General features: G+C 36.6%; 3 protein-coding genes across 12 annotated transcripts; all 3 read right to left on the bottom strand.

Moving 5' to 3' along the window:
- Nucleotides 1-1,082: 1,082 nt before the first annotated feature.
- Nucleotides 1,083-29,473, bottom strand: LOC121406315 (transcriptional enhancer factor TEF-1-like). Its single transcript, XM_041597328.1, has 13 exons — nt 29,461-29,473; nt 28,756-28,820; nt 17,182-17,244; nt 15,957-16,031; nt 11,925-12,089; nt 7,544-7,587; nt 6,530-6,692; nt 5,540-5,602; nt 4,908-5,015; nt 4,059-4,117; nt 3,705-3,786; nt 2,937-3,089; nt 1,083-2,259 (listed from the first exon to the last, which is right to left on the bottom strand). Exons 1-13 carry the CDS (start codon nt 29,471-29,473, stop codon nt 2,146-2,148), a joined length of 1,167 nt encoding a protein of 388 aa, XP_041453262.1. The 3' UTR covers nt 1,083-2,145.
- A 77,994-nt stretch (nt 29,474-107,467) lies between these two features.
- On the bottom strand, nt 107,468-136,033 carry LOC121406314 (beta-parvin-like). The gene is made up of 12 exons (XM_041597327.1): nt 135,888-136,033; nt 131,118-131,198; nt 129,586-129,656; nt 129,119-129,221; nt 126,939-127,082; nt 125,847-125,962; nt 124,490-124,548; nt 122,863-122,895; nt 117,681-117,700; nt 116,486-116,547; nt 113,394-113,466; nt 107,468-107,635 (listed from the first exon to the last, which is right to left on the bottom strand). Exons 1-12 carry the CDS (start codon nt 135,991-135,993, stop codon nt 107,559-107,561), a joined length of 945 nt encoding a protein of 314 aa, XP_041453261.1. The 5' UTR covers nt 135,994-136,033; the 3' UTR covers nt 107,468-107,558.
- Nucleotides 136,034-141,087: 5,054 nt separating this feature from the next.
- LOC121406090 (protein phosphatase 1 regulatory subunit 12B-like) lies at nt 141,088-283,817 on the bottom strand. 10 transcript variants are annotated; one of them, XM_041597100.1, is made up of 28 exons: nt 283,266-283,817; nt 272,862-272,992; nt 257,985-258,103; nt 253,117-253,276; nt 251,101-251,245; nt 247,460-247,534; nt 240,149-240,213; nt 236,920-236,946; nt 234,574-234,696; nt 226,763-226,868; nt 220,320-220,517; nt 213,040-213,279; nt 210,701-210,774; nt 203,610-203,837; nt 200,553-200,643; nt 199,236-199,295; nt 197,965-197,985; nt 196,676-196,741; nt 191,427-191,556; nt 190,992-191,137; nt 189,300-189,311; nt 185,398-185,442; nt 164,752-164,784; nt 152,578-152,627; nt 151,956-152,061; nt 148,943-149,074; nt 147,905-147,955; nt 141,088-147,330 (listed from the first exon to the last, which is right to left on the bottom strand). In XM_041597100.1, exons 1-28 carry the CDS (start codon nt 283,530-283,532, stop codon nt 147,244-147,246), a joined length of 2,988 nt encoding a protein of 995 aa, XP_041453034.1. In that variant the 5' UTR covers nt 283,533-283,817; the 3' UTR covers nt 141,088-147,243. The 10 variants fall into 10 exon arrangements, with proteins under 10 accessions (XP_041453034.1, XP_041453035.1, XP_041453038.1 ...); XM_041597101.1 differs by having other exon boundaries at nt 220,320-220,514; nt 283,266-283,816; XM_041597104.1 differs by lacking the exon at nt 189,300-189,311 and having other exon boundaries at nt 191,013-191,137; nt 283,266-283,816.
- Nucleotides 283,818-288,358: the final 4,541 nt, after the last annotated feature.

Raw genomic sequence — 288,358 nt, 5'->3', positions numbered from 1 at the left:
AATGCACCGAATTGTCAAGAAATCAATGAATTTATGGATAGACATTTATATTCAGAAAATTTTTTGAACAAAACATGGACTTTATACGTTGACTTTGCCGGCTTTCCTTAGTTGCGATTGATTGGATCAAACACACTTCTTTGTAAGACAGGCCCCTGGACACTGGGTTTGGTGCTTGCGCAAAATGAAACACCAGTCAGAACACCCGACTTGATCTTGATGCAAAGTTTGTGTTAGGACCGACAGCATTAAGTGTTATTATGCAATCATGGGGAGGGGTGTTGCGAGCATATATTGCTACTCTACAATTGAAAGATAATTTTTAGGTGTAGCAAGTCAAGGCCCAGTCTTACAAAGCGTTACGATTGATCCGATCAAACTCAAGTATATGGAAATCCATGTTGTGATTTTTTCTTCAGGAAATTTGCTTTGAATGTCCTTTGAAAACAAAGAGAAGCACAGTGAATTGTCAAGAAAAACGGTGAATGTATGAATATTTCTAGAAAATATTTTGAACAAACAAAATCTGTTAGCTGTTGATGGCTTTCCACAGTTGCCATTGATCGGATCAATCACAACTCTTTGTAGGACGGGCCCCGGATTGCACTCCTTGTGGCAAGAAGCCTATTAGCAATCAATCACAATTTACAATTAACTCCAAGACATGATTGATTTGGGGAACCCAAATAGATTTGCAATTGATCGCAATTTTCTTGCAACGCCCCACGAGTAGGCATCATGTTTTGTGAAACAAGGGTCGCCTGCCTGGCACCAATATTCATGATCAGCACATTGTGAATTATCTCTTAAAAAACATACAGAGGAACAGAGAATACAGTGCTTAGTTTAGGCTACTGTCACAAACACCTCAACGATCGCCTTACGAGCAATTTTTATGCAAAGCAGTACACTACAATAAATTGTCTGAAATGGTTCGCATGGTGATCGTAAAGGCATTGTGACCTTAGCATTACATGTTTGAAGGCTGAACAATATCACATATGCCCTTGCAGTGATGAACCATCTCTTGATTAACATTCCATCAACATTTTGAATAATATTGATTAAAACCACCATTATAATTTGAAGACTTCACAATACAGTGTAGCAGACGTTCATCTCCAACATGCAAACTTGAATACTGGTACTCTCGTGCATCAGCGGTCATTGGTAAATTGATGACATAAGTAAGCTCTGTGCTTACCGAAGAAGAGTTGGTTGTAGAAAGGCATGAAAGGCCTCGATAGCTATTTGGATGATAGCTTCATAGGATGCTGTGTTGTAGAAGTAGAAGGGCACTGACAGGGTATAGGGTGATTTTGAAAACTTGGATTTGACAGCGAAAAGGTATCTGTGAGGAACTGATGTTTCACAGGCGTCACCAGATGTACTAAGAACTTGGTCTGACTGCGCAAAGGTGTGTCTCTATAGAGGAAAATGCTTCAGGGAGTGTCGCAGAGAAACAAAGAAGTCTCAAGAACTTGGATCTGACAGTTCAAAGGTGCGTCTGTGAAGCGCTTGAAGATTTAAGTTGGCAACGGGCGTCGCAAAGCTATGTCAGAATGCGGTGCCTTCGAGTAGAAAGTCGTGCTGTAGTAGAGTGAACTCTTTGAACGTTTCACCCGACGTTTGAATCCATCACTCTTTGGGTGCGAACACAGCAGCATTGAGGGAACGATGCCAAAATGTTACTGCTTGGACGTTTAGTTCGACATTTAATTCCTTCTCATGAACTGTCCAGAAGCGTATGTCATGAAACAAATGGTCATTGATTGTTATAAGCTACTGAAATCCTTCCATCCGATTGGCTCAGAGCAAATTCACTTAGGGTTGAAAGAACCATGCAGAGGTCACTCCCATTTGACGTTTACAATGACGTTTCCTTCCAAATAATTATTGAAATTCGACGACACCTTGTAGCTCTTGCTTTGCTTATAATCCATATAAATCTTGACAAGAAAGAAACGATACAGAATCTTTGAGATCACATCTCTCCCCAGCAGCGATAAAAAACGTTGAAAAGACGATTAAAAAAATACGAGAAGAGAACAATCGAAGAATTGGCAGTTTCTTTGCACACAGGTGGGAAACAGTAAGTAAAAAGCTATAGTCTTCTCCCAAGTCTTTATGCAATAAAAAAATGTGCTAGTCTTTGACAAGTCTGTAAATGTGATGTTGTGGCCCATGTTCACTAGTACACACTTCAAAGACAAAGGCGATGCATAGTAACGTCTCGTGCGTGTCTCTGTTCGTGACAACCTGTAAAGGGATGGAAGAAAAATAATAATAATAATAGAGGTATATTTACCCAGGGTAGCCACTTCAGTTCCGAAAACTGTTCTCCCAGCGGGCCCTGCTATTATTACCACGGCTTTAGCTGGGCTGCCTATAGGCGCTCAAGCATTCGAGGAATTAATTATTAGTATTGTACTTTATATAGACATATAAACAGGGAACAGATATTTCTAAAAATATTACATAAACCTGTATTCACAGATGGTTAAATTCACTCTCTGCTTTCTGTTTCTTTCATGTGTAGGAATAATCATCAACACAGAATTTTTTTTTTTTGGGGGGGGGTTAGGGCATACATTAAATTCACAAAACCCAAACCACCATAAATCTTTCACCTATACTAATTTATATCATCGAATTAGAATATTCAATATGGCAATCAATAATAATAATACTGATAGAGGTATATTTACCCAGGGTAGCCACTTCAGTTCCGGAAACTGTTCTCCCAGCGGGCCCTGCTATTATTACCCGACTAAGCTAGGCTACCTATTCAGGTGCACACAGCTTTTTGAGGAATTACTTCCTACCTGTACCCATTTACCTCACCTGGGTCGAGTGCATCAATAATCAACAATAATTCATCCCCTTCACTTTTCATTTATAACAATTTTAAACCAGAATGAGAAACAGTTTCTTACTTGTAGTATTGTGAAGTTCTCAAGTACACTATTCATCATGTACTTCTCGGGGAGATGTTTGAGTTTGTGGATGAAGTTGATCATGTATTCACACATTGGCGACCGCGAGATCTCGTAGATGAAGTGACCGTTCTCGTACCGCCCGTACTCCGTCTGAAAGGTCAAAGGTCATAAGTGATCATCGGTAAAAGGAAAGCACATGCAGACTTTGAACCCAACCCTAAAGAAAAGTTGTGTTAATTCACTGACAACGGGGAGATTTTCAATTTCATCAGAGAAATAGTCTCCATAAAACTTCAACATGTTTTCATCAATCCCTATATTCATAACAGACAATAACTACAGCACATCATTAGCTCCAGAACCAGCAATCAGAAAATAAAACATAAGATAATGCAAAACAGATGCAAGGGCAAGACCAATCGCTGAAATCTCGCCCCTTTTGTCTCCTGAAGCAGGTTAAACTTTTGAGACATATTGTTTTCTAACTTTATATTTTCTTGCTTCCCCCTCCCCCCTCCATCTGGGGCCTGTTGCATAAAACTTTTTACCTGAGAAAACTCAGGTTGTTTTTACCAGAGTTTTTGCCCTGTATTAAAGTCAATGGCAGATATGAGACTAACCTTAGTTTTCAGTTTTTACCAGAGTTTTCTCAGGTAAAAAGTTTTATGCAACAGGCCCCTGATAGTTGTGGATGGGGACCTGCCCCTAGACCCTCTTTGATGTGCCCCTGTATTCAGAGCAAGCATATGTTTGACTGTGCCTTACCTCGACTTTTTCTACGACTTGTTTGCCGAATGAGCAGACTTTGGTTGAGCAGGTGATTGTCATCTTTTCTTCACTTTCGTAACTGCAGGGACAAAAAAAATAAGAACGCAAGCTAAAAGAATGCCATTGCAGCATAAAAGGAATTATTATGAGAAAGTCTTTTAAAATCAAGGCTAATTGTTATCATATCATTGTAGAGCTCATTGATGACATCACACATGAATTGCGTTCGATCTAAATTTGTGAAATTAAGGAGATAAGAATTAAAGATCAACTGGAATTTGAATTTCATTTGATTCCCTCTCTGTGTGTTAAAGACAGGACCCTCAGAAATTTTATTTAGAATGTACTCACTGGCTTGTTACTCCATAGAAGACATCTGTTTCATCTGACATATTCGTATTGAGGTCCGCCTAGAAAGGTGAAGTTAAAGAGAAATGCCGGTAGTTGCAGTAAACACTGATTGCATGAGAAAGTCTGTAAAACCAGGCTTAATTGTCAGAATATTATCGAGGATCTAGATCTGGTACAGTTACATAAACTGAACTTTGTGAAATCTTGAAATCTACGCTGAAAAATGTTCACACTGAAGATCACCAACACAGATAGGCACACGTGGGACAGTGTATTGATATTGCTAGAATAAAGACCCGACGGAAGTGACCGAATCTGCGCTTATTTTGCTTATTTCTCAGCAATTACACAATTTCTTCCAGAATCCTTTGGCACATATTTTTTATTCATACAAACAAGACACTTGGGTAGTCATTTTATTAGATTCTGTAAAAAGTCAGTTTGAGATCGTTGCCAAAACTGAAATTTATCTTTAAGATAAAATATTTACATTCTATCAAAATGGTATCTATTGTACAGTGGCAACTACATAGAATAAAGAAAATTAAAGGAATCAACAATTATAGAGCTTTCAAATTCAAAATATCTACTTTTCTTGGGAAGATGGGGTGGATTTGTTTAGGGTTTGGGGGAGAGGGGGCTGGGGAGGGGTAGTCACCCAGACATTTGAAGAAAAAAACTTCTGATGGCCGCTTTCTCTTAGACACATTTGTTTTATTGATTAGTTTCCTTTTCTATGCTTTTTGTTGCATTTTTCTATTATGCAAAAATTCTTTACACATTTCTTTTCTTGTGAGGATAGGGTGGGTTTTTTTCTGGGGGGGGGAGATTAAAGAAAAGAGCACTTACCCAGAATTTGACGAGGAAGAAAGCTTCTGACGGCCCCTTCTCATAGAGATCTTTGAGCCCGCCTTTCTTCTCTGGAAACTTGTCGTATATTTGCCTTACATCGACCGCCTGTATCATGAATGGGGACACACAAAAAAGGACGAGAAATATAAAATTAAACATTTCTTTTAAAATTCTATAATCTATTACATGTGTTAGTTCTAATCTATCTTAGCCTATGATTGAAATCAATAGTTTCATCTCGGCTGTAAGAACCAATACGTGTGCATGTCAACTGAATAAAATGATTGTTATTATAAGTCATTTCAGTAAAATTCAGAGATTTTTTCCCATCTATCAATGACAACAATAAATAAAGGAAAGGAGATCATAACAAGATTAGCCCTTCAATTTGATATAGATTTGCAAAATGATTATCAACTTGATAATACCGAAACTTTGAGTGCCACCTTATCTTATTCAATTTTCTTTTATCATTCTTTTACTTTAATTTCCTTTTTTTTGGGGGGGGCTTGACTTGGCTGGAATTTATTCTAGTTTATTGTATACATTTTCCCTTTTCTCTATTATAATGGTAGCTTGAAACTTGACAATGATAGCAAGGATTTATGAAACCGGATCCAAAAACTTACCTCTAAGAGAGGGTCGTAGAAGCTGACGTTTGGACCAAGATGAACAAAAAAATGTTTGTTATACTGTAAGAAAAAAAGCAGGGCAGAGAAAACATTCAATCAAATTGGAGAGGAAAAACAAATGTGAGATTTACAATTCTTTTTCAAGTTGTCTTAGGGGGAACATGAATTCCCTCTCAGAAATATGAAGAGAATCTGAAAGCTATTGCACGTGAATGTGCAATAAATACTAATCAGTAAGTTAAAATGACCTTAATGCAGCAGGCCTTGATTTGAAATTTCAATTGGTGTTAAAGATGGATTGGATTAAAAACTGCCCCAATTGAGTTCTCTCTTTTTTTTGAAGGAGAATTTGAATTCTATTCTAAAATCACTCTTGGATTAACACAAAAGTTAAAACTTTAATCATGTGAAAAAGCAAAATTCAATTTTTCAATTGTTTTGAAGGTGGACGGAATGAAGAACTTACACTGTCCAGGAGCCCATAACACAAAGCTTAGCAAATTTTTATGATTGATTGCATTGACTACAATGTACAATCTACAGTGCGTATCAAAAAAAAGTTTACACTTAGAAAAAGTCCTGTAAAAGTACACTTTTGCAATATCCTGAAGACATTTTAACATTGGTACAGATCCATTTTTAGCAAATGACGATATAAATGTCGAAAAATATTTCCGCTTGAGTGAGCACCACTTACTTTCGAAAAGGTAGTGAAAAATTTGAAATTTGAACTTTGAAATCGTTATGCAAGTAAAAGTAGACCTTAAGCATGAGGAACACATGGATATTTAGCTAGTGAAATTGATATGAAGATATCTTTTACCTTTTTTAACTTGTTTCCTTGCCCAAAACACTTCGAAGCGTGCCATTAACTCAATATTTTCTTCCCCAATTCTATTGCACGTTAGCATTAGTTCAAATTCTTTTAACATCGACTCAATTTGAAATTTTAATTAGTTTTGAAGATGCATTAAAAAAAGTACTTACGCTTTCTGGTTCTCTCGTTCTTTCGATGAAGGCCTGGAACTCGACGAGCCGTAACTTCCTCATACCAATCGACCTCCCTTCCCATGATGGCGTGACGGAGGCGTACTCACTGACCGTCGTCGCCGTTGGAGGGTAAGGCTGGGCTGATGTGAATGGTTTGATACTGTGAGGGGGAAAGAAGGGGAGAGACAATGAGAGGGGGAGAGGAAGGAAGAGACAGAGAGAGAGGGAAAGAGAAAGGGGGAGACAAAGGGAAGGAGAAAGAGGAAGGGAGAGACAGAGAGAAATGGAAAAGGGGGAAAGAGGAAGGGAGAGGTGGACAGAAGATGGAAGAGGGGGAAAGAGGAAGGGAGAGACAGAGAGAGGATGGAAAAGGGGGAAAGAGAGTTAAAGAGAGAGAGGGTGAGAGAATGGTTGGTAGAGTTGAAACAGGGCAGAGGAGAGGGAAAAGGAGGAAGAAAAAATAGAGGGGGGGGATCGAAGGGGAGATAAATGAAAAAGAAAGAGAGAAAAATGATATCAATTGATAGCCTTTACATCTCTCCTGTCACAACTACATATAAAGTAGGAAACAAGAAAAAGTTGGTTGGGTGGCTAGAGCCAATTTAATAATAATAATGATATATATACCCAGGGTAGCCACTTCAGTTCCGAAAACTGTTCACCCAGCAGAGAATGTCAAAATAGCCATAAATATACAAATTAGTTTAACCCCCTCACTTTTGAGGACACCTTTTTTTGGTGTCCATTCTGTGTTTGTGTTTATGCTAAATGTTAAAATGTAATAATTACACTACTAACCTATAAATATCTATCTTTACTTTAACACCTTGAGCGAAACGAATAAAAGTAATGCTCTCCAAAATCAACAAATTGCTTTATATAATCTAATTAAAATGATCAGACGGAAAAGTTATACCTTTATCAATATAGTATTTCCCCTCATGACAAGCGATCACAACACACTACGAAAGAAATCCTTGTTTAATTCTGTTCAGTCCCTTGTATACTTACTCATGTGACGGTCCCGCTTGTGTAAGCCCGGGCTGCCATAATTGCTGTATAAAATATAGAAGATGAAAAAACATCTTAAACTGACAACTAAAAAACAAACAATAAGAAAAACAACGCTGCTTGATTTTAAAACCTAAAAAAAAAAACAGTTTAGATAGATAAATGTATACATCGCTTCTCCCAAGTTGGGTGCTAGTGGCTTTTTCAATCATGAAGTCGGTTATAAAAATGCTATCTCCAATTCGCTTTTACATTGGGGAAAAGAGCTTAAAAATAGATTCTTGATTTGAAAAAAAAATAATAATTTGGCTTGTATTTAAACAAAAGCCAATATTTTATTTTAGACATTTTTTTTGTGAATTGCTCTCCACTGAATGTCTTCTTATACACCTTCAAGATGCTAAATTTATTTTTTGTGCTAAAATGAATTTGTTTACTTCTAGAGTCAACCTCTCCACACTTTAGTTATTACTATAAAGCAATAATATGCAGACATTCCTTCCCAAAGCAACTTACTAGCTGACATAGATACACCAATGAATCATTTCAAATTCCTGCGATCGACTATCACTTACTCCCTTTTCATAAACCAAACACCTAATTCTTCATTCTCATTTTGCTAATCATATCAGACATACACCGGGGGCCATAAGCATCCATCAACATCGAAAGAATCGCCAGAATGTGTGAAGACGAAATCAACACCTAAACCGGAATCTGTTTCCAATTTGCCTGGTCTCCTTCACACCTGTATTCTGAGACGCAACAATAGCATCGTCTAAAATATCACCAAAAAGTCGGCGATGCGTCCTTCCTTAACCCCGACACGACCACGATCCCATCGACCACAGTGTAGCGGATTGGGGTGCAGTTGTGGAAGGGTTAACGCGCCAACGGCAGGTTTCAAGGTCTGCAGGAAGATGGCTACCTTGAAGGAGATAGGCAACATCGTCGGCCGTGACTCACGGCCGGGACCCTCTGAGGATTACAAGGGGTACGTGGAGGCGCCCCCTCTGGCGATCCGTCTGGTCTCTTAATCCTAGCGAGCCCAGGGTGCCGCCATAGGAGACCCCCATCGCACCTAACGTCTCCGCTGGTCCCGAGGATACAACGTTCCTCCTGCAAGAAGTGCAACCCTGATGAAACCCCTCGGGGAGTCTACCAGAAATGTCTGTGTTTAGAATCCTGGGCCCGGTTACACAAAACTTAATGACTGATCATGCGATTGATTTTAATATTTAATTGCACATTGTGGTCAATGTAATTGATTGTAACACTTGTTCTAAAATCAATTGCTAGCCTTTGTGTCACGGGGCCAAGGAGGTTACAAGGAGGTGTGGGTTTCTTTATACGGTTCCTCTCCAAAGTGTGATGTGAGGAAAGGAGATGGGGTTCAGGATATAAACGGCATGTTGCAAACAGGGGTTGGAAAAGTGCAAATTGTTCCGAGGCTTCTCGGCAGAGTTGCACTTTCTGTTATTCGGCATTTGATCATGATGCAGTAATAAAGAAAATGGACTGGCATGCAAAAGCCTTTTTACACAGGCTAAAATTTCCTTAACCCCGTACTATAGGTGGGGCTAAATGGCAATTTAGCCCCACCTATAGCTTAGCCCACTTTCTTTTTACACAGCATTTTTGCAAAGTGGGCTAACCCCACCTAAAGTACGGGATTATTTGGCCCTGCAAAAAAGCAGGGTTATCCCACCAATTGCGGTGCTAAGAGCAATAGTACGGGGTTAAGATCGCATGTGTAAAACGAAAGTGGGCTAAGCTTAACCCCGTATTATTGGTGGGGCTAAATGGCAATTCGGCCCCACCTATAGTACGGGGTTAAGGAAATTGTAGCGTGTGTAAAAAGTGTATGAGTGAAGTACTTGTACTACGAATGATCGACAAAAACCACTAGTCCGGGGTTAGCGAGTTTCGTGTGTGAAAAGCAAGCATTCCTTATCCGGGGTTAGCAATAACAATTTGGCATGTGTGAAAAGGAAAAAAAATAGTACGGGGTTAAGGATAGTACGGGGTTAGCGATAGTCCGTGGTTAAGAAAATCCTGTGTAAAAAGGGCATGAGTCTACCACATTGCACCCTCCCTAAAAACAATGCAGATAAGCTCAAAAATAGAATAATCGCCCCCTTATGTTTTTTGTTCTCCCATGACCCCATCCCATAACACCCCCCCCCCCTCAAATATCTTCCTTCTAAATGAAATTAGTTTGTTTTTTAAAATAGGTTTGTAAAAATGCTTTACTAAGTTTGCCAAGTTCTTCTAACTCCCTGTCTGAAAATAGGCATAGATTGGGTAAATGCAGAGTAGAAATAGCCCCCATATAAATTCCTTTTTTCCAGGCCAACATCCCCACACCTCGTTCACGTTTTATGTTGATAGAAGCAAGCATGTCCCAATGCATATTATTCAAATCAAAGTTAAATGAAATTCACAATGCTTTAAATCACAGAGGATGGAATTGGAAAACATGCTCCCTTCCACTGAAGAGAAGATTCATAATGAAATGCAAGTAAAGCCGGAACTATAGCACAATAAAACATTGTGGTTTAAATCAAGTGTCCAGCATGCCATAGGGATTGTTATCAACAAGTTACAGCTTGCAAGCTGCCGTTGTAAGCTATTGAAATGCCATCATTTGGTTGGTCGAGAGCAAAGTCCCATGGACTTACAACATGTTTTCAATTTACATGATGCATAATGGGAAAAAAAAGTAGACAGAAACCTTTTATGGTTGGAGGCACTGTCGCCTTTTATAAGTATACTAAAAGAAAATTGAGATGCACCAAGATTCCACAAAATTTCATTTAATGCACAATTATTTATCATTACCATCAATACCTTCTCTAACTGATTTTGTCCCTCTAACTCCCATCTCCTCAAAAACTGAAAAGAAAGCAATGTTTGAATAATATCGATCATGAACTCAAATGTTTTTTCACATTAAAGGAGAAAGCATTGTCAGATATTCATGCAAATTGCAATTCAGCATGCCATATTACATTCGATAAACAACAAAGTCCTTGTTCAAATTGCAATTCAAAACCTTCCTCGTGTATAATGAGGTTGACCAAAATTTCTTAGCTATGGAAGGCAAGCAATGCCATAATTGCTCACTGGTCTATCTATCTGCAACTGTGTAAAAGCCAACGAGGTACCTTCTTTCACACAATAAGTATTTACTCATTTCCTCCAATCTTGATAAAATCAACCTTCGAACTACTTTTATCATCTACGCTCAATATATTCCTTCTACCCCCAAGTCTAAAACACACACACGGAGATGCATGTATGAGATGATAGCAACTCTAATATTATTCACGTTTCATCACCTCCCTACATTAAAACTTCGACAAGGCCGGACGTAAAATTCGCAAAGGAATTCCATCCGATCTTATATCATCTTTATAAACTAGGGCAAAACCAAAAGAAAAAAAAAGGTAGCCGATGACATGAGCATAGACAAGACTCTGATAAGAGAAAAAATCTTAGACAGCATAGGGATTTTAATCGATGCAGACACTTTTGTTAAATCTAGAGCAAGACAATTTAGAAAAAAGAAGAAAGGGAAAGTCCCTACAGTTTAATTTGACACAATATCGAGCTCAAAAGAGCATGAAAAATTCATGAGTATGTATGTCATCTGAAGGGGACGCATCTCCAGGTAGCACTTAAAATGTTTATCCAGTTGGGCTTTCTTTTCCCTTTATAAACCCAATAAATAGGATGATTTGCTTTTTCAGGGTGCATTACTAGCCCCCCCCCCCCCTCTCCCCCCACCGTGATGACCACAAGTATAAGAGTATGTGTATAATGGAGCATTGTGGCCCATTGGACAAGTCTTCTGACTTTGAAACAGAGGGTCGTCAGTTCAAATCCCAGCCATGGTGTAATTTCCTTCAGCAAGAAATTTATCCACATTTTGCTGCACTCAACCCAGGTGAGGTGAATGGGTACCCGGCAGGATTAATTCCTTGAATGCATGAGTGCTGAAAGGCAGCTCGAGCTAAAGCCGGGGTAATAATAATAAAAATGCACCTCGGAATTAATTTTTAAATAGATGGCGCTTTATAAATGCCTATTGTTCTTGTTGTTATTAATGTATTCTTGCATGCTTGCAACTTGATTTTTAACCAATGAAACAAAAGATTTAAGGACTTGCGATTTATGGTGGTTTTTTTAATTGCTTTTAAAAGCAATTTATTCTGCAACATGCCCCAAGGGCCAGTGCCACACAGCTTAGAAATCATCGTACATTTTTTTCCACAATTGATAGCACTGACTACCATTTAAAATAAATCATAAAAAACAAGTGTACGATTGATCACAAACCTTTGTGTTACAGGCCCCAGAATTGGATTGGAATACATACCGGTGTCCCCGGGTAAGGCGGTCTGAGCGGTGCTGCCCCCGGTAACCCTAACCCTCCGAGACCCATGGCCGCGGCTTTGTTCTGTAAGGCAGTGGCCGAGACGATTTGCGCTGATGACATCGCTGCCATGCTCTGTAAGGCTTTGTCTTTCGTTGCTTGATCTTGCTGCAAGTGGGTACACGAGGTACAAGAAGACAAACGAAAAGGGAAAAAAAAGATTATATTAATGCCATTTTAAAAGCAAAAAAATCAAGATAGATAATATTTGTGCTAATCTACCATCGAAATCTGTGGCCCGTCTTACAAAGAGTTGTGATTGATCTGATCAATCGCAACTATGGACGGCCAGTAACGTCAAAATCCAGTGTGTTTGTTAAAAAAATTCTAGATATGAATGTACAGTATATCCATAAATGCATTGATGTCTGACAATTTGGTGTATTCTTTGTTTACACAGGACATTGTGCAAATTTCCTGTAGAAAATTTATGACACTGATGGATTCCCATAGAGTTACGATCGATTGGATCAATCGCAACTCTTTGTAAGATGGGGCCCTGGTCTATATCAGTGGCGTCCGAACATTCAGGGCCCGTTTCATGAAAACTTCCAAGGAATCCTGGATTGTGATTGGCTGCGGAGCCATAATAGCAAAGTTACCATAGTTTTGAAACTGGCCCTGGTCAGACAAATGGTTTCAAGGAGTGAGCTTTTGTGTATTAACAATGGTTTGAAACTCTCGGGCCCTTTAGCTGTTCAGGAAGTTCTGGCGCCACTTGTCTAAACTTACTACCGGTTGCTATTTCAGGCAAACCTCATGTAAGCTTTCATGGGGTCATAAAACAATGAAAGCCTATTGTTACCAATACCTAAGCCATATTTCCCATGAGGGGGTCATATGGCAAGTAAAAAAAGGGTTGTTTTATTCATTCTTATTCAAACCACCTATATGTAGCTGGTAGAAAAATAAAGGCTGTTTCGACTTGCCGTATTGGAAATGTGACTTGAGGTATAAGTTCCTCGGGACGTTCCAGTAACACTTGTCTACACACACTTCCAGCTGCAATTTCAGGCAAACCTCATGTAGACTTTACATGGAGTCAAGAACTACAGTTCACTTCCCCAAAATATCCCCCCTCACCCTACAGAGAACCTTACATGGATAAGTTTGTGAATAATGAGTTTCAATTTCTAATTTCATTCTTGTTTGAAGTCGATATCAATGCGTTGCCCAGCACCTCAAAGGAAATTGAAGTTTGCAGATGCTTTTTAATATTTTAATTTAAAAATCACCTTAATTGATTCCATCTCTGTATAAACATATTTATTATTTGCACAGAATGTGAATGTGAAAAATGGCAAAATCCAACATTCACATTTTAAACGGAAAAAGTGCACTAAACATGCACAAACCAATTACAAATTTGTGATTATTTTCTTACTTTAAAACCAGTTTAAAAGTACTCAAATTTCCCTAGGTAACGATTTGAGAGGCTTCCATACCTTTAGCGCGGCTTTTGCAGGAGTCACTTTTCGTTCACAAGTACTTTAAAATATTGAATTCAACAACTCACAAATGAAAAATAACTATTGACCATGATTTACATGCATTTGCAACATAAAATGTGAAAGTTGGACCTTATTTTTTTTACATTTGCACCCATTGGAAAACCTTTGCAAACTGTTAAATGAGCTTCGCGAAAACCATTCATTATGCGAATAAAATCCTGATTTAAAGGGGGATTCAAAATTCGAAATGAAGTTGAATAATTTTACTATCCTTTTTTGCCATTTTTTATCACTAGTTCTATCAAAATCTTTCCTGGCAAATGATGCAATTATAAAAAGGAAAAAGGAAGCCAAATTCAAAGCCAGTATGCCAGGGCCCTGTCTTACAAAGAGTTGCGATTGAACCGATCAACCACAACCATGGACGGCTAGAAACGTCAACATCTAAAAATGGAAACTTGTTCAAACATTTTCTAGATATGATGTATATTCATACATTCATCGTTCTCTTGAAGATTCAGTGTGATTCTCTGTTTTCTAGGCGAATTTCCTGTGGAAGAAATTATGGTATTGATCCGGGATGGATTTCCATACAGCTGAGAGTGATTGGATCGTAAATGTTTGAAAGACGGGGCCCGGAGCTACTTAAATCAGCGCAAGTTCTAGACCTAGACTCCTCATAAGGTTTTTTGATCATTACCCAGAATGCAATATTTGATATGACGCATGGGCGGAAATCCCAGGGGGGACAGGGGGACGCGCCCCCCTATCAAAAATAATAGGGGGGACGCAATATCAAATGACCCCCCTACTATTTTTGGTATTTTAAGATGGAAAGAATACATCATTCAAAATTGAAATCAAACATGTATTTTTAAGGAGATGACCTTTCTTTTTTGGGTGATAACCTAAAATTAATCTACTTTTTTTGCTTGTCAAATATATTTTTGTCGAAATGACCTTACATTTGGGGTGATAACCTTTTTTTTCCAGTCCATGGTCCCCCTACGTTTGGTGAGATTTCCACCCTTGATATGAAGCCTCATGAATTTTACCAAACGGATGAATAAATTTTTTTTGCTTCGATTGCAATATACGCATATTTTACTGGATCGCTCGAGTATGGTAAATTGTCAATTGGTTAACATCTGCTTTTCCTATGTGCCATTTGTTCTAATTTCAATTTCCGCCCATTTACCATTTTAACAAATATCCACTTTATAGGCCATGTACCTGTTTGGTCCAACCATTAAGAAACTAACACTGGTTGATCAATATCGTTTTATAGATGAAAACTGTTCTTGAAAAATTTTCATTTTTTTTTTAAAGTTGGCAAAATGAATATTAGACCAACTAGTCATTAGACCAAAGGGTGTGTTCAATGTCAGTTTCCATATCTAAACGCCAACATGAATCATGATTGAAAACGTGATTACAAAACACAGATATGGTGTGTCAAATGTCCTCCATTCCCAGTTATATAAGTATTAAAGTCTTTCAAATCATGATTTGGAGGATTGTTTAAACGTCGAAAAAGATGCGTTTATAAACACGATCAGCTGATATTTTACGACCTTCAGCGTTGTGAATGCGACATTGAACAATGAGGAGCCAGAATTGACCTTTCTTGTGATGTGTAAAACTGCGCAACTCGAAGATGCGCTAACAAATACAGAAAATTTAAGAACAATCGACAAGTAATCAAATCTATATTTCCGACACTGAACAGTGCACCACTGATCGTGGTTGTGTTCTGTGTTTTGTAATTGAGTTCTCAATCATGATCCATGTCGTTGTCCAAACTTGAAAATCAATATTGAACACACCCTATATGACAAAGTAGACTAACTGCTTTTTAAAGGACAAGTCCATCCCAACAAAAAGTTGATTTAAATAAAGAAAGAAAAATTCAACAAGTATAACACTGAAAATTTCATCAAAATCGGATGTAAAATAAGAAAGTTATGAGATTTTAGAGTTTCGCTTCATTTCACAAAATAGTTATATGCACATCTCGGTCGGTATGCAAATGAGGGAACTGATGACATCACTCACTCACTATTTCTTTTGTATTTTATTGTATGAAATATTTTGATTTTCTCGTCAATGTCATGTGAAATGAAGTTTCATTCCTCCCTGAACACATGGAATTCCATTATTTTAACATTTTGTGCTTCAGGCAAGTAGGTCATAATCATCAAATTCGTAAAAATTGAAACATTGCATAATTCAAACAATAAAAAACAAAAGAAATAGTGAGTGAGTGACATCGACTCTCTTATTTGGATGTAACTGGCTCGTTCATATAACTATTGGTAAAAATAAGCGAAACTTTGAAATGTCATAACTTTCTTATTTTACATCCGATTTTGATGAAATTTTCAGCATTGTGCTTGTCTGATTTATCTCTATTGATTCAAATCAACATTTTTCTGAGGTGGACTTGACCTTTGAACAAGTGAATAAGCTATCACTGGAGTATGCCCACCACCTAAACAGAAGAATGGGGGGTCTGCGTTCCTACCTGGTCGCCTACCTTAAACTGCTTCGTGATTTCCCGAGCAGTTCTCTTGGCCAGAACCTGTATGTGACTCGAAACCTAACTCACAAGAAAGGAGAGAGAAAAAAAACATGGAAAAGAAAAAAAAAAGTTGCGAGCGATGGTGGGATCCACCCAACCAAAGCCAAGCAGAGAATGGGATGTGCATGTGTGAACAGACCCGTTCCTCTACAACCATTACTTTGTGAAATATTCTCGTATCTAAAACGTATGTTATTTTCAGAAATGCCTTTTCTTTTAAAATTTCTAGAGGGCTACCTTCCACAGTTCAAACTGCAAAGAGGGTACCATTTTACTATATTTTCACTGAAAAATATCAATGTAAGAGTCAAAAGGGGCCTAAGCTTTCGATCCTAGCAGAATCTTCTTCGGAGGTCATTTTGCCTCTGAAGAAGATTCTGCTAGGATCGAAAGCTTAGGCCCCTTTTGACTCTCTTATTTACTCCATTGGCTCTTTTTTTAGATAAGCAGTTTACAGCAGCTTCTTTTTGCCAAAATATCAATGTATCTAAAAGGTATGATTTTCTTTCTCAAAAATTCTTTCTTTTAAACCTTAGTGCTGCCTTCCATATAGATCAAAGAGGATGCCATTTTACGTTAATTTCAATTTTATGAAAGGAACATTTTAGCAGTAGTCAACAAGTTTTGTTTTGTTTCTCTTTCTGAAAAATGCAGGTACTATTTCATCACAGTGGACATGTGATTTTCAGAAACCTTCAATGACAGGTTTCCTATTAACTGCTAAGAAACAAATTGGTGTTCCCAATCAAACCTCTCAGTGATATAAAAACATTTTGAAGTAACAGACGAAAGGAAGACTGAAAACATCTTCAATAGCCTGAAGATTGAGCAATAATGTATCACTTAGAAGCAACAGATCATTGTAAAATGTTACGAAATTGCAATGAGTGTTTGGGATAGTTCTGATCTAGATGCACATCCCAGTCTCTTGGCATTTACCTGGGGGACCTTCATCACAGCCACTGCACGAGATCGGAACACTAAACAGTGGTGCACAACCCCTTTCAGCTATGTGCATCATGTAAAATCAGAAAAAAGTCATTTTCCATGATTTAATTTTAGATGTTCACATAGCTAATGAAGGAAGTGGTTGTACACACACTGCTTAGGGTCTTGCAGATGGATTATCTCGGCAATGGAAACACACTCTTTGGTTTTGATAGCGTACCTTACATAGTGCTTGGAGCTCCCTTGCTTTTCTTCTTGCTAACACCTGAATATGACTTGACACCTGTGTAAAATAGGAGGCAATGAGGACAGCACATTTGGAGTCTTGCACATTGAGATGTAACTTGTACTAGAATTAGAAGTATTGATTCATTGAATTAATTTTTGAAGTTCTGTTCTCTGAACAAGCAATTTCAACATTGTCATTACTTAGGAAGTCATGAAGAATGTAGTATTGTTTTTTTTTACACTTAAAGTATTATAAAGAAGTGATAAGATTTAGAATTTATATTCAAAATTTACATCCTTGTTTTCAGCCAGCTAAAAGGGAATTGGAACTCTGTCTAGAAAAAAGAAAATTAATTGAGATGTACCCCAGGACTCTGTATTTCGGGATAATTCGAGCACATTATCAGCACAGGAATTATACAAAGGTGAAGGGCAACTTTGCCCTAATGACTGCCCAGATCGCCTGTAAAATCCCCCGATTTGTATGCTCTGGGGTATGCTCTAATTTTCAAGAGTCTGCCAAAGATCTGCCTCACACAAAAAGTGACAATATTCAAGAATATTTAGAAAATTGATATTAAACATGCAGCAGAATGATATTAGCATTTACTGCATAGTGCTCACTGCACAAAAAAGTTAACTTGAAATGAAATATTAATTAGCTCCACCAAAAAATAAAAAAAACAATCACCTCAATGTGAAGAAAAAATCCTACCCTGCGCAAGATCCAGGTGAGGAAGTATTTGAACCCCCCCCCCCCTTGATTACCCTTTTCTCCATTTATTTATTCTTTTATAAAAGCACACATAAAAGTGCTACACGTGAGTGGTGATAACAATTTTCTTGGGGGGGGGATCAAAATTATTTGTTCAGTATTAGGTAGGCCCCTTTTCAAATACCTGGATCCGCCCCGAGTATCTGTACCCCCCCCCCCCCTCCGTTCATCCTTTCCTGTTCCCCCTCAGAAATTAACAAGAGGGCAAGTATATAAACAATGACTAGCATAAAGTAGATGGATCCATCATGATTACTGAAGTAAATAAACAAGAACAAACTAGATAAATTTCAGGAAAAATGTGCATGGAAGCACACAATGAGACAAATTTCTCATCAAATAACGAGCTCCTCACTCCGTCGTCTTTGAATCATACAATACTAAAATTAGGCCATACCATCCTACTTCATCATTTATGCATATTTCTATCACTCAGAAGGATTGTGAAAATGCAGTCTTAATCAGAATAAAGTGCATTAAGTATATTGCTACAGCAATTTATGTGGAAGGGCATGAATAGATAGGCTTCATGGGCTCATTATTCATTCATTTTCAGCATTCTAAATCAACATATTTACTTTCATATTGGATTATTAAAGTGACAAGTTCCACACAATTTCCATAATTAAGATCTCAGTGGATCTCTTGCCCTTTTGCAGCACTGTATACCCTGTGGAGGGTTTGTGAATAAGTAACGCCCATTTTGATTGGCTGAGAGACACAGCGAGCCATTTGAAAATATAATACAACCGTCCTCATTGGCCAATACTTTGAACCTGACCAACCTAGCACCCCAAAACTTTATTTCAAAGCATCAAGTATATTTCTTTCTTTTTTAAAGAATTATTCAACAATGACTGGCATCTAAACTATAGTGCTGTTGCGTTAATATATTAAATTAAACAAAACAATACAACATACATGTACGCCACATGCCACAAATTCAACTAAACATTGGACAAACGTGCTATACACATCTTTTCCATCTACTTTGCACACACTTTTTCAAACAATCACAATATCCTGTCTTCATTTGTCCCATGGGTTTTTTGTTCCGTTGCAGTCAATATGCATTTTGGTCATCCATATTTTGAACTTTGACAAGTCAATCTCATAATTTTGCATCCAACTTTGTCACGTTTTGTATCCAATTTTGCATCCAACTCCTTCAGATTCCCATATGTCGACAGAACAATTCCATTTTGCAATCAACTTCATCAAATTGTAAAAAAAGACCCTTTCTTGGGCGATACTTCTTAATCAGATCATCAATCAATTTCATTTCCATCAGATACAGTTTAGATCTTAATCAGAGTTTATCAGAAATGCACTCCCATTATATCAAAATGAGGAAATTTGGTGCATCTCATAATTTCATGCATTAAACTTTAAAAACAGCTTAGGAAACTGCCCCCAGGATGTAAATGCACATTGAAAATTGAGTGAAAAAGTGTGCAATGTAAAATAAAAACTAAACTAAACAAAAACAAAGCAAACATGAATGAATAAAAAACATAAAACTAAGTGAATAATGGGAATATGACAAATTAAAAGCTAATAAACAGTGATTTACAAACTCAAATGTGCAAAACTCCAAACAATATTCCTCATGACGCAAGTGTTTCATACCGTACGGAACAAAGCACTTGCTGTGATAATGGTGTCCGGGCAGGTGCAAATTAAAAAAGAAAAAATAACATCCACAACTAATAAGAACGCCAAGCACATGCAAACTCTGCTAACAAAACCAAAAAGTGACAAAATGCATCAAGAAAATGTGAGCAAAATCATATCAAAATCATAAGAATGATAAAGAAAATCAACTGGATACATATCAATAAGAGTGAGCTTTTGTTTGAAGATGAAAAATGTATAATGTGGCTAACAGTGAACTGCAGCCCAATGCCAAAGTTGCAAATGCTAAGATTGTTTTGATCAAATGCACTTTGTGTTGTCGTAGATTGAAGAATTTTCTCCACTTGATTATCCAGGATCTGAAATATATCCAGAGCAGCTGTAAATCGTTTCTACAAGTAACTAAATATCATACCCCTTTCATAAACCCCATTAAAATGAATTAGGCGGCTAATAGCAGCATAATTTGGTCGTAAAATTGGAGGAGGACAAGAGTTATCCGCATTACTCTGATGCTGCTATTATCCGCATAATAGCAGCATCGGGACAAGATTTTGAGTTTATGAACGCATTTCCAAATTATGCGGATAATTGCCATGGTGCGGTCACAAGGTCACCCTTTTCCAACACAACGGCATCGGAGGGGGCGTGTCCAGTTGTCATGGCGATTATCCCCCTTTTTCAGGATGGGCGCTCGTAAAAATAATGCGGCTTATTTTCGGAGTTTATGAACGCAATTTTTATTGAATTATCCGCATTACTCTTAGGCGGCTAATTGGAGGATAGGTTTATGAAAAGGGTATTAGATTTAGATTTACATCTTGTAGATTTGTATTTAAAGCTAAAAGATTTGTATTCAAATTCTTTGAAATTCACAAAAACAAATCCCTATGAATCAAAATAAAATTAAATGTACAGCTCGTCGTAATGCACAACCACTTTGGATTTGAAATTCAAAAATTCTTTGAAATTTAAAAACAAATCCTTCAGGACCACTTTGGATTTAAAATTTCAAATCCTTGAAATCTTGAGTGTTCACCAACATGCAAATAGTCCTGCATGGATACGACACAAATACCATAACTTTCTCTTAAATCGTAAAACAAAAGCTCACTAATATCTCATAGCGGACCAATCAACATCGAGAAAATTTAAAAATTAAAGAACGTAGAAAAAGGCTGAAAATGCATCGCAGATTGCTATGCGATATCGGGAAAAACATTCCCTGATGTACATGAACATCCAATCGATCGTCTCCTTTGCACTTGCTCTGTTGCATTTAGTTACTCTTATAGTAACTTTGCTACCATGGTAACAATGCCAAATGACCAATCAGAATCAAGGATTTCAGTCAAGTTGCCATTGGAGTACAAAGTTACCTCAATACTAACTTTTATGCCACGGGGCCCCGAAGTATATTCTAATCTCTACTTCAAAGATGGCATTTTCTTTTTATTTGATAAATATACTTCCTTTGAGATCAGAGCCGTGTTAACCAAAGCTAAAACAATTTGTTACAATTGATTACAATGACAACAATATACAATCAATCTTAGAAATCAATCTTATGATCAAACACTCTTCTTTTTGTTACTGGACCCTGGGAATTAATGACATTCTTGAACAGTTCAGTGTTTCTTATTTTCAATCTTATTTATTTTTCTTTTTTCCTCTAAATCTTTGAGGATGATGATTGGTCCCTTTAAAAATCAATGACAAAATATCAAACTCAATTACGTGCATATCATACATTCAGAAACGTGCAAAATAATGATCAGAACATCGTAACTTAAAAATGCATAACACACAAACCATTCACATTCATGACCATAACAATTATTGAAATAGAATTTGATTTCTCAGTAAATCATAAGATGGAAAAAAAAGCGTGATTTAGTGTTTGTGCTCCGTGTTCGTTTTAATGTTGGGTGTGATTTTAACTGAAGTTTCGAAGTGTCCGGTTCTACTTTCAGTGTTGAATAAATTCAGTGTTAGATGGTTAGATGTGATAGAAGATTAAGTGTGATTCAATTAAAATCAATATAATTCAGACTAAACATTAGGTACACTTGCTTTGCAAATGCAGGTAAGTTGTGTTGATCAATGACAGTAATACAAAGGTATACATGTAGTCAGGAAATTCTTTTGTATTTTTATTCAAACAAGACGGTTTATTTTACATCAATTTTTACTCTTCTGTGTATTTCAATATGATATTATAAGTGTGATGAAGATCAAGCTTATTCTTAATATTAAGTTTTGTTGGAGGAATTTATTTGGTTTGAATTAATGGAGTATTGTTTGTTTTTAGTCTTGTGGTTTAATAATTCTCTCACAATTCGATTTTAAAATTAATTTCCTAAAAGAGAGCAATGACGTTCCCCATAATTATAATCAAATAAAGTGGAAATGTGTTTTTAACTTTGAACAAACTATGACTGAATGATAATATGAGAAGACATGTGCAAGAATAGATGACATGCTTATTCAAAATGCTTTCAAGCAGCAGGCTTTTTGGCTAAATCTCGGAATAGATTAATGGTCGCTGTTTGACCATTTGCAACCACCATTAAACAATCATCACCCGCACTCTGATTCTATCTATCAAGTCGAAAATGACCCACTTAGCGGGGGAACGATCCCCATCCTTGGTCGTCGGCAAACACCCGCGCTTTGCATATTAGCAGAAAGCTGGGCTAACGCATTGATAATGGTCACCTGGGCAAGAGGTTGCCATGGAAACTGAAGAGTAAGTTTAAAGGATCCGTGCAAGCGATCAAATTAGAAAAGCACGGTGGAGATTTGAACAAATTGACAGAATTTCTTGCATATCAAACAAAATGATATCTGTAGGACTAATCCTTGACTTATTAACTAATGGATGGGTATATACGCGAGTGTACATTTATAAAACTCAAAAACTTTGAGTAGTGCTCACGAAATTACATGAACGTGATACTGCTCCCTGGATGTCCATATTTCCCCTGATTGTATTGTCATTCGCACTTCTATGTATTCTAGCTCCCTTATAAACCTGGGATATATGTTAATCTTTGTAAATGAAGCTTTTGATGCAAAACACCAGGGGCCTGTTGCAGAAAGAGTTGCGTTTAAACGCAAGTAAAAAAATCAATCGCAAGTCCCAAATGTGCGCTGTTGATTGATGAAAATCAAGTTGCGCATGATTTTTTAAGTTGCGATTGATTGCAACTCTTTCTGCAACAGGCCCCAGAACATATGAATGAACCCATAGAAAGCATATCGAGACAACTGCATTTCTTTTTAGATTTCTAAATTTCTTTTTAATTTTTTTAAGTGGTGGCACTGGAAGTACTTAAGAAATAATCTATTATAGATTAAAATTTGCTCAATATATTAGACCACATATGCTCGTCGTTTCAGAATTCTATGATAGGAAAGGTTTTAAAATTGGCCAACATCTACACCACCACCAGAAAAGAAAATATGGCAAAACATGCCACTAGAAAAGTAGATATTCACTTTTATACTGCCCAGTTGAACATGAACATGACGCTGTCATGGAAACGTAGGTAAACCATCGCGGCCATTCGTAATATCTAGGTTGCCAGACAGATATCGAATTAGCAAAGCAGGGCGGAAGAAAGAAATACGGTGTAAAAAAAAAAGAAGCGGGGAAACGTGAATGGCTTTTCATAATGACTGGTTTTCTGGCATTTTGATGTATTAATAATGATCCGTACGGAATCCAAAATGAGCATCTCCAACTGCCTTACATTTGATGGATTCTTAATAGGATTTATATTTAATCCCCAGGAAATTTTCATCTTTTGACTGACATACATAAGTAGAAACCAAAAAAAAATGACTTTTTCCCCAATTAAAAAATAGCTATGATTCCAGTGATGTGAAAGAAAGTATATATATGTATATATAATTAAAAATCAATTAGAAATTATAGGAAAATTGTTTATGAAGGATGGGGTGAGTTTTTGTACTGTTTTTAGCAAATTTACAAGATTGATCAGAAGGAAGTTGATAGAATGAGAAAGAAAACAATGACAAAAATTGGAAAGAAAGATTATTAGAAAGAGAAAAGGGAAGTGAAAGGGGGAGGGAAGAAGAGCAAAGGAAAGGAAAACTAGGTTATGAAGAGAGAGCAAAAGAGGTGCCAGCAAGGAATATGGCTCCAGTAAAATGACATATGATAGAATATTGAAGTACCATTACTAAATGGAAGATAGACTTCTTTAAAACAGGATGTGATAGACTTTTAAAAGAAGGGCAGAAATTGAATGAATGATAGATTGAAAGGAGGGGAGACATAATAGTATGACAGAATAAAAAGATCAAAGACCAAAAAAAAACAGACCTTAATGGGTATAGAAAAAAGAAATATGATGTAATCAAAAATATATATTTATAAATGCAAATGATGGACAGAAGGGAAAATTATAAAATGAAAAATAGAACACCTATAAAAAGAAAAAGAAAGAATATCTTAATGTGCCTTCTAAGGGTGGAAGTTTGTTAATCTTTAATAATAGGTGAATCACCTGATTTTATCCCTCTGTCATTACATTCTTGCCTTTATATAGAAGAGGAATGTTTAGAAGAGACAGATCGACTGCTTTTACTACATGTTTATAACTTATTATCTGTTGATAAGCTTTACTTTTTCAAATGTAAACCAATAATGTGTATGCTGCTTTTTTATTTATAAATCACTTGTATTGTTTATATGTGATTTGTTACACAAAATCATGAAAACCCAATAAAAACTTGAAAAAAAAGGAAGAAAAAGGAAGCTGGATGGAGCCAGGGCAAATATAGACCATTGTTCTCTGGTGTGTGTAATTAACATTCTCTTTCTAGACGTGGAACAATCGTTTAAACCTGTCACTGATTTTATGCTAAGCAAGCATCGAGACGAAATGTAAACACAAATTCATCAAGTTCTCATCAAATTTACATGGATGGATGTTGGCGAGTTCATAATGGAAAAGCGATATATTTTTAATAGCAATGTCCACAGTGTTGTATGGGAGTGGTGTTGTAATCAAATTTTGGTTTGGTTTGGTGTGTGTACAAAGATCCATGCTCAGAGTTAATTATTCCAACTTTTCATTTTTCTTCATCTTCTCTTTGACACCATCCTCTCCCCCTTCCCCTCTCTCCTTGATCCCCCTCCCCTGTTAATTCGTATTCTAATATATTTCCCTCATTCATGTACAACCCCCCCCCCCCCCCTCCCCATCTGTTTCTCCTTTAAAGGGAATATCTGATCCAATTTGCTGAAGATTAAATGGAACTTGACTCATTTTCTTTTATTTATATCACTTTTATATCTTTTAATTTCTTAGAAAGTGACACCATTTTTTTTTCATTTCTTACAAAGTGGCACAATTTTACTTGTTGAATAGGTTGAATCTGCAATTTATCCTATATGGTTTCAAGAGTAGTTGAAGGAGGCGCTATAGCTCAGTTGGTAAAGCGGGCGTTTCGGATTCCGCTGACCTGGGTTCGATTCCCACTTGGTGCGCTAGAGCCATTTGGCATTAATCCACATTGCAAGGTCCCTCGGAGAGGACCTTAAGCCTTTGGTCCTCTGGTTGCATGCTTACAAGCATTCATGTTTTCTTAGCAATCAGGGAAAAAAAATCATCATTACCACTAACCAAGAGAAGCAGTTTATCTCATCAAGTATATCAAATGTTTCATCAGTAGCATGTAGATAATGTGTAATTCAAACAAAGATACATTGTCTCCTTAAGTTTTGATAGTATTATTCATTCCAGCTATATTGCATGTTATTCAAGATCTGCTCATCTTTCACAACTGCAGTTTCAATAACTGCAATGTCAACCTATTTTTATTCAAATGTCATCTCTCTGATTGACTTCTGAATCAATATCTGAAAAGTACCCTATACAGTAATGTTACAATAACCCTTTAAGTATTGCAAACTGAAACTTGGAGTAGTGAGGTGTCCAATACAAATTATACCAAAACCAATTTGGCATTTTTTAAAACTGAGGGTATTACCAGAATACCTGAAATTCAAATTGTTGTAGATTCTTCCTTTTTAAAACCACTGTTAAGTGTTGAAATTTTGATAAAATATTCAAATACTCCTTTCCAAGCTAGATCATTTTGGACAGCCAAAAATTTGGGCCAGGCACGAGGTGTTTAGGCAATCAATTGTATGTGTGATTGTTAAACTGAACCTTAAAAAGCTGTTTAAAATTTTAAGCTCATTTGTTTAAGCCCATCGCTCTAACAGCTATTGATTAAAGTTTCAAATTTCAAACAAGTTGTTTTTAATAAAGTTTATGAACTTGTTTCAGAGTGACAGGCTTAAAAATGTGCTAAATATATTACTGCAAAAAGTACCGTCCTTGCCAACCCAAATTTTGATGGGGACCAAGATTCCCAGGGAGTGGGGAAGTACGCTGTATATTCATTAGAAGAATCACATAGCATACCTCATTACCTACATAACTATTTATTCCCCAGCATATTGCAGCAAAGTTTTCATGAAATCTTTTCCTCGTTAAAAACTTTGCCCTTGAAATTGAATACAATTATTCCATTGGTTCAGCCACCCACTTGGTATGAGAGAGAATAGGAAGGCACAAAAAAAAGGCCAATTGTTCCATTGGCATCCAAGCTTTGTGTTATTTTTAGTCCGGTTCTTTTTTTCCCTCTTTCTCTCTCTCTCTCTCTAGGTGGTTTCAAACCGCCCCCATCATAAGAATCCTATTAAATTATGAGAACTTTTTAAGGCTAAAAAATACCCATTAATCATTCCTGCATTGACACCGCCCCGAAACATACCCTTAAGGATAAATTCCTGAAGTTAGGAGCATGCGCAGTATGGTCTGATAAGCAGGCAAGGCGCGAGATTCAAAACCACTAGCTCAGCAGCCACCCATGGCGCTCGCGCCTAACTACACGCTGGGCTTAAAGTTCCCGTAAATTGCTTCCACATTGCCAAAATACCTGCGACCTTGGAAAATCCCCGCGAAAGTTCTCGTAATTTTGCCAAGTACCTACTATTTAGTGGGTATTTTTTTCGGGGGATATTACGCGTTATTTGCTTTCACATTGCCAATATTACCTGGTATATTCGGATCGGGTAAATTTCCCGATCAGAAAATACCCTGAACTGACAAACTTTGAGGCGGTCTGAAACCACCTTCTCTTTCTCGTTCCATCTCTCATACACCCTCAATTACACCAAAACCCGCTACCTGACTTCACGCTGCTTTCCCCTCGCTGCTAAACATCCTTTGTCTTGATGAAGAAACACACGATTGATATCAACTGCCAAGTTTGGCACAATCACTGGGAAGGTTTTCGTCTGTAATAACTTCCTTAGGTAAACAGTCCCATTCAATGACCCACTGACTTTCATGAATTGGCTTTTCGACGCTTGGTTGATTTTTTTTTTTCAATTGTGGCTGGGTTCCCACAAGTATAGTCGCCATGGTGATAGATAACTGTTGTCTCTTTTGTTTAGGTTTTGCGCATCATATTTATGTGAGAAGCATAGGTATCATATGTGGAAAAATGATTTATAAAATAATGGATTTTTCATAGCTGATCCAGTATAAAAGATTTCCTGTATGGTACTATCCACTGATTCTTAAATAACTGATTTCAGTCTTAAATTTCCCTTTTCATCCGTTTTGGGTTTTTCATGATTAATTGTGGTTTTTAATACAGAGTAATGGAACATGTGAAACATATATATTCTCTGTTTTCATATTCTACATCTGATATTTCTTTCATTTCGTAATGTCTATATTGAAAATCAGCATGCATTGAAACAAAAGGAAAGATATGTGTTTCTAAATATGTCATTTTATAAAGCACTGTATACTACATGTACGTGCATATACTCAATTGCGCTCTGATACGTGGTATCATATTATTACCCCAGCCACAGCTGAGCCGCCATATCGGCGCTTAAGCATCAAGGAATAAATCCTAACAGGTACCTGTTCACCTCACATGGGTCTAGTGCAGCACAATGTGGGTAAATTTCTTGCTGCAGGACAAAACACCATGGCTGGGATTTGAACCTACGTCCCTCTGATTGAGAGACGGATCGTAACCACTAGACCATGACGCCCCCTATAATGTGTAATATGTTACAAAAAAACATGTTCAGGGGCCCATTGCAGAAAGAGTTGCGTTTAAACGCAAAAAAAAATCAATCTCAAGTCCCAAATGCGCGGTTGATTGGTTGAAAATCAAGTTGCACATGATTTTTAGAGTTGCGATTGATTGAAACTCTTTCTGCAACAGGCCCCTGTTGTTTACCATTGTCACGATTACATACTTTGTATGTTTTTGTATTGAAGAGCAAACTGAATCACACTTAAAACTTGAATCAATGGGTCCATTACAGGGTGCGACATAACTTTTTAGAAGCATTTGCCCAGTAGGGTAAGTAAATTTTCAAATAGTTGGAATATACTTGCCCCAAAATCTTTTTCACTTGCCCGAAAAAATCCTTGAAAAAAAGTTATACCTCTTCAAAAGAATGTTTTGCAGTTTTATAAACCAATGACCTTTTTCTCACTTTTGACATGAACTGATCTACCTGCCATGACCAAAATTAGGGTCAATATCATATCAGCCCTAATTTTGGTCATTCTACTGTGAAAATTTTGCTTGCCCAATTTGGGCACGTAGTTTTGGTCTTTACTTCAAATCACTTGCCCGACTCTAGCTTTTACTTGCCCCGGGCAATCGGGCAAGTGCTTATGTAGCACCCTGCATTAATAAAAAATATTTGAAATTGCATTGTCTATTCTCTTCCCCAAGTTGATGATTTGTTTTTATAAAATGTTACTTGCTCTCTGATGCCTTGAGACATTCCTATTGTATGAACCCTTGTGATTTCTTTGGATGTTCCTCTGAAAATTGTAAAATTCATCTGTCAAGATTCATATTTGTAAAATGCAACGAACAAGCAATTTTGATTAATTTCTGTTGAATTTGTAAGACGAGTTTCATGAAGTTGTTGTGAAGAGCTTTGTGTTGTTTTTGTGTGTGTTTGAGTGAAGTGACAACGACTATTGACAATGACAAACTAGTATCACGTGCTGTGCAGACACACAACATTCTTTGGACCATTCCACTTCACATCGAGGGGTGTTTTTTTACCTGTTTTCTCGTTCTCGTCTTTCCCGTTCTGAGTTTGATATACCTTGCGATGAGTTCATTACGACCTGAAAAGGACAATAAAGAGATGCAAAGAATAATTATCATTCCAATCAAGGCAAGTACTAACCTTGTGATATAAGATTCTGTTGACAAGAAAGACTGTTATGTCACTTTTGTGTTTCATCATCAACATCACTCGCTCTCTACTACAAGAAAGTTTCTGCATTCTAAAGTTGATTGAAATCATGAATTGAAAAATAAAATCATTTTATGATACAGAACCAAATTTAAGTTGTTATTTGGTAATAAAGCTACAATAAACACCTACATGTATTATACGTTTGTAGAAAACTCTCAAAAGCCAAAGTCATTTGAAAAGGGTTTTTCCTTGATTTCTGAGCTTTTATACCTTTCAGTTTGGATCAATAAAGAACACCTTATCATTTTTTTTCTTCATTCAGGATAACTAGTTAGAATGGAACTTACAGTTTCAGGAAGACAAAAGTATGAACTGTATGTACCCGCACGTGGGGCCAAAATTAATCCATGCGAGACTGATTTGAAAGGTGTCGTATCATGAAATGAGATTAATTAAATTACTGATGTCGTGTGATAATTCGAATAACAAACATAATTCTACAGCAACTGCATAATAGGAAGATAATACATACAGACGGATATGTATTTATTTTTAATCATTCATACCCCCCACAGACATTCAGGGAAATTTTGGGTAGATGCATTGCTCTTTTCTGCATTCTTCCTCAATTGCAATTGGGGGTGCATCTGAACTTCCTTTTCAAAGGCATAATTTCTGATTTGAATTATGAAAATACTTACCTGATTTTCTTATTTACGAGATAACTCATACATCTACTTGATTTGCTAGTTCAGCCCTCTGGACTGCCATACCCGAATAGAACTCCCAAGGATTTAAAAAGCGCGAGCGCGCCCTCTCCCGTTCAGGCTTACTACCCATGATCACCGCGCAATTAGCGTCCATCTTCCTCACCTTTCGCAAGCCCATACGTTGAAACATGTTGCTACGCAAGGCGGAGGGTCGGTGGGAGGGTATCAAGTAGATGTATGAGTTATCTCGTAAATAAGAAAATCAGGTAAGTATTTTCATAATTTACTTCAATAACTCCATACATCTACTTGATTTGCTAGACCAGCACGGACTCAAACCGTAGGGAGGCATGTTTTCAATTGTAAGCCTAAGAAAATTTAAAAGAAAAAAACAAAAACAACGAAATTTAGGGAGAGGGGGAAAAAGCCGCAGCTGCTTTAAGCGCCGAAGCAGCAAATCTCGCCTCGCTGGACGGAATGTCCTTCAAGTAGAAAGAAGTGAAGGAGTTAGTTGAGCGCCAAAAGGCGGCCCTCAAAAATGTCCTCGAGAGGAATGCCCTGTATACTCAGGAATACTAAGTATCATGGGCCCTCGGCCTAGTGTCAGGAGAACAACATCACCTGCTGACTAGAGCGTAAGAAACGAAATTTGTTGAAAATTTCAACAAGAATCGTGATCGGAAAACTGAAGCTTTTAAGGCTCAGTAAGTGATCAATCGACCAATCTGAGAAGGCGAGATATCTCAGAACCCCTACCGAAATTTAAGCGTGCCGCTTGCTAGTAACTAGCATGCGACTAGCAGGGCACTCGCTTAATAAGCGAGTGCATGCTAGCGAACAGTCCCTGCTCGCTAAAAGATCGCTTAACTATTACTCTGCACGCATATCACACGCTTATTAAGCTAACCGCATGCTAGTTACTAGCATGCCGCAAGCTTGCGCAAGCTAGTCGCACGCTTCCCGCAAGCTTGGAAATTTCTGTAGGGGAAGCCTCCGCGTGGGAGAAAGCGCCCAGAATTCGATATCTGTCTCAAATGCGTGAGGGCAGAAATCTGCAGAATTCTGATAGAGAGCTGTGGTAAAAAGTTACTAGCGGTCCGAAGGGGACCAGGAACGACGGAGAGTAGGGATTTAGGAAGAAAACCACTCGTAAGGCAGACAAGGGTCGAGAAAGCGACTGAGTGCCATCCTGTTAATAAGGAATGCCGCGGACATGTTGCCTATGTAGAATAGAGCAGTCTGGTCAAAACAGCTCAACCGGGCGTGTCAGGGATACAGCGCGGTACACATCACGACAAAAGTGTGTTAGACCGAGTGATCGAGAGAGAACTCAGGATCCCCTTTCTCCCATACTGATATTGAAGCACCCATCTGAGGGTGCAGTGCCCGCGGTGGAAGAGGTGGCTTGGCTCAAGCCACCATCGCCGAGAGAGCCCGTGAGGCTAGGCTGCGATGGCTGTCCGCTGGGCGGGGGAATCCCTAGCAGCAGCAAGTGTACGCCAGAGGGAGCTGGCGAAAAAAAATCTGTCACGATATTACGTGTAAACGACCATCAAGAGATGCTCTAAACGAACAGACATCGCCAGATATGATACCTCAACCGTTACATTCCCAACGGAATCGAATGAGGTAGCAACAGCCCTGTCCTATCAAGTTAGGGACGGAAACTGGCTAAGAGTGTCGAAGTCCTCGCTTGAAGAAACAAGCGAAGGAGACTTGAGGAAGTAATCACAAAATTTCCATCAGTCTGCGGTGAGAACCAGTTGTTTATGAAAACAGTCACAAGGCCTGTTTCTCAGGTGATCGTAAGAGCGAGCACCGCCGGCGCCGGTTGCGGCAGCGTGGAACAGTCCGATATCGGTAAGATAAGGAGCTCCAAAAAGCTGCGGGGGGCGGCAAAAATGACGCCCTAAGCAGCGGGGGATGAGAATCTAAATTTCTAAAAGAAGAACTCCAGTGAAGTAAATCACTTACATAGAGAGGCTCATCCACAGTCGGCCCGAGAGAAGGCGGGTCGTAGTGATCGTGGTTAGGAAGGCATAAGCATACATCCATCCACTGTTACATCATCCTCGGTCGTGCGGTGACCCTGGCCACATGCCTTGCATGGAAGGAGGATGAAAGCAGCATGCGGGGCGACTCGAGTGTGCCGTGAAAAAATTTCTAAGAAAGAAGCCGATTCGACTAACGGGCACGGTAAAGACATCCACCGTAGACCACTCCGCACAAGGAGGGAGCGGCGGAGACGCCCGCAAGATTGACCCACATAGAGGGCAGTCTATAAGATAGACAGTTAGAGCTCGACCGATGGTCTGGCGGTGTACAGTTTGGTGTGAACTCGCCGACCCGGTACGGTGGGTGTGCCCAGAAAGTAGGCATAGAATGCCGACAGAGAATCCTGGGGCTTTAAACAAGTTTGAACGCGCGTACATAGCCAACAATCTCATGAGATGTACGGCGGTTACTTTCCTCCGAGATGATGTTTACCCAACCGGGAAAGACTCGGGGAACAGCTGTGAATGTCAACAGGAGGGATATCTAGCATATGAAAAGCTGATTCCTTCCACGTATTCGGTGCGGGTGCTGCCGGCGGTGTCCGGGGGACGACCGGTGATGGCAGCTCGGGCAGGGTTCGTACGAGCCGCCCGAATACGAGACAAATAGGTTAACATAACCATAATGCACCGGGTGGTGAAGGCATAGCGATTATTAAGCACAGGAGAACTTTTAATCGCCGTGACATTCAGATCCGATATACATACTCATAAGCTCGGAGAGCTATGAGATAGTGAGACATACCGCTGAGCGGTGATGGTGCTCATATCAGAGTCGCCCTCTCTTCAGCGGCGATCGCTGGAGAACGGGTGTCTGTACTAGCCCTGACTCTGGCGTTGCAAGGGTAGGAGCTAAGTAAGACAGGGCACCCTTACTTTCGAATAGAAAGTGAGGTTCAGGCCAGAAAAGCGACGGTCCCGTCGCCTGGGCGGACGGTCCGCGGACGTGATAGGTTGTCCTCTCAAAGCAGCCAAACATTCTCACGAGAGAAGTGCGGCATGCGGTATGTAAGAGATTCATACCTCCAATCTACGGGCCCGCTTAGGGGGAAGAATGGAGAGAGTTACCGCTGAAGGAGTCGTCGCCGTATGTGAGCTTGACGTAGAGGGCGAATTCGGGAGAACCTGCATAATAATCGCCCCCCCCCTGCCTCTGCCTTCTCGCTAGCCTCGAGAGGCTTGAAAATTTCGAGACGGCGGCGCCGGAGCCTGGCGCTTCCGGGCAGCAGCAGAGCGGGGGTGGGTTTACACCCACGGAGCTGGCGGCTTCCTCGTCGTAGGAGCCGCCTCGTCTAGAGCGACCCCGTCACTCTCCGAGACTCCCAATTCGGCCGATTGAGCTCGGAGCGCCTGAAGAGGCGGGGCGAGAAAATATGGACTCCCTTGCTTCATCAATACCCCCACTCGGAGGGTAGATGTGAGGTAGATACTTGTCAAGCAGCGCCTGAGCGCTTACTGAAAAGTCGACCGTGGGATAGGGGTTGTCCTCGTAAAGGGAGTCTCGCTCTATGGACTGAACCGGGGGTTGTCCAGTAAGCGCCGGGGTGGCCCCGCGTGTCGGCTGGGACACGTGCTCTGAGATCGACGAAAATGCTGGAAAGCACACGCGATCTTGGGGCACCCGGTTAGTCGGTGCACTGGCTGGCGATTTAACAGAATCGCTCGAGGATTTCCGGGTGTCTGGTGGTTATTGCCCACTTGTCTCGCTTGATGCTCAGGGGCATCAGCGGGGTGAGTAGACGTCGAGGGTGGGGTGAACCCGCACTACTCGAAAGCAGAATGTAGCAGCATGAATAGCTGTAACATCTGACCACCGACACAAGGGTCTGAAGGAGGGACGCCCATGGCAACAGGGCTGGCCGACCTCACCTTCGACCTCTTCTTCTTCGCGGCCTCCGCCGGTGTGGCCGGGGCAGAAGAAGGCACAAGAGGCACGGGTGATTTCTTACGATTTGCCGCCCCTGGCAGGGCGGCCGTCAACAACGAAACTTCACCCGAATCTGACGGGGTCAGATTGTGGTCACAGTCTGATGTGTGACGCCTCTCGCGGTAGCAGAATGTAGCAGCATGAATAGCTGTAACATCTGACCACCGACACAAGGGTCTGAAGGAGGAACGCCCATGGTAGCAGGGCTGGCCAACCTCTCCTTCGACCTCTTCTTCTTCTTCTCTTTCTGCGGGCTCCGCCGGCGTGGCCGGGGCAGAAGAAGGCATGAGAGGCACGGGTGATTTCTTACGATTTGCCGCCCCTGGCAGGGCGGCCGCCGACAATGAAAATTCACCCGAATCTGACGGGGTCAGATTGTGGTCACAGCCCGATGTGTGACGCCTCTCGCGGTAGCAGAATATAGCAGCATAACATGTATGACTGTAACATCTGGCCACCGATAAGAGGGTCTGAAGGAGGAATGCCCATGGCAACAGGGCTGGCCGACCTCTCCTTCGACCTCTTCTTCTTCTTCTTATTTTGCGGGCTCCGCCGGCGTGGCCGGAGCAGAAGAAGGCACAAGAGGCACGGGTGATCTCTTACGATTTGCCGCCCCTGGCAGGGCGGCCGCCAACAACGAAACTTCACCCGAATCTGACGGGGTCAGATTGTGGTCACGATCAGATTGTGGTTACAGTCTGTGTGACGCCTCTCGCGGTCAGGGGCTGGGCGATCTCTCCCGATGCTGTCAACGGAGGACGACTTATACGGCAGAGATCCTGACCTGTGCCGGGGGGAGAGAACCGCACTCTCCCTCCGGACTTCTGGTGACCCGGTAGCCGGTGGGTCGCATAGCCCTATGGGTGCTGCGGCGGCAGGACCTAGTTTAGGCTTGGAAGCCTTGGCTACCACTTTTTCCTTTGTCCGAGACCGTGGCACCACAGTCTCGGCCTTCCTTCTCTTAGCATCCGACCGCAAATTCGGAATGCTGATCGACGCACCCTCATACTCACCGCCGCTGGGCGCTCACCGCGGCGTCCTTCCTGCTCGCCTGGAGGCGGCCGACTTCTGTAACTTGCAATCGGGACGGTCCCCGTGGAGGGCACCAGGTCCTCTGGGGCTGTGTTAGTCCCATTCAAAGATACCTCTCTCTACCCTGAAAAAGGAAAAACAAGAATTTTTCTTTTTCTTTTTTTTTTTTTTTACAAAGATCTCGCTTAGATTAAAGGTGGAGACCGGAGTGGTCTTTCCCTCCTCCTAAAAGGAGTTTGTTTGAGCAAACAGAACAAAACAAGAGGGGAGGGGTAGGGAGGAAGAAGAAACTAAGAATAGTTTAGGTATCTGCCTGTAAGAAAATAAAAAGGAGGTCGGAGACTTTGAAAAAAGAAACTCCTACAAGGTTCCCCTACTATATTCTCTTTTTTGTGCCCGAAGGAAAAATTCGAAACAAAAATTCAAAAATGAATGCAAGTTCAGAAGAGAACGAACTTTCCACCTGCGAAGAAACACAAAAACAAGCATTTCAGAGCAGGAAGAAAAGGGATTGAGAGACAAATAATTCCAGATAAGAGAAATTTAACGATAATTTCCAAGAGGAAAAAAAAAGTAACCTCCTGTGGAAAGGTAAAGAAATTCAGAACAGGAGGAAGGAGGAACGTCTCTAGTAACGATTCCAAGAGGAAGAACGACACAGTAAATCCTCAAAGGGAATCGTAGAGCCCGCCTGTCGAAATAAAAAATATATAAGACTAGGAGGGAAGAGGGAATTTTTTTCTAGGGGGGATTGAATAACCAAACAATCATCAGGTATAATTGCGTAAGCCGAATTAAACAATCCCCGAAGCGTCTGTGAATAAAATATTAATCAAGAATTTTATTCAGAACAGAAAGGAAAAGGAATTGAGCTTTAGGATGCGCCTGTGAATAAAATATCAATCAAGAAATTTATTCAGAACAGAAGGAAAAGGAATTGAGCTTTAAGATCCGCCTGTGAATAAAATATCAATCAAGAAATTTATTCAGAACAGAAGGAAAAACGAATTGAGCTTTAAGATCCGCCTGTGAATAAAATATCAATTAAGAAATTTATTCAGAACAGAAAGGAAAGAGAATTGAAGAATTAATCAATCAATAATCAATCGAAAATCTTAATAAATCAATTCCAGAAAGCAAGGAAGGAACAGAGTTGAAGATCCCAACCTGCAAAAAGAAATAACAATAACACCCTCGACAACAAAGTGTAGAGGCTGTCTAGAATTTAATTCAAAAAACGGCACCAAAAGCCACCACGCTTTGAACGTGAAGAACAATAACCATGACAGGTGGTGAAGGCTTGCTGCCACGTAGGCAGGCCAAGCCCGGTGCCTCGCGAACGCGCTAGCGATGCGGCGCGACGAGAACTCAAACGTTAGAAAAACAATTTAAGTGTCACCAAAAACACGTCTAAAAAGTCACGCCAAGTGTAAATTCTGAACACAATCTTACACACAAATGGAAAGATTGAAATTAAAAGGGAGAATGCACCACAGATAAGCGAAAATAATATACCAAAGCTCAAAAAGATTTGAGCTCTTAGGAGACTTATCTGAGCACGTCTTGACAGGTGGCTTGCCGAAAGCAAAAGAGGAAGATGGACGCTAATTGCGCGGTGATCATGGGTAGTAAGCCTGAACGGGAGAGGGCGCGCTCGCGCTTTTTAAATCCTTGGGAGTTCTATTCGGGTATGGCAGTCCAGAGGGCTGAACTAGCAAATCAAGTAGATGTATGGAGTTATTGAAGTAAATAAGCCATTTCGTAGTTCCTTTCTGCGCACGATCAAAAGATTCTACGCATGATCAGAAGAAGGTCATTTGTGACATGGTGCTTTAAAATCTAATGAGATAAGCACCAACTTTGATGTCTTGATTATTCATATATTCTTTTGAATTGTCGTTTTCATTTACATCCACAAAAAACAACAATGCTTCCACGAACGACTGGTATTTCACAGTTTGTCAAGTACATCGTGCAACATGCTAAGATATGCATTCAAAGTAGGAATGCAACAAATACCTTCATTAAGTGTTCATTGGTGTGCTATTCTAGTCACCTGGTCTATTCAATTTCTTCATCCTGCTATGTAAGGCAAGCTTACGTAATATCTTGCTTTGAAATCTGCCTATCATGATGAAAGAAATGAAAGGTCATTTGACCAAAATTGCCCATGAAGTAACTACGAACTGGTCTATTTATGCAAATGCAAAAGTAATGGAAAGCTCAATCATTTTGACTGGCAAATTCTTCTCAGATGTTGAACACATTACAGCAAGATCAGAATCAATGTCGGTATAAAAGCTTTATTTCAATTAGAGACTCCACAATGAAATTCTGAAAGGAAAAGTCTCTTTGCTTTCTTTAGAAAGTTCCAAAACCTCCTTCTCTCAACACAAGATTTAATTTCATCTCCTCCTGCTCCCTGTCTCAGATCTCTATTGTCTCTGTACACAAATACATTCATCATACAGTAGCCCCAAAATTCAAAAAGTAAAAAGAGAAGATGAAATAAACAAGAGGCCTCATCGTGGGAAGTTCGGCCTATTGTTAAATTCCAGATATCAGAAAAAATGTTGCTTGGCCGGTCGAGGTATTGCGAGAATTTCAAAGGGATTGATTGCTTTGAGAGAAAAGAAGCCAGATCGGCGAGATTCTGGGCATTCTTGAGTCGAGCGGAGCTATCTCGTTTCTGGGTTGTGGATTCAGATATACCCCTGGATGAGGCGACCTCCCCCCCCCTTACCCCAGAGAATGGCTAGAAGTAGGCCGTATCAATAATGGATTGAGACAAATGGGGAAATAGACACAGAGATAGAGAAGAGACCTATCCGTCCCGTCGTCGCTAAGGTCAGGTCTTAGTCTGAAAATGCTAAACCCTCGCGGATTATGGCTCATGTTTCCACGACAAGTACTAGTTCTGGATGTCATAGAAGGGAGAACAGCAGAGCGATGATGATGATGGTGAGGATAATGGTGGTGGCGATGAGGAGGATAATAATGATAGCGATGATGGTGATGACAAAGGTGATGTAGATGGCAATGATGGTGGTAATAGTGATGTTGGTGGTGATTATGATGATGATGACAATGATGATATCAATCGATCATAGTGATGATGGAACACTGGTAATTGAGGTTGTCATAGTGATGATAATGATAGTTATACTATTTTTCTTCTAAGGCCTTAAAGCAAATGGAGCTCAATAAATTAAATGCAAATTTTGATGATATTAACAATGATTTTGAAGGACTAGTTTGTGATTGTGTTGGTGATGACTGGTGAGAAGAATGGGGAAGACAAGAAGGGGCAAGGAAATAAGAGAAAGCGATGGTGATGATAGTGATGATGATGATGGAGATGGTGATGATGATGGTGATGATGATGATGGAGATGATGGTGATGATGATGGTGATGATGTTGATGATGATGATGATAACGATGATGATGATGGAGATGATGATGGTGATGATGATGATGATGGTGATGATGATGATGAAGGAGATGATGGTGATGATGATGATGAAGGAGATGATGGTGATGATGATGATGGTGATGATGATGGTGATGGTGATGATGATGGTGATGATGATGGAGATGATGATGATGATGATGGAGGTGATGATGATGGAGATGATGATGGAGGTGATGATGATGATTGTATTGATGACGACATTAATGATGATTATGATGATGATGAAGATGATGGTGATGATGATGACGATGTTGATGATGATCATGGTGATGATGATGATGATAGTGATGGAGATTATGATGATGATGGAGATGACGATGGTTATGATGATGATGGAGATGACGATGGTGATGATGATGGTGATGATGGTGATGATGACGATGATGATGGAGATGATGATGACGATGATGATGAAGATAATGATGGAGACGATGATGGAGATGGTGATGATGATGATAGTGATGGAGATTATGATGATGGAGATGATGATGATGATAGTGATGATGATGATGAAGGAGATGATGGTGATGATGATGATGACGATGGTGACGATAATGATGATGGAGATGTAGTTCCAGTCTCATTTTTTGTGGTAGTTTCATAGATCTGCAAGATCACGCTCGGCCATGGGCTGTCAAAACAATAATTATGACAACGATAACAATGATGCTGCTGATAATAATGATAAAGATCCAAGCTTAATTAACTATTAGTGCTACATAACTTTTCAGAAGCACTTGCCCGACAGGGCAAGTAAATTTTCAAATAGTTGGAATATACTTGCCCGAAAAAATCTTTGAAAGTTTTACCTCTTCAAAAGAAAATCTGGCGGTTTTAAACCATTGACCTTTTTTCTCTCATTTGATATGAACTGATGTTCCTTTTCCTTGCATTTCTTTTTCCAAAGTGATTTTATCTTGTCGGCCATGACCAAATTTAGGATCATACAGTATAGACCCTAATTTTGGTCATTCTACAGTGAGAATTTTGCTTGCCCAATTTCAGCAAGTAGTTTTGGTCTTTACTTCAAAACACTTGCCCGACTTTAAATTTTACTTACGGGCAAGTGCTTATGTAACACCCTGTATTACAAAGATAAAATTATCTAAAAAAGACGTCACTGCTACCAATGTTGCATATAATCACGCCAATTGTAAATTTGATTGATTAGACAACATTGCCAACATCTACACGTCAAACTTCAACTTGTACCCAGTAATCAATCGTCCTCTCCTCTATGCCCCAGAATGGCCCAGATACATGTCTTTCAGAAAAAGCCTATTAAAAATACCATCATGTGGGTCAATATAAGCTTCAGACAGCTTATCTTTTGTCCTGAGGCAAAGTATCATGAGAATTAACCTAAAAATGGCCCCCTGTCTTTATACATGTATCAACAGACAGCAACCATACATCACATCTGGAGCTGTGTTCAAGCAAATATTTTAGCCAAGTTAAAATAAATCATAATCGAATGCTTGCACTTCTACCAAAAAGCACTCTAATACCTCAGTCACATTTACTCTACGGCGGCCGTACGGTGAGTCAAAAACAGCCCTTTTTTCACATTTTTTTGTACTCTGTGGAAGATTATTCCACAGGTTAGGCCCAGCATGAGCAAAGGCCCATCCCCCCCACATGATTTCTTAGCAACTGGAATTTGTAAGAGATTAGATGATGAGGATCGTAAATTTCTTGAGGGTAGGTCGTAGGTGATTAACATCAAAGACTTGTAACTAGGGAAGTTCCATTGACTATATGAAAAATCAATAGAAGGATTTTAAAGAGGGGTGATCACCCCCTCCCCATCTTCCCCAAGTAATGAGGACCTTTACATAACTTTCTTTGACAGAGAACATGGCACTGCCTTGTCTGCAGGCACAGACCCTGATTTGAACTTTGATCAACAAGTGTGCCTCCATGCAAAGACTAGCACATACAAAACTTGCTGTTCCAATACAGGCCTTCAGTACACAAGGCATGAGTAGGTTGCTCATTCAGACCCTTAACTCAAGTGAAGGGCTTGCCCAGTAGACTATTCACTGCCCATCATATGCAGACACATGATCGGGAAAGATTGGAAGAGAGAGTGAAAATGAAAGAGAGGAGAAAAGAAAGATAGAAGCAGAGAGAATAATAGATGCAATGAGAAAGAAAGAGAGAGTGAGAGATAAAAAAAAACTTCAATAACTAGCAGGAATATAGCAGTCAATGAAAGTTCAGTGCTGTTTACTCACAGGCTCTAAACAAAGGATCAAGGGAATTAACCTTAAATGACCTCTTCTAACCAACCCTACCCCCCCCCCACATTAAAATGTGTAGTCTCCCTGTCATAGACACACAACTTTCAAAGACAATCAATATTCATAGTACTTTGAACTATTAATGCATGTCTTTATAATTCTCCATTATGTTGTTTCAAAATCAATTCTTTATTTTGAAAGCCACTCACTTCCTTGTCTTGCACTACACTTTTCTTTCAAACTGGAATGCCAATATCCTCTTGCAGGACTGAATAAAATAATAATTGATTCATTTTGGCCTGTAAAAAAAAGCAACCCAAAACCCTCAACCACCCCCCCCCCCCCATCAAATAAAATGAAATGTTTATAGAAAAAGTAAATCAACAGTATGATAGTACTCCAGTAGCAACAGAAGTATCGACTACAAATTGATACTTCTATAATTACACACAAAACTTCATTATTGTTGGTTTCTTGTTTTGAATTGATTCAAAAGTTGGGTCAGCTTCGTGAAAATGGCAAGCAGGTCCTTTCTACAATTTTCCAACAACTTTTCTGAGAAAAAAAATCAATGTGCACCCTGCATGCATGTCCCAGGCCCCGTTGCATAAATGTTACTTTGACACCGTTCTCACTTCCTAAAACTAGTTTACTGGAAAATAGTAGTGAGAACGGTCGAAGCTTTCTTGGAAGTGATCTTCCAAAGCAGTTTATAAAACCACCTTGCAAGTTGCAATGTAGTTTTCAAGATCGCTTTGCCTGGTTTTAGTAAAGGTGAGGACACAACCATTCTGCGGGAAGCGATCTTCGCACATTTTGAGCACGCTACTCCACACAACAGGTGTAGAATGCCTTCACTGCGGTTTCGAATTTCACGTGAAACGTATCACCCCACTGAGAGCGTTTCCATAGCAACAAGATCGCTTTGCATGAAGCGATTTTGAAAGCGGCTTTCGCATGATAAAGTGGGAACGCAAGCAAAGCGATCTTCCAAACTGGTTTCCTGGATCGGTTTCCAGTAAACTAATTTTAGTAAGCATAATGAGAACGGCCTCTACTATTAAGGCACCTTTGCTATTCAATGGTAACTACCATGGTAACGCTGATTAACAGCCAATCAAAATCAAAGATTCCATGCAAGTTATCATTCATGGAAAAGTTACGATAATGGTAACAACAGAACAAGCATAACTAATGTATATTTATTCTGAAGACATTTCCTGTTATAAATCACCTACATGTACATGTATGTTGGTGTCTGCGTGCCTTCGAACTGGTTTATATTCTGACCAATGTGTTTCAACTCGGAATTAGGACAAGAAAGCTCTTTCTTTTCATCACAAGCCCTGGAACACTCGGATTAAAGTCAATCAATTCTCTAGTCAGACACTCCAGCATGTTTGGCCTGAAATGATACACTGGGACCACACCACGGGAATCTACTTCGATGCCTGCTCATATCGTTGAAGATGAGCAGAAAAAAAAACATTGCATGGACAAGGACGAACATTTGTAACGGGGGGAAGAGATACAAATGGGGTACGGAAGTGAAACAGTGTAATACGAGATAGCAAGTCTTGCCTTATCCCGGGCAAAAAGCGGAATAAAGATGGTGATTTTGACACCATTAGTCTCACTTATGCTAATCCAAGCCATGTGGAGGGAGCAAGGGGAGCGGGACCGATAGCAGAGGGGGCTCATCAGGGGGGACTCGCAGAAGGCGGGATGTCTGCTAGACCTGTGGGACCACGGATCACTTTCAGAAATGAGATGATCGAAGGACTCATGGACTATCGTCAAAGATGGACAAGAAAGTGGCAAGTTTCTTTGCATCGAAGCCTCCTGATTTCTACATATAAAGAAAAACAACTTGAATTCCGGTCAAACAATGCAAAACACACTAGTCACACCACAGAGCAGATAGTATTAACTGAAGAGTCCAATTCAACTTAGAAATGACATCTTCTGCCTGTTGGAAGTTAACTCCAAGCCAGTCAAATGAAGCTGATATTTTTTTTGGTGTTGATACTGCAGTATACTACATCATTCTTTATTAGCCAAATTTATATACAAATCAAAGTCACTTGAACTTTGAAATGCTGGAAACTAATTGAACGTGTAATGAGAATGGTCGAAGCTCTCTTGGAACTTTGGAAGCGATCTTCCAAACTGGTTCATAAAACCACTTCGCAATGTAGTTTTCAAGATCGCTTTGCCTCGTTCAACTGGTTTTAGCACAAGGACACAACCGCTCTTTGGGAAACGATCTTCGCACATTTTGAGCACGCTACTCCACACACTGAGTGTGGAATGCCTACGATGCGGTTTGCGTGAAATGATTTTGAAAAACACTTTCGGGTGATCAAATGGGAATGCTAGCAGAGCGATCTTCCAAACTGGTTTCCTGAACCGGTTTCCAGAAAACTAGTTTAGAAAGCGTAATGAGAAAGGGTCTTCAACTCGGCAGATATGAGTGTGTGCTGCAAAAGAAACTCTAAACAGAATGATCTCGAGCCTTTAAGCTGCCCTAAAGAATTGAAGTCCTAACAACAGTCGTAACTTCTCCACTAAACCCATCAGATACTTTTACAAGGAAACCTGCCTTGATAAGCCCGAGATTTTTACAAATTCAGCAGTCGACTGGTTAAATTTATACCTTTTGGCTGAGACAGTGGCCAGTCAATCCTAATCCTTGTGTGCCCGACCACGGTTCCCTTGTCTGGAACTTACTGCAAAAAAAAACACTGAGCAAAACTAAATGACAGACTGATTCCTATCAGTTCAAAGTATCATTTTTCTTTTCTTTTTCTTTCACAACTAGAGCTTTTTTATAAACATCTTTCAAGCAAAATCTGGGGCAAAATAGCCACTAGCCCAATAATGTTTGAGGAATAAAAATTAACTTGCTTGGGTTTGTTTTTTGGGGTCATAATTATGGCGGCGCACCAAGAGCCCCATGAAACTTTCGCCTTGTATCAGTTGAGTGAAGAAGTTGAACGGATAATGAATCATTCTGACAGAAAAAAAATAAATGAATTGGTTTGGTATCACTATAAGCAGGGTATCATAAAATGATGCCATACAGTTGCTCAGTAATAAAGGGTTAACTGATTAGAAAGAAACCTCACATACTGCTTTTTCATAAGTGGGAGAAAGTCATCTCTCTTTGTGACACCGGAGGAATTATCATCCAACAGATGCAACAAAAGTGGTCTGGGGTCGGTTTCATGAAACTTGTTTTAATAAAAATAACAAATTAACAATAACAGTTATATGCCACTGAAATCCTTTGATCCGATTGGCTGATACTAAATTTGTTAGAGAAATCTTACATTTGTTATTATAACATGTCTTTATGAAACAGAGCCCTGGTCTAATGGTTACTTGAGAACTCACATAGGTTTTTCATCAGGAGGTGATGTCACAATACGATTTTATTCATTGCGCTCACTAAAATGAAGGTGCAATATGCGTATAAGCCTGCTGGCTAAATGCGAAATGCTGCCCAAGGTCACGTGCGCACTTGAACTTTCTTTTGCTTTCCGCTTTTCATCGATTACTGCAGGAAAAAAAATCTTTGTTTTTCAAATTTTCGCTAAATTCTGAGGCGTTGTACAACACAAATAGCGCATATTCTTATTTGTGCAATGATGCAAGATTTTGCATTCGGAGAAAAAAAGAAACGTTCCATCCAAGTCGGCCAGCGCCTCATTGAATAGAGCATCTTTCTTTCACCCCATGCGAAATCTCGCACCATCGCACTCATGCCTATTCGCTATTTGAATAATAATACACAGACAACCATTCTGCTGGCACCAGATAGGCAGATACAAAACCCCCACTAAATTCTGCAATAAGTAGTAACAGGGAACTCTCACTCTCAGATCTATTCTAGTCCTCTTTGTCAGGATGTACTTCAACAGAAGAGGTTTCTAATAATTTTTGGTGCACTTGAAAGTTCATCAAATTCAAATTCTCTACAATATGAGAAAAGAAAACGATGTGACAGTATCAAGAGGAAGGACAGTCCTGAAACATAACAGTGTTCAGTCACGGAATGCTGCATTCAGACAAATAATATATAAGTACGTTTAATTGAATCGCCATGTAATGAATTAGAAAAACAAACCTTCCTGTATGCTGGATAAATAATAATAGGCATTTATATAGCGCCATCAGCCATCTTTCTAAAAATATTCTATCCCGAGGCATGTTGTCATTATTATTACCCCAGCTTTAGCTCGAGCTGCCTCTCAGCGCTCAGGCATTCAAGGAATTAATCCTGCCGGGTACCCATTCACCTCACCTGGGTTGAGTGCAGCACAATGTGAATAAATTTCTTGCTGAAGGAAATTACGCCATGGCTGGGATTCGAACCCACGACCCTCTGTTTCAAAGTCAGAAAACTAATCCACTGGGCCACAAACTCCACATAAATATGCAGTTTACATAACAAAATATATAGAGTATGCACAAATGAGAGTATATTATTATTATTTAAGTGTGTTGAACCACGTACTATCCCAGATAAAAGTAATCTGCACTATATATGTAGGCCTACTATTTTACCCATATGCACACAATATGTACCAAGCATATTACCCATGAGCTTTACTCTCGATATATCTATAAACCATCTCCAATTACATGTATATCTACTAAATGGTTCTTAAATTATAAAACATTTTTGTGTCTCAAGTCTTAACATATCAAAAGTCATATGAATTGAGCTACTGGTCCTAGTTTCTATATCAAATGCTTGTTTCATATTTAAAACAAATAAGCACTTAGGCCTAATATGAGAGTGTAATTATTGTCATGACAATGCATGTACTGTAGACACGCTACATACATCTATAACAGGAATACTAAAATGCAATTCTCGCATATCACTTGAAGTCTGAAAGGAAAATTTAGTTTCAATTTTCAGGACAGAGATGTCATATTTGACAGAAGAAATACTTGTGGACAAAAGTTATGATTTTTATACTGGTCTTCACAAATGTGACTTATATTGATTCTACCATTCTTCATTTGATAATTAAAAGAAATTAAAAATATTAACATGCATATATAGAAGAAAAAAGCAAATGTAATATATAGGCCTAGTGTTATCTACATGTAGTGTGACAATACTCGGCAGAAAATGTGGGCTTGCAATGTACGGGTAACAACTGCATTGCCAATTTGAAGATCAGATTTTTCTAACATCTGCTTGTATTTGCAGAAGTGGGGATCATGCAATGCTGGAATAAGTTCAATAGGGAACAGAAAACAACATATTGATTTCTATCCAAACAAACCTAAACCTTGCTGGCTCAGTAAACAAGATCAAGAGAAAATGTCCAAGTACTTCAAAGTAAAATAACTGGTAAATCATCTACTGGGTGCAAAATCAGAGCCTGGAAGTGCTCTTGAGTCAATCATAATTTCATCATCAAGGCATTATCCAGTCATTAACTTCAGAGCTGACCTAGCAGGCTAAGGCCAAGATAGACTCCATTTTCAGACCCAAATCATGATACGAGTATCACCAAATCCAAACTGAGCCTGCGTGACTTTACTCTCGAGAGAGGTGTTTGGGTAGAAGTTTTTGAAGAAACCACAGATGCTGATCTGATAATATTGAGAAGTCTGGATTGATACCCCATGGTTAATCATAATGGCTATGAGCTCCTTGCCACGACAGACGCTCGAAAACGTTTCTTTCAGGAGACTAGAGGGAGTTTGGGATCATAGCATGCACCTGAGGGTCCACAGTGCAGGCTGCTGGAGAGCAACACTGCTGACACTTCCTGTTGGGCCAAGCTTTTGTTGCCGCCGGTAACCAAACACCTGTGCTGGCGCACAGTAGGAAGAAAGGCTATTCTTGGTTCAAGAAGCTGCAAATCGGATTCTTTATTATTGACTCCAGGAGTTAAAAAATTACAAGAACAAGGAGTATCTGATCTAATAAATGAAAACTTCCATGAGTTGGTTCCAAATGATGGTTGGTCTAACATAAAGCAAAGTAATGTTGAATAATCTGATAGATGGCTGATTAATCAATGTGTCTATCCATAGTAGGGAAAGGATTACTGCATTTAAGTGTAGAAATAACATCATTTGAAGGGGTCATTAATATATAATTACAAGAAAGATCAATCCTTTTAATCAATCAATATACACTCACCCACTAAACATCATCACCACTCACTCATCCACTTATTTACCCGCTCACTCACTTTTTTACCCGCTCACTCACTTTTTCACCCACTCACTCACCTCACCCAGTCCTACACTCACTGACTTACCTACCCACTCACTCACTAACCCACTATGAAACTTTCTCACCCAGTCACACACTCACCTACTCACTCAACCACTCACTTACTATCCACTCATTCATTCAATCACCCACTGACTTACCTACCCACTCACTCACTAACCCACTAAAAAACTTTCTCACCCAGTCACACACTCACCTACTCACTCAACCACTCACTTACTATCCACTCATTCATTCAATCACCCACTGACTTACCTACCCACTCACTCACTAACCCACTATGAAACTTTCTCACCCAGTCCTACACTCACTTACTGACCCACCCACTTACTATCCACTCATTCATTCACTCACCCACTGACTTACCTACCCACTCACTCACTAACCCACTAAAAAACTTTCTCACCCAGTCACACACTCACCTACTCACTCAACCACTCACTTACTATCCACTCATTCATTCACTCATTCATTCACTCACCCACTGACTTACCTACCCACTCACTCACTAACCCACTATGAAACTTTCTCACCCGGTCACACACTCACCTACTCACTCACCCACCCACTTACTATCCACTCATTCATTCAATCACCCACTGACTTACCTACCCACTCACTCACTAACCCACTAAAAAACTTTCTCACCCAGTCCTACACTCACTTACTGACCCACCCACTTACTATCCACTCATTCATTCACTCACCCACTGACTTACCTACCCACTCACTCACTAACCCACTAAAAAACTTTCTCACCCAGTCACACACTCACCTACTCACTCAACCACTCACTTACTATCCACTCATTCATTCAATCACCCACTGACTTACCTACCCACTCACTCACTAACCCACTATGAAACTTTCTCACCCGGTCACACACTCACCTGCTCACTCACCCACTCACTTATATCCACTAATTCCCCTACCCATTCATTAACCTGTGTACTCACTTGCATAAATACATCCACTCATCCACTATGAACTCACTCCTCCATGCACTCACTCACCTAACCACTCACTCACCTACCCACCAACTCACTCACCTGCTGACTCACTCTCCCACTCACTGACAAACTTTCTCACCCAGTCCCACACTCACCTGTTCATTCACCCACCCACTCATTTACCTACATGTACTCACTTGCTCATATTCACTCACCCACTAACTCACTCCCCTGCACACTCACTCGTCAGCTCACTCACTAACCCACTCAAAAACTTTCTCACCCAGTCCCACACTCACTGCTCACCCACACACTCACCTACCTACAGGTACTCACTAGCTTACTCACATTCACTCACCCACTAACTCACTCCCCTACACACCCACTCAACTACCACTCACTCCCCCCCCCCCCCACTAACAAACTTTCTCACCCAGTCCCACACTCACTGCTCACCCACACACTCACCTACCTACATGTACTCACTTGCTTACTCACACTCACTCACCCACTAACTCACTCCCCTACACACTCACTCTCTCACCCATTTACTCACTTTGTCAATTTTAACCAAACAATGAATCACCCAATAACTCACCTAACAATCAGTGAACTCACTGAAAATACTATAACAGCTATTAAGGCCTAGATCTATTAATGGACAAGACCCACATTTATTTCATCAATACCGATAGCTCCTGTACACAATGTATTTCCCAGGTACAACACATGCACATAAAAATTATCAATCTTTGTTGAACTTTTGCGTAGGAGGACACAGTCTGGCTACACCAAATCTCGGATTGACCCTACGAGGGCAGGCCATTGTTTAGGCTGAAGGCACAGACCCTGACTAACTTTGATCAACAAGTGGGGTCTGGCAGAAAACTAGCAAAGACAATGGGGTTCACATTACTGTGAACAAGCCACAGCCAAGGACTATAGGCTTCATATTCAGACCACTTTACTAAAGTGAAGTGTTTGCATTGCAAACTAGCTGGTATTAGTGATGTGATGCAAGGGCTGTGTTCAAACATACACAGGACCCAGATATGCAAATAAATGAATGTTTGCATTTTGCAAAATGTTTCTGCCAAAAGAGGGAACATTCACATTTTCTTTTAATGATTTGCAGTTTTACCTTGTGAATTTAATACACATCGATAGTTTCACATTGAACTATTAATGTTTTTCATATTACATTTTCTTTCAAAATTAACATCGTTTGACTGCTACCGTCAAATCCCTGTTACATTGACATGTATTCCTCGACGCTCTGTTTAAAACGCAATTTTTTTTTTAAAGATACAATCTTATCGTCGTTATCAATTCTAAGTTCAGATGATCTCTCGTAAGCTACATTAAGAACAAAACTACAAATAACCCATGCATACCATGGGACATCAACTCTTTCACGAATCAAATGTCTGCGGCTAATTTAATCCATCCCCACTCACATCCACAGGAGATATAGTACAGAATGGTTCACAAGACAATTTCTAAACTTAGGGCCCATTCACACTGCCATAAAAGAAATCTTTTCTCAAATGTATAGGAGTGTTTTTGTTCCTGTTGGTGTTTATTATCTTTCTGTAATTCTTGCAATCATGAATAGCATGCACATTGCAGGATTTTTTTCTTTCTTTTTTTTAGTAGCAGCAAAGTCTGGGATACATGTATGATAATCTTGCTCAGGGCTCCGTAACACAAACGTTTGCAATGAATCGCAATAAACGCACTAATTGGCTCCCAGTCAGTATTTAAACAGAGTGCACATGCAACGATAACCTTGATTGGTCATTGGTATTTAGCGATTGATTGCAAATTTTTCTGTTACGGAGCCCAGGTCTAAAGAGATATTGTCAAACATTGAGGGGTTTTTTTTATAGTAGGTTGGGATCATTACAATTCACCAAAAAAATTCAGGAATTAATCTTTCTCAGTCAAAGAAAAGTGATGAATAAACTACTATACTTTTGAGTCTATGCAATATATATCAAATATCTGTTGTTATATCCTATAATCCTACATAGATTAAATCCTGTATAGTGGTAAAGGGAGCACTTAAAATATACCTGTAGGTATTTTCAAATCAATTTATACAACAATTTTTCCTAGTGAAAATGACACATTCACAGCTTCAGCAGTATTTGCAAGAACCTGGAAGACCAATGCGAGGGTTTGAAGAGGGGTGAGAGAGAGGAGAGCATGCTGGGACATTGGAGAGTTTATGTCTGTCACAGTGCAGACTCTTCTGCCGCTCAGACTGGCACAATCCAATCCTGACATCCACTGGAGTTAAAAGATGACTTGATAATTCTACTGAAGCCCGATTCATACTCTCTAAATATTATGCAAAAGAGGTCATTTGGTCCCAATTCACACTCTTCTTGGAGTGAGACAAACTCATTCATTTTCGAGAGAGACTTTCTGAAAGTATCTAAAAAGATGCAGTTCACTCGAGAAGGAGCTGTAATTCACTCGAGCAGTACAGTTTACTCCAAAGGGATTGGTTCCTACTATCACTCCAACATGAGTGTGATTAGGCAGGGTGCTACAAAACTTTTAAGAAGCACTTGCCCAGTCGGGCCAGTAAATTTTCAAATAGTTGGAATATACTTGCCCAAAAATCTATTTACTTGCCTGAAAAAATCCTTGGAAAAAAAGTTTTACCTCTTCAAATGAAAGTTTAGGTTTTTTTAAACCATTGACCTTTTTCTCTCTTTTGACATGAACTGATCTACCTGCCATGACCAAAATTATGGTCAATATCATATCAGCCCTAATTTGGTCATTCTACTGGAGAATTTTGCTTTCCCAATTTGGGCAAGTGCTTTTGGTCTTGACTTCACAAAACACTTGCCCAACTCTAACTTTTACTTGCCCCACGCAATCAGGCAAGCGCTTACGTAGCAAATCGCGCTCCTTAAAAATGAAAGTCTGTCGACTGTCGCAAAAGAACTCTTCCCTGATTTTTCCATAATAGCACTGAATTGAAGATCACTTAAATAATTCCTTACATACTGTTCAGCAAGTTTGTAATTACGTGCTCAGAGACACCGTTACAAAATATGCAAAATATTGTTATTACTTTCCTTATCTAATCTTTTCTCTTTGATGCAGTTGCTTTGATGCCTTGTCAAAGGATACATAGCTGACCAATAAACTAAATTGAGAAATGCAGCTAAAACCCCACCATTGTTCCCCTTCCATTTAAGAGCCCATCCCCCTCTCACCCCTTCTCTTTCTCGCCCTTACTATCCATCTATTCACTGTCCACTTATCATGCCTTGTCAACAGAGAGAACCGGACGGACGCCCCGGCTGGCAGCGAAGATGGATAAAATTGGGTTACGGTGGCACAAAAAGACCTTAATAACGCGAATGCAAGATGGATGTGACGGAAGAAAGGTTGCTCAGAGGTTGCGACTTAACATGGGAACTAACACAATGAAGATCTTCTGTGGTAGTCTCCGCATCAAACTCTTTTGAATCTCAGAAATGATATCTCTACAGCAGGAAAATAATTTATTAACAAATTATAGAATCAATGCATTTTTTCTATTAAATGCCAAATAGCTCTTGCTCAAAATAAAGGTTCAATGATTAAGTTGGTGTAAGAATTAAAGAACAATGACCTTCAAAATTAAATTGCCAACTTGTTCATCCGAAATTAAAAATCTTTTAAAATTCAATCAGAAAACTGAAGTGTATCACTCAACCTAGTGAATTATCAACAGGAAAATATATTTCACAATGTAATCACAATCAATATAAAACAAATCAAAACAATGTCAGGTACTAAAATTGAAACCTACCTAAATAGTGATTTAATCACGATTTTAGAATAATGGGTTCTCAACCTCGCCATCAATAAAGAACACATTTCCTTTGTCCTTCCTTTTCTATAAAATCTCATGCAGACAGTTATCAGAAATCAACTGAAGAGATCTAAGACTAATACCCCTTTCATAAACCCAATTATGCGGCTAATAGCAGCATAATTTGGTCGTAAAATTGGAGGAGGACCAGAGTTATCCACATTATTTTGATGCTGCTATTATTCGCATAATAGCAGCATCGGGACCAGATTTTGAGTTTATGAACGCATTTCCAAATAATGCGGATAATTGCCATGGTGCGGTCACAAGGTCACCCTTTTCCAACACAACCGCATCGGAGGGGGCGTGTCCAGTTGCCATGACGATTATCCGCCTTTTTCAGGACGGGTGCTCACAAAAATAATGCGGCTTATTTTCGGAGTTTGTGATTTTTATTGAATTATCCGCATTACTCTTAGGCGGCTAATTGGAGGATGGGTTTTAATATTCGATGAACGTACATGTAATAGTCGAATCAAGCGTAACAATTTTGAGATCTTTGGAATTACATTGTCGAAAGTAACTTTAGTTTCATCTAAATGTAACAGTTTCTTTACAAAAGAAATGATATCACAGTACTTTTTGGTGATATTTCTGGTACCCCGAAACATTCCAAAGTTTATGAAATTAGAATTTATTCCCATCCAAGTTTACAAATGAACATTAGCAAAGTTCAGACTGCCAGGCAACAGAATCAATAACCCAATGTTTAGGATCATAGCTTCCAACTTCCCCTTCAACGAGAAGGATGTCAGAAGTGACTTGATAAAATAAGAAAAGCTGCATATCCATGAGCGCAGTGGCATGCAGGAAATGTTTCTGCCATATTCTCTGGCCTGCGGCAATCGAGCATCCGACGCGGCCGCAATCTGCACCAGGAGATGTCACCGACTCTGACACTAATTCCTCCACTTCTCTAACTCGGGCCTTCATCCCGGGGCATCACCCAGCCGGCCCACACCCTGCCCCCCATCTGCCTCGGCTGCTGGCCTGGCAAGAGCCAAAGTCGGACTCCGGTTGCTCTTTAACTCGATTAAACCTAGACAATCAGGCTGGATGTCTTCATGCACTCCAGGGGCCTGTAACACAAAGCTTAGCAATGATCGTAGAACAACTTTCTACCACTGATTGCATTGACTACAATGTACAATCAATCATTAAAATCAAGCATACGATTAATCGCTAACCTTTGTGTTACGGGACCCAGATATTGTGGATTGTGGTTGCCGTCAGGAGGGGAAGAGAGAGGGTGGGGTGTGAATGTCTTTTGTTGAACAGGCATCTGACAGGTGAAAGACCTCTTGTCACTTTTGTTTTAAAGTTGATTCATTGTTCAGTCTAATAATTGTTGACACCACCGCCTCCATTCCATCTTTCTCACCCTCTCTCTCCCGTTCTTCTATCGATATTCCTCTCCTACATGAAGGCCTATGTACAGTATTGACTACCAATATTCCATCAATTTCTAATTCATGTTTTAATAAAATGCATAGAAAAAAAGGTTGGGCAATTCCATAAAATGATCAACCTTTTTGTACGTCCGACCACCCATTTTCTAAAGTCTTACTTCATTAAACTGCCCAAGTAATGGTCATTTCACAGCATTACAGACTGTCAAAAGAACCAAAAATCAGAGACAGAAAATTTCATGTAGGTCCCATATAGGCCTATAGCGGGTCGGACGTACATATTTTATGGAATTGCCCAATTGCAAGTAAACTTTAGGCCCTACATAATTGGCCATGTACATGTATAGTTCGACTCAACATGAATTTCCACTTAATAAAGTATTTTTCTAAATTGATTTGAATAAGCGAATAGGTTTATTATAAAACCAATCAGTCACAATCAATGTATGCCTATATGTACATGTGTAAAGCCTACAGTTAATTCCATGGGGGTGCGAGGGGTGCAAAGTTGAATATTCAAATTGTATTCAAATATCTGGAACAGGCTTTATTGACAGAAGCACTGTTTTTTCTTTTTTCTGACTGAAAAATGATATTTTGAGCAACCCTCATATCTCTCATCACCGCACCACCACCACCATCTCTGTTTACACCGTCTATCAACACCTACTGCTAAAAACACTGCACAGAGGAATCATAAGCTCGTTTACACTTGTAACCACTAAGAAAAGAAACGTGAGAACTGAGAACCGATGACAATACAATCAGAAAAAGCATGGAGGTATTTAGAAGAAATATATTTTGGTAGCAGCAAAGTGAAAGTACATGCAATTGAAATTTTACTATGTATACTGTTTCATCATTATCAATTATATATTAATTAGCAAAAGAGAGAGAGAACACTGCAAAACTCTGGTGTTGATTTAAAACCAGCCCGGAATCTATAAATGTCCACACCAGAGAAGTATTGAAATAACACCAGTTTGGAATCAAATCGATGCTGTTTTCATGCTAATTAGTGTTATTAACACTTATCTGGTGTTAGACCAAAACGAAACTGGTGTTGTTTAACACTTCTCTGGTATAGAAATTCTGCACTGGTGTTAAATTAACACCAGAGTTTTGCAGAGAAGACATATGGGGAAACAATCAGCGGCAAAGAAAGAATGGTAACTACAGCCTCATTGTAAATGATTTCTCGTACTATGTGGTAGATTTGAACCCATGAACTGTTTCAAAAGGAAGTCAGGACCAGAAGACAATGATGCACTGCAAAAATGCCGGTGTTAATTTAACACAACAGCCTGGTATCTATATCGGTCAACACCAGTGGTGGTGAAACAAAACCAGTTCAGAATCAAACCGATATTGGTTTAAAGAGAAATTCCAGTAGTTGCAGTTAACACTGATTTCATGAGAAAGTCTGTAAAACAAGGCTCAATTGCCAGTACAGTATATCATCGAGGATCTAGATCTGGTACAGTTACCTTAACTGGACTTTGTGAAATCTTGAAATCTACGCTGAAAAATGTTCACACCGAAAATCCCCAACACAGATAAGCGTACGTGGGACAATGTATAATTATTGCTTAGGGCGTCGGGCCCGACGCCCTACCCGAATCCCGTGCTTATTTGCTGATTTCTCAATAATTACACAATTTCTTCCAGAATCCTTTGGCACATGCGTTTTATTTATACAAACGGACACTTTAGTGGTCATTTCATTGGATTCTGTACGAACTCATTTTGATATCGTTACCAAAACTAGCATTTACCTTTAACACTAATTGGTGTTGCTTAAAAAAATGCCAAATTGGTGTTAGCCTAACACCAAATTGGTGTTAGCCTATCACCAAACCGGTGTTGTTTCAACACCTCTCTGGTGTGGACCGATATAGATACCAGGCTGGTGTTTGATTAACACCAGTGATTTTGCAGTGTGAACATAAAATCATACCTAAAAATTTATAGGAAAATTCATATTTTTAAAATGTTTGTTTAGTAAATATCACAAATTTGAATTTATGACTGAAAATGTAAATAACGTTAAAGAGCTATCATACACAAGTCTAAAAAAAAACACTTTAGATCTGATTACATTTATACTTCATTCAATGTGAATGCCTCTATTGAGTAGGACTTGAGTAGTCTGAATGAACCCCTAAAGACAGTGAAGTGCACCTCCAAATTAAAAGGCGCAGAAACATACATCATGACAAGGGTCCTGATTGGAAAACCAGGCTGAAGAATTAAAAGAATGCTGAAAGAATGCTTGGAATGCATGACTGGACCAGAGGTTTCAAGTTCATTATTAGTCAGCCAAAGTGGAGAGATCCTTCCCTTTTGATACAGGACTTCCATCACCTTCTCAAATTAATTTTCTAGAAAAAGGGGTTTGTATTCAATACTATTATTGGAAATTTATTGCCCTCAAGTTATATGGACATCATGTTTGATTTTATTATTCAGGTCAGCATCAATATATACAACAAGTACAGCATGAACCTGAATCACATTTTTAAAGAAATTCAAATGTTCTTTAATATTTTACATTACAACTATTTACATGTAATGTACTAGTGAGTAGCATGCCCCCTCCCCTATCACCGCAACTGCATAGACTCCATCTTATAGTCTTTAACACTCAAAAGGTTTTCAATAAAGAAACTAAACATTGAACTACATGAAATTATTAAACAATATCATGCATAAAGTGCACATAAAAGGTACAAAGAATTCCTAAAAGCCATTCTCTACAATATGTAGTTAAATGTTTTAATGTATAAAAACATGTTTTAATGTACTTCAAAAATGTTTTTGATCATGAAGAGTCTTCAGCGCTCTATATAATAAGTAAAGAATGCTTCATGACAATGAATGTAGATTTACTACATATTATTCCAAATACCTTACCAGAACCCTAAGCCCCTTATAAACTGGTCATCTATTTCTATAGTATAGAAATATAGAGAAGTATTTTTGTGCCTAAAGGAACAACAAAATGTAGGCTATTCTTCTTATAAAAGAGCTTCAACTTCAAGCGTGTGAGTGCTATTCACGTGGCATGAATAGCCAGAATCAGGATGATTTCATAATAATGTGATACTTCATTTTTTTATGCAAACTATGATTCATTATAGGCCTACTACATGTATTTCCTTGTATTTGACAACAACTGACCCTTTATCAAGGTTGCATGAGAGTACAGTACATGTGCACACTATGCACATGTCAGTGTGAAATATACATGTAGCTATTCACTTTTCCATGTTATTTTCTTTTTTTGTGGGGGGGAGGTGGCTTTGAGTTTTAGACCATAAAACACCTACAAATTAAATGCAACTCATTTTGATAACGTATTCACCTTATAAACCACTAGGCCTATGTCAAAGTATGTATGATTTTTTTTATAGACGATGATTTCTTTTGTATACAAAGTGTACATGTACATAAAAAAATAAAAGAATGTATGGATTTTCCCTTCCAGTTTTACAGAGGTGTATAGTAATTCCTCTGACAAATATAAAAAAATCTATGTAATGCTATTAAGCTTTGTTTTTTTTTTATCTGATCTTCCCTTTTTCACACTAATCCATAAATTTTAAATTTATATGCCATCGTTCTGTTGATAAAGTAATATCACTTTAAAAATCACATTCCCAGTATTTCCAACATTTTTATGTTCAATTTAATTCTCTACAATCTCCCTCGAAATGAAACCACTAGTATCATCCCTACAGTAAAATAGACACCATCCTATCTAATCAACATATCATCAATAATGAAACAGCTATATTTCTTCCCAATAGACTCTCTCTCAGCCTCAACTCGCAAAACCACGCACCACCTCCGTTGGGCTGCCGCTACTGTATTTAATTAAAGTGACTGGGGGTCGGAGACTGCATGGCTGGTGGTGATTCATTTGTCACCAAGGCAACGCTGTGCATCGTCAATTTCCCCTGTCAGCTAACTGCACTGCATGCCTAGCATACCATGCATTCCAATCTGCAAAACCAAAACACTGCAGCGGTAGTGGAGGTTTGTTGCTCACTCGGTTTGATTACAAATACATGTCACTCCATTCATTCCCTTCACACATTACATGCATTGTGCGTTCTCTTTGTATACATCTATTTTTTTCTCTCTCTCTCTATATGCATACTGTCTGTGCGTGTGTGTGTGTGTGTGTGAGTGAGTGTGTGTGTGTGTGTGTCTCTCTCTCTCTTATTTGATATTTACACTATCTTTAATCTCTAACAGATCATTTCCAGAGCTACCAAGACTCACGCATTATGATGCGTGAGACTCAAGCATTTTGGACTCTTGTTCATCCTCTCAAATCTCTGTCTCACGCAACTATCACAGCCTATCCCCATATACATTGTACACAATGTCTGTGATCTCACTCAGATTCACAGAAAATCTCACGCATAGCTGGTCTTTGAACTTGGCATCTCTGTACTTCTGTAATGTTATCAGACATTTTACAGCTAAATGTAGGAAAATGTAGGAACTCTCTTTTTTTTAGGCTACGCGCGGCTGATGGTCGCTCTCCAACAGAGCGCTTTATTTGTGGGTATATTTTTCATGATACAACCTTTCATTGATTGTGATTTACATGTATGTTTCACCTGCAAATGTCGGTCATCAACCATCTGCAGGACAAATTTTAGTGTGTTTACAGTTTACTTTTCATGTATTATTATTATTACTATTAATATTATTATTATCATTATTATTATTATTACTATTATTATTTATTAATTCTTCTCTGAGAAATCAATTATATCCTTTCTCTTCAATCATAGTACTACATCAGACCTGCCAACCTCTGGGAATGAAAAATTGTATTCTGTGATAAAAAAAGTGCCACTGCACCAAGAGTCCGAGACCCTTGCATGATCTACACATACATGTATGTCCGTGAGGAGCGGACCATTGCTCTCGACAATTAGCAAAAAAATCCATCAGCACCGCTTCAATTTCCACAAACAGCTAATGAGGTGCATTCCAGCTAAATTGCATGGCTTATTCATCCACCGAAAAGGTCCCCATGCGCTACTCGAAGACAAATACAAATAGCTTCTTCTTATCTTCCTCTCGCATTTATCCTCCATTTTCATCATTATTAGCACGCTCAAACTAACCCTTCTCGTTGAAATTGAATGCAAAGCATGTCCGCAATCAAGGGCAAAGTACTACATGTACATGCCATTGGGTCAATTATATAAGTCACCGCCCCCACCCCCAACCCGCCCCCTCCTTCCTCGGAGGGTAATACAATAATTCAACAGATACATTCTGCATACTAAAAGATGAGAAGCTATGCAATGTGTTTTAGGTGCACATGAACCTCCAAAATGAACAAATTATCATTGGATTTCAAGTGAATTCTGATCAACATGTGCACGAATAGCACGTGATGATCCGGGGAGATTTTCTAAGATATTTTCAAGAACGACCTCTTCGACAAATGGCAATCAAGTACGTGACAACGGACTGTCGAGATGCATGAGATTGATAATTTTTTTCCAGACACCGATAAATGCTCTTGAGAAAATGATCTTTTGTGTAATTGCAATTCTGAGTACTGTACAGTATACATTTTTCAATATTGGATGGCACATGCGGAATGCCCACACGTGTTTATGGCTATAGTAGTTCAATCTAATGACCATTAACACGTCCTATCATCGTGAAGCGATTGTTTATTATGAAAATCTTGAAATATAACATAATTGGAATAGGAGTAGCTATTTTCATTCTTAGGGACAGTGATTTTCCGCGATCGCGGAAAACGGACGGAATTCACGGAAAAGGCCTTTTGAAACGGAAAGTGGCATTTCAAACGGAAAATCACGGAAAACGTATTTTCCATCAAAATACACAGAATAGCAACAGAAATTACTGCAAAATAACAACAAAATGAGAGTATTAAATGGCCACAAAACCCCAGAAAACACGATCTCACTTCGCTACAATCATGACAATTCACACATCGTCATTGCTCTCGACATCAGCACACTCGATAGTACCCCGCGATCGTACCCGGCCGGCCGGGTTGAGCTTTACATCGGTTCAGATCGCTCAACTGCACGGTCGTGTGTTGCTGCCCTCTACGTTTGAAGATGTAACAGCACGATATCGTGGTCTTAAAATCCAAGATGGCGGATTGGGGAAAGTCGTTGACTGATGATAACGATATCCAAAAAACCCCAAAATTATCGATGAAATTTAATTTCACCGTAAAATAATGCTACTTATGTGAAAGGTGAGGATGTATGCATGCTAAATCAGTTTGAAAAATCATTAAATACACCAGCATAGATCCGATTAGAACGGATTCTATTGAGTTGTTGGTACAGTAGCAGATCCAAATTTTGGCCAGTGCGAGTGTATGCGCTTTGATTTTGCTATTCAATATGTAAACGGAATTGTCACTTTTCCGTGTGTACAACGTCTATGGGGAAACGGAATTTCCGTTTTCTGACGTGCTGAAACGGAATTTGAGATTTTCTGAAACGGAAAAGGCCATTTTTTGAAACGGAAAATCACTGTCCCTACATTCTTTTATTTAGTAAAAAATGGGATACATAAAATAAAAGTAGAGTCAAATCGAAGTGGCAGTTTGCATCATTAATGCACTTAGTACAAATATTGTGTAGTCAGATTTTGTGTTTTGTGATATTAAATGATCCTGTATTTTCTTTTAATAATCAAGTACAGAGAGACCTGGTAATAGAATCAAATAAATGTGGGTGTCTCTAGTCTCTACTTGTCAAAACTTTGGTAGGTTTTTTGTGTGTTTTAGTTTCATATAATTTTTGTAACATCGGCATCAGATATGTAAACTGGTTCTCATTATATTCACTTGTGATGTTCACATTCGTTTGTACAATTATAAATGATAAATCTACATGTACACATCTACATGTATGAAGATTATCATAAATTTGGTCCAACAAATAGCGGAAGACACCTGTTTTCCCAAAATAATTGTGGATTGTTGAGTAGGTTCAGATTTTTAATTTTATAATAAATCTTGATTAACATTCTGCCTGTACAAGATATATAAAATAGTTAATATACATGCACACACTATCCATGTCCGTTCACACCCTTTCTAAAAAGTGTTTAGAAACATAATCTGCAGGTGTGAACAGTTCTATGGCCAATAAGATGAGTAATCAGAAGAGAGTTTATTTTCTCAGCTTGAGGTGGAATGATGCCTGCCCTAGACCCTGTCCCCATGCCACCATCTCATTCACCACCTCCATCTCAGTCTTCTATGGCTGCGTTCAACAACACTTTTTTAATCTGAGAAACACGTTTTAATTCAAAACTTCCTACAGTGTAGGTCGAGTGGCTGGGTGTGAAACAAAGATAATCAACAAATTTATAGTTTTTTAATGTTTTGAATGTGGGACCGTTGTGATCATTATTAGTGTTTGCATTTTAGCATTCTAGCTTGAGAATTACTAGTACTACACCGATATACATGTAAAATGATGTAAAATGATGTAAAATGATAATTGTCCTGTACAACATGTATGTACTATACATGTAGATCTCATACAATTTTGCGATCATACAGAAAGTATCTGTGTACAAATTTCTAGAATCGATTAGAACAGATGCACATACATTTATGTTGAGCGAAAAAACTAATACACGCGTAACTGATATCAACCGATATGAAATGGCGGTTGTTCTCAACTGTACAACACAGACATCACCCATCGCCTGTAACATGACAGCACAGCTATGGTACTCAGGAGCCTTGATCGAAAGAGAAACCCCACAGAGGAAGAGATCCAGCAATAGACTTGATCTTGACCTCTTGACCTCCGTGATGGTTGGGCTCTCCCTCAGGTCGCGACCCCCAGTCACGGACCCAAGGAGATAAGAAAACAAGCCTGGAGATTTATCGCTGAAAGGTAGCGCTGCATAGATTTATGAGCATGAGGAGGCTCGATATTCTACACAACATCAAAAGCATGGAGGTATATGATCAAAATCTATTTTGTTGCATCAGCGATGCCAGCCAAATTTGTACACTGGTCGCTAGGCATGAATACTGAATATATGCTTATGCTGTGCAAACGAGCCTGCTTTTAGTGCTTTTTATGTATACAAAATCCTTACAATCACACAGATTGCTTGGTCTAGTCTAGCTCTTTGAGTTGTCCGACATTTATTTCGCACAGAAAGATTTTAAACGGAGGCCTACATGTACATGTACGCATGCATACAGTGTGGTATTAAAGTGCAATGACAACTTAAAAAAAATATAACTTCACCAGCCAGGGAGTGAGACTACATCTGCAAACAGTCTGTGCAAACGCATTTAGGACAGGTATGGAAGCAATTCAGGTATGAATGCACAGGATCTACCAAAGGCAAATACTACATGTCACCAAAGACAAATGAAGTGTCTGATCGACTCCCTAAGACCACTTTACTCCCGACACCTTGCGTATAATGATCCCTTTAAAGTGGACAGCTTCATCTAAAGCATGATTGACAGGCTTAGGGTCTGGGCCATGTTTCAAGGAACTTGTTAATGGATGCTCAATTTCAAGCTCCTGTTAAAAGCTACTGAAATCCTGCAATTTGATTGGCTGAGGGAATTTTGCCAATAGACTTCTAGCATTTGTTATTGAAAACATGTTTTATGAAACAGGGTCAACTGGCAAATGGAACTGCTGAGTGAGTGGATATAGACCTACAAGGAATTCCACTCTCCACAACAAAACCAATTTTCCAATTTTGTCTCTTTATGTGCATGAACCATTCATCTACTGTAAAAGTCAAATTTTTTTAGTACTCATTCAGCATATTAATTCATGACTGAGGTTATGATGTTGTTTTCAGAAGCAACAGTGGAAGGCTAGTGCAACTCCGGCGATGTTTAAAGTCTGCGAAATTGGCAAAAATAAGACATAATAGAAAAATTCAGCTTCAGCTACTGCAATAAGTCTGCAGACTACTGTGTGTGCAAAGAAAAACTGAGCTTATCTTCAATATTGTACAATGACTAAACCTAGGCTGAAATTTTCAGGAAGTTTATTTCTAATAAAAAATAATAAGACTCTGCCTTACAGAACCTAATTACATTTTTCCTTCATCTTAATCTTAAGAAAAAACAAGAACTGCCAAAGTCTCAATGTTGTACAATGAACAAATATGTTATATAAAGTGGCATGAAATGACCATTCAACAAGGTCTTTTTGCAAACTCCAGAGAAATCCCTGCACTTGCCAGTGCATTGTGTGTAAACATCTCTCCCCCGTTTCATAGATGCAGGCTATGTAACAGTGGATAGGATGTTAAATGGAGGCCCCATGTAGAGGACAATAACTACCTTTGCACGTTAAGAACCCACTGCACTATTCGAATAAGAGTAGGGGGAAACCGCGGTGTACTGGTCCACCTGCATTCCCCAACCAGTTATCTGGAGGAGAGACCAGAGGGTCACAGTTCTGTGTGCATGCCCTTCTTGGCAACTCAGATTGGCTGGCTCCTCCAATGCGCCTTTGAATGTCTTTGACAGAAATATGGCACTATACAAAGCTGTGCATCATCACCATCACTTACCATACATTTTGCCTTCGTCAGAAAGAATGATTTTCCTCCGTCCACACGGTGGATATATGGCTAAGGCTTCCTGGAAACTCTGTTCGATGTCGGGGCTCCACACGCCTTCGGCATCGTTGCCCAGTTCGTCATCGATGGGCGATCCGGGTGTGGTCTGCCCCGCTGGCTGCGTCCCCCCGGTGGGGGTCTGGGGCGCAGGGGGCACCTGGGATGAGGGCCAGCTTTCGGACATCTCTACTGAGACGGGTATGATGGCGAGGTGGGCCGTGGCTCTCAGGATTGAAAGTCAGGGTGATCGGTAGGTGCCGGGACCTGCACAGGAAATAAAATAAAAAAACAAATCACTATTATTTGAATTAACCAGTTAGGCCGACATGTAAATGTAACAAAAAAAAATTACAACGGAACCAAATCAGCTGCAAATCCAGTTGAAGACACATATTTGTGTTGTTTCGGGACAAATCAGGAGTATTCTGTTCTCCTTCCGCGAATGTATGAAAATTCAGGAAGGATTTGGGAACATTCAAATCCACCGAAACCATCCGAATTAGGCCAAATTCGAGAGAACCGGTGTTGATTTATTTTAGGACAATTCGGTTTTGGTGTAACCGTGGCTTAATAAAAAAGAAAAAAAGAGAGCCATTATAACCAGTATCTGCAATGTACATGTACATATATAGATACTACATAAAGATGATTATTTTGTGGAATGAATGCAGTTTTTTTAACTTGTTGCAGCATAGGTATCAAACAAAGCTTGCATGTTTCACTAAGCCTGGGGGGGGACTCCCACCCTTTTTCATGCATGTTCAGCCCCCCCCCCATGCACACACACCCACGCAATTCATTCACCAACAAAATTTATCATATCAAACAATAACAAATGCACCTGCTAAGCACAAGAAAAATATTAATACCATATTACTTACATGTACACATAAAAAAGCATGTTTTGTACTAGTCTAGAACATCTTTATGTAAAAATTGAAAAATAAGATCTTCACAAATGTGCTTATGCTCATTTCTAAAGTGTTTGCCATCAGAACAAAGTACATTCCATAAAACCGTATTCTGTTTCTAACAGGAAATTGTTTCTAAATATCTTTCAAGTTTTCTTTGAAGTACAGGTAAACAAATATTTTGATTTCAACATTTTATTGTCATCCAATAAATATAATTATTAGGACATTGATTCTCCTTTGTCAATTTCAAGATAAATTTATTTCTTTACATTAAAAAAAAAATCACTTCATACAGGTACTTTAAATTGTATACCCTCATCTTCTTCAACCTACATGTACATGTACATCTAATTTCTTTCAAGATATCACTTTTGAAACAAACTAATTAGAATTACATGTACATGTACCATTAACAAACTTTTTCAATTATCATTTTATAGATGTTTGTACAGGGGTTTTAAATATAAATATTTTTTTAAACTCTGGTAATTAACTTTTACATATAGGTCATCCAACAGAACTTTTAAGGCACCGGTATGGGCCTTTTTTTTACAAAAATTCAGAAGTATTTGAAAAAGCAGACTGACAATGACATACATGTACAAAAGAAGAATAGTCCATTCAAGTTTTGTTCGGTGCATAATCATTAGAAAACAAACACAAATATTGGGGCAAATATACATATTTTCGTCCATTAGGAGGTGTCGTTCTTGTGCAACAGTTGTTTATTGTTACATCAATATCAAACTCTGTTTCATGGTCAAGAGCAGGAATAGGAAGAAAGGGTAAACGGGAGAGATTTCAACAATTCCATGCTTGCTATATTTTCACGCCACTTACGCACAATGAGAAAGTACAAGATGAGGTTAACTCTATCACCGACGTGTCGCTTCGACACGGACTGTGTAAAATCAGCACGATAACAAACTAAATGCACTTTCGGGGATGACGACAAAATTGATTTTCACAGATGATACCAGTAAAATGTATCTTTTAAACACGCAATGGGAACATCTGCTTTCCTTCTAGATCCCCACCCCTCACAAAATTAAATCAAATACAGAAAACTTCCTTTTGTCCCCCTCCCACTCCCCACCCTCCTCTTTTCGACACTTTTCAATGAAAATCGTGCAATAAACAGCATGGTATCTATTTATATCTATGCCAGATTTACACCTTATGCAACCACAATCGATTCTAAATTTGTGAATGAAAGAATACTACCAAAATAAACAAAAAGTATTTCTATGCTACCGTGTACATGTAGCTTGAAATGAGCAACTGAAAAAGAAAACAGTTATCATCGGGAGCACCATGCAACGATTTATGATGAAATAATAGTTCTGGATAGCTCCTAAATTTTGAAAAATTGAACAAAAAAAGCGAATACAACAAAATCACTGTCTTCTGCATGTAAATTTCAGAAATGAAATAAATTACTGGTCACAAGATCTTTTGAAAATGAAATAAATAGCAAATTCTTTTGAATTATGAATAACAATCTCAAGACTTACACATAAATAACAATCTCAAGACTTACACATAAATTGTTGAAATGTAAATACAAAGATGACAAACTACATGTACAGGTAGCCAGCCTTCCACGATAGATTCAAACAATATAAAGGTGCCAGAAAATGTTGACCAATCCAACCAACAGCAAAAACGTGAATATCTGAAGAATCTTAGTCTGGGGAAAATCGCGAGAAGTCTTGGCAATGATTTTCCTTTAAAATTTGCTTTCAGCCAATCAGAGGAAAGGATTTCAGTAGCTTATAACAGCTGTTAGTGAATATCATGGGTAAATTTGCCTCATGAATCCGCCCCTAGGCTGGGAATAGGATTAGCTGAGTATACATGTTTACTCTATATTTTTACTTTTTATGAAGTTAGAAAACAATGAGAGATAATATGGAGTTAGGATTGAAGAAAAGATATACTAATGTTGATCATCATTACGCAGCAAAACATGTAAGTGGCTTTAAATCTCATGACTGACCTCCATAAACAAATTGATACAAATTTGAGTATTTGAAGAACTTCACTACGCAATCATTTTCAAAGCCGAGAGATTTAGCATGGGTTGAATTCTAATAGGGATATGGTAGTTTACAGCGAAGAAATGAAACCTTTTGCATTATAAAATTTCAATTTGATATTTCCTACTGAGAATCCCAAACGAGCTATTGATCTTCATAGACAATCAATGCATAATATTTCTTCTATTCAATTTAAAAAGTTGTTTCCTACTATGCAAATCTTCAAGAACAGATTACAAATCGGTTTTGAGCTGGGTTCAATCTTCACACTACTTGATTTCAATGAAATCATCATTTTGTCCTTAAGCTCATCAGGTTTTAAGATTTTCATTGAAACTGTTGGCTCCACCTAATTTAAAAATGGCAAATCTGCAGCTGTTGCAATCTCTTTCTCAGTAGAACTACGGAATCCAACAACAAAGTATAGACATCAGGATGGATAACAAAAGTACATTGGACTTGTGAATCACCACCACTGGAGATTTCTTGAGGTTCTTTGCAAGGGCGAAGGGCGTAGTCTTCTACAGTGGCTTCAGATGAGCCAGTCTTGACCTCTATTACAGTAGTGTCTTTGGTATTGCATTTGGGCTGATGACTTTCTTTTTTTACCTCATTTGATCTGCTCATCTTGTTTGAACAGGCAACATCATTTATTGTTGGGCAATTCCATGAAATAATCACCCTTTTTGTACGTCTGACCCCCATGCTTCTCCAGTCTTACTTCACTTCATTAACTGACCAAGTTATGGACCCTCAAGAACATTACTGACTTTCAAAAGAACAAGAAATCAGAGACAGAAAATTTCCTGAAGGCACCACATCTAGGGGGTCAGACATACATATTTTATGCAATTGCCCTGTTGCGTTATGTCATTGCTCTTGAAATTGTATCATAAATACTGGTCAGATAGAAATAGAAAGGAGGTGGTACGAGGGATAGTTTGAGGATGAAGGATGCACTATGTAACTTGTGAAAACTGCAAAGTAGTGGGGGAAGGGTAATTCCAACAGTAAATGATAATATAGGATTTGTATAGCACACCTACCTGCCATGTTAGGTGCTCAAGGCACTCCACAGGTATATTACATGTACCCCGGCTATAAAGCTGGTCTAACGATTTCAGTGCTCACAGCCTTTTGAGGAATTATTTCCCACAGGTACCTTTTTTACCTCACCTGGGTTCAGTGCAGCACAATGAGGGCAAAATTCTTGCGGAAGGAAACTATGCCATGGCTGGGAATTGAACCCACGTCCCTTTATAGACTGAAAGATGAGTCACTAGACCATAACCACTAGACCATGATGCCCCCACAAGTGTAAGCTTACATGTACACTGTAACCCCTATCCCTCTTAACAGAGACAACCGGATTCAAAACTTTGGACCACTGATGGGCTGCTAGCTGATGGAAGTTTCAAAGAAAATTTATCACTTTGTTCGATCATTTCTTCCGTCACATTATGAAAAAGAATTTCAGATTCACTTTCCATTATCTCTCACTTAAACTATCCTGCCATGTTGAACTCATTCTCACAAATGTGGGTGCATCGTGGTCTAGTGGTTATGACTCTTGTCTTTCAATCAGAGACGTGGGTTCAAATCCCAGCCTTGGCATGTTTTCCTTCAGCAAGAAATTTACCCACAATGTGCTGCACCTGACCCAGGTGAGGCGAATGGGTTCCCAGTGGGATTTATTCCTTGAATGCTTTAGCGCCTATACAGCAGCTCAGCTACAGCCAAGGTAAAATTATGATACCAAGTATAAGGCACAGTGGAGTATATGCAATTATAGTAACTGCGCTATACAAATGGAACATACTATTATTATTAAATGATTCAAGTTCAATGGAGCCTTGCCTCCAGCAAGGTTTTGGTCTGTACACGGAACTTTCTTTGTTACATATTAAATGTAGTAAAGAAATCAGAAATTGACATTGAGCGGGGGATAATGCGGGAATTCCCCAACTTCCTCTCCATGTTAATCCACTCCTGCAGAGTAAAACTAGATCTTTTATCCCTTTAATGAATACAGATGAGCTTACACTCCAAGTTACAAGGATCTCGAATAAATCTGGAGTGGATGTGAGCAGTGACCTGACTACCCGAACACTGGATTTAGATTACATGTAAATCAGAACTGATACGAATTCATAGCTTAAAGATTTGAATTCAAATCCTTTGGGATTTGAAAATGAATACTGTATGTAGGATTTATTTATTTTGTTTTAATACCCAGGGTTGTCTCTTTGGTGCAAAACTGCTTTACAAATTACAAGAAAGCCCCGTTATTCAAATCCAGAATCCCACTGGTCACAGCTACTCTGAAATTACTCCAATGTGAGTTTGGAATTAAGAGCTAAATTAAGGCCTAAAAGCAAATAATCTAGATAGGTACAGAGGTACAATAGCGCATTAAAAAAGAGCCAAGTTTGACTAAGATGACAAAATGAAAAATCCACACTTGAGAATCCCATCAATGTTAAAATGGTAGACCAGTCAACATTTACCTGGCCTGAGCATGATATCTTCTGACCAATTACTGGTGCATACATGTGCAATTTCATAGTCGGACTTCAATCTTTGTTAGGAACTACTTACATGTACATGTATGTCTTCAGATTTTCCTTGAGTAAATCAGATTAAAGAAACTTGTGTCAAAGCAACTTTATACCAGTATGATACTATCGTTCATACAAGCACCAAATTTATTCATACTAGCACAAATTCAACCCTTACCCATGAAGCTGAACACAGCTATAAAATGCTGTCACAATTCACAAACCCCAATTACAGAATTTGGGTAAGTGATCAGGGCGTGTGCTGCGACATGAATGAATGAGCGTAGCAGAGACGCGACACTCCGGAGAACGCTGGCATCGACTCTACCATTACGCCATCCCCCCTTTGTGCCAGCCCAACTGGCGACGACGACAACATCAAATCCAGATCTGAGAAAGTCGTTAATGTTGTCGAGGGATGGGCATTCCGGCCACTTCAATCAGTGTTGCCAACGTGATGGCTTTCTCGATTAGGAATACATGTAGGTGGGGGGATTCTGGGTTTTCATTCACAATCATCTTCGGAATCCCAAAGTCCCAACTGCCAAGTGCAGAAGAACTTGTAAATATTATTTTCACATGTTCAAGTTTAATTTGACCTTCATTTTTCATCTTTAACTGCACTCTTTTTCTTGCTGCGCCTTTTATATGTATTTATAGTTCTGAGTACATTAAACATTATATTTAGTGTAGCTATATTTTTTTCATTATATTTGTTTACATCACATGTTCCTTACTGATGTCATTAATAGGTTTAGAACTGTCACATACATGTGTATGTGAACTTGCAGAGTGGAAAATGGATGCATGATCTTTGACAAGATTAAGTATACTACTTTTTTCAAAGACAGATATACAATATTCAGGATAGTTGGAATTAAACTTGCCCTATTACTATTTCACTGGCACGAAAGAAAAATCCTTGAAAAAAAAGTTTTTACCTCTTCAAAGGAAAGTTTTGCGGTTATTTAAACCATTGACCCTTTTCTCTCTTTTGACATTAATACCGTGTTTACACAGTGACACGGCTCGGGGGTTCGACACGCGAGCCGTGCTCAACACGGCAATTTTATGCTGTGTAAACGCGATCAGTGTGATCCGCGAGCCGTGTCGAACACGGCTTTTTCGATCCGCCAAAATCGTAGGTTTCAACCCGCGAGCCGAGTCAGACTCGGCAATTTTTTCGTGTGTAAACAGAAAGCCGTGTCGAACTCTCTTGACCTAGGTCACTGCGCGCGCTTTCACTTTTGGCATTGTTGTTGTTCGCACGGACAAGATTTGATTCCGGCGGTGAATTTCCCGCCTTTAATTTGCGACGTCATAATTCTTCTTCCGTTCGAGATCCGCGAGCCGTGTTGAACTCGCCTTTTTATATGTACGTATAAACGCGATCTCTGATCCCTTCTTCGCAGTGTTCAACCCGGCTCGCGGATTCAACACGCGAGCCAAACTGATCTACCTTGTTATTGCATTGTTATTGCATTTCTTTCTCCAAAAGTGATTTTTCCTTGCCTGCCATGATCAAAATTAGGGTCAATGTTATCATCTAATATCATATCAACCCTAATTTTGGTCATTCTACTGTGAGAATTTTGGTCTTTACTACAAAACACTTGCCTGACTGGCCTCGGGCAATCGGGCAAGTGCTTATGTAGCACCCTAATGTATACAGTACAGTGTACATGGAGTCACAGACCTCTATCACTGAGTATGCAGAATGGAATGTTCATTACATATACATGTACAGTATCGTACAATTGTTTAATACAACGCTCAGCCACGACTGCTTATCAACAAAAACAATCCAACAGGGGAAGTCCCTACAATTCATTTCACTCCATCCATAACATACATGTACATCTCAAGTTCACTACGATTCACCAGTTTGGCTCGATGCACATGAAATGATCGTGTGCAATTCTGTCATTTCCCCATCGTATTTTCAATGCTTTCTGGTGATTCTGTACCACAAAAGATGCCCTATTTCATTGGATATTTATTTATTACTGAATATTGATCAATCAATGCAATCTCCCAAGATCAAATGATGATGTTTTAATGAAGCATTGGTCTCATTCAAAAGATAAAGTCTGAATAATACATGTACTTGCCCTCAAATTGGGGTTTAGAATACCTAGGTGTAATGATTTAATAGTGGTGTGTAATATGTGATAAAGGATTATGGTTAAACAAAAAACATAAAATAACCTGTATAGTTGAATTTTTTAAGTTTTCAAAGATTTATTTTTATTCCCTCCAGTCTCCACATTTTAGTTTCGAATCTTTTCTTTCAGTCCCTTCCTGTCCTAGCCCCCTTCTCTCTCCCTCTTCAATGTATCTGTCTCCCCGTCTCTCTCTCTCCAATTCTTTGTCTCTATCAGTCTGTTTCTTTGTCTTCTACGAAGAGATGTTTTATCTGTCTCTGTCATCATCCGTAGCCTCCCCTCAAAGCCTCCTCTGTAAAGTCTCCTGTGCTCCTTGGGACTCTGCAAATGTGTTGGAGATGTCCAAATATGGGCCTGCCCTCCCCTAAACATCAACATATGCACAGAGTGTCTTCCGTGGAAATAGGGAAGATATCGCGTTTCACACCACACAGACAATACAACCCATGGATAAAAACGTAGACCCCGATGCCATCTCCCATATCTCGGAAAAATGCATTATTTTTCTCTCGATCAAGACAATTATTCAACATATCAATGTATCGGGTAACGGTCTCGGAGGGGGAAAAAACGTCCCTTCTTGCACCTGTGATCATCAGACAAGATACATATTTTCTGAATAGAATTTATCGGAATGGTCACACACACCAAGTCATTACAAGACAGCTCTGACAAAGTCATGGATCTGCTGTATCACACTCAATTGTAATTCATTTGTATGTTAGTCTGGTTACTAGTGCTTTTATATCTTGGATTCTCACTGTTTTTTTTTTTTGTTATTCTGTAAACGAAGACTAGAAACCAAACAGTTTTCAGTTGTACAAAAGAAAAATTGAATAAACATTTCTATATTTTATGTGCATTCAGACTTGTTCCAAGTACTATGCAGGCCATCGGTATGATCTGGGACTTAGACCCATAGTCTGAACGCAACAGTCAAGCGCAATTCCCTAATGCAAGCTTCTGATTGGTTGAATATCAATCAAGTCAGGTTTGATTTGTTGGAGTTGGATTTGCTCTTTCAGCATCAGGCTTCGCTTGTGACCGATGCAATGACAAGTTACTGGCAATACATACTACTACATGTATGTATGAAAGTACAATGATAGACCAAGCTTTATTCTTTGTGAAACTGTCCCATCACTTGACATTACTTGATCAAACTCTTTGTGAGACTGTCCCATCACTTGACATTTCTTGTTAGGCCTCTAGTTGAGCCAAATAAGACCTGTTCTCATGGAAGACATGAAAGCAGGAGGGAAGCTATCAATTGGAAAGGAGCTCTCCTAATTCGCTTACAAATTCGATTAGGAATATGTTGATGCTTGTCAAAGCGAACTACCTACCCCCATTCAGACAGTACAAAAGTTTTACACATATGTGAGGGTCTGAGGAAAATAATAGGCCTATTTTGTTATATCTGATCAGTGAAAAGTGGTACTACATTGTTCACTGTGACAGAGGTATGAACTATAATCAATTGTAATTACTTGATTATGTGGCTACAGACTTGTAATTGATTGTAGGATTTGTCTTTATTCCACAACCAGGCAAAAGACTCAAGACAAGTCTTATCTGTCAAGTCTTCACCTGAAGAACTTTATATGTAGCTATTAACAAAGTGATGTTATCAGTTTTGCAATCAAGATTGCAATCAATTTTCTCTTTAGTTCAGCAGTCATAGCCCTATGATTGATTGCACGATTGATCGCATACCTTCAGGTTATCAACGGTCTGAAAGGACAATAGCCATCAAGATAACACCCTAGGAATAGATCGGGGCTTGTTAGCGAGTGAGCAGAGTTTACAAGGTTGTGCTGCCCCCTGTTGTTCCGTACTAAAGAAGTCCTGCAGAGGCGGGTAACTGCATAGTGGTGTACAACCAGAAAAACCCTACATTAAAAAATGTACACCTGAAATAAAGTAAGCTCACCAAATCTTAGAAATCATCTTGGCAACTGCCTCATATCCAGCTCTTTGAAGTGTTAACACTGAAGGAAAACTTCAAAACCTATACCCCTACAGAATAGATGCCGTTCTCATTGCACTTTCTAAAACTGGTGAATACTGGAAACCGATTCAGGAAACCAGTTCGAAGGATCACTTTGCTAACGTTCCCACTTGATCACAAGAAAGCGGTTTTCAAAATCACTTCACGTAAAGCTATCTTGTTGCTATGGAAATGCTCTCAGTGGGGTGACACGTTTCGCGTAAAATTCAAAACCGCAGCGTAGGCATTCTTCACCAGTCATGTGGAATAGTGCGTTCAAAATGTGCGAAGATCGCTTCCCGAAGAAACGTTGTGTCCTCATGTACGCTAAAACCAGTTTAACGAGGCAAAGCGATCTTGAAAACTACATCGCGAGGTGGGTTTTCTGAACGGGTTTGGAAGATCCCTTTGACCATTCTCACCACACATTAGGCGGTTTCAAACCGCCTCGATCACAAGAATCCCCGTTAAATTACGAGAACTTTTTAAGGCTAAAAAATACCCTTTAATTATTCCTGCATTCACACCGCCCCGAAACACATCCTTCGGGATAAGTTCCCGAAGTTACGAGCATGCGCAGTATGGTCTGATAAGCAGGAAAGGCGCGAGATTCAAAATCACTAGCCCAGCAGCCACCCACGCCGCCGCGCCCAACGACACGCTGGGCTAAAAGTTCCCGTAATTTGCTTTCACATCGCCAAAATACCTGCGACCTTGGAAAAATCCCCACGAAAGTTCTCGTAATTTCGCCAAGTACCCACTATTTAGCGGGTATTTTCTTTCGGGGAAATTACGCGTAGTTTGCTTTCACATTACCAAAATACCTGGTATTTTCTGATCGGGGTAAATTTCCCGATCAGAGAATACCTGGAACTGGCGAACTTCGAGGCGGTCTGAAACCACCTATTATTAGCTTCCAACTTTCCACTGATCTAGTTTCCAGTAAACTAGTTTTAATAAGGTAGTGAGAATGGTGTCTTATTCCTCCAATAAGCTTATCTACACCTGCTGGACCCCCCTGTATAAGAACTGTAATCCCTATGTACAGTTGTACATATATGTTTACAGCAGAACAATGCTCTTAGAGCAAAATAAATTAGCCCTTGAAATAAAAGAAATGGTCCCAATGTGTCAAAACAAGAGCTCCCTATAGAAAATTATTTCCTATCCTGGTTGTACATGATTTGTTGTTGTCTGCAGTTCTTTTGTTTTGGTCCTACACATTTACTAATGTGTTAATACAGGCTTTCAAAAAAAGTAAATTAATATACCAATGACCAAGAGTGTAGTCTTCAAAAATTCAAAATTACTCAAAATAAGGATGCTGAGTACCCACTTGTACATCTATCAAGCCCATTCAAGCCAACAAAATACTGTATTATGAACATACTGAGCATGTTAAAACAGGTTAAGTGTCTGCACTAAACCCAGTATTTAGAGGTGTTATCTACAGGGCATTTACCTCACAACAGGAGAGTGTTCACAATGGAGATTAAAACGTATCTTATTGTGTGGGTTTCAAGGAAGCTGCCCAGTGAAGAACTGGGGCTTCTGAACAATGCCATGTCTTATGAAGAAAGGACGCAGTACAATGTGGCTTAGGGGCAACTGAGAGATGGGTATGATGTAATAATACAAAAGAAAGGGGGAAATACCCCCACCTTTAGAGTCAAAGTGCATTGATGTGTCATATACAATGTAAACTTTATATATACATAATACATGGGTTTCAACTTTCGAACAGATGTTGCTTTGTCATAGATGTGAGGATTTTCCTGGTTTATGGCAAGTATTGGGAACAGCGCAATGCTTGACCTACAAAAAAGGGATACTTCTGAATAATAATAATGTGACTTATCAAGCGCCAAGTCTGTAGAGTGCTCAAGGCGCATAAAGAGCTTAGAGTTAGTTTTACGAAGATTTTTGAAAGTCTCGACAGAGGTACATTTTTAATGTCTTCAGGAAGGCTATTCCACAAAGTGGGTCATGCAAAAGCAAATGAATTTCATATGAAAACAATTATAAAAGGCCCAATTATTTTCTGTTAACGATAAATTTGCTAGGCTTAAATATAGAGTTTTAAGTAGAAATTGAATGAAATCAATAGGTTACTATAAAAAGGTGCATGAAATGACATTCATGAGAATGGTTATCAGGATATTACACCTCAAATAATTGAAAATCAAATGAAACAGATGACAAAACAATGTATCAGGAATTCAGCTATAAGGATGAACCTCATCAAATATGGTAAACAGTGATTTTTTTTCGCGATTGCTAAAAAAATATGAATGCTTGTAAGCAAGCAACCAGAGGACCGACGGCTTTAAGTCCTCTCTGAGGGACCTGGTAATGAGGATTATGCCTTATCAAAAGGCACTATCGCACCAAGTGGAAATCAAACCCAACTCACCGGGATCCGAAACCCCCGCTTTACCGACTGAGCATCGCACCTCCTACATGTACATGTAAATATCAATTCAATTGCAATCACTATCAAAATGTGCTTTTTTTTAATCTTCACCATGACCAACCCCACAAAATATGTATTCTACAATGTACATTCAGAGGCAATGGGCTGTAAAGAGTGATATAATCATTCAAACCCATTTCTAAATGGGGACAATGGCCAATTTGCTATTATTGTGAGGGTCATACAGATCTACATGTATATGAAGTAGTAGTACAATGTACACATATGACCCTACATTTGTAGAGCCATTGTCACTATATTTATGTACAGTGTAAGCGTATGTGAATTTCAATATACTGTACCCTCCTTCTACTTCAAAGATTTTGGCCTGAAAATTGAAAACATAATATTAATGCACTCTAATTTGCGAACAGCCCCATTAAATCACTATGGATTTCAAAAGAGGTCAGACCCATCAGATGTACCAGAAAATGCTTATTTTTTCCTGTGATTAGACCAAATGGTATTGGACCAAGTGGCGAACTGGCAATATACACTTAAATGTTTTGTGTTTGATATCATCCTTTAAATACCACTATAGGCTCTTTATACAAATATGCTTTAGTGTTCAAAGTCAACTTTGCTGCACAAAAAGAGTACAATACGACTGTGATTCCCGCGCAAATAATGAAAAGAACTTTGCACTTGGGCAATTTTAATGAATCACCCCCCAAAGTCCACCAGGAGAGATAAAGAAAAAAAAGCCGCCGATTAATTTGGTATCAAACTAGTAAACATCCTGGTGTATTACTAGTATAGAAATATTAGCTGCTCATTGATGATTCAAATTGGAGTTTCGGTTTCTTTGGCATAGAAAATGGATCAACGCACTGAGTTTAGTGTTTGAGTAGTGTTTCTATGGAAGTAAGGATGCACAAAATATCTCCATGTGAGTGTATGACGCCATTATGTTCAGATAAAACAAATTATTGGTATTAATTGTACAACAGAATGATGAGAATAAAGTACATGTACAGCAAAGGACTGGCTACCGACACATATCCAGAAATATCTTGCCTATGTGTACTTTTATTAACTATTTATTATTAATTATACAATATTTCATTTTTTACAGATCATTTGACAATAATGACCAACTTGCCTGAACCATATCGTATTAAACAATGCTAATTCTACATGTTCAGGGAGGAATAAATCGTTGTTTGACTTGACGAAGAAAAAATTAGAATATTTCATATACAGTAATGAAATACAAAAAAAATAATGAGTGGATAACATCATCAGTCTCCTCATTTGCATGCCTACCAGGATGTGCATATAACTTTTTTGTAAAATTAAGCAATTTTTGAAATATCATAACTCTTATTTTACATACGATTTTGATGAAACTTTCAGTGTTATGCTTGTTGGATTTTTCTCTTTTTATCAAAATCAAAATTTTTGTTGGGATGGACTTGTCCTTTACATAATGTAAAATCAGCAAATCGTGAAATGGATGATTTACAGTCAATGACTGAAGTCAAAGACTAGTGTACAGAGCACTAGTTTCTATTGAAAAGACAATTCTCTTTTTTGATGTTAGAATCTCAACACACTTGTTTCAACAGTCAACAACTGGGAGCAAAGTCCAGATCATCACCAACTTTTTTTTTCTTTCTTTTTTTTCATCTCAGACATCATCTGGGTTACAATGACTCATTGGGGTTGTACAAAAGTCACCCCAGCCTATTATATTGTCAAGTTTCTCCCATAATCCATCATTCCTATCTCGTTACTTCTCGCTTGTTCCACAACGGCAAACCTTTCCCACCCAATTTTGTTTTTCAAGATGACTTCACCGCTGCAGGGGTCTGGGAAAGAAAAAAGTCTGGTGGCAGATAAATATAGGAGGGTAAAATAGAACAAGTAATGTTCCTTTCATTTTTTTTACAAGTTTGAACCTACAATGTGGTCCAGTTTCATAAACCTTGAACGAATAACAAGTGCAAATTTTGTGATCAGCCAAAGAAATGCTATGATTTCTGTAGTAGTATTATCCACTTATCACATATTTTTATTATTTATATTAAAATAATGAAATGAGACCCAAGCTCTTTTCTATTTCTCTTTATACCAACTTACTAATTTTGTATGTAGGCCTAATGATGAAACTAATTAATTTTACTTGATTATTTCTGGATAGTCACTATTTCTGGACACTATTATTTTCAAAGATATGGGTACATGTAGATACAGTAGATTACACATGATGTAATTTACAACATACCTGTGTATACTTTTCTGAGCTTTACTAAATATTTCAAATTATCATCCGTATCAGACATCTGAGCTGGTCATTTACAAAACCGTATTGCCCTAGATTTTCTGAATAATGGCATCGGTTAGGAGTAAACTAGTTTTAGAAAGCATGAGAACCACCTCGTATACATGTACTACTATCATCAAAGCCACATAATGTACATTATGTACACTTGCATGTGTATGGCACAAAGCCATCAACACGCCCAATTTAATATGTTTGAACAGCAAAGCTTCCAAAGTTATGCAACTACCAGTAGGAAATACTCAAACAGAGATTCCAGGAGATTGTTGTTTTTTTTAGGATAACAATTGCTGGTTCATGAATAGAAAGATTTCCCAGGACAATAGTTCAAATTAGTTATACTGTACAACTAATTGAGGGCTATATGCAGTTTATCCAAATATAATACTTTCTGTTAACTTGGTGTGCATATGGGAAAGTAAACACTAAACAGACACAATACAAACATACAAATAATTCTTTCAGACCCCCCCCCTAAAAAGGCATGGATGATCAACAATATGTAATTGTGTCTGAAAATCAGAAAATTAGTATTTTTCATATTTATCACTCAAGGACCACTAAAACAATTAAATATTGAAGATAGATTCTTTTAATCAATAGATACAATGTATGATATTAAATGTATCTCAAGATTGATTAATTGAATCATAGAGTAATCTAAAATTTTATGGACCCCTACGAAAAACAGCATGTGCTGATAGGGTGTTCCATCCCACAAGTGGTAAATAAATAAATAAAAAAAATAAAATAAAAAAAAATACTACATGTAGCATCACCATAAAATCACTCAAGTCAACTTAATGAGGTCATTCAATTCAATTCATTTATTTTCTCTTTCAATCTTTTTACATTTACAATGATAGTTCAATATACATGTTTACAAAATATAACATATTATTATATGGTGAGACTACCACATATCGACCACCTTATCGACCATATCGACCACCTTCGCGTGTTAAAATTATTGTGTATTACAAACAATGCGCACAGGAAAGTAGGCACAGTGTCCATAGAAACGGTAAGAATCAAATTTATGAGAAAAAAAGCAACAAAAAGTAAAAATTTAGTAGAATTAAACAAAATTGTATTGACCAGACCCAAATCCCACACATGGTGCATGGTACATATGAAAATTACAATTTACATGGAAAGTGTTAGACAATATTTCATACATTGTACATGTACTGCACACCAGAAATACCAAGTTGAAATGCACAAAGCAGTCTTTCCCATGCCTCGCAAACTATTTTTCACAATTCCTTTTTTCTTCCTTATCTTCCAAAACTACCAGTATATTTGACAAAGTGCCTCTTTCAATGTGAATCACAGTTTATGCACTTTGATACAAGTTATGAGATTTGATACATCCAAAGAAATTAACCAGCAAGAATCCCAGAACATTAAGTTACCACTAGGGAATGCCGTGAAATGAACAGGGCGGGCGAAGCGGGCCAATCGAGTATCCTATTACTCTGCTTCCCGCCACTTACACCTTTATAATGGACAGCAATGCAGAGAGCCCAGATTTCTATCAGATTCTGTTTCAGCGTTTTTGAAGACTGAGATAACGCTACGTTATCTACTTAATATAACTCGAGAGATGATATAGAACTCGGCGATACGGGTAGCGTTTTTTCAGTATTTGTAAACTGTAATATGTGCATCAGAGATAGGAGGAGAATGATATTAAATTGCGCTAAATGGAATAGAGCGATGTTATCATATCTTTTCATTATCTAGGTTAATTGTTAAAGCCAGACAACTATTTCTCATCGAAAGTTGAACAAACATTGATTGATGTCAGAGAATATTTGATTTTACAATCGATGGCCTCAATAGCATTGATTTCCACATGGTCTATTTTAACAAATATCTTTGCAAGCTGAGAAAATTGTTCAGAATTTGTGCTTGTCTTTGAAAACAAATATTCTTTTAATCCATACATTATTGAAAAGCAAGAGGCATATGACTTTATATTTTCTGTGTCAAACAGCAATAATGAGAAAATACACACTTTAAATAAGTCATGAACACTACATGGAAATAAAGCACTACACAGTTTCTTTTTCAAATATCTACAAAAATGCTAAATATATATAAGCCTACAACAATCTACAAACTTGATGTTCATTGCTGAGAAGTACATGAAAATTACAAGTAAACATGGATATTGATAGCTATTGACACAATGAAAATTATTCCAATCAAGGGGTCCTTAAAAACAATACTTCAATAATCAATACAACTTTTTTTCTTGGAGGGCTTTGGTAATAGGCAGACTACCTTTATTTTCTTCCTTTTTAACTTTTCTTACATGTCTCTCTTAACTTTTTTTTCCTGAAATACTGAAAATGACTATTTGATTTTTTTTCTACAACTGGCCGAAGGAATAATTTTTTTTTCCATGACCCAGCATCTCGGTTGTTTCAAGGTTAACAATAAAAACCAGTCCATGCAGTATCTTTTAAATTTGAGCACCCCCCCCCAAAAAAAAAAGACAAATGAATAAATAAAGGAATAAACAAATAAATCAATACATGAATTTTATGAATGAATAAAATTAAATAAATACATAAATAAATAAACAAATAATAATTAATGGTAGCAATATTAATAGTTCTAATATTAACAATATTATTTCAAAATAAAAACTGAATAAGAAATGAAAATATTAAAAATATTGGAATGCAGATAAGTGCCCAAAACAATGTACTAGGCCTACAAATGTATGTCTACATATCACTTTCTCTAAAATAAAAACAGTTTGGAACATTTCTGACAGAACTTGAATTTAACATTTTCTAATTTAATTATGGCAGTCTTGACATTGACAGATCACAAATATAATTGTATGATCACTCATCACGGTCAAACGTTTGCAAGAAAAACAAATCATTTTCATTTTATTAATGACCAAATAAACATTGAATTCATCAATGAAAACAATTATTTGCAGTTGACTAGTGTCAAATTGTAAGATATTTAAATGATTAATTTGTGTAAATCAAATCTAATATAAGAGTCAGAAATATACACACAGGCCATAAAAAAATGATTTTGAATAGCTAAAATACTTTCATGGAAATGTTTTCAAGTGTCTTTCAAAAATGTACTGGTACCACAGTAAGCATACTGAATGGAAAAAAATACTAATATAGAATTAAGAGATGGCAGACAAAACAAAATTCAAAGAATTTTTTTATCAAATTTGATAATATACATGCACTTCCATTAAAAACAACTTGCATCCATGAAAAAGGAAAACTTTGATCACAAGATAAGAGAAAAAATATTAATTACATGATCTCATTCTCAAACAATAAAATTGAAAAAAAAATCTCAAGATATTACATTTTGATTAAATCACATAGAATAAAGCTGCACTAATTTCTTTATTGTTCACAAAATCAAAGGTTATGAGAAATCAGACTTTATGGAAAACTGAAACCAAAGTTTGAATACACCTTGAAAAAAAAGTAAAAAACACACAATCTGTATTCATTGATTGGCAGATTATAATTGATTTGCTGATGGGAAAGATTTTGAAATTCAACAGTATTTTTCTCATCAAAGGCGAAGAGATAAAAGTCTGTGTGTAATGAACTTGATCAGTTTCAATAACAATTTCTGCCGAATCATGACGTGTGGAACTATATAAACAGAGGCACAATGGAGAGTGCAGAGACTTAGCAAACATCAGAACCTCCCAACCGTTGCAAATATCACTGCACAACAAAAGGCATTGTACGGGATTTGCAAAAACCTGGCTGAGAAGGTACACTACACGGCCCGTTGTTTACCGAGTGCCGACATGCAGCACACCCTACGGCACTGCCGTAACACACCACAGGCAACAGTTTCCCCCACCTCTAGCCCATTGGCCTTTGGAGCAATGCGGTAACACAGCCGCCGTCCCATATGTTTACCGTCGCATAATGAGCGCCTTATCTTTTCCGGGTTATTTGCCTCGAATCTGATTTTCCGATTCCCGTCATAATAGGATTAACGAGGTCATAAAACATGATTATACAATCGGGAAAAAGGGTCTCGTAAACTAAAAAAAAGACTGGTTTTGTTAACATGATGATGAACATACTATCAGCTTTAAACTCAATCACCTGAATATATTTGACTTTGAGGTTGTGAAACCGAATTGTTATAACTGGGCCAGGGGTCGGTAAAATCCAAATGTGCATCTGTCGAAGAGAAAGTTTACGAGCTTTTAACTTTTGTTTTGAAAACAAAATACATAAGGATTTTTGACCTAATTCTGCCATCAATATACAACAAAAGTCAAAGAAACAATTTCAGTTTGATAACTAATTTCTACCAATAAACTTTCCGAGTTTAGACCCTCTTTCTGTAAGGGATTGAGAATGAAGATAGCGAAAGTTGTTTCGGCAGCATCACCATCGCCGCGATATTCTTATCGACGATCAAACTGAGTCGAAGATGCACTGAGCGAGATGCGGCAGCGAGACACCAAATATGGAAGAAACTATTTTCCCCCAGCTGGCCCGGGTGCACGGCTGGAGTAAAGCGTGTGCCCCTACACATACCAAAGCCAAAGCCAACGTCGAGAAGCCTAATGCCAAAACCCCCTCCAAAATAGCTGACATGTTTTCTTTTGTGGTCCGAACGAGGTTCCAGAGTCTCGCCAACTATGTCGCTACACAATAACCCAGCTCGCATCCACACAATACACGGAAGATCTACCGGTCCGGCATACATACGAGCATGCATACTTTACCTGCGAAATGGCGGAGCAATGGAGCAATATCGCCTTCGAATTACGGCGTTCATCTCGAAACACCCTTTGAATATGTAAGAATAAGGACTATTAAGAATCATCTGCAAAAGTGAGATAAATTTTAATCACCAAAGCTGAAAGGAAATTGATTTAGAAGTCGACCAAAACAAAATGAACTTCGATACTCGTCCGGAAGTCCTGGCTGTCGCAAAAATGACAAAAATGTCAAAGATGCAGGAATTTCAGAAAGACCTCGTACCCTAAAACCTTGTTAAAGTTGCAAGCAAATTTGAAATTAATCAAACTGACCTGATTGCTAATGATGTCTGTGTCCAAGGCACGGATTCTTAGTGGTGGTGGTTGGAATTCTGGCTGAAAAGATGCGTTTCAGTGAAGATTTTTGGCGTTCCAGCAGACGTTCCGAAACTATGTGAGGAATGAAGAATGGTATGAGCGCGCTGAAGCTGCTAGATCGAGAGAGACCAGCGCTGCAGGGGGTGGGGCCACGCGGACCAAAGAAGGGAGGGAGAATTTATTCATGATCAGTCTCACCTGCGCAGTCGCCAAGTTCATTTTTCCCTATAGTTTGAGAAACAATTTTCATTTGTATTTGATCATATTCAATAGGCAACCTTATCTTAAAGCGAGTTACTATAAAAATACAACACTGTTATTTGTTTACAATGCAATTTTTTTAATGTGAAACTGGTAATGAAAATATGATTTTCTATGCTTTGCCCGGCATCGCTTAATACTTGTTGCTCTTAACTGTCTCCTTTTGCATTTTCCCCTTCTTCTTCTCTTTCTCCTACTTCTTTGCTCCGTTTTCTTATTCTTCTTCCTCCTCCTCCTCTTTTCTTCTTCTTCTTCTCCTTCTTTTAATACTTCTTCTTCTTTTCTCCCTTTCTTCTCTTTTTCGTCTTCTATTTATTTTAATTTTTTCGTATCCCCTTCCTCGAGTCCCCCCTTCTTCAGTTCTTCTTTTTCGTCGTGTTCCATTCATTGTATTTTCATTTTTTCTTAATTATTTTTTCTTCTTTCTTCTTCTCCTCCCGTCTCTACTTCGTATTTTCGTCGCCTTCTTTATAGTTTCTTTTCTTTCTTCTTTTTTTCTGGCTTCTTTCCCGGTCTTGCAATTTCTCCCTTCTCCTTCACTTTTCTCATTCTTCGCGCTTTCATTTCTTGTCTTTTTTCCCTTCAACGATTTCTCTTTTTTGTCACTTTTCTTCAATTTTTCTTTACTTCTCCGTTTTCTTTTTATTGGCATATCACCATCACCCTTGTCATCAAATGTCATTAATGTTAGTATTCCTTTTGTTTATCTTTTATTCCCCACTTTACAGAATACGAATGTGCCCGTGAATGCTACGGAGTTTACGACAATAAATAACAATTATTGTTCGCTTATCTTCTCCAAACATTTTCTCCTTTATTTTACCATTCATCTCTATCTCCGTCCAGCCCATACAAAAGTTCACGGCCACTTTCACCGATTCATTCTTTCGCATTCTCATTGTTACAAAGTGCAGAGCTTATCTTTCTTTTTCGAAATAATGAAAGTCAAAAGCCTAGCGGTTTACAGGTATTATGCACTTGTTGCTATTGAAAAGTAAATTCTCCCAACCTCAAATGCAAACAATGGCCAACGAGAAATCGATGATCTCATCCTTTTAGACGCGTCCACTATTGTGCGGGGGTGTAAGGATTACGTGACTATGTAGGGACGGGATATCAGAGCTAAAATAAACCAGACAAGGACTGCCCTGGCTGAAATTGTGTCTGCGGCAGTTAACAAATTCACATTCTACAATTTCCTGTATACCTTTTTTGTGATATGAGTAAGCTGGCTGTACTTTTTTCTCGATGTTATGGCTGATATGTCTGATTATTTTTCAACGCCTGTTGCAGCGCTCCCCAGCTGCTCCCACCGCGGTTTCGAATTGCGCCCGTCCCGTTCTTTGAAACTTGGACACAAAACTTTGAATATTGTCATCATTCACAATGTAAATAAATAAAATATTACTCAAGCTCCGCGATCTCGGTGATTTGGGGACTTCTGTGCGAATTCGAAAACACCATTGTGAAGTTCGCGGGTGAAGTAAAGGTTTTAGTTCTCAATCTCATTTTTATATAATGTTTCGCGGTTTTTCGGCGAACGTCACCAATCAATAGTCTTGCAAGTGTGATGCAAACAGTGGTGTATTACTCAGAATATTATTTATAGTTGCGAAATTATTCGGCCGAATAGAAGTTCAGCAGTTCCCAGTTTTCATAACTTATACGCGAAATTAAACCTACCGTCCGAAAAGATAAATGTAGGCTTCGTCGAGAGGTATAGGGAGAAAATAAAATTATAATTGATATGAAATGTGATTTTGTTTGAAAGAAAATAAAATACTTCATATTTCACACTTTGCTATTGTGGCTTCTTCGTCTTCTCTTTCCTTTCTTTCGTTAGCTTGTTATTTTTTCTTCTTCTCCTCCTCCTCTTCTTCTTTCTTTCTTTTTCTCCTGGCTCCTTCTCCTTCTTCCTCTTCTCGGCTTCTTCTTTTTCTCGGCTTCTTCTTTTTCTCGGCTTCTTCTCTTTCTTCTTATACAAAATCAATGACTTGGCCTCTCATTGTACTTCGCTGCATGTTTTTATATGACAAATTCAAAGTCTTCTCGACGTCATAATTATCTCTAGAATCTCCCTTCATGATGTTTGTTTCTACTTATTTTGAACATCAATTTACCTAGACATTCACACTCTGCCGGATCTGGGGGAGGGGGTAAGCCGGCCCGTGCTCCCCCCCCCCCCATCCCCATTAAGGCACAATTGAAATTAATTTGTAGTGTAAAAATACCGTTAAACAGAAAGTGAAGACTTTTTTTCTCAATGAGGCTTATTTCATCGGGAAAATGAGCCCCCCTCACTTTTTGAAAATTCTGGATCACAACTGACTTTGTCTGAATGGGGCCGAGTGAAACAAGAAATTCAGCACTTTGCAACTAATTAAAAAAATGATAATCTAAAGACTCGACCGTATACTTCTATAATGTTGAGAATTATTTCTGAAAGTATACACATTTATTCTTCGGGGTTATAAAATGCACAAAATTTATGTGGATTTAAGAAAATAATAAAATGATTACATCATGGGTTGTCAATAGGTCAGAACATTTATTTATCCCTTAATAACAAAATCACTTCAATGCTAAGTGCTATAGAAACAAATCAGTAAAAAAAAATGACTAGTTAATAGGGTCAGCTGGGTGCAACTGTTATTCTAGTTGTATACAACTATTTTCTAGTCGAATTTTACTAGAATTTAGTCATTTCTGACGAGAATATATATATATATATGTCAGAAAAATATGACTAGACATATCAGTTGCACCCAGCTGACTACTGGTGTAGTCAATTTGACTGATTTGTTTTAAGAGTGTACAGTAGCGAAATGAGCGAAATAATGGAATATAAGATCCTGTGGGGTTAACTTTTATAAAAGCTATACGAGCGAACAAAACTTTTTGCCTTTTTTAAACAAAAATCTAATTGTGTGATAGATTTTAGCTCAATCATGTTTAAAATTACATTTTCACTCTTTCTTTTCCCCTTTCCTTCCTATTATCTCCGAAACGGCGTTAATTCATAAGTAGATATTGCACAAATCACTGCTCCTTTTGCATGGTGCCATTTGTACGTGGCCAGCTCTGTACAATATAATTAGTGCCGTATAAAATCCAAGGAAACCGCCATCAACGATAAAATGACAGAAAACAGCTCTTTCTTTATTTTCTTTCGGGGGAGGACTCCCCGTGCCTTTGATGACTAATTTTGTGTCTGTATTTTGTGATCGACAAATTCAACCTAATCATTTAAGACTTTTGTAAAAAAAAAATAGATCTACTTCATAATTATCATCAAATGCCTTAATTTGAAAATAACAAATTTGAACGCGCGCAAAAATAGGAAAATGCATGATGATTATAATTATATCCGCAGCATTTACGGCCCAATATTTTTCTTTAAAAACATTCATATAGGCGCAGGCTCAATGACTTCTCGCTTATCAACCGACAGCTTTCTATCATATTATATTATATTCTGCTTTAAGGGTAAAAATGCAAATCTAATTCAATAAAATGTCATTTATCATTCAAGATCGTATGGTGAAAAGGCTAATCAATTTTATTTCAAGGTACATTTCGACATGGCAATGTAACAAAATACCTTTTCAACGGTTGAACAGCACATTGTTGCCAATAATAACTCTAAATCTTCACGATTGTGTAATTGACATTAATTTTGATGTCTTTTTATCGATTTTTTTTAATTTTTATCAAAAGTTACATCAGTGTAGTTAGAATACTTAAAATCCACAGTAACAAAAACATATCACAAACTGCAGGGATATGCAACGTTTGAACACTCTACAACAAGTTGTTTAAACTATTACACAAATGTTTAAACTTTTTTTTTAATTCTTCAAACCTTTTCAACATCTTGTTAAACAAATTAAACAACTTGTTTCAAACTTTCAATCCATGTTAGAGCGACAGTCTTGAACAAACTGCTCGAAATTTGTAAACAGCGTTTTTACAATTAATTATCTTGTTTTTTAAATAATTTTATATTCTTTTAAGGTTTCATCCAATCCTCGATTATTCAACTCCAGGCTCGAAGATTATTAAGCTCCATTTTATGACAAATCTCAAAATAAATATGCCTATATATGGCTATAATGTAAGCCATTCGATGTAATTAATCAAATACTATAAACCGTACTTCACATTCGTTGGTCAAATATATACAGATATTAGACATATTAATCCCACAGTATTTATTGGCTATTTATGCATGTTTATAGATTTGTCATTCTTTTTAAATGAAGTTTGCAACACCTGTAGTAAGAAGCAAATATATTTGGCACCAAAAACTGCAGCGGAAAGGGGATGAAAATATTAATTTTCTCTTCTCAGAAAACAGTCTGAAAATTTATTGAAGTTGTTCTCATAATAGGACTCACCGACCCATATTCATGAAAAATTTCTCAGTAAATATATCGGCACCGGGATTGTTTAAAGGTAAAGTCCACCCCAGAAAATTTTTGATTTGAATAAATAGAGAAAAATCAAAACAGCATAATGCTGAAAATTTCATCAAAATCGGATGTAAAATAAGAAAGTTATGACATTTTAAAGTTTCGCTTATTTTTCATAAAACAGTGATGCAAAAAAAGAGACAGTCAATGATGTCCATCACTATAACTTTTTTCTTTTGTTTTTTATTGCTTTATTTATATACAGATTTGACAATAAGGACCAGCTTGACTGAACCATATCTTAATAAACATTGCTAATTCCACATGTTCAGGGAGGAATTACGGTAATTGTTGTTTCACTTGACAATGAGGAGAAAATTAAAATATTTCACATAATAAAATACAAAATAAAGAGTGAGTGGATAACGTCATCAGTCTCCTCATTTGCATACCAAGATGTGCATAACTTTGTGAAATTAAGCAAAACTTTAAAATGTCATATCTTTATCATTTTACATCCGATTTTCATGAAATTTTCAGTGTTTTGCTTGTTGGATTTTTCTTTTTATTCAAATCAACTTTTTGTTGGGGTGGACTTGTCCTTTAAATTAGCAGATAAGGGAGCAGGTACAATGAAAAAAAAACTTGTTTGGGGTCAGGGTCGGGAAAGGATTGTGGTGCGTATTATCAGGAGGTACGGTACAGGTGTATAGAAACTTGTAATATTTAATGTTTTGATAACCAATAATTCATCAAATAATGATATTGATGAGGAGATAACTAAATAATTCACAATTGATTATTCAATGATTTATATTGATTGATGATTAACAACTGCAATATTTTATTAATTCATAACATCAATAATAAAAATACATAAATGCATGAGTTAAAAGTATGCCGATGTATAGGGGGGGGATGGGTGTTAGCGCAGAAAAATATCTTGTGTTTGGGGGACGCAACAAAGATGTCTCCCCCCTCTAAACCCACCATGCATGAACAAAGGATAATCCTCTGTGCCGATGCCTATGGGGGTAATCAAGTTTCAAGTTTATTTTATTGATTTCAAATCCAAACATAAAGGATTACAATCAAAATAAAATGAACAATTTTTTAAAAATTATCGATAAATTAACATTTCTATCAATAAACAGAGTCACAAATTAAACGAAACGAAAACAAAAGGAAAAACATAACACAAAATCAAATGTAGGGAAAAGAATCAACTATAATGCTGTTAGAAAGTGTTTCATTCGACTATCTGTCAATAAAATTAACAGGGCATAATTATTCTTATCCAAACAATAATCATCGGGTACCAATACGTCGTTCTAATTCATCAACTGCAAAATTATATAATTTGTGAAATATTGTTATTGCTTTAATTTGAGGCCATGGGGGCAATCATGCTATACTAAGAGAGCGCAATATTATGGTCGACCAACACCCCCCCCCCCCCGAAGGACTTTCACCTTATCTCAAGGTCTTGTTGTTCCAGGTTATATAATATTGTCTCATGCTGTCTGCGATACATCGAACTCTGTATTATGCGTCATCATATAGTATCATTCACAAGGCCCAAAGAGGATTTTTCATTAGAACGAAATAATAAAGAATAATTTTGTCATAGTTGTAACTGAAATTTTCTTCAATAGAACACATTTAAAACAAATTGTAATATTTAACAAATGTTTTTCATGAAAAAAATACAGCCCGAAATAATTCTGTTGAAGTTGTATTTAATTTGTTTTATATAGAATATGATTTTTTAAAGATTTTTTTTATTAGATTTCTATGCTTTCAGATAATTTCTGTTATTTCACATAATTTTGCATGAGGTGTATTATCTTACTTGCGATTCTTGAAGCATTAGACCATTCTTAGCTGACATGGCTAACTCCATTCTTAGCGAAATTTTACCCCACGGCCACGGGAGAGGAGAAAAACGATTCTAAAGAACACATGAAAATTGACATGCTTTTTGCATGATGGAAGGGCTGAGCTTCTTGCAAGAAACAAGTAAATACTTACCCTTCGTAATTCCGAAGGTTCTTTTTTCTGAAGATTCGTAATTCCGAAATACGCAAATTGCCTATATAAACCTCGATGTGTGTTAATCCGAAAATGAAAAAAAAAAATGTTCGTAAATCCGAACACTTTTTGTTGCGTTATTCCGAAGCTTCGTTATCCCGAAGGCTCGTTAATCCGGAAACGAAAGAAGGTTCGCTATTCCGAATGTTCGTTAATCCGAAAATGAATTGAGGTTCGTTAGTCCGAAAAATGCACTTTCATGATAAATAAAAATTGAAAGAAAAATCACATCATAAAATCGGCTCGATCTGCATAAATGTATTTATTTCAAGAAAATGTTTTTTTTTCAAAAATATGCATCTGCTAATGTTATAGACCTACATCAACATTGTTAGATATATATTTTTAGGTTTTTTTTGAAGCGCCATGAGCGCCGAAAGGTGGACTTGTATACGTGCGATATATAATTGTGTAGCCGCCATTATTATTATTAGTAGTAGTAGTAGTAGTAGTAATATTATTATTATCATTATTATTATTATACGGGGGGCGAACATGGCAAATGTTAATTGTAAAATTTCGCCAGCAAGCAAAAACTGCTTTCGTTATAAATCGAAAATACAATTCTTGGATAATTTTTAACATAATATTGAGAAGATAAATTTTATTCCATTTCACTCTTTTCCTTTTCCTTTTTCCTTTTATCCCTCCTTTTTTAGTTTCTTGGTCGTGGAACTTTAAAAAAAATTGCATGTGATAGTCTACTGTTGTGCCTGGCCTATTTCATAATTATGTTGAGTGGGCGTTTAAGGAAGGAAAAAAAATGATTGAAACCTCATAAAGTATTGGCTTTGATATTCCATCATGTTCAAGGGAGTCATTCTACATGATCACATTATCACAAGGTGGCCTGTACACTTACTGTATCAATGTGCTAACTCATGTTGTCGATATTAATCATGTTCTGTCATTGTTTTTTTTTTGCAATCATCGGTGAAGATCAAAGTATTAATTTAAAACTGAGCGTACCGAGTCCAAAATGATTAAGGACAAGGACGATGTCACAAGGGGGGGTGCGATGACTTTTAAAGTAGTTAAAATGCGAAAATGTTAACATACACAGTAAAAACGCTTTTGAAGATTTTATACAACGCTGTTTAATATATGAACCTTATAGTATTTGTTTAAACGTTTAACAATCATGTTTAATTTATTGAAGATTAGATATTGAAAATTAAACTTTGTTGCTTAAGATTTAGACACTAACTATTTTTTTACTGTGTAAAAAATCGAGGGGAAGGGAAAAGTCAATAAAAAGGTTTATAAAATAAAGAGATCAGTGTCACGTATTTTTTTTTTATATAAGCCTACCCTATCATGGAATTGCAGGAGAGAAAGTTACAAATAAAAAGACGTTTACTGCACCTTACGCCCCACCCCTTTTAAATACATATACATTGACACCCACCGATTATAAAAGTGGGTAAAGTGAATACTGTTCCTGACATTATATATCTTGCTGTCTCTCTGTATATGGGATGATGATACCTTAATAAATGACAACGACGTCGATAGTTGATAGTGATGCTGATGATGATGGTGTTGATGGTAATGATAGCAGTGATGCTGATTTGCTGAGCAGGATGATGACAAGGATGATGGGGATGATGTCTTTAATGGCAATGACATCAATGAAGATGACACTGATGGCGATGTTTTTTTATGATAATGGTGAATGACGGTGGTAGTGATGACGATGAGTGATGGTGATGATGGTTGGGGTGGCGATGATGATGGTGATGATGATACTGATGATTGGGATGCTGATAATGGTGAATGACGGTGGTAGTGATGATGACGACGATGATGAATGTGATGATGATGGTCGGATGATGGTGGTGGTGGCGAATGTGATGGTGATAATGATGATGACGATGATGAGGACGATAATGATGGATGTGATGATGACGACGACAGACGACGAAAATGCTTGAAATGAATAACGGAGGTGATGAATAGTGATATAGAAGGAGTGTGTACGGAAGAGTGAAAAACTTGAAGAGGAGAAAAATGAAGGGAAGGGACGATCCGGGGGACGATAGATGGAATTATAGAAACAAACAGAAGAGAATGATCGATGGAGCTTTATGGTGCAGTGGGAAGTGAAGAGGAGTGTAATGGGGAACGTGAATTCCACAACGAAAAAGAGAAGGAAATGACGATGATTTGTCGGGTTACATTTTTAGACGCCATTATCGAAGCAAAGCAAGAATAAATAAATACATACAAAAATACAACAACAAAATTCTGATCGACCATGGATCCTACAAGAACACGGATAAACAAACTTTTTTGCTGCATACAATGTATCATTAAACTATTAAATTAAGAGCTCATATCTTGCTGCTTTCAAGGGTCTGTTAGCAGAGACTTCGCACAGCGCGAGGTTGTTTGAACTCCTTACACCAAATGCTACGAGTGGGGACCCTGATTGTATCGGGTTAATTGATTCGCATTCCGCCACTTCCTCTATTGGCTCTGATTCATCGAATTTCTTTCAAAAAGTTTCAAGCTTGTTAATAGATGACAACAAAAACATCGCCACTCATCATAACAATGACACATTTCTCAGCAAGTTTTGACAAGAGTTTGTGTGCTTGTTGTCTTGCACCCCTTTTGGCATTTCTCCGTCACAGGTGTACGTACATATCCCCCTCTTCCCCGTCCACAAAGTATTTAGAAAGTGAAATGTCGAACATTATTACAAAATTATGTTGATTTTTTATGTATATTGCTAGAAGGACCTATTTATTTTTAAACATATTTGATCCATCTACTTATTGATAAATTTTGGGAATACTCACTTAATTTCTAAGCTATTTTTCTAGCCATAATAATTTCATTCATTCACTTATTCATTCATTCATCCACTCGTTCGTTCGTTCATTTATTCATTCATCCATCCACTCATTCGTTCGTTTGTTAATTCATTCATTCATTCGTGTATCAATACATTCATTCCTTATACTTATTAATTTATTTGCCAACGCACTAATAAAAATATCGTTTCATTCGCTGTGGACTTGCATTTGGCGTATTATATACTTTGATCAATCAATTTTATTTTACAGGAGTTGGCCCTAGTGAACTTTTTGTTCCTTATCTTTTTTTCTTTTCTGTATATATAAACACAAATATGAATAAGTCGATTATTATATTATATGCTTTTTATATAGTGGACCCCCATGCCCATTTATGCTCAATATTATACTGCTTTGTTTTCTTTACGAAGAAAGAATCCTTGTCTGTAAAATTATATTTGATTTGTATTACTTTACATTGATTTGTATTATGTTTTGAATGGAAATGGAATAGAGTTGAAAGAATTATGCTGGTGTGAAAAATCTCAGAATAAGGGTTATTTGTCATTATGTTAGTCTATTCTAATCATTCTCTTCTTTTCTCCTACCCTCCCTCTCCTTTCTCCCTTGGTATCTTTTTCTTACATTCTTCCTCCCTTTCTGTGCTTCTCTCCTTCGCTATCTCTCCCTTTCTTTTTTTTCTCTATAGCTCTTTTCTCCATGCATTTTATATATTTCTATCAATCATTGCTTACCCCCCACTCTCATTTCTCTTTATTTCATTTTTCATTCTTTCACTTTCGTGTTCATTTTCTCCCCCCCCCCCCCCCCGATGTGGGTGTGTTGGCGTGTGTGTTAATCATTTAGTCAGTCAATATTAATTATTATTAAAAACATAGAGGGTTGGGGGCTCAGTTTAGTTAGTTTTTTTTTTTAGATATAAAAGTATATGTTTTAGGAATTTTATTCCATCCTTATTTGCTTCGCCTTTTCGGCAAATACATTTCTTTTTTGCATATCCTTGCTAATATAAAATGAAGAATTGTAATTGTTTTGTATTTATCTTGAAACTATGTAATTGATTTGAATGAAATCCTTAATAAAAACATGTTGAAAAAAGTGAGTGTTTGTGTCTCTCTCTTCCCCTCAGCCCACAGTGTAAAAACGCTGTTTAAATTCGTTAAGGCCTGGTCACACCGCCCGAGCGTTGTTGGAGCGGTCGTGGAGCGGAAGGGAAAGAGAGTCGAATTTCGCTCACAAAATTGGGGAAAAAATCGAAAACAAAAATTGAAAACAAATAACAAAACAATCGAAATCGAAAATGGTGAACGGTAGCGAGCGGTGATGATTTTTTTCTCTCCGCTCCACGACCGCTCCAACAACGCTCGGGCGGTGTGACCAGGCTTTTAGCTTGTCGTTGAAGCCCGTCGCTCTTTTTTTTTAATTGTTTAAACTTTTTAACAATTTAAACAATTTGTTTAAAAACTTTGTAAAGTTAAGACAATAGTTCCATTTGACTTCATGAATTTGTTAAATTTCTAATAAACAATTTATTAAACAACTTTTGTTAAACTTTAAGCAATGAGTGACAGGCTTAAACAGCGTTCTTAAATTCTTAACAGCGTTTTACTGTCTCTCTCTCTCTCTCTCTTTCACTTGACCATGGATGTCACATCGGATCAGGCTGTATCACTAATCGGTTATTTCAAGACTCACCCAAGAGATTAACTCCTTCGATCTCCTATAAATAAACCTCTAGGTGAACTCAAGTATGCACAATCTTAGCCTTCTAAGATTAACATCTAGCAAAATGCTGTTTAGAAATTTTATGCTATTTATATGAATCTTACAGTAGTTATTTAAATGATTTAAACAAGTTTAATCAACAAAGGTTAATTTCTAAATAAGTTTCATATAGTAAACAGCGTTTTTTTTTTAATCAAGCCGCGTTTTCACTTATGCTTTCAGAGACTCTAAATTTTCTTATATTAAAAGGGACTCTCCGCCGTGATGTTCAATTCAAGTTTTATACGTGTAAATGAACAAATTAACAGAAAAAATTGTACAAAATTCATTTCAATCAGATGACATTATCATAATAAAATCAGAGCGTTGTGATACTTTTTATCATAATCGTAAAACTTTTATGCATTATTATTTTGATTCTATTGTCCATAAAGAATTTGTGGAAAGATTTCTCTCACTTTTTCTCACTAGCATTTCCTTCTACGACAGCTAAATCCGTTTTTATATCTAAAAATATTAGATTTGTTGTTAAAACTGATTATGCATCGTAATTGTATATACTTTTATGTTTGACAAAACAAAACGTTGATTTATTATAATTGACTTTAATACAATATTGTTTAATAAAACGCCGACATTTGGAACACCTGAACTGTACCATAACTGCTTGATTTCAATCTAAAAATATAATGAAAAGAAGCTAACAGGAAGGGGGGGGGTAAACTATTATAGAACAGACATGGAAGTAATGATGAATTTGATTTCAACCGTAGAATGAAAGCCAATAAAACGTTGTTTTCAAGGCTCTTTAAAGCAGATTTAATGACTAAAACACATTGTACTCACTGATATGTCTACTTTTATTTATTTACATCATAAAATGCCAAATCCAATGAAACATTGATTATTGATGTCGGGCTATACCATCACCGGCGCTCAAACAGTGCATGCAAGAAATTACTCCTGCCGGGTACCTATTCACCTCACCTGGGTCGAGTGCAGCACAGTGTGGATACATTTCTCGCTGAAGGAAAACACGCCATGGCTGCGATTCGAACCAACGACCCTCTGTTTCAAAGGCGAGAGTCAGAACCACTAGACCACGACGCACCCACAGACCACGACGCACCCAAATTCTAAACTTCTATATCCGTTCGGCCTGGGAGTGCATGGGATGATCATTGGCGGCGAAAAATTTAAGGGGGTCCACCTGAAATTTTGGGATGGACATAGGTAAAAAAAACTTGACAAGCAAAAAAAAAGGTTATCAACCGTAATTGTAGGGGGGACCATCTAAATTTTTGGACAAGAAAAAGAAAGGTTATCAACGGGGGGGGGGGGAGGTACCCCCTGCCCCCCCCCCCTCTTCCGCCGCCTATGTGGATGATTGCAATGCAATGAAATTCGATGCATTGTGATTTGCTGTCATGCGTTTTCGACCGCATTAATCCTTTAAGACTGTTATGCTAACCACCATCATGTTCATTATCATAGATCTGATTAAGGGGCGTGGTGCGCATTATGTTCATGGTCAGGTCTATATCTAGGCTGCGGCAGAGTTCACTGGTCTCCATTTTATGATGATTATGTAATACACTGCAAAAACTCCGGTGTTGATTTAACACCAGACCGGAATTTATACATGTATTATGTCCACACCAGAGAAGTATTGAAACAACACCAATTTGGAATCAAACCGATGCTGTTTTAATACCAATCGGTGTTGTATAAACACCTATCTGGTGTTAGACCAAAACCAAATTGGTGTTGTTTAACACTTCTCTGGTGTGGACATATATAAATTCCAGGCTGGTGTGAAATCAACACCGGAGTTTTTGCAGTGTAGGAATAATGCCACTTGATCTTCGCCTGCTTTCCCTGCCTTTCTTTTACTCTCATCATACATGTCCCAGTTCATCCACAACCAGTTCGTCCAATAATTGGTCTAACTTTCAGATTAGTCCACTTTTAGACTAATCCCATTCCAAATAACATCAACTTGGCCTAACGCCACTTCTTCTGTAATGATTAGATGAACTACATAATTTCCATGCGACAAAGTACACAAGTAATTAGTAGATGACGTGGAAATAAGACCATCTGGACAAAAGAGACTAAATAGCATTTAGAACAAGTGAGTATTAGGCCAAGTGATCACTACATCAATAGGTAATGAGACTAAATGGGTTAAGAGAACTAGACCAACTGTTTGTAGACCAAGCAAGTAAAAAACTAATAGGCTTATACCTATTATTTCAGTTAGTTGTGCTTAAGATTGAAATTAACATGAAAAGATTGGAAAGGGCGAAAGACTGGATGAATTAGAGAGAGAGAGGGGGTGGGGGTGGAGGGTATAATGGATTAAGATAAATAGGGATACAAACTTGTTATCAAACTTGTTTTTGAAGTGTTGAGTAATTAAAAATATGATAATTAACATTCTACCAATGCGATATATTAAACAGTGACAAGTCATGCCTTTCTTTTCCGGTCAGAATGAAACCGCTGAAAGCCAACTTAAAGGGGAAGTTCACTCTGAAGAAAATTTTGTTGCAAAATGGGAGGAAAAGTAATTTAAAAAATATTGAAGAGGGATTGAGGAAAATCCACTAAAGATTAAGAAAGTTATTAGAATCTTCAGTTTTCGATTTGTGACATCATAAACGGGCAGCTGCTCCATGTATATATATATAATGCATAAATTTGCATTTTTAATGGTTCGTGATGAAAATGATTTGTCTATTGATTATTGAAAGCACAGTAAAAAAAACATTTTCATATTTTCAAGAAAATGAAATTTCATTATTTTTTTTACCATAAGGAAAGTTGCTCACATAATGACCTCACCAATCAAATAATTAGAATTCTAATAACTTTTTTTTATTCTTTGATAGAGTTTTCTCTAACCTTCGGCAATACTTTTTCTGTTTTTTTACAATAACTTTTTGTCAGGTGAACTTCCCATTTAAAGTCATTCTATTTCAGAATATCTAAAACAACAACTTACTGAAGTTGTTAATGAAAACCATTTCTTATATATTGACTAAAATACCTATATGATTTACAGGTTGATTGATCCTATTTATTTATTGATATATTTATTTACTTATTGGATTATTTATTTATTTATTTGTAGTCTTATTTATACATGGTACTATTGTCAGTTTCAGATCTGCTTTCCACAACGACCCTGTCCGCATGACATTCAATCTGTTACAATTGATATAATTGAATCCGTAATATTTACATAATCAATATCACAAATACATATATTATTATTATACGTATCTATATAAATATGGAACCCAAAATAATGATAATATAAAAAAAAGATATCCATTAAAATCTAAACAATGAATCAATTAGTTTCAAAATAAACGAAACACTCGAACAAAAACAGACCCCAAAAATGATTTTGAATAAAGTAAACATGTCATGTGGGGTTCGTACTAATTCAATAATAAAAATAGAATTAATATCAAATTATTTTACACTTTTCCAGCCTTTAAAACGACTATATTTTCCTTCATATTTCATAATATGATGTGAAAGGCAATTTTTCACGAGAGAGGACAATAAAAACATTCCGCGTTCATATTAATTTTATGTAACTATTTTGAAAGCTCATCTGAATTTCATCACATTAAACTAAGACATACCTTTTGCGCTTGTTTGGAAATCAATAAATGAAAACAAAAAATCTGTATGGCCCGGTGTAAAAATGCAGCCTATAAGTTAAACAAACCCGTTGTCAATGCTTAATTCTGACTGATTGGAAAACATGGTACACGCTTTATTGAATCGCAATTATTTGACAATATTGCTAAGTTACGAAAAAAACAAATTTTACACATTTTGAAACGAGGGTTCGTGTAAAGAGGCAAATTAGGATCCTCAAGTTTAATCACCTTAAACTTCAAAGAAGAGTAATTGAATCCCTTTAATCGAATTAGTGTCTGCCTCCTTTGCAAATAGAAACCATAGCCTACTTAAAGACTTTAAGCAGATGGATTTTTAAAGTGGAGGTCAGTAATTAGTCCTCGCCTGTTTCAAATCCCTTGGCAAGGCACTGTTATAGCTATTATTGGCAGACACTCACTTACAGGTAAAGCGTATACGTCTGCTAATTATCCATCGTGTAAATGTTATGCATCCCGTGACGTCACAATGGACTGAATTTATAGATTTGAAATATTGGTAAGGATTAATGAGTGTGCTTGTAAAAGGAACGAGGAAACATTCGTATCAGATTTCAAAATGTTTGATGATTATTTATCTACATAAGATGTGAATGTATTAGGACTATTTGATTTCTCTTTAATACAAATTAATCATCCATTTCATTAGTTTCGTTCCACTGGCAATTTACGCCTATGACACAGAAGTTTAAAAAATATGAAAATTTAATGAGTAAAGTATAGGCATATGGTATTAAGTAGAGAGTTTACAGTACAGGCCCTAACAATAAAAAAAAGTAGTGCGTGAAATTAGACTACTTGAAATATTAGTTTGATCGTCCAATTGAATTTTATTTTTTCTCTCTCCCTTAGCTATTATTCCTCTGTTACAAGGATTTGATAGGTTATACTATTGACAGGCTATTTCCTTATTTCAGGAGGGATACCTCTTTTTATGGAGGGGGCGCTTCTCTTATTTTTTTTGTGAAATTCCACCCTCTCCCCCCCCCCCCCCCTGTTGATAAAATGCAGGATTTTTCCATTCTGATCGTAAATTTATCGCGATTTCTTTATTTTGTCAAAATGGTATTTCTGATGTAGTTGTCTTCAGCGTACGATATTCTCATCATCGTAAAATATCGCAATAAATTCACAGGTATTTTGCTTTAAATCACGACTTTGGTCGTCATAAACCTAACGAGGTCTATATATCATTTTTGCGTGCTTGTGGTTATGTTAAGTCATCATACAGCACTGTACCAATTTGTCATACGTGTCGAATCAAATTAAAAAGCGCGCGAAATACAAGCATCGTCTGCGCTACCCATCACCAAGCCTGTCAACTGGAAGGCCAAACGTCGAAGAATACAAAATAAACACACCTTAAAAAAGGAGAGAATTCTCAGAATTAAGGGACTACTTCATTATCAACTTGAGACGGAATTAACGAGAACTTGCCCCGCCTGAAGCCCGAGGCAATATTTCTATTTAGTATCTTTGTAATTTGAACCCATTTATGAAGAAAGTTTTTTATTCTCATCTGAAATTTTAGAAAATTTGTGATTACTTTTTTTTTATTTAGTTTTAATTTTTCATTTCACTCCCATTAACATTCTTCATTTTATCCTTTTCCTCTTCTTCTTCTTCTCCTCCTCCCCCTCCTCCTCCTTCTTCTCCTCCTTCTCCTCCTTCTTCTTCTTCTCCTTCTCCTCCGTCCGCTTTCTTCTTCTTGTTGTTCTTCTTGTCCACTCCCTGGCTATTTAAAATTGTTAATTTACTACTTTAAAGTTATGCATTCGATTTTAGGTATATGTTGTGAATACAAGTGCACACTATCTGTGCAAATAACATAATTTTACTATTTTCATGAATATTTATTTTTTTTATTTAGCTCCTTCAACATTAAAAAGTGACCGTCCTAAGCAAAACTGATTTTTTTTTCTTTTTCAAATTGTCAATGTATAAACATAAGAAAATTATGATGTAATGTAATCTAGTAATATCTTTGTGTTTTGTGTACAATTTCCAATATTGGTCATGTTTAAATTGGCAAAAAATGGACGTTTAACTGAGGTTTTATTCCAAAAGGAGCTAAATCCATAAAAAATAATTTTCTTTAAACTTGTAAAAATTGATATTGAATGCTAGATTTTTAAAAACATGATTTAATTAATCTTAGATGATATTCTATCATATATAAAAAAATTAAAACAGCTGTGGATAAGGGAAAGTGGTGAATTAAAAACCCTTATTGAATTACAGAAAAAAGGCTAAAAGTGAATTTAGCTCCTTTTGGAATAAAACTCTTCATCTATTTATGCATCTTTTATTGTGCATAGCAAAACGATAGGTATACCTATATTCAAATTCATTATCGAAATCAATGATAGGTTATTATGTAAGTTAATCTCATTTAGTATCTATTTCAGATGGTTTACATTAATGTTTAATAATAATCAACATCATGACGACGAATTGCATGTAATCACATGCACCTATAAGGATTACCGACCCCACCCTTGTCCACCATAACCTGCAACCACTACTTGGCGATAATTGGTGCTAATTAAACCACGAAAGGTCGCACGAACTTTTTAAAGTCAGGCTTCGATCGCAGACTAGCCGATATCAGATTGACAAGAAGTATCGCGATCCAAGGTCTTGTTTTATGTCATCATTTAATTACAACACATTCCGAAACTTCCTGAACGAGCTTTCTGAATCATCGCCACCTGTGCGTACCCGCTAAAACGGGAGGATTCGGGAACAGGGGGTGGGGTATTAAAAATTGGTTAAACTGTTAAACCCCGCCAAAGTTAAAGAGTTATTTTGGCGGGAAAAGATACTCATTGCTACCTGTCGTGGCCGCTAAACGGGAGTTATCGGGGGCGGGGTAGGGTATTAAAAATTAGTCAAACCCGCAGATTTTTAAGAGTTATTTTGGCTGGAAAAGGTGCTAATTGTTAGCTATTTAGACTCCCAAGTGGTACGAATTTCGACCATAATTATATAAGAAACGATCGGTCAAAGAGTTTGACTTGCAAGGGTTGGGCAAATTGTGACCTATATAATTTATTGTTGGTTAAATTTCGATCAACTACTAATCAAAACAACAATGGATGATTCAAATTTCGACCGAAAATAAGTTATCGCAATATTTTCCCAGCCCTTTTGTTGTTGGTAAAAAGTTTAACAATTTTTTTTTGTAAGTTGAATATATTACTTGGTTAAACCTGTGTTGTTTTAAAGTGTATTGAGGAAATCAAACATTTGCAAGAGAATAAATTCATGAAAAAAGGTGGTGAATGTTTGAAAGAATGATTTGACCAGCATAAGAAAGTTGTGGCTGTTTGAAAAATTAGATTACTAAGAGAATGCATGCCCCCTAGATTTAATTTACTGTGAGTTTGCGGGCCCTTAAATCAATTATGGTATAAAATCGTGAAAATTTTGAGAGACAACTCTTTCGTTCGCCGGCTACCATCAGGAATTTACATAGTTAACCCCTTATCAACTTTCCTCGGATGATAATAATATCCTCATCAAAGGAAATCTACATTATTATTTCTTCTGAGCTGTACTTTCTATAGATAAAAGGTTTAATAAAAAAGATGCAATCTTTCTAATCTCAATTTTAAACACGTTTTATGGCGTCTATTGGAGGAATCCTGCGAGTAAGTAGCAAGGGTACCAAGTAATGCAATTCCGTTTTATTCGGTCATAAATTCAAAATAATTTTGTAAAAATTAATGTCTCTTAATGCGCTCTCGCTTAATAAACGAAGGTTAATGACACGAACACTTATCGAAATAAAAAGCAAGAACAATGGGATGTGCAAATGTGGACATGTTTCATTAACTGCATTAATGTATAATCTCTTCTTTCCGCTTTGGCGTAAACCCAAAACACCTAAATGGTGACTGGTCTGTGTCTGATTTAAATTTACCTTTACGTTTATATTCAGATCGTTAACATGATTGCGCGACCGGACCGGACAGACATTCGCAACATTTTCCAAACACGTAGTTGAAATTTTAACCTCCCTTGCACCCAGTATGCACTTTAAAATCCTCCGCCAACGCCCCCCCCCCTCTCCCCCGCGCGGCAGTAGCACACGAGGGCAGACTGAACTTAATAGTTTGAGGTTTTGGAGATGGTACGTAACCATAACATGAGAAGTGAGTTTTCCTTCCAAATAACAACGGGGGAACTTTTAAACAAAAGTTTTTAAAAAGATTGAAGTTTGTTGAAATATACAAACCCATTTTTCTCATAACTTTCCCTCTACTTTAATTCAAACAGAATTCAGATGCACCTACAAGGAGGAATATAATTAGGCCTATTGCTAACTACTTGGGTTATCGGTCTGATGTAATCTTTGTTAACATGATTAAGTCTGATTACTCGCTTTGTATATCGTCGGCCTTATGCCAAAAGGGCCTTAACCCGATTTTAGGGTTCTGAATATTTTATAATAAATTTAACACATTTCATGTAAAACTTAATAACTTAACACGTTTAACGAAATTGGCTTCAAAAGCAAAAAAACGACCAAAAACTTGATTATTAGAGAGGCCAAAACATTTAAACGCCATTATCTCGGAATGGCCAAAAGCAGTTAAGGCCCTTTTGGCATAAGGCCGACGATATTTTGATTTATTGTGTTTTCTTAATGATCTGATTCGGATATTATAAACAAACAAATGGAAAAGGGGTCATTGTCCATCAGAATGGAAAGGATTTATCAAGCGATACATAGAGCAAGCACATATTGAATGCAAAATTTATATTTTTTCTAAGTTTCCATAAGGCGTTTTTCGCGCCATATTGATAATGAATTACGCCCTTAATTTCTTGCTCAATCTTTGCTTAATCAAACCAACATGCTTTTTAAATCACCTCCTGAATTGATTGACCACGCATTTTCGTACTAAATGAAAAAAAAGTTTAGCAATAATATCTTGGAAGCAGGCCTAAACCTTACGCTCTCAACTATAAAAAGATGGACTCGTTACTCGTAACATTGGACTCCCCTAAAATGAATAGATTTTTCTACCCATGGATTGATAAAAAATGTGATAATGACAAACATATATAGTACTTTAATATTAATTTTTATTAGTAATGAGATTTACAACATCAATTCCAAAGATAAAATATGAAAACACATGTGGCAATTTTCTTATAAAGAGTGATAAATGAATAAACCTTCCCATCTGCATCCGCGTCTACTCTCTACACATAATTATTTAATCATGGTCCTATGAAAAGATGGACGATTAACGCGAGCATTTCTTTGATCCAATGATAGTCACCGCCACCTGGTTATGCGCATCTTAACGATAACATACAGGCGTTGTTACAATAGCAATTATCATGAATACCTAGGGTATCTGATCACTCAAAGACGGAACAGTTTCCCGGTCTTGATTTCTGTTGGCTGATCCCCTGTTTCAGCATGTGCCTTTCAGTCAAGATGCTTACATGGAGCGGCAAACTTGAGATTTTTATGATTAATTCGCTAACTACCGCGCTCTAACATAAGGATTTTTTAAAATGTTATTTCAATGTTGTCTCAATAACATTGAGAGATGCACGATCTATACATGTTATGTGCCACGTATATCTGGAATATTATTGAGAAACTTGGGAAAATTGAATTTTAATGGTAAACAATCAATCAAAATACGGAGCTAAGATTACCAAATGTTAACAAAAACTGCACATCGATTTTCCATTATTTTATTGATTTATCAACTGCGCATATAATTTGTGAACTTCTTCAGTCCCTTCTCAAGGAGACGATCACAGGACCGAAGAAGACTAGTATGAAGAGAATGTTATTCAGATGACAATAAAGTCACCTGTTATAGCAGGGGCGGATCCAGGATTTTCCAAGGGGGGGGGGAGGGTGGCAGGCAAATTTTTCGGAGGAAAATTTTGACAAGTCCCCCTCCCCCCAAAAAGGTTTTCAACCTCAAATAGGGGGTATTTTGGACCCGAAACAATTTGACAAGAAAACAAAAAATTTTTTAACCCCAATTTAGGATTTTTCTTACCAGAAAAAAATTGACAAAAAAGGCCTTCTATTACAAAAGAGGGGACACACCTTGTTTTGAATGGCATTTTTGCACTACAAATTGGGCCTGCCTGTTAGTGAATTGATTATCTAAGCGATGAATGTCCACCTCATCGGTCTATGATTTAACACACCTCAAATCAACGAACGGTGTTGCTGCCCTCTATGTTCGTTGCTCTACATCGATGTGCATTTTTTGTTTACCTACACACTACATACGTTCGTTGCTCTACATTGATCCGTCATATCTATTTTTCTGCTAAAAATTGCCGCCAGTCTCTGTCTCACTCAATTCTCATACGCATATCCTTCCCTCAGACTGTTGAACCAACACAATACAAACACGTATCCCCCTTCAAAGACATACCGATACATCGAGCTCTCTGTGAAAGTTACTTTCATAAAATTGACTATTTAATCAACGGCCAATAATGGCATTCCTTCATTTATACATATATTTTGGTTGGGGGAGGGGGTATAAGTAAAGTATTCCATTCATTAAATTTTAACGAATAAACCGCATGTATAATATTCTTAATCTAGTCTGTATACAATAATGATAATAATAGCCAATTTTTATAAGCGCTTTTCCCAGAATTACAGCATATTATTACCCTGGTCATCGGATTCATTTCAATCCCGCACGAAAAGTGCACAATTTCCACGCCCTGGAGAGCCTTCTTTGCATTCATCGCAGCCTCATTATGGCGCTAGCAAAATCAAACATACAATATCTTTCGCATCCTACCGGGTACCCATTTAGCACCTGGGTCGAGAGTGGCAAAGTGTGGATTAGCGCCTTGCCAAAGGATCCTAGACCGCTTGTTCCTAAGCCTGGAAAGCATATGGAAAAATTGTTTGCTTTGTAAAGTTTAATTTGTATGCAAAAAATATGTTGGTTAACATAAGCCTCCCAACTATTTATTTAAAAGAAAATTGCATATAAAACGAATGGGATTTTTTTTAACCAAATAGTTGGTCGATTAATGTATTAAAAATAGATTCGTTAAAACATTTCTGAGAATATAATGGGGACATTAAGATGATAAATACATTCAATATTCAAAATAAATTTTGTAAAGAACACATTGCTATATCAGACAATCCTCTAGCAAACCGTCTAGTTTTAAGATCATCAGTTCAACATCACTCAATAAACCCTCCAATAAATGTTTGTACTCTCTATTTTAATTGTATGTATACCTTGTAAACACACGCTCTTACCCTTGAAAGCTTGTCAGACATAGTAACATGGTAGACAAACTGAGTTCCAAATATTGGAATCATCTAATTTCATTTCATTCATTCCTTTCAACACCGCAAGACCTATTCAACAAAAGCTGTGTTTTTTTCTTGATGCAATTGACTCACCACTGCATTCCGATTATTGGAATTATTACTGAATTCCAATATTTTTGGAATCACCAATATTCAAATGACTGCATTGGATTAATCAAATTCAGAATAATGAAATATCCCATTACATATATCCATACAAAATCATAACACTCAGTAAACTGCTCTTCAATTCAATCCTCTTTTTTCCAACAACAATCTCAATCTTCTTCTTTTAACACATAACAGACAGAATTCCGCCAAAAAGACAAAATTTATACAAAGTTTATCGCAGGTTTTATTCTTTTCTTACAAGAGAAATAAAGCCTATCTACAGTTTCATGCAGGTAATATACATGCAGGATACAAATTCTATTCAATAAATAAATTAAATCGACTTACAAATACAATATACATCATCTATGATGAATTCCATCCAAGCCCCCTGTTGCATAAAGCATAGCGATCGATTGCAAAATGATTATCAATGTGATCAAGTTATGAAAAATCAGTCTTTCGATCGATTGTCAGGCTTTATGTTACAGGGGTACTAAAGGTATTAACTAAAAGAGCAAGAGTTGGACATAAAATAAAGCTTAACATTTTTCATATAAAAGATTGGTATCAAATTTCTGCAATCAATAAGAAGGGTATATTTATGTTCTTTTGGAGACAGGACCAGCATTTAGACAAGCAATAATTTAATTTGAAAAAAATAATACTTGTGTCCATGAAAATTGCAAATTAAAACAAATAAGGATAAATTGTGAAATAACACACAAATTAGGATAAATTGTGAAATTACACAAATAAGGATGGCCAACTGTGGGTAAACAATAAGTCCTTTCACCAACATGCACTATCCACACACACACACACACATAGCATATGTAATGCATGTTTCTGAAATTGGCTATTCTCAAAAAGTTAAGGAAATAATATATAAACCTGTGAACTGCTTTTCGGAACAGCGATGGCATTGAGTGTCAAAATGCTGAATCTTCCTTCATAAAATAAGAATTAATACACCCTTCAAGGGAGCAAAAAATAGGTTTACTTTTCTTGTGTCTTTGAACATTATAAACATTATATAGGAAGTTCACAAGGCAAACTTTTTTCTTTGTACAATATAGAAAACAAGAAATGCACAAATAATTGATTGAAATGTATTTAGCACCATTATTAGAGATATAAAAAAACGTAAACTTATTAAAAGAGTAAAAATATATCGTGAAATACAGGATTGATTGAAGAAAAGAAATGGTTGGGAAAGAAATGTAAAGGAAAAACTAAGATCAAGCTATATTCATTGATGCAAAAATACCTTTACATTCTTATTCAAGTCATGCACAAATTGTCAGAACTCTTGCCATCCATACAAAATACGATTTCATATTTCCAAACCTAACTTTGTCCTTTTCTACTAACTTGAAATTCAAATTCCTGACATGATAATAAAGATTCTGTTGACATTATTAACATTAATAGAATGGATAAATACAAATTGATATGTTTTCTGGCCTTTGTTCAGCTCAATCCATGCTTCGGGCTCAATGCTTTTAAGCTAGGAGTATCAAACCAAACACATCAATATTTTGAATATGCTGTTATAGTTCTTAAAGCCACTTAACATTAAAATCATTGCTTTAATGGTGAAAACTATTAGAATTACCATTCCTAGATAACTTTTAATAGTTATCAATACGTTGAAATATTGAACTAAAACTGTAAAAGATTTGGCTATCCAAAGTTAATTTTCATACTGGCTATCCATAGTTAATCTGTATAATTTTATCATGAGTCGAGTTGCATTTATCTTTATAAAGAACCGAACGTGCCCTTTGCATTTTAAGGCCACCGCACACCTTACGACCCGACCGGTCGCCGACTGGCTTGCGACTGGGTGAGGGGAGATGTGACGTCACAGCGCTTGTCAGCTTCAGAGTCGCAGACCGGTCAGAGACAAGTCGCAAGGAAAATCGGAAGGATTTGACATGTTGAATCCTTATGACTGGATCGCAAGCTCAATCCAACCTCCAGCCAATCAGACAGCAGAGTTGCATAACGTGTATTATGATAAACAACGCGCATACGCAGTAGTAAGCGCAATTTCTCAGATGCTATGCCAAAAAGCAAAAAGCGCATGCGTGAGTCGCAGATCGGATCACAAGGTGTGCGGTGTCGAGGCTTATGACTGCCTTGCGACTCATCTCCCCTCACCCAGTCGCAAGCCAGTCGGCGACCAGTCGGGTCGTAAGGTGTGCGGTGGCCTTTAGACATATGAAGTAATATCCTTCTGATTATAAAGTGAAGTAAAGAGAGGCTGAAACCTGCTGCTCAATACAGATCTATGGTCTATTTTCATAAAAATATCAAGACAATAAATATCAGAAACATGAAAAAATATTGAAATCGTAATAAACTCAAACTATGAATAACAAAAGGGCAAATGTATAAGGTGGGTTGGTGTTTAAATAGGAAGGGGGAAATGGGATGAAAAAAAAACAAAGAAAACTTTTCGTCAACTCAATGGTTTCCAAATAAATTTTGATATGGCGCCCTCTAAAGTTTATAAACCATTCACATCACTTATATCAAATATTAATAATTTGCATATTGTCTTTGCTTGTCTGCAGTCGTGGCACCTGTATACAATAATTTTGCGACAGATTTGCATCGATTGCTGTCCGGATCCACACAAGAATGGCAATAATATATTTTTAAAAATCACCTTGGAAAATGAAATCAAAACATTGTTTTCCATGTTTATCTTGGGTGCCCTTCCATCAACATTTCATTACACACACGCTCTATTGAGAGTCCAGGCCACGTCTTACAAAGAGTTACGACTGATCCAATCAATCGTAACTCTATGGAAATCCATCAGTGTCATAATTTCTTAACAGGAAATTTGTGAAATGTCCTTTGTAACCAAAGGCAAACACACCAAATTGTCGAGAATTCAATGAATTTATGGATATACATTCATATCTAGAAAAAAATTTGAGCAAACATGCATTGAATATGTTGACTTTGCTGGCTTTCTATAGTTGTGATTGATCCGATTAATTGCAACTCTTTGTAACATGCTCCAAGACTGATGCATATCTATAAAACTTAATTGATAGAAGATGTGATTCATGGAACATTCTTGTACTTGGTAAATATGTTGTAGAGTACCCTCAGAGTTGATTTCAAGTCTAAATTCACCACATCTGTCATTGAAATAAAGAAAGAAGAAGACATACCATTACTTGTCTTGCAAGCAGTTTTCAGATCCATTTCAAAATGGCTCCTTAACAATAAAATGAAAGTAGTTGTATCAAACATTCAATTCACAAGAAAGTCTGTAAAACCAAGTTACTTATCACTATATCACAGTAGATATAGTTCTGGTGTAGTTACATGAACTGAACTTTGTGAAATAATGAAATCTAAGCTGAAAAACCTTTGCATTGTAGATCACCGACACAGAATAGAAATATGTGGGACAGTGTATATTATTCCTTGGATAAATATACCTGACATTTTGATTGAGACCCATGCTACTTTGCTAATTCTTCAGCAATTACAGAATTTCTTCAAGAATCCTTTGGCACATATCTCTTTTTTTAATTTATGCAAACAAGACACTTGGGTGGTCATTTTATTGGATTCTGCACAAACTCATTTTGAAATCGTTCCCACAAATGCCATTTATCTTCAACATTGACATGGGGTTCTTTGCATAAAGAGAATAAAATCAAACACAATTTACAAAACTATCAAACAAAACTTGAGTTTTAATCAATCAAAAGAGCGCAATTAAAACTTGCGAGTGATTTTAGTTGCATTTCACACAGGTTTTTTCACATTAACCTGATGCTATTTGATTAAAGAGTTGCACTCGATTCCGATTTACAAAGATATCAAATGCAATCTTGATTGTCAACAAATCAAAACTGCCCATTTATACTGGCAAATAATTTATTTTTTATTTTTTGAAGGGGGGATTGCCTTTCACTTTTAGATGCATTTTAAGAGGGATCTAAAACAATGATCAGGCTTCCTTTGCAGTAAGAATTGTTATCAAACCTAATTCACAAAAATATCAATCATAACTTTTCAACCAATTGAAAGTTCACATGGAGGACTTACAAGCGATTTTTCATTTCACATTTCAGTATAGCACAAGGAGATAAAATTGATCACTTTCTTGGAGCAAATCTTAGAAAGTCTCACAAGTCAATCACCAATTTCATCAATATGGTTCGATCTGTAGTGCACTACTGTAATAAGAGTGACTCCTTTTGCAAATTATTCACGAGTACTTAATATTTGCAGCCATCCTATGTCAGTTAAAGCTTAAACAATCAAATTCAGTGAGCAATATGCTCTTTTGTAGCAGTTTTGTCTCTCCTTTTACAGCCATTTTCTAGCCTATTAAAAAACAACTTGAATATGGCAAATTTTGTTATTTAGAATTGCTCTCGGGAATAAGTACATAAAATGGAGACAAAACAGCAATATTTTTTTTCTATTTTGAGCGGAATTCATTGTAAAAACGATAATAAGTGTATGGCTATTACTATAACTATATTTTAAAAAGTTGTATAATTTCTATTCCGACATGCTATTAATATATATTTACTCAGAAATTAATGATATTCATTCCACACAGAATTACCATTTACTATTTCATAGAGAAATCTAACAACTAATATCTTTTTACACACATCAGTCATCAACATGTTAATTGTATAACAATCACTACCACACAATTTCAAGAACATGCCCTGTATAAACTTTGAGATTAACCTCTTTCATCGTCAAATGGTAGAATTTGATGACAATTATGTTTGCCGCCATTCAAAACGATCACATAACACATGCATCTCGTATTTCTACTATTGGCACATATCGTCGCACGCTCCACGAACCGTCCTCTCTGCACCGCACTTCGACGCGAAAGTTAATTTTGCAGAGAACGCATTTAAAAAAAATTTTTTTTAAAACCATCAATAAGTGCACCTACAAGGAGAGCGAATTATTTACCGGTGTCTTTGTTCGATAGTTCAGGTTCCAAAGTTTCATCCTGTATCTTTACATTTTCTTGAAGTGAATTATTTACGCCACAGTGGGCATCGTAACAGAGAGGACGGTTCGAGGTGAAATCGCGAGGCGCGATAGTGCACTGTATCTGCGCAGAGAGGACGGTTTGTGGTGCGTGCGACGATATAATCATTCATGAATGGTGCATGGATATCTTTCTTTCTTGGTACTTCACAAAACTGAACTGCGTTAGAGACCATTAGGTAAGTACTAAAATTTTACCTTGAAAAAAATGAAATCAGAACATTATTTTTGCAATCTCCACAACAACTATTAAAGATGGAAAGGAAAAAAAAGATACTTGTAGCTGTTAAAAGGGATACTCCGGCTGAAAATATTTATATCTAAGTAAATAGAATAAAATTCACAGAGCAAAATGCTGAAAATTTAATCAAAATTGGATAACAAATAACAATATTTTGTAAAAACAGTTATAATGCAAATCGTCATGAATATTCATTAGGTGGGATAATGATGACACATCTCCACTTTCCTTTTTCTTATGTTATTGCATGAATTCATAAATGTTTCATTTTTTCATTCATGTGTAAATGATGTGTCTCCATTATGATGAAATAAGTTGCACCAATAAATAACTAATGCACTCTATCAGTTGTAAATCCAATAGTTTAGTTCTTGGTACAAAATTTCTGTAAACCTAATTTCCTATAATAAAATGCAAAGAAACAAAGACATGCCTAGTACTGGTTCACCGGAATAATGCAAATCTTTACAATTCAATAACTTTGTTATTTGTTATCTGATTTTGATGAAATTTTCAGCATTTTGCTCTGTGAACTTTACTCTATTTACTGAGATATAAATATTTCCAGCCTGGACCATTCCTTTAATGATAGACAATGGAATATATTTGAAAAGTAAGAAATTTGAATCTAGAATAGCCATCAATGATATACTAAGGACATGAAAGTTGGCACGGTGCAGAATATAGGAGTATGTAGTTTTGAGGGGACGGGAAGAATGGTAAATGAAAATGTTACACTGCAAAACTCTGGTGTTGATTAAACACCAGCCCAGAATATATATTTGTCCACACCAGAGGAGTGCTAATCAACACCAGTTTCAATTTGGTCTAACACCAATAGGTATTTATACAACACCAATTAGTATTAAAACAGCACTGGTTTGATTCAAAACTGGTGTTGTTTCAATACTTCTCTGGTGTGGACATATAGATTCCGGGTAGGTGTTAAATCAACACCAGAGTTTTTGCATTGTAATAACAATGGGAGAAGATAGATAAAGAAAGTTTAAAGGGCAAGATAATCAGAAAGAATGTAAGAGAAAATATTTTTGCAGCGCTCGTGCGATCGACAGCGGAGATCGCGGGGGGGGGCAGATTTCGCCCCCATCGGCTGAGAGATGGGTCCAAATAACCCGGCTCTTTTAAGGTTAAAAGAAAGATGAACAGAAAAAGTAGATGGCATGATGAGGAAGAATGAGACAAGGAATAGGAATGTGATAAATGAAAGAATAAATGAGAGAGTAAATAAAATATATTCTTTAATGGATTAATTAAGAAAGTTAGATAGCTAGAAACTTGATATGGATTTTAAAGAATGGATTTTAAAGAGTGAGAATAGAAGGGAAACATGTAAACAAGAAAATATTACAGAAAAAAGAGAAAGAAATGAAAGGAAAATAACGAAAGGAAAAAAAGAAGAAGACCGAATTACAATCATTGAAAGACAATGGAAGGTAGTAAATAAAGAAAGAATGAATAAAGAAAAGAAAGGCAAAGTGAAATAAACAAAACTTAGATGTGTTAATAAGACAACACGTATTCACAGAACACAGAAAACGCATATCTCATTCGAGCAAAAAAAATGAGCACCAATTTCGTTTTAGTAGTTAGATTTGAACGACTGATTCAAATATACCACATCTATAAAAGCAGGCATTTAAAATTGATATGAAAATACCCAGAGGAGAAGAAAGAGGGCGGAGGAAGTTAGATGAAAATATCATTTTGCTTGTATCTCAGAAATAGATTGTAGATGAGACGAAGCATGGATTTAAGATGAAGTTGGGCAACATCTGGAAGAAAATAATATATTTGATCAATGGAAATTAATGATTGTATAAAGAATAACAAAAGATATAATAATTGTCAAGAATAAAACCACAAACTGCTACAACTACTACTACTGCTGCTGCTGCTGCTGCTGCTGCTACTGCTACTACTACTACTACTACTACTACTACTACTACTACTACTACTACTACTACTACTACTACTACTACTACTACTGCTACTGCTGCTACTACTACTACTACTACTACTACTACTACTACTGCTGCTGCTGCTGCTGCTGCTGCTGCTGCTGCTCCTGCTACTACTACTACTACTACTACTACTACTACTACTACTACTACTACTACTACTACTACTACTACTACTACTACTACTACTACTACTACTACTACTACTACTGCTGCTGCTACTGCTACCACTACTACTACTGCTGCTACTGCTACCACTACTACTGCTACAACTACTACTACTACTACTACTACTACTACTACTACTACTACTACTACTGCTGCTGCTGCTGCTCCTGCTGCTGCTACTGCTACTACTACTACTACTACTACTACTACTACCACTACTACCACCACTACTACTACTACCACTACCACTACCACTACTACTACATGTACTTCTACTTCTGCTTCTGCTACTACTAATTCTTCTACCACTACTGCTGCTACTTATTTCACTGCCACTACCACTACTACCACCGCTGCTGCTATTACTGCATTTGCTATAATTGCTACATCTGAAACATGGCTTATATAAAATTTGACAGTCCTTTTATATAATATGCCTAATTACTCTACTATTACTACTACTACTACTACTACTACTACTACTACTACTACTACTACTTCTACTACTAATACTACTACTATTGTTGCTACTGCTGTTATAGTTTAAATTAATTATTTTTTTAATTAGAAATGAAACCCTCACATAAAGAAAAAATAAAACAGAATGGATAATAAAAACCATAATAAAAATGATAATAATACACAATCATTGTGATTATGAAAATGACACAAGAGAAAAAACATTTTCATAAGCTGAGCTTCCTAACACAAAGGTTTGCAATCAATCGCTAAATACCAATGACCAATCAAGATCATCGTTGCATGCGCGCTCTGTTTAAAATACTGACCGGGAACCAATCGGTGCGGTTCCTTCATATTTGCAATTCATCGCAAACCTTTTGTGATACACAGCCCAGGGGCCTGTTGCATAAAACTTTTTACCTGAGAAAACTCAGGTTGTTTTTACCGGAGTTCTTGCCCTGTGTTAAAGTCAATTGCAGAAATCAGACTAACCTTAGTTTTCAGTTTTTACCAGAGTTTTCTCAGGTAAAAAGTTTTATGCAACAGGCCCCAGGTGTTTTCTGGACAAATGGTCTTCATAGACAGGGATGTACAAAATTAGGATAATACTCCCCTCTTTTGAAAAGTTTGTAAGTGCTATGTATCATCATTGTAGCACGTTCCTTTTTGCAAAACCAAATGAAAAAAATTCATCCCATCAAGGAGTAACAGGGCCCCGTCTTACAAAGAGTTGCGATTGATCCAATCAATCTCTACTGCATGGAAATCCATCCATATCATTATTTTTTCTCCAGGAAATGTGCACAATCTCCTTAGTGAACAAAGAGAATCACATTGAATCTTCAAGAGAATGATGAATGTACATGTATGAATATACATCATATCTAGAACATATTTCGAATAAACAAGCATTTTAGATGTTGATGTTGCTGGGTTCCACAGTTGTGGTCGATCAGATCAGTCGCAACTCTTTGTAAGACGGGACCCAGGATTACATGACAAACTCACCCTCAGCTCTGGCCTTAGCCTTAGGGAGACCAGCATCGTCCATCAGATCCAGGGCCAAATTTACATTGTGGACCTAAAAAATTGAAGAAAAAACATTTATGTGGTGTTCATCCAGCATCATTTTGTGGAGCATCGTGGCCCGGTGGATTCGTCTCCGGACTTTGAAACAGAGGGTCATGGGTTCAAATCCCAGCCATGGCGCAGTTTCCTTCAGCAAGACATTTATCCACATTGTGCTGCACTCAACCCAGGTGGGATAAATGGGTACCTGGCAGGAATTTATTCCTTGAAATGCACTGAGCGCTTGAAAGCTGTTTGAGCTACATCCGAGACAATAATATCCAAGTCCTTTGGAAGCGCATAGAGATGTTATTCAAAATGTGTTATAGGCTATACAAGAACTGACTATTATTATTATCATTGAAAATAATTCACTCAAAGAGTTCAATTTCAACGAACGAGGCATTCACATGAATAAATAACGAGTATCTATATTTGTTACATACATATGAGGGGTGCAGATTAATGCATTGAGAAATTGACCTGTGCAAACGCGAATTGAAAATGACAGAGAAGATTTTTGTGTACCTTTTTCAAATAAATATTTGATGAATTAGTATGTAAAATATTTCTGGCAAAATTTCAGGATTCTCTGTAGAAGTTTGATGTACCTTTAGAACTCTATCGTATGTAACCAAAGAGTCGGGTTAACTGTGGTTTAAAATCATGTCCCTTTGTGATTTGAGACACTATGTTTGGAATCATTAGCGTCAGATGGGGTGTGAGAGGGCAATTTAGGGTCGTGTGGTCCAGTGGTTAGAGCATTGGACTCATAATCGCAAGGTTATGAGTTCGAATCCCAACTCTGCCATTGTCTCCACTTTCATAAAAAGGCCCGAGAGTGATATCTGTCGTCTATAACGTCAGCCATTATGACTGATTAACCTAGACATAAAATGTTTCATAGGTAATTGGTTATATACCAGCTTGGCGTTTACCAGCAAAATGCTGTCCTGCCGAGTTCCTACGGGAGTTACCACAAACAGAATATGGTGGCCAAGGAACCCCAAAATTTCTACAAACAGATTAAAAAAAGAGGGGGGGGGGGGGAGAAGAATAGGAAAGAAAAAAAGGGTGAAATATGATACAGTGGTGCTACAAAGTTAGTGAACCCCGCCAGAAAATGAATGCATTTGAAAGTTCTGCCATGTTATAGATGTTTAAAGGACAAGTCCACCCCAACAAAAACTTGATTTGAATAAAAAGAGAAAAATTCAACAAGCACAACACTGAAAATTTCATCAAAATCGGATGTAAAATAAGAAAGTTATGGCATTTTAAAGTTTTGCTTATTTTCAACAAAATAGTTACATGAACGAGCCAGTTACATCCAAATGTATTTTATTATATGAAATATGAAATATTTTGATTTTCTCGTCATTGTCATGTAAAATGAAGTGTCATTCCTCCCTAAACACGTGGAATTCCATTATTTTAACATTTTGTGCTTCAGGCAAGGAGGTCCTAATCGTCAAATTCGTAACAAGTGGAATGCCTCTGGCCGTCTCACCTGCATCACGCGGTTCAATATAGCAGCAGTGCTGACTATGAATACTACTCTAACTCGCACAAGATGTTCAGTGATACATGGTTACTCTTATGTCCAAGTTTAATGAACTAGACCACTTTTTATGAACTAGACCAATAAACTTACAGAGATATGATGGTTATTCAACAAAAAACCCCAACATGGCCAAAGTTCATTGACCTTACATGACCTTTGACCTTGATCATGTGACCTGAAACTCGCACAGGATGTTCAGTGATACTTGATTACTCTTATGTACAAGTTTCATGAATCAGATCCATAAACATTCAAAGTTATGATGGTAATTCAACAGATACACCCAATTCAGCCAAAGTTCATTGACCTTTGACCTTGGTCATGTGACCTGAAATGAGCACAGGATGTTCAGTGATACTTGATTACTCTAATGTCCAAGTTCAATGAACTAGACCAATAAACTTTCAAAGTTATGATGGTAATTCAACAGATACCCCCGATTCGGCCAAAGTTCATTGACCCTAAATGACCTTTGACCTTAATCATGAGACCTGAAACTTGCACAAAATGTTCAGTGATGCTTGATTACTATTATGTCCAAGTTTCATTAATCAGATCCATAAACTTTCAAAGTTATGATGGGAATTCAACAGATATCCCCAATTCGGCCAAAGTTCATTGACCCTAAATGACCTTTGACCTTGGTCATGTGACGTGAAACTCATGCAGGATGTTCAGTGATACTTGATTAACCTTATGTCCAAGTTTCATGAACTAGGTCCATATATTTTCTAAGTTATGATGACATTTCAAAAACTTAACCTCAGGTTAAGATTTCGATGTTGATTCCTCCAACATGGTCTAAGTTCATTGACCCTAAATGACCTTTGACCTTGGTCATGTGACATGAAACTCTAATAGGATGTTCAGTAATACTTGATTAACCTTATGGCCAAGTTTTATGAACTAGGTCCATATACTTTCTAAGTTATGACATCATTTCAAAAACTTAACCTCAGGTTAAGATTTGATGTTGACGCCGCCGCCGCCGTCGGAAAAGCGGCGCCTATAGTCTCACTTTGCTTCGCAGGTGAGACAAAAATTGAAATATTGTATAATTCAAACAATAAAAAACAAAAGAAATAGTGAGTGAGTGACATCATCGACTCTCTCATTTGGATGTAACTGGCTCGTTCATATAACTATTTTGTTGAAAATAAGCGAAACTTTAAAATGCCATAACTTTCTTATTTTACATCCGATTTTGATGAAATTTTCAGTGTTATGCTTGTTGAATTTTTCTCTTTTTCTTCAAATCAAGTTTTTGTGGGGTGGACTTGTCCTTTAAAAACATAACGGGGCGATTTCAAAGGCACAGACAAAAACCAGGGACAATTCCAACCACAATATTATAATTTCAGATATCTTAAACTTTAAATAATGAACATACTGTACAACTTGTACATGTCCTCAACGGTTATATAATTCTTATTCTATAGGCCTTCGTAAGGTACCTTTTGTCACTTACCTTCTTGACGACGTTAAGCTTGTCAGGGGCATGGTCAAAGAGGGTGTCGAAGGCATCACGTTCTGGAAATTTGATTAAAGAGATCTAATGGTAAGCCATTTGGGCAAATAATAAATAAAAACTACCAGAGTCTGAAAACAGGCTTTCGGCTAAAATGCCATCTCTGTACTTGATTTATCAAGTACACTCTAGCATGAATTCACAGAGAAGGGATTGAATTTATGGTTTAAAACCAAGCTTCATACAGATTTCTTGCATTGATCACACTTATTTCAGAGCATGAATTCCATAGGGTAAAAAAGGGTAAAATTATACATACATGTATAAGATTTTAACAGTGTATTATCAAAACGGATGCTTAAATATTGTAGCATTAATGGGACCACCAAGCAGCTGACTCAATATCACAGCAACCTTGCAATAGTAACAAGCATAATTTAATGCGGTGTGATAAAAGCTTGTATTTATCCCTTATTATTAGCCCCTTTCTATTAACATATGCACTGAATTATTAAATAAATCAAGAATGGATCCAGGATTTTCCAAATGGGGGAAAAAAAAGGTTCTCACCCAACATTTAAGGTCATTTTTTCCACATAAAAAACTTGACAAGCAAAAATCAGAAGGAAGTGGGTTCGAATCCCAGCCATGGCATGTTTTCCTTTGCCAAAAATTTACCCACATTGTGCTGCACTCGACCCAGGTGAGGTGAATGGGTACCCGGTAGGATAATGTATATTCCTTAAATGGTTTAGCACCTACATGTATATGGCGGCTCAGCTACAGCCGGGGTAATAATATGATATCAAGTATCAAGCAAATTACATGTAGAGTATATTACTATTATTGTTACTGCATCAAAAAGATCCCAAAGCAAAGTCTTCTATTCCACATATGTTGCTGCAGTTATTTGAGATGATTTGTACAGGCCATAACTTGAAAACAAGGTAGTTTTACCTTAAAATATTAAAAACAAAACCTAACACCTAAGCGTGTCTTTTGCTATTAAATAAATTTTTAATTCATTAATTTACTTATTTATTGTTTTTTATTCATCTATTTATTTAGTCATTTATTTCCTTTTTTTTCTTTATTAATTAATTAATCTATTTATTCATTTATTTATCACTCATAGAGAACACCATTTTTCTAATAAACCAAGACAGATTGACATGCAAATCAATGATGTACTCACCAAAGCGTCCTCCAATGGCCCTACATTGTATTTTTTTCAAGGAAAGAGATTTGGGCAGTAAATAGGGACAGAAAAAAGAGAAACAAGAAAAGGATGGGATAAAAGAAAACAAAAGTGATTAATATTAGATAATGATATAGCCACATTCCCAAAACATAAAATAAACAAATAAATGATAGATAGATATATAAATAGTTACATGTTAATTAATAAATAAATGAATAAAAATAAATAAATGAATGAAAAATAAATAAACTAATATATGAAAAAGTCAATAAATAAAAAAATAAAAAAAAAATAAAAACAATAAATACACAAACAAAATAAAGAATAAAACATAAAGTTTTTCAACATATTCCCCATGATACTATAATCTCACCCCCTCCCTCTCTCTTCTTAAAATCAAAGAATGGTAGGGGTATAAGAAATATAAAAAATACATGAGAATACTGTATCTACAGGTGGCTGAACCCTTTCTTCCATTATATTACATAACAATTATTCTAATGAGAGATATTGAAGAAAATCTTTCTGCAGGGAAACCTAACTCTTACATTTGAACCATATTGAATTGCATTATGTATATACAAACATTACAAAGAACTTCTCATAGCAAACTTTGTAATTTCAGGTACAGCCCTTTTTACCTCTAGTAACTTCATATTCCATAAAAATACGTCCAACTATGAGCCAGTGTTCATTTCATAGCAAACCATGAGGAACTATATACCATACACTTAATACTCAGCGTAAATACAATCAATGCGACACTACGCGCCTTGAGCACTCTACAGAGTGGATTTGGCGCTTTACAAGTCTCATTATTATTATTATTGGTGTCAGAAAGACCTAAGTGCCACATATCACTTTTTGCTTTCCTATAAGAATGAATGCCTTTAGGTCCACACATTGATATTAACGTAAAGGCTTTTTTGTGTGGCTGTGATAGATGTAACTGATGTGGCAATTACGGCTTTTATGCACAGATACCAAATCTGTTTACTATAAAATATTACTAGAAAAGTTGTGTTCAGTTATTAACGTGTATGTACCACCAAACATTCTTTTTTTTCCTAATCATAATTGGAAGCAAAGTTTGATTTGAAGGAATTACCACTGCTGTAAACTATGCTGATTCTATTGAGGGCCCTTGTTGTCAAATTATAATTCATCATATTATGTTAGAGTTAAAAAAAAAGTAAATCCATGCCATAATTGGGTCTCTCATTTGCAAATCATCTTGTGCATATCGAATCAAACAACATGTATCCATGTGCATCAATACATATTTCTTCACATTTTATGTATGCATTATAACATCCTTGCCAAATCAGAGGCATGTACTCTGCAGGAAGCATACACAGATCACCTTGAGCCCAGCGCACACAATACGATTTGTCGCAATCCAAATTTCAAAGTAATAACATCTTATATGAACATTCCAACCAATAAAATCTTAGCGATCAGTTAACAATAGTGGTAGGACTACTGAAATCGAAATTCGGTCTTGTTCGAGCCTCCCTGTAGGAATAAAAGCAAATTCAATTCCAAATCGTAATGATGTCATCATTGCCTGAGACTCGAACCCAATTTGGACTTTATTTCAAACACAAGGCTTGCCGCAAAGCAAAATCATTATTTTATTATTCGTAATGTTATGCTGAACTTCAAATGAAATAATTTTACTTCTTGGAATGTTCAAATTTAATTCAAAATGTGATTTATTTATAAATTGTGTCACATCGGATTGCATAGTGCAAGGGGCTTTAAGAGTAAATTGATGCTTTTCAAGAATTTTTTATTCTCCTGAGAGAAGCAAGAAAATATTTGCTCGAGGCATCATGTATGGATAGTTTTTTTATAACATCCAACTTTTATAAAGCGCTTTTCCAAGAATGGCCCAAAGCGTGTTACAGCATATTATTACCCCGCTCATTGGATTCATTTCAATCAAGCACAAAAAGTGCACAATTTCCACTCCCTAGGGAGCATTCCTTGGATTCGTCGCATCCACATTATGGCGCTGGCAAAATCAAACATACAATATCTTTCCATCCTGCCGGGAACCCATTTAGCACCTGGGTCGAGAGTGGCAAAGTGTGGATTAACGCCTTGCCAAAGGACACTAGGCTGCGGTGGGATTCAAACACACAACCCTCTGTTTACAAGGCAAAAGTCAGAACCACTACACCACAGCTCTTTCTTTGATTGTTTTAAGGACCAAACACATGCCCAAGAAAGATGCATGATTTTAATATTGAAACCTCGCCATCTTCTTATGATTCTAATGGCTTTTGATGTGGAGGAACTACATTATCAAACAACCTAATTGCATGCAAGCTTATGAAAAAGTTGATTATGAATGCAACTTGACCCAAAACAAAAGAAAATAATACCTGTAAAAACTACTTTAGGTTATTAATACCTATGGATCACACCATAAAATATGAATAAATCTTAAAACTCTAACCAAACAATTCAATGAATTTCATAATGTTAATTAAGTGGAATTTATGGATTCATGCTAGTAATAATGGATTTCGATGATCAGAGAATGATATGATATCAATTCTAATCTTACTACAAAAGAAAAGTCTGTAAAATCAATTTCTATAAACAATTAGCAACAAAAATATAAAACTCTAAAAATGAGAATAACAATATAACATGCCATATAAATAATAAATCATATAGAAATCATGAAATAAAAAAATTGATATAAAAGTAACAAAATTTTCTCTATTGAATGTCATACTTTTCTAAAATGACTGGAAAAGGCAAAAAATATGATGACACAAACTTCACAAGGCCCATAGCTTGAAGCTGAAAGGGGATATCTTTCAAAAGATTATTAAACACAGGATGTATTGTGAAAAAATACATGCATTTTTCACTGTACAAGTGCAACTTGAATAAAGTAAATTTGACACTTTTTTGTAACAACCTTAATGTACATGTATCTTTACATACATGTCTCAAATAACTGAATGTGAACAGCAAAAAAATACGGCAATTAACCAGTTTACTCTTCATGCATACAAAATTAAAGTTTGAATCTTAGCTTTTCTTTGTGTATAATATTATCATTCATATCTAGGCAAGGACAAAATTCATTCCTTTGGATTACATGAAAGGCTTTTTGCATGATGTTAAAAATGCCTATTTAGATAATTCGATTTTGGCGTATCATGTAGAAAATACAAACATTATTCTATTTTGCAACTCATCTGCCATGCATTAGACAACATAATGCTACCAAATCATAGCATTTTTATTTGAAAGTGAAAAATAAATACCCCATCCCCAGAAAGAAATCCCATTATGAGAAAAACAATATGCATGAAAAATAATATATATCAACATTAAATCTATCAAAACATACATGTTCAATTAATCAACTTTACCATAGAATACTAATTGGAAACAAAACTGAAAAATACTGGATGATTCTCAAGTCTTGTCAAGCATCTTTTCTATTTTGACTACTGTTAATTTTTGTTATTTACTACTGCTGCAAGATCTACTTTTTTCATAATTCAAAAAGTATATATTGCAATGTGATCTTCTCTTTTCTATAACTTGAACATAAAATTCAGAACATTTCTTTGAACATAAAATCATGCCAAAATTGTTTTAATTCTTTCTAAAACACAACTGGTAAAACAAAATAACAATTATAAAATGAGTTTTGATCTGCAGACTACATTTATGTGTACATCTTTTCAATGTATCAAACATGAAATATGACAGTGATGAAATTCATTAGGGCATGTATGAATAACATTGGATAATTGATGAAAATAAATAAACAGCATTCTTTAATTTCAAAATGAAATGAAAAAGAAAGAGAGAGAATGCTCTAGTTTATCTATCATCTGACACCATTTATGCCTAAATCTCTCTCATAAATGGCACCATTTGCATATTTGCCCTAAAATCACTTATTTTTGCCTGTAATTTAAATGGTAATTGAAAATAAAGGTCTCGTGAAATTCTGATGAAAAACTTTCAGAAATGATTAATATCCTTCATATATTCACTTTCATTAATGAACAATTTTCCAGTCATCCCTGGGGTCCCCGCCAACTGGTATCCAACATTTTAGAAACTCAAATTTCCATGACATGCAAATACCTCGGTAATAAATGACATGTTTGTTTTGTTAGTTCAACATGAGCGATGGTTATGATTTGCATAGAATGATGATCAGAAACTCCAACTCCAAACCAAGCTAAATGGGAGTTTCTTCCACATGAAATTCCCAGAAAACTGGACAACCGACTTGCTCTGGCAAATATGTGCCCATCAAACGCACAAATTTTCAGATTTTCCCCTTTTACACATTTCACATTATCTCCTCTTGACCTTGACATATGAGGGGTGAATTTTATTTTCCCATGACATATGTTGTGCTCAGAAGGAGGTAAGATGCAATTTGAGAGATAATGGGGAAAATGTGAAATTTTGTGTACAAAACAAATGGAAGGTTGTCCACAAAATCTGTGATGCTGAAGCATAGTGGCCAATTTGAAGATCCCCATAGAAAGAGAGTAAAAGATTTTAAAATGTCCATAATTTGCTTATTCCTTTACTGATTTTATGGAACTTGTTTTGAATTGTTCCTCTCATTTTTATACTCTTTCCAATAAGATTACTTCTCTTCTTGGGTTTTGGGTGCCTTTAAAATGCCCCTAACATTTGCCTTGGAGAATTGCTGTGCCCTTTTCATTTTGATCCATTTGAACTGAAATGCGCCATGTAGAAAAGGTCAGGTGGCCTTGCTCTCAAAATTATGCAATTTCAGGGGTCTGTTGCAGGAAGAGGTGCGTTTAAACGCAAGTCCAAAGATCACTCGCAAGTTCCAAATGAGCGCTGATGATTGGTTGAAAATCAAGTTGCGCATGATTTTTAGAGTTGAGATTGATTGCTACTCTTTCTGCAACGGGCCCGAGGCCCGATAACTACATATCTTATCTAAATTTTAAGAAAGGTAATTATCTGACAAGTGACATGCTGCGATACAAAGCTAGAGAGGGGAAAAGGTACATTTTTGATGGGAAAGGAGGGACTTTGTGAGGATTTACTGAAAGTGGAAGATTTCCCAGCAAAAGCAGGAGATTTGGAGTCTCTGAATGCCATATAAATAGAAGCCTTTTATTTTTTATTTTTTTATCTGGTATACCTGCATTGTTCTACATGAAACCAAGCAACAGACCTGTGTATGAGCAAATAATTCATCTTTTCATGTTAAAAATGAGGCGAGAACACTTGATTAACATGGTAAACATCAAATATCCCTAACACGTTTAATATCAAAGAAACTTCACAACACAGATCGCATGCCACAGACCTGTACGTAAGCAAATAATTCATCTCTTCTCGTTAAATAATTAGGCGAGGATAGTTCATAAGCACGGTATATCCTGAACACGTTATCAGGACAACTTTACAGCACAGATCGCATGCCACAGACCTGTACATAAGCAAATAGTTCATCTTTTCAGTTTGCAAAATTATGTGAGAATAGTCGATACACATGGTATATCTCTCACGCATTACAGAGGTAACTTTACAACACAGATCATATACCATAGTATTTTTTTTTAATTAAAGCAATTTTTTTTGTAATATATTAAAAAGTTAATATACATCACACATAATAAAAGCAACTTCTAGACCCAGATAACATGCTGTCGATATAAATACTGATGGCTTAGTTTTGGACATGAGAAAACTTCATTCATGTAAGAGCTGTAATGACTGAAGGTTTTGAAATAATGAGTCCACTGTTCTGAACAGTAGACTCATGAATAAAATAGTGTACTAGACTATGGCAACAGGTGTCAATTTTGCACTGTGACACAAGCATGAATCAATACTTGATTTTTTTTACATACGAGCTAAAATAAGCATAATTTATACATGAAATCTGCACAAACCATGGGTTCGAATGATGGCTATCAAAACCGCTTTTGTGAATTCGGACCGTTGCTTTTTTTCTTGCATATCAGCACATACTAAATCTACATGGTAAAAAATACATGTTTGCTACTAGGGGGAATGTAACTGAGGGAATACCTTGGAAAAAATGATGACCTCTGAAATATGATTCTAAATGCAAGAAGGATGGTATTTCATAAAGCCGTTCGTATGATTTTACGCACACAAACTATGACCAATCAATACTAATTTCATGCAAAGACATGAACAGAAATTCAAATGATTTGTTTAGAAATAACTACATACAAATCCAGAGCCTTATCTTACAAAGAGTTGCGATTGATCCAATCAATCACAACTATGGACCACCAGCAATGTCAACATCTATTATGCATGTTTGTTCAAAATATTTTCTAACTATTATGCATATATCAGGCATTCATTGTTTTCTTGGAAATTTACTGTGCTCCTCTTTGTTGACAAAGGAAATTGTGCAAATATCCTGGAGAAAAAATTATGACACTAATGTATTTCCATAGTTACGATTGATCGGATCAATCGTAACTCTTTGTAAGACAGGCCCTGGACCCAGTAACATTAAAAGATCAAAATTCACCATTGATGATTTTTTTGTACATCTTGCCATAGACCAACAAATACAATCAATCATGTAATTAATTGTATCTTTTTATGTTACAGGGCTCTGCTATCATGCCAAACTACACATATGAGCTTTAAAACGGAATTTGCTATCAGAGAAAAAGCAGAATGAAAAAGGAATGTCAAAGATTTTTTCAATATTTTATAGAGATAAAATATGTATGAACCTAAAACAGGGGAAAACCAATACATTTGAGGTGAATACTCACTCATTGGTTGCTGTGATTTCTTCCTCTACCCTCGATGATTGCAGCATTCCATCTTTCTTCTGTAAAAAAATATCATTTCATGAATAATAATTTGTTTCATAAATCAAATGATAATAATGATGATAATGGTATATTTACCCAGGGTAGCCACTTCAGTTCCAAAACCTGTTTTCCCAGCGGGCCCTGCTATTATTATTACCCGGCTAAGCTAGGCTACCTATTCAGGTGCACACAGCTTTTTGAAGAATTACTTCCTGCCCGTACCCATTTACCTCACCTGGGTCGAGTGCAACACACTGCGGATGAATTCCTTGCTGAAGGAAACTACGCCATGGCTGGGATATGAACCCACGACCCTCTGTTTTCAAAGTCTGGAGAATAATCCACTGGGCCACGACGCCCCACAATAATAATATGGATGGAGGGCCTTTTAGCAGTGCATTATAAAAATGTATTTTGGTCTGCACGATTTGCCTGTGCAATATCAGAGATTATAGCATGATGCACAAAGATCTGAAGAAATAATGCCCCTAGGCTTATGTACGAATCTGACTGTGCAATGTTGTGCCGTAGTGTCATCAAAAGATTGATCGATAGGGATAATATAATCATATTAGTCTTGTCTGCTAGTGGAATTATATGGACATGGTGGACAAAAGCATGATTTTTTTCCCCGGACCTTTGTATATGTATAAGGATTGAAAATAGGGTATACTCCAAAAAATCTGACTGCAGGAACAGTGAAAAAATGGGTGAAAATGTCAGAATTTACGAGTTTCAACTGGTCTGATATATAGACTATTGCCAGTGCAAAACTCAGGAGTAGTGCATTATTTTGCATTTGCTTAGTTCTTAAATTCAGACCCTTGGATGGCTTTTCTTCCTGGGATACCAGGGCCCCATCTTACAAAGAGCTAAAATTGTACCGATCAATCACAACTATGGACGGCCAGCAACGTCAACATCTATTATGCATGTTTGTTCAAAATAGTTTGTAATTATGATGTATATTGATGCATTCATTGTTTTCTTGAAAATTCAGTGTGCTTCTCTTTGTTTATAAAGGACATTGTGCAAATTTCCTGTGGAAAAATTTTTGACACTGATGGATTTCCATAGAGTTACAATTAATTAGATGAATCGTAACTCTTTGTAAGACAGGCCCCAGAAATGTTCCACTATTTAAGGTCAATGTTGCATAAATTCCTCAATTCATATTGATCCTAACTCATAGAATATCTCTTGAATTCCATTCTGTTGGGAACAAGGGATGCCCATCCCTCCCTCCCACCCCCTCCCAATCCACATCTAGTGGGGGCGTGGTTACCCAACAGGTGAACTACCAAGTTTATCATACCTGGACGACGACCACCTTGACAATGACGAACTCAGGGATCATAATGGGGGCTTTGAAGTGGAAGGCAAGAGCGACTAAGAGATGGAGGATGGCCACGAGATTGCGTGAATGGATAGCTGTAAGATGAAAAAAAAAGAGTTAATAATGCAAACATTAAATTGAAAGCCTCTGCAAACCCACTTTGAAAATACCCTTCACTCCTCCTCATAACATGCATTGAAGTTAAATGTTGTTTTTTCGAGATATCCTGCAGAGCCTGAGGAAGAGGAGGAGAAATAATATTTATAGTGTAGTGGTTGTGACTTTTGCATTTCAATACAAGGGTTATGAGTTCAAACAAGACTCCATAATTGTAAAAATACATGTAGCTACAAGAAAATTATAATCTGAAGAATCCTCCCCCATTTTAAGATGTTACGAATAACTGCGCTCTACAGAAAAAATTATTCTAAAAAATTGCCTTGCATGATAAGGCTCCAAATTTATAACTCCACATTACAAAATGTGGATTTTTCCACAAAGAAACGTGTCTCTGTTGGTATTTCTTTCTCAGTATGAATTTGCACAAGACAAACTTGGTTAACCAATCTAGTATTTACTCGGCATAGCATGTTTTACTGCATATACAAATTGCTATGTCTATCCATCACCATTTCTGCACGTCATGACACTCCTTCCAGTGGCTCACTTTATTCATCATCCCAGTATAGCTTCCTGTATCAGCTACCAAAGGGATTTCTCCATCAAGTATGAATTATTACTTCAGTCACATCGATGAACCCGACTCCAGACTGATCAAATCTACTACATTATTACCAATGGCACATCATCAGTCGGTTTTAGAATCAGTTTCGGTTAGAGTAACATCAACGAAACTGACTCCAGACCGATCAAAGCTATTACGTTATTACCAATGACATATCATTGGTCGATTTTGGAATCGGTTATGTTGGTGTGAGCGAGAATTGTGCTGCATTAACACTACAGAAACTGACTCCAAACCGATCAAAGCTATTAGGTTATTACCAATGACACATGATTGGTCGATTTTGAGTCGGTTGACTGTAACATCAGGCAAACTTATTCACTTACCATCCACGCTCCACTTGTCCTTATTCCATCTTGGTAGGTTAAGGAGTTTGTTGACATAATCCAAGATGGACTTGATTTTTTGTTTCTGGAAGATCTCGGACTGCATCACCTCACGCACTTCAAACTTGATCCCTGCCAATTTTTCTACAAAAGGGAATAAATATGAACATTAATATTACAATATACATAAAATACACATCAAATAGGGTGGTACGTAAGAATTATACCACAAGGTACTTTTGGAACTGTTCCAACATGCCCGAGGCATAGATGAGGGCGTTTGGACCTTTTCAAAGGTTACAAGTGTGTGTAATCATGACCTGGCAAAGTTATGTGTATTCATACAATTCATACAAAGATACCTGCGATTTGATTGGTTGAAAGCCATTCAATATTTGATCCATTTTGTGCTGTATGTAAATTTTATTTCCCATTGCACGGCGACCGTCCATTTTTTATTTTCCATTACTCGGTTGAGCTCTCTCAATCAGTGTGTACCACTGAGCATATGTGTCTACGTACATTTTGTATGTGTATGTGTGTGTTTGCGTGCATCAAAGTTAGCGCATAAAAAATCTTAAAGACAGGGAAACTGTTGGAAAAAAAGGAGTAGTTGGCCGGCCTGTTAGTCATCAAGCACCCAAATGGCTTGTAGCTAAGGGACTTAGCAGCTGTGCTTGGTATGACATTGAAAATAATAAAAATAAGCTTTAATACCTTCATTATTTTAACTGTATCTACAGTGCGTATCAAAAAAAAGTTTACACTTAGAAAAAATCCTGTAAAATTATATATTTGTAATATCCTGACGATTTTTCCACATTTTAGCATTGGTACAGATCCATTTAAGCAAGTGACGATATAACTGTCGAAAAATATTTCCGCTTGAGTGAGCACCACTTACTTTTGAAAAGTTGGTGAAAAATGATTTGCGCAGAACTTTGAAATAGTTATGCGAATAAAAGTAGACCTTAATCATGAAGAACACGTGGAAATTAGCTAGTAAAATTGATTTGAAGATATCTTTTACCTTTTTAAACTTGTTTCCTTGCCCAAAACAGTTTGAAGAATGCATTGCGCCCCACCCCACTCCCCCACACACCGAGTCCATCGTGACGATATTTGCTTTACACTGAGCTGTGATTTACATGAAATGGCTTAGGCTTGATTTTCATTTTGTTAATCATTGCCAAGCTTGTGTGGAGAACCAGGAGTAAAAAATGAAAAATGAAATGTAAACCAACTTTAAATGATAAATTTTGTTCAGATTCAGTTATGTCCTCAGATCTAGCTGGCACAAAAGGGTAAAGGTTGTGCTTACTAAGTGTTGAAATTTCAAATTTGGGCGGCAAAATTGTTACATAATGCTTGAATGTATCCATTTTATTTCAATTGGCTAAAAGTGCTAGGGAAATTTATGAGAAATGCTTCGCAGGGTTAGTTTGATTTCGCCCTTTCCCCTTGACACAGCGTGAAAACAAGCATTTCTGCGCAAACAGATTTCTGCGAGCTTTACAAAACGGACAGTGCTCACTCAAGTGTAATATTCTGTCAAAACTTTTACTTTCATTGGATAGATGAGACCCAAGCCCATAATTATATGTGAAAAATTACCCATATTTTGTATATTTTTTAATTCCCAGGGCCTTTTCAAACTGTAAACTTTTTTTTGATACGCACTGTATAAATTGCACACAAAATATTACATGCAATCTTACAAGTCCAATCTTTTTATAAAGTAATGTTTAAGACACAAATTAAAAGAGTAAATCAAATTGTTAATCATTATATATACAACATTCAACAAAGAGTAATTGTGGAACAAGTAGTCATGTAGGAAGATCATAACATAGGCAATACTTGTGAAAGCATGACAGCTCTTATTATTTAGATAATAATACGCAACATTTATATAGCGCTTAATACAAATGTTTCTAAGTGCTGCATATTATTACTGCGGCTATAGCACGGCTACCCTGATCGGGGGCATCGAGCATTCAAGGAATTTCTTCCTACCGGGTACCCATTTTCTACACCTGGGTCGAGAGTGGCAAATGTAGATAAACGCCTTGCCAAAGGACGCTAGTACTGTGGTGGGATTTGAACCCCCGACCTTGTGGTTCACAGTCCAGAGACTTATCCACTATAAGCCACAACACCTCTACATTTAGATTACATACCAACAAGGTTGCCCAGGATCTGACCGTCGTAAAGATCCTCTTCAAGATCTCGTACTATTATCCTCTGTTCCTTCAGTTCTTCATTGATCCATCTGATTAAAACCTGATGAAATTAAAGAGAGTGAACAAATAAAGGCTTAAGGAAAGAATACAATAACAAGGTTTCCTCGAATCTGATCGTCGTAAAGATCTTCTTCAAGATCTCGTACTAATATCTTGTTCTTTCAGTTCTTCCTTGATCCATCTGATTAAAACCCGATGAAACAAATGAGAGTGAAAAAGCGAGAGAATTGTAGAAAGGAGAGTAAACAAAATGAATACCCAAAAGAATTTCCATGTTTCATGGATCATAGACCAAATCGTTAGTATTTCACCATGACAATGTTAGAAAGTCTTGAGAACAAGGCAATCTGCTTGTTAACCAAACAGATACAATCGGTCTTAACATTTCATGCAGGTAAACTTACTTCAATAAGCTCTTTAACTTTAGGGGAATCCCTAGAATCTGGTTCTATCATCGACCGTTCCTCACCTTCCTCTGTGAAAGACAAATATAAACAAACAAAATATGTACCGGTATCCATGATGAAATATTATACAAATAATACACATTACCTCAAGTGGGAGTTAATAAAACAATCACAAGTTTTACTGGTAGTGACAAAATGGTTCCATATGAAATTTGCTCCAGTGACAACTGCTCTGCTGGAAAATCTGCATGTTAAGCCAAACATGAAACCTAACCTCCAAAAGTAAATAAACCTCAATATTTATCTTTACATTATTCTGAACCTCCCCTACTCTTTCTCGTCTATTTATATTTTTATGGGACTCTCACTGAATATTTATAGGAGCCTTCAACAAGCTTTGATTTTACTTTTGGCTCCCTAATATCCACAACTCTCATTTTCTTTATTTGTCATTATTTTAGAACCAATTACAAGAATACTTTCCAGTACCTTTTTCTATTGTTATATAATTGTGTATACATTTTTTATTTTACTATATTTATTTATGCTTCTCTATGAAAGTTTGTATCATATATTATTATTGTTTGTATTCAGTTTGGTGTTTGAAAATGTAAAATGTTGATATGAAAAAACCTTGAACCTAAAACTCTATTACAATCCTAACTCTAAACCTATGCCCCTTGAGATGTTAAGACTAGAGCAATTGTCACAGTCCTGAGCAACGATGTGTCACCAACAAGATATGTATACTACATGTAGATTACAATTCATGCTACCGCTGCGAACTTTGACCTGAATGCTATCACATTTTGTACAAACAGGAAGTGAATTACACTCTCATCCTGTTATCGACAATGTAGAGCTTGGGGATATTATTGTCAGTAATAAAGTAGCTTCTATATCATACATCCGCACTGCAATAACATGGCACCCGCTTGATACTAACATTTTTTCAAGATTGAAAAAATGTTACCTACATTGTTCATCTCACTCAGAATTCAGGCCATCACAAATTGAAAGTTTTACCACAAACTTCTTTCCCTAAGTCAGTAAGTCCTATAATGGTTCTTTAAAATTCCCTACATACATTTTTTTTAAATATCTTTTCAGGAAGCTGTACATTTGATAGAGACCAGCATCTTGGATGTCTTACAATCATCATCATCATCATCATCTTCATCATCATCATCATTATCATCATCATCATCATCACCATTATCATCATTATCATCATCATCATCATCATCATCATCATCAACATCATCATCATCAACATCATCAACATCATCATCATCATCATCATCATCATCATCATCATCATCATCATCATCAACATCACCATCATCACAACCATCTTGAACAGCAATTCAGAGGAGTTACGCTTTCATAACGGATAAACTAAAACCATTCTAAGCAAAACGGCAGATCTGGAATTGAAAGAAAAAAGTTGAAAGAAGATTGAAAGAAAAGAAAAAAATTGAAAGAAGATACATGTAATCCCTTTTTTATATAAAACTCCAATTACTCACCCATGACAAATGTTTCTGGATTGATATCAACAGGATTGCCAGGTGAATCCAAGGCATGTCTTCCAATATCATTGATATCATCTAAAAAAGACATAGAAAAATAAGGTAAGGGCAGGAGAGCAATATATAAAAAGACAAAATAAATAACTTGGTTCACCCATGTGTAAAGCTGGTTTTAAAGCCTGTTTTAGTTTTAGTACATTCCCCCAAAAGTGCATGTCTCAATTCATTAACATTATATGAGTGCATGTCCCCTAAATGGTTTTGGTGTGAAGGATATAAAATAAAAATGTGTTTTGTTGGATAGATTTACTGATTTTACATCAAAATTTATTTTGATTCAGGACCCAATCAAAATAGAATACTTGCATAATGTTTTCTTCTTTATATAAAACACATTCTCAACCATGGAATGGGCTGAAGATTTCAGGTCATTTAATCTTTGTCAGAAGGCCTCTTATATCCAATAACTAATTGTGTAAGGCATAGTGCTCAAACGGTAATTGAATCAAATTGAAAACATTACCAACATAAGGCACTACAGTGCGTATCAAAAAAAAGTTTACACTTTGAAAAAGCACTGGGAATTAAAAAATATACAACATGTGGGTAATTTTTTCACATATAATCTTGGGTTTGGGTCTCATCTATCCAATGAAAGTAAAAGTTTTGACAGAATGTTACACTTGAGTGAGCACTGTCCATTTTTGTAAAGCTGGCAGAAATCTGTTTGCGCAGAAATGCTCGTTTTCATGCTGTGTCAAGGGGAAAGGGCGAAGTCAAACTTACCCTGTGAAACATTTCTCATACATTTCCCATTGCACTTTTTGTCAATTGTAATAAATGGATACATTCAAGCATTTTGTAACAATTTTGCCACCCAAATTGAAATTTCAACACTTAGTAAGCACAACATTAACCCTTTTTGTGCCAGCTGGATCAGAGGACATTTAACTAAATCTGAACAAAAGTTTATATCAGACATCGCCAGCATTTGTCACTAAGATTTTATCATTTAAAGTGGGTTTACATTTCATTTTTCATTTAATACTTGTTTCTCCACACTTTTTCCAAGCCTGACAATGATTAACAAAATGAAAACCAAGCCTGAACCATTTCATGTAAATCACAGCTCAGTGTAAAGCAAATATCGTCACGATGGCCTTCGTGTGTGGGGGAGTGGGGTGGGGCGCAATGCACCCTTCAAAGTGTTTTGGGCAAGAAAACAAGTTAAAAACCTAAAAGATAACTTCAAATAAATATTATTAGCTAAATTCAACGTGTTCTTTATGATTAAGGTCTACTTTTCTTTGCATAACTAATTCAAAGTTCTGCGCAAATCATTTTCACTAACTTTTCAAAAGTAAGTGGTGCTCACTCAAGCGGAAATATTTTTTGACAGTTACATCGTCATTTGCTTAAATGGATCAGTACCAATGCTCTAATCGTCGGCCTTATGCCAAAAGGCCTTAACTGCTTTTGGCCATTCCGAGATAATGGCGTTTAAAGGTTTTGGCCTCTCTAATAATCAAAAGTTATTAAGTTTTACATGAAATGTGTTAAATTTATTATAAAATATTCAGAACCCCTAAAATCGGGTTAAGGCCCTTTTGGCATAAGGCCGACGTAATGTGGAAAAATCTTCAGGATATTACAAATGTATAATTTTACAGGATTTTTTCTAAGTGTAAACTTTTTTTTGATACGCACTTTAGATTTGAATTTGAATCCTTATGGCCGAAAAAGGCCTTAAATTCTAAAGGGCAAAACGCATTCAAGGACTATGCTTTTGTAATATTGTCTTTATCAAAGATAATTCGAGCATTTTGCCTTTTCACTAAAGCTATAGAGAAGCTTTAATAAAAGCAGAAAAATGAGAGAAATTTGTTTCTGAAAATTTTGTGAAAATCCCACGATAACACAACTTGTTTATGGGGTTTTAATGCTTTTAATTTTGTGATACTGTCATGAAATATGACAACAGCCTTGTTGTGAAGAAAAATTCTATAAAATGAGCACTGTTTTCTCAGAAAACAAATTTTACTCCACATGATTTAAGAAACTTCACTGAGGATTCAACACATGATCAGATAAACTCTTTTGAAATGATGAAAAATTATAGTCAGTTATAATGAAGAGAAAAGGTGAATTACTAGAATTTCATTACATAGCAAAAGGTGAAGCTGCTTGAATATTATGTCACAATATTATCACCCTTGAAAGGAACTATATGTGTAATAATTTATTTCTCGATGACTTTTATAGATCTTCATTAATTAAGCCTCTTTCTCGCACTTTCAGAACTGCAAATTACATCAGGTTGGACTTCCCCTATTTTCATTTTTTTTTTAGTTTTGAAAAATGCAGCTCATAATTATTTATTGGCTAATGCAAGTATTTTACAATTCACGATATTCATCAGCCGATTGAATTTATTATTTTTTTAAATTGGCACTGCTTGTGATATCGTCACACTCTCTTATACGCGTCTTGAAACTAGGCTACGAACAAAGAAGGAAAATGGTGACAAGATCTGCTCATCTTCTTACATTATTTTTCTTAATTTTGGGATTATTTCTAGTGTAAAAAAAAATGAATATACGTAATGGGGGGATTTAGTGTTACTCTCCATTTACATAATTGTGACGCTATGAAGATAAACATAATATTTTGGAGCAACATTGTTTTCTCCAAAAACTCTCCCTCGTATGTTAATCATGAACATAACTGGGCCTACCACCAAATCGTATTCATAACCTTGTTTATTGAATGAGTGCTTACCGCCAATGATAAACATGATAAAACTTTTAAAAGTAAATGGCAGTGAATGGACCAGTGCCAGTGGTTTATTCCAGGTGGCCTTATTTCATTATAATGCCAAAATTTGACTGCCTGAAATCAGAGCTACCAAGGGTCATGCATTATGTGTGAGACTCAAGCATTTTGGACTCTTGTTCATCCCCACTCACACAACATGTGAGGTTAGTAATACTAACCTCGCACAACGCATGTGGTTTCGTAGTGGACTTTGACGTTTTCATTCATCACACGAATGTGAGGGAACGAAAAACGCCAAACATTTCACTATTTCTCCACTAATGGAAATTTGTTTTAATGATTTAAGTTTTTTTTAAATGAATTGGAAATTATTTATAAAAGTGTTTTTATCACTTACCTCCAAGTCTCAACCAGGATACTCCGTTCGATCCGTCCTTAATACTGCGGTGGAAAGTACGCAAACAACAATCGAAAAGCAATTTTTCGTATCGAACATTCTCAATTCAAGTCGTCAGCGCATAATAGGAAATTGTACCAAAAATCAACAGGTTGAATCTCATGTATATACTTATTGGTAAAGTACGCCATCTTTTGACAAGATGATGATGAAAGTGGATTGAACGAGCAAGAAAATAATGCTGATCGCCTAGAATGCAGCTAGCTTGCAACACCGTAAACAAAGGTACGGTAGGCACTTAAGAACCAAGTTTGAAAGGACACTCGTAAAATTACGTCACTCTCGCGATGAATAATCATTAGATCGTGGTCGTGCGTGTTCAATAAAAACTCTCTGCATGCATGCACTCAGCGTGTATTGAACACGCACGACCACGATCTAATGAATATTCATCGGCGAGAGTGACATAATTTTACGAGTATCCTTTCAAACTTGGTTCTTAAGTGCCTACCGGCTTTGAAATAATATCGCGAGCCCTCTTTAGGCAAAAGTTGATATCAACGCTGATCAAGAGGCATCTACGTGAAGATCACGAAAAATGCTCTTATTTTATTAAAAAAAACAGCAAAGAGAATTCAACAAACGATCCATATGGTTCGGTAAGTGTCATAGCGCAAATATAATGCTTAGCTACGATGTAAAGTCATAGTTATTTTAGTAAAAAGGGTGTGAAAGATTCGCGTTCACCAGGTGCATTAGACCAAAAGCTTCGGTCTCTGTTTTGTTGGTTGTTCAGCTGAACTTCGTTGGCTTCACTCACCAAATACAGAGACCGAAGTTCTAGCGCGATCTGTACAGGGGACTCAATGGCCATATGTTTATGTACTTAAGATCGGATAAAACGGGGAAGTGAATTTGCGCGACAGCCGAGGTAAGTCACTGTTTTTGTTCCTTTTAACTTCATTTCTCTCCGTTTTTTGGCAATTGATGCCAAGAGGGAATATAAATTTGCACTCTGGTCACTATAATTTTCGAAATTTTTATTCATTAAAGACAAAAATTGAAAAGCCCCGACGGGGGGATTTTGCATTGCAAGTCCCCTAATGGTGGCTGCACGATAGCGAGCCGTCTGTGTACGAGGAGAAATAAAAAAAAATGTTAAAAAACTCCTCGAAACAGACGGCTGCCAGCTGTCTACAGGTGCATATGAATCCTTCACACACGAGACGATTTGAACCCTTGAGTGGTTCATCCCCTCAAATCTCTACCTATCCCCAGGCCATTGTACACAATGTCTGTGATCTCACTCAGATTCACAGAAAATCTCACGCATAGCTGGTCTTTGAACTTGGCATCTCTGTGAAATGAAAATTTGGGTTGGCTGTGAGCAGAGCGAGCTATAAATGCTAGCAGCGAGAACTCGCTTGCATCCCCGCACTCCCTGGCAGAGGACGAGAGGCTCAATCAAGGCGATGAGACAGTCGGAGCGAATGTGAAGAATGCGAAAATCGAAACCTATACCGGTAATTGCCTTCCCAGTTTTTCACGAAATACCAACAGAATACTCATTTAAAATGTATCATCCCGTACATTACCTTCCTTTGATTTCTTTTTCCTTCCTATTGTTGTGACTTTGTCGAGGAATGACTCCTCTTTCTTGTCTTTTTTCAGAGTTGCTTGGGTCTTCGCCGGAGAAGCCATCTCGTATTTTCAATGGTATAAATAATGAAGATAGCAGTCCAACTTTCAAGCGATTTGATGTCTCTGACTGAAATAACCGACTGATTTGATATGAATAAAATGGGCGTGGTCGATTTGTTTACATTCATCTCCACTCATTCAGGAAGTTGTGATAGATTCTAGTTAGAGGATACCCGGAGGATATATTTGTTCTTGACTTTGTAGCTAAAAGAAAACCACCATGGGTCAACATTATTGATGAAATGAAAGCAACTGTTATAGGCAATCATATTTCTGTCTGCTATAAGACACCATTTAAATAAGATTTACTTTCACAACGCAACATAATTTGCTGAATAGCTTAGAATTTCGAGAAAGTAAAGTGGCCTATATGTTTGTTGGTTTGTTTTTACAAAAGATGATTTATGCCTAACAATTAATGTACCTTTTGAGTACAATAAAGCAAGACTTAGATGATATGCTCAGTTGCTCGCTTGAAGATAGAAATCCAGCTTCCTTCCTTCTCCTAGCTTTCCTGTCTTTTTCATTTTTTTCTTTCTTTCTTTCTTCGTTCCTCCATTCTTTCTTTTCTTCAGCTTTTCCCCTCTTTTGATCCTTTCTTTCGGCAGTGTTATTTTCTACCTTCCTCTTCTTGTTTCTTTATCTTTCTTTCTTCCAAAGAATGAAGGAAAACGTTTTTCTTTCCTTCAATTCTTTCATTTTTTATTCTTTCTTTTTCCTTTTTGCTTTCCTTCCTTCCATCTCTCTTCATCTCTTTCCCTTTTTCCCCTTTCTTTCCTTCATTGTTTCTTTTCCTTCCATTCTTTCGTAGAGTTTTTCATTTTCTTTATTTTCTTTCTTTCTTTTCTCTCTCTCTTTTTCCAAGTAGTTAAATATTTACTTGCCCAGTCGGTCAAGTTATCCAAAAAAGTTATGTAGCACCTTGCTTTCATCCGAAATTGTGCTTTACAACTTCAGCGCTCCCCTTCCATGGAGAGAATTAAACACCCCCTTCGTAGTATCTTACGCCCCCTCTCTCTTTCTCTCTCCCAGTCAATTATTTTTAAAAAATATAATTATGTAATCAAAATTGAAAATTCTTGAATTATACATACATTGGCCGTGGAATCAGGGGGGGGGAGGCAGGGTGAGTTTTGCCCCCCACATTTTTTTTCTCCAAAATTGTGAAACAGAAAGGTAAAAATGACCATCTGGGACCCGATGCACAAAGGTTACTATTATGGTAACTTTGCCATCCGATTGTAACTAACATTGTGACAATCTTAATTGAACAACCAATCAGAACAAGGATTCCATGCAAGTAACCATTGCATGGCAAAGTTACCATAATGGTAAAGTTACCATTGCATGTTAAAGTTACCATAATGGTAAAGTTACCATAATGTTAAAGTTATCATAATGGCCACAGTTACCATAATGGCAAAGTTACCATAATGGTAAAGTTACCATTGCATGTTAAAGTTACCATAATGGTAAAGTTACCATAATGTTAAAGTTACCATAATGGTAAGTTTTATGTCACAGAACCCTGATTGTAATTTTTTGCATGGTCAGCCCCCCCCCCCCACTTTCAAAACCATTCCACGGCCCCTGATATGTATCTTCATAAAGTACAATATGTACAAATAACAAGATTGTTTTTCTTAAAGGTCAAGTCCACCTCAGAAAAATGTTGATTTGAATTAATAGAGAAAAATCGGACAAGCACAATGCTGAAAATTTTATCAAAATCGGATGTAAAATAAGAAAGTTATGACATTTCAAAGTTTCGTTTATTTTCAACAAAATAGTTATATGAACGAGCCAGTTACATCGAAATGAGAGAGTCGATGATGTCACTCACTATTTCTTTTGTTTTTTATTGTTTGAATTATACAATATTTCAATTTTTACGAATTTGACGATTAGGACCTCCTTGCCTGAAGCACAAAATGTTAAAATAATGGAATTACATGTGTTCAGCGAGGAATGAAACTTCATTTCACATGACAATGACGAGAAAATAAAAATATTTCATATTTCATATAATAAAATACAAAAGAAATAGTGAGTGATGTCATCAACTCTCTCATTTGGATGTAACTGGCTCGTTCATATAACTACTTTGTTGAAAATAAGCGAAACTTTAAAATGCCATAACTTTCTTATTTTACATCCGATTTTGATGAAATTTTCAGTGTTATGCTTGTTGAATTTTTCTCTTTTTATTCAAATCAAGTTTCTGTTGGGGTGGACTTGTCCTTTGAATTGTCCGATTACCTCAAATGTCCCCCTACTATTTGTGGTCTTTTATGATGGAAAAAAAACATCGTTCAAAATCAAAATTTGTAATCGAAAAAAAGTTTTTTTTCCCCAAGTGTGCCCCCCCCCCTTTTGAAAGTGTTACTCTCCTTTTTTTGTTGCTTGTCCAATTTTTTTGGGGAAAAATCCTTCATCCGTGCTTGGTCCCTCCTACTTTGGGGAGAGATTTCCGCCCATGCTTTTCTCTTTTCTTTTAAATCTTCTCTTCCCTCTGTCACTGTCTGTCTCACCTATCACTCTCTCTCTTTCTTCTCTATTACTTGATGTATTTATAATAATGGTATAGTTACCCAGGGTAGTCATTTAGTTGCAAAAACTGTTCTCCCAGCGGGCCCTGCTATAACATTATTACCCCGGCTTTAGCTCGGCTACCTAGGCGCTCAAGCATTCAATGAATTTCTGGGTTGAGTGCAGCACATTTTGGGTAAATTTGTTGCTGAGGGAAAATATGCTATGACTAAGAATCGAACCCACGTCCCTCAGATTGAAAGACTAGAGTCATAACCACTAGACCACGACACCCCCCATTATAACAAAGTGATGGCAATTTTATTGTATTCTTGCTCCTTGCTTACAAACTACTGATTATTTGCCTAATCTTAATATTATCACCAATAAAATATTGTGATTGAATAAAAGGGCATTATTACCACACATCTTGTATCATTTTGTCTTTTAATAATAATAATAATAATATAGGGTATTTATATTGCGCACATATCCACCTTGTTAGGTGCTCAAGGCTCTCCTATATTACCCGGCTAAGCTAGGCGTTCATAGCGCACACAGCTTTTTAAGGAATTACTTCCTACCGGTACCCATTTACCTCACCTGGGTTGAGTGCAGCACATTGTGGATCAATTTCTTGCTGAAGGAAATTACGCCATGGCTGGGATTCGAACCCACGACCCTCTGTTTCAAAGTCCGAAGACTAATCCACTGGGCCACAACGCTCCAACTCATGTAGGTTGATACCAGAGCAGGGCCCCCGTCTTACAAAGATTTGTGATTGATCCTATCAACCACAATCATGGAATACCAGTAACGTCAACATCTGAAATATTCCAAACATTTTCTGGATATGATGTATATTCATACATTCATCAGTTTCTTGACAACTCAATGTGCTTTTCTTTGTTCAGAGTACATTGTGCAGATTTCCTGTAGAAAAAAAAAATGAAATTGATGGATTTCCATATATATATGGTGCTGATCGGATCAATTGTAACTCTTTGTAAGACAGGGCCTTGGCGGTGTGACTGCTCCATTTTGATAATTCAAAAGTTTGATTTCTTTTATCTATAAAATCCTACATGATAACCATAAGTGATTAGAGCTGATGTAAGATTGGATGTAAAAAGGCTGCCTTTTTATTATTTCTTTTATTTCCTCTTTTTTTTAATAATACACTATTTTGTAAATGTTTTGATTGCTTGTGATTGTTTGTGATTTGTTTTGATTTGTTCAATAAAAACATATATAAAAAAAGATGAGACCCTGGTGGTTGTTTCATAAAGCTGTTCATAAGTTAAGAGCGACTTTAAGAACGACTTGTGATCCTTTCTTGTGGTAAATGGTATATATACATTGGCAATGGTTTAGCGCGTAAGAAAGGTTCACCAGTCGTTCTTAACTTATGAACAGCTTTATGAAACGGTCCCCTGCTGGGTGTTTCATAAGGCTGTTCGTAAGTTAAGAGTGACTTTAAGAACGACTGGTGATCCTTTCTTGTGGTAAATGGTATATATACATTGGCAATGGTTTAGCGCGTAAGAAAGGTTCACCAGTCGTTCTTAAAGTCGCTCTTATCTTACGAACAGCTTTATGAAACGGCCCCCTGGTATATCTGATGTATCAATATGAAAATATCCTGTATTACTCTTTTTTTTTCTTCAAATAGCAATAGAATCTGTATTAGTATCTTTGGACATCACTTGATTCCACTTGGAGGATATACAAATGTAGTTTGCGACCTGTTTCATAAACCTTGTTATAACAGATTTGCATTAACAGTTTTCACCTATTAAAATTGCTTCATTTGATTGGCTGATAGTACTTGTTACAGATATTGGGTATTTTTATCATTAACAGTCTTTATGAAACAGAACATAGGTCAACTGGTTACACTTCGTAATTCCGAAGGTTCTTTATTCCGAAACATGTAAATTGCCTATACCTCGATGTTCGTTAATCCGAAAATGTAAAAGGGTTTGTTGATCCGAACATTTATGGCGTTATTCTGAAGGTTTGATAATCCGAAAACAAAATAAGGTTCGATGTTTCGAAGGTTCGTAAATCCGAAAACGAAATAAGGTTCGTTGTTCCGAAGGTTTGTTAATCTGAAAACGAAATAAGGTTTGTTAGTCCGAAAACGAAATAAGGGTAGTTAATCATGTAGTTTTTGGACTAACGAACCTCATTTCTTTTTCGGATTAATGAACCTTCGGAATTACGAACCTCATTTCGTTTTCGGACTAACGATCCTTCGGAATTAAGAACCTTCGGAAATACGAACCATCAGAATAACGAACCTTCGGAATATCTGAACCTTCGGAATAACGAAGCTTCGGAATTATGAATGTATGCGAAGTCAACTGATGCAGATACTACAGTTTTAAAGCGCATTAAAACATTTCATATGAACCTTTCTAATAAAAATGTTTTATCATTATTACATTATTCAAAAATATTTGAAAGACAAATCCATATCATTTTTAAATGAGCTCCCCCCCCCAAAAAAAAAAAATCCCAACAAAACAACTCAATAATACAAAGTAGACAACCAAAGGTAGGTTCATGTTGAGAACTATTTTAATATGACAAAGCCAGAGTTGCCTTCCTCCTCTTACAAACGAAACACATTATGAAATAAACTTAAAATAGTAACAAAAGATAAATAATGAAAAGAGAGAGAGGAGAGAAAAAGGAGAAGATTAATCCAACCTTCCCTGAAACTAAAACTGAGAATACACTGTGTTTCTACAAATCAATCTTTCCTACAGGACATAGAATAGTTTTGTATTTAGTATCAAGAACTGTACATTACAGTTATAAACATGGAGAATTACCTACGTAAATAGATACAGAATTATTTCATACGCTGTGAGACTGTGCTCCATAACAGAAACTCACAACCACAAAAAACAGCTGTATTCACAAAAAAATTCCACCCATTCCTCCGATATTCGTTCTTTTTTTTTATACAAAGAAATTTGTGCAATGAAAGTGTTACAGGTGAAAGGGAAGTTGGAAGAAATGATATAAGATGAATGGTAGCATTTTAGCATGTCTGTTTCATGATGTGAGGAAAAAAATACAAGTCGCTAACTTCAGTTTGGTGTACATTTCATTGCTTCTAGTCCCACATGCTGTAAGCTGTGCATGTCGATTTCTCTTCAAAAGTCAGGCACTCCAATTTAGTCCCTGCACCCGTGGAAGCATTTCACGAAAACATTTCATAAAATACCTCCGATCAAATACAGTCAAAGGGAACGGAATAAATAATGCGGTGATAAACATTCGTCAGTAATTCAGCCAATTTCTCATTTTCCAGCACTTCCCATCAAATGGGCAACCAAAACATAGCCACACCCTTGCAGATTCACAAGAGGGGATTCCCCATTTCTCCATTTAGGGGATTCCCCCCTCGTCAATTACAAAGACAGTGTATCAGCCTATATAGTCACATGGTGTAAGTGCTTTTGTGAATTTCGATATCGGGACATCTCAGTGACGCTACAAAAAGTTTTTAAATAAGCCTTAAGGAATGTCAAAATGTAGATTCAGGGATTTTTTTACAACTAATTTTTAAGATGAGAAGTGTTGGGAAACAAGAAGCAGTGAATTACTGAAATAAATTTTTCAATTACCATCGAAGCTCCCATACATACTAAATCAACAAGCAAGCTATGAATATTTTTTGAGCAACATTGTAGGTTTCTTCGTAAGAAGCCTCTCGGAAGAAAAAAAATGAAATCAGACAGGAAAAAAGATACTACTATTCACCAAAAATTTTGGGAAATGCTTGAACTAAAAAAGCATAGACATTAAAAACAAGAGGGGAGAAAGGGCGAGACATTGAAGAAAAAAAAACGAGACGGACACAAGTGCATAGATTTACCAAGAAGTTGCGTGAATTCCAACGAAGGAATAGTCACCTGACGTACAAAAAAAGTCTTTATTTTTCGCACTCTCACTTGCCACGTTATAAAGCACCAATATTAGCCTACAATATTTCTACTCTGTACAGCGTTTGTTAAACCATGGACTACATGTAATAATAATAATTAGAATTTGGATAATAATATTCATATAATAGAACTATCTGCAATGCAAATCTATGGAAAATATTGTACCTTTAATCAATTACATCACACTCCAAATAATTGTTTATTTTTCTGCTTTATCGAGCTCTCCCCCATTTACTATAAAACACAGGGGAAAAGTGAATAAAGCATAAGATAGCACCCCAAGCTTACAGGACTCGAGAGTTTGTTTCAAACTGATGTGCGATTAAAAGCTCAAAACTGAACCCGGGAGGTATTTTTCTTCCAATAAGGCAAACGTTTCATCACGGTAACCATTTCATCTCAATTGCTGTAATGATAATAATAATAAATGAGTTGAAAACTGGACTGCAATCCTATCTTAAATGATTATTAAAGATCAGAAACATGTTCTCACGTATCCCCAGCGTATTTTCATCGATACCCAGGGCATTTTTTTTTTGGTATATCAAATCATGCCTCCAACGTACGTTACTCCCATGTTTTTTCTTAAATATATTTACAAAAACATTTTGTAAGATAGGCACTGCACTCCACACCCGATACAATTGCTCAAGCAATTACAAAATGCTCTACAGTGGCTGAATACGAGACTAGTACAAGACAATTTCTTTTTCCTTCCAAAGTGGCTAGGTGCAAGCCATGTTACAAAAAAAAATGAAAATAAAAATTTGAGGCTACCATAAACTCATCTGAGGTGGAACATGCACATGTTATTGAATAGTCATCTCTGATTTTTGTAGTTATTTCTATAAAAATAACCTGTTCAGTCAGAGAAAGGGAAAGCAACACATCCAAACACACACACCCACACAACCACACCCACAATCATACAGACATTTACATACTAAGAATACAAGATTGCCAAGTAATTTGGGACTTATCTAATTCCCCCTTTTCCCTTTTCTTTGAAACTGTTTTATTCATAAATCTTACTTAAAACAAAAAAAAAAGCACTGAAAAGTTAAATTCATAATTCTAAACAATTTGTTCTTTGAATGTTATTGGCAACGCATACAAAACAGAGATTGGCCAAGCTCAGTGCTTAAGAAAAACAAGGTGTTCACCGAGTGCATGTTATTATAAAAAGAACCTGCCCCTCCAAAAACTTATTATATATCACATTATTAGCTGCATTTTTCCCATTAAATTGATTATAAATGCAAAGAAAAAAAAATCCCAAAGCTTTATCAATCATTGAATTATTGAATTGCAATAACAGCAAAATGACATAGACAGGACACAAAAACAAGTACGTGGGACTTGAAGCCAATGTAGTTAGGTCTCTGTGGACTTGAGAACATCAGTGATTTTAGAGGACAGCAAAAAAATATCTTTAGTTTCCATGGCAGGTTAAAATGATCTGCATCTCAGACATCAAGTGCTACGATAAGAGATTTAAAATAATAACACCTACGACTCTTGCTACTTTAAAACTCTATAAAGCACAAGTTCAAAAGATTTCAGACCACGGCAGGATCAAATCAACTCTTGCTCTATTTCTCTCATTTCATTTCCCTGAAATAAGTGATGAACCTTCAAGGCTCGGCTTGGGGTCTCTTCAAAATAGCAAACAAAATATGAAAACTTTGGGATTGAATCAGGTTCTCCTTAATAAGAAACACATTGACCTGTCTAAACACCTCAATTTAACATGGAGTTTGGTATATACCCTACTCAATTTCACCAATTTCACGTCAAAATATCTTTTTTACTAGAAAAAGTTCCCTGTATTCTAGCCACATAATGGGTGGGAAAAAAACAGATGAAAATACAACAAAAAACAGTGAAAAACCAACATTGCATGAATCAAATAAAACATGAGAATAAAATAAAACAAAGCCTATTGGTGATTTATAGTGCAATTAAACATGATAGCCTAGACAGTAGTCCACAAGCCTTGCCAAACGAATGTAAATGTCGTATCATTTGTAGTAATACTCGAGGACAGCTTTCATTCTAAGTTGAAGACAACAAATAATTCAAAGGATTTACCAGAACATGCTTGCTCGCAAAGAGAGTCACACATAGCACCACACAAATATCATGCAATGTAGTCGACTCTTCTAATAATAATCATAACAGAAAAAAATGTTACAGAAAGTACAATGACCTCTAAACATGACCGGTAAAAAACAAAACAATTTTGAAATAATTTGATTCTATGCACATGTGTAGGGATCTACAAAAAGACGCAAAAAAAATTTAGCGGAGACATAATCGAAGGGCTACATGTAAAATATGTTGATTTCTCATCTCTCTTTAGCTATGTCACGCATCTCCCACACGCTCTCTTTCGCTCGCTCTTTCACGACAATGCATAAGCACCACAGAGACTGAGTCATATTATCTAGATACAGTGAAATAAAAAAAAAATCTCGCATGGAAGTGAAATACTACATGTACCCACTTAGGTTCTAAGTAGAGCTTAGCTCAAGGGGCCGGGTTCACATACAGCTGAAATCAATTTTCTACAATCAGTAGCCCGATATCAAATCATATAAAATCGATTATCATCTCACTTGAAATTGATTTTAGGCGTTAGTGAAACACAACCAGGTTTTCCCAGACGTGGTTCACTTGCAGTTACGATATATTCATAGAAGCTGCAGTCCAATCAAATTTTACAAACTTTGATTTCACGGCTAAAAATTGATTTTATCTGTCAGTGAAAACACCCCCAGGTATTTCCCCAGACGTGTGCCCGGAGCCAGCAGTGAGTTAGAGAGATACAGCAATCCAATAAATAGCCTATACTGGAAAACAGTATATGATATTAATACACAAGCTTCTTAATTATTGCACACAAAATCTACAATCCTTACCGTTGCTTTTTAAATACTTCCTACTGTTATCATCAATACATCACCATATTTTTTTTTTACATCTCAGTTGAATTTTTTTCCGAGATGAGATCAAACATTAATTGATCTGGTATTCTAAAGTTGTCCATATCCTATCACATCAAAATATAAATCATTAGATAGAGAGAAATCAAATGTTAACGGCATCCAAAAAAAGACAATTAAAATTCAATCTGATCGAATAAGGAATATTAAACTCTGGTAATTCATTTTGACTACTGTCAAATGATTAATAATAAATGTTAACTATTCTTGTCTACAAGCTACGAGTTTGGTTAAAGTACTCCTTTTTAACATTCCAACGAGATTGTTATTTGTCTATCGTACAGAAATCTACACAAATCATCACAAACAAATGATCAAATACCAGACTCGTTTTTGGTAACTTCAGTGAAAAGACTCACTCAATAGCCCAAACCATTACAAGAGAGTGACTTGCAGCAATTCTCATGCTGGCAAATTCCCTGGAAGACTTCGCTAATCAATTTATCACGATTTGATCAAGAAAAAATATGGGACAGCCTTGCAAGCCAGCCCACATTTCAACAAACATCCCCAAACATATAAGAAGAAAACTTCAAGAGTTGAATAATTATTTGTTAAGACATGAAATTCAAAGAGAAAATTACAAATTCTGAGGAGTATTCATTCATACATATATAATCGAAATGAATACCTGTAATAAAAAAAATGTCATAAATACTACAACATAAAATGATGATGAAAAAAAAATGTCCATAGCGCTTGGCCCAAATTCTATCATGGTCTATGTAGTTCTTTTATCTCATCTACACATATTTACCTACAGAGGGCTCTCCCCATTTACTCCTTTGTTACTCTCCAACAAGAAACACTTAAAACAAAGGTCCTGTTTTTAATCAACGCTGCTTTGGCCATTTGATCACTCTACTTGAAACGTGCCAACGTTACCACACTTCAACTACAGAGGGCAGCGTTTTCATAGTCCAGTGTGAGATGTATCCTCGCGATTTAGAATCACAGATAGCTTAGTTGAAGGCGTTCGGCAAACTCTGTTTTGTAGGATCCTTTTCATATTCTTTTTTTTTTCGTTTTGTTCTAAAAGCTACAAATAGACACACTTCCGAGGGCGGCCACTCCGTTCCCCGGCGAGACGCAACCTTCCTCCGCCACGCTCCGTCTTGATTGGTCAAATCTCGGTCAGCTGATTGCTGTCGTATCCATCACGCATCCTCCCTGCACTCAGCGCACGATTGGGCATTCCTGCTTAGCCTGACCTTTTGACCTCCGGTAGCACCCATCGCCATGGTAACACATACAATCATCAAGATTTGAACAGAGCCCAACGTCCCCTTGCTCTGGGAAACGTGTGGATTCTTGTCAGGACTACGCTACCCACATTTTTCGGCTACGAAAGCAAAGCGGTAAAGCTAACTCACGGGGAAGCAGACAAATAGGGAAGGGGGACATGTCCATCGATAACAAGAATATAAAAGAAAGACTGAGCGATCTTTTAACGTACATCAAGTAAATGGAGTAGGGGAGGGGTGGCTTAGCCAAGAAAGGAAGACGGGATGGTCTTGGGAGGACAAGGATTGACAAGAGCCAGCCCTAGGCAGCAGGAATGTCGCGCGTGAGCGTCCAGAACAGAGGACACGTGATGGAAACCTCACGATGGTTGTTCTGGCTGGCGAGACAAAAACTACAGTTGATCGACGGTGACGACGACGAAACCAATGGCGACAAGGGAGCCGATGAGGAGGTGCGGAGGTAACAGTGATGGTGAAAGAGTGGTGTCCGGGGAGAGGGACCAGTAGGCCTCATTTGGATAACTTGCTGATAACCCGGACTAAGGCACCGTTCTCGTCCTTCAGTCGCTGGTTGTCAGACTTTAGTTGTTCCATAGCCTGGCGGGGAAACAGAGAAAAAGGAAGATAATAAGAATTATCATCTACATAGAGTGTTCTAGCGATGCATTAAAAACGTGTATTTTGGTCTGCATCAATTGCCCGTGCAGTATCAAAGCGTATCCCTAAAATGTCCAAAATCCGACAAACATCCCATAGGCATCTGTGAAAAATTTGCTATTAAATGAGAGCTTATTCAACAGTTTAGGGCGCGTGCACGAATGCGTGAAATATACAATGCGTACAACAATGAAAGCAATGCAATGCGCAGCATAGAGCACAACTACGCTCCATTTTTTTATCAACTCATGCACTTAGATCATATTATTGGTATTTTTTTGAACTAATTTTTGGATTGTCACCAAAACTGACATTTGCGTTTGAGGACCTTTTACATCAAACTGTAAAATTGATTAAATCTTCTATATTCAGGTATCCATTTGATGTTTTTTAAAGTTATTTTTAATTTGTATCTTATGGTTTACAATTTCTAGTACAGGAGAGTCTGCAATTAAACCTCATGAAATTGATTGTATCTCTTAGAATAAATCTGAACTTGTCTCCTTGGACTAACCTTGAGTTCTTCTTCAAGCTCTGAAATTCTTCTTTCTAATCCCCGTCTTTCCTGTAAGCAAAAAAAAAAAGAAACACACATGAAAATTAGATACAAATTCCTACTTACGTCACATTATCAGACAAGTCTGATCTTGTTTATCATTTTAGACTGGTCTAGTTTCTCTGTCTAGTCGGGGCTCCGTAACACAAAGGTTTGCAATCAATCGCTACATACCAATGACCAATCAAGATCATCGTTGCATGCGCACTCTGTTTTAAATCCTGACCGTGAGCCAATCAGTGCGGCTCTTTCGTATTTGCAATTCATCGCAAACCTTTGTGTTACGGAGCCCTGGTCAAGTCCCATTCTCAGTAAGTAAAGCCATGGCTTCAACCTGTTATGACTCCAATCTTAGTCCGACAAATCAAGTCTAAACTCAAGCATTGGAAACTTAAGATCTCAGTTGCAAACCAAGAAGTTTTGGAAACTTAAGTGTCAGTCTCAACCGGTGAAGGTTCGGAAACTAATTTCTCAGTCTCGACCGAAGATTCATTCCGCTTTCAGTAACTAGCTGGTCCAGACCAGCTCCTGGATAAGTCGTAGGCTTGTGAGTTTATGAAAGCTGCGTGCTAAAATAGCCCGCACCAGATCGGTACTATTTAGATGCTGCTATCCATTATATGCCCAAGTATTTGAATGGGTGATCGTAAAAGTAGCATCGGTCTGCTATGTAGTTACTGAATGCTCATGGTAGGATGGGGGTCAGGTGTCCGGACACTTTACATTTTTGAAGCCTTCTTTGTTGTCTTTGGATTACACTAAAAATATGAATTCAATAGTTGTAATCATCTTCTAATAAAAACTGATGAAAGTTCGCTTGTAATATTTTCCAAATGACTTTCTAAAATTGATGGTCCGGACACACAACAACTGGGTATACGGACTGTTTTAGTGCGGACCTGGTGCAAATCATGAGTTAATGATATGTCTGTATATGTCTGTGTCTACCTTGGTCAAGTCTCGGGTCTTGGTCTCTGGATGCCATTCTTCACTTACTCTTTTATCTGAATCCCCCGACCTTGAGTCTGACCTACGATCTGACTGGCTCTTTAGTTCAGCTATCTCTTGATCCTTCTGTTTCACCTCACCCTGAAGTTTGCTTATAAGTGCATCTTTCTCTTCAAATAACTGAAAAAGGAAATTTGAGAGGAGGCAAACGATATTTAGTTATTCAAAATATTGCTCGGATGGATCTTCAAGTCGTTATTATATTCAAAGGGGCAATGATCAATGCAGAGCTGCCAACCTCTGTTGACCAAAAAACATACTGATCCATAATAAATTAAAATCATATTTTGATGGAAAAAAAATTTGGTACAAAAATTGATAAATCACACATATGAAGCATGCCAATAAAATTTAACGAAAAACGTATTTTGCAATAAAAAATAATATTTTGTCACTTTTGATTATGAACAAACATATTAGTTGGCAGCTTTGTCAATGGACAGGGGATCTGGGGCTGATTTCATAAAGGGCTTGCGACTGTTGTAACTTTGTCATTGTCGCAACTACCATGGAAAGCTTGATTATGATTGGCTGCTGAGCCCTGTTACCATGGTAGTTGCCATAATGGCAAAGTTACAACAGTTGCAAGTCCTTTATGGAACGGGCCCCACGGCAAAATGTAGAAAAAAAAAAACAAGTGGAATGCCTCTGGCCGTCTCACCTGCATCACGCGGTTCAATATAGCAGCAGTGCTGACTTTGAATACTACTCTAACTCACACAAGATGTTCAGTGATACATGGTTACTCTTATGTCCACTTTTTATGAACGAGACCAATAAACTTACAGAGATATGATGGTTATTCAACAAAAAACCCCAACATAGCCAAAGTTCATTGACCTTACATGACCTTTGACCTTGATCATGTGACCTGAAACTCGCACAGGATGTTCAGTGATACTTGATTACTCTTATGTACAAGTTTCATGAATCAGATCCATAAATTTTCAAAGTTACGATGGTAATTCAACAGATACACCCAATTCGGCCAAAGTTCATTGACCTTTGACCTTGGTCATGTGACCTGAAATGCGTACAGGATGTTCAGTGATATTTGATTACTCATATGTCCAAGTTTAATGAACTAGACTAATAAACATTCAAAGTTATGATGGTAATTCAACAGATACCCCCGATTCGGCCAAAGTTCATTGACCCTAAATGACCTTTGACCTTAATCATGAGACCTGAAAATTGCACAAAATATTCAGTGATGCTTGATTACTATTATGTCCAAGTTTCATGAATCAGATCCATAAACTTTCAAAGTTATGATGGGAATTCAACAGATATCCCCAATTCGGCCAAAGTTCATTGACCCTAAATGACCTTTGACCTTGGTCATGTGACGTGAAACTCATGCAGGATGTTCAGTGATACTTGATTAACCTTATGTCCAAGTTTCATGAACTAGGTCCATATATTTTCTAAGTTATGATGACATTTCAAAAACTTAACCTCAGGTTAAGATTTCGATGTTGATTCCTCCAATATGGTCTAAGTTCATTGACCCTAAATGACCTTTGACCTTGGTCATGTGACATGAAACTCTAATAGGATGTTCAGTAATATTTGATTAACCTTATGGCCAAGTTTCATGAACTAGGTCCATATACTTTCTAAGTTATGATGTCATTTCAAAAACTTAACCTCAGGTTAAGATTTGATGTTGACGCCGCCGCCGTCGGAAAAGCGGCGCCTATAGTCTCACTTGCTTCGCAGGTGAGACAAAAAATGGGTGTGTAAATCATATGTATGAAAGATTCTGTGGGATTGCTATATCCCGGTAGTATATTTAAAGACATACAATTACATGCATTTTCCTTTCATAGGAGCCTCTGTCAAAAAGAACTAATGAAACCTATTAAGTATTAAGTGAAACCTTTCACAAACACTAACCTAAACTATCAGTTTTCCACTTTCATCTTCATCTATACTTTTAAAGAATTTTTCAAACTTGACAAGACAATACTAAGCAATATTTTTAAGTTTTCCCACACATCAAGATAAATTGGTTCACTTTTTATAATGATAGGCATTTATATAGTGCCATTGAGTATTCTATTCCAAGGAACAAGATTATCTATGCCGGCTTTCTCTTCCAGCACTCTGAGCATTCAAGGAATAAATCTAGCTGGATACCCTTCTCCTTGCTTGGGTTAAATGTAGCACAATGTGGATAAATATCTTGCTTATATCCATAAACAGGCATTTGATAAGCGATTCCGAACAAAAAGAAAATTCTTATTCTTATAAAATAATGTAAATACTCCAAATCAGGATATTTTAAATTGTTGCTTATTTTGGTAAAGTATAGGTTATAATATAATTATCATTCATTGTGACATATTTTGCGAACTTTGTGCTGACTTGTATTTTTGGGGAATTTGATTGTTCCACAGCTTTATACAGCAAATTTGACAAAACAAGTACTTGTGACAAGACATGTACTAAGCCTTGCCTCTGTGAATTTTATCATCTCATATCCTAGTAACATAAGGTGGTTTCAGACTGTCTCAAAGTTTGTCAGTTCGCGGTATTTTCTGACTGGAGAATTTACCCCAATCAGAAAATACCAGGTAATTTTGGCAATGTGAAAGCAATGTACGGGTAATCAACCTGAAATAAAATACCCGCTATAAAAAGTAGGTACTTGTCAAAATTACGAAAATTTTCGCAGGGATTTTTCCAAGGTCGCAGGTATTTTGGCAGTGTGCAGGAAAATTACGGGAACTACTAGTCCAGCGTGTAGTTGGAGGCAGGCACCATGGGTGGCTGCTGAGCTAGCGATTTTGAATCCGGTGCTTTGCTTGCTTATCAGACCACACTGCGCATACTCCTAACTTCAGGTATTTATCCCTACGGATATGTTTCAGAGTGGTGTGAATGCAGGAGTAATTAATGGGGATTCTTGTGATCATGGCGGTTTGAAACCACCTATAGTGCACAAAATTAATGATCTTTTCATTGCTACATGCCTTTCATGCATTTCCTACCTTACCTTTTTGCAAGATGGACATGATTGTCCCGTAGTAGAACGAGTTGAAGTTTGATTTCTATCTGTTCCTCCTCTGGACCTATCCAGCACTGACGATGAGTCCCCGTATCTGGCGTAGAAGAACATTAAATTCAATACAGTTCAATTTATTTCATTGTCAGTCTATTCAATTCATAGTCATTTAATTGAGCTTATTATCATTCCATTCCGTTCAATGTCATTCAGTTTAGTTAATTGTGATTCAATTTAGTTCACCATCATTCAATTTACTTCATTTGATTTAATCTTTGCTCTTTTTATTAATGCCTTTGAAAAATGCCAGGCAAAATGCTTCAAGCACATCTTGATTCAGTGGAACTTTGAAAATTAGTTTTATTACACATTAATGAGATGTTTAAAAGATTAATTGCTTTGGATTCTATAACTTCAAATGGAAAGGATTACATCTCCCCAAATCTAACTTGATATCAACAGTACTAGATTATATACCAGTACATGTTTTTCAATGCCACGTTAAGCCAGTACAGTCATCACCTCATTGGAAAATTGAAGTAAATAATTAACAGCATCTCCACTAAACTTAACCCTCTTAAAAAAACGTCACCATGAAAACTCATCAACTTACCTGCTTCCTACTGAGCTAGTTGATGACGGTCTTGAAGAACGGTCGGTTGTCTATGCATCAAGAAGGATAGAAAAAAAAAGAAATATAAATCAATGGCAGTTTAAACAAATAATCATAAAGCATTCGCAATGTTATGAATCCCCTCCAATTAATGATTTCAAAAATTAAATATTCTTGTGACTAAATCAATTTGTTTCTAATGAAATAATAATGATAAATGAACAAGAAGTGCATTTTAAACAAACAGTAGTGGTGACATGATCAAACCTTGAGTAACACCAAATCTAATTAATATTCAATAGAGATTTAATCATCAGATTCTCAAACTATAACATAGGATATTTACAAAATATAATTAATCATATGAAACTTTAAAAAAGGTTTATTACAAAGTATTTAATAAACTGTTTTTTGTACCATACTTACACTGATAGAAAGTACATAATAATCAGTTAATACCTTGATGCAGAAAGAAGCATCCACATATAATATCTGCTTTAAAATCAAGCAAAGGGCTGCTCATTATGCATTCAATAAAGACATAGCACTAAACAACACATTGAACATACATTCCACATACACATTTCATTAATATTTTTTCAAGACACTGTACATAGCATATACTAAATGACAAATAGACATGAACAATAATATATCATACACCTTCTTGTATAGTTATAATTAGAGACAAAACAGACAATAAATATTATTAGTTAACATATACATAATTTCATGACATTTTAGTTGCACTTTCGTACACCAGGCAATATATACATTAGATGTACAATAAGTAATGACAATTAATAAAACTAAAGACATCTAGCTTTGAAAAGTTGAGAACATTATAATTGCCCTGAGCCAAGATGCAGGTTACAATAATAACAGAGAGCGTGAAATATGAGATGAAGTTGCCACTTGGTAGTAAATCAACCAAGTGGCATTTACAGTTTTTTTATGTATACTGCACGTTAAGCTCTATTCCGCATGGTTTTAACACATTTCATATCAATATATTATACACACACACACATATATATATATATATATATACAGTGCGTCCCAGAAAAAACGAAACCGAGATTTAGCGATCATTTATCATAACTTAATCATAAATAAAATAGACAAATGACCTACCAATTTAAAGCTTAGAATCTCCTCTTTCATCTGATATTACTTAGATTATTTCTCATTCATGCATGAGTGAGCAAATACAATTTGAAGAAAGGATATCAAAAACTCATTTGGCGGGGGCTATCTGGGTTTCAAAAAGAAAACCACATTTTTGAAAAGTTCAATATCTCCTCTTTAATTTGATACCTAAATTACAGAAAATGGTCAAGAAATAACAAAGTTCTGGTCATTTGAAATAAGGCTTGAATTTCAATAATTTCATAAAATGAAGAGGTTCTCCAGGCTGGCTTTCAAACTCACTTGACACTCTGTTTTGTTGACGATCAGCCATGCATTAAATCTTTTGTTCACCATGCGAAAGCTTCTGTGGGAAACCGGTGAAAACACGTTTATCTCATGAAATTTTAAAAATACAAGCCTTATTTCAAATGACCAGAACTTTTTTATTTCTTGACCATTTTCTGTGATTTAGGTACCAAATTAAAGAGCAGATATTGAACATTTCAGAAATGTGGTTTTCTTTTTGAAACCCAGATACCCCCCGCCAAATGAGTTTTTGGTATCCTTTCTTCAAATTGTTTTTGCTCACTCATGCGTGAATAAGAAATAACTTAAGTAATATCAGATGAAAGAGGAGATTCTAAGCTTTAAATTGGTAGGTCATTTGTCTATTTTATTTATGATTAAGTTATGATAAATGATCGCTAAATCTCGGTTTCGTTTATTCTGGGACGCACTGTATATATATATAAAACAATCACATTTGGTTTAGAAAATGCCGTAGAAATAAAATCATAGATTTTAAAAGGAGCCTAGCTCTCAAAAATGAAAGGTAAAGTCACAGTCTTCGTCAGTGCCCATGATGTGCCAAACAAAAAGAGAATTCAAATCTGTTTCTGAAACAGTCGTGAAACAACAGGATTGTCTAAAACCATTTTTATATCCTTTTGACCATTCTTTCATATTTTGAAATTGCATGTAAAATCAGCTTGGTCTAATCGTTTTTAATTAAGAAACAGACCAGACATTAGAGAACATAGGATATTTGATAGACTATGTATTCATGAGACGAACTTCGGATTGGCTTATGTAATGTAATATCAAACCAAGTAACGATTGGACCTAATGGATTAGACTAAACTGGTAGTGTAATGTGTAGACCAACTGTGTATAGCTTTGGTAAAGGGTCAATAATGTGATTGATAATCGAATATCATCTAATATGACAGTCTTACTGAAGCGTAGAGACCGTTAGATATTTATCCAACTGCACTTCTCTGAGAAAATTTCAAATATTCAAATCTTGGATATATAGCGCCCTCTCTCGGCGATGCTTGTTTTAAATTAAAAAAATGGGCATTCAAGCACTTATCTTATAAATTTAGTGATTAGATATCCAAAAGTTACAGACAAAGAACATATCTTGAAAGTTTCAGCCCATTCCATGATTTGGAATAGGATTTAATTGAAAGACAAAAAACACACAGATATTTTAATTTGATCGGGTGACCCGATCAAGTTAAATTTCCATGTAAAATCGCAAAAATTATCCTGTAAAACACATTTTCATTTCATATCCTCCACATCATAACTGTTATAGGGCATATCCATTCATATTAGCTAGCAATGAATTGGAATGGTGATAGGTGCATTTTGGTGGATTTACCAAAACTATACACATGCTTTAAGGCCTAGCCCAAATGGTAGGGAGACCACATGGCAATGAGCCTCGTCCCCCAAGTTCACAAGCGAGCATCACTACCATCAAAATGGTGGTCTGGACCTGTTGACACAGAACTCAGCAACTGATCATAGGAACGATCTTCAAATTTCATTTCACCGATCACTACATGCAATCGATTGCACAAATCAATTGTACGATCGATGGCTATGCTTCGAGTTACACGGGCCAGAATGAGAAGATGGGGGTATCCCGCATACCAAGGATTCCCGACTGATAAGTGATCATTTGGTCCCGCACTGCCTGTGATATACATGCATCCATCCCCTAGTTTCGGAAACAAGACCCTTGTTTGACAAAGTGTCTATGAGTTGCTCCTCAGTCTGAGAGGTTCCCGGCCGTTCTTTCGTTGAAGTTTTTATTATGACAACTCGACAAGGTAAATGTGACTATCATATATGCCACTGAAATAAATGCACTTTATTTGCAAGGAGTAAATTTATCGAAGTAATGTCAACCCAGTGTAATTGATAAGAGCTTGATCATGAATGGGTCTGGTTTTGATTCAGATTAAGAAAATGTATACAATTGAAAATGGGATAAATTATCTTAATTTTGTGACATGAATGGGGGAATCATTGTAGCAGAGTTGCATTTTAAATGAAAAATACAAATAAAAATGAAAAATACAAATAAAAATATCTAGCACAATTTACATGCACACATTGTTTGATTTGTTTAAGACCAACTTGTGTATGATTTTCAGTTGGCTAAGACTACTATGTTTATAATGAGGGAGTATGTCTATGGATGGCCCCCTGTATACTCTATATAAGGAAATGGGGAAAGGTAGGCATGGAGAGATGGAGAAAAAGAGTCAAGAAGACTGGAGAAAGAGAGAGGAGCAAAAATAGATAAAGAAAGCGATACAGAGAGCGTGAGAGGAAGAGGGGGAGCAGAGAAAAAGAGACATGGATACAATCAAAGGAGAGAAAAAAGGACAGGGGGTGGTAGGCATGGAGAGATAGAGAAAAAATCAAGAAAATTGGGGAGAGGAGGAGCAATAGAAAGAGAGAAAGGGGGGGGGGGAGACACAGAGACAATAAAAGGACAAGGGGGTAGTAGGCATGGAGAAAGAGATGGAGAAAAAGAAAGTCAAGAAGATTGGAGAAGGTGCTGTCAAACCGCCTCGATTACAAGGATCCCTGTTGAATTACGAAGAACTTTTCAGGCAAGGAAATACCCGATAATTATTCACACCGCCCCGAAACATACCGTTCGGGATAAGTTCTTGAAGGTACGGGCATGCGCAATATACATTCTGATAAGCAACCAAGGTGTGAGATTCAAAATCGCTAGCTTAGCAGCCAACCACGTCACCCGCGCCAGACTAAATGTTGTGCTAAAAGTTCCCATAATTTGCTTTCACATTGCCAAAATACCTGCGACCTTGGAAACATCCCTGCGAAAGTTCTCCTAATTTTGACAAGTACCTACTATGTAGTGTTTTTTTTTTTTTTTTGGGGGGGGGAGATTACACATAAATTGCTTCATTCCAAAATTACCTGATAAAAAGAGACACACAGACAATAAAAGGAGAAATAAAACGAGAGAGAAAAGGAGAGGGGGAGGGTTGGCAGACGTAAGTTCCAAGAAAGTAGAAGAGTGGAATTAAAAATATATGCAAAATGAAGAAAGAAATGTGTGGAGTATATTGAAACATAAAAAACAAATATGGGACAGGATGGGGTGGAAGATGGGGGCGGGGCATAAAAGTGTGATACAAACTCACAGAACACTTATATCCCTATTTGAAATAAGTTATACACATCCCTGTGCCAAAACAACAAATGCATATCGACCTCCCACACTCCTCACTAGGCTCTATAGGAGAAGCTCCACTCAGCAACAAGAAAAAAAAACACCTTTCATAATTCTCTTTTGAAAAGCATGTTCTTTTAAGTCATTTTCCTCAATATACGCTAAGCCTTTGATAGGAGCCTGGCAAAACACAAACATTGCGTTTCCATTGAACTGTGTGCTTAATTTCTACTGCAAACAGAATTTGTGACATACACACACAATACCCCCGACTAGATTTCTCTCAAAGGTAGAAACAGAAAAAAGGCTCCGTTTCTATGGGGTTGGCAAATTTGGTTAGACGAGTCGTGTGAAAATTTGAGTGACATGCAAGAACTGTGCAAACTCGATAGGGTTTGCATGTAAATAGTTAAACATCATCAGACCAGATAGAAAATATAAATAGAAGAGCCGTAAGAATAGGCACTGTATGTACAAGTAATACATATGTTGTAAGGGTGCATCAATAACATCCAATTTCTATGGGTTCGGAATAAAAAGCTGTAATAGTGATTTGTGGCAATAAAGGAGATTATTCACAATGATTTTACCCCAGAAGACTATTCTCATGTTTGGCATTTAGACACTCTACAAAAAAGGGAAAACATTTTTTTTAAATTTTATTGAATAATAAAATCATCAGGAGCAATGTGGAAATTATAAGGGTTTAATCTAAGTTAAAAACCAGCCCAAACATAAGGTGGTATGAGAGAGAAAAAAATTGTATTATTTGTCTTGCAGTATTTGGCTTTGCAAAGTTTCAATCCCATTTCAAAAGTTTCAAAAGTTAAAATATCAGATCAGACTTTAAATAGAGGCAAATCAGGAGCTTGTAAATGGTAGAATCTGCAACTTAGCAAATAAAATATATTGTGTTTGTTTTTGTGCTTATGTGGTTAAAAAGCATGCTGCAAGCTTATCCAACTCAACCTCAACATCAGTTTATTGGTGTCCCAGTATATTGCATGGGTTTCTCCAATTGTGCAATAAGTAGTGCACCAAATCAGACCAGGGAGGTGTTTCACAAAGATTTAAGTATGACTTAATTATAAGTCGCTCTTGAATGCTTAGTTACGTGTGGTATAAAAGGCATGACCGCACTGGTCAGATCGTGCCTTGAGGACGCATACTACTGCATATTGATCAATGAGTTTGCAAGTTGCATATCATGTACGTGTCGGCATTGAAGTGCGACTCTAATGGGGTGTTGCAAGAAACTTGCGATCAATTGCAAATCTAATTTTTGGTCCCCTAAATCAATCATATATCTTGCAATTAATTGCAAATTCGTGATTGATTGCTAATCTGCTCTTTGAAAAAAGGAGTGTAATCTGAGCTGCTACAGTCAAAAGTGATCAATCAATTGTAAAATTTCAACAGAATATTTGCAATTAATTGTAAATATTTTCATGCAACACCCCCCGCCCCCCCGAGTCAAATTTAAATCTTGTTGAAACTCCCTCAAACTAGCGTTGTGATTACATATTGCTGCACTGTGTAGGTTGGTCCAAGGCCCTGTATCATGAAGGTTAGCGACTGATCGGATTTTTATGATTGATCATACACACAACTTGATGCAATCCATCATCGAAATCAATCCCATGATCAATCGATTGCGAAGCTTAATGTTACGTGGCCCTGTGATAAACATACTTGTTGTGTGCTGTCTTGCATTTAAGCACAACCAACCCTCACTTCTGCAAGTCCAAATTGAGAGAATAATAAAGTGTTGAATGTTAAATGGAATACAATGGAATATATAAATCCAGTTATTATTTAATCCCAACCAACCTTCTCTTCTGCAAGTCCAAATACAGAATTTCTGGCCTCCCATATTTGAGATTTATCATAAGATGATGAAACTGGCCTTGTCACAAAAAAGATCAATTAACTGTATAATTGACTGTAACTGTAAATTTATGATAAACCATGTACAAAAAAGCACAATCAATTGCAATTATCGATTGTATCATTCACATTACAGTACCCTAGGGCAATTGATCCTTACCTGGTTAACATCATTTTCACAATGGTAGAAAACATCATCATCATCGTCGTCATCATCCGACACTAACATGTAAGCCGTTGAATCAAAAGCATCCATGATACAACTACTGAATTAAAACTGGCTGAGAATCAATCCAACTAATGAATCATAAACGTATGTGTTGAACCGGCTTTTGCTACACTAGTCTTTATCCCGGTAATCACATTACTGCTATATCATTAGAGTTTGGATGAAACTGTGCACCAGATCCCAATGCCTTACAGTCAGTAAACAGAAATATCATTTCTTGAGAAATCATGCAAAATGAAATTGCAGACTTCTGCCACAATCCACAACAGATGTACCACTGACAACGATCTCAAAACAGACTGTCTCCAACAAAAGAAGCATGATTAAACCCGACTCGGTTTCGATTCCTCAGCCGGGATCATCAAAACGACACAAGTACCATCAAAACTATGGACTAAATACTTTATCATATTTCCATACTTCATAACCTTGTACTTCACCAATACATACAGACAGACCTAGATGTTTTCCTAACAATACCTATTGTGATAGCTGCATGAATACTGCATTGTGCAAGAGCAGCTGGATTCTCCAGATTTTGGGATTTTTTTTGGCAGAAATAGTTTCACACCCAGTAAGGACCCTTGGTACCATTTTTTTTTTTAGAAAGAACCAATTGTAAAAAGAAGAAAGGTGCTACATACACATTCTCAAATACTGGTGACTCCATTTTTGTTAGAAAGGAATGCACGCTCCCTTTTCTTCCCCAGAATGCCGAGAAATGCTCAAAGACATCACCCAGCAAATGAGTCACAAATTTCACACCAGAACAAAACAAGGGAAAGATATATTTTCTCTTCCTCTCTTGTGGACTGAAATGCATATGTACTATTGTGAGTTTAAAGGACAAGTCCACCCCAACAAAAAGTTGGTTTGATTAAAATGGAAAAAATCAATCACGCACAACACTGAAAATTTCATCAAAATCGGATGTAAAATAAGAAAGTTATGATATTTAAAAGTTTTGATTAATTTCACAAAATAGTCGGTATGCAAATGAGGAGACTGATGACACCATCAACTCACTTTTTTTCTGGGGTGGACTTGCCGTTTTAGGTAAATTTATACCCTTTTCATAAACCTATCCTCCAATTAGCCGCCTAAGAGTAATGCAGATAAATCAATAAAAATTGCGTTCACAAACTCCGAAAATAAGCCTCATTATTTTTACGAGCGCTCGTCCGGAAAAGGCGGATAATCGTCATGACAACTGGACACGCCCCCTCCGATGCGGTTGTGTTGGAAAAGGGTGACCTTGTGACCGCACCATGGCAATTATCCGCATTATTTGGAAATGCGTTCATAAACTCAAAATCTTGCCCCGATGCTGCTATTATGCGGATAATAGCAGCAATCAAAATAATGCGGATTACTCTTGTCCTCCTCCAATTTTACGACCAAATTATGCTGCTATTAGCCGCATAATTGGGTTAATGAAAGGGGTATCAGACTTGATGTGATTTTCATATGATTAAAAATAATTCAAAGCAATCAAAGCATCATTAATTGAATTATGAATACATAATGTGGGTATTGTTGGTGAGATTTGAAGAAAAGAAATTCACAAACATGCCACGAGAGAAGTTATGATCCTCATACTTGTAGAATGGAACCAAATGCAGTTCTGGCCAAAATCTCCAGTTCATTTTTTTTCTCAAACCTCTCCACTTTTTCCTTAACTATTACTATTAAAAACATCAGAGTATTTAAAGAGTAATTGTTAGACGTGGACCCATTTAGTGAAATAGGTTTCACGGTACACCATGTATCTTTCTTGGGCAAGTGTTGGTCCTAATAAGGACCACCCAATCTCGATGTTTCGAAAAGTGAGTTCTTGTCATATTCAGAATGACATCCTTCCCTTAATAATGATATGAATAAAACATGGCAGTTTAAATATTCCTTTCAGCACCCAAAGGGTGAACTTTCCCTTTAAAACTTCCTTTAGAAATGAAAAGGTAAAATCCTCAATTAGTTTTATTTTGATACGTAAGAGAGATATTCCTTTTTCTTTTCATAACATTTACTCAACTCGAGGATTCTGACACTATATATGTACCGGTACTCTTTGTGTTTTCTTTGATCACCCAATTTGAAAAGTTGCTTTTTTTAAAACCTGTCATATTGTGCTGTAAAGAACTAGGTCATGTCTGTAGTTAAATGGGATAAAGTACTTTGTGGTTGGCTGAGCGGAGATGCCCCTTGAACGATTTAGCATATATCTATGTACATGGCAGCTTTACATCTCCAGCCATGGATAATGATACGATATGTTGTAAACCACAGGAGAGTGGTTGATACATTACAGGATTGTAATAATTAACAAAACTATTCCAAGACTCATACTACTATAATAAGATTACAATAATTAGATTATAACGAACAAATCTAATTAATGGGATGAATAAACCCTGGGTCATGTTAACGGTATCATCTATGGGATATCTTTAGGAAGAGATGGAAAAATATGCAACTGTGTACATAGTAATTTTGTAAAGTAATTTCATCTATGATCACTATTTGATTAAAGAACAAATTTGTCTATTGAATTTCAAAACTCCTTTAATCTGGCAGTCATTCCCAGGACTTACCATACAAAACACATGAATACCATTAACCAACTACCCATGAATCTGCATCAACACTTTGACTTTACAAATATTCATATCTAACATACTAGGTACAAAAAGTAAATACAATATATTTATGATACATATGTTGGAGTATAAGTATTTTCTACATGATATCTAATTATTAATACCACAAGTTCAAATGAACTTTCTACATACCCGTAACTTCATAAGCAATGCATTCTGATGGGGATGTAAATGACTGATAAATATATGCACCATGTACCCTACCAATGCGAATGTGACTCTGTCATGAAGCATGTATAATATAGCCCATTATAGAATGGTGATATGGATACTAACCATTTGATTGGCTGAAATCTATCCCATGACCAGTCATTTAAATTTGCTAATGACCGGTACTAATGACTAGTTCTATTGACCGGTCATGGTTTTGAGAGAAGGGGGGGGGGTTCACAAAGATTTAAGTACGACTTAAGTCGCACTAAAATGGCGACGCGTACATGATATGCAACCCGCGATCTTATTGATAGATATGCAGTAGTGCAAGTCCTGACCAATGCGGTCAAGCCTTTAATACCGTACGCAACTCAGTATTAAGTGCGACTCTATGTCATACTTAAATCTTTATGAAACACCCCCAAAGATGGTTCACCAAATATCAAGGATCCACATCACTATCTTATAAAACAAATAATACACATCATTTTGCTTGGCATTAGCATAATTACACACATTTGGTACTTTTGAAAGAATATGAGAACTGTTGCAAAGGTACTTTGTGCATCTTTTTTTTTCATTAAGCCATCCCAAATGAAGTGTACTATATGCATTTTTGTTCACTAATCACAATGTGAATGTATAAATATGATAAGATGAATACCGACAGCTACTTGTACAATATTCAATCAATGTGACATTATACAATACATTCACATTGCACTGTGTATAAATAGGACGATTATGAACCACGTTCGGACCATCAACTAAGGAAAGGGATTACATGCTGGGTTCATATTTTTGTCAGTTATAATACAGATGAATAATGATATATGAAACTGTGAAAATATCATCACATATTATAGATGCAGGCTTGGTTACAATACCTATATAGACACCATGGCTTAAGTTATGTATGATGTTTACATTTACACTGTGAGACAAAACTATGTTCAACAAATAAATGAATTGCCAGAGTCTAACATTTTAGCATGGTTAAGTTACCCCAAAATAGTGGTTCAGAAGCATTTAAAAAAATTGTTATTGGATGATGGAAAATCTGAATATTTCTTGCAAAATTAAAAATTATTCCTAGGATTGAATGTTAATTGTTTTTTTTTACATCATCATAACCTCTCATCTAGGAATAGGCTTCAGCTATTGTCTTTTCCTTTATATATAATGAGTCTGATGCTTTTACGTGAAACATCAGCAATACATCTGATGCAGAAAATGACTCCCTTCTTGCGTTAGTTGTGTTTTTTTTTTATAAACTGTATGAATGTCCAGTGGTAGTTTTTCGTACAAAATACTCTCACCGAGTGATGGTCGATAAAAAGAAAACAGTTAAAGTATCTTTTGGCAAGGTGTGTTTATCTACATTTGCCACTCTCCACCCAGGTGTGGTAAATGGGAATCCGGTAGGGAGGATTTCCTTGAATGCTTGAGCACTCGATCAGGGTAGCCATGCTAAGGCTGGGTAATAGTACATGTATGCAGCAGCACTAGAAACATTGAATGAGGTATACTGTAACTGTTGTAGAGTGCTACATAAGCACTTGCCCAGGGCAAGTAAAAGTTAGAGTCGGGCATGGTTTTGAAGTAAAGGCCAAAACTACTTGCCCGAATTGGTAAGCAAAATTTTCACAGTAGAATGACCAAAATTAGGGCTGATATGATATGATATTGACCCTAATTTTGGTCATGGCACGTAGATCAGTTCGTGTCAAAAGAGAGAATGTCAATGGTTTATAAAACTGCAAAATTTTCTTTTGAAGAGGTAAAGATTTTTTTTGGGGGGCAAGTCAAAAGATTTTAGGACAAGCATATTCCAGCAATTTGAAAATTTACTTGCCGGACCAGGCAAGTGCTTCTAAAAAGTTATGTAGCACCCTGTGTTGCATGTTATTATTATTGTCAAGTAATACAGAATGAATTTCCTTCAGATTCTTAGCCCAGAAAAGCAGCAATGCATTGACAATTGAACAGCCTCTAAACACCTTTAGATGCAAAAGGTCAGATACAAAGCGTAGGGGTACAGTTAAATGTGTCTCACGCTGAATGTCTCAAAATAAAATTTCGCAATGGGCAAACTAGACTGAGAATGATTTAAACTAGAACTTGTTTATTCTCAACTTCTACATGTATACCTATTGAATAAATGAACACAACCAATTTACCAATGAGGAATGATGTAGTTATATAACTAATACACTCAGTTTAATTTTTAACCAACCCAAAGCTGTAACTGTTGGTTAAACCAAAACCAAATTCATTTCGCATGCAACTTTGTTGTAACCAATTGTTGGTTATAAGTTATAACAAACACCAATTCAGTTTGCATACGTTGTTTTAACCAACAGTTGGCAAGTTTGTATTTGAACCAAATCTTATAACGGTTGGTTAAAATTCTAAGAGTGTAGACACAATACCACTGATAAATGACTGTATAGAATATTTACTGATGTAATGTTGGTTAAATAAGACATTCAGTATGGAACACAGACTAGACACAAACAAGAGGATAGTGAGGATGATATATATATACACAAGTGTTGACATAGACAGTGGAGGTGGAAAATAATTGTTGAAAGGAAATTGTCGGGTATGCTTACATAAGAGGAATACAGAGGAGATGGTCGTCGGCTCTGAGGGGGAAAAAGGCATTTCAGATTTCAGATTTTTAATTTACAAACACGGATATACCAAAGACGGCAATGCGTGTGACACACGCACAGCCGTTATAGTTCAGGCAAGGATATTGCAGTCGATATAAAGAACTGAAAACAACGTGGAGGGTAAACGAAGAGCTTGATAATTAACTGATCGTTGTTATCCTGTTTGTAAACGGAAACAAAATTGGGGATGAGAAAATGGCTTTGTGTTCCCTCTGCAAAACAAAAAGGGGATTATTAGATTATACACATATTGCTTTGTATTTATACAAAACGTAATACACAGAGAAACATAACACTTTTTCACAACAATGCCTACTTCTAGAAGCAGCACATTTTAAAATTTGCCTACTGCTTGTACCATTCTACTATAACTAAAGATCTACAAAGCACACATACTATATATATGCGCATATTAAAAAAAGTATATGTACGTTTTCAAATCGCAACATTGAATACAAATATAATTCAGGTACACTAACAACATCGACTGATTGCTCAAACAAAACAAAAATCAATAAACACACCAGATTATAGGTAGCCCCATATATGATTTACAATTATTACATCAGAGTTTTTCTAGTTATATCCTTGTATTCTTAAAAGGCTAAAAGTATAATTACCAGGGAGCCATTTCATAAAGCCATTTCAACTGGTGATCCCTTCTTGTGGCAAATGATATTCACCATTAAATCTTCATTGGTGATTACTTAGATCGTAAGAAAGGTTCACCAGTCATTCTTAAAGTACGTTTTAATTTGCCAACAGCTTTATGAAACACCCACCTGATACAATAAGAGATACTATTTACATTATTAAAATTTTGACCTTCAAAACTTGCATTTATTCAAGAGTAACACATTTCATCAGGTGTAGAGAGAAAGGGAGAGCTAGATGAAAGAGTGTGAAAGAAAAGCAGCTTACTGATGATGTTGGAGTATAGCTCCCTGTGGAACCTAGTCGGCTCCCTGTCCCAGATCCATACCTGGATCCACTACCAGGAGTATAGGAGGATCCGGAGCTCCCCGAGCCGTAGCGCCCATAGCCTCCGTACGACATGGTTGTAAGCAATCCTTGGCAAGATTGAAGCTTAATCCAAATATGGGCAAATATCACAAATATGATGCCTTTGGTCACTTCCTAAATGACAGTCGGGTCTCCACAAAAATGTTAATATTCCATTTAAACTCATAAGGTTCTTGAGGTTATAGTTCTTTTGCGATCAGCATACCATCATACTGGACTTTGATGGAGGGATATCGGTATCCTGTACTGTCTATGAAGAAGAACTCCAATCCAAAACTGTGTCACAAGTCCCACAGGTAAAGGTCCGTTGAGGGTTGATATGACTTCTTGAACAGATCAAGTTCAATGTTTACATCAGACTCCTAGTCTAAAGATGAAATTAGATGTGTAACTACACAATCAAGGGTGAAGGAATCATTCCAACTATAGCTTGGACAGTCGAGAATGATTCCAGTTGATATCTCTCAAATCTCCAATGCCTAACAGAAGCAGGCACATGCATCAAACCATTGACCTGACCCGATCAAAGACAAGATTGTCCAGCATCAGTCTGAACTCCAAAGGCTACTGGCAATAATATCTTTTCTTGCTCACCCATAAATGAACTGTTCAGGAAAAAATGTCTCGGCTGTCAATAACAATTGTACCACAAGCTGTGCATGTGGAGTTTACCGAGACTTAATGCCACAATTAGAAAGGGAGTCAAGCAAGCACTCTTAAAGAAACACTGGGAGGAAACGTGGGGTTGCCGCTCAAACGACATCAATTTCCTGTGCACGTGGTACTTCCAGGCAAGTCAAATCCGTGTGTACGTGCCTTGATTGGCGTAATGACAGGTTTCAGTGTATCCGTCATAAATATGTAATATCTAAGGGTAAGTACAGTTAATGTGATAATTGGGGCCTCAAGACCCGTACACCTGGTCACAGCAGAGTGTCTTGTGACTTTGATTGAGTGACAAGCGTAATGAGCGCTTCTAGCAGGGTCCAATTAATGACAACATTAAGCAGATCAATTGCAGTCACGGTGACCACTGGTGCCATAGTTTCTACACATCCTCCAAGAACAGGGGGCATGTAGGAAAGTTTGCCAGCACTGACTTTATCATTGTCGGCACTAACAACTTCAGTGAAATCCCTGGTTCTGATTGGCCGAGAAGCACTGGCTTCTGACTGTTACTATGGCAACTTTTCCAGAAAGACAACTTATCACTGCTGACAACCATCATGAAAAGTTCCCCAGAAAACCTTGCAAGTTACAAGTAGTAGGCAGAATAATCACAGGCTATAAAAAGATATTTATGATCCAAAGGCGATTCAATTGCCTCAGGTGAACAGACAACAATGTTGTTACAACAAATGGTATATGGCTGAAGACATTGCTACATCAGTCTACATTGTAGCCATCTTTCTACATTTGAGGAATTGGTAATGCAAGAGCTCTTCACCATCACAAAGAAAAAAGAAGGTCCTTTATTTGAAATCACAACAAATGGTATACAACTGAAGTCATCACTACATCACAATCTACATTGTAGCCACCTTTCTTCATTTGAGGAACTGGTGATGCAAAAGCTCTTCACCATCACAAAGAAGGTTCTTTATTTGAAATCACAACAATCATACAACAAATGGTATACAACTTAAGTCATTGCTACATCATTTACATTGTAGCACCACAAAGAATATAGAAGAAGGTACTTGATGGTTGTCACAATATTATAATTGGATTGCAATTTCCACACTCACTAACTCCTATCATCAGTCTTCCTTCCTTTATGAAAGCATGAAGGGGTTCAACTTGACCTACTTATGAGGGGGACGATCCAAACGTTATTGCTACATGCTGGCAAACGTTTCTTGCCAAATTCCTGGAAAACATGTGTATGGATTCTCACAAACTTAATCAACAACTTCCATCAAGAATTGAATCTAATACATGTGTGGAATTTGTAAAGTCCCAATATTTACATAAATGTTCTTATCAAAGATACTAATTCAACAAAAGGAAAACATCAGAAACAGGTGTATTGATAACAACTAAAATAATCAAACACAAGTCTCATAGGGCAATGTTCATTGGCTTTAAAATCAAAGTTGTATTTAATTTTTGGAATTACAATTGATTGAAACTACATAGTGCAAAGGGCCCAATGAAGAGTTTGTAAATAGCTAGGTTAGACTTACAAGCGGTTCCATGACATTTGCTCCGAAGAAAAATCTGCAGGTTAAGCCAAGCATAAAACCTTATCTCCAAAACTGAATAAACCCTAATCCTTATTAAGACATTATTCTGAACCAAAAAATCTATTACAATCCTAAATCTAACTCTAAACCCCCTGAGATATTAAAGTGATTGGTTAACATTGGTTTGACTTTTAAAAAATCTGAGCTAGGTCACACTTGTCACCTGTGTCTGTGATATGTTACAAAAATGAAGCCCAGAAAAAATTGCGTTCGAAAATAATTATTAAGTGCTTCAAAAATTGAAGTATTAAGTGACTGGAAACACCATCTTAATTTCATCCCATTCACTTATGTGCACTATTTAGGCGTCTATAAGACGCCTATTCACAAAATCGGGTTTGCCTTGTAGTTTTAGCTTTTCATTCTCAATAGTGGTTGTTTTCAGGGTTTATTAGTTCTAATACATGCACTTGTACAAATGTTTTATCTTGGTTTGAGAATTTTTTAAATCTGCTGCTCACAAAGTTAAACAATACCTTTAAGACCGGAGCATATATCACAGGAGCAAATGTTGTGTCACCATAAAGCAATACATGCATGATAACCCTGGAATGAAGTTAATAATATTGTGACAATATCAATGATCTTCCTACACTCCTCTCACACTACAGATTGCCTCCCAATACACTTTCAAAGATTAATGCGTTGAAAAGGTATAGCCAAGCAAAATGAAGGAATCTTTCTATCATCTTCCAGAAATCTAAAAAGCATTGGTCTCTCAGCGAAGTTCACAATTTGAAGCACCTGAAACTCCACTCAAGACTTTAATGTTCCTCCAAGTATTCAAATGCTTTCACAGTAAAAATGCTGTTTAATTTTTTTTTTTTATATACAACACTGCCTATATGAACCTTACAGTAGTTGTTCAAACAGTGTTGACAAGTATTTATTAAAATCTTAAACAACAAAGTTTAATTGTTAATATTTAATTCTCAATAAATCAAGCATGGTTGTTTAAACTGTTAAACAACTACAGTAAGGTTTATACAGTAAACAGTGTTGTATAAGAAAAATTTAAACAACTTGTTATACTGTATTGAGTCTACAGTCTATAAAGAGTCTACATCATTTAAAGGCACATATATGACAAATGCATTGAGTCATTAGCATCACCTGAATACTTTAATTTTAAGTATCAACCCCCAGTTAGTTTTTATGGGCCGACAGGTATTCTATCAAAATGGAATGTTTTTCTTGAATGCATCTGCAAGGCTGGAAAATGCGTACACCAATGGAGTGAAGGATGAAATGGTTACACGCTATCAAACCCTTTGTAGCGTTCAATTAGCGCTGAAGAATAGACACATGTCTGATAAACAGGATAATTTGTTGGCTCCTTGCAAAGAGAGAGGCATTTCATGAAACATGATTTTTCACTGACAAATAAGCTCTCGGCCAATCACATGCAAGGATCTTCTTTTAAAAACAGACCAGTGAGTTCTTAAGAATAACCAAGGAGATATCATCTCTAATTATCTCCTTGGAATAACTAAAGACATCTCATGTACCAATGTTTCAAGCCTGGAGGGTGTTTCACACAAAACACATTAATTGTAAAAGAACCTTTTCTGGCAGAAAATCAATGACACTAGTTTTCTACATAATTAGGTCGAAATACCTGGAGTCCTTTGAACCACAATGCAAAAGAGAGAAAAATGTTATTACATTGACAAGTTACTCAGTTGGAGCAGCAGTCTCTTGAGGTGATGCCTTGTGTCCTTAAATAAGGTATTCCTCATTAAATTCCTCAGAAAGGCTGTAAAGACATCAGTCAAGGGATATCCATGCTTTCATGCCAGTCAGATAGATATATCCCATTAAGACAAGACCCATCATGGTACACATGCCATACAAATCAATCGAAATCCTGAAGGAATTTCTTGAGACAACCTAATTGTCCAAAAGACGGCAGGAACTTCAATAGGTGTTGATGATACAAGGTACACCATGTACCAAGAAGAAATCCATGGAATACATAGCATATTTATCCACCATAGTCCTGAAGGAATATCTTGAGACAACCTGGTTACCCTAGAGAGAGGGTAAAAGTGATGACTCTATTGTCGTTGTTAGGGAGCATTCCTTGGAATACATATCATACAAATCCACCAATGTCCTGAAGGAACTCCCTGAGACACCAAAGTTATCCAAGAGACAGCCAGAGTGTTACAGTGAGGACTTAGATTGGTCTTTTTATGGGGAACAAGGAAGCGTTCCTCTGGATACCCTTAAATGAGTCTCCGGTTTGACTTAGCAGTAATTAAGGAAATACAAATGAGTGTCAGGCGAGATGCAATTAGTGCAAGACAAATGAGCCCATGAGTCAAATTAACAAAGTTTCAGAAACACATGGAATGTGATTTCCCTATAGAGAACTTCAGCTGGTTTAACAGCTTGAAACATTTCACAAAGTCAACAATGATAATATTTGGATATAGTTCTTGAAAATAACTTGTACAAATGATATCCAATACTTGTTTTCACAAATCCAATGTAAAGGCATAATAAAGAACAGACACATTAACCATAGAGACACTTTACAGTCACCAATGGTTTGACGTCGTATGGATCGCTTTCCTTTGCCGACAATGTCCTACTTACTAAAGCGACTGGCGCGTATAATCTGGAGAGATTGAAGAGCGCCATCATATTCAACAACAACAACAACCCACTTAATGATAATATACTAATCAACTACTCAATACATTTATACCGCAATTATTATGTTACCAAGTAGCAAAACAATTACTTTTCCTCTCAAAACATTTTAGTTTCTCTATACAAATACAATTATAGGTCAATTTAGTCTTTGTAGTATTTAGTAGAAATCTAAAAACGTATATTCTAAGACTATGTATTTATAACACACAGTCAACGAGAGACCACACAGTTAACTCCCCCTTCAAGAATAAAGGTATAACCGAACAGTAATGATTGTACAGAGTGCAATGCAGGACGAGATGTAACTTTTTTGCCAAATTTCTTCAAAATTATAAAGTTAACAAAGATTAACTATTCAAATAGCTCAAGAAACACATGAAAAACACCAATATCAAATTAATCCTCAGAAATTTGCACCTTTTCTGTCAGTATCCACTATATTCTCCAGACATCGGAGAAAAAAAAGATGATATTTATTCCTGTTTATTTAAAGAACTACAGCACATGAGCAAATACCACCACCTCCAGTGAATGGCTTAGGAATATTGTTTGATAAGCAGAAGAATTGCAGTGAATACTGAATAAACACATGCTAATAACTCAACAAATGTCACGAGACAAATGAAGTAATGACACAAATCATAGATGATCACAAATCACTGGTGACAACGGATTGCTTAGGAATATTGTTTGATAGCAGAATTGCAGAGAATAATGCATAAACACATGCTCTAATACTTCAACAAATGTAATACAAATGAAGTAATGACACAAATCACATTTGATAACTAACCACTGGTGACCAGTGGATACAGTACTTGCTATTCCACACATGAAAATTCCAGCTTGATTTTAAAACATCTCTCAAAATAATTTATGGTAAATCTAATGAAATCTCCATGCTAGAATGTGATATCCAAGAAAGTATTACTTTCTCTGGCAAATACTACAGATACTCCAGAGTCAAGACATCGAAAACGAGTTGTATGCAGGTCGCACGACTGAAGAACTAAAGCACTACATCACAAATCTGAACGTGGTTTAATCGAGCGTTGCGATAGCATTCATTCCACACACAGAGATATCTCACACAGAACCATGAAAATGACATATGGATTCTATGCACGGATCAATAATAATCAATAAAAGCCTTCAGAAAGGAACAACAGAAGAAATTGATGCCGTCAGCATCTGCTATGGATCCGTAAGGCAAAGAGAGTGCTTCGGGAAGGTCAGATCAGGTAGCTTCGATGTAAGTTTAGATCTGTTTACCAAGAAGATAGACAATACATGAAAGCGAAGATGTCAGGTATAATCCCATAGAGCAGAAAGGATGTGATTATCCGAAGGGTGTAGCGTTACTTGGGGTATCCCACTTTCCGATGAGCTATCCCGAAGCATGGAGTGTAAGGGGGGGGTTGTGTGATGCCTGTGAGGGTGGTGCGATGCGGTGATTCGCGGCGACAGGCGAATGGATTACCTAATCCGCGGATCGACAGATCAGAAGATGGGGGATTATCCGGGCCATACAACATTCGGCAGGGCGAAATCCCTATGTGCAATGAGGAAGCCGCGGCGTGACGGGTTCGAATGTGGCGTGGTGTGGGTGAAGCGCTATACAGCGTGTGATGGGATGCTACTATCGGAGGAGCATTGAGATGGCATCCCGTGGCATGTTAATGGGATGCGAGGGATGATGCTGGAGAGGGATGATGCGGGGAGAAGGTTGGGGGGAGAGAGAGATGAGAGTCAGATGGGACTGGAATCTCAATCATCCCAAGCTTGGTGGATAGGACGACATTCCACTCACAGCTGGGATTAAAGGACAAGGGTCAAGACAGTTTCACAGATTGAGCTATCTTCATTAAAGGGACGCACTCCGCTGATGCAAAACATTTTCAATAAACAGCCAAGAAAATGGCGTCAATTAAAATATGAACTTTCTTCCTCTAATGATAAGGACTATATGAACTATACACTCATACACCTCCACACTGGTGTCAATTTAAAAATTATTAACTCATATATGTAACTTACATGAAAGGACCTGGGACCCGTCATACAAAGAGTCGCGATTGATCTGATCGATCGCAGCGATGGAAAGCCAGCAAAGTCAACACATAAAGTGCATGTTTGTTCATGAACTTTCTACATGTATATCCATGAATTCATTGATTTCTTGACAATTTGGTGTTTTCTTTTTTGTTGACAAAGAACATTTTGCAAATTTCCTTTGATTGATGGAAATTGATAGATTTCCATAGAGATATGATTGATTGGATCAATCGTACCTCTTTGTTAGATGGGGACCAGAAGGGTTGAGACAATTATACAGATCAAGCTTTCCTCAGTAAAGGGACAGTCAACATTTTAGAATGGTGTTCAGTAAAAAAAAGATATCCTAAAATAGCTGCATTGTCGTGTAATGCTCTCAAATCATTATGGTTTGGGCAGTTTATGAAGTGAAGTGATAAATGCAGAAATTGGTTTTCTCTTCTTCCAAACAGATAAACATGTATTTATTGTTCTTTAATCACTTACGATTCCCAATCATTGATCATATTTTTGTTTAATTTTTTTGTTGTTGTGTTTTTCTATGTTTTTTTCTCTCTATGTAATACAAATTAAATGTTATCAAAAAGATCTCTTTTTAAACAAGTTCACCTTTTTTTTTTATTTAGCTCCATCTATCAAATGTGCAGATCTTCTGCTGTTTGATGCAAGCAACAATTTGATTACAAAATATTCAAGAGCAAATCCAGAGCCCCTTTACACAGACCTCAATAATCGATTGTAGAAAATATTTTTAAGACCGATTGCATCGATCACAATGTACAATCAAACATATGATCAATCGCTAAACTTTGAGTAACAGGACCCATATCACAGATTTCACAATACCTTGATAAAGTTGACCCTCATCTGCCTATCAATAAGCTAACCCAAACTGATTTCGAGAAGTCGAGATATATTACGGACTTAATTAAATGCTAATGAAATGTCTGAATTTAATGGACTTAATTGAATACAGTCCAGACATGCAAATGACCAATATGAGGGCGAGGTCGTCTCAGGTCATCTGAGCCTACGCGACAAACCGTGTCGGTGATCACTCGTGAATCTAATGAAAATGTCTCTCGTCAAGAGGTGCTTGTCACATGATATTGGTGGCATCCATGATATACAATGCGTGTATGATATACAAGGCATCCATAGGGTCAATAATGCTTCCTTGGCAACATGGGATATTAGGAAAATGAGATGGGGAGGGTGGGGTAAGAAGAAGAGGATGGGTAGGGGGTGGGGCAGGGTGTGGGTGGTGGGATGGGGATGTGGGGCATGATCATTATCTAATGAAATTTCTCTCGTCATGGAGCTGGTCACATGATATTGGAGCCAGGTATGGTATACAAGGTATCCATGGCAACATGAGATGTTTGAAGTATGAAGTGGGAGTGGGGCAGGGGCAGGGTGGGATGGGGATGTGAAGCATGATCATCATCTAATGAAAATGTATCTTGTCAAGAGGAGCTGGTCACATGATATTGGAGCCATGTATGATGTATCCATAGGATTACTAATGCTAGCTTGGCAACATGAGATCATTTGAAATATGAGGTGGGGGTGGGTGAGGGGTAGGGTATTAGGTGGGGTGGGGATGGGAAGCACGATCATCATCTAATGAACATGCATCTTGTCAAGAGGAGCAAATCACATGATATTAAAGGCACCTACGATATACACATTCAGTGTCAAAAAGCAGTAGACTGATCAAATTCTCAGAAAATTGATTTCACAACTGATTTCAGCTGTCAGCGAGTTGCTAAGGCATCCATTTTCTTAACTTAATATGAAAAAATACAAGAAATGTGTAAGTCTCATCAAGACAGTGCTTCATTCTGCAAGGTACCTCGATGCATTCTTCAAACAGTTAAATGAAATTTGCACATGGTAAATGATAAAACCATTTCTCAAACTAGGGTCCTGGAGAATCTGTTATCCAGAACAAGCAAAACCATGAATTAAGTCGATTTTTTTGCAGTTCTTACATAAATACAATTATTGAATTTTCCACTTCTAAGGATGACAATGTACAACTGTAGTCCCATCCTATTATTCACATGATGTGTCATCGGGGGAGCATTTCATAAACTTTTTTGTCTGACAAGTTGTCAGATCTGACAACTTTCCACTATTTTGATATGCTTAGAAGCACTATTACTATGCTAACTGTCGGAAATAACAGGACTTGTCAGATAAAACGTCTGACAAGTCCTTTCATGAGACCTATTATTTTAACAAACATATCAAATAGCCACTATTACATGTACATGTCCTCTGATGTCCTCTCGAAACAAATTAATGTCAAATAAACAGAAGCACTGCTATGAGAACAGAGATAAGGAATACACTCCGAATCACACCTCAACAGTGTCATCTTACACAAAAACAATGAATTTCAATAATTATAATAGATCCAAAGACATGTTCACGGTATTTCGCTGATGTACATGTATCTCCAACATAAATCCACAGTAGTCCCACGTATTGAAATCCAGAGGAAAAAAACAGTCGCTGGACAAATTAAAAATTTTCTTCATTTCATTACTCCAGTCCATGCCAGGACACCATGAGACAATATATGCAGACAGTGATGGCCAATTCCAGACACAACAATCCGCTGCAGCTCAGAAATCGATCAAAAGCCATTCCAATGCATTAATCAATAAATAAAAGAGATCCACTTGCTCCGCTGATCACATGAAATGTGTTTAATCACCTTAGTTTACCCAGCTGCAAATCACTTGTAGTCCACTCACTGAATGACTGTTATAAGCTACTGAAATCCTAAGATCCGATTGGCTCAGAGCTGATTTGTCAGTGGAAACCAAGCTCCGTGAAACCGTCCCCTGATCATGAATGAGGTACAATGGCCCAATCTGGCATTCCACAAAGGTAACCTTCTCTTTAATTCACTTCACAAACATGTGCTAAAAGGATTACCCTGATTTGTGCATGTTTTACACAAACACCTATTGTGCAATGCCTATTCAGGCTGACAGTTCTTCCAAATATAAATTCTAACATGAGCAATCTTCAGGCGTCTTACATTCTTTCAAAATACTCCTCCATCTCGAGTACATGTATGCATTAAACATCCTTGATGGGACTGGCTATACAGGTGTCGGTCTCGAACATTCTACGGAGGCTCCAATTCATTTGATGCATTCATGAGAATGTGTTAAAAATAAGATTTTTGAACAGCTGCAGTGATATAGCAGTGGCGATCCCACCGCTGCCACCATCACGCAGTCCCTTTCGCACACACAATAAATATCACTTTGATTATGCAGTCTATTCATGGCGTGAAAAGGAGCCCGGGGGTTTAATGTGAATGCTTGAGTGTCAAATGCAGCTGATCATGATTGTTGAGAGAGAGAGAGGGAAAGAAAAGCGAAAGAGAAGAGCAGCAAAAAGTGCAAGGGGGAGAAAGAGAGAGATCACAAAAAAGGACAGGTATGAGACTGGCAATGGAAGTTTATAAATAGGGAATAGGAGATGCTATTACATTCATGAATCAGATTAAAGAGAAAGAGAGAAAGAAAGTGAAAGACAGCACTGGAAAAACACACACACAGGAAGAAAAAGAAAGAGGGAAGAGAGAGAAGAGAAGACAGGACAGATGAAAATAGGCATAAATGTACAGAAAATATATGGATAAGCAGGAGAGAGGAGAGACACACAGATATCAAACGGGTTGACAGATCGAGGAGAGATCGGTGGAGCAAAAGAAAGGAAAAGAAAGAGATCACAAGAGAGGGAGGGAGACGGAAGAGACAGAAATAGGAGACATATATACAAGAGGTAAAAGAATGAAAGAGACACCGTTTGCTCTACGGATCATGATTTCTGTGGTAACAATGAATTATAAACATAGTTAATCGGTAGTCAAACTTGCATGATCTTTACCCAGACAGAGTGAACACACAGGTGTGACAGTACATATGTACGTTGGGAGAGTCAGTTGTTTAACTTTCTCTTTCGCTTTATATTACTACTAATCTGGTCCTCCATAACTCTTCTATTTCTTTAAACATAATCAAATTGCTCTCTTCTCCACCTCCCCCTTTTCCATTCGTACCTTCCCTTTCCTCCCCATCCTCTTCTTCTCTTCCTTCCTTCCTCCTCCTCCTCCTCCTTTTACATCTTCTTATTCTCCTTCTTTGTCTTCTTTTTTGTCTTCTCCTTCTGCTCATCTTCATCATCATTTTGTATTACATCACCAACATAATCATGTTATCATTACCATTACTTCTTTTCCACCTATTTTCCTAGCAAAATTACTAAATAGTATAAAAAGAGCACACAAAAATATATCACGCATTCAGCAAGCATAGTCTGAATCAACACATAAGATCGCATTACAAAATGAATCACGCCAGATTTACAATTCTCTTGTATTATACCCCTATTGTCACTCATTACCATAACGTGAATTATCAGAAAACCCTTTTCAAGGGTGAGATCAGATCAACAATGAATAGAAAGGAATACTGCGGATTGACATGCAATAACATGTAAGAATCTTTTTTAAATATTGCTGAACATCAAACTTCAAATATTGTAAAGCATGGATGAATGAGTGATTGTGGTACAGCATGGAATCCCTGCAGTATAAACCAATTTTTTTTGTGTGTTTTACAATGTAACGAATTAAAAAAACTTTATGTATAGGGTCATTCCATGCCAATTCACCCAATGAATGTGCAATTTTGCACCCGACCATCTCAGAATTCGTTGTAATTTGGTATACATAAAATTCACCATAGCCCAAGCACAAAACAAAAAAAATTAGTCAAATCGGTCCATCGGTTCTCGTGCTACGGCCTGCCCTTTTCTCCTTGTTTTGACAAAAATGGGCGTGACCTTCAACTTTCAATGGCCACTGCGTTGTTACGTGTTGACCAATTTTCATGAAACTGGTACCATTTGATAGGAAATTCAGAGAGGAATCCAAAACATGCATCGAATAATGTATTGGAGCAATTTATAAGGTCATGACCTTTGACCTTAACTTTGACCTTGAGTTTGACCCCCGGACAAATAATTTTTTAACTTGATTTTCGTGTATGTTAATTATTGGTATGATATTGACAAAATATGTTAAAATCAATGATGATATTTTATTTCTTCACCTTTAAAAACTCTTCCAAAGATACCATGAAATTTCACTCTAGTCCCACACACTGATATTCATGTTAGTAAAGTGTTTACCAGTTACATGATTTCTTCCAATCTTAAGTTACAGTATGCAAGCACATGAAAAGAAATTAAGCTTAATCAGTTCACAAATAAAAGATTAAACCTTTATGCTCATGAATAGGTATCTGTTTAGGCATTTTGATGTTCATCAATATATATTCATTTTGATGTTCGGCAATATATATCATATATATTCATGGTAGTAAAGTCTTCACTTTTATCATCAAAATATATACATGTATATATATGTATATGATATATATTGCTGAATCATAAAATGCCTAAACAGATACCTATTCATGAGCATAAAGGTTTAATCTTTTATTTGTGAACTGATTAAGCTTAATTTCTTTTCATGTGCTTGCATACTGTAACTTAAGATTGGAAGAAATCATGTAACTGGTAAACACTTTACTAACATGAATATCAGTGTGTGGGACTAGAGTGAAATTTCATGGTATCTTTGGAAGAGTTTTTAAAGGTGAAGAAATAAAATATCATCATTGATTTTAACATATTTTTTCAATATCATACCAATAATCAATATACACGAAAATCAAGTTAAAAAATTATTTGTCCAGGGGTCAAACTCAAGGTCAAAGTTAAGGTCAAAGGTCATGACCTTATAAATTGCTCCAATACATTATTCGATGCATGTTTTGGATTCCTCTCTGAATTTCCTATCAAATGGTACCAGTTTCATGAAAATTGGTCAACACGTAACAACGCAGTGGCCATTGAAAGTTGAAGGTCACGCCCATTTTCGTCAAAACAAGGAGAAAAGGGCTGGCTGTAGCGCGAGAACCGATGGACCGATTGGACTAATTTTTTTTGTTTTGTGCTTGGGCCATGATGAATTTTATGTATACCAAATTACAACGAATTCTGAGACGGTCGGGTGCAACCACTGGGTGAATCCAGATGGAATGACCCTATAGCCAAATGAATGAACTCAGTTCCTTCTTACATGGTATCTGTTTTTAAAAGGAAATGTAAAAGATTTTTTTATCATCAAAATATTAGGATCTATATAAGGATTGCTCTCTTTCCTTTCAGTTTAGATTTTGAGTTCTTTATTTTTATTAAAGTTTCAAACTCTGACAGGATATTGCTGGTAGAATGCAGAACAATGTGAGGTTAACTTGAATGAAAGTATGTTTGGGGTGTTGCCATATCAACCAAATGAATGATTAATTATCACTTCCAGAAAGCACGGCCGCAGACACGTATCGTATTCAAGAATTTTCTAAAGTCTGGAAAAGGAAAAGTGGAACCTGAGTGAAAGGCATGTATGGCAAAGCATTAAAAGGTAGTTTGTACTCTGATATACATGTATATTGAAACAGATGTTAAAAATCCATTTAACCGAAATTAGAATACCTTAAAAAAATACTTTTGTCAAGTAATTGAATAAGCCAGAGCTGAGAAATAAGCAGTATAGATTATAACAATGCATGGGGCTACACTAAAAATTCACTGAATATTCACATCAATTGAAGAAGTACTGAAGCATCCATAAGAAACGATCAAGACTTGATTACCAGTGCTGAGAAGAACTGACATAAATAAGCATAGATGGGACTGTGTTACAAGTGCAGAGATTACACTGACATTGAAAAAATAGGTGAGACTGGATGAGAAAAAAAATTAGCTTTCACAAACACCAAAAGTCATAGATGGACAAAGTGTTGAGATTACATCAACACCATAAAGACCAGAAAGGACTGGGTGCAAAGTGTGGAGTTTACACCAACGCTGAAAAGACTAAATGGGACTGTGTCATATTATGCTGGGATTAAACTAACACCAAAAAGATTAGATAGGACTGTCATATGTGCTGATATCAAACTAACACCAAAATGAGTAGATGGGACTGTGTTTTATACATGCTGAAATTAAACCAACAACAATAAGTACAGGATGGGACTGAGTAAATTCATGGCTAGGACAAACACCAAAAATGAATAGATGGGACTGTGTTGAGACTACGAAGGAAATGACCTATAAGACTGTATGGAATGCAGTCAGGAGGTATGGCAGGAATGTTTGAAAGAGGGGAAAGCTGGAAAGGACGGACGGTGGGGGGTTTCTGGGAGATAAGACACAACATAGCATGTTCCCAATCAAAATGATATACTTCACATCAGCCAGGGACATCTTTCACGATATCATCACAAGCACAAGTTCAGTGAAATCCTAATGGAAGTAACTCTAATACAGAGTCTTTACAGACATTCCCATTTATGTTACAAATCAAAATGATATACTTCATATCAGCCTTCATATCAGCCTGGGGGATCATTCATTAAGCATATAAGTTCAGTGATATCCTATCAAAATCTATGTTAACTTCCACATAAATGTTACAAATCAAACCTCATATCAGCCTGGGGCATCTTTCACAAGAATCATAAGTTCAGTGATATCCTATTGAAATCTTTGTTAACTCCCATACAAATTCCTATTAGTGTTACCAATCAAACTTCCTATCAGCCAAGGGCATCTTTCACAGTATCATCATAAGCGTAAGTTCAGTGACATACTATTGAAATCTGTCATATCAGCGTGATTCCTAATGCATTTGTGAAACACTACCAGACCACCTAGTTATCTACAAGCCACTTCTCAATGTGAAATGTCAAGTAGTGCTTAGTGTGATTAACTTGAAGTTATACCTCACATCTATTGTGTGTGGCATTTAAAGGTAAAAGAAAGTAGTTGCAGCAAACAATTATTTCATGAGAAAGTCTTTTAAATCAAGATTAATTGTCATCATGTTATCATATTACTAGATCTGGTAGATTAATGTAACTTGTCTTTGTGAAATCATGAAATCTTGGCTAAACCGATAATTATGATGATCACTAACACAGAAAAGCATATGTGGGACAGTGTATTAATATTGCTTGGAAAAATACCCAATATTTGATGGAATTTTGTGCTTATTTTGCTCATTTCTCAGCAATTACGCATTTTCCTCCAGAGCCATTTGACATATATTTATACATACAAACACTTGGTGGTAATTCTATCGCGTTCTGTTCGAACTCATTTTTTTATCGTTACCACAACTGGTATTTAAATTAAACTGTCACAGAGTACTTCAATGTATTTCTCTCCATTGAGCGCCTCTCTAAATAATGTAATTTTAATCCTTTCAAAGATTTGATAAAAAAAATGATACTTCAAGAGTGGGGAAATGCATTTTATACTTTGCCAGGAACTCACAATAAAGTTCAAAACTGTGAAGTCATTTAACTCCTTTCAAATGTTTGCATTGTTTTTAATTTCGGATAATTCAAAAGAGAGTGGGAAATGTTTATTTATACTTCAACAGGAACTCACATTAACCTGTGAAGAGGTATATAAGTAATTTTACTCCTTTTAACATTTTTTTAAAGGATATCTTTAAGCTGGAAGAAATAATGCAGAGCTAAAAACTAATGTTGCATCTACGGTAAACCTATGCCTCTCTAATGTGAACACTGTTTTCAATCAAGATATTTACAGACAATGTAGAAGCGCATTGAACACCTAACAAGGCAGATACATGCGCTATACAAATCCTGTATTATCATTAATCATTATTATCATATTTTTGAGCAGAATCTTGTCCTCATCAATTGTCCTTATTCCTGTATTTGGTAATTTTAACTAAATTATCTTAAGCCTCACCGACAGAATAAACCTATGCCTCTCTAATGTGAACACTGTTTTCAATCAAGATATTTTCAGACAAGAAGCAGACCTTAAGGCACTGTGCCGTCAATTGAATCAACAAAAACAAAATATCATATCACTGCTCTGATGTTATTCTAAGAGCAGCATGAATAAACAGCACTTCTAAGTTCCCCTTTCTGCAACCAAACACGACCAGTTTTCGGAGTATTATGATATGTCTTGATCATGACTGGGCTATTTTGGGCCAGTCTACACCAGCCTCAGTTTTTTTCAAATTACTCTCTAATTTCTGATCCGGCAACTTACCCTATTCGGAGCAATATCTATGGTCCATTAACACAAAGTCTAGCGATGAATGTATCCTTGAATTTCATGATTATTTGCATATCATCCTCAATGCAATCAATTGTAACAATTTCTTATATCATCATTGCAAAGCTTTGTGCTTTAAGGGCTGTGCTCTAGCAAAGTAGCCAAATCAGAAGCCAATTGTAATACAGGGGGCTGTGTCATAAAGATGATTGTAAGTTAAGAGTGACTTAAAGAACGACAGGTGATCCTTTCTTGTTGAACATTTGTATACACCAAAATGTTTACTGGTGATGGTTTAGCGCGTAAGAAAGGTTCACCAGTCGTTCTCAAAGTCGCTATTAACTTACAAACAGCTTTGTGAAACCCACCATAGGTGCGACTTTCCACACATTTTGTGGATTTCAAAATTATTTATAATCCTAAGTCGACTCAGGATTATTTGCAACATAGGGTGTAAGTTCACCAACTAATATTCAAATACACTAGGGAAAGTATTTCTTGACTGGACTGGTAGTACTTATTATGTTTCAGTACCATGCTATTCAAACACTGATGCCCATAGTATGTGAACACAGTGGTAAGTGTGTCTCGCAGTCAATTGCAAATTTCCACTTATTGTTGATCTACCGGTACTTCTTGTTACATGGATTGTAACCTACTCAGAGCTGCCAACCTGAACAAGAACATTTTAGTGTTTTCAAAGAAATACCAAACGACAACACATAAGACTGAAACTTCAGAAATCAGTATTTTGAATGAAACCATCAGAATTCTTCTCATTTTTCAGTACTTAATACGGAAAATCTCTACTACCAGGCAGCTCTGTCTACTGCTAAATTTGATCTTAAAATTGTAAAATTGCAACAGAAATTTGTGATTACAAATATTTCCTTGCAATATCCCCTCAAGCGGCATTTCCCTTTAGAGGTCAACTCGGCAGACTCGACTGTACCTGACGACTACACGCATGTTGTAGACGTCATGTAGGAGACAGAATGAGGCAATAAGCTCCGTGAAACAATTACAGATGAAATGTACATTGTCCTCCTCTCACGCATCTATCTCTCCTCCCATCAATTAACATTCGACCCTCGGACACCATCTGAGCACATCACATACTTGTCTGATGACATCATAATCACCATAGCAACCAATGTCAATCTAATCTATGATATATAGGAGATTCTGATCACCCAAATGATCTCTTTTCCAGTCAGACTTGCTTGGGAGGTGTTCAGTAAAGGTGTTGGTAATTATGGATGACTTCTCATACAACTTTGCACTCACGTTAACACTTGACTTATACCTTGGGCACATATGACGTACGGCGGCCATACGGCGAGTCGAAAACAGCCATTTTATTCATTTTCATTCAAACCACCTATATGTCGCTGGTCCAACAAATGTTAAAACGGCTGTTTTTGACTCTCCGTACGGCTGCCGTAGAGCAAATGTGACCAAGGTATTAACAATAAACTGGTTACACTGGCTTGGGAGGTGTTTGGTAAAGGTGTTGGTAATTATGGACTACTTCTCATATGAATTTGCAATGAAGTTAACACTTAACAATACACTGGTCAGACTGGCTTGGGAGGTGTTTAGTAAAGGTGTTGGTAATTATGGATGACTTCTCATACGACTTTGCACTCAAGTTGACACCTGACTTGACACTAAACTGGTCAGATTTTCACAAGAGTCCTAATCTACAATGCACAATGCAAGTCAAGTTTTTGTAAACTAGGTTGAAGGTTTACAAGTATGATGATACACCATTCCGGTAGATTGTACTTTCACGGATGATGGTGATGATGAAGGAAATTATACTTTCCATATTCATACAAGTCCAAATTTTACAAAGAAAATAGAGAGTTCTTTCATGGAATAATTTATGAAGCAAAATTAGACTACCATATTTTCAAAGGCAGTCATTTATAATGCATTATGCACCATCAATGGAATAATTGTGAAGGTTTTTTATGCCATAGCATTCAAAGAATTCTATTATCCACGAGATCTGGAGCATATCGACTGTGTACATAATCAAAATGATATCAGCCTTGTAACAGTCACGTTTTTAGTCCTAATGACATTAATATGACATTCAAAAGTGCTGGCATTGTGCAAAAAGAGTCTTAATTGAATACAGTGAACAAAGAATAAAATGATCCATGGAGATAAATAAAATACAAGTATCCTTTGACATGCTTTTATGTGTTCCACCGTCTCTGTTTTCCACTATTCTTTTGAAAAAAAAGCTATCACAAGCATTTTGCATCTTCTTGTTTTTTCTTCTGTGTATTTTCTTTTTTGTATCATGCAATTACAAATTTGTATACCACTGTATATAATTGATACAGCACACCACTGATCTATTTCTACAAATTAATGTCCTTACCCAAATACACATCTTCATACTGCAAAACAATAAAGCCTTCAAAGATCTATTACATAGCTATACATACAGCTGCTATTCAAATATTCTATACATATTTGGAAACTACAGTCTAATTGCATTACAATTCCAAACACACAATGTCACTCAACAATTTCTTGAATAAAATGATATATATACATACAATTGCACCACATACATGTATAAATAATTTCTAACACACATAAACCTATGAAGAAATAAAGTACTCTCTCTATACAGAACACATACAGAAACTGGACAAAAGAACGGATAACAGAAATAAAATATACTCACAAAAAATGCATAACAAATACTTACATAGAAAACATACATAATACACACATTTATTCACAAAACGCATCACATCATATTGAGCAGCCCTTCACTGTATATGTATATTTAAAAAACTCTTCATATACTTTCATAATGAAAACATATTTAATTTGACCATGTTTCATAACAATTTGTATCAATCGCAAATACTAAAATTTGATAACATGTGACTTTTTCAGCAGTCTGTGATTTGCGATTTATAACATGGTGTATGAAACAGAGCCCGGGGACTGGTTACAGAAAAAATTACAATTGAATGCAGAACTCAAAAAACTGAACACAAATTGATTTTAAGCCTATCACATATTTCAGGAACTGCGGAACAGAAATTTTGATTAGCAACCCCCCCCCCAACTTTCAATTTTTTTCCCTGGCTCAGGGGAGCGTTTCATCAATATTTTCATCTGACAAGTTGTCAGATCTGACATCTTCCTCTGATGTTGATTGGCTGAGAGGTACTGTTACTATGGTAACTGTCGGATAAAATGGGACTTGTCGGATAAAACGTCCGACAAGTCCTTTCATGAAACGCCCCCCTGGACTGCATTTAGGACATGTGTTTAATGACAAATCTTTCTGCGACCAGCTCCCGATTTGAAAATAAGATAATTGTCCAATGGACCATTCAGAGCACAGCAAAAGTTCACTCACCTTTAGTGGATCTTCTTCCTCCTCCTCGTCGTCATCTTCGTCCTCCTGATCATCGATGATCGAGTCAGCAGATGACGGTGATCGATTGAAGGAAGGAATGAGAAATGGAGCATGGAGAATGGATGGGATAGGTTTTTAAGAATAGACAGATGGATTGATACGAAAGGAGATACAGAGAGAGATGGGGTAAAGAAGATAAAAGATAGTGACAGGAAGAAATGAGAAACAGAAAAGATGGAAGGAGAGAAATAGGAGATGGATGGATGGAAGGAAGGAAGGAAGGAAGGAAGGAAGGAAGGAAGGAAGGAAGAAAAAAAGAAAGAAAGAAATGATAGATGAAGAGTGAATTAAGGTTGGTAGGAGTGGATTGAAGAGATAGAGGAAAAAGAGATATGAAGGAGGGATGGATAGGAGATAAAATAATAAATAAGAAAGACATGGGGAAAGAAGGTATAAGATAAGTGAAAGGAAGAAATGGAGAGTGGAAGGAGAATGGGCAGATAAGAGAAGATGGAGATTTGACAAAGGACGGAAAATGATAATGAAGGGGAGAAAAGGGAAAAGGAAAAAGAACAAAAACAATTAATACATGTACATTTCAGAAGCATGCACATTCAACGTGCAGAGTGCAATATGAAGGGGAACTGTGCACTAGGCTATAGGAGGGTACATAGAGAAACACTGCAATCAAGCACCATGCTTTCATATTGTATACATTAAGCCCGGTGCACACTATGCGATTCATTGCGATCCAAATTTCAAAGAATGGCAATAACATCTGAGATGAACATTCCAGCCGATTACATTTTAGCAATCAGAGTTCAGAATAGTAGTAGGGACTACTGAAATCTAAATTCAGTCTTGTTCAAGACTCCTTGTATGAATAAAAGCAAATTCAATTTCAAATTGTAATGACATCATCATCGGCTGCGACTTGAAGCCAATTTGGACTTTACTCCGACCACAGGGCTTGCCGCAAAGCAAAATTATGATTTTATTATTCCTAATATAATGCTGAACTTCAATTAAAATAACTTTACTTCTCCGCACCTTCATATTTTATGCAAAATGTGATTTATTAACAAATCGTGACGCATCAAATCGCATAGTGTATACTGGGGCTTACACAGCGGCGTTTCCAGGATTCCAAAATAGAGGGGGCACAAATAGCAAATTTGAAAAATATAGGGGGCACAGAGTACAATTTTCTTGCACTTTAGTCTTATTATCAGACTTCAACAGGTAATTTTCAAAATATAGAGGGGGGCGTGGACCCCTTGCACCCCTCCTGGATCCGCTACTGCTTTTATATTCCACATTCTTAGAATGCTGCAGCCTGATTGGTGAAAAGTGTATCATGTGATATTATAATGTAGAATTCCCAATCAAAAACAAGTATTACTTCAGATTGGGTTTGTTTGATTTTTGTGTGTGTTGCAAATGGTAACTAATTTTTGTGTAACATATATCTTGTGAGATTCAAAGAAAACCTGCAACTCAGCAAAAATATGACCTACAAATCAGCAAAAAATATGAAATTATATATTCAAAAATGGTAAAGCAAGAAGAAGAATCAATATAAGTCACGTTTGGTGCATTACATAATCAACAAGCAAAAATGAAATACTTGCAACATAAAAGCAAATTTGCAAAATATATGTTTTCCTAGTCCCCATCTTTCTGCTAAATTAAACTCTTGATGTAACTTGAAACTATTTTCATGAACTTTTACCTTCTTTTCAATATCTAAATTTGCAGTTACATAATATAGCGTATTGTAGGAAATAAAATCTTATATCAGATTTAACACAAATCATTTGTTTTCATATGAAAGGTAGTTTAAAGGGCTCATTCGTACTATTACTACCTCTGATTCTACTTTGACAACTACTACTACTACTATTACTACTACTACTACTACTACAACTACGACTACTACTACTACTAGGTTATACTAGCACTACTACTACTACTACTACTACTACTACTACTACTACTACTACTACTACTACTACTACTACTACTACTACTACTACAACTACGACTACTACTACTACTAGGCTATACTAGCACTACTACTACTACTACTACTTCTACTACTACTACTACTACTACTAGGCTATACTAGCACTACTACTACTACTACTTCTACTACTACTACTACTACTACTACTTCTACTACTACTACTACTACTACTCTACTACTACTACTACTACTACTTCTACTACTACTACTACTACTACTACTACTACTACTACTACTACTACCACCACCTCCACTTCTTCTCCTTCTGTTATTATTACTAAACTTCGAACAGTACTGCATTTTCCATCACACTACTACTAGTACAATTACTTCTGCTAAAATTAAATACTTTTCTTTCCACCTCCCTATTGATTTCCTTGAATAATACATTAATTTCTATTTTTTTCAATCATTAACTATCTTGAATCTTATTCATCACATATTTTCAATCTTAACTCCCTTCAACAAACATCAAAGCCACTGCTAAAATAGTGAAAGAAAGTGATATGATTGCTATGAATGGTAACGAATGAAATGAAATTATTTTAAATGAATGTGTATATATATGAAGTGCATTCAATCTAAACCAACCAAGGAATTCATAAATGCAGGAACTGCATTCTATTCAGAAAGTAACTCTATTTCCCCTTTTCTTTATAGAGTGAGAGAAAGACTTATCACATCACTATCAAAAGACATCTTCATGTTCTTTTTACATCATTACCATTTTTTTTCATCTGTACAAAAATGATTCAATCTTTCCTTTTCACAAAACACCAGGGGTCTAATATAGAGGAGTTGTATTTAAACAACACTAATAAAATCAAATATAGTTCCATTTGATTGCATCTCCTTCTGCAACAGGCCTTGAATTGATAACTTCTACGGCCTGTATTCTGAAGTCAGGTTTACTTTAAACTCTGGTCCAAAGTTGTGGTTTACCTGTGGATAGCCAATTGTGATATAAATCTCTTACAGTAGAGGTTCAATTTTGATAACTGCTCATTTTACTCTCAAATCAATCTTAACTGTTTAGGAAGAATAAATAAGATAATTGTCTTCAATGTTAAAGAATTAGGAAAGAGCACACTAAACATAACAAACATACCTAGTGAAAATTTTTTGACGTGTTTGGCTTTCCATAATTTTAGAACAGAGTTAGACCACGGTCCAATTTAACCCGAGTTCAGAATACAAGCCTATGAGTCACACAGCTTTTTTTTTAACGATTTTTGTATTTGTTTTTGCTTTTTTTCTAATTTGATGAAGGGAAAATTGCTTTACATTCAATGCAACAACACAATGATTTTAGATGTACATGTATGTGAATGAAATGAAATGAAACATTTGTGGGATTCACAAAAAAAAATATTTATTTTCAAAGGGCTTTTCCATGCAATGCTTTCTACACAAAATATGTCCTATTTCCGCTTTTAATTCATACTTTTGTGGTGTGTAAAATGAATTTATACATGTAAATTTAATTGCCTAAATAGGCCAAATCAAATCGATCTGTTTAGAATAGTTTAAAATTCAAAACAAAATACATACTCATTTTTGTTGAGATGTTGGATAAAAATGACTCCCAAAATGTAAATATGTAACATTTTTCATATATACAGAATAGAATCTTGACCATTCACATACACATGGTTCAAAAGAACATACTTGTATCCATTCAATTTCATCAAGAATTTTCTTTTGTGATAACTGTGATTTTTGGACCATACATCCATATCGAGCCATATCACGTAGAGATAAGTGATATATATTATTCAGGTAACATTGCATGGAATAACCCACACATGAATTGAAGTGGAACAAAAATGAGTTTAAAAAAAAACATCAAGTGATTTCATCTCCATTTGAAGCATACCTTTGGTTTCGTCTATTAGCAAACCAACGAGACGTTCGGGGAAAGCAATGGAATTCAGAACGACACAAAAATTGCAATTAAAAAATATATGCAAAAGACACTGAGCATAGAATGAGGGAATAGCAAACTGGGGGGGGGGGGGGGGGGGGGTGTTTCACGAAACAAACAGTCTGTGTTTTTCACTGACAAAGTTGCTCTGAGCCAATCAGATGCAAGGATTTCAGTAGCTTATAACAATAGTCAGTGAAAATTGCTGACCATTTGATTCATGAAATGCACCCCCTGATCTAGAAGCTGGGAGATTTGGGGGAGTATACAGTTTCCGTAGAGGGCGCCATGCTTTTTCTTACAAGAATGGAAGTCGACTTGAAAGAACCCATGCAGAATATATATGTATATGCAAAAAACCAAACTGGGTATACTTGCGGGGTTTGAATGGATGCATGAGAAAACACAAAATTGATTTGAAAGACCCAGCGTTGATTGATTTATGATAAGCATCACTTTCAATTTTTTTTTTTGGTGGGGGAGAGGGGGGGGGGGGGTGGTCATTTATTACATAGGCTTATTTTGCCAAGCAAATGCTCTTTTTGGTGATGATTTTAGTCATTCCCTATTTTTCTTTCACTTTAGATATTGCAAGAATAATGCATGAATAATGCTGATTTGATTTTTATGGGTTTTTTTCGGGGGGGGTGTCCATCGATTCCTTGCCTAGCAAATGTTCATTTTGTTATTCAATTTGGGACATGCCTATTTTTCTTCACTTTAGGTATGGCCAGGTGATATCAGCGACATGAACGATGCTAATTTTACTTTTTTCTGGGGGGGGGGTGTCATTGATTTCACTGCCGAGCAAATGCTCTGTTTTGTGCTGATTTTGGACATGGCCAGCTAACATCAACAGCAAAAATGGTGCTGAAACCTCAAAGCCACAAAAACTTGACCTTTACCTAATGGGGGAGGAAGGGGTGGGGATTGTCTTCATTTTCCTAGCAAATGCATTTTCTGTCGTGAATTTCAAACATGCCATTTTAAATTTGAGTTTGGCCCGATTATATAAATAGCATGGACATGATTAAGGTTTTAAGACAAAGTACTTCCCTTATGCCCTTTGTTTTTGTTTTTTTTGCGAGGGGGGGGCCATTTTTATTCTTTGAGCGAAATCTGTTTTTGTTGATGAACTTGGAGCAAGACCGTTTTACGTAAGGTATGGCCAACAAACATCAATAGGATGGATTTTGTAAAAGGTTTCACAAATGTGTTCAGATCATCCAAGTTAGGTCTGACATGTGACACTTCTGAAATATTGTTACCCAGGCCATCAAAGGATAAAGAAATGGACAAAGAGATGAGGACATATTTCTGCATGAACCACAATCAAGCAATAAAGTCATTGTGGAGACAATAAAACCCTAAAGAAAAAAATGATGAAGTCTGTTAGTTCTCTGGCACTGGTCCAAATATATAATAACATTTTAATCAATGATTAATAATACTATGGAAGAGTGTTATTGAATCAATGAGCTTTGAGAAGAGAAGGGCATAAAACCTAACGGCGAGTCGAGGGAATGTGTCTACATGGTTTTTCAATTGTTAGCGTGAGCATCGGATCTCTTTTGGTGAAGTCTTTGATGCTATTTTTTGTTTTAATGAGCCGAGAAAAAAAATGAATCAAAGTGGGTCCTTCACCTCTGCTACAGGATGAATTACCCCGGTGTCTCTCCTCTTCTCCCTCGGTCTCCTCCTGGAGAGGGCGGTGTTACTGGTGCTATTCTTCTTCAAGGCATCCTGTTCCTTCTCCCGCTCCTTCGCCCGCTCTTTCGCTTCATCAGTTGCTGCATAAGAATCAAGAAAATAGGTGTTGAAAGCATGATTCGCAAGTCAGGAGACAAACAACATTTTGTGTTAATTTTTGCCATCAGCTAGAATCCATTGTTAATTTATCACATAATTGCTGCTCGAGAGTGAAGAAACATGACGCCATTTATTGATATATGGAGTAATGATCTAGACATAACTTGATGTCCTGACATTTTTTAATAAAACAAGATTTCCCCAAAATATGAGATTTAGAGTCATGTTACCACTCTTATTCCCTAAATGCATAGACAGTTATGAACAAACCTGATTTATCATCTCTGTTGGATCTCCCTAGTCTTGCTGTGGCCGTTGGGGTACTGCTTGAGTCTGAGGTTGTGCTTCTACTCGGTCGCGCCACAAAGGTCATTGTTTGAGGTTCCTCTGGCTTATCATCCTGCAACAATAAGGAAATCTCATTCATCACATCAATTCATGTATGATTTGAATCCTTATTATGAACTCTCTGTACTTTCCCACAATCCAACCCACCCTCTCTCTTTCTCTCTCTCATCACACACATTTAACCCCCAAATCACCCACCTCATCCCCAATATGCATCCTATCAATTATCAAGTCATTTACTGGTAATCACTAAACTCCACTCACATTCACATAATACATCCATTTACTTAACCCACTAACCCACTTACTCACCCACATATCCCACACACTCACACTTATTTATCACATTAAATACCCCCTCCATTCAAAAACTGAACACACAGCTCACACACTAACAATGAAACACACTCACATTCAACTGTTAAGTCAACTCACACACCCACACACTCAAACATCAAAATATATGATCTCAATGTCAAAATGATGTCACTATTTTTCTGTAGTTGAGATCCAGATTTGATTGAAGCATGGGGCACATCACACAAATAGTATAATTCGATATATTACTGTTTAGTTAAAGGACAAGTCCACCCCAACAAAAATTTGATTTGAATGAGAATAGAAAAATTCAACAAGCACAACACTGAAAATTTCATCAAAATCGGATGTAAAATAAGAAAGTTATAGCATTTTAAATTTTCGCTTATTTTCAACAAAATAGTTATATGAACGAGCCAGTTACATCCAAATGAGAGAGTTGATGACATCACTCACTCACTATTTCTTTTGTATTTTATTGTATGAAATATGAAATATTTTGATTTTCTCAATAAGCAAAACTTTGAAATGTCACAACTTTTTAATTTTACATCCGATTTTGATGAAATTTTCAGCTTGTGCTTGTCTGATTTTTCTCTTTTGATTCAAATCAACATTTTTCTGAGGTGGACTTGACCTTTAGTTTACAATAAAAGGGTATTACAAGAAACTGGTCTATGATCGATTATAAATAATTTGCAATTGATAGATCAATTCTAACTAAAGAAAATAGCCCTATCCAAAGTTGCAAGACACTAATTAGCAACAAACTGCAATGATTTTGGATGTAACACAGACTTGCAATAAAATGTCAGTTTGTTGCAACTACCCATTGAAACAATGTTTAACATGACTACTCAACTATCAACATGACAAATATAAACAACTTGTCAATTGTGTAACTGTAGGTCTACATAAAACTTTATAAACAAGTTACAATCAATCTTTAAAAAAAAGAAATAGATTATAGGTGTATGTTGCAGAGCCCTTGCAAGAATTATTGTAACAGTGTAATGGGTGTTTGCCAGGTGCAAAGTTGTTTATTTATACATGTTGTTCTAATGACATAATCAAAGTAAATGCACTTTTATAATGCTCATTTGGTATAAACCATGCAATTTTACATGCTAACAAAAAGATGAAATTAAAATATAAAAAAACACAAGTTGTCCATATCATAGTGATTCTAATATTGTACAAGTAATCCAACCTAAGAGTTAAAAAGGTTTTTGAACTCAAATATTGCTACCATGATAACCATCATTGAATGTCAACAAAGACAAAATACCATTCACCAAAATCAGTTAAATACTCCATTCCGATTGGCTAGAAAGTATAGTTACTATGGTAATTGTCGTTGAAACACAAATACTTCACTCTGATTGGCTAGAAAGTATAGTTACTTAGGTAACTGGCATTGAAACACAAATACTTCATTCTGATTGGCTAGAAAGTTTGTGTTTGTTTTTACTATGGTAACAGTCATTGAAAGACAACATGACAGTTACATATAAGTAAAAATGCTTTCTTTCTAATCAAAATGAAATAAATAACTTAATTCATCAGTAAATGGTATTTTGTCATTGATGACATTCAATGATGGCTATCATGTTAGCAGACTTCTTTACAGTGATGACAACCTTTAGGAAACAGTGCCCAATAACGCAAAGGTTTGCAATCAATCAATAAACATCAACGGCCAATCAAGATTGTTGTTACATGCACATTTGTTTAAAAATAGGACCAGTAACCAACCAGAATTATTAATTCAAACTCTTAATTGATTGCAAACCTGTGTATTACAGGGCCAAGGTATCCACTCTAAAATGTGATCAAAGCATGAGACATAAATTATATACATGATGCAGATGAAATCACTCTTTCATTCTATACACAGCCTTACTGCCTAGTGGACCACTTCTTGATTTGAATGCACAAGATGTAATCATTCTGATAACCAGTTTGTCAATCATTCTAAAAATCAACTAAATAATATTTTTGATTGATTGTTTGATTTCCAGATTTTTTACTTCTCTTGTTTGGTAATCATAAAACTTAAATCTTGCAATCTTAAATCTAGTGGCCATCTTACTGGCTGTTGATGAATGCCAGTTTGATTGCAGGAGTTTGCAATCAACCTTTCAAGATCTTGAAACGACACATGTGATGAGGCATTTAGTAACACTGAGCTTTTGAGAAATAGTGTGTACACCCTAATGAAAATCATAAACAAGTTTTATATTTTATTAGTTTGAAGACACACAAGGACTGAAGTTCTAATTGTATTTTAAAAAATCCATAAGTTTTGAAGAAATAATTCTTATTTCTAGCAATCACAGTTGGTCCTCTTGATCATTATTGGCTGTTGGTAAACACCAGCATGACTGTATGAGTTTGCAATCAATATCTTAAATTCTTTGAACAACTTTTAAACAACATATATTGACAATTGTGCCACTAATGATGCAGTTAGTCACTCTTGCATATGAAACTATTTTGTACAACAAAAATCAAAATATAAAGTAATTCTATATTTTCTGAGCCTCTCTGTAAAGGAATAGAATTCTGGTTGTATTATAAATTCCAACCACGATGATTGCAGAATCTTGCAATCAGAGGTGGCATTCTTGATTCTTATTGGCTGTTAGTGAATACCAATCTGACTGCAGGAGTTTGCAATCAATCTTTCAAGTTTACATTATAATCTGACGGTGGTAATGTTGATGATGCAGTTAGTAACATTGAGCATATGAAACTACTTCTTTAAAACATAAATCAAAATTAAAAAGAATAAAAACATTCATTCAAATAGCTCGAAAGCCTGGGTATTTGAAGGAATATTCAAATACGCAAAACTTCAAATTGGGCTCCATTACACAAAACTTCGCGATCGAGCGTAGAAAATATCCTACAATTGATTGCATTGACGATAATGTACAATCAATCAAGAAAATCAATATTACGATCATCACTAAGCTTTGTGTCATAGACCTTGCTGCCTAAAATGGTGACGAGGCATTTGCTCCTGCCATAGTTGCTCCAGGCTTAATTTCGTACAAGATGTACGGTTAGGGTTGCAATAGGGTTTTATGGTAGGTTTATATCTAGGGTAGTGTTACAGGTCAAGTCCACCTCAGAAAAATGTTGATTTGAATCAATATAGAAAAATCAGACAAGCACAATGCACAACGAGCCAGTTACATCCAAATGAGAGAATTGATGATGTCACTCATTCACTATTTCTTTTGTTTTTTATTGTTTGAATTATACAATATTTCAATTTTTACGAATTTGACGATTAGGACCTCCTTGCCTGAAGCACAAAATGTTAAAATAATGGAATTCCACATGTTCAGGGAGGAATGAAGCTTAATTTCACATGACAATGACGAGAAAATCAAAATATTTCATATTTCATATAATAAAATACAAAAAAAATAGTGAGTGATGTCATCAACTCTCTAATTTGGATGTAACAGGCTCGTTCATATAACTATTTTGTTGAAAATAAGCGAAACTTTAAAATGCCATAACTTTCTTATATTACATCCGATTTTGATGAAATTTTCAGTGTTATGCTTGTTGAATTTTTCTCTTTTTATTCAAATCAAGTTTTTGTTGGGGTGGACTTGTCCTTTAAACCAGGGTTGAAGTTGGTCATTTGATTTTTGCGTGGAATTCAAGAGCGTGGTATTCCGAACAATTGTCACCGGAGCAAATGCCATCGAGCCGTTGAAAACGTGTGTTATTATGAAGCTTTCTGTAGATGCAGAACCTATTGGATGCATAGGTCACTTATGATCCATCACGATGCAATAATGAACTGTGAAAACGTCCAGCGATGACATTTGCATACTTTTCATGTCAATGGATGAGAGGTGTTGCACAAAGAGTTTAGTTTTACCAAGGGCGCGTTGCAATTGATTGCAAATTTCAATGCATCAGGGTGCCGTTTCAAAAAGACATCTTATAATAACAAATGCACAAGTTTTATAACTAGTTTACCATCGACCAATCAGATTGATGGATTTCAGTAGCTTTTAACTATTATTGCAAATTTGTTATTACATCATGTTTCATGAAACGGGCCTCTGATATATCGATTTCAACTCGTAAATCCATTCATACTTTTTGCTTCGCGAAACAGAACAGCAAATTAGTGGCAAATTGCTAATTAAACGCAAGACTTTTTATTGATTGCAGCTCATAGAACGAACCTGCGACTGATTGTATTGCATTCCTGTAGGAATTCAGTTTCCTAGTTACAGGATACATATGTAACTATCCACTGCATTTGTCATATTATACTCGGCGAACTTTTTATTGTGCGCGCATCAATACCCATTCATGACCCTATGCAGGAATGTAGTCTAGGCCGGTACTTCCGAATCACAAGGTCGCTGGAGAAAGCCTTCTCCCATAGACTTTGTATAAATGACTCGGGCCGAGGCCAAGGCCAGTTAAAATGTGGCCTCAAGGCCCACCCCGACTAGTCTGCAAGCACAGACTCAAATTTGACACTTCAACCAATAACAGGACTAGAGTGAAGACTAGACTCCAAAGACTATGTTTGTGTCAAATAAGACTCTAACAGTACATAGTGAATCTAGTCTTACTACTTCAGACCCTGCATTATGCACTAAGCGAATTGAGAAAACCAAGGGTCTGAGCGAGCAGACTACACCTCGACTACATCCCTTACCCCGAGTAATACGTAACTCTTTGGATAACACCTCTTGCTTTCATAAACCACTCTTCTATTGACTAAACTGCCCCATACAACCTAAACATGCATTTGATATGACGTTGACGTGCTAAGATGTGAGATTATGACGTCTATTGTATCGTTTTACCTTATTCTCTACTGTAGAAGCTGATATCCTTGGTCGCAATCTTGGCGTTTCTTGTTTATTGTTTTCCTGCTCACGGGGTCAAGGGTCAAACAACACACCATCTCACCAACAATCATTTGACATACATGGGCATCAAGGGGCCCCGTCTTACAGAGAGTTGTGATCGATCAAATCAAGCACAACTATGGAAAGCTGACTACGCCACCATCTACACAAATGTAAATGTCCACCTGGACAGTTTCAAAGGGTTCCCAGCTTTTCAAGAAAATAAAATTCCCTGATTTTTCCATGATGAAGTTTAAAAATTCCCTGATAATTATTTAAACCCGTTCCCAGTTTCACATGTTTTCTATTAAAGTTGTTGCAGTTAATTCATGTATTTTCAGTATAAAAGAATAATGTAAAACCCTGGTAAAACTAATGAGTACCTCCATAACCAGTCATTCAATGTACATTGTTTTGATATGCAACAAAATACAACATAGTCTGACTACCATGCTTTTGACTTTTGGGCTGATCAGAATTCCCTGATTTTTCCTTGATTTGAGGCATTTTTCCCTGGTTGGAGCTATTTTTTTTCTAAAGTCATATTCCCGGATCTTTCCCTGACTGGAAAAAAAATTAATATGGTTTTCCCTGATGGGCTGGGAACCTTGAGGGTGTTTCACAAAGATTTAAGTATGGCTTAGAGTTGCCAAGAGGACGCGCACTACTGCGTATTGATCAATAAGATTGCGCTTGCATATAATGTACGCCTCAACATTTAAGTGCGACCTAAGTCATACTTAAATCTTTGTGAAACACCCCCCTTGTTTCCTGTCATGAAGTCTCCTGCATGCAACACTCGTTTCAATGAAGCATGCTCCTTGCACAACATACAGACTGCATGAAAGCCCCATATACAAAGAATGATGACACCAACGGCTTTCCATAGTTGGTGTACTGATGGACTACATGCATGTCTTGTTCAATAAGTATTATGACACTGATGGCCTTCCATAGTTGTAAATGCTTAGATCAAACACAACTCTTTGTAAAACAGGGCTTATAAAAACCACATTCTTATTTCAATATCAATGTCAAATCAATAATGATAAATTTTGCCTACACTTATTCAGCAGTATTGAACAATAGCATTTAGCATTCTAATTGTATTATGTTCAGTCAAACATCTTTTATCTTCAAACCATCCTCGTTGGTTCTAAAATCAATCTCGTTATGCAGTGATTTATGAATAACCCACTTATAAAAAACAAAATGAAAAGTAAAAACACTCATTGTATACTTACGGATACTCTGTTATCTTGCGTCTATAGAAAACAGACAAGAATAACCATATTGTTATCAGAATTTCCCCCATTCAATTTCATCATAGGCGTTTGATGTTCAACAGACCCAGGGCCCATTCGATTGACAATTCACAAGCTTTCCTTTCAAACACAACTCACCAAAATGTATGTCATAGAATCAAAATGCATTTCTCTATGATTTCAATGAAATCAAACTTTTAACTGCAACAGGTTGCAAGATACTTATATGCAATCAATAGCAAACGAAATGGCAAATTTGCAACTGATAGATCAATTCTAAGTATCAAAAATTATTTCTAATTTCTATTGCAAGATGTAGATCACAAATCAATCGCAAATGAGAAAGCAATTGTAAGAAATCTTATATTTCGGACTGGAAATTGACTCAAAAATTTACTCCAAGCTTGTAGCAATGCCCTTGGAATTACAATAGAACTGTAAACTATGACTTGATTGCAAGAGCTGAAAGGTTTTAGGCCCGAAAATTGATTGAATGATTCCTCACAATATCCCTTGAAACTACAATAGTTTTGTGAAACCCCAAACTATTTTTTTTCATGATTTTTAAAATCATAAAGTAAAATCATGAACGCTTGAAATCATCAGATTTACCGGAATATGAATTTTAAAAGGGAAGTTCACCCTGAAGAAAACTTTGTTGAGGCCTAAAAATAGCAGAAAAAATAGTAAAAAATATTGGTGAAGGTTTGAGGAAAATCCGTTAAAGAGTAAGAAAGTTATTAGAGTTCAAAATTTTGGATTTGTGACGTCATAAACGAGCAGCTGCCCCATGTGTTATGTAATATAAAATGTATGAATTTCAAATTTTGTATGGTTCCTGATGACTTAATTTTGTTTTCTTTTCATGATCGGGTGTGAAACGATTTGTCTATTGATATACAAAAGTTACAGTGAAAACCATTTTTAATTTTCTGAGAAAATGACATTTCGTTGATTTTTTACCATTCGCTATGTAGGAATGCTGCTCGCATATGACGTCACAAATCAAATAATTGAAATTCTAATAACTTTTTAATTATTTGATGAATTTTTCTCAAAACTTCGGCAATATTTTTTATTATTTTTTCTGCTATTTTTACAATAAACTTTTTGTCAGGGTGAACTTCTCCTTTAAATGGCCACTGAGGTAGTGGATTACTACAATTTTTGGATAACTTAAAATTAAATTTTATATAGCCTACTTGAAGAATAATTTATGAAACCCCAACACAATGAGCGTAAATATTTACCTTAGGTTCGCTATTTTTCAAGGTACTGACGGCACTTTCTATATCTTCTGCTGAAACACCCTGTAGTGATGACATAAGCAAAGAAGAAAACATTAGCAACATGACATTCAGAGTCCATCTTCAGTAAAGAAAAATGTGTGGGAAATTTGACAAATAAACCAAACGAAAGATGAAATTCTGACAGAAAAAATGTTTTGATGTAATGAATGCTTGAAATCATACATCTACCGGTATGTGAATTTGAAAAAAGGCTACCGAGGGAGTCGACTAATAAATATTCTTGGATAATTTAATTGAATTTTTTTAAATATACTTATAACTTGAAGAATAATGTCTGGTTTTATCTCGCATCAAACTTTCACCAGACAGCACATTTGATATTGTCTTTCATTAAAAAAAATTGTCAGTAGGGTTGGTCTTTATTTTGATAACTTCTGAATATTATTGTAAGTGTAGCAGCAACACAGAGTGGATTGAATGCACTTGGCCTAATAGCAGATGGTCTAATTTTCAGATTGTGTTGTAATCATGATACAAAATCATGAACAGAAGACAGAGATTCAGTTTTATCCCAAATAATATTGGTGAAAGTATCTAACCCTGTGGGACACCAAATCATATTCTTAATAAACAAAATGTGACAAGATTATTCTAAATCAAACACTTATAGGCGAAAGTAAATAACCTTGAGGGACAGCATCATGGAGAGACTGACTTAGTCTGTCAATTGGTCTAATTGCCTTTTGGTTGGTACTAGAATAATTTGGTCTAATACTCACATAGGCTAATTGTCATTTATTTCAAAACCAACTTTATCTAATTTCCATTTAGTCTATTATTTTTTTGCACTTTGTCATATGAATATTTAGTTTAAAAACATATAATATAATCATATAGACTAAGGGGGTGTTGCAAGAAAATATTTGCGATCAATTGCAAATATTCTGTTGCAATTTTATAACTGATAGATCAATGTTAGCTGTAGTAAATCAGATTAAAATTCTTGTTTCGACGAGCAAATTAGCAATCAATCACTAATTTGCAATTAACTGCAAGACATATGCTTGATTTAGGGACTAAAAATTGACTTACAATTGAACACAAGTTTTTGCAACACCCCATAAGTGGTGCCAAACCAAGGAAATTTGATGAACTACTAGAATTAGGCCATGTGGAATGAAACAAAGACAGAAAGTACAGGTATATCGCGTTAGCATAGACCCAAGTTGCAATAGTAAACAGTCATATGGACATTTGTGTGCAATCTGCTTTGCACTTCATATTGTTTGTTTTCCCAAATTTTTAGTGCGAACTTACCTGCGTTGATCTCCGACTTGATCGCTCCCTCTTTGCCCGTGCTTTCCTCTGCGTTTCCGACTCCTCCTCCTTCGACGGTGTCATAATCGACCTAGAATGGGTAAGAGGTATGAAGAATTATCTTCAGCGCAGTCTCTAGGAAGTGCCTTAGATGGTATCAACAAGTTAAAGAAAGCGCTGACTACACTCTCAAGTCCTAGTTATTAAGTCTAATGGTTTAGATCACGGGAAAGAACAAGGGACGATCCATCCTTTTAGTGGATGTTAGGTTATGCACAGTGGGGTTTAGAGAGCGGAAGGTCAAGTTTGGAGTATGGTCCAGGGACCGAGGAACTACAATGGTGTGCCTGAATTGTGCTTGATGAGAGGCCATACTGTCATGAATTTCAATTATTAGTTCCCAAAATTAGTTGATGACTTTGCTATATAAAGATTGATGAGATGTGACAAACTGTGCAACTTTGGTTGCTATCCTTCTCCAACTGGTTACAATGCAAAATTAACAATTAAAAGGTCTTGTACTTGTAATATCGTCTCAGTTCTAAGGTTTGCAACATTTTCTGTAAAATCCTCAAATTGGTGATCAACTGCCATGAAACTCACAGAAAAATGACCTATACCGTCAAGTTTACATCAGAGCCGCCATAAGTTTCGTAAAACCAGCTCATCGGTCAATGAACCAAACTTCAAACCATCACTCCTAAGCTTGATTGAACCCATGCACTACAGGCTAATGCCATCTTCTAAGCAAAATCTAAGTCCAGTCGAACTGCTAAGTGCAGTCTTGGTTTCAAAGGGTTAACAACATGCACTATCAAAACTATAATTTGCCAAAACTCAAATAAGGACCAATTTACGTTGACATTCCTTAGAACGGTTGTCACATGTTCGATTAGTAAGAAAGAGGTTTATATAAACTAAAGAGAGTGAACTTATTAATTAGCACCTAATTGAATTCTTAAGTGGTAACTCTTGAATTTTTATCTGTGGTATTATCATGGTTGAGATTACATATTTTCATACAAAGTGGATGCAACATAATAAACTCAGAAAAAAAATCTGTCAATGAGTGCTAAATGGGCACCACGTAAACTTTCCACAGCAGCTATGCCCAATGGACTTGATGGACAAACCAACCCATGCAACTAAAGAGATGAATTAAAATAAGATTGATCGACACAGCAGTACTGAAGATAAACTGAAGGGTGGATGTTGAAATAAATTTATTCCAGTCATGATTATAAAAATGACTTTCCCTCCCCTTTAAGTGGCATTTGTCAATATCATAAGAAGTTGTGTTCGAACTAGGATAATTGATTTCAGAACAAAGGTCGATAACTCATAGTTAATGATGCATATAATTTTTAATTCTTAGTTTTTTATCAAATGCAGGGATTATCAGATCTATGAAACTACTAAGGGTAAATTTCTATGAAATTAAAATGTGTAAAAATCCCAAATCAAGTTTTGTTAAGTTAGCCGAACCAAATCATCTAACACCTAAAAGCAAGGGGAAACTTGGGAATGTTGGTTAAAGACTGCATGGAGGCAGTTGAAACCGGTTGAAACTGCATGAAAACCACTTTGGGATGAGATTAATGTAGATCAAAGCCCATTGTCACAAAAACCTTAAGGGGGGGTATCTGAACTAATGAAACTGCCAGTTAAACTGCACAAAACCGGTTAAAACCAGATTTGAGGAATCTTAGGTACCTTAACATGGCAGAAGAGACTGGATACTGCTGGTCTGATCCGGTTGATGGTGGATTTCAGTAACTAACTACACTACATTTATTCAACCAGAATGGTTGCAAAACTGAACGGCAATCCCCATGCCATTGTCTCATACACATACCGTGAATGATGAAGTGTGATTAATGTTCAATCATGAAAAATTTAAAATTATTACAAAAAGGGGGGAAATCCATTGTGAGATGAAAAAGGGAAAATATGGCATGATATGAAGGGACGGAGGGTATTATCAAGGAGGCAATAGTATTTTTTAGAAATGGAGAAATGTTGATATTGAGATGGTAGCCTTGAATGTGACTAACGTCTGTATCATTAAAAGCCATATCACTGGTTTGAATAATAATAATGAAGGTAGGTGAATAATAAGTACACAAGAATTGATTATTATGAAAATTTGGGAAAATATATGAGCCCATGATATATATATAAGTGCAAATATACTGTACGTATAATATGATTATATATCTGATGGTGTATAGTTCTTCTGATGTTCAACCGTGAGTGCAATGTAATGTAATATTGCATAGTGCAGTAATGATGGTAGGAGATGAGTGTTTTATTTATTCCCTTTATCAAGTGAATGATATGGAGGACAAGGTGTATATGGTGTGTGGGATTTCAAAATAAACTTAAAATTTTCACAGCAGAAAGAGTGAATTCTTCAATTTTAATTGTGAGAAAGAAATGGATTAGAGGGAATTTAGTTGAAGTAATTATTAGACATGCCAGCCTGCTGTTAAGAGTAGAGAGGAAAATATTATTTCGAAAGTACCCGATCTTCAGTTCAAACATCATCTGACGTAATGCCATGTATTAACGATGATATTAAAGGTATCTTAGAAAGTTTAAATCTATTGTAAAATATGCTGAATTGTATGGAACTGTTGGTTATACAATATCGTCTGCTGAAAAGCTTTGAAATGTATTAGTAAGTTTGCTTGTTCATGCTATTACAAAGTCTTATTTGGGAATCCAAAATGAACATAATTGCATTAATTGCTTTAACTTGTAAATTATTTTGTGAATGTGTATTCTTTTTCATGCATGTTGTCAGCATGATACAAAATCATAAACAGAAGACAGATTCAGTTGTAACCAAAATAATATAGGTGAAAGTATCTAACCCTTTGGGACACCAAATCCTTATCATAATAAGACCAAAATTTAACATTATTACTCTAAATCAAGGTCTGATTTTCAATTACAATTTTATAGGAGACAGAATATAACCTTGAGGGACACCAATCCCCCAAAGTCTGATAACAGGTGCATTGTTACATAACCTTTGACCCCTAATGATGTTACCTTCGTGATGGAGGTATCGTGGTGGTTGCAGAGCTACCCACAGGGGTGTTATTATTGCAAGTGGTGGAGGTGGTATCGTTGGTAGTACTAGGTGTTGTGATCGCGCTGGGAACGCTCCGGTCCCGGATAGTTCGATCCCGGGCCGGCTCCGTCCTATCCTGGTCTGTGATAATCTCGGCAGCGATACGGCGCCTTCCGCTGCCCCGTGGAGAGGGGAGTATGACCTCTCTACGCGGAGGAATGAGTGTGGTGGTTTTGTTCGAGGTTTGGGTATGAGAGTTTAAATGTAAGAGATGGTGGGGAGGGAGGAAAAGGGGTAGAGGAAGATGATGGTTAGATGTAACACACCCACGGCATAAATACACATCAGGATTCCATAAATATCAGAGAAATGTGAAGCAATAATTTGGGGGGATCCCCTCAAGCAATAGTTTGGGGGAATCCCCTTCAGAGATATAAATATATATGAAAAATATGTTTGGGTACATGAGTTATGGTGTTATGGTAAATAGAATGTTAATAACCTTCACAAACCGTGGTTGGTTCTGGGTATCTTACGAAATAATTAGCCATCACTTCAACTTCATCGTCATGTCAAAAAAATATTTCAAGAAGTGAATAATTTACAAAATTATAATGTTCACGGCCTAGACATTGCTATGGTTCAATCTAGGTAGCATGAATGAAGTGGGTGCATTCAAGTTTGCTACACAGTGCGCCAGATCTTTGTTTCTTAAGAAATATGAACTGTGTCATGGGAGCTTCCACCTTCTACCTTCTCAGAAATTTTGCGGGATTGCTTCACAGATCTATCCACAGACTAAAGTTATTCAAAATCATGGAATCAATTGAACTGAACATCATGCCTTCAAAAATTCATGCACAAATGTTTCAAAATCCATTCCAACATCTACATGTATAGGTCAATCTAAACTCATCATAAATCAAATGGCATGAACACTCTGTAATATAAAAGGAATATTCCATTTCAAAATGGGTTTGAACACCTCAACAGAATGGGAGGGGCATCCAAACACAGCAATTGAATGGGAAACTAGAACTCTTGGGATTGCTTGCAAGAGTACTTACTTATCGTACGAATCTTAAAACAAATACTGAACATCAGTTGATCTTAGCCAACGGAACATCTAACCAAAGCCAACGCCTCGAAATCATCCCCAAATGCATTTTACCATGAAACTTTCACACAAACACACAAAGGTTGAAAGTATATTGGTGACATTCATGAAGAGGAAAATGCAATGATGGCTTGAAATTTGAAAAACAAATGGTAATTTGAAGATGAAATGTCTTCATCTGTGGTCGACAAGGCGAGATAGGTTGGATGTTCCGGGCTAACCAAATTAAATGCTTTCACTTGTAAAGGTGTACTTGCTGGTAGACAACACTGCCCTCTGTTGTCTGTTCTTCGTTATGCAATGATATTGAAATGAAGCAAGCAAATATGGCTGTTCTTAGACACCTGAACAAGAGTACAGAGCCGCTTCTTTCATTGACGATATCGTAAATCTGTTCACCTCTGAATGGGGAATGGAGGGCTGCAATGAAAACCATACCGTGCCCTCATAACAAGATACCTGCTGAAGATGCGGCTCTGACTTTCTTCTCAGGAGCCTTACTTTCCTGTAGCATGTTTCACTCTCAAACTTTGGAAAAAATTCCATTTTACTTCAACTTTACAATGTAACACTACTTATGAGAATAACGGGAAATGCAGAGGTCTAATTCTCATACTAACAATATCCCTACCAACTTCTTGATACTACTTGGTTATAACTTAACAAAAAAAAAACTGATGAACATGACTGACAGCACTCTCTGAACTGTACGTCGTACAAAAAAAAATACAGCAAAATACAAAAGAATTTTAAAAAAACACAAAGTGCAAAGCAAAGAAAACACTTTTGAGAGTATGAGCTAATAACAGATGAGATCTATGAAAAATATGATAAAAGGATAAGTAATAAATTTGTGGGAGAAGTAGAAGTAGAATTAGAGGGAGAAGTACAGAAAATAATTGGAGGCAATTCAATAATTAAGTAGATAAATGGAGCCTAGAAAAAAAATGCAGTCTAGAAAAAAAAATTTAAACTTTCTTTGTCAGATGATTTTTTTTTCCTAAGATTAGTTTGTGAAGGAAAATCGTTTTGTTGCTCACATTGGCTTTGAGAAAAAGAAAAATGATTGAAATTTAATTTGCACAACTTGGTTATTATCACTAAAATGAAATCTAAGAGACATATTACTTTGCATTTATGATACTAGATATTGGTAACTATTGTTTGAATTTCTGAAAGTTATGTGACCATTCATGATTATTCCAAATTTCACACAAAATAATATGGGATGGAAATTGATGTCATAAACACAAGCTGAAATGACCATTCCTTAATAATGTCAAAATGATGTGATTTCAAAAATTCAAACTCAATATTGATATCAATGGCAAGATAGCATAAAAAACAAAAAGTCCCTTTTAAAATTTATGATTTCAAGAGGGTGTTTCTTACTGATTTATGAATGCATGTAGCACATAACTGAAGGATTTTCAATGAATGACTTGCAAACTGTAATAATGGATACCATTATTATTTTTGGTAGGAAAACATTTCACTTTTTGATCTAAATCAGATCCCCCCTCCTCCCATGAAAAAAAAGTACCATGATTCGTTGAGTTTAAGCTTTACAAGAAAACGGTTGTGAAAACTAGACTGAAAATTATGTCCTTTTCAACAAACATTCTACCACCCGCTATGTTAGGCATGCTCAAACTCTCCATATGAGCTTACCTGACATAGCACTATTATATCAAATCATCTCATATCAACAATCTTTGAATAATATTCAGATGTTCCCTATAAGTCATTTGGTTTGGAAAAATTCAAGTAAAAACCCATAAAAAATAAATGTTTCATGGTTGAGCTGAATCGTGACCAGAAACTTGGAGTAATGTCTCTTTCAAGTATCCTATACAGATCATTGAATTCATATCAAAACCTTTATTTCATCATGCACTTTGCGATATTCATTTTGTAAAGATACCCCCAATGTTCCTCCAGTATCTTGAAAATTGTTGGATGGATATAAACTTTATTCTACAGAGGTAGAAAGAAGAAAGATAGTGTCACTTCCGGGGGAAAGAAAAGTGAAGCAAACAAAATATTGGCAAGTTCAAATGAAAACATTAAAATAATGAAAAAAATAAAGTAAAGATTGATAAAACTAATATCACTGGTTACACTACTCCATTCATAGCTATAATAAATAAAAAAAAAATGACATAAGCTCTAAATAAAATTGATATTTCCCATAATTAATAAATACTTTATACAATATTTTCTTAACAGCAAATTTAACTATCAAGACAAGACCAAAATATTCAATATAACTCTAAATATATCATAGAAGTTAGGTGATTAAACTTATAATTCATGGTAAAAATCTAAGAAACTTGAAGACCTTTGGCACAGAAAAGGGATGGCAGGTTGGTAAAAAACATTGACTATAAAATTGCACAAAATGGCCTACTCCAAACATCAATATCTTACGAGTCTTCAGAGAATACATTGCACATAATACTGAATACTTTGGCAAAGAGTAAAGAACGTAACCTCTTAAGACTATATTCTGTACGATTCATGACATTCTTTTACTATCCCCCAGAACAACCAAATCAACAAGACACTTGAAATGTAATTACAATGGATGAATGGAACTTGTATTTGTGGCCACCTTCATTGTAAAATATCACCAAGTAGTTGCATGAACAGACTATACTCTTCAATGTGAGCTGCAACCTACAGTAGAGGACCGCAGAGACAAAGCATGTGATTTCCTGTGAGAAACCACACCACATCCAAGAGGACCGGAGGGTGATGCTCTCAATCTGGAAGGTCCTCTGATGACCGACGGAGGGTGAACTGTGGAGAGAGAGCCCTCGCTCGATGCATCAATGGATGTTTCTCGAAAGCTCCCGACTGTGTTTAGGGATCAACCTCAAATGCTTCACTCAAGGACATTCAGGCAACGATTCTTAAACTGTTCATCAATCTCGATGATTCATCCGTAGATATTTGTGACAAAGATTTTCATTTGCCAGACACATGTGATCTTTGATACTGCATATGCAAAGTTATTGTCTTTCATCACCAATCTACCGAAGTAACGTTGTCCTGTCCTGCACAGTTTTCCACTCACAAAATTATCAGACTCCACTCGAAGATGACGATCAAAGAATTCCAAATCGAACATTGTATCCCAGAGAGAAGACAAAAGGTTCAAACTACAATGCAATTTGAAAGTGTTGACTTCAAAGACTTCCACTACTTCCAAAGATCATGGACTGTTTGTTTCAGACATATTTCCTAGTCCTGTACTTCAATATCAACAAAGATATTGAATATGGACTTCAGAATATCTGCAAGTATTTCCCATATCGGTTAATGCTTATGTCATTTCTGAAAGCATCAGTCAAGATAGCAGACGTTTTGGCTCGTTTTTCAATCTGGAAATACAGCAAATTTCTGATGGATGTCCAAGGGATTTGCAAGTGAAGGACACTTGCTATTCAGGACTTTGGTGTTGGATCTCACTACAGAGTATGTTTGAATATGTCAGTTATTATGATGTCTCAATTGAAGATTAATGATGATTCTGGAACATTGTTCAAAAGGTGGTTGATGTGCAGACGATGTGCTGGAACACTACTGAAGACTAAACAAAAGTGTCTTAGAGACATCCTCTAGACGCACCATAGTTATTGCTCACATGGCTCGAAATCTCCTTGGAAATGAATAGGGCGTCTAACAATGTGTTCTTGGAATTGATGTACTGACAATCTCAGCTCATTTTTATTAGTTGGAGTTAACACAGCAAATGTTGATCATTTCTAATAAAACATGGAGTAGTCGCGTAGAGAAAATCTTGTTGGCTCAACCAGAAGATGATGACGTTAATGGCAAAGATGTTAATGAGTGAAGCTGTTTCATGAAATCTTGCAGAACATTATAAAAAAAAGGCTCCATGGACTCAGTGATGGCCCAAACTGTTGGGTCACATAAGACATCTTGAAAACAGGATCCAGGTATGACCAGTCATTATTTTGTTTACTGGCTTCTAGAGGCCTGCTAGCCACAGCGATGAAGATACTGTAGGTCACGTATTCACTACATTCACCAGAACAGCCAATTAAAAAGAAAGCAGACGTTCTGACGGGCATTGTACCAGTGATACCTGACATTGATTACTATGTCAGATTTTAGTAGTGACTCTGCAAACAGCTTTATCACAGGAACAGCATACCTACAGAAAGTGACTGTTACTAGAATGGTAGTTTTGAAGAAATAGAGGTTTAGTTGAGTGTTCATAGATCCTGTCATAAAGTGATTTCCAGAAGTTGTCACATTCTAAATCCACCCAGACGAATCTCTAGATGGTTCTCTGCTACCGATGTCAAGTTGTATAGCTCTGGAAGACATCAATGACGTAGTCCCTGAAGATCTGGTGAGACATGATCACTTCTTGAATGTCTTACGAATCCACTGCATGTTGTTTCTCTCTGCCAAGTACAGAAACCGCTTTGATGTTGTCAGATCTCTGTATGATGCATCCGAACTCATAACTCTCCAGCAATATAAATCTAGATAAGGCAGTCTGTCAGCAACAATGTTGGAGTCCTATGGATGATTCAGTCCCATAGGTGTATTTTGGTGTGTGCTGATATACCGGACAAAGACTTCAACCCAAACACAATCTCTCAGGGATTGAAAAACATCCAAAGACACATGAAGCAACAGCTCATCGCTCCAGACGTCCTGCCTTTGGGCTTCAGAGAATCCACCAGAAACAGAACAAATGTGGGACAGTCCTGCTATCCTGCTAGAAAGTCGTAAGCGATACAGTATTCTTTGGCGCCAAGCTTTGATAGCCTGTACAATGCTCTTTACAAAACAACATAAAAATAAAAAGATTCTAATAGAATTTGTTCACATGAATACATGAAAGACTTCTCACAAGTAAAGCAAAGGAACGGGAAAGACGTTGTACACTGTAAGGCACTTCTTTGAGATACGCCTTTCTGGCGGGATGCTCGGCCTGTCCCTACTTGAAAATCGTCCTTCCAGTCCCCTGCAATATGGCATGGTTTTTCCGCACAGTACCACCACACACGGGGCCACTGCAAATCTTCCACCCGCTGGGCAGGTTCACAGTTGTAGAGTCGGCAATTTGCGGAGGTGCAGTTCTCCTACTGCACAGAAAAACCACACCATATGTGACAGGAGCATCCAGCCCACACACAGTTCCATTCATCCATTAATGATCTACAACTGACAAAATAACAATCTCTTTGAAAAACAAGAGTAGCTTAACCAAACATTTTTATCTCGCAATATCAGCTTTCAATCAACTTTCCATTGACTAAAATCTATTCCAGCTCAAATATGAAGGAAAATCTTTGATAGGCATGTATGCACACTGTACGCAGCTATGGTTCTCTTCCATAATTGCATATATATCTCACAATATCTCAGACGATATAATTATCAAGGGGAAGTATCATACAGTTCTACTATACAGTTATCATCGTTTCATTCAAAAGAAAAAAATGAAGTATATTTGATAAAATGAATACAGAAGTGACGGGTACAATTAAATAGAGGTAAAATGAATTACAGAACTCATTTGAAGACTATGGCAAGGGACATGAAGTAGTATTATCCATGATATTTCATACAAGAGATAATATATTGCAACAACACATGATGTGGTATTCTTGGTAGACTTTTACGTTAACATATATCTGATGCAACAGGATTGTTTCCACACCTGGGACGCAACTGCGTGAAAGCGCAGATTAACTTGCACTGACGGCGCAGGGCCAGAAATTGCAGGAAGATGCAGAGGTGAGAAACGACTGCTTGTATCAGATTTGTGTTAACGTAAACGAGCCCTTCCCACGAGGTTAAAATACAAGACAAGAGTGTTACATAGCACTGGTTCACAGGTAAAACAAATGATTTGTTTGTAGAATGGTGAATTATCTTTTTTTTATAGGCATCTTTATAACAAACCTGCTGGGTTCTGGCTCCACTGTTTTGGTGGAGGAAGGGGGTGCTGGTCGAGATACCCGCTGGTTTTCCCAGGGCTGTACAAGACAAAGAGAGACAAAAACAGAAAGACAAAGACAGAGAAAGGGACAGGAGACAAAAAGACAGAAGGGAGAAAATGATAGGGATAGAGAGAAGGTAGGGGGGAGACAGTAGAGAGATGTATAAAGAGACAGAAAACAAAGGGACAATGAAAACGAATGGGACAGAAGACAATGAGACAGAAAAGGGACAGAAAAGGGACAGAAGACAAAGACAGAGAAAGGGACAGGAGACAAAAGGACAGAAGAAAGAGGGAGAGACAAATATGGATAGAGAGAGGGGAAAGGCAGAGAGGAAGCAGAGAGGAGTGACAGTCGAGAGGGAGGTGGATAAAGAAACAGAATAGAAGGGACAAAGAAAGACAATGAGACAGAGAATGGACAGAAGAAACAAAGAAAAAGAAAATAAAAAGAACAAAGGGGAATGAAAGACAAGAGAATAAACATATTTAGTCAATAAATTGCAATACCATTCAGGTCACTTAACAACAACAACAAACATTTAATGTAAACATGACTCAGTCACTCTGTTACTGCAATATCTCAAAACCTTAAGGAATACTATTCAGTTAATTAATTCTTGAAATAGCACACATTAATATATGAAATAACCTTGTGATTCCACAAACTGGATTACAGAAACAGAGATAAAGAGTATTAACGATACAAACTTGATTGAGATAAGTAGGAAATTTGGAAGTGATTCAAAGGAATGTACACATTACAGAATAACCGTACAAAAATACACAATTTTCATGTTGCTGTTAAACATCGCTGTAAAAATCTTGATATTGCAATAATCAATTGTTAGGGAAATTTCAGGATGAACTTCAGAAAATATAGTAAGAGAATGAAGTACTTTGGTGTGGGGTGGAAGGGACAATCTATTTGGGGGTTGAGGTTGGTATTCAGTGCAAAGAAGGAAGGAGATCGGGCCTGGGTGATTTCATTTCACTACGTAATTACAGCAAACCTGCCAACCTCCGGGAATGAAAAATTGTATTCTGTGATTAAAAAAGTGTATTTTATCATAAAATGCATGGCGCACTCGCTCATCGCGGTGCTCAAGATGCATGCAAGCTAAAATGCGCACTGCTCTTGCAGTTGAAAAAAAATTAAACATGTGTATATCTCACCCTAGTTTTAACAAAATGATTGAAAAAAAAGTTACCTGAAATTACATTGATCTAATAACCACATTTGTGTAAATCTTATGAAATTGAGACATGTAGAGATGATTTTTCTCAATAAATTACGATTCTGTAGAAAAAAAACAAGAAAACATATTTTTTGAAGAAAAATGTACTGCTGTATTTTGGTTGTAAAAACGTACTGGTTGGCAGGTCTGTTACAGGTCCAATCTTGGTGACAAGTTGCATTTTACAAAGTTTTTTATTCTTAAGTCAATGAAAAGAGGAAGACGCATACTGTGGGAGGCTTAGTTTCTGGTTTTGATGTTTGCATTTGGGTGTAGAAGTGCACTGGGACAACTTTCAGCCTGGGAAATTGAATTTTTTTATATCATTACAAGTGCAACCTTCTATTTTGCAAATTAAAAAGTTATTTTTTAAAGAATTCATTTTATTTTTTTTTATTTATTCATTTCTATTTATTTTTTTGGGGGGGAGGGGATTAAAGAGCAAATAATGCTGGAGGCTTAAGTTTCTGGCTTTGAGGTTAGTATTTGGGGCATGGAAGCGGACCGGGTCAACTTATCAGCCTGGGTTTCAGTCTTCTTGGGATTTCTGGGACCATACTGAAATTGGGTGGATTTAATTCGAGAAATTACAGGTCCAATCTTTGATGTTTAAGGGTGAAATTAAAGAAAATAGGAAAAGACATATGGCTAGAAGCTTTGATTCTGGCTTTGAGGTTAGTATTTGGGGCGTGGAAGCAGACCGAGCCAACTTATCAGCCTGGGTTTCGGTCTCCTTGGACTTCTGGGACCATACTAAAATTGGGTGAATGTATCTTAATGTGAAATTATGGCTCAAGATCTTAAGATTTAGAGGAAAAAATTTAAGGTTGAAATCAAAGAGGAAATGATGAAATACTGCTGGAGGCTTAGTTTCTAGGTTTGAGGTTGGTATTGGTGGTGTGGAAGCGGACCGGGCTAACTTATCAGCCTGGGTTTCGGTCTTCTTGGAGTTCTGGGACCATATTGAATTTGGGTGAATTTATTTCATTGAGAGATTATAGGTCCAATCTTTGATGTTAAAATTATATTTTAAGGTTGAAATCAAAGAAAAAATTAAGACATACTGCTGGAGGCTTAGTTTCTGGCTTTGAGGTTGGTATTCGGGGCGTGGAAGCGGACCGGGCCAACTTATCAGCCTGGGTTTCGGTCTTCTTGGGTTCCGGGACCGTGCTGGAACTGGTGGTCTTCCTTAGACCCGTCCTCCAGGCTGGAACTTCTTCTTCTTGTTTCTTCTCCTGCTTGGGAGGGGGCAGCTTGACCTGCGCTTGCTGAGGGGCTAAGGGTTTGGGTGAAAAACTAGGCATCTATGGGGCGTGAATGTATAGAGGAGAGAGAAAGAGAGAGAGTGGGAAAGATGGTGGGAGGAGAAAGAGTAGGAGTGAAAGAGAGATGTAGAAAGAGGAAAAGATGGGGGCAAGAGGAAACAGATGGGATAGAGAGATACAAAGAAAAGTGAGGTAAGGGGGGGTAGGATGAAAAGGTGTAGGAAGAGGGAGAGAAAGGGATAAAATAATAGAGATAAAGATAATGAAAGGGATGAAGAGAAGAAAGAAAGAGGAGGAAGAATAAAAGGATGGGGAATTGATAAAGAATGGGTAGAGAAACAGGAACAAAACAAAGTTAGGTTAATTATTAACTTAACAAACAACAAAAAAAGAGTAAATATAATTTCACCCTTTTCAGCCTGGCTTACAGGAGATTAAGTCGATTCCGTGTTGCTCAAAATTTTACCATTTCTCAATACCAATATGTAAAAAAAACTACGAAATTCCTCTCAAGGTTATCTTTGTAACCTACCAAAATACACACTGTCTGCAATATGCAATATTATCTCAGGCAGCCATTTGTTTGCTTTAAATGTGAAAGAAGCAAATGAAATATCTCTTCTGATTGCTACGATGTGCTGAGTAACTGTCCAATCCATACTCTAGTCTAGTCTTCAAGACCCAACTTCAATCCAAGATGTCAGAGACACTGGATCTGGTAGCCGTAGCAGATAAGGTTGTGCTCAAACACAACCCCAAAAGTTCATTCATAAGTCCAAAATGCAGGCTTGTGATTGGTTGGAAAATCAAGTCGCATTTGATTTTTGAAGTTGTGTTTAATGGCAATTCTTTTTGCAACAGGCCCTTGATACGTCCGTAGGCCAGGCTCAAACTGGGATATTAACAAAGTCAATGAAGACGAGCAAACTGTAAGTAGAAACTGTCTCCAAACTAGATTTTGAGTCAGATCAAATTTTTAGAGGAGGAAAACTCGGTAAATATGGACAATGGGGTAAAAAATGACAAATCACTGCAAGTTTGTTCCTTAAATTGGCAATTTAAGAGCAGAGCCCTAATTTGCTCCCTGCAGAAAAACCACTATTTCCATGGAGATGAGGTACTGTGGCAACATTATACCTGCAATGAAAAGAGAATATTGGAATGGATGATGGTTTAGCTTGAGGCGACTCCAAGGAGTGTAAAAACTACATAGAAGAACACTAGGACCTGCAGTTTTCCATCCTATCAGAGGGAAGAGGTAGTTGAGCTGCAGCCTGAGGAACTACTGAACTGTATAATGCGTTTGAACCCAGGAGATTAGGGTCCTGATAGCTCTGGTTGAACCACCTGCCCATTTTTTTTTGTTGAGAACTTGTGGTGGCAAATCCCGTTCTAAATTGAGAGCTAGAGCTTCATTTCTTAGACCACTAGTCGTACAGAGACACATCCAGGAAAATCAAAGCTTGGTTATATTTGAAAAGATGAAAATCCATAATTTATTGTTCGAAATAGACATGAAATGATATACTCCGAAAATTTGCTTTGCCCAATTGATCGTGGGCCCGGCAGCCACTGTGCAGCGCCAGATCGACGAGGCTCTATCCCTTTAATCGTTGAACGCCAAACAGGGTAGCAGCAACTCCGATCTTTTAACGTCTTTTGGTCTGACGCGGCCGGGGTTTGAACCCCCGACCTCCCGGTTGTGAGACGGATGCTCTACTGACTGAGCCAACACACCGGTATTTTATTGGTCCTTTAGTCCTCTGTGCCCCCCTCCCAACTGTGAAGTGGCGTAAGAAGGCAAATGCCTCAGAAAGTCTTTACCACTCAATCTTACGTAAACAGTTCATTTGGGTGTCAAAGTGCAATGCCATTGGAACGTAAAAGACATAAGTTAGAATTTGAAAACAAAATGCCCTTATTTAATTCGTGATCTTGTTTTCTGTTGTGATAAGCATTTTGATTTGAGGCAGACTTGGCGACGTAATATCCCGCACTCTTAATAGTATCATTACTATGACTAAGTAGCTGAAAAATAATCTTTTTTTTGGTATTATTTCCGATTTTGATTCACACTTCAAAATCACTGATATTATGACATTGCTTAACTGCAAGGGCTATTGTTACTATTGGATCAGTCTTAATACTTCATACTTAATGCGAATTCACAACAACAAAAATATCATTAATTGGTAAATATGCCTTTAAACTAGAAACATTATTACATTTTATTTTGTGATCTATGCTGTCTTTATCTTGTCTATGACTACTGTCTTGGCCTACATTACTTTTGCCAGGCAAAACATCATTAAGCTTAACTTTTCAAAGCCAAATGAATTTCCATATTCACAAGTAATTTACTATTACATGTATCTCACTTCTATTCGAAAAGAAGGAAAAATATAAAGTATTTAAGAAAAATAAAATGTGCAGGAGCCAAAAGGATGTCAATTTTGTTTTGTAAAAGTGAAAAGTCATATCACATCTACAATATTCAAATTTGCAGTTGCAAATACCATTTTCATTTGCAGAAATATGATACTGTTAGTGCCATTTTGAAGCATCAAATTACCAATGAAATTTTAGAGATGAGAAATATCTTTCATCTGAACTTTGTAGAAGCAAAGATATATATTCTACAGTACAGACAGGCCATTTCTTTCCATAGAACAAAAATATTTGTTTGCAGCTACCACTGATAAATTCTACAAGAAATATCCTGTTGTGTTCAATGGTTCCTGGGGAGCGTTTCATGAAAGGACTTGTCGGACGTTTTATCCGACAAGTCCTGTTTTATCCGACAGTTACTATAGTAACAATGCTTTTCGACCAATCAGAATCCAGGAAAGTTGTCAGATCTGACAACTTGTCAGAAGAAAATATTGATGAAACACCCCCCTGAAGACACTGTTAGGATTGAATACAAAATTATGTGCGAAGGTGTTGATTAATCTGATGAATAAAAATAAGATTAGAACTTTCAGGTCAGGTCGGCTATAAGAGGGTGGTGCAATCAATATCAAATTCAACTATCAAAAGCAAAAAAAATAGAGGAAATAATAAGCATGCAAAACTCGTGGAATAACCAAACTACACCACTTCACAGGAGAGTCAATGTTATTACGTTATGGTTCATGCCTACAGAGAGAACCAATGGGGTGAAGAGAGCAAAAGAAGTTGCCGTTACATAATAGAAAGAGAGAAAGAGAGAGTCGGCACAAAGCCACTGACATGACAAAGACACAGGAACTCGACAACTCGACAACAAACGACTTCAAGGGATTTCATAGACGGACGTGGACGAGATTTTCGCACAACGATTACAAAGGATTCCACAAACTATAGGGGGAACAAGAAATCCAGAGGAACAGTCTGGAACTGTCGACCGGAACAGCTGATGATGGGATATCTTGTGCTTTCATGTTTAAAAACTCCTACTGAGGAAGGTGTGATCATATGCTAACAATAGCCTGTGTCTAAAGCGGCCATCTCACCTGAACGACATAGACCGCTTATGCTGATGATCCTATAGCAAGCGGTTTATCATTTAAGCCATATTTCTTTATATTCCTTGCTATCAAGAATCCATTTCTTGACATCAAGAAATTATGTTGTGTCATAATTTGTCAACACATGGAAATCTCGATACAAGGATCTCGGATCAAAATGACAAAATGGCTTGTCATAAATATGACTGAATATGCTTGCTCAACGCCCAAGATTGATAGCCCCTTTATGAAATACCAATCTCAAATACAGACGTCAACTTTATGTTATCCTAATAGTGTGCATCATTATTACACTGTACCTGGGGCCCATAACACAAAACTTAGCAATGATCATAGATCATTTTTCTATGATTGATTCCATTGGCTACAATGTACAATCAATCGTAAAAATCAAGCCTACGATCAATTGCTATTCTTTGTGTTATGGGACCCAGGTCTTTGTGCAACAGAAGCAACCGCATCTAGAAATATTGACCTTGACATACAGAGTGAGCACAACTCGGGCGATTCACTACAGCTAAAATCAATTTTATGGGAGACAAAATCAATTTGTGAGAGATGATCGGTCTACAGCTTCTGAAAATTGATTTTAGTTTAAAGCGAATCACCCCCTGGTCTCTCTAAAGCCATTATTGTTTGAATTTAAAATACAAGATTGGAAGTTGGTTGGTCACGACAAATGAAACTCTTAGCTTCAATTAATTAACATTTCCCCTACGGCGGCCGTACAGTGAGTCGAAAACATCCGCTTTAACATTTTTTGTACCAGCTACATAAAGGAGGTTTAAATAAAAATGAATAATACGGCTGGTTTCGACTCGCCGTACGCAGTAGGGGAAATGTGACTGCAGCGTAAGACATCAAACGTTAAAGTCTTTCAACCAAATACAACTATTTCTATCGAGAAATCTACTTCCGTGGTGGTATGTGAGATAAGGTGTTGAATCAAGTGTAAATACCAACACCAGTGAAGTGCTGTTTAGTGGTCATTCTACTTCAGCACCAAACACCTCTCAATCACAGATTGGTGTAATTCACAACCTCTCTACAACACGGGGAAAAACACCAGATGGTGGTTCTCAACACTTTAACACCTTCCAAAAGCAATATCAACACCTCTTAAATGACTTTGTGTAATCCTATCACACAACATTTTGCGAGTACATTTCCATCTAAAAGTGCTTCTATTACCTATTGTGTATAGTTTGTGAAAATAAAATATTATACAGATAATCAAGAGCTGTGAAAATTATTCTTTCTAATTCACTTCATACAAACAATCCAATCATTTCTTCATAGGGTCTTCAGAAGGGGAAACCCCTAAAATCTACACAGAGGATTTCCCTCTAATATAGCTATACAAATCTACAATGTATGTGTAGATATTTTTTTCTCACCATACCCTAATTAAAGGGGAAGTTCACCCTGACAAAAAGTTTATTGTAAAAATAGCAGAAAAAATAAAACTATTGCCGAAGGTTTGAGAAAAATTCATCAAATAAATTAAACAGTTATTAGAATTTCAATTATTTGATTTGCGACGTCATATGCAGCATTCCTACATAGCGAATGGTAAAAAATCAATGAAATGTCATTTTCGTAGAAAATTGAAAATGGTTTTCACTGTACCTTTTGTATATCAATAGACAAATCATTTCACACCTGATCATAAATAGAAAACAAAATTAAGTCATCAGGAACCATACAAAATTTGAAATTCACGCATTTTATATTACATAACTCATGAGGCAGCTACTCCTTTATGACGGCACAAATCCAAAACTTTGAACTCTAATAACTTTCTTACTCTTTAACGGACTTTCCTAAAACCACCAATATTTTTTCTGCTATTTTTACAACAAAGTTTTCTTCAGGGTGAACTTCCCCTTTAAGCCCTACATTTGAAGCCTGTAGCTACCTGTTTTGCAGATTTTTGTTCAGTAGTGATTTAAGTGCAAGTCCACCTACTATAAAAATTGGCTTTCAATTACAAGCACAAAGTTATAAGAGTCTGAGAAATTTGAGCAAATGGGAAAAATGTTAAAAGTATGACGATTATGTATGAGCCGTTATTAATCTAACAAACTAGTTAATGGGTTTTCAAAGCCTCATTAACACAGAATCTTAAATGGAATTTTGTTCATTTATCAATTTTATCCTTTTACTAATATCAATTAACTTCAGAATGGGCCTTTGAGAAAAAATTCAACTCAGGGGTGTTGCAAGCAACCTAACTGCAATTTATTCAGATTTTCAATAAAAAAAATGATTGCAAATCTTCAATTATGAATTTGCAATCAATGGGTCAACATAAAACATTATCAAATCATTTAAAAATTTTCTGTCACAGGTAAAGACTGGCAATCAATCCTAAATTTGTGATCGATGACAAGACTTGATATTGATCGCGAGAGCTTAAAATTCATTTGACATTGATAGCACGTCTCTTGCAACTGTCCCCTTTAGAACCATCATTAGCCCAAAATTATTTGTGTAGCGCATCACTCATGCATGTTTGTACTGTAGTCTCAGCTAGTAGCGTATTAGGTGAGTTCTGTGATCTGTCAGCTGCTACTGAAATTCAGCTGTGCCTAGCTAACCCGTTAGGGCTGGTACGATCGTTAGAAGAGAAGTGAAGGGGGAAAGAACAAATAAAATGAATGAATCTTACTTTCTTCCAATGCTTTGATGAAGAAAAAAAAGAAATGGAAAAAAAGAGTCAAAGAAAAAGAATGAAGTTAAATGAATTCATGTAAAACAGAATTCCCCAACCACCCCCTATCGGGTTACAACCAAGTATTAAATTTAAAGGTATAGAGTCATGGATCCCTAGAATAGTGCCATCTCAAGTCCTAAAGCACTTCAACTGTCCTTGATTCCTACCCAGAATGCAACATGTTATCATGTAGTCTTACAATTCATGCCCTCTCACAGTAGCGGACCGTGACCCGAAGGAGACAAATGATTGGAGGGGCACTGTATTCTTTGTGAACAATGCTGCGCCCCTCCAATGCTTTGTCTCCTCCGGGTCATGGTCCGCCACTGCCCTCTTAAATGACAAATTTTCAGTATTTCTATAGAGAAGAATGTGTCTTCTCCATGCTGTCTCAGTTAAAATTTCCCACATTTTCATTCAAATTCATAGGTATCTCATCCACTCAGAGAAATCCATGCAAAAGTTCTCAAAATCCGGAAAAGTACCTTAACATACGAGGGGTTTTTCAGGATTGCTCCAAGTTATTTAATTTATTTTAACACCAGCAAAATACCAATGCCCAATCGCACAAAGGGTTCTATTACTGTATCTGTGCAGTCGAAAGGTCACTTCCATGGAATCCTTGGTTTTGAAATCCAGGGCTGTTTGAATCGCTCTTAACCACTGTGACCATTGGATGGCAAAGTTACATATGGTAACTTTAAAGCAAAGGGGCAAATACATTTGTCCTGATCGGTGAAGCATGATTTATCTTATCTTTTGCTGGCATTAACTCATTAAAATACCCTTAGAATTTTACCACCCCCCCCAAAAAAAAAAACCTTTCAAACTACAAATTAACAAGTTTTTTTTACTTCTTTTTTCGATGGAGCGGAAGGCTGAGGAGTGATCGTCGGGCGGCCGAGTCTACTGTTGACTTCTAGCGGCCTTCGGACCGGGGTCGGGTTCTTGTCGCTGTTCTTCTCTTCCTCGCTCTCTTCTTCGGAGCTCTCCTCCTCGCTTTCACTTTCCTCCTCGCTGGAACTCGATGATTCCATCGTCTTCTTGACCTGCTGGAAGAGAGATTCAAAGTGCAGAGAGATGGCGTTTTGGTTAGTAGAGGAAGTGATATTTTATATCAATTAGAGAAGATAACCTGCTAAGGCTTGAATGAGAAGAGGCCACTAAAAGCAAGAGCAGGGCCCCGTCTTACATAGACTAATACCGTGGTCACACTTGCTCTACGGCGGCCATACGGCGAGTAAAAAAACAGCCGTTTTATCAATTTTAATTCAAACCACCTATATGCAGCTGGTACAAAAAATGTTTAAACGGCCGTTTCCAACTCGCCGTACGGCCGCCGTAGAGCAAATGTGACCAAGGTATTACGATTGATTCGATCATCGCAAAATAAAAAGCCAGCAACATCAAAATATAAAATTCACGTTTGTTCGCAACATATTCTAGATATGCTCAATGACATGCACTCATCCTTTTCTTGAAAATTCAGTGTGCTTCTCTTTGTTTACAAAGGACATTGTGCAAAGTTCCTCAAGAAAAATTATGACGTTGATGGATTTCCAAATACTTGAGATTAAACGGATCAATCGTATCTCTTTGTAAGACGGAGCCCAGGGGAGCGTTTCACCAAGATTTGTCATCTGACGATTTGTCACTTTCCTTGGTTCTGATTGGCTGAGAACAGTTCCTATGGTAACAGTCAGATAACCATTTCCAGGAGCCCAAACTATGAAGAACTCATGATTATTGTAAATTTACCATTATTGTATCTTCCATGGTAGCAGGCTAATCAGCAAATCAAAATCAAGCTTTTCAAGGAAGTTTACTATAATGGCAAAGTTATTACAATAGTTATGATTCTTACATCAAACACTCCATGTATGCAACTGGTTTTCGCATATGGGACCTGACGGGTGTTTCATAAAGTTGTTCGTTAGTTGAGAGCGAATTTAAGACTAGTGATCCTTTCTTCTGGTGAATGATATTCACCATTAATGTTTATTGGTGATTATTTAGTGTGTAAGGAAGGTTCACCAGTCTCTCTTAAAGTCGCTCTGAACTTACGAACAGCTTTATGAAACTGCCCCCATAAAAAAAATTCTGGCAAATAAAATTATGCCATTAATAAAAATAATAATAACATCAAATTTTATCCAGGGAAGCCACTTCAGTTCTGAAAACTGTTCTACCAGCAGCCCTGCTTTGGCAGTAACACATTGAAAAATTCTGGCAAAAAAAATTGCCAGAGTTTTTCTTGTATACAACAGGCCTATTGTCATACACTGTAGATAGAAAAGTTACCTCAGTTCCCCAAGTAAATATCATTGTGATAATCATTCCTCGTCGGATATTTGAATTCTTGGTATGATTCAAAATTTATGAATTATGGTATTCTCATAAAAAACATGTCAATTACATTAAATAGTTCAAATGTAGTGGCAAGCAATGCCTCCATACTTATTATATAGCTGTCTCTATTTGAAAGATCTTCGGAACGTGTATTTCTGGATACGTTTTCCCCCATCATCTTTGCCTCTTTTATTGCATGAGTAGGAGTGACCCTTTGTTTTCTCCCTGTGATGATCTCTCTCTCTATCTCTCTGTAAATCACTATCTAAATCATTCTCCCCTCCCATCTCCTTTGCTCTCATCCAAATGAATAAAGGCTATGGCCCGTATTCTGAAGTCAGGTTTCACTTAAACTCAGGTTTAAAGTTGTGGTTTAAGTATGGGAAGTCAAAAGTATCTAATTTTTTGTTAAGTTGTATGTTTCTTATGTTTACTGTGCTCTTTCCTGATTCATCGATGGTGAAGACAAACATCTATTTATACTTCCTAGACAATTATGAATGATTTCAGAGCCAAATGAGCTGAAATATGATATCTCTACCGTTAGTGATTTATGTAACATCTGGCTATCCATACTTAAACCGCAACTTTAAACCGGAGTTTAAGTTAAACCCGACTTCAGAATAAAAAAAAGAGAGAGACAGTGAATATCTGATGCTCTGCATACTACTGACAATATACCGCAGACTACAAACTTGTTTAGAGTATCATAATAATACATTATCTAATTAAAAGTTAAGTCACAGTGCTGAAAAAGGTTTCCTTAATAAAGGAGTATATAACGCAACAATTTCCTTCATTCTGTAAAACATCTTTCTTTGTGACATCATTTATATTGAGCCATTAAGATCGCCATTATGATGTTAACTGGCGTTAACTGATTTTATTATATTACTCTATTTTTAAGTATTTCTATTTTATCATGCTGGTGTTATTTGTTGTTGTTCTCTGGTTTTTATAGTTGCTTTCTCTGTATGTTGTACATGTATGTAATGTTTTACTCTTTTTATTACATTGTATGATATTGTAATATGTTTTGTTAACATTTAACAGGGCTCTCTTGGAAAGCAGTTGTATACTGAAGAGACTACCCTGGGTAAATAAAACAAAATAAATAAATAAATAAGCCCTATTTGTAACTTGACCACCAATGGCACAAAATGTAATCATTCAAAATATTTTTAAAGATACTGCAATAAAAATGAAAGTGAATTAGTATTCAAGTCAATGTCTTGATTGGTAATATCATATATTTGTACAGTATCAAAAATATTTTTTTCCCATGGATCAGGTAATAACTAATTTCTTACTTTAAACTTTCAGTAAAGCAGACATCATGTCCATCTTTTTATAACAAGACAGTCGAATCCAGGGGCCATTTCATACAGCTGTTCGCAAGTTAAAAGTGACTTTAAGAACGACTGGTGATCCTTTCTTGTGGTACATCATAACCGTTAAATGTTCATTGGTGATTAGCACGCAAGAAAGGATCACCCGTCGTTCTTAAAGTCATCCTTAACTTACGAACAGCTCTATGAAACACCCACCCAATCAATGTTATGGCTAGGAAATAGACTACTATCATCTTGTTTACTTTACACACACAAAAGAAATAATAATTTGCTCCTATGGACAATAGAAAATGAACTTCTTAATGGTTGTTTTAAAAATGGAGGCAAAACTTTTGATCAATGAAAGATTTGCAATCAATCACTGAATTGCATTGGCCAATCCAGGTCGTTGTTGCTTGTGCATCTAGTTCAAAATACTGAAAAGGAACCAATCAAACTTGTCCTTTCATATTTGCATCCATCAATAAATGTTATGTTACATAGCCCTGAACAATGGAATATGCATAATAATAACTTTTCATATTTGATTGAGGTCAATATAGTACTTTCTTAACCAAGCTCTTCAATGAGTACAGTTCTAATTTCTATTTTAATACATTATTTTGTGAGAGAAAAAGAACCTTCCTGATTTCTTATTCTTGTCATTTTCTTCTTTTATTAAAGGATGTTAACAGAGTAATTTCCCAATAATAAACAATCATTTAGATTTTTTTGTTCAATGTTATCTATGTTCTTTCTGCATCCTTTACATCTACATATACCTAAGGCCCGTTGCAGAAAGAGTTGCAATCAATCGTAACTCTGAAAATCATGTGCAACTTGATTTTCATCCAATCAACGGCGCACATTTGGGACTTGCGATTGATCTTTTGACTTGCGTTTAAACACAACTCTTTCTACAACGGACCCCAGGACATAGATCAAACTAACCTCAGTAGGCGGAATGCCCATTACAAAAATTAATACCATTTTCATGAAACAAAGGTTTCTTTCATTCTCCCTCTCTCTATCTCTCTCTCTCTCTCTCTTCTCACTTAAGAATTGCTTGATCAACCTCAGGACACTTTTAACCAAGCCAATTTCCACAATGATGGCAAAAGGTAAACAATAATTTCAAAAAGTCATATTAAAAAAAGACCTATTTCCTTCTTTTATTCTTGATTAAAATAAATCAGATCTTAACAGATGCAAAAGAAGGAGGTTCCACAAAGAAAAAAAATAGGAAATTATCCTGTATGACACTTTCCTTCATTTATAATTTTTTTCACTTGGTGAACAAGATACCAATCTATGTTTAACAAGATACAAGCCATTTTCAAGCCATGGTGAGATAGACATGCACAAACCAGCCATTTGAGAACAACACGCTAGGCCAAAAAGTGCAATAAAACAAAGTGAACGAGGAAAGAAAAGAAAATATCAATAAAATCACATTTTCATACCCATTCCTGGCAAAAAATAAATAAATGGATTAAAGATGGTGAAATTTCTGTCATGATCAAACATGTATGGGCATGAATGATGTGAAGTCCATTACAAGAGCAGGTCTTTCATTTATGTTAAAGTCGGCATCAAAATGTATGTACGTGTACACTATTTACATCCCAGAAAATATATAAACATCGTCGTCCTTGAATGCAAAACATCTTTTATAACAATCGGGTTAAAGATATCTTTTGAATGGTAGAAAAATTAACATTATCATTTTGACTGCTGCCATTTTCACATGATAGAAATTTGACTCCTTTCCATTTTGTGATTTTCCATGCCAGTTGAGTGTCAAGACAAGTGGCATTGCAAAAAAAACAATCACAAGAGACGGTCATGCTTCAATAGCAGCTATTTATATGCCGTAAATCCTGTAAGAGACATTTAAATAGTTTCTACCAAGTGAACTTTGATGAAATATTTACCCTTTCATAGGTGAATAAGGAACAATAATAATTGGTAAATTCCTATCACAATCCTACAGTAGGGGAGACCGGGGTTAGTTGGAACATGGGGTAAGTTGAAACATCTTAATTTTCTTTTAAGCCTGTAAAATAAATTTATGCAATACTGCCCTCAATTTATTGCTATTAATAATAAAACAGTGTTGAATTATAATTGCAATAAATTGAGGGCATTATTGCATAAATTTATTTTACAGGCTTTAAAGAAAATTACGATGTTTCAACTTATCCCATGTTCCAACTAACCCCAGTCTCCCCTATACTGATAAATCAATCTGAATCATTTTATCTAGTGCATAAAACTTACCATCATTGACATCAATTGCAAATATAGTAGTATTGCCTTTTAGTTCATAAAATCAAGACTCGATTGGAGTTAACACTTATGGTAAGTTGCCACTGATTGTAAGTTTTATGTAAAAGGGTTTTAGGTGACTTGAATGAACTTATCACCGACAGTCACTTTTTTTAAGTGGAAACCTTGATTTTGATTGGCTGCTGGGCACTGTTACCATGGTTATTACCAATGATGGCATACGAATAATGATAATAATCAATGGCAAGTTTTATGCAATGAGGACCATAGAGTACATTGTAGATATTTCACTAAACTTTAATTGGAAAATGTTTCTCTTTAAAGCCTGACAGGAAGATCTGGATTTACATTTACAATGAACATTTACAATGAAGAGCTGGACCAGTTAACATAAAGCTAAGGGATCGATTGTTGGGGGTTATTTTATGATTGATCATACACACTAATCAATGCAATGAATCGTAGAAATCAGCTCAATGATCAATCGCTTAGCTTCATGTTACCGGGCCCTGGACTGAGAAGGGAGACGAGAGCAAAACAGTGATGGTATCTGTAACGCCCTCATCACAAGTGGAAATGCATTATGGGTGCAGATATCTCCCTCGCAGACCAATGGCAGCAAATTCATATGGGAGTCCATAAATGGGTTACAACTTTGGAGGGGAAAAAAAGAGGGTATTCTACAAAAAAGGATGTGAGTTCAGAACTGTTGAGACGAAGCTTTGTTTTTCTGTAAACAAAGAATAGATAACACTATATCTACAAACTATGCAGAAGTTCAGGTTGTATTTACAGTGATATGTTAGGCCTGTTTGAGGGTCTAATCGTTTAAGCAATGATTTCCATTTCCCTTCAATGATTAACAAGCATAATTGATATTGGAATCTTGAGAAACATCAGGTGGGTGTTTCATAAAGCTGTTCGTAAGATAAGAGCGACTTTAAGAACGACTGGTGATCCCTTCTTGTAGAAATTGTGTATTCATTGGTGATGGTTTGAGCATGTAAGAAAGGTTCACCAGTTGTCTTAAAGTCGCTCTTAACTTACGAACAGCTTTATGAAACGCCCACCTGGAAAAATATTGTGCTGCGCCATGTCATAGATAATTTGTTGATATAGTATTAACAGATACCCTTGACTTGTTAGGGTCTTGTCTATGGAAGAAAGAAAAAAAACTTAAAAAAAAAAGATTGCTACATCGTGTAAATCTAATTGAAATTCTTTTGCCCAAAGAGGACTTCTCATTTTACCTCCTATCTGAGGGGCAAGCTGCCATAGTCTTTGAGGGAGACTGTTACAATGTGTGCCAGCACTTTAGTATATATTACCTTATCCCCTCCGTGCATTTTCTTTTCCAGTTCTTTCCTTTCCTTCGCCATGTCCTGGTGGAGAAGCATGTTCCGATCTGGGACGCTTATTCGAGTAACAGACGACCTGATAACGAAACGACCGAAACAAAAAGAAGAGTGAGTCTTTGTTATTACTAACACGTAATGCATCTCTCTAAAAAAAAGGCTATAGAAACGTTACTATAATAATTATTCATTTATTGCAAAAAAAAAATACCAGAGCATGTGACAAGAGGTGTGTTTTGATGACTTGTTGATCACAGGAAAGTAACACATAAATATTTTGTGTCTTATTGTTCTTTGAGGGTGATATAACAAATTATCCCACGTCTTACTGATCAATCAATGCCATATTACAGAATATCACACAGTATACCATCAAAGGTTTCTGATGGAAATTAATAGGGTAATTTTTTTGACGTTTTGAGTGGAATGTACTGACAGTGTTTTGAAAAGCATAAAATTAAGACCATTAGTAAGTTTTTCTGTAATTCTGTGATTTAAAAACACAATTGGATGTATTTAAATTGCATTTTATGAGAAAGAAAGGAAAAGAGAGAGAGAAAAAAGGGAAAATCTATTTCAAATCAGCTTCCCTTGATCGAATCTATCTAATGGCTTATGCCTGGCATTCTTATCAAGACATCATATTCATTACATCATCTACATACACTATTTCTACGCTATAGTTTGTGAAAAGTATGCTGCAACAACTGGGGGGCTGTCTGATTAATGGCTTTAATTGATTTTTAAATGCCATTGATCAAATCTTTCTTAAAAATGATTTCTTCTTTCCCAAAATCAATGTGAGTTGTTGAATAATTATTCATCAACCTGCAACTTGAATGAAATCCAACACAGAAGTTCCTTGGTACACAAATGACTGAAACTTTGATTAATGCAATTACTAGTTGTTTAATGGGTCTTAGTTTCATAACTTAATATGTCTCCAGCTTACTCGAGTATATAAGCAGATCTTGGCTACCAAATAATAATGATTATTCCTTAGTTTTGTTTATAAGTCGTACGTTACATCTATCAAGAAATAAAGCTCACACATTACTTCAATAATGAATATCCAATTATATGCAACTGTTGAAGAGATAATTGTTCACATAAATGTAGTGATAAAATATGTGCAATTATATTCAATTGAAAATTTGCATGGATTGGGGTATTATCAATGTGTTGGCATAAATGCACAATTTTGATAAAATGGTGTACATTGTCATGCATGGGTGACATTGCACTTTGCCTTTATTAATTTTGAAAAAGATGTGATGTATATAAATTATGTGACTTTATGAAGATTAGGTTATTTATCATTTATTTGTGATTTTGAAATGGAAATCCCCTCAATCTCCTCTTTGATCACGAACAGAACTTAAAAATTAAATCTCTCATGCACTTGAAAATAAGTGATTTCTTCAGGGAAGAATAGACCCCTTTTAATATGGATAAACATTGGCATGCACGTTCCAAAGGAAAGAATAAATATGTGTCACCAAATGTGAAAATTTGAGGTTCTTGTGAAATACCTTTATATATTTTGAGTGCATGAAGGTTTAATTCGTGGTCTTTGTATAATTATCATAAAACTTGGTAAAATAACAATAGATGCATAATTTTTCTTTTCAAAACTTACCATAACAAAAGTTGACAAATTAAATTTACATGACTGGTTCGAGACAGAATAAACAAGACTACTCATAGTATTTCTACCTATCTAACTTACAAAGTTCTACGAAATCAACACTAATTTGGTAATCTTTCTCTTGATTTGCATATTTTCCAAAGCAGGAATTGAAGCTTGATAGTTTTCTTTTCATTTTGACACAGCAAACAGCGAATTTTTTTTTGAAATTTCTGCAAAAAAAAACAAAAAACAAGAGAGGACAAAGCGATTCCATCATTTAACCTGTGACCATTACACCAAAAATACAACTTTAACCAATCTGTGCAAAACACGCAGAGCAGAGAGCTGGAATTGCACACACTTTAAAACATAGTGTATCCTCCACAATTTTAAGAGATAATGGTAAAAAAAGTATAAACTGTGGAATCTGATAATTAAGGAACATTTTTCCTAGCACTTGGAAATGCACTTTAAATACTAAGTATAAAAATTTGTAAAAAAAAATTAATATAAAAGTGTCAAACTTTCATACCAGGGATTGCATTCGACCAACAACAAAATTTAGCAAAACTAGATTTGCTGTTTCAGCTGTAAACTGAAAACTAAATAAGAATGAAAAAATGCATAAAAGTGATCATATCATTTACTAGCAAGCTTTTCATATCTATACAATCACATTAATTGCTATTTGTTACCCGGAGTTTTGGGTATTCGAGATGGGTTGACAAAAAGCAATGTGATGAGACAGCATAGGTAAGCACAGTGTTGTAGGTAAATAGAAATCATCGCCGGCATAAAATAATGCTTGCTGATTATGGTCATCCATGTTTGGGAAATTCTTTCTACTTGTAGGTTTTGACCAACCTTTTCAAGAACAATGAAAACTTAAAGTTTTGCATATATTCTCCCTTAAGTAACAGTAGGGATACTCATAAATCAATCATGATGTTCATAAATAAAAGCAGGAAGATGTATGTTTTTTTAAATGTACATGTATTAATATGATGTTGGAAAAGCACCAAGAAACGTTATGAAGGAAAGCATTTAAATTTCACACGCTAATGACGAAAAAAAAATCATATTTGTGAACTGGCTTCCACATGATACGCTTTAGGATTGAAGGCTTGACAGTAGGAGAGATGGCTGAAAAAAAAATCAGAAAAGAGTAGAAGCGAAGAAATAAAAACAGAAGAGCATTTCATGAAGCTATTGTAAGTGGGTTTTCACAGGTAATTGTTCTCAGCTACTGAAATCCAAGCATTTGATTGGCTGAGAGCAAACTTCAGTGAAAATCACTGACAAGATGCTCCGTGAAAAGCTCCCCCTGGATGAAGCGAATAGTAACTTGATCTCGCACACGCTGACTTGTCTTGATCACAGCTCTTTGAGAGTTGCAGCAACAGAATTTGCACCTGATTGGTCAGTTCACATCACTGTGCATCATTTGTTGCATACATGACTTTGTGTCTGGCTGTGGCAATGATGTCTCAACACCCAAGTTTCCGGGAGTTAAGTAGCAAAATTGACACAAACTCACATTGAATGTCGCTAAGTTTGTAAGATAGGTATCAAAATTCAAATATGACTTGAAGTCCAACTTCTAAAGAGGTTAAACCAATATGTATTTTTTACTCTATTAGATTCTATCATGAATGAGACATGATGCAAATGAATGACTTTATTTAAAAAAACAGGCACAGTATCGCAACTACAGCTCTCAAATAGCGTTAGTTATAGTATTCATATGAAGAAATGTCCATCTCAATATGTATATACATCAATGATGAAGAGTTAAAATCTGTCTTGAAGATGATAAGGAGGAGAAAAGAAAAATCGTAAGCGTTAACTATGATCTAGCATGAATATTGCCATGGCGAAACCGTTACCTTTGATCAGACGATGATCTTGATGAAAAAGACAAAATGGATGAAAACATTTAAAAAATATATTCCAAAGACGTCTAAAAATGTAAATTATGTGACTCAAAATATGGATGTGAGAACTGCTAGAGCTTAGAATATTTAAAAACATAGTACACCTTGTTTAATTTAATAGCTGCATAATAGATCAGGTAATAATGGCAGGAAGTTCAAAATATCTCAAATGTAAAGGGTAAATATCGTCTGGACGTTCTCTTGTGTATTCCTCATTAATTTGTCTAATAATTCCTTTTTACGGACTCCTCCTAATGTTCCTCTTTTTTTTCTCCTGTCTCTTTGCTCCTCTTGTTTCCTTCTTTGACTTCATTTGCCCCCCCCCCCTTCCATTCACCCTCCTCTCTCTCTTCTGCTTCATCTTGAATATTCCCCACTCCCCCCTCTTCCATTTTCCTGTCTCCAGTTTCTGCCCTCTCCTTCCCCCCACGTCTCCCTCACCACCTTTTCCCTTTCCTCTCTTCTTCACCCCTTCCTCCTTGTGTCTGCCCCACTCTTCTTCACTCAATCTCTCTCTCTCTCTTTCTCTGTTGATCTTCTTATAAACTTCATCTATAAAACACTCAAATATGCACAATTCAAATGTCTCTTTTTCCTGCTCTCTCCATTTCTCCCCCTCTCCCCACCACCTTGACTTTTCCCTTTTCCCCACCCCCCCCCTTGTCTGCCCCCCTCTCTCTATATCTCTCTTCCTCTATTGATCTTCAAATAAACTTCATCCATAAAATACCACCCCCTAGCAAGGCAAAACAATCTGAAATATACACACTTCAAATATCAACTATATACACATTACAAGTGAACCAGCTCATGAAATTGCCTTAAGACTCCAAACCCACAACAACCTGCAAATAAATGGAACTAATTATTAGTATAACAAAACAAAACCATGATCGTCATCAAATGCTTTTCATTTTGAAGACATAAATGCCCCCTCTTTACTTTTCTAATTGATATTAAGTAGTTACAAGTTAGGGTTTACATGTACGAATCTCTACTTTTCTAATTGATATTTACATTAAAATTGCTGCACTCAATTCTGCTCCAAGTTGTGTAATAAAACTAGACAAAGTCAAAAAAACTTAAGTACACTGACAATAATTCTACTGCTGCATTTCATGGCAGTGCATCGATGAGTTAGAGCCATCACTTCCCAAAAGTTGTAAGATTTTAGCTGAATGAAACTACAATATTAAAGAATATATCATTTTACCTACGGAATACTCTCCATTGCCAAGAATTTAATAGCTGCTTCGTTTAAAATGATTGGAATTAATCAGAAAGCACATTTGCCCATTAAAGTCATCAAGGCATTTTTTTTTCTAATAACGGTTTGATAATATCTGGACATATTGTTCCCTTTAACAAAAATCAGTTCCCTTTGTGAGAAAATGTATAGCATGAACATAAAATAATGCAAATCTATTTAAGCGCAATTTCTTCTTTTTCCTCAAAGTTGTTTTACTACCCCACCCCTCACCATCTTATTCTTATTCAAAGCAAAATCTAACATACTTTTTGAAGTGTTAAGTACACTTTAAAGAACAAACCCCTAACTAATTATACATATTTTTAATGAAAAAATATCTTCAAAGATTTGCGCATTCTAAGCAGTTTGTTGACTAATTAAAAGTCTGTAAAGCTCTTTTCTAAGAGATTGATAAAAATTATGCCTAAAGTAGCTAATGAGCAATTTTGGGCCTAAAATATTTTCAACTGAAAAACATCTACAAACATTTAACCCCTTATTCACTTGAAATTATTTGATATTGTCTATCATAATAAAGGTATCTTATATTCATTCTTGTGAAAAGAATGTGTTCAGTAAAAATTTATTAAAACATCTTTTTTATTCAAATTGATTTTGGGGTAATTTGTACTACATTAAAGAAATCAAATTTTTGAAATACATGAAGTGTAGCATAAAAAACAGCTTTGTATTTGTTTTGTTTCTTACGAATTGCTGTTAGGGACCTAAGTGTTATTGCAGGCTAAAAAATTGAAAAAGCAAATAAAAATAAAACGAATAAATGACAAACCAAAATCATTCCCCAGGAGACCTATTTCCATCCTCCCTAAACTTCACCAAATCTACTAACAAAATCATTTCAAACATACCGATTCTCTTCAATCCCAACTACTACGATGTGCTTTATCTTGTTTAAAGGTAAATGCTAGTTTTGGTAACGATATCAAAATGAGTTCGTACAGAATCCAATGAAATGACCACTAAAGTGTCTGTTTGTATAAATAAAACGCATGTGCCAAAGGATTCTGGAAGAAATTGTGTAATTGCTGAGAAATCAGCAAATAAGCACGGGATTCGGGTAGGGTGTCGGGCCCGACGCCCTAAGCAATAATTATACATTGTCCCACGTGCGCTTATCTGTGTTGGGGATTTTCGGTGTGAACATTTTTCAGCGTAGATTTCAAGATTTCACAAAGTCCAGTTAATGTAACTGTACCAGATCTAGATCCTCGATGATATACTGGCAATTAAGCCTTGTTTACAGACTTTCTCATGAAATCAGTGTTCACTGCAACTACTGGAATTTCTCTTTAAAGCCAGGAGTAATACTGCAGATAAGAATTCAATTTCACTTCAAATGGCATTTTGGGTTTTAACTTTCTTCATCAATGACAAAGTAATATTTCAAAGTAAAGTCTCCTAGAAGACTTCAGCTCTCATTTCATTGCAAACTGATTATCCCAACAGTTTTCATTTCACAATTGAGATTATTACTGAGGTGTAAATGAGTTGGCTAAAAGCATGGCATAAAAGTTAAGACTAAATTTAGCCACAAGGCTTAATTTATAATGGAATAGCACCTGAAATGAAAGCCCATGTAAGCCCCACACCTTTGACTTATATTTAGGTGATCTGTCAATCGACAGATCAACTATTAATTTTCTATACTTACAAAGTAAGCAAATTAATTCCCATTTTGTGATTTAATCAATACACCACAAACAATCCCGATAACAGGTCAAAGGCTCTTAACATAGTTTGCTTTTATGAAGAAAATAATAAAGCTGTTATATTCAATCAGATATCTATCTTTGACTTTCTTCCATGGAGACAACAAAACTTGAATAAAATTCATTTAAACACGAAACACAGTAAAAGGATGAATTTTGTGTAATCGCAGATATTTTATATAAGTTTACAATAATCCCTCATAGCTATAGCATAGATGATGCAAATGAATTGAAAGTTAATAATCTATATGGTCTTTTTCCCTACAACCAAGTGAGATAGATCTATAAGTACAACTACAGTACACCATGGAGGGTCTCTGATAGAACACTGTAACAATTACAGTGTTAGGAACAACACCTGTCAACATTATCAGAGCACTACACCTAAAGGTATTATATACACTATGGAGTTTGAATACAACACCATAGAGTGGTACAACACCAAAAGGTGTAAGTGATGAGCACACACCATGAATTTGACACCGGTGTGTGTTTGGTGTAGTTCTCTGTAACACCAATGGTGTTATTTTAACATTACACTATTTGCAGTGTAGTGTGGAGTTATGCATGAATTTTTGAAAGACAGAACTATGGCAAGCAAAGGGGGATGATTCTCAATCATTTAAATTGCAAGAGCAAAAGTCCAATTTTGGAAGTTATTATTATTTTTTAATGGAAATATATACCTGTATTTACAACAATTTGGTTGAGATTGTGGCAAATGCAGTTGCAATTTGTTAAATCCCCAGGGGGGTATGTTTAGCATCTCATTCGGCAGTGTACAAAGTCATTTGTACCTTTAACAAACAAGCATAAGGAAAAAGGAAGTACCAGTTTGGATACAAATTTTTATCTTTATTATTTCAAGGTTTTTTTTTAAACAATCTCAATTAACTTTTTGAGAAAAGAAAAAACCCTACATACTTCTGTTGATTGTACGTATGATAATATGTATCATTATCTACATCTGTATAGCGTAGGTAGAATTCAGACTTTATCTAGTCTTCCATCAAAAATAACTGAGAATATGGCTAGATTCTGTATACAAATTGTACGCAGAGTTTCTCATAAAGTCTTGCATAACTCCGTGCACGGTTTACAGACTCCATGGCTAATAATTAGAAAGCTTGTTAGCAGAGCTCGAATAGAGCAGCAGCAAATTGCTAAGGCGGCCCTTCTATCTAGCTGCGAGCGATTTTTTCGTTTATTGAAAATATTTTCTGAATGTCATAAACATGAACCTGCGGGGCTGTTCGGGTTTATCTTGGTTAGCCTGATACTTCCGTAATAGTCTCAACGCCTTCTCGATCTCCTCATCACTCGTTATCGCATCACTGTATCGGCGAGAACCGCGGGAAGGCCTCCTGGAATGGTTTTACGATACAAAAATTAACATTACGGGTCAACGACATCTACATTTACAGTTAATCTGTTGACTACAGAATTTAGTAGTTCCCATGAGCTTTATGAATACAACCTGTTTCGAGAAGAAAAAGGGTTGAACCCACTATTTCATCCATCAGGCTGTAAGGGATCACTGGTGAATACAGATCATTCCCATATGATTTCTCCTTGAGGAGTGTACTGAAGAAACCCGTCAAATGCTACATCTACCTTAGCCGGTCTGAATGGACAACCTTCACTCCCTACAGTGTGGAATTGCCATAGCACTTGCAGGATATCAACACGATCTCTTTTCTCGAAGGTGATCATCAATTCTTTTCTTGGTTTAAACGAGGCCTTATTCTTCAGATCTGGCACTCGGTCTTTACCAAATCGTCCCCAATCGATAACTGGTCAAGTTTATATGAAAACGATCACAAACTTTAAGATTAAAGATTCAAAGATAAGTTAGGGGCACTTTTAAAAGCAAACACTTTGCTGACAACCGCAAAATTCAGCCCCAATTTTTGCCCCATGAGCAAAACTCACCAATTTCATTTAAACAACAAATGATTTCAATTTTGCATACAAAGCTAGAAAATATTTTCAGCATGAAAAATTAAATCTGCCTTACAGCTCTTTTAACAGGCTTTAAATATCAAAGCATAATTCAAGATCAAAATAATGCTTTTGATTTATCCTTGATATGATTTAAATCTTTATTTAAATTGGAAAAGAGATCAAGATATCTTACAGTATTATTTCTCCAACACGCATCCACCAAAAACACACACACTCAACCCGCAAAAGCCCAGCATAACACCCGCTACATCACTATGTGCCTAAAGATGTATTCAACCCCATACACTTACAAAAGAAATTGTCGTTACAAGTAGGCAAAACTAGTAAAATGGAGGACAAAGCAAAGTTTTCTTGCATTTTTTAAGAACACAAATCAATGAAACTCCTCTGAAATGCGCCATTTTATACTGATTTTGTGTGCATATATGTACATATTTTTTATTAACAGAGTACAGACTTGATGCTTGGAAAATTCCTGGAAATGGGGAAGCAAAAACAAAAAGATGAACAACTTTCTCTGTAAAATGACCATAAAAATGCCACACATATATTTTTGAAAATACAAGTGCTTTGATTTTTTTTAAAAAGCCTTTTGTGCAATTTTGGATGAAAATCTTGCCTGAAAGGATGAGGCGCTCTTTCGGATACAAATGCTTCAATATCATGGAAGACCACAAAAAATTGGTTCACTTGAGGATAAGAATTGCAGTGCTTTGGTGGTGCGTGCAATGTTCTTATGATACATGTGTATAAGCCTCACAATCGACAATTTCTTTTGCAGCATAATATATACGGTAGTACATATAAACTTAAGCTGGATTTCATTGTGTTAGTGCGATGTGCATTGAAGACATAGGCCATGTTCAGGTTGCATAATATCCACTTTAGTCACATTTTTTTCTGCCGTAAATATTGTTGATATTGCTTTGGCACTATTCACTCATACACTTAAGATGAAGATGACTGATGAAACATTTTTCAGAAAATTTGGCAATTTTTTTTTGGAGGTGGGTACTTCATTTAAAAAAATGATAAGATATAGGGAAACTTTGGGTGATTTTACATTAAAAGCAAGGAATACAGATTTTGAGCTTTATGTAAATTAGTATTATGCTTACTCATGAATAGACATTAACATCTGTTTTGGTTTTGTTTTACATAACAGAGAAAACAGATTTCAAAAATCTGTAAATGCATTTTAGCATACTACATTTTAGCAAAATCTGTTTCACGTTCGCTTATGTATTTTAAAAAGCATTTATGTCATGGTTTGTTCTTGACTACATTTTTTCTTATATGAAACAGAACGGTACAAAAATCTGGAAAAAACAAATTGTGTAAAAAGTTGAGAAAAAGCGAAAAATGGAAAAAAAATAATTTTGATACCAAATGTAGTGACTTTGTGGAACAAGAACCACAAGGGAAATAAATACAATAACACACCATCAAACACGAAATGTCAAGTTTGCTTTGCCTATACCTGAACATGCCTGTCGCATGGGGGCCAATTGTTAGTAAAAAGGGTGGCCAGAATGCACATATATATTTCATCATTTTTGTTTCGAGAGTGATAATAATCGTCAAATAAGAGGAAAAAAAGCAAATAAAATCATAATACGTACCCGCTACCCGACGATGATAATCGTTGTCTGCAAATACAGTCACATTAATGCACTCAATATAGATTACAAAGCTCTTTATATTAGACAATATATATTTTTATCAAAATCCATATAAAAATTAGCCTGAGTATTAAATTTTGTTTTTATAAACATAGAAAAATAATAAGATTAGAAAATAGAATTAATTTTGTTAAATTTATGTCCAATCCTAGATGCCTGATGATATTAATGTAGCTTCAATGTAGAAATTTTAGCTTTTGATTCATAAAATTATATACAATCTCATTAAAAAATAATGCAGTGTATATATTCATTTTACTCAATGATTAATTTTATTTATATTATATATGTTCACAGCTCAAACGTATATGGGCATTTAGATGGGCAGAGATGTGCGCAGAGATTTAGTAGAATTCATCATCACTTTGGAAGGTGGATTCTGAACGCTTTCATTCATGTTTAGTTTTATTTTCCATTTCATTCACTTTATAAATATTTTTTGCAGAGTAATATTTGTTTATAAAAGATTATAAATCATTTCAGAAAAGTATTCAGAAGAGACATGACAATGGTTTTGTGGCAGTCCGGATGAAAAGTGAGAAGAATTACATCCTCAATCATGTCCTACTCCTTCTCATCTTACGCACAGCTTCCTCTGTAATAACCAAGTCATGTTTACACAGAACAATCCCCACTTTTTTATAGTCACTACTTATACCGTGTTTACACATTGACTCGGCTCAGGTGTTGAATCCGCGAGCCGGGTTGAACACTGCGAAGAAGGGATCAGAGATCGCGTTTATACGTACATATAAAAAGGCGAGTTCAACACGGCTCGCGGATCTCGAACGGAAGAAGAATTATGACGTCGCAAATTAAACGCGGGAAATTCACCGCCGGAATCGAATCTTGTCCGTGCGAACAACAACAATGCCAAAAGTGAAAGCGCGCGCAGTGACCTGGTCAAGAGAGTTCGACACGGCTTTCTGTTTACACACGAAAAAATTGCCAAGTCTGACTCGGCTCGCGGGTTGAAACCTACGATTTTGGCGGATCAAAAAAGCCGTGTTCGACACGGCTCGTGGATCACACTGATCGCGTTTACACAGCATAAAATTGCCGTGTTGAGCACGGCTCGCGTGTCGAACCCCCGAGCCGTGTCACTGTGTAAACACGGTATTAGTAAGCATACATGTATCCTGATATCCGTTGGGAAATACCGAAGCATGCTTTAGGATGGTCGACTATCAACTATTACTTTCTAAATGAAATTGAAATATTTCAGGATTTGATCTTTCGAGCACGTGGACCATAAAACTCCTATTTCCTTCTGAAATCACTCTAAATCAACAAGTCTTACTACCGAGTGAGTAAAAAAATGACACCTCACATATCCCTGATTTAAGGAAAAAATATGCCATGAACACATCATTATTACATATGGCCCGAAAGAGTATGTTCTCCCAAATGATGTGATACCACATTTACATGGTATTTTGTCTACGCTTGGATGACTGGGAGGTATTCCCTGCAGCGATGTAAATTTTGATTTGCACCAAATTATGGCATGACTGCAATGAATGAATCCAGATATCAATGAAGTCTGAATTCTGCAAGGGTTGCATTAAAATCCATTTCAACACACCTTTTCAGTAGTTAACATTATAATTGCTTAATAAACTTATTTTAGTATCGATTCTTCATTTAATTTCATTGGAAATGGATTAGCAAATATGTTTGCTTACTCGTGTAGGATTATGACATCAATGACATCTGGATTCATTTATTGCAGTCATGCCTTTACTTTGGCGCAAGTCCGAATTTACATCACTGCCATGAATACCTACTAATTACCCAAGCGTGAAGACTTACAATGTAAATATGGTATCAAATCATTTCGGAGAAAATACCCTTTTCAGCCATATATAATGATTATGTGTTCATGACACATTGTTTCCTTACATTAGGGTTTTTTGAGGAGTCAAGTTTTTTTTTTACTCACTCGGTAGAACAAAATCAGAAGTACAGTGTCATTAGATACTGACACAAACACAAAAGCCTCACACGCATAGGATTGCGCAATCATATCCTTTAAGTCACATGGTGTTTAGAAACAGGTTCATTCATTAGGCTATCACATCTACAAAAAAAAAATCACTCTCAAAACATAACTACCATGTGACCAAGTCCATGATCTTATAACACTTGCATTATTAATCATAAAGGCTTGGTCCCATTGGCCTACGGACACAAAACGTACTCATAACGGATACAGCGGGCAAGCAAAATTTCTGGGTGGCTCCATCCATTTTCATCCGCTCCGGACAATGGACAACATGGGTGAACAATAAAATCACATTGGACGGATGCTCGATGGATACAGAGCGTATGAAACATGTTTGCAAAGAGTACACAACGGATACATAACGTTTTCCAACGGATGGAAAGATTCTTTTCCGTTTTACATCCTCTCTGGATCCGTAAGTGCAGTGGGACCAAGCCTTATAAAGCCATTGAAGCTGTGATAACGTCACTGGGGATTGAGAATTCAAAGTTGATGATTAACAAGAAATTATACAATATGAAACTATATGGCATAAGGATGTATTTGTGGGGAGACATTGTTACGATCGGAATGGTACCTACCTACATGTAGTATAGTATCTAACCATCAATCATACATGTACAAAATACAATCAATCTATCCATCACAATCAATTGAAAAATCAGTTGCATCTATAGATGTTGCAGCGTACCAATTTAATATGTTTGTGTATCAGCTCCTAACTTATGGTTTGTTATTTATTTTTTTAACAAATTCTAAAAACCTATTATTGTTAATTTTACTGCTACATGAGAAAAAACATTTTTTTCATCAGATGAGTTCTAACTGAAAAAAAGAAGAAAAAAACAATAATAGAGCGCGTTCAACAATGACTTCATATAAATATGTACAGGGTCACTGATTTAACAACACTCCTGAATCATGTCTACCTGGTCCAGATGTAATGTACTCTCAAAACTGAGCTGGTATCTCCAGTGCTGCAAGGATGGTGCAGGCAGGGGAAGCCCCCACTCACAGAAAGGGAATTCCCCTACAGGGAAATTCCCTAATAGGGAAAGCCCCCTGTCCACACTGCTGATGTATGCACCTTTTTTAGTGGAGGAAAATGCATGTTAAATCACAAGTTAAATGTTAAGCGACACAGAGATGGAAGTGGGAACTCACCTTCGTTTCAATGGTGGAGGTACTTTTGTGTCGATCCGGGGAGCGGTTGGCTCGTCCTTCTTCATCTGAAAGCAAAGAGGACACATGCAAAACGATAACTCAACATTAAAACAGGCGCAACAACGTGCACATGTGGGACAGACAACGGTTTACAGGAACACACAATTAGGCTTGTACAGTTCAGTCTATTAAGCAATGGTGAAACAAATATAATTTTCACAGAAGTTAAACCCACTTCACATATAAAAGTGCGGATTTTCCTCTAAGAACCTGTTCACACTGGCATAAATCCAGTACAACACATTATCAATCTTACTGCTATAAACAGAGGGATAATAGATTCATATAGACTCCATCAAATAAATGGAAATCGTCACCTAAAAGGAGCCATTTTTTTCAATAATTGAAATACTTTAACAATAAGTTAAATCAGGTTTCAACATCGGAACTGACAACTAATAAAATACTTCATTCTCATTAAATACAATTTTTGATAATTTCTAAAAATGTAAAATTCAACTTGGGTTCTGAGTTTTCTATCTAAAAAAAATCAACTTCAAAATCCTTTGAGATGGGATTTAGAAAAATTAGATGAAGAACAACAAGTATAACTGAGCCTAATTTCAAGCCTCTATTAAAAGGGGAACAAAATAAAGGAAGGGGACTTAAATATTCCTTTGTTTTCATATCGATTATACATGTAGTAAGAGACCTCGACTCTCCAAAAATAGTCTCTGAACATAATATACTGTAATTCTATTGCAATTACAGCATACATGATGTCCTCACAAATGTGTTTGCATTCTGTTTTTTGATGTTGATAATTAACAAAATATTCTGAATCATCCTACTGGCATATAACGTACCTATTCACACTCAGGCATACATAAGCACAACATATAGCACAACGGGATACAATGTTAATTAATATTCACAAAATATATACAAACACCTGTTCGAAGGGGAGAAAGAAGTTACTCAAATATGAAATTCCATCATCAGAAAAATGGCAGAATATTAACATTAGCAAATCAATACTTTAAATATTACAACCATTCAATAAAATAAGAAATTATCTCTCGTAGGTTAGGCGTCAACTTGCTGACTTAAATTTTCTAAAGCCTTCTGGCTTACAACCGAATAAATCCACATATCTTTTAACTTGCCAGGCGTCAATCTTTCTCTTGTACCCAATTTTCTATAAGTTAAAATGTGAATTTACATGTATCATAAATAATATGGTTGAGCAATTCTGTCTGGTTTTAAAAATAATGAAATTTGCAAGTATTTGGATGAATGATCATACAATAAGCAGACAAAAACAGTAATTTGTATACAGGCACTTCAAAAAGATAGATGGATCTATTTAAGAAATTGGTCAAACCGCTACACCCCCCATGATATCTAGCAAGTAACAGTAATCAGACCAAAGAAAAGTTAAAATTAAATTTATTGGCATCCGTTTTAACATTTCATACAACATCCCTTTTATATCCGACACTGGTGGGAAAAGTGCAATGTGCCCCCACCCTCTTAAAAAAATGGAAAAATATCCATTTAAAGTATGTACCTTTGTGGCAGGGGCCATGCTAAAAGTTACAAATATGGTAAAAATTTTACATTGAATATCATAAATTATTAATAATTTTCACTGGTTTGAATGAGGAATAATGCTTTATGTTTTTAATAAATACATGTTTTACTACAAAATTTGAAATAGCTACTAAGATAGAGTTCGAGACCTTATTGTATCTATTTTTTTTATTTCACACATTAATTAATTGATGTAATATTGATAAATCTATCATACCATGTTTTCATACTGCTGAATAAACAATATATCAAGATTCTCATAGCTTTCTGAACAGAATCACAGAATTGAAATTTGTGTGATTTTCTATTAAAGGTTATATACATATAAAAAAACATCAATTTTTCCAAAGATATCACGTCATAACTGCAGAAGTTGGTGCATGTTAGGTACTACTTTTTTTCCACACGACCTAATGCTTTTTAGTGAAAGCCGACTCCCATATCCAAGAAAAAATCTCCAATGACGTGTTGCACTTATTGTTAAAGCACAAGATTTGCAGTTCAGTTGCTTTCAGATGGGGGGACAAGTACCCCCATTCACACACATGACGTATCTGCTATTCTATGTTTGCCAACGTTATGGGTTAGCAGTTTGAACGCAGTGATCAGTCACCTGTATCACAACAGTATCGCATGACATACTTACCAACACACAAACACAAAACATTGATTGGTTTTACGTTTCATCAACAATGCTGAACTATCCCCTCCCATCTCTTAACATTTTTTTCTTTGTCAGGTTACTCATAAAAAACCACATAATTGACCATCTTACTTTAATGGATAGATGTTCGCCTAACATTTGAGAAAAAATTAATGGATATAAAAACCTACTTCATTTTAAATCCCTGATTACATAGTTTTAATCCTATAAATATTTCAAACCACTTCGATGTAGATTCAAATTGGAATACGCGAAATGGTGTTCACATAAATATACATACATTACATGTATAGAAGAGACATGTTTTACAAAAGGATTTTAGATAAACTATATTCAGTTTACATCAAACACAGAGAGGAAAGACATATCTGAAAGAATGTGCTTCAAACCAGAAAAATATGATTTGAAGAAGAAAAATATACATGAATGAAAAACATTCACTTTTCAAAGTGAAAAACAAGAAGGACATATGAATAACAGTTGAACAAAAGATGTGAAAAAAACATGACAAGTTATGAAGAAATTCATTAAATGCCTCTGAATGATGCAGTGCGTATTTGCTTCATGTGTTACTAACCAGCCCAAAACAAGTAAATGGCCAGGCTACACAAAAATACTTCAAGCAAATTCAGACTTTCTTTGAATTAAAAAAAACACTGTGCTGGGCACCACAAATGAAATGGGGGAAAGAACACGTTGAAAAGTGAGGAATTGGGGCGGGGTACAAAGGAAAGGGACTAACAGAACGAAAGGGAGAAGCGCAAAATCAAAAGAGAACAAGGGATCATGAAGAAGAAAAAAGAGCAAACTGCTGTGAAAAACGCAAACAAACTGCAAATGTGTCTCATTCATGCAAAGTTCAATTATGCTAAGTGCAAAAAAGAACATCAAAATGTACAAATCAGTATGAAATTTCAGTACAAAGTATAACCTTTGAAATAGTTATATTCAGACCTGATTCATAATACTGTTTTTATATCCAATCAAAGGAACATACATTTATACATTAATGTGAGCATAAAATATACATAGTTTACTCATAAAATCAATTATTACAACTATTATTACAAGAATAGAATGTTCGAATATCATCTTCTAAGGAAATATTTATGAGCATGACATAATATAATGAATTCTTTTTTCTTCACTTTAATGCTGAGTGGGGTGCCCCCTTCCCCGCCCGGTATTGAAACATCTCGAATTGAACAAATTAAGTGTAATTCCTTTGCCCTCATGGGTAAACACTGGATTCCCTATTAAAACATGTAGAGTTATGAAATTTGAAATGGCTAAAAAGACAAGTCTTGGAAATTCTGGTACCATAAATGGTGCAATATAATGTACTGAGATAGTAATGAAAAGATCACTTGGTATCATAATGTAGTAACCCCCTCCCTCCTTCTCTAGGCATAAAATACCAGAGCTGCTAACAACAATAATAACAATTCAGTATTATAAAGCTGAAAATCAGTATTTTAGTAAGGAAATCATTATTTTTCAAAGAAGTACCATAGGACACAACATAAAACTGGAAACTTTAGAAATCAGTATTTTGCATGAAACCATCAGTATTTTTCTCATATTTCAGTACTAGCAAATCTGTACCACTTAGCAGCTTTCTAATACCAGGCAAAAAAACAAACTTTTTTAAATTCTTGCTGCAACTTTTCTCAACCTACTTAGTAACATTCGATGAGCTTTAACATGACTATGAATGAGGATATACCAGGGGTCTTTTGAGTATCTTGGTGGTGAAATCGCCCTGATCCCCATGTAATTTTTTACCTTTATAATATCAAGTGCAACAGACCTCCCAAAGAATACGTAATAAATTCTTTACACAAATTTGGGTCTGAATCAATGAAAATCTCTGCGTTGAAACCAAACAGTCTGCAGACAAATCACTAAATTCATCATATCCTCATTACCAGGTCCCTCGGAGAGGACTTTAAGCTGTTGGTCCCCTGGTTGCTTGCTCACAGGTATTCATGCTTCCTTAACAGTCAGGTAAAAAAAACAACTTGGTTTATCGGTCAACTGCTAGCCCTGAATTGCCCCTTTCAAATCTATGCTACATATTTATCCAAAATTAATTTTTCAGAGAAACGTAGGCCTTCACAATTTCTGGGAATGAAAGGCCAAGCTCCAAGTCTAGGCTACAGACCCTTTGCTTTCCATTTGCTATTGAATTTAGTGATAAACAAATAACTCTAACCTTCGAAAGAAGATTATCCCTACAAATAGACCTATTGAATTTTCTGTACAAAATAGGAAGCATAAAAATCTATATTTTGGATGATTAAAAAGCCTGACAGGCTAGACTAACTAAGAATACAGGAATGTCGATGCATACAAGGGACTGATGGAGAATCTACAGTTGTTGGACTGGAATGCACAGTGTATACATGTCTCATTACAAAGGCTCTACTGCTTAGTTTTCAAATTCAGACCCATATGAAAACTATACTCGAGGGGAGTTTCTCAAAAGCAACAGATTATAAGTTGTTTAAATGGATTTCTTTATGTCTAAAGTCTTTGATTTGATACAAGACATTTGTTATCAGTTTTGAGAACCTACCAATATTTCTCATTCAAATTCATTGTTTAAATTTTATTTCATAAATAAAAAAGCTCATCCCATTATTACAACATTCAATAACTGCGTTTAAAAAATAATAAGAATTCAGACGTGTTTAATATGAAGGATACCTCTATTAATCTTCAACGAGAATAAAACTGTTTCATACTACTGAAATGAATTAATAATGCATTCCAAAATTACCCAATACATATCCATATAATGACGTAACAACACCCCTAATGTGATTAAACACATTGTACATGTACAAGATATTTCACATCCATAACCTTTCCTAATATGCTGGGAATGAAAACCAAAATTTTCACTTGAATAGCTGTATATAATCATATATTGTGCCATTTTGTCAATAAAATTATGAAATCTTGTCTATTTCAAATGCTCATAAAATTACTCTTACTTAATTCAGTATTAATTCTTTAATTTCACAAAAGCCTTTCTCCTTATAAAAACAAATTAAGGTATTTATAACATTAATAGAAAATTATGATTTTTCTTCCCAACTTCTGCATTGCAAGAATCTTGTCATCTAGAGCAAAAAAAATCATTTGGTCTGGGACAAAGGCTAGATTGACTCCTATGGTATGGTTGCCAATTTGCAGATGAGTCAGGGAGCAGAGAGATAATCTATCATGTATTTTCTGAGTTTGTATATAAGTGACAATGGAATGCCGCACAGAGCCTTTGCTATAGCGTCCCTTCATCGCATTCTCCTAGGGCTGATATTCAAACCATATCACATATTGGTTTTTAAAAAAAGAAAGTAAGATTGCCTCTATGAATCTTATCTCATGTTGCTTAAAATAAACTAGAAATGTACTATAAATTGACTTGGAGATAAGATTACACAACCAGAATACAATGCCTTCATCTATTAGAGTCACACAAGTTTCTGTATTGTTTGTATGCATTTTACCCATGTTTTGCCAGCATTCTTACAGTATTAATAATGTCATAATCCATTATTGTTACTTAATGATGATAATAATAATAATAAAATGAAAACAATAACAATAATAATGATGATAATAATAATAATGATAATAACAGTGATAATAATACTAATAATGATAATAATAATAATGATCATTTGAGTAGTGCTTATATCCTCTGTTGCTATGCACAAAGCAATAGACATCTATGGAGTCTTTATTACCATAGCCAAATTGGCAAAGTTATAGTAGCATTTTAACAACATTTTTACGATCAAATACTGATGGTTTCATAATGCAAATTAACTTCTTGACTTGACGTATTACAAGTCATTAAAAGGTACCTCGGTATTGACATCTTTATTATTTCTGAGAAAAGGACCAGTGTGAAGGAGTCCTTTGATGCTTGACAGCTATTCCTAGAAATGGCCTGTCATAGCCAGTGCAATTGATGTACCATTTCAGCAATAACAAATGTCTTCGTTGACAAATGTGTACATTAGGTTTGAAGGTGACCGTAGTTTGACCCAACTCTCCCAATACCTCCCCCTACCCATGGGCGGAAATCCCAGGGGGACGTGTCCCCCCTACTCAAAATAGTAGGGGGGACACAATATCGAATGTCCCCCCTACTATTTTTGGTCTTTTATGATGGTAAGAAATGCATCATTCAAATCAAAATTATCTAAGGACGAGATGACCTTACTTTTGGGATGATAACTTTTTTTTCTTCTTCTTTTTTTTATGCTTGTCAAATTTTTGAAATCCTTGTCCTCCCTCCCTTCCGCCCCTGCCCCTACCCAAGGGAAAATAAGAGTAAAATTACTTAACTAATGTCATTTCTAATGGAGAGTTTGAAATCAAAGCTTCAACCTAAACTTCAATTAACAATTTTATTACAAAAAAAATAAAAATGTGGCTAAAAATGGAATGTTAGGGCATTTTTTTCCCCCATGAACATTGAGAGCCATTTGCAATTCCCGATGAAAACATACTTTAATCATTGAAAAAAAAAGCAATGAACATTCTTTCCTCCGTGAGGTCAAGATGGTAGACCCCCACTTCAGTATTTTGTTACCACTCAAAAACATTATTTGAGGCAATTTATGAATTTAATTTTGAAGCAGAAATAACTGAGCTTTCATTCAACACTACAAATCCCTGTACAGAGGTTGAATATTTTGACAGTTTGTCTAAAAATATTCTGTACTCGGTTTTTTCCCCTACTTGACTTTAACTGAGAAGAGCTCGGCTTGATATTGCCAGCACTTAAAAGCAATCCTAATAACTCCTAAATGAATGCTTCATATTATTATTCATATCATGCTAAAATACTAGAAATTGAAACATACCATTCAGTATATTAAATTATAAAGTAAACATCAACCTCAACTAACACCAACAGAGAACAGGAGGTTGATGTCTTTGTAACCAAATGCATAAATACCTAATTTACAAATAAACATAGTATCACTGAAAATCCAGCGATCTTTGATCTGTTCTGTTTTAGAGGTTTTACTTACTGATGCTTGTTTCTTTTTGAGTTCCTCGAGCCATTTTAGAATTTCTTCGTCTGCTAAATCGAATGCTGTATGATTCTGGTTTAGAAATGAGTAGAAGACAAAAAGATGATTTGACAGGAGGTAATACAGGGCACTCCACCTAAGATCAAAAGTCAGAACCAAGAAATCCTACAAGCAGCCTTTCATTAACAATTACCACATTTCTTCATAGACAAAACCTGGGGGAAGTCACTATGAAAAGACCCACAAAGCGGTGCTGCACCAGCTCGAGTTTGCTCAATCTCGAGATTTTAGCCCGATCGGCCCTCTTCGTGATTAATCTCGAGATTCAAGAAACACCGTCTCCACTATCGCAAGAAGAGTGATTCCTGCTTGAGCGAGGCCTCGCTGCATTATGGTCTGACGCAGTGCATAAATAATCCCGAGTGTGTCTGCACCTGCGAATTAGCAGGATAATTCGTAAATAGTGTGCTATTTTGCAAATAATCCCAAGTTGACTTGGGATTGCAATCTCGAGATTAATCCTACGAACTAGAACGATAACTGTGTCTCCATTACAAATAATCTCACGATTGTTCAGATCGGGATAGTTTGCGGGATCAGAAATAGTGCGCTAATATGAAAACTCGGGCTGGTGCAGACGGCCCTTCAGATCCTTAAAAGGATGCTCCAGGCTGAGAATATTTACACCTAAATATAGAGCATAATGCTGAAAATTTCATCGAAATCTGATAACAAATAGCAATTTTATGGAATTTTAAAATTTAGCAATATATTGCGAAACAATTAAATGCACGTCATCATGAATATTCATTCGACGGGCTGATGATGTCAAATCCTCACTTTCCCTTTTCTTATGTTATTACATGAAATCATAATTGCTTCATTATTGCATACATGTGTGAATGATATCTCTCCCTCGTAATTAAATAAATTGCAGCAATTAATATCTAATGCACTTAATCAGTTGTTTATCCAAAATTTTTGGTACTTGAAGGAAAATATTTGAATAAAACTAATTTCATCTAATATTACAAAATAACAAGAGGGGATGTGACATCATCAGTTTGCTTGTTGAATATACATGAAGACATGCCTAGAACTGTTTCACCGGAATAATGCAAATCTTTTAAATGCCACAACTCTGTCATTCCTTGTCCGATTTTGATCAAATTTTCAGTGTTTTGTTTGTCTGGTTTTTCTTTATCTATTCAAATTGTATTATTTTCAGCCTGGAGTATCCCTTTAATACTGTATTCCTACAAAGAGACAAGGCACAGACTATTGACAAGGCACCTACATGTACGTCAAATCGTTTGGGACCACAGAAATCAGTTCGACTAATTTGACCTTTTAAATGTAATTAACATGTCATTACATAATCTAGTTAGAAAAAAATAATAATTCTGTGACTTGGACAACAGTTTCACTTTTATATGGAAGGTTGACTTGGGCAGAATCTATTATATTTCTCTTTCACAGCAATCTTTATTAAACCAACTTTAAGAAAGATTCCCCTAAAATGACATAACTCTTCATTGAAAACATTTTGAGCAAATGAATTTTGTAGAAGTGTGTCTTCACTCGCTAACTAACTTCTGTGTAAACATGAAATTGATCTGTCATGCCTTGCCTGAGAGAACACACATTTACGTTAACTTTGTAAATTTCAAGAGTTAACAGAAAACATTCATCATGCAATATCAAGAAAGGATTAGATCATTTCTTGCCATTCATTTCAATGTGAACACCGTTCAACCATGATATTGAAGTTATCACTTATGCTCATTCAACAATTGACAATATTTCGTCGTAAAAAATCGTTTTTCTTCAATAATCTGGATTGATTTAGCCTTTCAATACTTAAGCTTATACAAAACTTGACAATATTTCATTGTAACAATATATTTTATCTTCTATAAGCTGGATGGATTTAGCCTTTCAATTTCAGGGGAGCTGAACATTGTAAAACCCCCATCAAAGTGTTCTCATCGACCCATTCAGAACACGATCAATTTCAGGATTGAGTAAGCAGGACTAGATTTAGCGATGGATGCTAAAACAAAATACAATGCCTGAACATTCACAAGAAAAGGCATTGGACTAAATTACCTCTGAATATGAATCTCGTGACTTTTCAAAGGCGACAACTTTGCATTCAAAGCGGTGCTCACTCACTCATGACTTTATAACAAACGGATTTCAATTTTACACAAAACTTCATCATTAAGGGTAGGTACACTTCTCCCGAGATATACCAAGTTATAAATAATGTATGATAATTAATGATAAATAATTATAATGGTAAATAATGACTGAAAAATCAGATTTTACTCACTCCTGACCCATTACCACAAGTGCACCATCAATCTTGGGTGTCTGAATTTATGTTGGCACCTATGGTTAACCAAAGCAAACTGTGCATAACCACAGATCGCTATTAGAACATACTGCAGCAAACCACCACCCACAAGTGAGGTCCCCTGATCTTCAATTATTGCTCTGTTCGCAATTGCTCCTGCAACAGTTGCTCCAGGGGACTGTTTCACAAATAGTATTTGCCGGTGTTTACTGTTGTAAGCTACCAAAATCCTTGCATCCGATTGGCCGAGAGGAAATCTGTCAGTCAAAATCACTGACAAGATGTTTAATGTAAGCATTCACTTAATAAGCTTTGGGGTTTGTATTTGCTTTTTGAGATACCTTACCAAAAGGTTGAGCTACTTTCTCTACAGCATTTTAGCGGAAATCCTAATCTGCACCCGTTACCTTAATTTTCCAGTTTCTTCATTGATAAAGTATTAAGGGACTAGGAAAGCCATTCTCTATGAGTATTGTTAAGGTACCTTCCTTCGAGCCCAATTTCAATTAGGTTACATGTAGGTTTTTTTTTTTAAATATGGTAAGTCCAACTGGAGGGGCTTGAAGTATGCCTATCATAAGATAACTTATTCTCTGACATAGCAACGTAGCTTCTGATTTGAAAGACCTACTGACATTGCTTTTGATCTACTTGGTAAGCCTCACCCCTTCCCGCCCCGTTATGGTCGCCTTAACTTACAGTGCTCTGGGGTAGAAAATATACTAGCAAGAGCACAACCAATGGAGCAATGTCTCAAGTCTTCACCAAAGGTCTTGGTGAAGTGAACATACCTACATAAACTTGCGTTTCAAATGGAACTTCACTAAACTGCTATGAATCCCTTTTAAAGGCAATGGGTCATCACAAAACCTTGCAGACAAGACTACCTGTTCCGGTTCCGCAGAAACGTAAAAGCTGCTATTAAATCAAGGTACTTGAAACGCTTACCTAATTGGTTCCCATGTTTGGTAGTTTGAACTTACAGTCCAATTTCCACCGCGTCTTGTCTGCAGGTTTCCCCTGTGACGCAATACCTTAGAGGATTGCAGCAATGGTTGCAGGTGGGCTTTAAGATTAGGTCTAGGTAAGCATCAAGGATAACCGTTAGGCGCGTCTGAAGCTACTCCTCTGGAGCAATTGCCGCAGCAGCGTGTGTCATGTTATACCTTTGGGACCAATCCTTCCACAATTCCTCAAAGACGTCCAACTGGCTATCCTTTCTACAGATTCCTCAACACCACTTACTTTGCGAGAGAGCGAGGGCGGGCCTCAAACTTACTAATCTATTTTTTGCGTCCATATCGCACATGGCTTTTACTAAGACTTCACAGGCATCTTTATGACCCCAATGCGACGCCGCGTGGAGTGGCGTCCATCCATCGTTATCTTTTGCGTTCACGTCAACCCCTGCTTGTATAAGAAGTCTGGGGAGGAGAAAAAGAAGAAATACAGGAAAATTATCATAATTGATGAAACGTACATGAACCTAGATAACCACATTTCTTTAAAGAAAAGAATTTCCTCAAAAGTAAAAACTTTGGGGTATTTAAATTATTAGATATCGACCCTCTTGACTAGTTGAATGATGTGTAAGTGAAACACAAAGGTTGGCAATCAATCGCGAGCTTGATATTTACAATTGATTGTACATTGTAGCCAATGGAATCAATCATAGAAAAAAATGTTCTACGATCATTGCTAGTCTTTGTGTTACAGGCCCCTGGAAAGAGCTGAAGAGTGTTGAAATAAACTTTGGAAGAGCTCCAATAGTTTTTGTGCAAAAATAATCTAGATCAAAATCAAACGCTAAAAATCAAAACAAAAAATTTAAAATCAGCTTAAAAAAGCTTAACACTCACACCCCTGCTCCAAAGAGCTCTATCACGAATTGAACCTCATGTGATACGTGTATTGAAGCCCACGTGCATTAGGGCAGCCTTGGTACCCATTGATGTGACAATCACAAAACTATTTAAAATTTATATTTTAGTAATGCTAATTCAATCTTTAATACCCCCCCCACCCCGAAAAATAAAAATACATAAAGAATATAGAGAAAATATTATATTAATTGACAATACAATCTGAACTCAAGACCTATCTTTTTCAGAAACACTGTGAACAATGTGTCAAATAGATTTATTTGGGAGCTGGAGTCTTTGAATGTTTTTTTAGAGATAAATTACGCTATACAAATGCTGATCATCATCATCATATGATACAGTAGTGGGAATCTATTTCATCTTTTTTATAGATATATGAGATTAAGACTATCAAAATGTTGCATTCTGGGTAAGAATCCAGGAATCCTATGACCACTTCACATCTTGAGTTAGCGTTGTTCAAAGTGGCTGAGGTACATGTACAGTATACTGGCTTTAAAAAAAATGTTGCCAATTTGATGACAATACTGATCAATCTACCCAGGCCTCGCTGGTAGATGATCATCACAGGGACACCCATGCATGGGAGCTGGTGTTGTTCAATGTGACTGAGGTACAGTATACTGGCTTTAAAAAAAAACAAAAAAATGTTGCCAATTTGATGAAAATACTGATCAATCTACCCAGGCCTCATTAATAGATGATCATCGCAGGGAAACCCATGCATGAGAGCTGGTTTTGTTCAAAGTGACTGAGGTACAGTATACTGGCTTAAAAAAAAATGTTGCCAATTTGATGACAATACTCTACCCAGGCCTCGCTAGTTGATGATCATCGCAGGGACACCCATGCATGGGAGCTGGTGTTGTTCAAAGTGACTGAGGTAAAGTATACTGGCTTTTAAAAACAAAAAAAATGTTGCCAATTTGATGACAATACTGATCTATCTACCCAGGCCTCGCTAGTAGATGATCACCACAGGGACACCCATGCATGGGATGACGTCAGGGAGACCAGAGGGTTGGGATTACTTAGCACTTAGTCAAAAGTTTTCTTGCTTTTGTTTTCCCAGTAACCCCAGGCCTCCCTGCCCTACCAAACACATGATGACAGGGAAGGGAGGCCCATGGCTGGATGATCTCTCCGATCACGCTATGTACGTCATCCAGGGGTTGTTCACTCACTCACTGTACATGATATGTAATAGTGTGCTGTTGGCAGCTATTATGTATAGACTTTTCATACCAGGCCCCCATTGAATAAAACTTGTGATGGTATTTTTGCTTATCAATGGAAACTGCCACGGTCCTCATTCTATTGTGCTTGATGCATAAAATGCCCAAATAAATCATATCAATAATAATCAACAACAACAAAATGTAACAAAATTTGAAATCAAGATAAATACTTACTCCATAACTTTGATATATCCTTTAGCAGAAGCAACATGGAGGGAGGTAGCACCCGTTTTTGGATGCCGCCTGTCTTTGACTTGTTTGCTATTTAACCATTGTTTAGCATCTTCTAACATCTTATCATGCTCCTCCGTTCTTGCCTGATCTACATCTAAATCTGTAGGAAGATAAAGAGGATACAAAATGGTGTGGTTAATTCACAAATTATGGAAAAGTTGTAGAAGAAAATTTGGGTAGAGAATCTTGCATACGATTGCCAACAACTGAACATGCTCCGCTTGAAGGAAGATTAAGTTTAAGCGGGCACAAAAATTTGTGGTGAATTCTTGTAAGAATTGAAGTTACCAACAGGAAGATAAATTGGGTACAGGGTCTCATGTTCAGATTGCTGAAAAGTATATATACTTTTATGCTCATCTTTATTACGAGGATTAAAAAAATTGTGGTAAATTCTTTAAAAAGTTATTTGAATGGAAAGATAAAGTGGATACAAAATATATTGCTTGATTATTGACAAAAGTTAAAAGTTTGTGATAGCCATTTGGTCCGTAATGATCATGTTGGATTTATGATTCCCTAAAAAGTCGCCTTTCTGGAGAAGTGCAGATCTTATACAGGCATTTTAGTGAGTGCAATACCTTTCTGCTATTTTATAAACTTTTTGTCAGGGTGAAATTCCCTTTAAATGAAAATGAGAATAATGCAACATTGTTTTGAAATAAATACACATCTTAAAGCCTGATTTTTTGCCTCAAATGGGAAGTATTAAATACCCCCCCCCCCATCCAAGACTTCATGATCATTCAAAACAACGATTCAATGCAGGCACAAGTGTTCATCATACCTGGGGTGCATTTAATCAAATTTCTAAGGCTAGGATTACAAACAAACAAACTTACCATTAAAAAATGCAACTCAAAACAATTAATTCAGGAAAGCATTATTTATGATTATTAATCATACTTTGTTCTCTTTTAAACCAACTCATAACAAAGTTGTAAATAAAAGCAATGAAATTTCACCTATTCATTCAATTTAATTTTTACTCCAACAATATTGAGTTCAACTGATACATGTACATAGATCTGTAGGCTTTTAGAGACATCATTCCATTGTAATATGGGAAAGGCTATTTAAAAGTGATTGTGTATGGGTATCTGTATTACCGACCATGTATGTACTTTTCACAGCTTGTTTTTGTGTATGAAGTCATAAAACAGAACTCTCCTTTTCAAAATAAATAGTCTCCAGGGGGAAAAAACACTGCCATTTTCAATCCTGCACACCTGAAGCAGTTTTATTCATATATTTTTTTTACAAATTTCTGAACTGCAAATGTAACTCCTTGGCAAGGAAAGCCACTAGCTGTCCCTGCCATGCAATGTTGGTGACATCTTGTACTCTTGTCCTTGGCAGAGACACCCAGTCTACACTGTCGCCAGGGATGCGGAGATATAATCGCCATGTCGGTGCAAGAAGGCCATTGGCGCAGTACATTATCAATGGCAGCAACGACCTTCTTGCGGGGCGCCTCTGTAATTAGAGGCCTAGGCAGATGAGAATGTATCTTTGGCCGTGGTACTCTCATAACTCGTTTACAGCTGCTCCACAAAGAATGCATCCTGTGGAGTCAGCCACAGAGCAAGGGGTCAAGCAAAATTGTCTGTTCACAGACACCACAGCCATTCAGAACGTGGATCTTCACAAACAGAGTACATGTACATGCAGTCCACTGTTGAATTGGACTGGGATGGTCAAGCAAAATTGTCTGTTCACAGACACCATAGATATTCAAAATGTGAGTCTTCACACAGAATTAATCCATTACTGAATGGACTGGGAGGATCAAGCAAAATTGTTTAATCATGGACACCATAGCCATTCATTAGGTGGGTCTTCACAGAATATATCATATACATGTATGTAGTCACTATTGAATGAACTAGGTATTGGCCCCAACTTGGCTGAAGAATGAAGTTGGTTCTTCATCAGTTCAAGTTGTGAAATATTTAGCAAAGATTAGGCCCACATGTAGATGAAGCTCAAGTTCTAGACCAGTCCAAAGTATACACAATGGCTGAAGGGAAATTTGCCCCCAAAGTGTAAAAAAGTGCCCATATTATAAAGGTGTATTAAAAAATAACCACTACACAATGCTGCCCAAATTTGACAAAAGGAGAAGCAAGTGATTCATCAATCAAATTTGAGTTTTTGTTGTTTCTGAAACACCATTTGTATGTTCAGGCAAAATTTGGGGAAGAAATATTTGTTCTAATATTGAAGAAAATACGCTATTAAGTTGTATTGATGCCTATGTACATGACAAACACATATTGCTCATTTACAACAAATGACACTTTTGTAACTTGCTTCCTTTTGCCAAAGTACGGCAGAATGGCTTCAATACTAAATGTCTCTTGGAATGAATAGAAGAAAATTAGCCACCGTAAAGACAATCTTTTTTCCCTGACCCAACTCCAGAAGCCTGTTGCATAAAACTTTTTACCTGAGAAAACTCTGGTAAAAACTGAAAACTACATGTAAGGTTAGTCTGATTTCCGCCAATGACTTTAGTACAGGGCAAAAACTCCTGTAAAAACAACCTGAGTTTTCTCAGGTAAAACGTTTCATGCAACGGGCCCCAGATGTATCAGAAGCATACCTGAATAATAATAAGAGTAATAATAATTACTGGAAACAATCTATTCTGAGGCGCAATGTTATCATTATTATTACCCCGGCTTTAGCTCGAGCTGCCTTTCAGCGCTCGTGCATTCAAGGAATCAATCCTGCTGGGTACCCATTCACATCACCTGGGTCAAGTGCAGCACAGTGTGGATAAATTTTTTGCTGAAGGAAAACACTCCATGGCCAGGACTCGAACCTACGAACCTCTGAAAGGCGAGAGTCAGAACCACTAGACCACAATGGGCCCACATAATAAAAAAAATCTTTAATATAGATTTGACACCCATCATATAAGATTTTTTTTTAACTTTAAGGAGTGTATTAATATTGTCTAATAAGTAGAAAAAAAAATCTTCTTTTCGTAAAGTTATAATAAAGAGCTATTGTATGCTCATACTGTATCTTTTAAAAAGCCCAAAAATGTTTATGAAATGGAACTAGAATTCTAGAAAGGCAAAAAAATTATCAAAGTTCGCAGTACATCCTGTCTGAGAGTGCCTACATGTAGCAACAAGCATTTCTTGACATTTATTAGATAGCAAATACAGAACATATCATTCCCATCCTATAAGTAATGCACTACATAATTCAAGATGAAAGTATCAGTCAGTGTCCTGCCTACAAGATATAGCAGATGAGATGATTTGTAACTTCCAACTGCATGCCAAATCAAATAATATTGTTTGGAAAAATGTGCAAATCTTTAAATTACTAACATATCAAATATATTGAAATTCTGCCCAATACAAGTTGATAAAATATTGTTGATACAATGCCAACAGGCCAATTCTTGACATTCATATAATAGAGAGTATAAATGATAATATTGAAATGCTGCCCAACATTAATTTGTAAAGAAAAAAAAAATGGGCAACAGTAATGTCAGTATACAGTTTAGTATCTGCATTTCAACTGGAATTTGTATTTTCTTGCTCTATATTACAGTGTACATGGACCTACATCTAGTGGGCCTGTATACATGTAGATTCACATTCAATGTTAACTTCAGACTCAAAGTTTGAGTCAAAACATACAAAGTGGAAATCAAATCTAATCAAAGAATATCATTTCACCTTCGAGAAATGGAACAAACAAACTATGAAACCTGGAGCATGACTAGTTACACTATACGTCAATGATCATCCGAAAATGAAAATCAGTACCAATTGGGCACGTAGACAGTCATAATTATTCATGCATGGATAGTTGCAATTCATAACAACAGGTTATTAAAGGGAAGGTCAAACCTGAACCCTGTTTTGTATTAACAACAAATGCACAATTTCTATCATAAATTTATTGTTAGCCAATCAGGTTGACGGATTTCAGTAGCTTTTAACTGTTATTGCAAATTTGTTATTATGACAAGTTTTATGAAATGGGGCCCTGAACATAAAAGCCAGTTTTTGCTTTTTTAAAACTTCTGTTCAAACAGTTGTCAAAATACTAAAATGTTTATGCTTTTAAAAGTCGCTTGAATAGCATTAAACGATTTGATTCAGCCCTAGTTGCTATTCTGATTTTAATGATTCATATTGGTAAAGGTCAAATCCTCCCCTGACAAAAGATGACTTGAATAAATAGAGAAAAATCAAACAAGAATAATGCTGAAAACTTCATCAAAATCGGATGGAAAATAAGAAAGTTTATTAAAGTGATATTTTAAGGTGTCGCTTGTCATTCGCGAAAAAGTTCTATGCTTTTATGTAACTCAGTGATATGCAAATGAGAGAATCAATGATGTCACTCACTATTTCTTCTGTTTTTTATCGTTTGAATTATACAATATTTCATTTTTTACACATTTGACAAATATGACCATCTCGTTTGAACCAAGAACTGTTAGAACAATCAATTCCACATGATCAGGGAGAATAAAACTTTTTCTGCATGACAATGAGGAGAAAATTAAATAATTTCATATTTCATATAATAAAATACAAAAGAAATAGTGAGTGGGTGATGTCATCGGTCCCCTCATTTGCATACTGACCAGGATGTGCATATAATTGTTTTGTGAAATTTGAAAAAATTTAAAATGTCATAACTTCTTATTCTAGATCCGATTTTGATGAAATTGTTCAGCATTATTCTTGTTTAATTTTTCTCTTTCTATTTAAATCAACTTTTTTAGGGTGGACTTTTCCTTTAAAATATCTCTTGATATTAGATCTTACCTTGTTTATCCATTTCATCTTGTAAAAATTCCTCCATGTCTTCCTCTTCTGCCAAATCCATTGGTAATTCCCCTTCATTGTTACATGCTACTAAGTTGGCCCCATTTTCTATTAAATATCTGCAAATAAAAAAAGAAAAGAAAAAAAAAGTTAAGATAGATAAAGTTTTTGTTACTCTATCACAGCTGATCAAGAATAATGAGTCTCCGCTTGAACATATTCACAAGAATTAATTTGTGTTGAAGACATGTCATTCATGAGAATGACATTTTTTGCGCTTAGAAACTGTATTGTATTAAGCGCTATATAAAAGCTCCATATTATGATTATTATTATTGTTGTACAAACAAAATGAATATATTCACAATAATCACAATATTTGCATAAAAACAAACATTCATAAAAATGAATATATGTATACAATGAATGTAAATGCTTTTACAAAATATTGATACAAATAACATTGAGAGATTCATTTGATTCATTTGTTTTTATCAATGATGATAAAACCCACACAGTGTAAAGTTGGGTATTTAGTGCCTTTCCATCAATCACGATATTAAAGATAAATTCCAGTTCTGGTAATGATCTCAAAATGACTTTTTACAGAATCTAATATAATAACCCCCAAGTGTCTGTTTGTATGAATTAAAAATATGTTCCAAAGGATTCTGGAAGAAATTATGTAATTGCTGAGAAATAAGCAAAATAAGCGCTGATTCGGTCACTTCCGTCGGGTCTTTTTTACAGCAACTATAATACACAGTCCCACATGTGGCTATCTGTGTTGGTGATCTTCAGTGGGAACATTTTCAGCATCGATTTCAAGATTTCACAATCTGTGACTGTACCAGATCTAGATCCTCGATGATATACTGACAATTAAGCCTGGTTTTAAAGACTTTCTCATGAAATCAGTGTTTACTGCAACTACTGGCATTTCTCTTTAAGGCTTACATAGAACCAAAATAACAATTAATGAATAAGACCAAATTGAAATTCTCTCAACAACCAAGGCCTAGACTATTTAGCACCTTTCCATCAATCACAATAATATGGCTTAAAAAGAACTAAAAATAATGATTAATGAATAAAACAAAATTAAAATTCTCTCAACAACTAAGGCCTAGACTGCAATAATGCAGGCACAAACCCTGATTGAAACTATAATCGACAAGTAGGTCTTGGGACACCTCTAGCCCAAATACAACGTGCAAGGACCCATTTTCATAAAGAGTTGTTCCAATAACAAATAAGCATTTCTATGACAAATTTACTCTCAGCCAAACAGACAGAAGGATTTACATGTAAGTAGCTTTAAAGATAAATGCCAGTTGTGGTAACGATATCAAAATGAGTTTGTACAGAATCCAATGAAATGACCACCAAAGTGTCTACAGGTTTGCATAAATAAAAAAACATATACCAAATGATTCTGGAAGAAATTGTGTAATTGCTGAGAAATTAGCAAAAAAGCACAGGATTCGGGTCAAGCGTCGGGCCGACATTCAAAGCAATAATAATACACTGTCCCACGTGCGCATATTGTTTTGGTGATCTTCAGTGTGAAAATTTTTCAGCGTAGATTTAAAGATTTCACAAAGTTCAGTTTATGTGACCGTACCTGATCTAGATCCTTGATGATATAGTGACAATTAAGCCTGGTTTTACAGACTTTCTTGTGAAATCAGTGTTTACTGCAACTACTTTCATTTATCTTTAAATGTTATTTCTTTTAACTGCAAATGTGTAATTATAAAAAAAATATAATGAATAGGCCAGGGGGGGGGGAGTGAGGTCTTCATAAGTCCCAATCTGGCCCAACAGGCTGCAAAATGAAGACTGCTTTCCTCAAGAAACATAATAATAATATTCTGTATTCATAGCACTAGTACATCAGAACGACGTCTCTATTAAAGCGCTTTTCAGATATATTATCACCCCAGTCATCAGATCCTTGCATGCCCTCATACAATGTATGCACCTTCTCCACTCCCTGGGGAACATTCCAACAAGAGTTCCAAGGCTCAATTACTAGGCATACTACATAGGCTTCCGCATCCTACCGGGTACCCATTCAACACCTGGGTGGAGAGTGGCAAATTGTGGATTGACTCCTTGCCAAAGGACGCTAGGCCATGGTGGGATTCGAGCACACGACCCTCTGATTACAAGGCGAGAGTCAGCACCGTTACACCACAGCGCTACCACAGAAAGGATTTGCTCAACAAAAACAACCTAGGCTGGTGATTATATACTAATTGAATCTTGCATGTTAAAGAGTTAAAAAATAAACTCTTTAATTTTCGATATTGTAATATATATATAATTACATTTTGAATGATGTACATGCTGTATTTCAAACAGGGACCTATAAAGTATGAATACTCTATGTCACCTGGTGGGTGTTTCTTAAAGCTGTTCGTAAGTTAAGAGCAACTTTAAGAACGACTGGTATCCATTCTTTAATATATTCATTGGCGATGGTTTAGAGCATAAGAAAGGCTCACAAGTCATTCTTAAAGTCGCTTGTAACTTACGAACAGCTTTATGAAACGCCCCCCTGGGCCTCGTCTTACACGTACAAAGAGTTACAATTGATACGATCAACCTCAACTACATGTACATGGAAATCCATCAATGTCATGATTTTTTCCACAGGAAATTTGCACATCGTCCTTTGTAAACAAAGAGCACACTGAATTCTACAGAAAACAATGTATGAAAATATTTTGAACAAACATGAATTTTAGAAGTTGGGGTTGCTGGCTTACAATAGTTGGGATTGATCGGATCAATCGTAACTCTTGGTGAGTAGGGGCCCAGAAATGGGTTGAGTTCAACAGATGTTCACTCACTTTACACAGAATGGGGAGTGTTTCATGAGAAACAGATGATTTTACCCCAACTTTTTTGCACCTGATTGGCTAAGAACAAATTTGTCAATGAAATTCACTTGACTTCTGTTTCATTTAACCATTCCCCTGAAGTCTAGCCAAGATTTCCATGTGGTTTGGCACAAATGGCAACAACTGCTTTATCTATGTCAACTTGAAATTATTGGTTAAAAAAATGAAAGATGATCTCATGAACGGGTAATCATGTACAAAATTACAAGATCGTTGGCATGTACTCAAGTATGGTACATGAAATCTTGGATCTGCCCCTATTTTGATTAAAGGTATTGTTTAACTTTGTAAGCAGCCGATTTAAAAAATTCTCAAACCAAGATGAAACATATGTGTACAAGTGCATGTATTAGAACTAATAAACCCTGAAAACAACCATTATTGAGAATGAAAAGCTAAAACTACATGGCAAACACCGATTTTGTAAATAGGCGTCTTATAGACGCCTAAATAGTACACATAACTGTATGGGATGAAATTAAGTTGGTGCTTCCGGTCACTTTATATTTCAATTTTTGAAGCACTAAATAATGATATTCGAACGCAATTTTTTCAGGGCTTCATTTTTGTAACATATCACAGACACAGGTGACAAGTGTGGCCTTCTAGCTCAGGTTTTTTAAAAGTCAAACTAATGTTTAACCAATCACTTTAAAAGTAAAAGACAGTATAAAATGCAGCATACAATTATTATTTTATGAAAAAGTCTTTTTGTCATAATACCATGCATCCACATGTAGATCTGGTACATTAATGTAAACTTATCTTTGTAAAATCATGAAATCTTAGCTCAAAATCGATAGTTCTGATGATCATCAACACAGAAAAGCCTATGTGGGACAGTGTATTGATATTGCTTCAAAAAATACCCAACATTTGATGGAATTCCATGCACATTTTGCCCATTTCTCAGCAATTTTGCATTTTCTTCCAGAGCTATTTGGAACATACTTTTTGGTTATACATGTACATACAAATTAGGCCTGAGTCAAAACGGTTCCCCGACCGGGCCCCGCCCGTCGCCCTAAAACCCGGTTTTACTTTTTCGGGTTTCGGGTTTTCCACATACAATAACTGCCCATAAAATCCTTTATCATTCCTCAGTGTTTTGATTTCAAACATTCTCCTACCTTCTCAAATCACTGTCATGTACTTTGTGACCAGTTAACCGCCTTTGTGCTCATGCGAAATCAGCGAAACTTGTGAACTTCATGACCAGAAGACAGAAGTATGTCAACGTCAAATCAATTTGGAAGAGCCGCGCCGATCTACGGCCAGCTGTGCCAGCCTTGCCTACGCCACATCGCTGGCGCGCCTACCGTACCCAGCGTTCTCGCCAGTGTATAATACGCATGGTTCAAACACCATGCGTGCGGAAATGGAGACCAAGTGGAACCATGCGTAAAATTTCAGCGACATGCGTGGAAAAATTAAATGGAAATATTCAGAAAAAAAATAATACACTCCATGAACTCCTCTTAGTTATATCAACTTCATTTATCGGGTTGCGCCGAAGTCCCACCAACTTAAGACCACTTGCAAATGAAAATCAGTGCAGGGCCCTAGCTAGCGCCGACGCTCGTTGGATGCGCATTTTGTATACTGTACTGTTCATGTACCCACGCCTATATCTCTGGCCTGAGCACGCAGTTGCGCTGAAGCGGCCGAAATGAGTAACATTATCTAGAAATACATGTAGTTTCAAATCTAATGCGAATAATGGAAGAATTTATCATTCCATTTGACAATCAATTGCAATGACTTTTGAACTTGAAGGGCCCTACGTCTAAACAAATTTGGTTTTAGTTAAAATAGACTTACGACGGCCTAAAACTATGGGAAGTTTTGTAATCATGCTTGTCGTAGAAGAAAAATATACTTTACAAACTTGTTTTTTGTTTAGAATTTTAGTTGTGTTCACATACGACTTATTCCAGATACTGGCATCTAGGATTTATTTAAGAAGCGTTTGATAGATGCCAGACGAGAGACCTCGCCCAGGGAGCTCAGATTACGAATTTAGGGTCGTGCTCAATAATGCAGCGGGCAGACATATCCATATATTTGGCGAGACAGAACAAGCGGAAGGCGTTCATGTTAATGTCTCCCCTTTGCATGATCGCACGTGCTCTGCTTGTTCAATCCAGGGACCTAACCTTTCTTTTTCGGTTTCTGGAGTGTGGTTTCGTTCTTGGGGCAATATTATGTAATGTGTTAGGTCATGTACTCTGTTATCATGTTTCGTTCAAATTCAGAAGCGTTTTGCCCTGGCTTATCATGAAATTCTTTATTTCCCTTCACTACTATTTCGATCCTATCCTAGGCCCTAGCAAGAAGTGCAACTCTGACACTACTTATTTTTCCAATGGCGATCGTATTCGTTTGATCATTTTGATGGTATTCATAAGTGGTTTTCAAAAAAATAATAAAATTTACTAGACAACTAGTATATTGTTAATAAATGAGTTTTGACTTTTGAATAATGGCAAATTGGCAATGATTAATGAAAATGACGAATATGATGATGATAATAATGATAAGATAATGATGATGAATGATGGTGGCAGCGGTGATGATGTTATCAACTGAATCATGGTTGCAATGATGATGGTGGTCACTGCCTGAATGGTGAAATTGGTGATGATCATGAATTGTGATTTTGGAGATGGCCATGCGTGGAAAGTGATGATGACTGTGATGAGAAATGAGAATGATGATGATGTTGCAAAAATAAAATCAAGAGCTACATGTGGTTTGGAGTTTGGACAAAGACAGACATTTCCATGACGGGAAGGCAAAAGTTGAACATGAGGTGCATGGCTGTTGAATCAAGGGGCAGACATAATCCCATTCCGTTGTTTGTTTATGTTGTGCGCCAAAAAACTCTCTTTCGTCCATGTGGTTTTTTCGGCCTTTTTGGCACATCCCGCCCCCTCTTTCTCCTCTCCCTTTTCCTCTCCCCGCTCTCTTGCACTCCGCTCATTGCACTGTGCGATATCCAGAATCATGACTGGGCGAGTTTAATTTGAGGGAGGTGTGTTTGCTACATGTAGCAAACACATGCGTAGATCTTTCTCCTTGTTTGAGTTTATTGGGATTATGCATAACCAAGATCGTTGATATCGCGTCGGAAGCAGGCATTGCCAGGCAAGATCGAACATGACAAGAAAAATGTAAGCTGCTGTGATGTTTTTTTGTGTGTGATTTAATATTTCATATTAAAAATAGGAATAGTTGAATTTTGCTTAACTTTTTTTAAAAGTTAAATCTTGTCCGAATCATCGCTTTCTCGGCGCTTGCTTCCCCCGCGTATCATCGGTTCTCATACAGGCAGCGCCATGCGCCTCAATGGCATAAAAATAACAGCAGTCAAAGTTTCAAAGAAATATGATTTTAATTTTTCGGGTACCCGGTCCCCGCCCGTTTTTTCCCACTCAAACCCGGTTTGAGGAAAACCCGTGATGACTCAGGCCTAATTACAAACACTTTGGTGGTTATTTCATTTGATTCTGTTCAAACTCATTTTGAGATCGCTAACACAAGTGGTATCTATCTTTAAATATATTTTGTAATCATTGTACATCGGGATGGATTTTGACACATGGTTAGAAAAGGATATGCATGTAGGCATTCATACATAAAGTCCCTTAATAATTTTTTTTCCCCATTTTACATTGCAAAAACTCCGGTGTTGATTTTAACACCAGCCCAGAATCTAATACGTCCACACCAAAGAGGTGTTTACACAATATCAGTTTCATTTTGGTCTAACACTAGAAAGGTGTTTATACATTGTACAACACCTATTAGTATTAAAACAGTATCGGTTTGATTCCAAACTGGTGTTGTTTCAATACTTCTCTGGTGTGGACATATAGAGATTCCGGGCTGGTGTTAAATCAACACCGGAGTTTTTGCAGTGTATGTTCTTGCCTCAAACCATTAATACTCAAAGAACTGTTGTATATTCATATATATCACACAAGAATTTTGGTGGGGTGGTTATGGGGGATACACAAATTTACAGATACGTCCAAGGTTGCCTTGTCCAACGGTAGAAGAATAAAAATATGAATTATATGATAATCAAAAACACACTTTTCCTTTTCCACTAGTGTTTCAGAAAGATCAAATGACTGAAATATCCATATGTACATGTACTATCCATAGCAATGGCAGACTAATCAACCCCTAAGGAATAGGGAGGGTGCTTTTCAGACATTATGAATGTTCCAAAAATAGTTTTTAACAAAACTCAAAAATGAACATTTGAGTATGTTCGTGTACTTGGCTGTGCCAAACCTGTTCACTTGTGTGTGTGTGTGTGGGGGGGGGTACTGGTATGTATTTTCAAACTCTAGATAAGGTTACAGTACATGTTAATGACAGATAGCTAATATGATAGGCGAGAAGATAGCCGTATAATATATCAACAAACTGATCATGCTGTCACAGTTCCATAGCCAGCCAACTCATTTCGATTAGGACACCAACAATGATCAGACTAGTGTTGTGTGTGTAAGGGCACCTACATTTTGTTTATGCATGTTCAAGTGCATTTTAAGATAAAAATATGTCATTCCAGTAAACACTGATTTCATGAAAAAGTCTGTAAAACCTTTATAAATCATCATTAAATCACTTCACATCTATATCGGGTAGAATTATACATACTGCACTTTGTGAAATTATAAATCTACATGTATGCTGAAAAATGATCACACTGAAGATGCGATCGCCTATACACTGTACACAGATTTTATTTTATTATTAGAAATTATTTTCTGTACAAGTAGGCATACATATGGGTATAAATGTAGATATTGCAAAAGCCGCTTCAGCCCCCCCCCCATTTTTTCCAAAACCGTGTACAAAAACGTAAAAATGACAATATGATTGTGATCTTTTGCATGGTCAGCCCCCCCCCCCTTTATAAACCATTCCACAATCCCTGTATTAAAGTTGGCCAGTGGATGTTGCCAGTTTAATACTAGAGGTGTCTATATATTTAAAGGACAAGTCCATCCCGACAAAAAATGATTTTAATAAAAAGAGAAAAATCCAACAAGCATAACACTGAAAATTTCATCAAAATCAGATGTAAAATAAGAAAGTTATGACAGTTTAAAGTTTCGCTTATTTTTCACAAAACAGTTCTATGCTCAACTCAGTGATATTCAAATGAGAGAGTCGATGATGTCACTGACTCACTGATACCCCTTTCATAAACCCCATTAAAATGAATTAGGCGGCTAATAGCAGCATAATTTGGTCGTAAAATTGGAGGAGGACAAGAGTTATCCGCATTACTCTGATGCTGCTATTATCCGCATAATAGCAGCATCGGGACAAGATTTTGAGTTTATGAACGCATTTCCAAATTATGCGGATAATTGCCATGGTGCGGTCACAAGGTCACCCTTTTCCAACACAACCGCATCGGAGGGGGCGTGTCCAGTTGTCATGGCGATTATCCACCTTTTTCAGGACGGGCGCGCGTAAAAATAATGCGGCTTATTTTCGGAGTTTATGAAAGCAATTTTTATTGAATTATCCGCATTACTCTTAGGCGGCTAATTGGAGGATAAGTTTATGAAAAGGGTATGAGTCACTATTTCTTTCATGTTTTTATTGTTTGAATCATACGATATTTAAATTTTTATTAATTTGACAATTAGGATCAAGCTGACTGAACCACAAATGTTAAAATAATGGAATTCCACAAGTTCAGGGAGAAATGAAACTTTGTTTCACACGACAATGATCAGAAAATCAAAATATTTCATATAATAAAATACAAAAGAAATAGTGAGTGGGTGATGTCATCGGTCCCCTCATTTGCATACCAAGCAGTACATGTATGTGCATACAACTGTTATTGAGCGAAACTTTAAAACATGATCGCTTTCTTATTTTACATGCAATTTTTATGAAATATTCAGTGTTACGCTTGTTGGATTTTCCTCTTTTTATTCAAATCAGCTTTTAGTTGGGGTGGACTTGTCCTTTTATAGCAAAGATCAGATAAACTGGGCCAGACTGTAAACTCAATTTAAAAAGTAGGTCTACATGTACATGTACATGAAAAAAAAATCAGTGCCAATTTAAATATTCTTTTCGGAAGAAAGACCTTTGACTAGGGACATCTGCAGATAGTGAGCTCTGACAGAGCTCTTGCCATCTAAACCAGACCATGGATCCAATCCCGGCCTAGGATGAGCCTCTCTGTGGCATCATTACCCTAAATTCCATCAATTCATCAATCTGATAGCTTTATGAGTTATGACACACCTCAATATATTCACCCAGTATCCAAGCTGGACATTACAAACTGTGCAATGGTACATTATATACACCACCCTATATCATTATCTTCAAGTAATAATAGTACAATATAGTGTAAACCTTAGATGTACAGTAGACAGTTGTAGAAAAATAAGGGATCTCATTCAAATAGTCACACTCTTTCTATCCAGTACTAAAGATTTGTTTGTTACAGCGCTTTACATATCACTGTATACATCATTCAATACACACTACACACACTTACACACAAGCCCTCCCATGTAAATGTACACAGGGCATTGGAGGAGTACTACATGTATCTCCTGTACATTATGTGTCAGTGTACTATGTGTGTGTAGGAAATGTAGGGGCATAGTTGGCATACCATAGAAGCTACAATACAGTCATGGGATAGCCTGCAGGGGTTGTATAGTAAACGCCATGGGATGGGATAGTCCACTGTCGTAAATCCAATATTTCAGCACTGGAAACTGCTTCATATAGGGGGTGAGGGTCTATATCAATTAATATAGCCCGGAGTATAGGTTACCAATGAAAACATTTCATGTTATTATATGAACTTGATTTGAACCCAACATAGGCCTACATGTATAACTTGTCCAAAAGCCTCTCATAGAACTGATACAATGTACATGTAATGTTTGGTCCCTGGAGAATACACGTACAAGTAGGCCCACCAGGGGAATAGTAAAAACTATTCCACTTCCCTTCCCTGGTGATATATAGATAGAGTGTACAACAAATGATGAGAGTACGGTATCATGGGGCGACAAACATTACTGTACATACAGGGCCCTATGTATAATCATCAAAGATAAATATCATGTGTGGTATTCAGTGGTAAAGATTATAAAATGAGTTTTACCAGAATCTATCTATGTTCACCAAGTCTTCGTAAATCGATTTTGGCATATCTGCCAAAACGTAGGCCTACATGAATAAAATTTCAAATTTGAGCACAGAAAACAAAGAATTACCATGGACAAATATGATTCAAGCTAGGTGTAGGCCTACATGTACTATAGGTGATTTAAAAATTTGTTTGTAAGTTACGAGTGACGTTACGAATGACTGGTAATCCTTTTTCTATGCCAACATCAATGAAAATATGGTGCACCATAATACTATAAGAATCTTTATGAAACACCTACCAGAGCACTCGTACAAAACAGTTGCATTCAAATTGAGGTTTGAATAGTAATATCGCTAGAATGCAGTATTTAAACTAAGCCTAAGTAAAACCAAAAACACATACCGTAGGGCTTTCGGCCATGCAGGTGTATGCAAGCCCGTATCGCTGAAAGCAAAAACTCACTTTCTTTTCTCCAGGGACCTAAATGATTTCATCAGAACAAATCCCTTCGGATAAGTCAGAAGCCGGTATAAGGGACACAAAATTAAAAAATGCAGTAAAACCAAACACTTTATTATAGTCTCATACATGTATTTATTCTATAGGGACCAAATTGTTTCATCGCAACCAGGTTTGTAAAAAAAAAAAAGAATCCAATTGGTTTAGTCAGAAGCCGACGCACGAGTACACTATAAGGAACTCAGGCTGAAAGTCTTCACACTTTCTTTCATGAAGCATAGAGGTCTGGGAGCCAAGACTACATGTACATGTAGTTGTATGTATGTCAGACGAGCCTGTCATCCTGGAGAGGTCAAACTTCATGTCAACTGTTGGCTGACTCCCCAACTATGCATCCATTTCCTCACAGATCACCCTCAGACAGGCACCAGCAAATTATTCAGATTAGTCTTTACACTTGGTAATGACATGCACAGACACCAAGTCAGAGTTAAGTTTTGCAAACCCTTCACTCAAGGAAAGTGGTCTGAATATACAGCCTACCTTCCCTGACATTGACTTGTGTACAGGAGGTCTCTTATTGGTGCTTATATGTGAAAGGGAGACCCACTTGTTGATAATACATGTAGTTTCAAACAGGGTCTGTGCCTGCAGACTAGTACAAGATGCAAAAAACTGTGTTCACCAGTGTTTGTGTTATTAGGCTGCAAAACCTAGCTCTGTATTGCCATGGAATGCTAGGACTGATGGTATTGCATAACAGGTAGGCCTAACCGCTACACTGACACCGCCAGTATAACAAATTAATACCATGTCTCAGGTGAAGACTAGACTCCAAACCCTATGCATGTGTACATGAGAGCATCTACATGTAGTCTCACTGCTTTAGACTCTGCAAAAACAAAGGGTCATTCATTGCCTGCAGACTAGCATGTAATGAAGTTTTTATACATAATTGCTATTCTAGAGTCTGGTTCAAGACTATGGGTAGTCTCTTCACCTTTGACCTTTGTTGTCCCAAATCTGTTCAGCCCTATTTGTTGGGCGAGGTAAAAGTTTGATATAAAAAAAAAATTTGTATCTGTTTTGATGCATGTCATATTTGATCAGTGGTGAAGACGTTGTTTGTAAATGTAATGCAGAAAGCTAGTCATTTTTGTACTAAATCCACTGGCTGAGAAATCAAACAAACTCACTTTATACATATATGTCAAGCTTCCATAGAAAGTACATGTATGAGGTCTAACTACACTGTATATTTATAGGCCTATATACATGTAGATTGTAAAATTGTAACTTACAATTGGGCAACTGCATCTATCCTTCCACGCATCCGATCGACCACAGCTTTATGAATAAAATTAATTATTCCTCACTTTCTCTTGTTTCATGAAAATTGCTAACATTAAATAATTAACCAATGATTCTCTAATTATCTTCTGGTATTAAAACAAATTTTGCTACTGAACATGCTTTATCTCTACAATGTATAAAGGCTTTATACACTGTACATGTTCATTCCCCGAAAGAGATATAAACCCAAAATCTATCAGATGACCAGTACACCGTAATTGAAAGGGATTTGTATTTACATGTATGTCTTTAATAGCTTTTTAACATTTACGTAATCATTTGTGTAACAGTGGCAAGAGAGAAGTTTTTATTAACATTTCGATACCTACTCTAATTTTCCTCTGCTTAAAAATAGCACATACTGTACAGTGTATGCACATCTTGAAGTACAGTGTAGCATACGCGGAGGCCTAACCATAACGTACAGTCTACGCACAATGTAGTATCTTGGCCTACAGTACATGAACCAATTCCTCAAAGCAGTACATTCTATAAATTGTAACCTACATTTAAGTAAAACAGCTGCACTATCAGCAGTCTATCCCAAAATATAATACTTCACAAGATAGAAAAAAACCTCAGACTTTTGTACAGGCATACAATGTATGAAGATACCAAAAATATCTTCTGTAATGAAGAACCTTGTGACTAACTTCTGACATTTACTCCTGTTGCTCTGTTGTTGATATCAGTTTTATTTCTGAACTGATAGGAGGGGCTGGATGGGTAATTGTTTGAAAGTGGCAATAGGCCTATAAAATGTAGCTACCCTACAGAGGACCAGGGTAATAATGTGTAAAGAAACTGTGTTCCAAATTTGAATGTACATGGACAGTATTATCGTCAGACAGAATGCTGAATTAACAGTTGATCCTCATAGTGACAGACTTACATGTACATGTAGTTTAATAGCTCAGCAACCTCTTGCATGTTATGTACATGTATGTTCGAAGTTCGGATCAAGACAATTGCCTGAGCATTTTTCAGTGTTGATACGCTCTATTTACGTTCAACTCATTAAATTATCCAAAGAAAGTTATCCTAAAAAGTTCATTCAGACGGGCTCATGTCATGACATCATGCTATTTTCATCAGGATTTTTTGTAGCAATATGAATAACAGCTGCCTGCCTCAATCACATGGTACGCTTATATCTAATACACAAATGTTGCAGAGCTTTCTTGCATACAGTAACTAGGGACAGTGATTTTCCTATTTGCAGGTAATTAAAATGAAAATTCTGCTTGGTTCTTTTACTTTTCATGTAAAATTTCAAGGAATTCACCTTTGCAAAACGGAATTCAGGTTTTTGCTGTGTACGTTTTCAGTTCCAAAACGGAATTTCCATGTTGAGATCAAGTTGAAACGGAATAGCAGATTTTCAGAAACGGAAAAGACAATTTTTTTAAATGGAAAATCACTATCTCTACATAACATTGTGCATCTGACAGCCTTAGAATGCTTTAAATGTATACATGTATTTGTACAAACTAGGCCTCTAAGTAACTTGAATCCTGCTTACTACTACACATACAAAAGTCACTCGTCTCCATACACAAAGTCCTGCACACCTAATACATGCAGGACATTTAGACCCCTCCCATCCTCTAATACAAAGTACTATAAACAAGTGAACATGATAGTACATGAACAAAATAAGTACAGTTTATTATACACTATACCAAATCTGCATATCAATAGGTGATCTCCCCTTTAATGCAACTGTAAAGCTGTAGAAGGCCTTGCCATTGTCACAGTTACCAATAATCAACCACTGGTGAAAGAGATTGGAGGGATTAAGGTTTCAGGGATTAAGAGGGATTACAGATGAGCTTCACAGAGGCGCTATTATTAGAAATACAATGTACAATGTAGGGTTGGACAGTTATATAGGAGGCTTGACCATCAATATGGCTGTGACCTCAATACAGTCAACTCTGTGGAAGAAATGGATTAGCGATTCTCAGGAAGTATCTCATGTTATGACCTACTTTCATGTTGATCTACATGTACATTGCCTTCATCTACATTCTGATTTACATGTACACTGTACCAGTAGTAACATTATAGTCTATTAAAGCAGTTGATAAATGGTCTCAACCATGTCTACTTAATTTCAGCATCATAATATATGAAGTTACATGAAATACAGTACATGTACGGTTAACGTGCCTATTGCCAGTGAAGGGTGGTTTGTCCCATTATCACTGGTTAAGGATCTGGGTAAATTATACTTTCACTATTTGATTATGAAATAAAGATGATAACTTTAATGGTAAGTATCAAGGATTCCACAAAAAATCACCAATGATTTCAAGGTTAGCTTTGCTCTATATGCTGCCTTAGTCTACAAATGTAGACCCACATCTGCAGTGTGTGTACCACAGCTGATTCAAGGAGTCTGCATAGCAGACTAGGTCTACTCGCTTCGCTCACCCTTTCAGAGTCTGCATAGCAGACTAATGCTGCCTGGCCAAGAGGATCAATTACTTTCTCAAATTACGCAGTGTTTCCATTTGGTGATCTCTGTTAACAAATTTTTGAAACTTCACAATTTCTTTTTGACTGGAAATATGATTTGGTGAAAAAAAAACATTTTGTGATTTTAATTTTTGGTGGCATTTTAAATTAATCTTTTTACCAAAATTGACTTGTTCAGCTCAGTCAGCCGGGATCTGGCAATACCGCTCCCATGCACACGGAGTGATATCCACACTGATTAGTAATGGACCAGGTTTGGACTAGCAGGGATTAATCTTTTTATATCTATGCAGATGCAAGCATGGACCCTGACTGAAATTTTATTCAACAAGTGGGTCTGGAGACAAGTCTAGCCCAAATATTCCATGTGAATTAAGCATGGAATTATAGCATACACATCCCAGTCAGGGCCCTAAGCTGGCCAATTCAGACCACTTCCCTCAAACGAAGTGGTTTGCACTTCGGCCTGAATTAGGCAGCGTTGAAATATAAAACAAATAATGCACATGTACTTACGATGCAATGTCTTCAAATCCACAGGAGGCTGCGGCGTGTAGCGCTGTCCAGCCTTCATTGTCCTGTGCTTCTATATCTGCTCCATGTTCTAACAGATATTCCACCATATCAATCTTTTCATCAATGACAGCCTGCGAGAAAAAAAAGGAAATAGAGAATCATTATAAACAGACTATTTTCACACTTCTTAAAATGAAAACGATAATCATCAAATGCAACATTTATAATGCATTATTTGTTTCTAAAGCATGACTTTGTTCTTGTTGTTGATGTTGATGTTTAGGATTTGATGGCGCTTTTCATGAAATAACAAACTTGTGCCCTACTGTAAGCACCAACTGCTGCAAAGATCTTTAATTCCTCATATCTAGATGTCATGGATTTAAAGGTAAAAGAAATTGCTCCACAATTATTTCATGAGAAAGTATTTTACATCAAGGTTAATTGTTAGTCTGCTGGGCAAACCCTTCACTCGAGTTAAGGGTCTGAATGTACAGACTACTCATACCTTGTGTACTGAAGGCTCCTGTATTGGAAAAGCAAGTTTTGTATGTGCTAGTCTTTGCGTGGAGGCACACTTGTTGATCAAAGTTCCAATAAGGGTCTGTACCTGCAGACTAGTTAATTGTCACCATACATGTACCGAGGTACATGTATACCTACATCTGGTACATTAATGTATCTTTGTGAAATCATTAAATCTTAGCTCAAGATCAATAATTCTGATAATCACTAACACAGAGAAGCATATATGGGACAGTGTATTGATGATGCTTGGAAAAATACCTGACATTTGATGGAATTGCATGCTTGTTTTGCTCATACCTTAATAGCAATTACCGGTATGCATTTTCCTTCAGAGATATTTGGCAAATATTTTTATTTATAAATACACCGTACATATACAAACACTAGGGAGGTAGTTTTATTGGATTCTCTTCAAACTCATTTTGAGATCGTTATAACAACTGGCATTTATAAATCCTTCACAAATGTATGTATTAGCACATTGCTTGTAGTGCACTTCATACACTTGTTTTTCATGCTCTAGTATCTAGAAGAACTCAGAACGCCCAATGTATGCATAACACTACACGATACTCATGTTGGATAACCAACCGGGCAATGTGTAAGTCTAATCCCTGCTGGCCTAATTATGTCATAATAAGGGAAAGGGGTGATATTGATACCATTCCACAAGCAAACAGGGGATTAGACTTGATCAGATGTAATGCATCGGAGCTGGTGATGCCCCCATCCAGAGGTACATGGACTTGTAAGCCTACATGTATGTGTAACAGGAGTTGAGTTTACGTCACTGCTGCCCTAACAAGAGGAAGGGTAACAGACCGACCTTGTTTTCAACCCCTTTCATACATGTACTGTCTGACTTGTGCTTTAACATTCAGAATATATACCTGTACTACATTGAAAGTATACGTAATAGTTAAAATATAATATAATTTGATATTTAAGATCACCTTATATGCAGATGGATTTATAGTGCATTATGGGTAAAGCAAAACTACGGTAGTTTTTCGAGTGATTTTTTTTTTCAAGTTGAGAAAATGAGCCCAGATGCATACATTGTATATTGATTATATCAAAGATATCAATGATTCATGCCCTATTAGTATTATTGGCTTAAAAAATCAACTGGCATACATGTACATGTAAAATGTAAGTTTAGGACTATAACTATCATAAAATCTTGTAATTTGTATACAGCCTGAATTTAGTATATTTTTATTGTGGTCCCACATGTACACTTTCATGTTAGTTGATCTAGTGTGACATCAACTGAACGTACAATCTTTCCAAGCTAAGAAAGAGGGGAATATCATTCATTTTCTTGGTAGTTTCCAACTAAATAACAATTACATACATGTATTTTACGGAAATAAGGGGAAAAGATAAACATTTCTTGGATGTAAGAATGTGCATTGTGAAATTTCATCAACTTAGGGGATTTTTCTTTTTTACTTCCATTCAAACAGTTGTCAAAATAAGTAAATGTTTATGCCTCTGACCATCGTTTGAACCGTGTTTGAACATTTTGACTCAGCCCTAGTCAATTTTAAATATGAAAGCTCAGTATATGTTGCTATCAAAATGCTATTTTTTTTCATAATAGCTTAGCACCTAGGTTATCAGAGTGCCAAAAAATATATGCAGGGCCAAAACATGTTTTGTGCAGTTCATAGGCCTACATCACATGTACAAAATTAAGTTAGGAATCTTTGAGAATGACATGGTTGATTTAATATTATCATACATGTACATGATGATGGGCCTTCACGCACATATGCATGTGGGGCCAACTGCAATCCGCCCGATATCCGAATGACGTAAGGCGTTCGTCGGAGGTTGTCCTTGAGACGAGACTAGCTGCATACCACATGCCTACATCAGTGGGATGTAGACTAACCTAAGCAATGTGAGTCTGCATACTATGCATTCCAATGCACCTCAACTATCTACTAACTACATATTCTCTCCATCCCTTTAAGAATCATAATTTGCTGTATCCTCCGGGCAAAAAAAATCACAATTTCAAGGTCCATTTTTCTATCATAGATACGAAATACATGTAATGAAATAAAAAAAAAATCTACATATGGATTCTTGACAGAGTGCATTCCAAATTTAAGCCTACTCCATTGCTGGATCTGATATATGTTCCATTGACATGTAGTAGGCCAACTCTGTAACTTTCAAAATTAAAAAAAAAGAATAATCTAATCAGATTATCTTAATTATGGTTTAAATATTATGAGCAACTTTTATCATATTATGAATTAATATAACATCGGGCAAAATATATCAAATAATTTTTTAAAGATAATAAATGCCATATGTACATGTACATTATTCCTGAACCACGTTTAATTCTTACAGCAAAGAGCAATGACCTCTTTCGGGGTCCATGGAAGCAGAAGGGGGGGGCATGGGGGGCTTTAGCCCCTCCCCCCACCATTTTCCAAAACCCTGTACAAAAAACGTAAATATGACCATATGATTGTGATTTTTTGCATGGTCACCCCCCCCCCTTTGAAAACTGTTCCAAGCCCCGTCTTTGACCTTTGACACCGTGACCCAGATATATTGCTGATCATATCATCAGGTACATGTACATGAAGGCCGTCATTCAAAAAAGTTTCAGTAGGTGGTTTCAAACCGCCTCGATCACAAGAATCCCCGTTAAATTACGAGAACTTTTTAAGGCTAAATAATACCCGTTAATTATTCCTGCATTCACACCGCCCCGAAACACATCCTTCGGGATAAGTTCCCGAAGTTACGAGCATGCGCAGTGTGATCTGATAAGCAGGCAAGGCGGGAGATTCAAAATCACTAGCCCAGCAGCCACCCACGCCGCCGCGCCCAACGACACGCTGGGATAAAAGTTCCCGTAATTTGCTTTCACATCGCCAAAATACCTGCGACCTTGGAAAAATCTCCACGAAAGTTCTCGTAATTTCACCAAGTACCTACTATTTAGCGGGTATTTTCTTTCGGGGATATTACGCGTAGTTTGCTTTCACATTACCAAAATACCTGGTATTTTCTGATCGGGGTAAATTTCCCGATCAGAGAATACCTGGAACTGGCGAACTTCGAGGCGGTCTGAAACCACCTAGTTTAACCCATCCAACCCTGAATCCATAAAATAATTCTTTAAATGTAATTATTGTATAAACACACCATTTTCTGAATATATACATGTATAAGGGACCTGTTGCACAAGATTTTTTCCATGAAAAGCTCTGGCAATTTTTTTTTGCCATTGTTTTTTATGTACAAGTTTCAATGGCATAATTTTGTTTGCCAGAGTTTTCGTTTATTTGCCAGAGATATTTTTAGGGCAAAAGCTTTATGCAACGCATCCCTGTAGCCTTTGATGCTTTGATCCATATTCATTAAACCAAATCTCTCAGAATCAGATCGTTTCCATCACACATGCATAACATGAGCAAAGTTTGAATTTGATGATGCTGATCCATCAGACAGTTCCCAATTCATTTCTAGGACAAACATATATTACATGCACAATGACGTCTGTGAAGTTTTTGACCTTTGACCTCATCAACCGCAAAGTTAAACCTCAACTGGGGCCCACTCACCGCAGGAGAGTTGTAACCAAATAAAAACTTAATTTTTCTTTTACTAATAATGTAACATTGCATTTTCTTTTTTAATTTAAGTTGCACTCTTTCTGTGGTGGGCCTAAGATCATTTAACTCCATTGATACTTGTCAACAGTTCTTCATTTAGCAGGAATGAGTAATTTCATGTATTGCATGAATGACCTCTGTGACCTTTGACCTTGATTCACCAAAAACTAGTCAGGGCCCCATTTCATGAGAAAATGATAGCAATTCTTGCTGAAATGTAAATTGCCATTACAGTGAAAATTCTGCTTACTGATTGGCTCTTCTAATGAGTTGCTACCATGTAACAACTTGTCCATTCACCACACAGTCTACCATCATTTATAGTCTAATGCCATTCCATCCATCAACGTTTCATCTAACAATCATTTGGTCCAATCATTTCACTTTATTTCTTTTGTCATTTGAAATATCTCTTGCCAATTTGTTTTATGTTTTCTGTTAATTTGTTCATAATTTCCGATTTTATTATCATTGAATACGACAATGGCATACACACTATTCATTTCCTAGACACACAATTCACTTTCAGTTAATATTTCCTTCTAGATTTCTACAACACAATTAGTTTCTATATAATACTTTATCCGTGTCATTTATTTTGTATTTATCTTGTTACTGTCTGAATATATTTTTTTTATCATTATTACCTTGTAATACATTGCAATTCGGCCTTAGCCGCGATGATGTCTTGATTTTTAATAAACCATTTATCTATCTATCACTTTGTCTAATCACCAGATCATCTACAACCATTTTTTCTCATTAGCAGTTGGTCAAATATTCATTTCATTTTCATTCATTTCGCTCAATTAATACTTAGTCCAATAAGACCAAATGGTATGGACTAAATGGCAAGTGGACCAACTGGTTATTAGACAAAATGGGCGAAAGAGTAATTAGACTATGGGGATAGTGGATGATGATAGCAGACAAGTTGGTAATTGGACAAACTGGCATTTAATTGGAAATAAACCCTGTTTATGAAGTAAAGCCCAGAACTTTATATGACCCTCCTGTATGCAGACTAGTACCAATTTTGCAGTTGATCCATCAACCGGTTTTCTTTATATTACAAAAAACCAGAACAGAATATAAAAGCAAAAGACAGGCTCCCTCCAACAAAATAATAATTAATTTTCAAGTTTCTTGTAGGCTCTACATGTACATGTAGTTCACTTCATGATCATGGATGTGGGAGGGGGTGGCCTGTTTTTTTTTTTAAGAATTATATTAAATACTAAGCCTGGGCAGTATGCAAATTGGGAAGCAAATGATGTCACCAATTCATTGTTTCTTTGGAATTTTATGAAATATCCAATGTTTTTTCTTCTTTAGATATGATGACAAAGATGCTCTTAACTGCAAGTATATAATAATACATAATAAGATCTGAAATTATGTCATATGACAAAGAATTAAACCCAGTTTTACATTATTGAGGAAAATGTATACTTCATTTTTAATGATTTTGTGTTGTGACATCATGTAAACTGGGATACATTTATGAGTCGTCAACCTCTTTTTCTTCTGACAAATTTGTGCAAAACAAGTGTTATCATAGCTGCCAGCATGTCAACTTGATTGGAAGAATACGCACCACATTTAGTTTGACCCAATACAAAACTTAACCAAAGAGTCAAATAAAACAATATATGACTGAGTTTCTTCATGTCTTGTACTTTGGTAAGTACTGTAGTTTTTTATTTAATAGTAAAAATACCTGGGCTTGGACATAGCTAGGACATGCCTCCATTAAAGAGATCCCTCTATAAATAGTTTAATCTGCCGCTATGCAAATGTTATATCCATCAAAATCCTCAACCCGCTGATCAACAAATAACAAAAGTAGTTATGTTTGCCACTTGTGTTAGATGCTGCCTAAGTCCACTCATCGTTTATTTAGACATTGCGTTTTTTTTTTCTCCAAAAGGCAAATAGGGGATGTAGAATTAAATACAAAGTGTACATAATGATGACGAAAGATTGTCATTCGCGCCCCTGGGTTGATTTTTCTTTCCTTGTTAAAGGTATTGCATTGTGACTTTGTATATAACACTGTATTACATATACAATATGTGTACTTGCATACATGTACACGTTAAAGGTTAAAGGCCAAACACATGTATTTAAGGTAGGTTCATGTATTTTAACAGGTGGGCTAGAGAATATTTTCTTTTTATTTCCCCCCCCCCCCCTTCTTATACCCCTTTCATAAACCCAATTATGTGGCTAATAGCAGCATAATTTGGTCGTAAAATCGGAGGAGGACCAGAGTTATCCGCATTATTTTGATGCTGCAATTATCCGCATAATAGCAGCATCGGGACCAGATTTTGACTTTATGAACGCATTTCCAAATAATGCGGATAATTGCCATGGTGAGGTCACAAGGTCACCCTTTTCCAACACAGCCGCATCGGACTGGGCGTGTGCAGTTTTCATGACGATTATCCGCCCTTTTCAGGACGGGCGCTCGTAAAAATAGTGCGGATTATTTTCAGAGTTTGTGAACGCAATTTTTATTGAATTATCCGCATTACTCTTAGGCGGCGAATGGGTTTATGAAAGGGGTATAATTTGCCTAATGAAGAAACTGAAATATACATTCACAAGTCAAATGCTTGAGCTACAAGTACATGAGAACATATGAAGCCATCTAATGTCATCATACATTACGTGTCAACTTTTTAGTGTACATGCAATGTAAGAGAACACTTGTTCCAGCCCCAAAAATATACAGGAGGATGAAAAGGTAAATTCTCGGGCTAAGATATCTTAAAAGCCTCTGTAAACTGTAAAATACAGGCCTACAAGTTGCCATTACATGTTGTAGGTAAATAAAAATTTTAATTGTAATTAAGATGAAGTAGAACATTTTCGCCCTGACTTTTCTGAAAATTGCCTACACGTATATATTATGTGTCGTTTAGATTTGTTGACTTAAAAGAAATTGTTTATTCATTTATTTATTTTAAACAAGTGCACACATTGGTACCCAGAATGCAGCATTTGCATTCATTTCAATCCAGTTAAGAAAAACATAGATCTATTGAAACTAAAAAATCTGCATTTTCCTTCATATTCAAAACAAAAATGAGATAACTCCACAATGTTTGACACAAGAACAATCAGTTTTATTGATACAAGTATACACGTACTTGTAATGTATAATCTAATTATTTGAGAAATACTATTTGTGTATGATAAAGAAGCAGAAAAAAAAGAGAGGGGGTACATGTCAGAAAAGAGGGAAGGGAATAAGGAATAGAGAATGAATGGGAGGGAAAGGAAGAGATGAACCTGAGGGGAGAGGTAAGAGGAAGAGAGGAAGGGGGGGGGGCTATTGAATGAAGTGGAGACAGGTAAAATAGTATAATATCAAAGGTCAATGACCTCTATTGAAGCTATGTTGGCCATGTTAAAGTGAGTAGGCCTGGGACTTTCGGGTTTTTTTCTTTTCGGGTACCCGTGGTAATTTTCGGGCGGGTACCCGGGTACCCGAAAATCATGTCGCTCGAAATATGACTGGTGGAAAAACCCCATAGGTGACGTCATCATCAAGCAAATGCGATGTAAGCCAATTTATGAATGAAAATATAGTAAGCATGCGCATTGCAAGCCTCAGCCCCATGCAGTATTCCGTCAAAACGAGTCTGCAATACTCTGTCACCTCGTACCAAAATCGACCTCGAAATCCACTTTTCTATATTTCATATGAATTATAAAAGGTATTCTCAGAGGATCTGTTTTCCCACCGATACCGCACTGGTAAGCAAATTGTTATTACTTCTTGTTTTTCCGACAAAATCTTACAAAGTAGTATCGATATTACATCGTGTTCGTGAGTTTGTAGAATCTATCGCTACGTGAACAAAGTCAATTGATTTCCGGGTTTCGGAGCGTCAAATGCGCCAGCCAATCACGATCGTGTTACCATTTTCGGTTTATGATGAACTGAAAATGGTATCAAGAACGTGATTGGCTGGCGCCTCGTATGCTCCGAAACCCGGAAATCAATTGACTTTGTTCACGTATAGCGATGGATTCTACAAACTCACAAACACGATGCAACATCGACGCTACTTCGTAAGATTTTGACGGAAAAGCAAGAAGTAATAAAATTTCCTTACTTGCGTGGTATCGGTGAGAAAACAGATCCTCTGAGAATACCTTTCATAATTCATATGAAATAAAGAAAAGTGGAATTCTAGGTCGATTTTGGTACGAGGTGACAGAGTATTGCAGACTTGTTTTGACGGAATACTGCGTGGGGCTGAGGCTTGCAATGCGCATGCTTAACTATATTTTCATTCATAAATTAGCTTGCGTCCCAGTGGCTGGATGACGTCACTGCGCTGCAAAAGAAACATGGCGACGATTGAACGATCTCAGTCACATCATCAACACTTGAAAAACTAGTATATTTAAGGATATTTCGAGGGTAATTGGTGAGATTCAAAATGGGACTTGTGTACTTTTGTGATGAGTTTACAATCATGTCTTACACTACGCAATACAAATCAAATGTACGTTATACTGGTGAGCAATTTTCGGGTATCGGGTATTGATTTTTCTACCCGGGTACCCGACGCTTCCGGGCGGGACCCGGGTACCCGGGTTTTAGTCCCAGCCCTAAAAGTGAGTGAAAATATTTGTAAAAGTCAAACACTATGTAGTATCGATAATGAATTTTTTTACAAATTAAACAAACTTGATAATATGGAAACCTTTGAAGATGGTCATACAGATATATTGAGGTCTCTTTACCCCATGAAATCAACATTGGACCATCAAAGGGCATAAGATCCAAACTTTTTTGTGGCACTGGCAAAAACAACAATCTAAATGGTTGTACTTTCAGGGTTAAAAAAATGAATAAAAATGTTACCATAGCACCGTAAACTATGGGATATTCATCCCCTTGTCATATTGACATTAAAGCAGTATTAAAAAGCATTTTCCCCTAACTTTGAGGTCCAAGACCTTGTTGCCCCAAGGCATTGAAATAATACAGAACTTTGATCGATGTCGCTCAATCATCCTCTGAAACAAAGTGAAAAGAGGGGAATTGAAGATGAAGATATCTACCCCCCCCCCCCCCCTGTTCATAAAACTTGTTTATAATAATGATGATGAGTGATAAGAATTATAATTTAAAAATTTGATAAAACAATTATAACTAAATTAAGTGATCATTCACTATCATCATAATATTATTCGTACTACATGTATGGTTATTGAACTTTACTATTAGTAAAATAATACAAACAATAATTTCATCTTCATCATCATCAAATTATTATTATTAGTAGTAGTATTATCATCATTAATATTATTATCAATATTATCATCATTTTATTATTATTTTATTAGTATCATTATCATTATTGTTATAGATATTTTTATTATATTATTTTCATTATCATCATTTTTTTCCCATTACTTTTTATCATTATGGTCTAATATTCTATTTTGCAGTGCAAGTGGATTGGAATAAATAATCAATCAATTAAGAGGGCAAACAGAAAATGAAAAAAATAAAAGAAACCTGGAGTTGATCAAATTATAATCTCAATCAGTCAATGGGTGATCTATATTTGATGGAGCATTTAACAACATAGGGAAATAATGATAAAAGCATAATTTGTATCAGCATTACTAATATCAACAGCTAACAACAGCACCTGAAAATGTAAAATGTTTTAACACAAGGCCTAACACTTTAGTAACAGAAATTTCAGAAATGTGGCGCAATATGAAAAAGGCAGGGGATTATTTATCATCAATCATCATCAAAATAATATTTGGAGAGACCAGACATGCCAGATAAAAGTCCTGAAACATGGAAAGAAGGGTATCATTTTACTGGCAACAGTGGACAATAAGACACCAGTGAAAGTGTGAATGGGGCCAACATGTGTGTGTGACATCAGCTGAGTGTGTGAACAGGGGCATAGATGATGCCCGTTTAGAAACACAGTAAACACACAGTGACAACACGGGTGTTCACACTGACACTTGACTTCGATTTCTGCTGCAGCACCAGTTGAGAACATGTCATTGGCATTGCACTGGATCCATCTCGCTATCATGATATTGTCATGGTATATTCAGCCTAGAACTCACATTGTAAGAGGACTACAAATCTGTCATACGATCCCTAGTATTCTCCAATGACGTGTGGGCCAGATTAAAGGGCAAACAACTATGAACTACACGCACAACATACCTGATGCAGGGCAGTCAAGCCATCGATATTAGCATAATTTATGTCCGCTCCCCGCTTCATAAGTGCTTCGATCTCATCCAAATCCTCGCTTGCACAGGCCGCTAGAAATACACATCCTGCCGCAAATTTCACTTTGGCTTTCTTGGCATTTCTTTCAGCTGGTTCTCTATCAAATTCCGAATCTTTCCATCGTTGAAGTTGTTCATGGCGGCGCATAAGCGCCGATTTCGGCTTCCCACCGGCGGAGCTATCCTCACCGTCCGCCATCTTTGCTAGCCGCTACCTCACCCGTTCCCAGCATGCATTTCGCGAACTCCAGCTCAGGGGAAATTTCGGATCGAGCGCAGACTAGACGTACGGCGATCGAACGTGAGAGACAGGGACGGAGAGAGATAGGTGGTGGTGATGATGAAGGGAGATGGACCAATACAGAGGGACTCCCTTCCAATCTGAGGGGGCTGGGGTTGTCATGGGAAAGTGTGACGTAATTTTCTATTTTGGATGGTTCAGCCTTTCGATCTCCCTCCCTCCCAAGAGGAGCACAGCCAATCAAAGTGCAGTGAGGACCACCGGCCCGGATCGGAAGAGCCGACTAGATGGAGCGAGCATCACCGGCTACCAATCCCTGAAACTTTACCACCATCTCTCCCCCTCTCTCACTTCTTCGAATCCAGCTGGGTGTTTTGTGAAGAGCAGAGTTGCAAAGTTGTGTAAAAATCCATGAAACAATTGTCACTTAAGTTTTGTTTTGTTTTTCTTGTTTTTTTTTTGGTTGGTCAACTTTTGGCATAGGGCACAAAAAAGTGGGTTGGAACACTGGAAATTTCGCTTTTTCTATTTATTTATTTCCTTTCTGCATGTCATGACAAAGTACATAGTGTGACCATCACAAAAGTAAATACATTTCTTTTTACATTAAAAAGATGCATACCAAGGCTGCAGACATGCAGTGGTATGACAATATAAACTTTTTCAACAAAAGTTGATTACGCATTGAAACCAGAATTCATAAACACCTCAACACTTTATAAAACTGATCATTCCTTACCAATTTTGTTTTTCATCAATGACTTTCATAAAAAAATTGGGGGGGGGGGGTGAACTGAAATTCAGAAATGCATGTTGGCCTATATTCTCAGATGAGATGGAGGGGAAACTTTGTTGCACTTTGGGAAGATTTTGGGAGAGTTTTATGGAGGGGGAATGGTGGTGGCTGATTGAAGAGCTTGCACATGAGCGCCATGGGCCATATTTGGGTGGGCCATGTATTCACACGGTGGACTGCTTGCAGTGCAGACCTGCCGGTCACCTGCCTCTCATTCCTTGCCCTTATTTAGTGAAGGTATTCCCTCGCCTGACGTCATTTTACGGTCTCCGCCCACGAGAGGGCGCTCTATCTCTTTCTCGACGGTGCACCGAGTGGGAACTTGCTTCGGCTTCGGACGAGCTGCTGGCGAATAATGGGGGACGTCGTCGCTCTGCGAAAGTTGAACTGCCGGGAAGAATCTGTGAGAAGACTAGTCCAAGTCTGGTTCTCATCAATATAACACTGATGGATCTGATTGTGTTCCCATTGCGAAAGTGGAACATGAGCGGGGGGGGGGGGATGTCCTGGAGCTACATGGGGAGTTTATCAGAAAAAACCATTCGGAGAGTTGTCTGTCGACATGAGGGCCTATCTACATAGCACAAGCTTATCATATCCCCTGCACACGAGCCCCCCCCCCCCCCCCCCTCCCATCTATCCCCAGTTATGCCACTGAAAGGAAGCAATGTTTTCTAGGGGCTCCCAGTATCTTGCAAAAGGGTCTTTGATGGGATCTGCCGGGCCCGGGTGCGCATGTTCAACTTATTTTTTCGATTTTTTTAACGAATGATTTGGGTAATTTAGATGAAAATTTGGGCGAAAATGGGGAAAGGAACTAGAAGAAGAAATCACAAAGAGTGTGTCTGGGTAATTAAACATTAGCCGTAATAGATTGTGATTTTCTTTTAAGGGAATAAAAAGGGAAATCCAAATCAAGACTCAGTAAGTTTTCATCACAACGGGGAAAGTAGTGGATAAAGAAATTGAGGAGCTATAAAGCAAAGAGAAATTAATATGGACGAAAGTACAAATACAACTCTCTCATTTATAATTCAACTCTATTATGAATTCAAAGAAGGTGTTTTGATTTGTCAACACAGTTTATATTCAACCCAAGACGAAATATCGACACTGCGGGATTTCATATATCAGATATGAATTCCACTGTAGCTCCCTCTACAGTCTTCAGACAGGGAATCGAAAGGTGATGGTTTTATCATCGATCAGAGTTTTTCAGTCTACCACCCCCCTCCCTCCCTGGCTACTCCAAGACTGTATTTGATATTTTTCATCAGCACTTTATAATTTGATGGTCGGTGCGAGTTTCTTCATTTTCTTATTCTCCTTTTTCTTCTTCTCCTTCTTCTACATGTTCCCCCTCTTCTACTTCTTAGTCTTCTTCTCCTCCTTCTTCTTCTTCTTAATCTTCTCCTTCTCCTCCTCCTTCTTCTTCTTCTCCTCCTTCTTCTTCTTCTTCTTAATCTTCTCCTTCTCCTCCTCCGCCTCCTCATCCTTCTTCTTCTTCTTCTCTTCCTTCTTCTTCTACTTCTTCTTTTTCTTCTTCTTTTTTTCTTCTTCTTCCTCTCCCCCTTCTCCTCCTCCTCCTTCTTCTCCTTCTTCTACTTCTCCTCTTCCTTCTCCGTCTTCTACTACTTCTTCGCCTTCTTCTTCTTCCTCTCCTTCTTCTAATCCCTCCTCCTCTCCTTCTACTTCTCCTTCTTCTTTCTGTCTTTTTCTCTTAATCATTATAAAATAATTGTAATATGTTAAGTAAGACCAATCGTGACCTTCCCGAATCTAATTTCCCCCACCCCCTAGCACCCCCGTCCTTCATTCATCCACAATAATATTCTATACTGTTGTGTCCTGACCCATTGATGCAGCCATGCGGAAAAAGAGTTTGTATCTGATTTTCATTTTCACCTTAACTTAAATTGATATTGATGGCGTTTTAACCCAAGGGGTACCTGTCATAAAGATTTAGGTACAGTCTACCTGTCATAAAGATTTAGGTGCATTCTCATAGGGGGCAATGAGGCACCCCCCCTCCCGCAATTGTTCAAATAGTGAGGGGAAAAAGAGAATATGGAGAGACAGAAGAAGAAAAAATGACGAAGTGTATAAATGGAGGGGTTTGCTGGGAATATTTCTGTGTATAACTTGTTATTTAATTTAGAATATAGGTATGATATGTGTTATCTTTACCCCTGGGTGACATCATGCACGCCCCATCCCAGTTAGAAAGAAATATCCTGAAGCCACCCCCTATGCTTCGCTTAACAAACTTATATATGTCTCGAAGCGAAAAGGGGCAAAAAGGAAACAAAGAGGGGAAATGGAAAATGAATGCTGCGAATTATGTTTAAATAAACTCGACTGCGGGCAATCTGCGCTAATCAATCATTAAAGCAACTGTCAAATAAAAAGCGATCACAAAAAAATAAATAAATACAAAAATATAGGTAAAAGACAACAGTGTTTCACTCCAAAAGGGACAATTTTCGTCCTCACGTAGATAAGATTATATTCACAAACGCTCTTAGAAAAAAAAAAATTGCGAATTAGAATCCTTTTGTGGCGTGGATATTTAAAACCCTCGAGAAAATGGTTCACATGAAAGTTTTTTACGTGCTCAAGAACCTTAAATGGCTATAGAACCTTTTAAAAAATGGTCAAAAAATGGAACCTATTAATCAAAACAAAACAGACGCAGAGAATTTTTGCGTGAACTTTTTGGACTCGAATCCTAGTAGTAAATCAGTCGAAGAGAATTGGTGCAACTTTAGAGACAAAATGCACGACCTTGGGCCTGTTGCATAAAACTTTTTACCTGACAAAACTCTGGTAAAAACTGAAAACTAAGGTTGGTCTGATTTCTGTCATTGACTTTAACACAGTGCAAAAACTCCGGTAAAAACAACCTGAGTTTTCTCAGTAAAAAGTTTTATGCAACGGGCCCCCTTGTCAACCAACACGTACCGTCAAAAACAGTGTCAGGAAAACCAAGAGTACCTTGGCTAACCCCCAAACTCCAGAAACTTTGCCACAAGAAGGAGAGGTACTATTCAAAGGCGAAGCAACTCGGTGGACAAGATAGATGGGACAAATACAAACAAATAAAGAGAGTAGTCAATAAAGAACTCAAAAAAGCCCAACGGACATTCATAGCTACTCTTTCAGAAGCCGGTAATAAACAGTTCTGGAAATATATCAAAACCAGGCGCAACTTCAACGTAGGGATCCAGAGCCTTAAGAAGGGAAACGAAATCATCACTGATGACCAAGGGAAAGCAGACCTGCTGGCCGAACAGTTCCAGAGCGTGTTCTCCAGGGACGAAACCCAAATCCACAACCTTCCACCAAGAGACATCTCTGATATGCCAGATATCAGCATCACGGTTAGTGGCATCCTCAAGCTATTGAACAAGTTAGATGTCTCAAAGGCCGCATGACCAGATAGCAAACCAAACCGTGTTCTTAAACTTACAGCTGAAGAAATAGCCCCAGTTCTGCAATTTATATTTAAACAGTCATATGACCAAGGGATCCTCCCCGAGGATTGGCGTAAAGCGAACATCGCTGCCATCTACAAGAAGGGTCCTAAAAACGAACCAGCTAATTATCTTCCTATATCCTTGACCAGTGTATGCTGTAAACTTATGGAACATATAGTAGACAGCCATCTAATGACACACCTTACTACAAACTCAATCCTCTCCGACTACCAGCATGCTTTCAGACGGGGTAGATCATGTGACACACAATTAGTTGCCACTATCCATGATCTTGCTACTCATCACAACAACAAGGAGACATGTGACATCGCAATACTCGACTTCAGCAAAGCATTCGATGTCGTCCCCCATAAGAAATTGTTGCAGAAACTTCACTTGTATGGCATCCGTAGCAAGACCCTTGAAGGGATAAGATCCTTCCTGACCCAGAGATATCATAGAACAGTAGTGAATGGTAAAACATCAAACTGGCTACCAGTCCTGAGCGGTAT

The sequence above is a fragment of the Lytechinus variegatus genome, chromosome 19 (assembly GCF_018143015.1).
Source record: "Lytechinus variegatus isolate NC3 chromosome 19, Lvar_3.0, whole genome shotgun sequence".
NCBI lineage: Eukaryota > Metazoa > Echinodermata > Echinoidea > Temnopleuroida > Toxopneustidae > Lytechinus > Lytechinus variegatus.
This window is presented reverse-complemented; position numbering and strand designations above follow the sequence as displayed.

Bases quoted from the DNA above. Each gene is read 5' to 3' on its own strand.
- LOC121406315 (XM_041597328.1), bottom strand. The intron at 7,588-11,924 runs GTATGTATTCCA...TATTTTATACAG, and splicing joins CGCCTTACCCGGGGACACCG to CAATTATGGCAGCCCGGGCT. The intron at 5,016-5,539 runs GTAAGTTTTTGG...TTCATGATACAG, and splicing joins TCTACGACCCTCTCTTAGAG to GCGGTCGATGTAAGGCAAAT.
- LOC121406314 (XM_041597327.1), bottom strand. From the start codon at position 135,993: ATGGCTTCTCCGGCGAAGACCCAAGCAACTCTGAAAAAAGACAAGAAA. The intron at 129,657-131,117 runs GTGAGTAATTGG...TGTCTTTCACAG, and splicing joins TCCAGAAACATTTGTCATGG to AGGAAGGTGAGGAACGGTCG. The intron at 124,549-125,846 runs GTATGATAAACT...ATTTTTTTACAG, and splicing joins TCAAGGTGGTCGTCGTCCAG to AAGAAAGATGGAATGCTGCA.
- LOC121406090 (XM_041597100.1), bottom strand. From the start codon at position 283,532: ATGGCGGACGGTGAGGATAGCTCCGCCGGTGGGAAGCCGAAATCGGCG. The intron at 210,775-213,039 runs GTATGTCTTAAT...TGTCTTGTACAG, and splicing joins CAGAAACTAAGCCTCCAGCA to CCCTGGGAAAACCAGCGGGT. The intron at 203,838-210,700 runs GTTTGTTATAAA...TCCTCCGCGTAG, and splicing joins GTGGAGCCAGAACCCAGCAG to AGAGGTCATACTCCCCTCTC.